The sequence below is a fragment of the Monodelphis domestica genome, chromosome 1, assembly GCF_027887165.1.
Source record: "Monodelphis domestica isolate mMonDom1 chromosome 1, mMonDom1.pri, whole genome shotgun sequence".
In the NCBI taxonomy this organism is placed as follows: Eukaryota; Metazoa; Chordata; class Mammalia; order Didelphimorphia; family Didelphidae; genus Monodelphis; species Monodelphis domestica.
This window is the reverse complement of record NC_077227.1, coordinates 587,700,178-587,988,535: the sequence shown is the minus strand read 5'-3', so window position 1 is coordinate 587,988,535 and position 288,358 is coordinate 587,700,178. Positions and strand designations below refer to the sequence as shown.

Below are 288,358 nucleotides of genomic sequence, written 5' to 3'. Positions count from 1 at the left end.
AGTCATTATATCATCTACAAAAAGTGGTATTTATTTTCTCTCTGCTTATTCCCTCCAATTACTTTTTCTTGTCTTGTTGAAATAGTGGTCAAGTCTATCATGATATTGAATAGTAATAGCGATAATAGTCATCCTTGCTTTTTCTTCATCATATTGGAAAATCCTCTAGTTTATTCCTATTACAGATAATGCTGAGTTGGCTTTAGAAAGATCTATGCTTTCTAGTATTTTTAAAAATATAAATGGGTATCGTGTTTTGCCAAAAGCTTTTTCTGCATTTATAATCATAATTTCATTGGTTTTGCTATTAATATGCTCGTTTGTTTATAGTTCCTAATATTAAACAAATGTTGCATTCATGATATAAATTTAAACTGGTCTTAAGATATAATTTATAATATAATATATACCAATTCCTATATAATTAGTATATACTATATCAATTGCTCTGGTAATTTGTATCAATATGCTTTAGTGATGTTGTGACTCTTGTAGCAAAGGAAAATAAAACTTATGCAAGGAATGATTGACAGGGCACGAGACTCAGAATTCTCCCAGGGTTGTCAGGATTCTAAACTGTTGAAGAGACAGTTCCCCAAGTGACACATGGGACCTCAAGGTGAAGCCTGGAAGGTGAAGATCTCTCCTGGACTCCCCTGGACAGCTAGCAAACAGCCTCTTTTAATTCCATCATATAAGGTTGAGAGGGCATATCCATGCACTCTGATGGACAGAGTGAAACTTGGAGAAACCCTCTTTTCCCTGGGACATTTGAGGACTCAGCAGGATCCATGTACCTGAACCACCAAGGACTCTGTGTGTGTGAGAAATCTGGTTCCTTGTTGGACTACCCTTAGGAAACTTAGGTATTTAGAGTAGAGTATTTAGATAGTGGGTTTAATAACTGGGTTAACTATCAGATGCTAACCATTTCTCCTCATTCCCAAACCCTCACCCTTATGTGTTAATAAATTCTATATTTATATGTTTATCCCTCTGTATTACTTTCCTTCCCCCTATCCAAATTACATTTCCTTTTAACTCTCCTTAGTTTAAATATCAAAACCATTTTTATATAATAAAGGGAACCTGGTAGAACTTCTTTTCCTATTTATGAACCTTTTAATATGGGGCTTATTTTGTCTTTAAATGTTTGATAAAATTTACTTGTAAATCTATCTGGCATATCAGTCTTTTTTCTTTGGAAGTTCCTTTATGGCCTGTTCAATTTCTTTTTCTAATATTAGTTAATTTAAGTTCCCTATTTTTCATTCTTATTTATTTGTATCAATTCTTTTTTTTTATTTTTAAAACCCTTACCTTCCATCTTGGAGCCAATACACAGTATTGGCAGAAGAGTGGTAAGGGCTAGGCAATGGGGGTCAAGTGACTTGCCCAGGGTCACACAGCTAGGAAGTGGCTGAGGCCAGATTTGAACCTAGGACCTCCCGTCTCTAGGACTGGCTCTCAATCCACTGAGCTACCCAGCTGCCCCCTTATTTGTATCAATTCTAAGACAGGATAGCAAAGTTATGCAAATGGGGGTTAACTGACTTGCTTAGGGTCACACAACTAGGAAGTGTCTAAATGTCAGATTTAAACCCAAGTCTTCTCAACTCCAGACCTTTTTTCATTTTGTTAATTTGGGCATTTAATATTTTTGTCCATTTTCATCCATTTAATTTATATTTTTGTACTTATTCATCCATTTCACATATTAATTTTTTTTACTTTCAAATTCAATTTTATTTCAGTTTCAGTTTCAAATTCTCTTCCTCTGTCCCAACTGTTGAGAATGCTGGAAAAATAAAACCCATTGCAAATATGGATAGACATGGGGAACAAATTTCTTATTAGCCATGTTTAAAAATGCTATAATTGTACATGTAAAATCTATATCAAATTACTTGTTGTCAAAGGGAGAGGGGAAAAGAGGGAGAGAATTTAGAACTCAAAAAAAATTTAATGAATAAAAATTGTTTTTTATGCAATTGGGAAAACATAAAATATAATTATTAAAAAACAACAAAAATGCAGGAAAAAGTGATAGAAGAAAATATGATTGAATCTGAACTCTTGAGTTGACCGGTTCTCTTTCTGTCTGTGGGTAACATTTCATTATGAGTCTTTTTGGAATTGTGGTTGGTCACTGGGTGGATCTGAGTTACTAAGTCTTTCAAAGTTGATAAAGTTGACTATATTAAGATAGACTATCAATATTATAAATATTGTGGTTTCTTTATATAGTAAGTTGTTCTGGTTCTGTAACTTCATTTTGTATTAGTTTATACAAGTCTTCTTAGGTTTTTACAAAACCATCCCCTTCATCATTTTTTAAAGAATAATAGTATTCCACCATATTCATATACCATAACTTGTTCATCATCAAATAATGAATATCTATTTCTAATTCCTTGCCACCACAAAATGAACTAGTGTAAACGTTTGTACATATGGACTCTTTTCCTATTTCTTTGTTCTCTTTGGGATATAAACCTAGTAGTGATATTACTGCCTTTTATTTTAAACTTCATATGAAGCATGATATATTTCTGCTCCAGGCCTTAATTTTAATTGTGTGCATCTTTGTTTTTGTTTGTTTGTTTTTTAAGCCCTACCTTCTGTCTTAGAATTAATGCTAAGTATTGGTCCTAAGGCAGAAGAGCAGTCAGGGATAGGAAAGGGGATTAAGTTACTTGCCCAGGGTAACACAGCTAGGAAGTGTTTGGGGCCAAATTTGAAGTCAGGACCTCCTATCTCTAGGCCTGGTGCTCTATCCATTGAGCCACCTAGTTGTCCCCCAGCCCCATCTTTCTGTTTCAAGTGTCTTATAAATAATTCTGGTTTCTAATTCATTTTGTTATCTTCTATCATTTTATAGGAGAGTTTACCCTATTCATGTTATTATAACTATTGTGTATTTCCCTTCATCCTTTGTGTTATATTTTTCCTTCTTTTGGCTCCTCATTCCTGCTTTAAGAGTTTATTTTGCTTCTGACTACCCCTTCCCTTAATCTGCCCCTCCTCCTTCCTTTACTTTAACCCTTATCCCTTATTTCCCTGTTGGGAAAGATGTATTTCTGTTCCACAAATGTGTATGTGTATATATGCTCTTCTCTTAACCAATTCAAATGACAATAATGCTCAAGGGTTGCCCACTGCTCTGTACTCTCTTACTTGTTGTAGCCTTCTACTTGTGAACCCCATTTAGAAAAGTTTTCTCTTCCTTTCTATTCCCTTCTCCCTCAGTATATTCCTTTCCCCCAACTTTTCCATTCTTTTAAGATCATCAAAATGTAATAGAATCATTCCCAGGCCCTCTGTCCAAGGAGACTCCCTTTATGACTCCTGATGTAGAATTTTGAGGGTCTGATATCTTCCAGCATAAAAACATATGCAATTTAACCTTTAGTCCTTTCTATTCGTTCATATTTGCCTTTTTAAATTTCTCTTCACTCCTTTGAATGTCTTAATTTCTATCAACCCTGGTCTTTTCATCAGAAATGTTGGAAATTCTCTCATTTCATTAAAGATTCGTTTTCCTGCTGTGTGATTATACTATTTTGTGAGTTATTCTTGGTTTTATGTGTGGATCTATTGGCTTCTGAATTATCGCATTCTAAACTTCACATTTCAAATGCCAAATCATGTGTGATCCCAACTGTTGCTTTTTAGTACTAGAATTCCTTCCCCCCCCCCCCCCCAGGCTACTTATATTTTTTCTTTGATCTGAGAACTTTGGCTACAATGAGTCTGGGAGTTTTCATTTTGGGGTTTCTTTCAAAAAGGGACCATTAGATTCTTATTTCTACTCTACCTCTTGTTCTAAGGGATCTGGGCAATTTCAAGATTTCTTGAAATATGGTGTCTAGTCTCTTCATTTGATCATGACTTTCAGGCATTCTAATAAATCTTATTATTCTTCTCAATCTGCTTTTCAGGTCAGTTGTTTTTGCTTTGAGCTACTTCATGTTTATTTTTTTCAGGTTTGTGGTTTGTTTTTTTTTCTTCCCCAATGTCTCATGGAGTCATTAAGTTCTTTTTTGACCCATTCTAATTTTCAGCAGTTTTATACTATATATGTTCCAAGATATTAATTCTCTTTTCATATCTTTCTTCCATATCTCTACTTTCTCCCCCAAATTTTCCCTTATGACTCATTTGGTTTTAAGATAATTTTTAAATTTTTTTTAACTCTTGCTTTTTAATTTCCAGAAATTCCAAGTCCTAGTTACATTTTTCTTGAGGTTTTGCTTATAGGCATTTTAGAGTCAGTCTCTTCTAGGTTTGTATTCTAAGTTTTTCTGTCACCATAAAAGCTCTTTAGAATGGGACTCTGTGTATTAATTTTTCCAGCCTACTTCTCTGCCCTTCAGGGGGAATATCTAGACTGAGCTTCTGTTCTCTTTTGTCCTTATGATACTTTCCTAGCCCAAGCTGGGGGCCTAAAAGCTCTCAATGCTCCCAAAGTGATATGATCAGGACAAAGTCTGATTGCTACTCTCTTGGTTTGAACTCTAATATCTTGATATAGATTTGGGTCAACATACTGGTCCCTGGTTGGAGGTTTCAGTAAACTGCTATTGGACTCAGCCATTATTATGCTGGGAGACTGAAAATTTGGTGACTGAATATCAACTATTTTTTAACTTGTTCAATATATAGCTAAGCCCCATGTGCCCTATTTTCTGCTACTCCTATGCTAGATTCCTTCCCCTTCCAGTTTGACTCAGAGAGGCTAGATGGCATTTTTTTTTCCTGCACCCTTTGCTAATTCAGGGATCCTTTGGGGTCTCTTCCTGCTTAAAGTGATTTCTGTTCTGGGGCCATCTCCATTTTTTTTCCACCTCTGTAACTTTTCTATTCCATTTGATACTGCCTCCATTCATTTTATTTTATTAATTTTCTAACATGACAGAAAAGGAAAATGAGAAATGCTAGATGTAATGTGGAAAAATAGGTATACTAATGCACTGTTGGTGGAGTTGAGAACTAATCCAACCATTCTTTAGAACAATTTGGAACCATGACCAGGGGGTCTAATAAAACTGTGCGACAATACCACTACTATGTCTGTAACCCAAAGAGATCAAAGGAAAAAGAACCTATATTTACAAAAAATATTCATACCAGCTCTTTTTGTGGTGGCAAAGAATTGGAAATAGAGAGATGTCCATCAATTGGGAAATGGCTGAACAAATTGTTTATGATTGTGCAATAAGAAATGACAAGTAGGATGGTTTCTGGTGATTTCAATGGTTCAGGCTTAGGAATGGAATGAAATAAAATGAGACACATGTAGACCATCCAATACATTTTAAAAAAACATAGTTTATTCAACAATAGCTTAGAAATGATATTCAGCAAAGATACAGCACTGGTTCATGTAGACACAGCTCCCCTTCTACACAGAAATGTCTCTGATCAGAAGTCTGTTGGCTTGTTTGGCAATGGGAGATCAAGTCTAACAGGCATCAGCTCTTTGTAGGATAGCCTTTTTGTGCCTTATGTGATTAAGAAGCCATGTCAAAGGCTATCCTCTGGATCAGTCAAGTCTCAGGGACAGTTTTTCTGCCTTTTAGAGAAAAACTAAACCAGTCTTTAGGGGTGCAGATCTTAGAGGTTACTCCTAATAACTGAGAATCCAACATATAATAGCAAACCCCCCTTCCAAGTTTTAGCTAACTTTTGTCTCAAGAGCTTATTTATACTCTATCTAGTGCCTTGTGTGTGTGGGTAGAACTATATGTCAATGTTAGGACAACCTCCCCGTGTGAAGCAAAATTACATGGTTTACCAATTTTACTTGAAGGTCATCCTTCTGCCACTTGATTTGTTTCCATATTTCTTCTAATCCATGACTCAAATAATCCAGATGTATTGGATATTTTTATTAATTAATAAAATTTCCATTTTTATCATTAGTTAATAAACTGGCTCAGACAGCCATCTCACTTCAATAAGTATTATTTATGAAATAAACTAGATAAACCATCTTTCCTAACATATCAATCAAGTACTAAGAGTTAACTACTATGTGCCAAGCATAGTAGTGATATTGATCTATATGTTAAATCCCTTAATCTCCTATGATTAAGTAACTGAAAGAATATAATTTATCAAAAATGAAATCAATATGAAAAGTAATACATATGTAAGAGAGGCAGCTGCATTCCCCACTTCAATTAGTATAAGCATAGAAATTTTTATAATCACAAAATGTTAAATAGGTGTTAAGGAATTTTTTCTACACTCTCTTTACTCTTTCCTCACTTTCTCTTCCAGTCCCACCTACTTCCCATCAGCTAAGTAATTGGAGCTAACATACCAGCAGAAGACATGGATGTGAAGGGACAGTCACTTGAAGAGAGGAAGCAATTTCAAGGAGTATGACTCCATACCTATGGATGCAGGAAAGGAATTCTAGAATGAAGAGTTGGTATGTATGTGTCCTACATTGTTTCTTGCCTTTTGACTATAAATTCAAATTGGAAACTACTCTTTTCAAGGACATGTTTCTAGGGTCAATGTTTTGTACTAACTGTTAATCATCACCCTAATGCCTTTGTCAAAAGGTAATTAAGTCTACTGGCTAATTCTTAACTGGAGACAGACCAATGGTGGTTCATGAGTTATAGTAGTAGGAATAGTCACTTACAGGGTTTCTAAGGGAACCCAAAGTAGCATCCATCCTCTGGAGACTCAATTCACAGAAAGAGTGCTATATTAAAGAGAGCTGATTAGAAGGGTATTATGCACATACAATTACATAAAAACAAGAGAAAATCAAAGTCACTGTGAATAATCTTGTTATTATACCTCAAAACTTCAATATAAAAGCAGATGATTTTGCTTCTGGACACACCATACAATTCACCCAAAATATTGATTATTTATAATCCTATTTCTCCTCAGTAGTTACATATTATCTCTCAAGAAGGTAGTTCTGATAGCCCTTTTGTTTTCCTCTTTCTTTTCAGTGATCACAAGCAAGTCTACCCACAGAATATACTCAAAATTCTCTTCATGTGTCTTTACTAAATAAGCTAAAACAGTTCTGACAAGAAAAAAGTTCCTCCTCACATTTTTGCCTTTTCCATAGTTTATTTCATAGATCCTTATGGGTCAAAGATCAAAAGATGAAAAAATTGAAATTTCCTATCTGAAACCAGGAGAAGCATTTCTACAGAAAAAGGTATAGCCGCCACTCCAAAACTGTCAGTAACTGTCAACAAGCTATTATGTGCTTATTATTTTCTAGGCTCTCTAATAAGTGTTAGAGATTCAAAGAAAAGACAAAAACACAGTCCAAAACTGGTGATCGAAACTGCCTTTCCTATTTGGCTTTTTCTTTAAAAAAAAAAAAATTTTTTTTTTTTAAATTCTCAACATAACCAACACCAAGTAGAAGAAACATTTCCATATATTCCCCCTTCCCACCAGTCATAAAAAAAAAAAGAAAAATAAATAAATAAAACCCTTGTATCAAATAAGCAAACAAAATAATCTCCACATTGGCCATGCCTGAAAATATGTCTCATTCTGCACCTTAAGTTGACCTCTCTGTCAGAAGGTGGGTAACGTGTTTCATCACTTGTCCTCTGGAATCATGGTTGGTCATTGAATTGATGAGAGTTCTTAGGTCTTTCAAAGTTGTTTTTCTTTACAATGTTGTATAAATTCTTCTCTGGGGTCTGCACACTTCACTCTGTAGCAGGTCATACCAATATTTTTAATTTTTTAAAGATTCTGAACTTAAACGCCCCCAAAATGAGCATTTCCGCATACATTGTAGAAAAGGAGACAATTGTATATGAAATTGAATCTCCACTGCAAACAACTTCTTTTTTTTTAAGTATATCATATATTCCAACGTCCAATTTCAAAGCTATTCTTCTCTATTATTCCTTGTGGTTTTCTATTTTCTTCTCATGGGGAGAGGAATGGGAGTTAAGTCTCCTATCTCTATTCTCTTCACTGAGAAAAAGGAAAACAAAAACAAAACTTTCATAACAAATATGTAGTCAAACAAAACAAGTTCCTACTATGGCCACATTAAAAAAAAATGCATGCCTAATTCTACATCTTGAGTCTATAATTTAGTAGGAAATGGTTAGAATACTTCTTCTAGAATTCAAGAATCTTCTAAAATTATAGTTGGGCCACTGCACTGATCAGAATTCTTAACACCTTCAGAGTCATCTTTACAATGTTACTATAGCTATTAATTGTTTTGGCTCTGCCCTGCTTAACAAATTATGTTATATGAATGTAATGAAATATTATTGTCCTATAAAAAATGAAAAAAGATAAAACTGGGAAGATTTATAAAAACTGATACAGAATGAACAGAACCAAGAAAACAACTTATAATAACATTGTAAAGATAACTCTGAAAGACTTTAAGAACTGTGATCAATGCAATGACTAATTATGATTCTAAAGGATCAATAAAGAAGCATGCATATAAACTACCTCCTCAGTTTGCATCAATTTATATAAGTCTCTCTTCATGTTTTCTCTGAAAGTATAACTTTTGTCATTTCTTACATTACAATACTATTCCATTGTATTTTTGGATTTGTTCCGTCATTCCCCAACTGATTTTCCAATGTAACTTTAGTTTCTAATTCTTTGCCACTACAAAAAGAGCTGCTCTAAATACATCTATTCATTTTCCTTTTTTTGGTTCCTTTGTACTAGAGGCATATGGGTATTTTGGGGTCAAAGGGTATATACAATTTGGTGATATTAGTTCCAAACTGCTTTCCAGTATAACTCATATAAAGCTCTACCAATGTATTAACCCGTTTTCCCATAGTTATTACTTCAACAACTGTTCTTTGCCAAACAGATGGATGTGAGGTAGAATCTTCTCAGCTGTTTTGACTTGCATTTCTCTAATTTAGTAATTTGTAAAATTTTTAAAAAATGAATGTTGATAGCTTAGATTTCTTTGAGAATTGCCTAGTCATCCTTTGATAATTTTCATTTGGGAACAGCTCTTGGTCTTATATGTTCAGCTTCGCTGCCTTTTATAATACTGAATATCAAACCTTTACAGAGAAACTACTGCAAAAAAAAAATCCAGTTAACTATTTCCATTCCAGTTTTAACTGTATTAATTTTGATTGTGCAAAGCAATTTCCATTTTAAATTAAAATGTTCAACTTTATGTAATCCAAATTGTCCATCTTTTCTCCTTTAATCCTATCTATCCTTCCTGTCATCATAAACTCTTTGCCTAACCACAGATGCAGTATGTATTTCATTACTTGTTTCACTAATTTGTCTTTTATATATTTAGGTCATATATCCATCTGGAACTTATACTGGTATGTTTTGAAATACTGATCTAAACCCAATTTTAGCAACCCAGTTTTCTCAGTACTTTTTGTTTAAATAGTAAGTCCTTATAGGAAGGAAGTCTTTATAACACTATGCTAATATATTATTTATTTCTGTATGTTGTACAATGAATTTATTCAACAGATTGATTTATTTTCTTAAATTAATATTAAACAATTTTGGTGACCATTAAAATTATACTGAAATACAGTTCTCAGATAAGTTCAACGACCCCAGGTTAAAAATTGCTCTGGAATCTCACTGGTATACTCCATCAGTTCCTGGCTTGGGAGGTAAGGGCAGACTGAAAGTCATTGCTTCCATTTCCCACTATCTATAACCAAGATTAGTTAAGTCAAGGAAGAAAATGCAGCAGTGCTCAACCCCACCCTTACTGAGCTTCCAGCTAATCCTGACTTTTTTTTTTCCTAGAGGACTCCAAAACCTCAGTACCAGAAATCAGAGTTCAAAAGTTATCTCTAATTGATGAACTCTGGGATTGTGTTTGATTGAGGTTACATTCTCATATCCATATAATCTAGATGAGGAGTCAGAAAAAACTCCACAGTTAACTGGAGGATTTAATTGTAAGATAAGAAGAAAAATAAAGGCTGTCTTCTAGAAAAGCAAAATGCATCAATACTTTTTTTTCCCCCTTTAAGACCAGATGGTATAAATTAAATTGTAAACATGTGGGAAATAAAGTTGGGTGGAAGTAAAAGGGGGTAAAGGTCCTCTGAAAACCAGGAGGAGTTTCAATCTAAGTCAGAAACTGGGAGCAATTAGAAATCTGAGTAAGGTGTCAAAATGAAGACAGTTTAGTCTGGCAAATTAACGTGCTTGGGGAACTAGAGACAGGGTCAAAATGGGAACAAAGAGGCCATATTAGAAGTTTTTATAGTAAATTCAATCTAGAATAAAAGCCTAGCCTAGGAAGTGGCAACAGGAATAGAAAGAATAAGACTGATTAATATATAGTAGGACTTTTAAGACTGATTTGGAAGATGAAGGTAAAAGATAAGACAAAAATAAATCTTAGGTTTTAATGTTGGATTAAGTGAAGAGTTAGAGGTTATGATTTTAGGGGTTTTTTTTTAAAGTTTTAAGTTTAGAAATGTCCAGTATTTGTTGGAAGTTGGCAGTATGAGACTGCAGTTTGTGTGAAAAGATGGGATCAGAAATACAGATCTGAAATTTACTCTCATAGAGATAATAATTAAAGCTACCAGAAAGGATGAGCCCTCTGAATCAGGAAACATTATGAAGGGTGGACAACGCAATGAATACATGAGAATACTCATAGTTTTGAAGTATCATTTTGGAGAGGAAAAAGGAGCTAGTGAAAGGAGACAGAAGTAGTGAGAAAAATAAGAGAAAGAGTAAAGGAAGCCTAGAAATGTGGGTTTGGTCAAGAAGCTGCACATACCCAAGAAGAATGAAGATAGGGGAAAAAAATCCATTAAGTAATAAGGTCAGTGGTAATGTAATAGAAAAAAAAAACTATGTAAGTAGGGAATCGTAAATTTATAGAAAGAACCAGTGAGTATAATCCAGACTTTTGGAGGTGCTATTTTTTTACATGAAAATTTGTTTTTGAAGTGCTCTTTAAAGAGCAGTAATGGATTTATGCTAATAAACTGTGCTATCATGAGATGCAAAGGTTTGGCCACTAGGCAGTTAGTCAATAAACATTTAATAAGCCTATGATGCACCAACCATAGCTAAGCTGGGGATTGTGGGATCGAGTTCCATCTGGGTCATCAAAAATGTAAAGATTAAAATTAATATTCCATACTCCAAGTATTATTTTAATACTATTTATTAAAATCAACTTAGAGCAAAGAGGAATTAAAAAAAACTCCAGCAAGCACCTAAAACACTCCCTCCTTCCCGCTAGTAAGAGCCAAAGAGAGACGTGGGCAGAAACAGAAACTCAAAACTCCATCTACCTAAGGAAACACACAAATAGGAAAAGGGAATTGTGGGAAATCTAAGGTACAAGATTTTAAATCAATACACTGCTATGCTAAATATCAGATCAACTAAATGTATAAATCTGCAAAACTGCTTCTTGTAATAAAGGGTATAGGTCCATGGGAAGCTTTACACAAGCACTTGGCTTTACCCTGATCAGTGTAATATATAATGTATCCTATGTCTCACTAAACTAAATAAGGCTCATGTAAATATCATATTACCCCCCTCATATCTAATGGCTCTTGAATTGAATGGTACTACTTGACTTTTGAGTAAATTACTACCTTTCTAAAACTCAGTTTTCAATCTTTAAATGGAAGATGTCAAAAACCATTAAGTTCTACAATTCTGATACTATGAGTTCAGGTAACCTGCAGAGGTGATGACCAAGCTACAACAATTCAATTATTTAGGAGAGTTCTCAGAGGATATAATTCACTGCTCTATTCTAGGAAATTTAATTTCTGGTTATTGGAAAAAAATGAAAAGTTTCTATATGACTTTAGTAGTTGGCAAACTTCACTGTCAAAAATGTGCTCCTCATGTAAATCCAATCAGATTGCCACTGGCTTCCATTGTAAAATTAAGGAAATTTCCATGGGAAGGAAAAAAACAACTAGACACTTCCAAACATGATCATAGCATCACAAAAAAGCAATCCTTTTAAACTGAAGTAAAAATAGTATGTTGAAGTACAACAATGAAACAACAAACTGAAATGAATGGAAAAAGCATTTAATAAGCACTGTAGGCAAGGCACTGTGCTAAGTGCTAGGAATGCAAATACAAAAGACACACAAAATTTACCCTCAAAAGGAATTATGTTCTAAAGAGGGAAGAAAGAGCTAGACCAAAGTAGGGTATTTTGGTCTGGAAAGTAGAATAATGGGGCAGTGAAGTGAAGCAAGGATAGTGTTAATTTGATTGCAGTTCTAAGTGTAAGGGTGGGAAGTAAGGGAGAGGTATGATAAGGTGAATGAGGATGACTGAGTCTGCAGAGAAATCATCTTAGAAAACATCTTGAAATGCTAGCTATAGCAATAAGGCAAGAAAAGGAAGTTGAGAAAATAAGCATAAGCAAAGAACAAATAAAATTATTGCTTTATTGCAGTGATATAATACTCTTATTAAACCTAAAAATAACTGAAAATTTACTAATTAAAATAAAACCACAGAAATCAAACTTTCTAGAGAGAAGTTCCATGCAAAATAACTGTACGATATAAAAATACCTTGGCCTACACTTAAAACACACAGAGAAACTATATAAGTAAAATAGCAATGTACTCTTTACAAAAATAAAGACAAACTAAGTGATTATTGTTCATGGCTGGATATAATGAAAATTATAAAACTTAAATAAGTTAACTTATATTCAGTGCTATACTAATCAAACTACCAAAGGGTTATATTATAGAACTAAGTAGAATAATAAAATTCTTCTGGAAAAACGAGTCAAGAATTTTGATTGGGAAAAAAAGGCTGGAAAAGGGAGAGTCTAGTAACATCAGATCTTAATCTACGTTACAAAGCAGTAATCACAACTATTTGGTTTTGGTTAAAAAAATATGAATAGTGTGATAGAAGCAAGGACACTACTTAAGACCTCACTATTCAACAAAAAACTTGGTAAAACTTAAAGAAATAAGGTTAGATTTTCATTTCACACCATATACTAAATGCATATAAACTATCTATCATAAATTATGAGAAGGAAAAAAGATGTATTTCACAACTAAAGATAGGGGCTGAACTCTTCACCAAACAAAGGTTATAAAAGATAAAAATGGACATAAAATTGGAAGTTTTCTCTCCAGAAACAAAAGTAATAGTAGAGAACTAAGAAAAACTATTGTAGCAAGTTTTTCTAATCAAAGTCTGATATGCAACACATAGAGGAAACTGGGTAGGCAGGCAACAAACATTTATGCAGTGCTTACTATGTGTCAGACACCATGTTAAATAAACACTGGAGGGGGGAACACAATCTACAAAAGGGAGCTTGAAAGAAAAGAGGATGTTGGGGCTGTGGAGGGGTCGGGGAAGAGTGGGGCAGAACTGGGAGATGAAGATACCCACACTGTTATATGATATTCAACTTAAAAGTCAGAAGCAGAGGGAGGAAGGAAATAAAGGTTGGCCAGATTAAGCTAAAAATGGAGGTCCCCTGAAGGAATTTACCAGGAAAAGAGAACATGGCAGATGGATGTTCCAAGGAGAGAGGGTTGCAATGATGGATGGGTATTCTAGGGTGAGAAAGCCAAAGATCTTGAGGGAGGTTCCAGAGTGAGATTATAGCTGAGGCATAGTTACTGAAGTCCAGAAAGTCAGAAACACACATACAAATATATAAGGATAAGAGCTATTCCCCAATTGATAAACAGGCAAGTTCTCAAAAGAAGAAACTGACAACAAGCCATTCAAAATAAGTTATCAATAACCATATTAAAAAAATGTTCCAAATCATTTGTATTAAGAGAAATGCAAATTATCTCACACCTATCAGACTGAAAAAGATCAATGAAATGGAAAATAACTGTTGGAGAACTTTGGGAGGTGAAGGAACACTAATATTCTTTGCATGGTGTTATGTATTGGTTTAACCATTCTGGGAAGTAATTTGGAACTAAATTGTATATCCTTTTTAACTAATGGATACCACTACTACATACCACATGTCAAAGAAGTCAAAGGAGCAGTACGTGTGCGAATGAGTCCTAGTAACTCACCATTAACACAGGCCTCTTTATAGTAATAAAGAACTAGAAACAAAATGGGTGCTCATCACCTGGGGAATGGCTGAACAAATTATGGTATATGAATAAAATTAGATTATTGAATGTTAAATTATAAAAGGGATGGTTTCAGAGAAACCTACCTAGGAAGACTTGTATGAAATGAGGCACAATAAATAGAACCAGGAGAACAATTTACAGAATTGCTACAATATCGTAAAAGACAACAATCTTAAAAGATTTAAGAATTCTGATCATCAATGTAATGATCTATCATGACTCCAGAAGACAACTGATGAGGCTTAATTCACCACTTGTTGCAGAAAGGTGATGTACCATAGATACTGAACCAGACTCACATTTTCAGATGTGATCAGTGAGAATTTAATTTCTCTGACTACTTGTTTCTTATAAAGACTTTTTTGTGTGTGTGGAGAAATAATAGTGGGAAGAGTACTGAATAATGCTATTAAAAAAAAAGAAACAGTGTCAATGAGACATTTAAAAAAAACACAGAATTGAGAAGGAAGAAGTAAAGAAGACTCGCAGGGTAGTGTAGTATTAAAATTAACAGAAAATTAAAAAAAAAAAAAACCAAGCTGTGTATAAAAGTGACAGTTTCATAATATAGAATATATAATCTTTTTTCTGCCCTTTGTATATGGATATGTTCATAATGAAAAAAAATTAAAGAATGGGGAGATGGCCCATTTAAATTCAATAGACTCAAGAAAGTACTCTAAGGTACATTGTTACTATATGATACTTTATAAAGCTGTTAAAATAGATACTCTAATAAAACTGTGTTATCTCTCTATGTATACATTTCTGTCTAGAGGCTTTTTAGTCTTAGAAACATAGATCATTCCAGTCCAGTGTTGAAACACCCCCAAAACAACAGTTAAACTGAATTTGTATTGGGACCAGAAAATTTCTGAAATTAAAAGTTTTAAAACTTAAAAAAAAAAAGATGCAAAATGATAAAACCAAACTCCATAAATCAACCAAAACCTGAGGTATATAATTCATCACTAAAAGAACAACCATACCAATTAATATTTATCTTCATACCCTGAATTTTATTTCCTTGAACAAAACAAGGGAAACTTATTTAAACTAACCTGTGCCTTTCTAAGGCTAAGATAGAAAATTCTGACAACTTATATCCTTTTAAGGTCCTGTTTTCCATTTCTGTGTCGTATCCCCCACCCTCCACTTCACCCAGACCAATGGGATTCCCTTGTAGCTGGTTCATAAGATGACATGATTTAAGCTTAGGAGGAAACTAGTTAAATACCATGAAAACAAAATACCACACCACCACTACATACTGTTTTAAGGTGTATCTACAGTTTTATTACAAAACCATTTTGTCATTTAGACAGTTAAAGCAATAGCAAGATATTACCAGTGCAGCTTCTGTAATAGCTCTAATGTATTGCAGCAATTGTATTCCTTGCTTATAGTCTATGTTACCTCCACAATATACAAGTTATCCGTAATCATTACTGCTGCAAATCTGAATTCATATATACTATTTAGGAAGGAGCTGAGTGGTAAGAAATAGGTAAAGAGAACAAACTGTTTAGGGCCTTTAAAAAATAAACAAACATGGAATTATTTATTATTCAACAATTCATTTAGGGATTGTTATTTTAAGGAATTATTTTACTTTAAAAAGACAGCCAAATTAATACTTCTAGAGTTAGTATGAATAGCAGCAGTGCCCAAAGAGTACTTATTTTGCTTAGTGCTTGTTAGGAAGCAATACCTGTGCAATGCACTTGTTGTCACACACCCGCACAGGTAGAAGGAAATGATATCTCTGGTTTTTAGCCATGTCACACTTCCTTGTTCCAAGTTTCTTTTTAAAATAAAACTATTCCATTAGTGTCTTCTGAATGCTGTTATTGCTGCTTATCTGTTGGCAAACTTCCTTCTGTGCTGTGTTTGTTTTGAAGGGATCTTCCAATATATCTCCAATATTCCTTTCTTATAGTGTCTTTTTCTTTAGCTAGAATTTCACATAACTAGAAATGAAAAATAGTAATACTTTAAGATAGAATTCCATTTATAGCCAACCCCACTGTGCTGTGACTTACTCTAAACCAATAAGCAACAGGTCCTACTAGTAACTGATTTTAGGGCAGTGTCTTAATCTTTCATCACTGGTAACATGTCTTAACATGTAAGAAGACAGTATGTCATTTTCCTTTTTGGTAGGAGAAAGATGAAATAGTAGCACCCAAATAATACCATCACCCACTGGTACTTATTTGATGGTGAGAATACTGCCTAAGGAAGTTATTGAAGCGGCTTCTACAACAGGAAATTTGAAAGATATAATCCCAAACCAACTCTAAGTGAGTTCTGCATTCCTATGAAGGACAAGATATGAAGTTATTTGCAGTGTGCTGACTTCATTCTTAGGTATCAGGAGTGATATAAAATGGAAATCAGATTGCTTGAAATAGAATAAGAGTCCTAGTAGCTCACCTCTAATGCTTTATTAAGCGTATCTTCCTTGTTGTCACATTGGTTTTCTAGCATATCTTCATATATATCCACAAGGAAGGCAATCAGGTAGGGAGAACTGTGACTTGGTTGTAAATCTAACAACTGCTCTAAAAGGTTGGGATACTTAGAAAGGCCACGATCTTGCAAAATCCTAGAATAATAAAAGAAAAAATAGTTACTGAAAATTAAGATGGAAATAGGGTAAAGCTTTTGTGCTTTGCTTTTTATCCAAGGATGATTTCAGGTAAATCATTTTTAATATGTAATGACAAGTAAAAAGAAAAGAGAACAATGATCTTGGCTACTTTATTGTCACAAGAGGGCTAGCAAAAAAAAGCACAGAGCTGCCACAAAATGGAATGAGCTCTGTCAAAGCAGGTCTTCAAGTAAAAAAGGCTGGATTATCATTTATGAGATATGTTGTAGAAAATATTCTTTTTAATTAGAAAAAACACCCTTATTTTAAATTTTGAACTGAATAGACACCAATTAAACTTTTTCATATGCATAGAAGAATAGCAAAAAGGATATCATCATAAAATCCCATTCTGTTCAACTTGCTTTTCTATTTAAATGTATAATAATTTAATATGCAACTTTAAAGAAAATTTAGAAGACTAGCAAAGAAATGCTTTACAATATGGCCCATCAAGGGTAGGATTTTCCTATAAAGGGATTCATTTGGTCATCTTTTGACTCACTGTTAATGGGGGAAAAAAGATAGTTAAAAGTTAAGAGAAATTTTGGACTAAAATGCTAAATGTATTCAATTTGACCATGTGTTACTTATTAGCAGTTTTGACAAAGTCTGGTGGGGAAGGAATTTAAAAAAGTTTTCAAACAAGCCTCTGCCTATTCTTCTTCTCCCATTGGTGAGCTCTTTTTGCACCAAGCTTACCTACTCCTCATTTATTCCTTTGACTCTGCTCCTGACTATATTTTACCACAATGAGTGTAGTATCTTTGCTTCCCCCAGCTTGCTTTCAGATATTGTCTCCCCTCATGAAAATGTAAGCTCCTTGCTTGTTTTTGTATCCCCAGAGCTTATCATAATACCTGACAAATAATGACACTTAATAAACTTTCATTGATTGACTAAAAAGTAAATTTACTATGTCTAATATTAGTATGCATGAGATTAGATAAAAAACAAATCCATATTTTAAAAAAGTTTACATTTAGAAGGCATTTTCCACCCCAAACTTCAGACTATATATGAGTATAAATTTAACAGCTAAGCTTTAATGATAAAGTGGATGCTTAAAGTTATTAAAAACCATCTTACCCTTTTAAGTAGTTCCATGCACTTTCATTATGTGGTGCAGTTTTTATCATTTCTAGAGTATACCTGACAAGAGATATAGAGAGGAGCATGAATACTTAGAAAAGATGATACAAGCATAGGAATCAGGAAAATAAAACTTAACTTTAAGGTAAAGACTAGTACTCTCCTGTCTATTTAGTTCTCTCTTAGGAGAACTTGGAATCTCTTAATTAGATATACCTAAGTGCAGTTCCCTGAAATTTAGTTATCAAACTATGGTATAAACTTTGATGATCAAAATCATTAGGAGCACCAAATAATATTTACTTACACATTTTTTTCCTTATATTTCCTGACAATTTTGAGGAGGAAACATGGACCTCCCCTCAAAAGGAAGAGTTGGCAGTAGAATTTCCCCCCATGTGAAGTAGATGACAATTGAAACTGGGAGTAATTATACTCTCTGCTCCTGGACTAAAAGCAACATAACCAATTAAATTTCTCATTTTTTACTGTTAAAATCTTTAGTCATACTATCTAACTGGATAGGAAGCAAGATCAAGAAAAATGACTATGTTGGTTCTATATTCAAATTAGCCAGGTTAGAGTGAAACTAATGAATAATAATATTGCTTTAAGATTTACAAAGTGCTTTACAAGTATCTCTTTATCCTCACAATGACCTATAAGTAATATTATTATCCCCATTTTATAGACAAAGAAACCCTGGGGTGAGAGGTTAAGTATCTTGTCCAGGGTCATGAAGCAAGTAAATCTGACACTGGAATTTAAACTTAGGTCTTCCTGTCTCTAAGTCCAATACTCTAATTCACTGAACCACCTAGCTGCCTCTGAATTATCTGTAAATGAATAATAATCTTACAAATACTTTTGATAAAGTTATGTACTAAGAATACATAACTGACTTTTCAAAATATAAAGTAACTGATTAAAGATGTACCAACTAGACCATTTTTCTTGTTATACTTCCCTCTTCTGTTACTCTATTCAACTATTAAGGAGGACAGAATTTCCAAAAACTCTACTCTGATTCCTCATAATGGCAACATTGCATTCTTTCTCGAAGGCTTTGCATGTTTCCAAAGAGATTGTTTGCATCCTTAGGATCAGCTTAACTAAAAAGAGAAAGAGGAACATGACAGATTCAGAGAAATGTGGAAAGACTTGTATGAATGGATACAGAATAAAGAGAGAAGAACTCAGAAGTAAAAAGAAAAAAGTACGATGCTAGTTACTTTGTTTCCATATGAAGACTAGTGCAGGAAAAAGAAAGCTGCTTTAGGGTATTGGCCTGTTCTGAGAAGGTTCATTTTGATTAATAACCACGATATAATGTGAGGTGAAAGAACTCTGAAAGATCTTTTTAACTTTGACTCAAGTAGAGGCTAACCATGACTTAAAAAGACAATGAAGCATATCTTCCACATTTTGGTGGAGGTGAACTAGACATGTCAGACATAGCCAAAACCTAGATCTGTGTGGTTTGACTATACAAAATAATTATAAATCTAAAAAAAACCCAAAAACATTACAACAAAGTTTATATGCCAACATCTATTTGAGTGAATACAGAGATAAAAGAATTTTGGAAGAACTTGATAAGCTCTTCCAAATTTAGCTAATATTTAACATAATATAGTGATGGTAAAGTAGGCTTGGGAAAGATAGTAAAAAATAAAAAAAAATGTTAAAAGGCTAGAAATTTGCAAACTCTACATATGCTTCATTTTCAAGAGTCTGGAGGCATTGGACATGATAAACTGAATAACATCAAAGAAATGAAAATGGCTATCTTACTTAACAGATAGGAAACTGTTATTGATTTATGAGTCATGATCAGTGGTCTATATTCTGAATACTATCTATCCATTTGTGAGAGCAAAGCTGAAAATCTATACACAATCAATCAGAAGAACAAAAGATGAGAAGATAAACAATACATTTATTTTGGCTCCAACTTGATCTACTGATAAAAAAAAAGTTAAGTGGCACAAAGAAAAGATAAGGACATATTTATATTACTATTTTTAAAAGTTTAACAATGTAATAACCACTACCCCAAAGAGACCTAAAGACCCCCAAAACTACCTTAATCAAAAAACACAATCTCTAGGTCAAATAGAAGACATGCCAGACTTGGGCAAGATTTTTTAAAATATAAATTCATTTGCAAAACTTTATAGAAGTAGGTAGTGGAATAAAAGTATTAAGACATCATAAAACAGCAAGAAACAATGGAGAGAGAAACAGAGGTTAAACATAAAAGTCACACATTTAAGCTTAGGGAGAGGTCAATTAAAACAAATTATCCCAAGAGCACTAAAAATGAAATTGAAAAGACAAGAGATGAAAAAATATGGAACTGATCTATTAGTATTTTTATGAACAAAGTACTTTATCAACAAAAATGGGGCAACCATATCTGGTATTTAATGCTTCTGCCTCTAATGTACTACACAAGGAAGAGGAAATGGCTTTAAAGGAGAAAAAGATTAGAATAGTAGCTATACCAGACAAGGTAGACCAGACAAAAGAAAATCTGTGCTAGTAGCAACACAATTTTGAGAATATTGAGGAAGTCTAAAAATGCCAGGGAATTGGCATGGGAAGATAACAATAACTGGAAGAAATCATAGATAATATTATCAAAATTATTACTTCTCCCTAAAATATCCATGAAGGGAACAAATCATTGTGAAGGCAGCCTTTTTTCCTCATCACCACCAGCAACAACTGCTAACCAACTGCTATCAACAGGCAGATAAGTACAAGTACCCTGAAGCTTGTCTAGTCCTGCTTCCTAAAGCCTAGGCCTTCCTAGCATCTTTCAAGGAAGTAACTCCTTCAGGGAAAAAGTCATTCATCTCCACCAATTGCCACTCATAGAGGAGGCAAATCAGCCTAGTCAAAGCAGGCGGGCACTTGAAAGGGTAAGAACATATGATTATGTGATAGGCAAGTCAAACTACCTCCACTTTGGCTGCCATCTCCCCTCAGACCTTGACAGATAGCACAGGATTCCAAGCCCAAGAACCTTGGGAAGAGCAGTGCTCCCAAACAACTAAACCTACCTTCAAGTCCAGCCCCCAGAGTCCACTATACAAGAGAAATTACTGTGGGGAAAGGGCCCAATTTTCTCATCACCATGTGCAAGAATTGCTAACTGCTATCAAGAGAAAAATAAGCACAGGAATCATGGGAATGACACCCTGCTCCAGAACTCTGGTTCTTCTTTCAGGTCAGCTCTCATAAGCTATTGTCTGAGGAAGCTGCAACTTTAAGAGTTCGTCATCCCCACTAGCTGCCACCATAAGACAGTTCAGTCTAGCTGAAGCAAAAGAGTACCCTAAAAAAAGAGATGGAAAGCAGTACGTGTTGGAAAGGTAGAACCACCACTGCCACCATATCTCTTCTTGGACTGATGAAGAAACACTTGAGAATGGCAATGTTTCCAAGTCATTCCCTGCTGTCCCCATCATGGGAAGCAACCCTTGAGGAGATTCAACATGTCAACTGCTCCTTCAGGTGCTATAACCATAGCTACTTTTGATCCTGAAAAGAAAATTCTTGCAACCAAAATCCTTGACACTGTTAAATGGTTCAATATCAGAAACTGACATATCATCAGTGGAAAAGACGTTAAAAAAGAGGCATTAAAATCTTTTTTGCTATCACACCCTAAGGACCACTGGATTTTCCCATCTGACGTGCAGCTAAAAGCCTTCCTTATGTTATCTCTCCCATCAGAATATGAGTTCCTTGAGAGCAAGGACTATAATAATTTCTATTTGTATTTATAGTGCTTATAAGTACTTAATAAATGCTTTTTTCATTAGCTAGGATGACAAGAACTACTGCTCCATGTCTACTTTTTTATCTCTATAAAATATTAAGATAATCTACAAATATCAATATCAAAAATATTCTTGATGGGAAGGTAGGCTTTCACAAACAACATCACAAATCCATTCAAGTTGGTTTTTTTTAAACCCTTACCTTCCGTCTTAGAATCAATATTGAGTATTGGTTCCAAGGCAGAAGAGTGGTAAGGGCTAGGCAATAGGGGTTAAGTGACTTGCCCAGCAGGTCACACAGCTAGGATGTGTCTGAAGTCATATTTGAACCCAGGACCTCCCATCTCTGGGTCTGACTCTCAATCCACTAAGCCACCCAACAGTCCCCACCCCCCACCCCCAAGTATTTTTAAGTTAAAACAAAAGTATTAAATTGCAACATGGTCCAAAAGAAAAGATCCCATATCATTCTTCCACCTGTTGAGGGCATTTAAGTAAGGACAAATCCTATTACCACAAATTCCAAGAGAAACTAGCACTAAAACTTTTGTTTTACAGAAATATTACTTAAATAAGTGCTGGGTTTAGAAATGGCCAAAGTTACACAAAATTTTTCAGTAATTCTCTGACCTGAATATTTTTGTCCAATAGAGCAGGCAATCGCCCTAAGATCTATGAACAAGTTCTTGTGCAAGAAGAGAAAGACAATATAAAAGCCATTTTTGCACAACTTTTCAATGTCTTACCTAGAAATTTAGAATTCATTATATTTTTCTCATCCCAATACATTTTATGGATCATTTGACTTCACTAAGTTAAATAATTAGACTAGAAGGACTATTCCCAAAGAATAACAGTTAATGTTTTTTAATGATGAAGAACTATTGTTTGAACTCATTTCTGGGTTGTTATACATTATTTAAGGCTACTGAAATAATTAAAAAAACCCTTTACCTTCCATCTTAGAATCAGTCCTGTGTATTGATTGCAAGGCAGAAGAGCCTAGAAAGTGTGAAATAACTATTATAACTCAGACTATGACTGGCTTCTTTAAACCAGATTTAAAAAGGAGAGAAATCTCTATTTTAAAAATATATTCTAGGGGGCAGCTGGGTGGCTCAGTGGATTGAGAACCAGGCCTAGAGATGGGAGGTCCCAGGTTCAAATTTGATCTCAGACTCTTCCTAGCTGTGTGACCCTGGGCAAGTCACTTGACCCCCATTGCCTAGCCCTTACCACTCTTCTGCCTTGGAACCAATACACAGTATTTGAGAACCTAAGGTTACGTCTACACCAATCAATAAGTAATCCATCAACAAGTTATTTCACTCACACTCTTCACTATTTGCTGAGGATAAAGAGAGAAGAAATAACATGGCACGGGGGGGGGGGGGGGGGGGGACAACAACAACATTCAATGTCACTGGAATCAGAAGTCCAAATTGCACCTTAGATACTTGCTACCTGTTGGACTGTGGGCACATTATTTCACCCTGATTCCCTCATCTAAAAATGAAGGACTGGCCTTGAATAGCCTAAAGTTCTTTCAAACCCTTTGTTTTATCTTCTGGCAATCTCTGTTTTCCAGGTGTTTATTATACTCTACTGATAAGAGCTCCCACTTATAGAGTATTTGACATACATTATATGTCCTTTGATCATCACAGTAACCCTGTTTTAACCCCATCCTCTAAATGAGGAAACTGAAACTCACAGAAGTTAAGGTTTAAGTCTATGGTATCCAAATATCCAAGGCAGAATTTGAACCCAGATTTTCCATTCAAAATCCAATGTTCTATCATCACCACACCATGTTCCCTCCATTGGAGCCCCTGGAATAGGATCCATTTAGCAGACCTTTTAAATAAGCCTTTAAAGTAGCCAAAGGATACTAGAAGAATTTGACTTCTCTTGTGGTAATGATGACTTAAGAATTTTAAGGAACTCTAAATGTAATCGGTCACTCTAGAAGTATACTAACTGGACTTCTCTCTCCAGGATAGCAGGATCATTGTAGCCTGAAGTGTTAGAAATTACAAAGTGTCTTTGGTTCCAGACAGAGTTATTTCTCACATCCTCTTTGAGAAGTTGGTCTACATATTGCAGCTCATTATCCCAAAGCTTGAACTCCTAAAGAGGGGAAAAAAAAAAATCTGGAATTCTGTGATTACTATACTTGACATACATATTTGTGTTTTGTTTTATAGTACTCAGAATCACAAACATTACTAAGAGATAACAATGAACAAGCTTTTTACAAAGAGAAAACTTCATTATTAATAAGATCTAGCAACTTCAATATAAATTGTATCGTACAAATGTGAACTTTAGTTAATTTTTTATTGTCCTAGTAAGTGGTGAAGGGGAGCAAAATTTTAAAGCTGAAAGGAACTAGATATGGTCTGATATAAAACCTTCTATTTTGGAAATCAATGATTCTTAGAAAACTTCAAAATGGCTTAAATTCAAATATACCAATATTTCATATAAAAAGAAACCTACAATGCAGCTAAAATTCAATAGGAAAAGTTTTACTTTCCCAATTCAATGTTCTACTTAACTCGTTACTAGTCTTAGCTTTAGTGCAGAGAGAAACTGCAGAGCTCCATTCACCCTTTTTCACTCTCTCTAGGGCACATCTCTACTGGGAAGCTGGTAACTAAATGTTTTTATTTATTGAAAAAGCTCTTTTAGAAATTGAAATCTTGTTAGGAGGAAATCAAAAGTTAACAGAGAAGAGTAGCCTGTTAATAATGTAGCTGGCTGAAAGAAAAACAGGGCTGCCTCTGCTTCAGTGCCAAACTCTACAAATAAAGTTTTACAAATTTACTAGGACAGGGTACTCATGAATAAATGAACCAATTGTTGTCTCATTTCTAATGCAATATATATGTTCAGAAAAGAAATGAAGGTTTTCACTGGAGAAAGTTTTACATAAAAGAAATGAGATGTGAACTAAGTATTGAAGAATGGCTTAACGGAATAGGAAAGTAGGGAAACCAAAACATTAAAAGGAATTCGAGAAGATGGATCTGGCCATTTGTGTTTTAACTAAATTGGTGGATTTGGACAAGACAGTATTAGAATAAAAAGTTTGTTAGGCAAAGTAGACTGGATTATGGAGGGCCTCAAAAGCAAGGAAAGGAGTTTGAACATGATACAGTGGTTCTTTCTGCAGGGTCTTGGGCAAGACAAATGGCATAAAAAAGATAGTTTCAGGGAGATTAGTTTAATGTACATGGCTTTTGAGAATGAATGGATTAAAATGCTGAGTGGCTAAGTAAGAATAACCAGAGAGATGGCTATTGTAATAAGTCACAGAATTTTTCATGAGGTAAAGAAGGTGTGGACTAGGTGGGCAGCAACAGAAGAGAAAAGTAAATTTGCAAGATTCCAAAGGCATAAACAACTAGAACTGATACACAGATTATATTTGGAAAAATACAGAAATTATATAGGAAAATATCTTGAAAGTAACAGCAGTAAGCCTTACCTAAGTAATGTAGTCCCTGAAAATTATAATAGACCAAACAAAAATCAAATGACTTCTTGAGACAGTTAGAAATATTAGAATGAAATCAAAAATTAAAAGAAAATAAAGTCTGATATTTAAAAAGGTGACCCGAAAAAAGGTCAAGAAAAGTTAAAAAAAAATCACTGAATTCCCTGAAAAAACATAATTTTTAAAAAACCTGGGCAATGTATATTGAGAAATGAAAATTGCTTACTCTACCATTAGAACCAGAAAGTAAAATCAAGATAGAAATAATACATTCATTTCCTCCTGGAACACCCCCAAAATGAATAAAGTTCCAGAAATATTAAAATTAAAATACAGAGTTCCCACCTTAAAGAAAAAAAATACAGCAAGCATCCAGAAAGAAACATTTCAAATACCAAATTCAGTTAGAATAACATAAGACTTGGAAGCTTCTAATAAAAACCAGGGGAAATTTTGGAATACAGCATTACAAAAGGCAAAAGATTTAAAAAAAAAAAAGCTTACAAGCAAGAATAATTTACCCTACCAAGCTAAGTATAATCCTACAGGGGAAAAAAGGATTCTTAATGTAAGAGGACTTTCAGGCATTTATGATTAAAAGAGGAGAACTGAGTAAGAACACAATATAAACAGAGAAGTTCAGAGAAACTCAGAAAAGTGAACTAATCTGAGCATTTGGAATGAACTGTGTAAGGTTATGTAAAGCTAACATTCTAAGCAGTGAAAAAGAATGAAATACCACATTAGAATCATAACATTAAAAATATTTGGAGGCATTAAGGAAAATAGGTGACATGGTGGTGAACTGGTTCTATTCTATATGTTCTAAGAGGAGCAGTGGTAGGAAAGATAAAAGAAATACATTAGTGTAAAAATGAGGAAGAAAGGGGTAGATTAAATGAGGTGTGAGAATACTATTCAAATATAGAGGAAGGTGGGTAGAAATCAAATGAGCCTCACTCTCTCATCTGAAATGAACAAAGTATGGGTTGGACACTCACCCACAATTTGATGTAGAGATATATCAAATACAATAGGAATAAAAGCCTGGGATGGGTTTAGGGTTGGGAAGTGGATATTAGAAGAACTTGACTTGATCCTGAAGGGAAGATTAAAAGGTGGGAAAAAAGGAAAAAAGTTAGAACCTAAGTGAATCTCCATTAATTTAGGAAGAGTTGAACCAATTGTGATATATAAGTAATAAAATATTATTGTACTATAAGAAATGACCAAAGAAATAATTTCAGAAAATCATAAGCAAAAATATGCGCAGAATGAAGTGAACAGAACCACTGGTACAATTTATACAAGAACAACACTGTGGAGAACAAGTATTTCGAAATTTTGATCAATGTATGTCTTTCAGGAGGACCTATGATAATTCGTGAAACCCGTCTGCTGACAGAAACAATGGACTTAAGGTACTAAAAAAGAGCTATGTTTTTTGCTATGGCCATGATATGGATTTGTTTTGCTTAACTATGCCTACTTTTTCTTTTCTTTTTTTCCTCTCTTGGTTTTAATTTTTAAAATTTTTTTAAAACCCTTACCTTCCATCTTGGAGTCAATACTATGTATTGGCTCCAAGGCAGAAGAGCAGTAAGGGCTAGGCAATGGGGGTCAAGTGACTTGCCCAGGGTCACACAGCTGGGAAATGTCTGAGGCCAGACTTGAACCTAGGACCTTCCATCTCTAGGCCTGGCTCTCAATCCACTGAGCTACCCAGCTGCCCCCTTCTATTGGTTTTTAAATGGAGAGAAGGAGGCAAGCTGAGAGGGAAGGTAGCAATAATAATGGAAAAAAAACACAACCACCAAATTGAAACAATTTCCCCCCCCAAATGCAGGAGGAAACAAAAGAAGTTCAAAGGAAAGCAGAGCCAAGCAGGATAGTTTTGAAAATGATGTTTACAGGGGCAGCTAGGTGGCTCAGAGTATTAAGAGCCAGACCTGAGAAGATTAATGGTCCTGGATTCAAACCCGACCTCAGACGTTTCCTAGCTGTGTTGCCTGGGCAAGTTGTTTAACCCCTACTGCCTAGCTCTTACTCCTCTTCTCAGTATTGATTCTAAAACAAAAGGTAAGGGTTTTTTTAAAAAGAAAAAAAAGTGATATTTATATTTATTGCATACTTTTATTAAGTACTTACTATATTTGAGGCACTGAGCTATTATGGAAATAGAGAAGAGGGATGAAAAGGAAGCAGGTAGAAAAGTTGCAAGAAAACCAGGAAAAGTATAGTTCTTTAAAATCAAAAGCAGAATTTTAAGGAGTAGGAAGTTAACAGTGTTCAATGCTATAGAAAGGCTGAAGAAAATAAAGATGGAGAAAAGGCTGAATTTATATTTCTGATTCAAATTGGCCAACTAGTAATTTCAGTTTTATGGTAACTAGTTCATTTAAAAACTATTCTGTTGGGTGCAATTAAGAAGTACTAATTTTAGTGAAAAGCTAAGTTTTATAAATTCACTTGAACTTATGATTATACACTACAACTCCTTAAGAAAAACTTCAGCAAAGTCTACCAGCCATCAAAGACTAGTCAAACGATTAGTTTTTAGAAAGATCATCATTTTTATTTTAACTGTTTACCAAGTTATATGAAATTATTCTTTTTTTTTTTTTGAAGTGATCATTAACTTGGTACAAATTAGTTCAGAAACAGATTCAAAAACAATGAATGGAATTACATGTACTCGATGGAATTTTGGAATTATTGCCCTTCGAACCTTTAAAAGGGTTTTAAGTTGGGCACTGAGCTAAACTGGGTGATTTATTGAGCTCTCTTAAATACCTTTGAAAAAAAGATTATTAAAGTAATAATGGGCAACTCATCTAATTTGGAAAACTTGAATTTCAAGAGGAAGATCTTTTTCTCCTTAAACCAAGTAAGGAAAATAACACTTATTGGGAAAAATTTAGAAGAAATAATAATTACATTGTATGTTATACAATTTTTTTTCAGAGAGCATGTTACTGCTACTCTTTTTAAATTTAATATGAAATTTTAAATTTAGGAACAGGAAAAAAGGCCACTGGGAGAAAAAAGGATACTCTAAGATTATGTTTTCATGTTAAAGAATATGTCAAAAAGCCTAAATATTTAACTTATCCTATTCTGTGAATTGGCTATATGTGAAATAAAGTTTGAAAGCAAATTTTACTTTATTAACTTTTGGATGTATTATTTGCTAAGAAAGACTTACTAACAATATATTCAAGTTCAACCTATGGAATTGTAACAATTTTACAATTATATTATTTTATTAGCACAATTTTCCTCAGAAAATGTAAAAGTTGACCAATAGTAAAGCTTTTCTTCTTTAAAGACTTAAATATGTACTTAAAAAAACCCAAATGACTTGGAGATTATTTTGTGTATTTTATTTCAGAAGCACAAAACTTAAAGTTTAAAATTTGTTTTAAGACAAATTCTAAATTCTATTAAGCTAAATAATTTAAGAAGACACCTCAAAACTCTAAATATGAGCTTAAATTGTTATTATAACAACAGAGAAGACAGTACCTGAATGACCCACTGTCGATGCTGCCAGGCATGGTAGTTCTTTGCATCCTGGTTAAGAATATCAGCAATAAAATCAAGCTCCTGAGAAGGATCCTTCAGCCACTCCACTAACACTCGCCTGTGGTGCCTAAAGCCCCAAATAAAGTAGTACAAATATTACTTAATATTAACTGATTCAACAATCAAGTGTTAAATAACTACTATGCACAAGTCCCAGTTGCATTCACAACACTATCCATGGTAGAAATCAAAGCCCTTGAATTTAAGATGCTGACACTCTACCCAAGGAGAAGAAAACATTCTAAATTCAACTAGAGGAAGAGATGTAAATTACAGAAAGCATAGTACAAAATATCATATGTGAGGGTCAGGTAACACAAATGAGGACAAGATTAAGAAGCCTGAGGGGAGTTTTGAGCTGGACTTCCAAAGAATGGATGAACATACATTAGCGGAGAATGATTATGGCACTATATCAGTCAGAGGAATCATTACATATGTTTTCAGAAGAGTTTCAGGGGAACTAGAAAAACAAGGGGAATAGAGTAGTAGAATTTAGTAAAGTGTTTTTTTCTTTCTTACTAAGTTTAGGATAGATGCCTACTGCTGCTGCTGTAAGTTACTTCCAGATATAGTCCCCTTCCCAATAAATACTCCTTTGAAATAAGAAAAACAGTTAAGTAAAACCAACTAACAATGACCATATCGAACACTGTAAACTCTCACTTTGTTGAAATAAGAGACATGTTTTATTACCTGTTGTCTCAGAGCAAGATCAATCATTATAGTTTCTCAGAATCGAACTGCACTTTACTATTCTTCCCCTCAAAATTTACATAAGTTTTTGTGTGTTATTTTCCTGGTTTGCTCATCATTATTTACTTAATAGTTCTTATAATTCTTTTGATGGTCCTCTGAATTCTTCATATCTGCTGGTTTTTGCTATTCAATAATGTTCCATTACATTTACCTATCAATTTGTTCAGCCAATCCCTAACTGGTAAATCTAGTTCTTTACTGCTATGAATACTGTGATATATTCCTGGGCTTTCTTTTGGGTTCAGCAAAGCCATTAAACTAGGCTGAATTGGAAAGGCTGTCATAAGAAACTGGCATGGATTTTGATGAAATATTATGTGAAAATAACACATGAAAATAACTTGTACAGCCCCATAAAACAGAGAAATGGTATTGTTTTTTCCCTGCTACAATAACTTTAAAAAATGGCTTATTAAGGCACAGGGGTTGTAGTCTGCATTGATTGGTCTGTATTGGTAGAAGTTGCAACTCTACTAATGGATTCCTTTAAGTTTAAAAAAATGAATTCCAGCACTTCCTGTAGGCATTACTATCTCCACTTATAAGATAAGCCTTTTAATATGTAGGAATCATTCATTTAAGAACTTGGCAAATATACTGCTTGCCTTTCCAGAATTTTAACCTACTAGTGGTATCAGAAAGCTATTTCTGGAAGAAAACTTAATTAAAACCAATTCTAACTTTCAGGGTCAATTAACTAGCACAAAGAAATGAACATGTGATAACAAGGTTGGTTTTAGGTTGGTCAGACATAATTATTTTAAGTTCTTTCTATTCTTAAACAATGTTTAGTTTAGTCTACATCTTCCCTATAGTTGTGTAAGGCTTCATACATTGAAAAGTAGGTTAATAAATATAAACTTCCTATAGATTTTAAAAGATTGTAATTTCCATTTGCTGCCACCTAGTCCAGGAAACATTAAGAGAATCTTGTAAAAAACTTGATTGCCAGTTAAGTGGTCAGAGGATCACAGATCTAAAAACTGAACAAGACTTCAGAGGACAGAATATTTAATCCTTTAAATCCAGATCCATCTTTCCACATCATCCACAACATCACTAGTAATAATACCCTTAAAAAGATTTTAAGATTTTTGTTATTATCTACTCAGCATTAAAAAATTGAAAAGCTGCTCTGTAGACACTCACAGTTGTAAGGGCCACATAATAGGAAATAAATAAATGCTTAGATTGGCTGAAGTCAGAAGAATTATGTAATTGGTTCATTTATTCATGAGTACCCTGTTCTAGTAAATTTGTAAAACTTTATTTGTAGAGTTTGGCACTGAAGCAGAGGCAGCCCTGTTTTTCTTTCCCTTCTTTAACAAATGAGAAAAAGTAATAGCTAGTTGCAGTGGCAGGAGAAACTTCGGCTTTCTAATATACTCTATAATGTAAGTAGTTACTCATTTGAGATAAAAGAAATATCCAGTCATATTTACATCAAAAATATCAAAAGGTTTCGTTATTAAAAATGTTTAAAATACAAGTAAATAAAAATCCTAGATACAATAAAGTACAATTACCTGGGATTCTATATAACAGTAACATTATCAACCTACAATCCTTTATCAATACTTCCATAATTATGGACTTTAGATCATAGATTCTAAAGTGCCTATTAATAATATCACAAAGAGATTAAATGATGTACACTGTTCGGTATGTTTTATTACACAGGCACCCTTCATGTAAGATTGCCTTAACTAGAGTTGTTTTTGTAATAATATCTATACTTCCACCAAACCCCTTGGCTGTCAAATAGTTACAGTTATTTCTACGGAACTACTCCCTTAATGTAACAAGCAAATTAACTTTTTTTTTCATAGAACCAATTAATGATTCTAAGAAGGGAATGTTTATATGCTAAATGTTGAAAAATTAGTTCAGTGTGATTCCACAATTATAATATATATGAATTTACTATGTGAATGAGTACAATAATGACAGAAAAACAAAAACACATAACAACATAATATGTAATTACTATACTATGCTAGGGAAAACAAATCTTCAGGAAAAAAACATGGAGAAAAAATTAAATGAGAATTAAGCAAAATCTCCTCATGGTATTTATAAAAGAAATCAGAACAACAAATAGGTGAAGACAACCTAAAGAGCAATGGAGAATTACACTGGGTATAATGTTGGACTATGAATCACAATAAACCTATATCCAAATCATGCCTCTAATGTTTAACAGATTATGTGACTACAGTCACATCCCTTTAAACCTTGAGCCTTAGATTCCTTCTCTCTAAAATGAAGATCAAGTTTGCTTATCTTACCAGACTTGGTAGTTTTTGGGCTGTTCCTCAATTATTGCAGTAATATAGTTCATTTCCTCACTTAGATCCTTTTGTAATGACTTTAAGAGAACTCTCCGAAAATGCCTATACCAAAATAACAAACATTGAAAGCTTCAATAATGAAAACATTTTATATTAATAATATAAAGCAAAAATTTTAAGATACTAAGATCACATTATTAATTTTGTTTATGGTTTTCCTAGTATAGAAGTATATTAAAAATCTTTTTCGTTTGTCTAGAAATGTTAAGAAATATTTCTCTAACCTAAAAATCCTTTCCTGCACTAATCCTCTCAGATGGGTTAAATCAAGAACAAAAGGCCTTTCTGGTAAGGAAGGAAATTATATTTTCAATAAAGAGTATTTCTAGCCTCGTTTGCCTTTCCTATTTCTAGAAGTATTAGGCACATTTAAGGGCAATGTCCACTTCTCCATTCAAAAAAGATTAAGATATTGATCATATGGAGAAAATCTCTAAAATTACATTGGGAGAATCCTAAAGGGGAATGATCAAGGAAACACTACATCTCAACATGTTGATTTTCTGCTTGTTATATAGATTCCTATAAATGTTATAAATTCCTATAAATTGCCTTAGGATATAGAAATATGATCAAGAATATGGAGGAACTATGCTAATTTGGTCATCTTGCTAAATTAGAAATGCTTGGATAGTAGATTAATGTTAACTTGTTTTTAGAAGATTTAAAACCATATTTAAACCATATTCTTCTCCTTGTCTTTTAGAAAGTAGAACCTAAATAACTTCCTTGTAGGTCCTTGCACAGAATACTCCATCTCCCCTCAGAGACTTGAACTTCCATTTCACTTCCATATCTTAGAATCTCTTTATTTCCTTCAAAACTCTGTGTGAACTGCCACCTTCAACATGAAACTTTTCCTGACTCTCTAGCTACTAGTGTCCCCCACCAATTTAAATTGCTCTTATTTTGTACATATTTATTTATGCACACATATCTCCCCAGTAGAATGTTAAGCTTCTCGAAGGGAAAGCATTAAAAGATCTCCAAACAAAATTTGTCTACATGACAGTCAAATCTGTTATAATAGGATTTTATAGTTTTTTCATATGATGAGAATACAGAGTACCAAAGATTCAGGGCTTTATTTACTGTTTCATCTTACAAATAAGGAAATTAAGACCTAAAGAAGTTAAATGACTTATCCAAGTATGGAGATTATAATCAAGGAATTAAGACAGGTAGCTAAGTAGTGCAATAGAAAGAAAGCTAAGCTTATAGACTATATAGATCCTGGGTTCAAATGTGACCTCAGACTCTTCCTAGCTGTATGAGGCAAGGCAAGTCACTTAACCCCAATTGCCTAGCTGTTACTAGTCTTCTACCTTTGAACTGATACTTAGTATTGATTTCTCAGAGAGAAGATAAGAGTTTAAAAAAAAAAAGAATTAGACAACATTCCACTTTGGCATATATAATGAGCATAAGCCATTTAAATAATTAAAAATAATGTAATCAATTACTTACCATACAGTGTAATTAGCTGCATTTAGCTCAATAGCATCTCCAGTTAATTTAAAAGCTCGTTCACTTCTTTCATCACGTTGCAGAACAGCTCGAAAATAATCATAAACATCTCTAACTGGAAATAGAATAGTTAATACAAAAGTATTACAAATAATTTCCTTTTCATTTAAAGCCAGTATTATATAATATCCACATTATTTCTTGACACCCTGTGCTGTACTTTATGAAACATAATCACTACTCAAAAGAAGCTTATATAATAGCTCTTATATACTTATACATTAATTTGTTCCATGGACAAATAAAAATCTGAGAAACACAAACAATACTCTTTTTAGTGGTTAACAAGGTTCTACTGTGGTTACATGAGATTCAAAAGATTCAGATTTGATATGGTTCAAATTTGTCTTTGGGACACCTCAGAGTATAATTTCAACATTAATTGTCCAAGGTAGATCAGAAAGGTCAATTTTTTTTTACTCTTTAAAAAGCAGAGCAACAGTTATTAAAAAAAAAAAATCTAAGTATCAATATAGTAGGTTTAAATCCATTCATATTTTCATATAACTCAAATAACATGAGACTGCATTTTATTAAAAGTATGTAAACATACAATTAATATGGAGGAATGAAATATTAATGTTACAATAGAAAAAATTTAGATTAAATGTAGAATCATTCAGATATTTAATTGTATAGTCTATACAGTAGACGATAACATAAACAAGATAGATGACTATGTTGCTTGACAACCTAACTTTTAAAACACATTAAAACAATCTGTTTCTTGCACATGATACATTACAAATAACAACTATAAAATGTATTCCAAAGCAAATAAAGGCATTTGCTTATTTGTAGCTAATAAGAAACATCTGACTTGTCATGTTGGCCCATAAAAACTCAAATTGCAATGTGTCCATTAAATTTTCCTCATTTGTGCACCAATTACTAGACAAAAAATAACTTACATTTTTCACTATAAATTATCTGGACCACTGGATTTGGCCCATCATTCTGGGGCACCGGCTCTATATCAGCCCATTCTGGTCTGTCCCTGTAAATATATATTTTTCTTTTCAGTGCTTGAAGACAGACAGATAAGAGAAAGAAAAAGGACTATGGTGTTTATTAGATTAAAGAATGACAAATATTATTTTCATAAAGCATTAATCCTTATGAATACTTTAACAAAAATACTATCAAATCATACAGAACAAAAAATTTAAGTCATTTTGCTACTATTCATCTTAGGCATTTATGGTATTATCAAATAAGGTTAGAAGTCATAATTATCTTCTCTTTCACAAAATTAATAAAAACATTTTTAACACAAAAAGCTCTTTGAATACAACAGTAAGTCTTTGCAACAAATACACAAAGCTTCTAATTTAGAAATAAATCTAAATTCACTAGTCTGAGATCAGAAGTCAGCAGATTTTCCTAATTCAAAAGACTCTTGTCTTCAGATTCTGTTCTACTTCAGAGTCAGCATTTCTTCTTTGGAATAACAATTTACTAGGAATTTGACATTTAAAGTCACAATAGCACACATAGCTTATTGTATACTAGCTAGTAAGTGTCAACCACTGAAGGTTACTACTATCTTTGGGGGAACTATCTATCCCATGAGAAGAGACTTATCTTTACATACAGCTAAAATGTATCAACAAACTTTTTTATTTTGATCCACAATGGTGATAACAACATAACTTTCTGGTACCCAGTCAATTCTGAAATCCTGCCCATTGTGTAAAAATATTGCTGACAGGAATGGAAGGCAATAACTATTATTGGAGTACCTACCATGTGTTAGGTACTGTGCTAAAGAGTTTTATAAAATTATCTCATTAAACGGGGAGACAGACATTAGAATCATTTAAATGAGATTTAAGATCTAGGGCCCACATAAAAAAAAATTCTGGAAAAATCAGTATTGTCATCTTGGGGCAAAGATGGTAGGTTTTATGGCATCTATGAAACACTTAATTTATGCCTGTTCTATAACTTTTCAGTGATTTAATTATTAATAGCATTTGTGTAAAAATGTCAACACAGATTCCAGATCTCCTCTTCTTGATACCCAAGTTTGGTGTCTTTTCCTCCATACCAAGCTACCTTCTAGTTGAAAACAATTGATCTTTCTGGTATATTTTAAAGGTCTAAGTGAGGGAGGGGAGTTGTAAATACAATTCATGTCCTCTGCTATTTTATAGGCCTCCCTGTTCCAGATTCTTGGGACACTATGGAGATTACTTTCTTACTTGCCTTCAATCTTCTTTTGAAATCACTTAAACACAATTACCCAAATCGGATGAAGCAATTTACCTTAATTCTCTTTGCCAGGTAAAACTGAATTAGGCAATCCATGTTCCCTTTATTTTTATTTTTTTTAAACTTTTACCTTCTGCATACTAAGTATCAATTCTAAGGCTAGGCAACCAACCGAACTGCCTTGCCCAGGGTCACACAGTTAGGAAGCATCTGAGGTCAAATTTGAACTGAGGTCCTCCTGACTCCAGATCTGGAGGTTTATCCACTGTGCTACCTAGTTGCCACAGGTCCCCTTATTTCTGACAGATGGAGAAGATTTAATAAGTACTCAGTCACTAAGAACAAACCACTGAAGGCTCATAATATATAAAAGAGATTGTTTTTCTTTGTACCAGGGAACATTCTCTTGGAAAAGAATATAGGAGAAATGACTGTGGAGCTAAAACAAGACAAAAACTTTTCTCTCTTTTTTTTTAAAGTAGGGGTACTAAACTTAAATTGCCTGGTCCCAAGGGGGCAGAAATGGGCCTAGTCAATTTAAGATCCAAAAGACTGACAAATACCAACTGAACAAAATGAAAAACTTAACTTGCTAACAATTAAAGGTTTTAAAATGTGGAATGTGTGGTCTCAGGAAGTAGTGAATTCTTAATCACAGGATATCAAGCCCTGTAACCTTTATACAAATAGGCCTTAATTCTAAAATCTGGAAAGTAGATTGATGGCAGGCAGGAAAGGGAACCGGTCTAGAAAAAGGAGGACTATCCAGAATAGCATAAGATATGAATAAGAGTCACTTAAACCCCTAAATATACTAGAAGGATCACAATTGTTTTCAACTAGAAAGTAGCTTGGTATAGAGGAAAAGACACTAAACTTGGAAGTCAGGAAAGATCTGGAATATTGCTCTAGCCCTTAAGTTAGCCCTGTTAAACTATACCAATCATTTCACCTCTTGGAGTCTGTTTCCTTCTACCCAAAACATGAATGATACTAACACTGGCAGGAGAGGCCGTGTAGCTTTACAAAAATGGAGAGCTAGATTCAAACACAACCTCATCCACATCCTTGTGTACTTGACTGCTGCATTAGTAGTAGGATATATTCCTCCTGACCATGAGCTCCCTACAGTGACAAAATCACTATTCCAATAAATATAGCAACAATAATGGCACTAACCCATTATTGGACTGGGGAGGATAATAAATCCTAAAATTAAAAACAACTTTAATTACAACCTAAATAGTAGTGGTGGACTTGGAGATGTGCAGATTCTAAGGATTTAGGTTAAAATACCACTTCTGCCACTTACTACCTGTGTGACTTTGATGGAGTTGCTTCCCCTCTGAGGGTCAGTTTTCTAATCTGTAAAATCAGACAAAAAGGCCAGATGGCCTCTGAGGTCGCTTATAACTCTAATTCCACAATTCTAAACCGGTGCCAGCGCCTGGGATGGGTAGATTCCAGAAGGGTCCCAGTTAAGAGTCAAGAGCAGAAACCTTTCACTCTCCAAAAGACTGACTGTTGAGTGAGTGTGAGCACGCTGCAGGTGCGGGGCTGCAGGGGCCTGACAGCGCAGCAGCTGCGGCCAACCCCATCAGCGAGGCTGGAGAATAGGCTGCATGGTCGGGGGCTGCGGGAAAGGAGGGTTAAGCAAGGTGGTTGGGGTCGGCGAATGGGAGCTGCGTGTCATGGTGCTGGCGGCGTGGCCGGGGGCTACGGCATGGGAAGGCGGCAGCCGTGACTGGGGTAGGTGGCGCGGCGAAAAGGGGACAGCGACCTGGTTAGAGCTGCGGGATGGGAAGTGGACAGTGTGGTTGGGACTGCAGGATAAGAGGGTGGGCAGCGTGGTTGGGGGCTGCTTCGGGGCGGGGATCACAGAGGACGGAGAAGGCGCATCCAGCAGCGGGGCTGGGAAGCAGCGAGGCAAGGGAGCAGCAGTTCCAGGGCTGGGGTGGGGGATCCAGCATCGGGACTCTGCCCAAGAGCGCAGTGAAGCTGCGAAGGCGCGCGCAGTGTCCGAGCCGAGGGAGGCCCCAAGGGAGCTGTGGGCCCCGGCCTGGCTCCCGCCACCCCGAAGGGAAGCGAGCCCAAGGCTCTGGGGAGGCAGGCGGCCTTCCTGTGGGCCTATCCCGCCGCCGCGGAGCCACTACCTGTACAGGACGTAGGTGGGCGAGTCGAGGCGCATCAACCCGTAGTCCTCCGGGAAGGAATCGCCTTCCGCTTCCTCAGCCTCGGCAGCCGCTGCAGCAGCGGCCGCCACCGCCGCCGCCACCGCCGCCACCGTTTCAGGCTCCGATTTGGGCGACTTCAGTGGCTTCGACGGCTCCGGCTCCCCGGCCGCCGAGCACTCCCCAACCATGTCGGCCTCCGCCGCCACCTGGGCGGCCGCCATGTCGCCTCAGTCCGGGCGGCGGCAGCAGCCCCGCTCCCTACTCTGTCCGCCGCCTTCCCTTCTTCCCCTTCCGGTCGCCTCGCCAACCATAGAGACGCGAGCGAGCGAAGCCCAGTTTGTAGGTCCCAATGCTTACCACCCTCGGGGAAAAGCTGGCCGAGGAGGGGGCGGGGGCGGAAGGCGCGAAAGGGGAGCAGGTGCGAGTGCGCAAGCGCGGATGAAGTTTGAGTTTCGCGACCTTGGTACTGGAGTGTCCTTCCCCCCCTCCGCCTGTCCTGTCACGCTAGCGGGGGCGGGGCTGGATGGCTCGCTGCCTGTGACTTTCATTCCTGGCCTTCCCATTTGGCACCCTAAATTAACCCAAAGATCTCTTTTCTACTTAACATTGTAAACGCTCCTTCTCACACGTCTGTGCCCTCTCAGAGGTTCCTTCACGCCTTGAATATACTCCTCTTCTCGCCTCCATCCCTCCGAATCATTCGTTTCATTCGAAACTAACCCTCAAATACCTGTTCAGGGTCTTCTCTTATCCACCACACATCCAAAGAAAGAGAAACTACTTTTGTACCGGAACAAATGTATTAATAAAATTATTATTTTTAAATATACTTTTGCATTTTAAGTTTTTTAGTTATAACATTTTTTATTTAATAACAAATGTCCACATAAGTTTTCTAAAGTTATATGATTCATAGTCTCCCTCTGTTCCTCTCAACCCCCTCCGGGAGCTGACAAGCAATTCAATCTGGGTTATACATGGTATTTCCATATTATTCATTTTTGTAAGTGAATAATCTTATAAAACCAAAGCCCCTATACCCAAATAAACAAGTGACAAATCATATGTTTTCATCTGCATTTCTACTCCAACACTTCTTTCTCTGGAAGTGGATAGCATTCTTTTTGATAAGTCCCTCAGAATCACTCCAATCGTTGCATTGCTGTTAGTAAAGAAGTCCATTATTCCACAGTATTGCAGTTACTGTGTTTAATGTTCTCCTGATTCTACTGGTTTCTCTCTGCATCAGTTCACGTAGGTCTTTCCAGTTCTTTCTGAAATCATCCTTTTCATCATTTCTTACAGCACAATAGTATTCCATCACTATCATAATACCACAATCATTCAGCCATTCCCCAATTGATGGACATCCCTTTAGCTTCCAATTCTTTGCCACCACAAAAAGAGCAGCTATAAATATTTTCATGCAAACATGTCCTTTCCCTTTTTTTTTTAATCTCTTGGGGATACAGACCTAGTAGTGGTATTACTGGATCATAGTATATATATTCATTTATAGCCCTTTGGGCATAATTCCAAATTGCCCTCCGGAATGGTAGGATCAGTTCACAATTCTTCTAGCAATGCTTTAGTGTCCCAATTTTGCCACATCCCCTCCAACATTTATCTTTTACCTTTACTATTATATTGGCCAATCTGATAGATGTGAGGTGGTACCTCGGAGCTGTTTTAATGTGCATTTATCTAATTGGGAGGGATATAGAATATTTTTTCATATGATTATTGATAGCTTTGATTTCTTTATCTGAAAATTGCCTATTCATATCCTTTGACTATTATCAGTTAGGCAATGACTTGGATTCTTACACATTTGACTTAGTTCATTTTATATTTGAGAAATGAGAGCTAAAAATTTTAATTTAATATAATCAAAATTACTCATTTTATATCTTGTTATGTTCTCTACCTCTTGTTTGGTCATTGTTTGGATATTTTGAAAGAGTATAGATGGAAGACTTGAAGTCAAGGTGAATGTAATGGAATGAGTCAAAAATGATAATGGAGTAGACCAGGAGGAGGTAGAGTAGAATGGCTATCTCATATGGAGAAGGAATAACTAGAGGAATTACCAGGGAGGAGGGAGCAGAGGGTTGGTACTACTAGAACTATATTCTTATCAGACCTGAGATAAAGAGAAAATAGCATACACAATTAAAGGGGTAATAATCTTTTTTTAATTGAAATTTTTATTTAATTAATTAATTTAGAATATTTTTCCATGGCTACATGATTGATATTCCTTCCCTCCCCTCCTCACCCTGCTCCCCCCATCCAACACACAATTCCACTGAGTTTTACACGTTTCATTGATCAAGACCTATTTCCATATTATTGATAATTGCACTAGAGTGATCATTTACAGTCTACATCCCCAATCATATCCCCATCAAGCCAAGTGATCAAGCAGTTTTTTTTTCTTCTGTGTTTCTACTCCTACAGTTCTTCCTCTGAATGTGGATAGTGTTATTTTTCATAAGTCCTTCAAAATGTCCTGGATTGCTGCTAGTAGAGAAGTCCATTACATTCAATTGTACCACAGCATATCAGTCTCTATATATAAAGTTCTCCTGGTTCTGTTCCTTTCACTCTGCATCAATAACTGGAGGTCATTTCAGTTCACATGGAATTCCTCCAGTTCATTATTCCTTTTAGCACAATAATATTCCATCTCCTATTCATGTCCCTTGCCCTTTTATCAATTGGGGAATGGCTTGATTTTTTGTACAATTGATTTAGCACCTTATAAATTTGAGTAATTAAACCTTTGTCAGAGGTTTTTGTTATAAAGATTATTTCCCAATTTGTTACTTCCCTTCTAATTTTGGTTGCATTGGTTTTGTTTGTACAAAAACCATTTAATTTAATGTAATCATAATTATTCATTTTACATTTTGTAATCTTTTCTAACTCTTGCTTGGTCTTAAGATCTTTCCTTTCCCAAAGATGTGACAAGTATACTATTCTGTGTTCACTTAATTTACTTATAGTTTTCTTCTTTATATTCAAGTTATTCACCCATTCTGAATTTATCTTGGTATAGTGTGTGAGAGATGTTGATCTAGACCCAATATCTCCCATACTGTTTTCCAATTTTCCCAGCAGTTTTTGTAGAATAGTGGATTTTTGGCCCAAAGTTGGGATCTTTGGGTTTATCATAGACTGTCTTACTGAGGTCACTTAAAAAGGGGTAATAATCTTAATATACAGAGAAGCAGGAGGGAAGGGAGATGGAAGAATGGAGGGATTGGGAATAAGAGAAAGAGGAGTGATTTGAGAAAGGAAGGCAAGGTGATAAACAAAAGGTTTAGGGAAGGGAAGGATACTGAGAAGGGTGTACATATTAAGAGTTGGGGTCAGGAGCATAGTGTGAGTATTGGGAAGGAACTCAAGACAAAATATGGAAGGGATTTTTAAAAAATGAACTCATATCAAAAAGTAGGAGGGCATGGTCGAGAGTTTAAGGAAGATATATTTAGTGAAAGTGGATAGAATTAAGAATTAAAAGATAAGGGGTGCAGACTTCCAGTCAAGATGGCGGCTTAGAGAAAGCTAAAGTCCAGATCTCCTGAAACCCTTCCTTACCGATCTCAAACCGAATGCTCCTAGGGCACTGAAATTCAAAACGATCAACAGCATAGACCCGGGAGTCTTCCTCCTGGACCTGGAACTGGATCAAAAGGTACGCCCCTCCCCCCCAAAAGCCAGAACCAGAGACCACTCGGACCTAAGGGGTAGGCAAAAGGAAGGTCCTAGGACCCATCCCCCCCCAACCCAGAGCGCCGAGTCCGAGGCAGCAGATGCAACCTCAGAGCCCCATGGCCTGCTATTCTGAAGGCCACTTCCTGAAAACCTGACGCAGTCGAGGGGGCACCCAGACAGCAGGGAAACAGAGAGGGATGGGGGAGCCTGTAACCCCCTGGGAGGACCCCTCGGAGCTCCGGGAAGCCAAGGCCCCTCCCCCTCAGAGAGCAGGGTCTTCTGAAACAACAGCAACCCTCAGTGCTGGCAAAAGGGCCTCGGGAGCTGGCTATTCTGAAGGCCACAGAAAACTGAAAACAACCTGACCCAGTCGAGGGGGCACCCAGACAGCAGGGAAACAGAGAGAGAGGAAAGTTTGTAACCCCCTGGCTGGATCCTTCCATCATCGGAGTCTCACGAAAAAAGTCCCTGCCTCAAGGCATACTAAATTTAATCCAGGGAAAGCTAATCTCATTAGGAGCCCTCGGAGCTCCAAGAAGCTGTGGACCCTCCCTCCCCCCCCAGCAGAGTGTTGCTGCTGGCCGGCTAAGGCACAGGAACAACGGCCAAGCCAGGCTTAGAGTGTGGAAATAAGGCAATGGAGAAGCATCAGGAGGGTGCCGAGGAGAGGAGGGCAGTAACAGGGACACACCAGCAATTCCTGGCTTCCCAGGAAGACAGAACAACAACTGCATAGAAGGGACAATCTGCCTAGGGCTAAAACCTCTGAACACCAGACAGAGATAAGAAAAGCTAGTCCCCCCCACTCAGATAGAGATGGCAAACTCCACAGAAGCACAAAAGTCCCAAAATTTAAAAAAAAAAACAACAACAAGAAGGGGGCGACTTTGGACACATTTTATGGAGCAAAAATATAAAACACAGAGGAGATAGAAGAGGAAACACAAGTAAATGCTCCAAAACCTTCCCAAGGAAATGGAAACTCTCCACAAACCCATGAAGAATTTGAATCTGAAATGATCAAAAAGATGGAAGCCTTCTGGGAGGAAAAGTGGGAAATAATGCAAAAGAAATTCACGCATCTACAAAACCAGTTTGACCAAACTGTAAAAGAAAACCAGGTTTTAAAGCAAGAACTAATAAAGCAAAGCCAAAAGACCAGAAATTAGAAGAGAACATAAAATATCTCACTGACAAAGTGACAGATTTGGAAAATTGAGGGAGAAGAGATAATTTGAGAATAATTAGACTTCCAGAAAAGCTAGAAATAAACAGCAAACTCAACATTGTAATACAAGAGATAATCAAAGAAAATTGCCCAGAGATTCTAGAACAAGGGGGCAATACAGCCACTGACAGAGCTCACAGAACACCCTCTACACTAAACCCCCAAAAGACAACTCCCAGGAATGTAATTGCCAAATTCCAAAACTCTCAAGCAAAAGAAAAAATCCTACAAGAAGCCAGAAAAAGACAATTTAGATATAAAGGAATGCCAATCAGGGTCACACAAGACCTTGCAAGTTCTATTCTAAATGACCGTAAGGCATGGAACATGATCTTCAGAAAGGCAAGAGAGCTGGGCCTTCAACCAAGAATCAGCTATCCAGCAAAACTGACTATATACTTCCAAGAGAAAGTATGGGCATTCAACAAAATAGAGGATTTACAAGTTTTTGAAAGAAAAGACCAGAGCTCTGTGGAAAGTTCAATATCGAAAATCAAAGAGCATGGAATACCTGAAAAGGTAAATACGAAGGAAAGGGAAAAGGAGAAAAATGTTATCTTCTTCTTTTACTCAAACTCTCTTCTATAAGGACTACATTTATATCAATCTATGTATACTAACATGTGGGGAAAATGTAATGTGTAAATAGGGGGAAAAGACCAAATAGAATAATCGTTCTCACACAAAGATTCACATGGGAAAGGGAGGGGAAGAAAACCCCTATAAGAAGGAGAGGAAGAGAATTTTTACTTAAACCTTACTCTCAGGGAAATCAACTCTGAGAGGGAAAAACATCCAGATCCATTGGGATCTTGAATTCTATCTTACCCAACAAGGGTAGGGAGAAGGGAAAACCAAGGGGGGGAAGGGAAGAGGGGGAGAGGGAAAACAAAAGGGGAGGGAAAGAGAGGGGGGGAAGGGGAGGGAACAAAATGGGAGGGACTAAAAAGGGAAACATATCAAGGGAGGGGACAAGGGGGACCAATTTAAAGTAAATCACTGGACTAAAAGGTAGAGCCAAAGAAGAAAAGGTTAGAACCAGGGAAGGATATCAAAATGCCAGGGATTCCACAAATGACAGTCATAACTTTGAACGTGAATGGGATGAACTCACCCATAAAACGTAGACGAATAGCAGAATGGATTGGAATCCAAAACCCTACCATATGTTGTCTTCAAGAAACACACATGAGGCGGGTAGACACCCACAAGGTCAGAATTAAAGGATGGAGTAAGACTTTCTGGGCCTCAACTGACAGAAAGAAGGCAGGAGTGGTAATCATGATATCTGATAAAGCCAAAGCAAAAATAGACCTGAGCAAAAGGATAGGGAATTATATTTTGTTAAAAGGGACTTTAGATAATGAGGAAATATCACTAATCAACATGAATGCACCAAATAATATAGCACCCAAATTTCTAATGGAGAAACTAGGAGAATTGAAGGAAGAAATAGACAGTAAAACCATATTAGTGGGAGACTTAAACCAACCATTATCAAATTTAGATAAATCAAACCAAAAAATAAATAAGAAAGAGGTAAAAGAAGTGAATGAAATCTTAGAAAAATTAGAATTAATAGACATATGGAGAAAAGTAAATAGGGATAAAAAGGAATACACCTTCTTCTCAGCACCACATGGCACATTCACAAAAATTGACCATACATTAGGTCACAGAAACATAGCACACAAATGCAGAAAAGCAGAAATAATAAATGCAGCCTTCTCAGATCACAAGGCAATAAAAATAATGATCAGTAAAGGTACATGGAAAACCAAATCAAAAACTAATTGGAAATTAAACAATATGATACTCCAAAATCATTTAGTTAGAGAAGAAATCATAGAAACAATTAATAATTTTATCGAGGAAAATGACAATGGCGAGACATCCTTTCAAACCTTTTAGGATGCAGCCAATGTGGTAATCAGAGGTAAATTCATATCCCTGAGTGCATATATCAACAAACTAGGGAGAGCAGAGATTAATCAATTGGAATGCAAATAAAAAAAACCTCAAAAGTGATCAAATTAAAAACCCCCAGCAGAAAACCAAACTAGAAATCCTAAAAATTAAGGGAGAAATTAATAAAATCGAAAGTGAAAGAACTATTGATTTAATAAATAAGACAAGAAGCTGGTATTTTGAAAAAAACAAACAAAATAGACAAAGTACTGGTCAATCTAATTAAAAAAAGGAAGGAAGAAAAGCAAATTAACAGCATCAACGATGAAAAGGGGGACAGCACCTCCGATGAAGAGGAAATTAAGGCAATCATTAGAAATTACTTTGCCCAATTATATGGCAATAGATACACCAATTTAGGTGATATGGATGAATATATACAAAAATACAAACTGCCTAGACTAACAGAAGAGGAAATAGAATTCTTAAATAATCCCATATCAGAAAATGAAATCCAACAAGCCATCAAAGAACTTCCTAAGAAAAAATCCCCAGGGCCTGATGGATTCACCAGTGAATTCTATCAAACATTCAAAGAACAACTAATCCCAATACTATACAAACTATTTGACATAATAAGCAAAGAGGGAGTTCTACCAAACTCCTTTTATGACACAAACATGGTACTGATTCCAAAACCAGGCAGGTCAAAAACAGAGAAAGAAAACTATAGACCAATCTCCCTAAAGAATATAGATGCAAAAATCTTAAATAGGATACTAGCAAAAAGACTCCAGCAAGTGATCAGAAGGGTTATCCACCATGATCAAGTAGGATTTATACCAGGGATGCAGGGCTGGTTCAATATTAGGAAAACCATCCACATAATTGACCACATCAACAAACAAACCAACAAGAACCACATGATTATCTCAATAGACGCAGAAAAAGCCTTTGATAAAAACACACCCATTCTTATTAAAAACACTAGAAAGCATAGGAATAGAAGGGTTGTTCCTAAAAATAATAAACAGTATATATCTAAAACCAACAGCTAATATCATCTGCAATGGGGATAAACTAGATGCATTCCCAATAAGATCAGGAGTGAAACAAGGATGCCCATTATCACCTCTACTATTTGACATTGTCCTAGAAACACTAGCAGTAGCAATTAGAGAAGAAAAAGAAATTGAAGGCATCAAAATAGGCAAGGAGGAGACCAAGTTATCACTCTTTGCAGATGACATGATGGTCTACTTAAAGAATCCTAGAGATTCAACCAAAAAGCTAATTGAAACAATCAACAACTTTAGCAAAGTTGCAGGATACAAAATAAACCCACATAAGTCATCAGCTTTTCTGTATATCTCCAACACAGCTCAGCAGCAAAAACTAGAAAGAGAAATCCCATTCAAAATCACCTTAGACAAAATAAAATACCTAGGAATCTATCTCCCGAGACAAACACAGGAACTATATGAACACAACTACAAAACACTCTCCACACAACTAAAACTAGACTTGAGCAATTGGAAAAACATTAACTGCCCATGGGTAGGACGAGCCATTATAATAAAAATGACCATCCTACCCAAGCTTATTTATCTATTTAGTGCCATACCCATTGAACTCCCAAAATATTTCTTTACTGATTTAGAAAAAACCATAACAAAATTCATTTGGAATAACAAAAGATCAAGGATATCCAGGGAAATAATGGAAAAAACCCCCACATATGGGGGCCTTGCAGTCCCAGACCTTAAACTATATTACAAAGCAGCAGTCATCAAAACAATTTGGTACTGGCTAAGAAACAGAAAGGAAGATCAGTGGAATAGACTGGGGGAAAGCGACCTCAGCCAGACAGTATATGATAAACCCAAAGATCCCAGCTTTTGGGACAAAAATCCACTATTCGATAAAAACTGCTGGGAAAATTGGAAGACAGTGTGGGAGAGATTAGGAATAGATCAACACCTCACACCCTACACCAAGATAAATTCAAAATGGGTGAATGACTTAAACATAAAGAAGGAAACCATAAGTAAATTGGGTAAACACAGAATAGTATACATGTCAGATCTTTGGGAGGGGAAAGACTTTAAAACCAAGCAAGACTTAGAAAGAATCACAAAATGTAAAATAAATAATTTTGACTACATCAAATTAAAAAGCTTTTGTACAAACTAAACCAATGTAACTAAAATCAGAAGGGAAACAACAAATTGGGAAAAAATCTTCATAGAAACCTCTGACAAAGGTTTAATTACTCATATTTATAATGAGCTAAATCAATTGTACAAAAAAATCAAGCCATTCTCCAATTGATAAATGGGCAAGGGAAATGGATAGGCAGTTCTCAGATAAAGAAATCAAAACTATTAACAAGCACATGAAGAAGTGTTCTACATCTCTTATAATCAGAGAGATGCAAATCAAAACAACTCTGAGGTATCACCTCACACCAAGCAGACTGGCTACCATGATAGCAAAGGAACGTAATGAATGCTGGAGGGGATGTGGCAAAGTGGGGGCATTAATTCATTGCTGGTGGAGTTGTGAACTGATCCAACCATTCTGGAGGGCAATTTGGAACTATGCCCAAAGGGCGACAAAAGAATGTCTACCCTTTGATCCAGCCATAGCACTGCTGGGTCTGTACCCCAAAGAGATAATGGACAAAAAGACTTGTACAAAAATATTCATAGCTGCGCTCTTTGTAGTGGCCAAAAACTGGAAAACGAGGGGATGCCCATCAATTGGGAAAGGGCTGAGCAAATTGTGGTATATGTTGGTGATGGAATACTATTGTGCTAAAAGGAATAATAAAGTGGAGGAGTTCCATGGAGACTGGAACAACCTCCAGGAAGTGATGCAGAGCGAGAGGAGCAGAACCAGGAGAACACTGTACACAGAGACTAATACACTGTGGTATAATCGAAGGTAATGGACTTCTACATTAGTAGTGGTATAATATCCCTGAACAATCTGCAGGGATCTAGGAGAAAAAACACTATTCATAAGCAAAGGATAAACTGTGGGAATAGAAACACGGAGGAAAAGCAACTGCCTGACTACAGCGGTTGAGGGGACATGACAGAGGAGAGACTCTTAAATGAAACTCTAATGCAAATATTAACAACATGGAAATGGGTTCGAATCAAGAACACATGTGACACCCAGTGGAATCACGCATTGTCTATGGGGGTTGGGGAGGAGGAAAAGAAAATGATCTTTGTCTTTAATGAATAATGCTTGGAAATGATCAAATAAAATACTATTTAAAAAAAGCTGACTTTCTCAAAATAAAGATAAGATCTATCTTAAAAAAAAAATAAGGGGCAAGGGACAAAGGAGGGACCTTTGGAAATGAAAGCTAAAATGGAACTTGGAGGACAAGGGGAGAAGATAAAGGAGGATTTGGGGGAAGGGATGTGAATTGGAGAGGGATTAGTCAAAGGAAATTTGATATCTGAGGAGGGATACAGCAGAATGAAAGGAAGACAGGGACAAACAGTGAGGAGGAAAAAAGTAGATGGAAATTCATAGCTAGTGACTATGGCATTGAATGTAAATGGGATGAATTCACTCATAGGAATAAAATGAATAACAGAAAAATTAAAAAAACCTGACAACACTGAAAATGAGAGACACTCATAGAGTGAAGGTAAGGAGATAGAGCAGAATATACTATGGCCCAGTTGATCCAAAGAAGGCAGGGGTAGCAGTCATGAACTCTGATAGTCTTGGGACAAAATGGATATAATTGGAAGGGATGAGCAGTATAACTACAGTATGGTTGGGGTTTTTTTGGGTAGGGTGGGTACTATGGATAATGAAGCATTATGAATTTTAGACCTATATTCACCAAGTGTTATAGTATCCAGATTTTTAAAGGAAAAACTAAATGAGAAATAGATGGAAATAAATAACAAAATAATAATAGCAGGGGACCTTAATTTTCCCCTCTCAGAACTAGATACATTTATAAAAAATAAGAAAGAAGTTAAGAAGATGACTAGAACCTTAGATAAATTAAACATGACACATATTTTGAGAGCTCACATACTTGTATTAGGCTAAAAATAGTAGATCTAAGCCCTAGTATATACACATAAACCAAACATAGTATCTGGTGGGACAAATATGGTTTAGAGAGCATAAATATTCTGCAAAAGACTAACTTTAACATTCATCATCCTATGGAGGTAATCTTGCAATCCTGAGAGGTTGTGGCATTAGAACAAAAGTTCAACTGGATATGATCATGCTGGAAGGACATGTTATTGGAAAGAGTATGATCTTTACAATGGAATGTGTCTACTGCCTAAGGATCAATTTAGATAAATATGGTCCTGGTAATGTATATTAACTGAGAATCAGACTGGTGAAGTTGATCAAGTTAAATATTGATAGGAACATGGAAAATCAGTCCTAAAATTACATTGCTAGAGCAGCAATCCTAATGCTAGGATTAGGGCTTAAGGACATTGTTGTGAGAAATAAAAAGCTGTGTATGTACAAAAATATTTACTGAAGCTTTGTTTTTAATGACAAAATAATTGGAAATAACCCAAATGTAATGATTAGGAAAGATGACTGAATATATTGTAATATTTTTTTCCTTTTATTTTATAGTATTTTATTTGATCATTTCCATGCATTATTCATTAAAGACAAAGATCATTTTCTTTTCCTCCCTCCCACCCCCCATAGCCGACGCGTGATTCCACAGGGTATCACATGTATTCTTGATTTGAACCCATTGCCATGTTGTTAATATTTGCATTAGAGTATTCGTTTAGTCTCTACTCTGTCATGTCCCCTCAGCCACTGTAGTCAGGCAGTTGCTTTTCCTCGGTGTTTCTACTCCCACAGTTTGTCCTCTGCTTATGGATAGTGTTTTTTCTCCTAGATCTCTGCAGATTGTTCAGGGACATTACACCGCCACTAATGGAGAAGTCCATTACGTTCGATTGTACCACAGTGTATCAGTCTCTGTGTACGATGTTTTACTGGTTCTGCTCCTTTCGCTCTGCATCACTTCCTGGAGGTTGTTCCAGTCTCCATGGAAATTCTCCACTTTATTATTCCTTTGAGCACAATAGTATTCCATCACCAACAGATACCACAATTTGTTCAGCCATTCCCCAATTGAAGGGCATTCCCTCATTTTCCAATTTTTGGCCACCACAAAGAGCGCAGCTATGAATATTCTTTTACAAGTCTTTTTCCTTATTATCTCTTTGGGGTACAAACCCAGCAGTGCTATGGCTGGATCAAAGGGCAGACAGTCTTTTATCGCCCTTTGTGCATAATTCCAGATTGCCCTCCAGAATGGCTGGATCAATTCACAACTCCACCAGCAATGAATTAGTGTCCCTACTTTGCCACATCCCCTCCAGCATTCATTACTTTCCTTTGCTGTCATGTTAGACAATCTGCTAGGTGTGAGGTGATACCTCAGAGTTGTTTTGATTTGCATCTCTCTGATTATAAGAGATGTAGAACACTTCTTCATGTGCTTGTTAATAGTTTTGATTTCTTTTATCTGTGAACTGCCTATCCATGTCCCTTGCCCACTTATCAATTAGGGAATGGCTTGATTTTTTGTACAATTGATTTAGCTCTTATAAATTTGAGTAATTAAACCTTTGTCAGAGGTTTTTATGAAGATTTTTTCCCAATTTGTTTTCCTTCTGATTTTAGTTACATTGGTTTTGTTTGTACAAAAGCCTTTTAATTTGATGTAGTCGAAATTATTGTCTACTTAAATTATGGTATACTTAAAGAATCCTAGAGATACAACCAAAAAGCTAATTGAAATAATCAACAACTTTAGCAAAGTTGCAGGATACAAAATAAACCCACATAAGTCATCAGCTTTTCTATATATCTCCAACACAGCTCAGCAGCAAAAACTAGAAAGAGAAATCTCATTCAAAATCACCTTAGACAAAATAAAATACCTAGGAATCTACCTCCCGAGACAAACACAGGAACTATATGAACACAACTACAAAACACTCGCCACACAACTAAAACTAGACTTGAGCAATTGGAAAAACATTAACTGCTCATGGATAGGACGAGCCATTATAATAAAAATGACCATCCTACCCAAACTTATTTACCTATTTAGTGCCATACCCATGGAACTCCCAAAAAATTTCTTTACTGATTTGGAAAAAACCATAACAAAGTTCATTTGGAATAACAAAAGATCAAGGATATCCAGGGAAATAATGAAAAAAAACACAAATGAGGGGGGCCTTGCAGTCCCAGACCTCAAACTATATTACAAAGCAGCAGTCATCAAAACAATTTGGTACTGGCTAAGAGACAGAAAGGAGGATCAGTGGAATAGACTGGGGGCAAGCGACCTCAGCCAGACAGTATACCATAAACCCAAAGATCCCAGGTTTTGGGACAAAAATCCACTATTCGATAAAAACTGCTGGGAAAATTGGAAGACAGTGTGGGAGAGATTAGGAATTGATCAACACCTCACACCCTACACCAAGATAAATTCAAAATAGGCGAAAGACTTAAACATAAAGAAGGAAACCATGAGTAAATTAGGTAAACACAGAATAGTATACATGTCAGACCTTTGGGAGGGGAAAGACTTTAAAACCAAGCAAGACATAGAAAGAATCACAAAATATATTGTAATATTTTAATGCAATGGAGTGTATTATGTTACTAGAAAGGACAAGTATTCAAAGTACAAAGAAAATAAAGAAATATATGAAGAGATAAAAAGAGAAAATATCAAGAATAATACAGGGGCAACTGGATGGCTCAGCTGCTTGAGAGCTAGGCCTAGAGACAGGAGGTCCTAGGTTCATAACTGACCTCAGACATTTCCTAGCTGTGTGACCTTGGGCAAGTCATTTAGCCCCCATTGCCTTGCCCTCACCACTCTTCTAAGATGGAAGGTAAGGTTTTAGAAAAAAAAAAGAATAATATACACTATGATTACATTAATTAAAAAAGTCACTAAATCAAAAGAAAAAAGTATCAAAGTAAAATCCAAAGTGGACTCAAAACAAAATATGTTTATATTAGCACACATATATAATTTACATATTTTTAAACAAATTGTTAACAATGAGAAGTTGTGGTTTTCCAATTTTTTTTTGCATTTTTTTTATTTAAATGTTTAGTGTTGGTAGTGGTTACTAAGTATATAGTAAAAAATTAAAAACCCCAAATATATATAGTTGCATACAAAAATATAGGTCTTATTTTGCCCTCTAGATCCATGACCTCTCTTTCAGGAGGTAAAGAAAATGTTTTATCACTGGTCTTGTAGAATCATAGATGATTATATTCATCATAATTATTATAGCTTTCAAAAGTTACCGCTTTTTTTTTTTAAACCCTTACCTTCCATCTTGGAGTCAATACTATGTATTGGCTCCAAGGCAGAAGAGTGGTAAGGGCTAGGCAATGGGGGTCAAGTGACTTGCCCAGGGTCAATAGCTGGTGCTTTTTTTTTTTTTAACAATTGTTATTCTAGAAATTGTTTAACTGGTTCTACTTATTTCATTCTTAATTAGTTTATAAAAGCCTTCAAAACTGTTTGTTATGGAATATTGATGTTTTAGTATAGATTGTTCTGGTTCAAACTTCTTACTTACTTCCCTTCTATAAGAGTGTAAGAAACTGACCTCAAATTAATAATTTTATTAAATCAAAAGTAGTAGGAAAAAAAGATGAAAAAATGGGAGGGAGATATAAAAGGTACTTTCCTTATTGCTCCATTTAGCTTGCTATCCTATGACCACCATTAAGGGCCCCCTAGACACTCTTCCAGGCAAGTCCAGTCAATACCAAACATGGAAGCAAAGAGAACAAAATCCACTCGCCTCACTTTATCAAACCTATTCTCTACCCACTAACTCTCACATGTGACGTCTTGGGATCCAACTATGTCTTTCGATTTTGCCTGTGCCACTCTTGGGAAGCAATGCAGGAGGTATTGCAGGGAAGATTCCCTGCTCCCTGTCTCACAATATTCTTGACTCCATTGCTCCATTTTTCTGGCTGCTGTTCTACTCTCATGATTCAATTTACCCAATGATTTCCCTTACATAGTCCTTGCTTCCAGGCTGAGTTTCAATTTCATATCAGATACATGTAGTGGAAAGGTGGGAAGGATAAATTTTCTTTTGCACAGCATCAATTCACATGCCTTTCCCTGTATCTTTAAAATGATATATTTCCTCATTTCTCTAGCATTCATTGACCACAACACACATTCATTCCTCAAATAAAGGGCAACCTTATAATTTTGAGTTTTTCATCACCACAAAAAGAGTGGCTGTAAATATTGTTGTAACATATAAAACCTCTTACCATTTCTTTGAACTCTTTTAGGTATAATCCTAGCAGTGGTAAAGCTAGGTCAAATTCTATGTGCTATTTAGTAACTTTTTGTGTATAATTCTAAATTGCCTTTTAAAAATGTTTGTAGCCAATCACAGATTAACCATTAAATTGTTTTCCCATAGCCCCCCAACACTTATAACTTTTGTTTTTTATGATCTTTGCCAATCGAATGGGCACAAGATAGATTCTCATAAATGTTTTATTTGGCATTTTTCTAATTAGCAGTGATTTAGAGCATATATTAATCTGGTTAATAGCCTGGTTGTCTTCCCTTAAGAACTGGTTGTTTATATCCTTAGACTTTTCATCAATTAAGTAATGGCTCTTAATCTTATAAATTTGAATAATTTCCTTATATATCTTAGAAAGGAGCTCTTTATAACAGGAACTTTCTGTTTAGATTTTCTCAATTGTTTTTCTCAGTAAGATATTTCATATTTTTCTTCTATTTTTTTTATTTTGTTTTATTATTTCTTGATGTCTTTTTTTAAAACCCTTATCTTCCATCTTGGAGTAAATACTGTGTATTGGCTCCAAGGCAGAAGAGTGGTAAGGGCTAGGCAATGGGGGTCAAGTGACTTGCTCAGGGTCACACAGCTGTGAAGTGTCTGAGGTCAGATTTGAACCCAGGACTTCCAGTCTCTAGGCCTGGCTCTCAATCCACTGAGCTATCCAGCTATTCCCTCTTGATGTCCTCTGAAGTCATTAGCTTCTATTTTCCCAATTCTAATTTTTTTAAACATTATTTTATTTGGTCATTTCCAAACATTATTCATTGGAAACAAAGATCATTTTCTTTTCTTCCCTCCCCCCCTCCCACCACCTCTCCCATTGCCCACGTGTGATTCCACTGGGTATCACATGTGTTCTTGATTCGAACCCATTTCCATGTTGTTGGTATTTGCATTAGAGTGTTCATTTAGAGTCTCTCCTCAGTCATATCCCCTCCACCCCTGTAGTCAAGCAGTTGCTTTTCATCGGTGTTTTTACTCTCACAGTTTATCCTCTGCTTGTGGATAGTGTTTTTTAGATCCCTGCAGATTGAGGGACACTGCATTGCCACTAATGGAGAAGTCCATTACGTTCGATTATACCACAGTGTATTAGTCTCTGTGTACGATGTTTTACTGGTTCTGCTCCTTTTGCTCTGCATCACTTCCTGGAGGTTGTTCCAGTCTCCATGGAAATTCTCCACTTTATTATTCCTTTGAGCACAATAGTATTCCATCACCAACAGATACCACAATTTGTTCAGCCATTCCCCAATTGAAGGGCATTCCCTCATTTTCCAATTTTTGGCCACCACAAAGAGCGCAGCTATGAATATTCTTGTACAAGTCTTTTTCCTTATTATCTCTTTGGGGTACAAACCCAGCAGTGCTATGGCTGGATCAAAGGGCAGACAGTCTTTTATCGCCCTTTGTGCATAATTCCAGATTGCCCTCCAGAATGGCTGGATCAATTCACAACTCCACCAGCAATGAATTAGTGTCCCTACTTTGCCACATCCCCTCCAGCATTCATTACTTTCCTTTGCTGTCATGTTAGACAATCTGCTAGGTGTGAGGTGATACCTCAGAGTTGTTTTGATTTGCATCTCTCTGATTATAAGAGATGTAGAACACTTCTTCATGTGCTTGTTAATAGTTTTGATTTCTTTTATCTGTGAACTGCCTATCCATGTCCCTTGCCCACTTATCAATTAGGGAATGGCTTGATTTTTTGTACAATTGATTTAGCTCTTATAAATTTGAGTAATTAAACCTTTGTCAGAGGTTTTTATGAAGATTTTTTCCCAATTTGTTTTCCTTCTGATTTTAGTTACATTGGTTTTGTTTGTACAAAAGCCTTTTAATTTGATGTAGTCGAAATTATTGTCTACTTAAATTATGGTATACTTAAAGAATCCTAGAGATACAACCAAAAAGCTAATTGAAATAATCAACAACTTTAGCAAAGTTGCAGGATACAAAATAAACCCACATAAGTCATCAGCTTTTCTATATATCTCCAACACAGCTCAGCAGCAAAAACTAGAAAGAGAAATCTCATTCAAAATCACCTTAGACAAAATAAAATACCTAGGAATCTACCTCCCGAGACAAACACAGGAACTATATGAACACAACTACAAAACACTCGCCACACAACTAAAACTAGACTTGAGCAATTGGAAAAACATTAACTGCTCATGGATAGGACGAGCCATTATAATAAAAATGACCATCCTACCCAAACTTATTTACCTATTTAGTGCCATACCCATGGAACTCCCAAAAAATTTCTTTACTGATTTGGAAAAAACCATAACAAAGTTCATTTGGAATAACAAAAGATCAAGGATATCCAGGGAAATAATGAAAAAAAACACAAATGAGGGGGGCCTTGCAGTCCCAGACCTCAAACTATATTACAAAGCAGCAGTCATCAAAACAATTTGGTACTGGCTAAGAGACAGAAAGGAGGATCAGTGGAATAGACTGGGGGCAAGCGACCTCAGCCAGACAGTATACCATAAACCCAAAGATCCCAGGTTTTGGGACAAAAATCCACTATTCGATAAAAACTGCTGGGAAAATTGGAAGACAGTGTGGGAGAGATTAGGAATTGATCAACACCTCACACCCTACACCAAGATAAATTCAAAATAGGCGAAAGACTTAAACATAAAGAAGGAAACCATGAGTAAATTAGGTAAACACAGAATAGTATACATGTCAGACCTTTGGGAGGGGAAAGACTTTAAAACCAAGCAAGACATAGAAAGAATCACAAAATATATTGTAATATTTTAATGCAATGGAGTGTATTATGTTACTAGAAAGGACAAGTATTCAAAGTACAAAGAAAATAAAGAAATATATGAAGAGATAAAAAGAGAAAATATCAAGAATAATACAGGGGCAACTGGATGGCTCAGCTGCTTGAGAGCTAGGCCTAGAGACAGGAGGTCCTAGGTTCATAACTGACCTCAGACATTTCCTAGCTGTGTGACCTTGGGCAAGTCATTTAGCCCCCATTGCCTTGCCCTCACCACTCTTCTAAGATGGAAGGTAAGGTTTTAGAAAAAAAAAAGAATAATATACACTATGATTACATTAATTAAAAAAGTCACTAAATCAAAAGAAAAAAGTATCAAAGTAAAATCCAAAGTGGACTCAAAACAAAATATGTTTATATTAGCACACATATATAATTTACATATTTTTAAACAAATTGTTAACAATGAGAAGTTGTGGTTTTCCAATTTTTTTTTGCATTTTTTTTATTTAAATGTTTAGTGTTGGTAGTGGTTACTAAGTATATAGTAAAAAATTAAAAACCCCAAATATATATAGTTGCATACAAAAATATAGGTCTTATTTTGCCCTCTAGATCCATGACCTCTCTTTCAGGAGGTAAAGAAAATGTTTTATCACTGGTCTTGTAGAATCATAGATGATTATATTCATCATAATTATTATAGCTTTCAAAAGTTACCGCTTTTTTTTTTTAAACCCTTACCTTCCATCTTGGAGTCAATACTATGTATTGGCTCCAAGGCAGAAGAGTGGTAAGGGCTAGGCAATGGGGGTCAAGTGACTTGCCCAGGGTCAATAGCTGGTGCTTTTTTTTTTTTTAACAATTGTTATTCTAGAAATTGTTTAACTGGTTCTACTTATTTCATTCTTAATTAGTTTATAAAAGCCTTCAAAACTGTTTGTTATGGAATATTGATGTTTTAGTATAGATTGTTCTGGTTCAAACTTCTTACTTACTTCCCTTCTATAAGAGTGTAAGAAACTGACCTCAAATTAATAATTTTATTAAATCAAAAGTAGTAGGAAAAAAAGATGAAAAAATGGGAGGGAGATATAAAAGGTACTTTCCTTATTGCTCCATTTAGCTTGCTATCCTATGACCACCATTAAGGGCCCCCTAGACACTCTTCCAGGCAAGTCCAGTCAATACCAAACATGGAAGCAAAGAGAACAAAATCCACTCGCCTCACTTTATCAAACCTATTCTCTACCCACTAACTCTCACATGTGACGTCTTGGGATCCAACTATGTCTTTCGATTTTGCCTGTGCCACTCTTGGGAAGCAATGCAGGAGGTATTGCAGGGAAGATTCCCTGCTCCCTGTCTCACAATATTCTTGACTCCATTGCTCCATTTTTCTGGCTGCTGTTCTACTCTCATGATTCAATTTACCCAATGATTTCCCTTACATAGTCCTTGCTTCCAGGCTGAGTTTCAATTTCATATCAGATACATGTAGTGGAAAGGTGGGAAGGATAAATTTTCTTTTGCACAGCATCAATTCACATGCCTTTCCCTGTATCTTTAAAATGATATATTTCCTCATTTCTCTAGCATTCATTGACCACAACACACATTCATTCCTCAAATAAAGGGCAACCTTATAATTTTGAGTTTTTCATCACCACAAAAAGAGTGGCTGTAAATATTGTTGTAACATATAAAACCTCTTACCATTTCTTTGAACTCTTTTAGGTATAATCCTAGCAGTGGTAAAGCTAGGTCAAATTCTATGTGCTATTTAGTAACTTTTTGTGTATAATTCTAAATTGCCTTTTAAAAATGTTTGTAGCCAATCACAGATTAACCATTAAATTGTTTTCCCATAGCCCCCCAACACTTATAACTTTTGTTTTTTATGATCTTTGCCAATCGAATGGGCACAAGATAGATTCTCATAAATGTTTTATTTGGCATTTTTCTAATTAGCAGTGATTTAGAGCATATATTAATCTGGTTAATAGCCTGGTTGTCTTCCCTTAAGAACTGGTTGTTTATATCCTTAGACTTTTCATCAATTAAGTAATGGCTCTTAATCTTATAAATTTGAATAATTTCCTTATATATCTTAGAAAGGAGCTCTTTATAACAGGAACTTTCTGTTTAGATTTTCTCAATTGTTTTTCTCAGTAAGATATTTCATATTTTTCTTCTATTTTTTTTATTTTGTTTTATTATTTCTTGATGTCTTTTTTTAAAACCCTTATCTTCCATCTTGGAGTAAATACTGTGTATTGGCTCCAAGGCAGAAGAGTGGTAAGGGCTAGGCAATGGGGGTCAAGTGACTTGCTCAGGGTCACACAGCTGTGAAGTGTCTGAGGTCAGATTTGAACCCAGGACTTCCAGTCTCTAGGCCTGGCTCTCAATCCACTGAGCTATCCAGCTATTCCCTCTTGATGTCCTCTGAAGTCATTAGCTTCTATTTTCCCAATTCTAATTTTTTTAAACATTATTTTATTTGGTCATTTCCAAACATTATTCATTGGAAACAAAGATCATTTTCTTTTCTTCCCTCCCCCCCTCCCACCACCTCTCCCATTGCCCACGTGTGATTCCACTGGGTATCACATGTGTTCTTGATTCGAACCCATTTCCATGTTGTTGGTATTTGCATTAGAGTGTTCATTTAGAGTCTCTCCTCAGTCATATCCCCTCCACCCCTGTAGTCAAGCAGTTGCTTTTCATCGGTGTTTTTACTCTCACAGTTTATCCTCTGCTTGTGGATAGTGTTTTTTAGATCCCTGCAGATTGAGGGACACTGCATTGCCACTAATGGAGAAGTCCATTACGTTCGATTATACCACAGTGTATTAGTCTCTGTGTACGATGTTTTACTGGTTCTGCTCCTTTTGCTCTGCATCACTTCCTGGAGGTTGTTCCAGTCTCCATGGAAATTCTCCACTTTATTATTCCTTTGAGCACAATAGTATTCCATCACCAACAGATACCACAATTTGTTCAGCCATTCCCCAATTGAAGGGCATTCCCTCATTTTCCAATTTTTGGCCACCACAAAGAGCGCAGCTATGAATATTCTTGTACAAGTCTTTTTCCTTATTATCTCTTTGGGGTACAAACCCAGCAGTGCTATGGCTGGATCAAAGGGCAGACAGTCTTTTATCGCCCTTTGTGCATAATTCCAGATTGCCCTCCAGAATGGCTGGATCAATTCACAACTCCACCAGCAATGAATTAGTGTCCCTACTTTGCCACATCCCCTCCAGCATTCATTACTTTCCTTTGCTGTCATGTTAGACAATCTGCTAGGTGTGAGGTGATACCTCAGAGTTGTTTTGATTTGCGTCTCTCTGATTATAAGAGATTTAGAACACTTTTTCATGTGCTTATTAATAGTTTTGATTTCTTTGGCTGAGAACTGCCTGTTCATGTCCCTTGCCCATTTATCAATTGGAGAATGGCTTGATTTTTTGTACAATTGATTTAGCTCTTTATAAATTTGAGTAATTAAACCTTTGTCAAAGGTTTTTATGAAGATTGTTTCCCAATTTGTTGCTTCCCTTCTGATTTTAGTTACATTGGTTTTGTTTGTACAAAAACTTTTTAATTTGATGTAGTCAAAATTATTTATTTTACATTTTGTGACTCTTTCTAAGTCTTGCTTGGTTTTAAAATCTTTTCTAAGTCTTGCTTGGTTTTAAAATCTTCCAATTCTAATTTTTAAAGAATGAATTTCTTCCACAATCTTTTGATTCTCCTTTTCCATTTGGTCCATTCTACTTTTCCTGGAACTCAAAAGAATTTTTTTTTGGTTGTTTATTTTTTGGCCTCTTTTTCCAGTAAATTACTTCTGTTTGCTTTTTTTAAAAATCTTTTCTTCATTAGATTTTGGAGCCTTTTTTCCAGTTGATCAATTTTGCTTTTTTTAAACTCTTATTTTCTTTTTGTATTACTTTTATTTTTTTTCTCATTTTTCTTCTACTTGCCTTATTTGAATTCCTTTTTGAGTTCTTCCAGTTCCAGCTTCAGACCAATTCCTGTTTTTCCTTGAAGTTTTGCATATGGTTGCTTGGATCTCACTGTTCCCTTTTGATTCTGTGCTTTGTTCTTTGTCACCATAGACATTTTCTAGGGTTAGGTGTTTCTTTTGCTGTTTGCTTATTTTCCCAGCATTTTTTTTTTTTGGCCTATGAACTAGGAGTTCTGAAAACTGATGATTCTGTCTCCTCTACTGATGGCTTGCAGGTCTCAGCACTCTGAACTATTTTGCCCTGGGGCTAAGGGCTTTACCATAGCATAGGTTTTAAAGGGCCAAGTGCTAGGGATATCCAGGCCTCACTTAGGCCTGGTGCTAGGGCCTGGGACTTCCAAGGGTGTGTATGGCAGCTGGGAGTTCTCTGTTGTTAGTGTAGGCAGGGTTCTGGGATTCCCAAGTTGGCCTATGCCCAGGTTTGGAACCTGACATAGTAGGTGGGGAGATGGTTGGCCAACAATCTCTGTGCGCACTTTTGCTTCCAGTTCCCCCTTACACCATGACAGCCCTGTGAAAATTGACTCTTTCTGCCTACCTTTCAAGTTTGTTCAGCAGGAGAGTTCCCTCAATCCATCTTGCTGTTGGTTTTTGACACCTGTCATTTTGAGGCATTGGTTTTAAAGATTGGTTTGGAAAGATTGTCAGAGTGGTTTCAGTTTTCCCTGCTACTGTTGTAAGGAAAGTAGTGACATTTTGTAGGGAAGTGACATGATATCAGCAGGAAGATTCTAGAACTTTGGAAGGTGTAAAGATTAAAATTTCAAGATTCTAAATCAATACAAAGGGGTTTAGGCTGGGAGAAAGACAGTTGGGGTCTCTGGAAAAACCTCTCCATTTGTCAGTTGCAATTTTCTTGGAGTCTACCCTTTTCCTGATTTCCTGTTTTGCTGTTTGACATTGAGGCTATCCCTGGTGAACCTGATCCAGCTATAAGACTGTGAGATCAAGTCTGGATCCTTATGGATCTAAGACATTCCCTGGCTTGTAATAATCAAAGGAATTGTTAAGGATTGAAGAGGTACAGGGGATAAGGAAGGTTTTGTAACTGGGAATGGAGAAGTTGAATGTATAGAGCAAAAGGATAGAGGTAAAAGGAGAGAGATACCCTCTGCTGAGAAGCTGACTTTGAAAAATGGGGTTGCTGAGAAATGGGCCAACTAAGATAGCCTGAGGGGGGATGTCTTCTCTATTGATTGATGTTGAAGATATCCCAGGGCAGGTAATCACAGACCATCCTGATGGACAAGCCACCCCCCAGACTAAGGTCACCCAGCAGGGGTCCGATAAGGACCATTTATGGTTGAAGTCCCCCTGAAATGATAGTTCTCCTCTTATCTGACTGTGGGATATTTAACTCAAGATTAACTTAATAACAAGTTTGGATTGGAGGGTATCAGGGTTGAGGAAAATAAGGATTGCACTATACTTTTTCCCAGATCAGGTTTGAGTCTCTTTCAGCTTTTGAGCTGAGGTCACACTTTGCAGGCTGGTGGAGGGTTTCTTTTATTCCTGTCTATGATAATCTGTGTTAGCTTTCTTAAGTTCAAAGTGTTTAGCATTAGATAGCAAGAAGAAGAAAAGGTTCTGACCTTCAGAGCTGGTTGGGCTGGTCTCTTAGGCTAACACCCTAAAGACTGGCCTTAAGTTCAAACCACTCTCCTTAAATCCTCTTTTTTGATGACACGGTCACAGGAATCCAGGTAGAGAACACAGTTGGCAAATATCTACGAATAGAGGTACTTCTTTTTTTTTTTTTTAAACCCTTACCTTCCGTCTTGGAGTCAATACTGTGTATTGGCTCCAAGGCAGAAGAGTGGTAAGGGTAGGCAATGGGGGTCAAGTGACTTGCCCAGGGTCACACAGCTAGGAAGTGGCTGAGGCCAGATTTGAACCTAGGACCTCCCGTCTCTAGGCCTGGCTCTCAATCCACTGAGCTACCCAGCTGCCCCCGAATAGAGGTACTTCTATCCAGAGACAGGGAGAGATAGCTCCTTCCAGTCCCAGGACCAGGAAAGAGAGACCACTTGAGAGCAGCTGTCACTCTCCAAGTCACCCCTCCCCCCAACAACTGTCATTGCTGTCCATCAATCTTCACTCTAACATTCCAACTGCTATTTGCTCCACCTCAGTGGCAGAAAATCCCAAAGCTTGATTCAGTTTTCCTTTCCATAGGCTTTAGCAAATCTTTACACAGACCCTTTCCCTTAATTCTATCAAAGTGAGTATAGTTCAGGGTTAGTTAAGATTAGGGATGATAGATTTGGGTTAGGGAGAAATAGAATAGGGAATTCTCTGAGAAGAAATCCCTTTGCAGGGATTATTAGATCTGGTGGGTGTGAATTTTAGATTTATTACACCCTGCTTAGTCTTTAGAATTCTAGAAACCAGGAAAACCTCCACTTCAGGACTAACTGTAAGGGAGGATGGCCTATGACCAGCATGTGCTAGCAAGTGACAAATCAGAAAGAACTGACTGACCCCCTGGAATGTCCTAAGCCAAGCTTAAGCCACCATTGGTACATGTGAGCCACAGGAAGTGATATAAAGAACTGCCTTTATATTTTTTGTCACTTCCTGTGAGAGTCTCTCTTGGTGGCATTGGGAGCTTTTGGCAGCGTTTGGGGTGCTTGCGGGTTTGGTGGACTTTGGTGTTGGAGTTTATTGGGAGGAGCTCTGTAGTGTGGTTTAGGTGAGGCATTTTCCCTGAACTGGACTTTGTGAGTGAGAAGACTGACTCCCCTTTTCCTAGATCTTCTGAAGGCACTGTCCTCAAAGGAGGCCCCTCATCTTGGAGGAGGCCTTGTGGCTGGAAGCCAAACTACATTTAATCTTCTGAGAAGGTCCCGTGCCTGAGGCCTCTGAACTCCCCTTGGCTTAGGCCAGGCCAGAGCAGATCTTCTACTATTTCCCTCTTCTTCTTCTTCATTTCTTTCTTCTCTTGTAACTAAATCACCATGAAAATCCCATACTGACTTGAGTATTTCATTGGAATTGAATTAAAATCCCCGGGGACCTCTAATATAAGATATTAAGTCTCAACCTCTAATTTTACCCTTAACATGGGTATATATAGAGTAAATAAGATTTGAAAAAAACCCAAATCCCCTTTCCACCTTTCTTTTATGTATTAAATCTAACCTATGCACTATTTATACATTTTGTTTGTATTTATTAGCTCAGGTTCTGGCTCTGCCTGCCCTAAGCTTGGCTACCTTTCCCCAAACCAGAGTACTCACCCTAAATATCATACCTGAACCTAAAAGTTAACCCAGATAAGTCAGATAATAATATTTATTAGTAGTATATTATTTATTTCACTACTAAGTCTCCATCTTGGCTTCACCATGCCCTTCATACCCCCCACCCCAATTGTTTTTCTAATCTTAGTTTTATTGTAATTATGTAAAAACTCTTGAATTTTATGTAATCAAAATTATTTAATAATTTCTATTCTTCATATAGACATGAAATTTTCTCATATCCATAGATTTGATAGATAATTATTCTATATTTTTCTAATTTGTTTCTGATGTGACCTTTTATATGTAGATGACACATCCATTTGTATATCTTGATACAAAATGTGAGATATTGGTCTAAATCTAATTTCTTCCATACTGCTGTCCAATTTTCCCAGATATTTTTGTCAAGCAGTGGGTCCTTATCTCAGTTGCTCTGGTCTTTTTGTTTATTACATACTAAGATACTAGATTCATTTGCTTTTGAGTGTTATGTAGAGAAATTTAGTTTTTTCACTTAGAAGGTTGAGACAAGTAATGGCCACAAATTTAGAATACTAGAAATAAAAGTAATATTGTCCTTTATACCTCCATCTCATAGTAGCCCAGACTTGCCTGATGATTGTAACTAAAAGATTCATTATAAAATCCTTGTAGTTCTCCTATGCTGATAATTTTTCAGAGAAAGAATAGACTTACATAGACCACATTCCTCAGACCTAAACCCAAAGGGAAGTCAGAATTATCATAGGTATAACTGAACAAAGTTCTGTTTGACTCCTTAGTTCTGTTTAACTTCTGTTTGATGTAAGAGACATAAATAACTCTTTGAAAATGCAAATTATGTAGCAGAATTTCACATTCATAGAGTATCAAAGTCAGGCTCATGATGTACTGGGTGGGAAACTCTCTTATATAGAAAAGAAATAGTACAGTAGAGAAACTAAAACAGTAGACTGACCACTTCTATATGATGGTTTCCCAAAATCATAAGGCCAGATTTGAGCCTAGGACCTCCCTTCTCTAGGCCTGGATCTCAATCCAATGAGCTATCCAGCTGCCCCCCAATATCATGAATTTAAAACAGAGATAAAACTTATTTCCAATCTAATAACATTAAGCCAGTTGGATTCATTTCTCAGTTATTTCGAATGGGAAAATCAACCATCAATTTTGAGATACTATACTAGTTGCATTCAGAAACTAATATGAAGCTGTGGCAACAATAGTTACTATCCAGAGCACAGATGAACTAAGTTTGAATAATAAATTTCCTCATTTATTTATCAAATATAACATGAATGCAAATTTTTATTTAATAATTTTTTGCTTTCAAATATTTTTTCTATGTATATGATTTTAATTATATGGTTGTCCTAAAATTCAGAGTCCTAAAATCTTTTTGAGGAATTTTAGGAGAAGATACTCACCAGTGCCTCAATTTGGGAAGGTGAATATATTTTTTAAGAGGGTGCCATGGAGATGCCTGTGGAAACCTCACACTGCATCAAGAGTGATCTTGATGCATGATCTGAACTTAAGGGGGTTGAATACATTTATTGTAAATGTAAGTTCTTATGCCAAAGGGGAATGCCTCCAAATGACTATTTTGTTAATACATATATTAATTATTTTTTTGTTTTCTTTATTTTTTCTTTCTCTTTTTCCTAGATTGATGTAATTTCTTCTTAGAAAGGACAATGTTTCATACACTTTTAATGGGAGAATTCTTAGAGATATACATTGGGTATTTGAAATGATTTACTGGGGAAACTAGGCATGCTAATCTCCCAAGAGACTCAATTAAGGAGATTTCAACATGCTCGTCTCCCAGTAGAATCACAGAGGGGAATGTCTTTAAATGTAGTAGTTATATCAGGGGTCTTCCTATGGCCAATGAATTGCTCCCCTTCCTTGGGTCTCATCAACAATAGAAACAATTTTACTTCTTTCTCTTTCTATTAGTAAGGCTTGAAGCAAATTTTCAATGACAATCCATGTGGCATCATAAGTGCAATAAACATTTTCAAGCTTTTTATGACTACAATGGGATCATCTTCCAAGGAAGGGGTATTTGCTCTAAATCTCTCGATATCTTCTGGAGTGAAAGGTATATGTTGTTTAATATTCACTAAATTCCCCTCGCTTATTGAAAGTGGGTACTTCTCTTAGGGGGAATAGGATTTTAATTGAATTATCTTTGATTTTTGTTTGGGTTGCAATGGAGTAGTTGAAGGGATGAGGGATAGGGGGAGAGATGGTTTGGGTGGGGGAGAGGTAGTTTGGGTAAAGTGAGAGGTAGTTTCGATAAATTGAGAGATAGTTTGGATAGGTTGAGAGATCGTCTGGGCAGAACAAGAGATGGTTTGAGCAGGATAAGAGATGTATTTTACAAGGTACCATGTGATTCATCATATATATTCCTTCTGTATTTCTTCTTCCACAGATCTTTCTCTGGATGTGGATAGCATTCTTTCTCATAAGTTCCTCTGCAATGTCTTAAGTCATTGCATTGCTGCTAGTAGAAAAATCTATTACATTTGATTGTGCCACAGTGTATCAGTCTATGTGTACAGTGTTCTCCTGGTTCTGCTCCTTTCACTCTACATTAATTCCTGGAAGAATTCCAATTCACATGGAATTCCTGCAGGTCGTTATTTCTTTTAGGACAATAGTATTCCATCACCAGCAGGTACCACAATTTGTTTAGCCATTCCCCAACTGATGGATACCCTCTCATTTTCCAATTTTTTTTGTCACCACAAAGAGTGTGCCTATAAATATTTTTGTACAAGTACTAAATTTTGATTTGCTCAATTTTAAATCCTGTGACATGATTTCAGTTACTTGTCCACATTCATCATATTATAAAAAAAATGTGTGCTGGGGGCAGCTGGGTGGCTCAGTGGATTGAAAGTCAGGCCTAGAGACAGGAGGTCCTAGGTTCAAATCTGGCCTCAGACACTTCCCAGCTGTGTGGCCCTGGGCAAGTCACTTGACCCCCATTGCCTAGCCCTTACCACTCTTCTGCCTTGGAGCCAATACACAGTATTGACTCCAAGACGGAAGGTAAGGGTTTAAAAAAAAATCTGTGAAATGTAGTTTGGAAATCCTGAGAAATTTCAAAACTAACTTTAATTTCCCAGTGAGGATACAAAAATTTTTCCAAATAGAGTTCACAACTTTACAGGCATGGAAATATTTCTCTTTCAACTTCTTGAAATGAGAGCTAAGATTTCCTTAAACTTTCAGTAATGTTTTACTAATTCCTAGGTTTTTCCTTTGGCCTATGCTAACCAGTGTGATATCTGGGAAATATGAGACCCTTGTATCATCTCAATATGTATGAAAAATCATTAGTTCCTCATACTTGCTATTAGGGAACAAAAATTGAATTGCATTAAAAAAATTTTCCCCTCTTTCTAAGAGTACTTTTATATATGTCTCATTGCTTTTAATTGAGTTTTAGGACTACACTATCAAAGTGTAAAGGTTAAATTTAGGGTTGAGACTGAATGTAATAATTATTTGGTCGCCAAGGATTTTATTTATAAAATCCTAAATGAAAAACACTCAAGTCAGAATGGAGTTTTATGGTGATTTAATTACAAAAAGAGGAAGAAATTAAGAGAGAGAGAGAGAGAGAGAGAGGGAGGGAGAGAGGGAAAGGAGTTAACTCAAAACCACTCTGGCTCAGGCTGAGCCAGGAAGGAGTTTAATGCCTTGGAGAGCCAAGGGAAAGAAGGAAGTCAGTCTCTTTCACTCATGTGACCGATTTGAAGGAAAGCTGTCTGCGGGGCTCCTCCAACTTGAGCTCCAGGATCGAACAGGATCGAACTAGCCCTCTCCACAGGAAGTCATGAGAACTCCAAAGGCAGTTCTCTACCTATAACAGTCCACACCTGTGTATGCACAAGGGAAATAATTAATCTGTAAGGATTGTCTTAGGACAGTGCATACTCAGTCCTGTGCATGGCAAATAAGGCACTAACCTTTGATACCAACATTCCTAAAGATTTAGGTGCGAACTCAGGTTTCTTTGTTCTTGCCAGGCTGAGAAAAATTAAGGCCCCTAAACTTGTTGCAATTTACATCTGAACCGATGACAATACAGTGTCTTCATCCATATGTATTATGTATCTTTGCATATGAATGCCAATAAAGATGAGCAGCCCACAGCCAGCCCACCACTTTCTCTTTTTACTTTCACCCTTACCTCACCCCTATCATCTTTCACCTTGCTCTCTCTCTTTCTCTCTCTGGTAGCTTGGCCTCTGGCCATGCTCTGCTTTTCTTAGGAAGTTCCCTTTATTTCTGTAAAATACCTTTCCTTTTCTATCTCCTATGCATGAGCCGGAGTGGTCTGTACTTAAAGCACAGGTTTTAAGGGACTTTTCCCTCCTCTGATCTCTGAACTCATTCCTAATTCCCATGGTGTTGTTTTAAAGTCACCTCACTGTCTCATGTCCTTGTGAAGTGAGGGGCTGAGCTAGATCTGTGCCGCTCAATTCCCATACAATTCGGTGTCTGACTCATTTCTTACCATCCCCCCTGGATTTAGTTCCTTTCCTCCAAGGGATAATCTTCTATCTTTCCTTTCTTGTGGGGGCTGCTGGCAGACTCCCACACTACTTCACTTCCTGTGTCTCATATTTGCCAATGGTGGCTCAAATTTGGCTTAGGACAGCCCAGGGGGGCAGTCAGTTGTTTCTGATTTGTCATTTCCTAGCACATGCCCATGTAGTGTGGGTGTGCACATTCCTAGTCCTGGCTACTGACTGGGTTAATGCTTAATTGCAAAAATCAGTTTAATTGATCCCTGATTCAAGGACCTGTTATAGATTTACTTTTCCTTTACTTAGAAATTTTACACATAAGACTTTGATAGTCTATATTTCATCCAGAAATTATGTTTTTTTTTATTTGGATTAAAAAATTTTTTTTCTTATGCCAATTGATTCATATGCCTCATAACTCAGTCATGCAAAATCCCTGTGTTTTTCAATCACCCTCTTCAGGTGGGGAATGTAAAAAATCATTATTTTAAATTGCAAAGTTTTGAGAGTAATTTTAGGTTAAAAACAGAAACTGACCTGTTTGGAGGAGACACCACGAAGATGCCTCCACAGACCACAAGCTGGAAGATAAGATCCAGAGTGAACTTTGGGATGTGGTGATTTAAACTGTGTGGGATTTAAATGCATTTGTTTTGTATGTATACTTTCATGCCAAAGGGGACTTCCCCCTAACTGGATTTTTGTCAATGTGTCTAGCAATTATTGGTTTTGTTCTCTTTCCCTCTTATCCTCAAATTATTGTAATTTCAAAATTGGTATGTTTACAAGATCCAGTGGAGAGACTAGTCTTTCTCGGGCATCAGGGGAGGAGAATGTAAAATGGAGATTTGAACCCTAGACTTCAATCCCCAAGAAATCCTTGGTACTTCCCAGAATTCCCTATAATCTCACCTGAATCTCCACCTGGGTGAGATCACAATTAGTATTTAAACTGGCAGCAACACATACCTTGCCCTCTTCTATGCTCTTTTATGCTCAGCTCTCCATTGCAATGATGTAAGTAAGCTTTGAATGAGCTAATCAGCTCTAGGCATGTGGTTTTTCTTATTTTGTATTTTCTTTATTCCTTGATTTCTAATAATCCTTAATAAACCTCATAAAATATAATATTTCTATTACTAGAGACTAATTTAATTTTACAAAAGTAAACTCTTTCTAGTTTCTTTTAAGTGTTTCTTTCTTTTTAGTGACTTCAATTAACTCCAGAATAAACCTTAAAAATCATAGTACTGCATTCTTGAAATATATTGATTAATTTTTCTTTCTCACACTTTCATCTTTTCAGTACCATACCTCTCTTCTTCCAAATCATATCTTAAATCTTCTTCAGAACTAGTTTTACTGCTCACTTGAATTTTTTACTCCTAGTGCCTACTGGAAAGTTGTCAGAGTTGGGGAGCTGGATGGGTATAAACAAGTGCAGTCTTAGCTGAGTCACCAAGAATTATCACATGAGTGTCCTCCTGTTGACGTTATTATGATTGATAAACAATAAGACAGAGAAAGGGGCCCTGTAGCTTTACAGAGATACACTCTACCAGCAAGAGGATGGAAATATGTATCTCTTAAAACAGATGATAGGAAGCACAGTACCTGGCACATAGAAAACATTTAAAATTCTTATTGATTTCTTGATAAAGAGAAAAAAGGACTTAAAAACAATTTAGTCTAATTCCTGTACTTTACAGATGATGAAAATGAGACCCAGAAAGAAGGATATCACAAGCCTAGTTGGTAGGATAGAAGGTTAAATTGAGATTGACTACACTCATCTACAGATCAGCTTTAATCCTGGCACATGACTATATGCTATATTTAATTTGATCATTTTGAGCTCCTAAGCAATGTAGGGGCATGAAAGAAGTTTGTTATTAATGAATAAAATTGAAATCTCTTTCTCATTAATTAATTAGCTCAAACCTTCATCTAATCATATAATAAAAAAACTCTTCCCAATAGTAATTATTCTTATTCTACTGTATGTTAAATGAATATTAAAATAATTAAATATATGTTATTTACTAACAAATGAAATAAAAAACAAACAAGATCATAGAAAATATTTATAATATTTATTTTGACTATGAGGAAAATCATATCCAGAAGGACCTCAAACCCTTAATATGACAATACAGGATTCTACTTAAGGAAATACTTTTTCAATATTCATTTCTTCAAATATTTCTCTTGAGAATCTTCTTTAGTACAGCTGGTGGGTACAATGGATAGAGTGCCAGTCCTGACTCAGCTCCCTGAATTCAAATTTGGCCTCAAACTCTTTACCAGCTAGGTGACCCTAGGTAAGTTACTTAACCCTGTCTGCTTCAGTTTCCTCATCTTTAAACTGACCTGGAGAAGGAAATGGCAAACCTCTCCAGGATCTTTGCCAATAAAACCCAAAATGGGGTCACAAAAAGTCAGATATGACAGAAACACAACAACAACAAATATCTATGTAGGGGCAGCTAGTTGGCTCAGATGACTCTCTAGGCCTGGAGAGGTGCTTGGGTCAAATGTGGCCTCAAACACTTCCTAGAAGTGTGACCCTGGGCAAGTCACTTAACTCCAACTGCCTAACCCTTACTGTTCTTCTGCCTTGGAACTGATACTTTGTATTGAATCAAAGACAAAAGGTAAGGGTTGAAAAAAAGTCTTCGTATTTCCTTTTACGAAAAGAATTAAACTTAGTTCTTTAGGAAATAAGCTAGAATAGTTTTTCTTAAAACCTCTGTCCTTTCTTAAAGCACCATAGAAAGACTTTTCAGAATATACTTTGTTTTTGTCCTCTGGCTTCTGACAGACTTGATAGAATTTTCTTCATAAGGTTTCTCTGCAATACCACTATTAAAAACATTTCTGACAAAGGATACATTTCTTTTCACCTCTTTCCTATTTATCTTCTCCATAGATCTCATCGATCTTCATAGCTCAAAGATGAAACTGACAGCCTCCTAGACAACATAAAGAAAAATATAGATATTTTCGATTGAAGACTGTTAGGGTAAAATTTTAGGGTTGTTGACTGACCATATTATATTAGTGGTTGCCATGAATTAAAATTCAATCCCAATGAAATACTCAAGTCAGTTTGGGATTTTGTGGTGGTTTAATTACAATAGAGGGAAGAAATTTAAAAAGAGAGAGAGAGGGAAAAGGAATTAAAACTGCTCCAACCCGGACAGAGCCAGGCAGGAGTTCAGAGGCCTCGGTCAAGGGGCCTCTCTAGAAATCCAAGGGAAAGGGGAGTCAGTCATCACTCACCATGTGACTGTCTAAAAGGAAGCAGTCTGAGGAGCTCCTCCAGGCTCAAATTCCAGGGCCAAGTCTGCCAAAACTCCCAATGCCACGGAGCCAGCGATCACAGGAAGTGACGTGAAATATATAGGCAGTTCTTTAAATCACTTCCTGTGTCTCACATGTACCAATTGTGGCTTAAGCTTGGCTTAGGACATACCAGGGGGTCAGTCAGTTCTTTCTGATTTGTCACTTGTTAGCACATGCTAGCAAGTCATAGACCATCCTCCCCTACAGTTAATCCCTAAATGGGGGTATATACATTCCTGGTTGCTAGAATTCTAAAGACTAAGCAGGGTGGAGTAAATATAAAATTCACACTACCAGTTGCCAGAACAAAATTATTTTCTCAACCTTTCATTTAGTTCTTATAGATGTATTAGAATTAATATGAGCAAGCTCCAAATGAAATAATTGTTACATTTGTAAAGTAAGTTACTAGAACCCTCAAGTCTTCTGTCTCTCAGTTCTCTTCTATCTCTAAGTTCTATTTCACCTTAGTTTGAATCAAGGCTTTATTAAATTCTTGTATTGGAAGTGACTTAGAGATCTTTTGGTCTAGGCCTCCAAATTCATGTCCAAGTGCTTAAACTAGGAAAATTTTTTTTGTTTTTTTCTTTGTTTTCTTTTTTCCTTTTCCTTTGTCCTTATGTAATACATATGTATGCACATAAGGACAATTATATATATGTATATATATATAAACCCTTACCTTCCTTCTGTAAAATAGAGATTTGAACCCTAGACTTCAATCCCCAGAAATCCTGGTATTTCCCAGAATTCCCTATAATCTCACCTGAGTCTCCACCTGGGTGAGATCACAAGGAGTATTTAACTGGCAGCAATGCCTACTTTGCCCTCTTCCATTTGCAAGGATGTAGTGAGTAAGCTAAGCTCTGTGGTTTTGAATGGGCTAAGCAGCTCTAGCCATGTGGTTTTCTTGTTTGTATTTTCTTTATTCCTTGATTTCTAATAATCCTTAATAAACCTCATAAAATATAATATTTCTATTACTAGAGACTAATTTAATTTTTACACTTCTTAGAATCAATACTGTGTATTGTTTCCAAGGCAGAAGAGTAGTAAGGGCTAGGGCAAAGGAGGTTATGTGACTTGCCTAGGACCATATAGATGAAGTGTCTGAGATCAAAACAGAACTCAGAACCTCTTCCCTTGTGTACATATTTTAGTACTTGTCTTTATCAATTGAATTACTTTTTTTTTTTGCTACATAAAGTTCAAATCTCTATTATATATTATTTGGTCTTCTTTTAGGAATATAAAAATTCAAGTTTCTTTAAAGCTGTCCTGCTTGTGTGTGAAATCTCTGACCTTTCTTCTCTTATGTACATTTCAAAAACATATTTAAATGATCCACTTTTCTTTTTCTTTCAATATTTTGGTAGCCCTATTCCTAGATAAAAAGCCAATTAGGGGGCAGTCCCCTTTGGTATAAGAGTTTACATTCAGAATGAATGTGTTCCACCCCTTTAAGTTCAGTTCATTATATCCCAGAGTTCACTCTGGATCTTTTGACTCAGTGTATGGTTTCTGCAGGCTTCTTTATGGCACCTTCTCCAAAAAGATCTGCTTTCTTGATTTGGGGAGTTGGCAAGTCTCTTTTCCTGAAATTTCTCCAAAAGATTTCAAACCTTAGATTTTAGGATAATTACACAATTCTCTTGCTATTCCTTGTTATTCTCTGGTTTAGGGGCCAGTTTTATATTTGTCTTAAGTACTGAAGAAATAATGTGAAGAGATGGTGATATCCATGATAGGATACTGCGTTAGATACTTAGTTGGATGTCTGTAAGTGTCTCAGTTCCCTTTTGTTAAGGGAAGGCACAGTGAGCCTTCCTTCACTGGGGCAGCGCACACAAGCCTTGGAGACTAAATTGTATACAAAGCATCTCTGTTTATTGAGAAATCAAGGGTAGAATATGAGGATTAAAAAACAAGGATACTTTAGTTCCAAGTCCTAATCCTCCAATCCTTCAATCTATATCCATCTCACGATGGACTCTTTAGGTCTTCTGGCTACTCTCTCTCCCTGGTTCTAGTTAGTTTCCCACTAAAACCTTCTAATATACCTGACTACAATCCTCAGTTGTTGATTTAGTTATTTATCTCAGAAGTTGTCTCCATATTTTCTAAGACTGACCTCAAGATGGAGTTCACTCAGAGCTGAGTTTGGCTCTGAGGTGGGACCTTCAGAGCCCAACGAACAGGATCTTCAGGTAAACCTTCTCTCAGGCAGTGTTGGTAAAAACAGCAGGTATAGACAGGTCTTCTGTAAGATGTTCTCTCCAGTGAAAAAAGAACCTCCAAAGGCAGTTTACAGTTTCCTTCTCCCACAAAAGTTTAAGGTAGGAAAAACTCAGAAGAGAGCAGCCTTCCTTTCCCTGCTAAGGACAGGAAGTGGCAGATGCTCACTCAAACACCTTCTTCCAGCTTCCTGTACATTCCAAGAATCCAAGAATCCCTTCCAGGATTCTTAGAATGAGCTCATGCTAGTAACTGTAGAGATAGTATCCAGTATTCTTAAACTTAATCTTATTTAAGTTTATCCTTCTATAATCCCATTCTTATAGTACTTTAAATGTTATTTTTTCTATTTTTGAAAGCAAAATAAGTGTTATTTGTTTTTTAAATGTTTGTTGTAGACAATGATCTAATAAATGAGACTGAAAAGGAGTGGTTAGCTAGAGATAGGTAAGAGAAGAACAGTGTTAAAAAACAATACGGAAGAGATAATCAATAGGAAAGGCTACTTAAGAATATGTTCAAGTATGATAAAAATGGGAAAAAAACCCTCAGATTTGGCAATTAAGAGGTCATTGGTGATTTTGGAAAGGTCACTTTCATTTGAGTGATGACATTAGAAGCCTGTTTGCAAGGGAGAATTAAAGATTAAAGAGGAGATGGAAGCAATGAGTGCAGATAGTTTTTTATCTAGGATATAAAAGGATGATAACTTGAGAGGATGATTGGGTATAGTGAAGGGTTTTGTTTATTTGTTTGTTTCAAAGAATAGATTAGGGAGCAGCTAGGTGGCTCAGTGAATTGAGTCAGGTCTAGAAATGAGAAAGCCTGAGTTCAAATCTTGTCTCAGACACTTCCTGTGTGACCCTGGCCAAGTCACTTAACCCCATTTCTTAGCCCTTACTGATCTTCTGCCTTGGAACCAATACATAGTATTGATTCTAAGATGGAAGGTAGGGAGTTTAAATAAACACATAAATAAAAAAAGAAAGAATGGATGAGGCTGATTCATGCTTATAGGCAGCAAAGAAGGAAATGTAAATATTGATAAATGCAAAATTTTGAAGGGGGAAGAAAGTGAGAGTTATCTGCTGGAAAAGATAGGAGAGAATTCTCCTTAATGAAATTATTGATTGTTTCTATTTGTTCTTTGATTCCCCCCATTTTTAGCATTAGATTATTTAGTTTCCAATTAATTTTTGATTCATCTTTCTGTGCACCTTTATTGATTATAATTTTTATTGCATTATGATGTGAAAAAGATGCATTTGTTACTTCTGCTTTTCTGCATTTGGTTGTAAAGTCTTTTCACCCTAATACATGGTCAATTTTTGTGTAGGAGCTATGTTTTGCTAAAAAATAAGATGACCATTTTTCCTCCTGAAAGAATATACTCATTTTTTACTGAAGAGGGGATTCTGGGTTGTAAATCTAGATCTTTTGCCTTCTGGAATAACATATTCCAATCCTTCTAATTTTAAAGGATGTGGAGGCTGTTAGGTTCTATGTAATCCCGATTAGCTCCATGGTATTTAAATTGTTTATTTCTGACTGCTTGTAATACTTTCTCTTTGGTATGGTTTTTTTTGAATTTAGCTATACTATATAATATTCCTGGGAATCATCATTTGGGGACTTATTGTAGGAGAGAGAGGTTCCTGTCTCTTTACCCTAGCAATTTAAAGCTGAGCTGGAGCCTGTAGGTAGCTCTGAAGACATAAAGCCTAGAGAGATGGAAACTTGTTGTCACAGTGAAAGAGATCTGAGCTTAGAGTTTGGAAGTCCTGAGTTCAAATCCTACCTCAGTTACTAGTTATGTGACTTTGAGAGAGTCATTTAATCATCCTCAGTTTAAATTTTTTTTTAATTACAATTTTTTTTAAATGAGGGGGTTAGACTTAATGGCTTCTAGAGTTCCTTCCAACACTGGCTGATGAGCAACCAAAATGGTATCATGACTGTAGGCCCAGGTTGCAGGTTCAATTGTCACTTAAACTCATCAGATTAGGAAGTACTGGAGTAACACTTCTAGTGGAGATACTATATGCAGGGAAAAATAAGTCTAATGATGTTACCAGAAGACATCCTTCCCTGCATCCCTTTAGCACTGGACATATAAGCTGTCTTTCAACACAAAGACGCTAGTCACAAATTTCCCGATTGTGATACTCTTGCACACTCACTCTCCTCTCTGATGGAATCTTATATGCATTCCTTATCTATGGCATCAAAAGGTCATGGCACTGGAGGCATGAGTCACTTTGGTCCTGTGTTCCCTGTGTGTGCCCCACTCTTTTCACTGGCAAATGTATTTGGGGGACAATGTACCGAAGGCAAATGGGGGATGGATTTGCTATTTTTTCAAGCTATGCCATTTCAGTTAATGCCTTCACTGGAGTTAATTGTGTAAGTCAGCTGTTGCTTGGGTCAAATTAATAGCCTGGAGGTTCTGAGCTGTAATTTTAGGTGTGGATCCAGTGAATGCCTTTACAATCTTCATCTTAATTTCATTAAGTCTGAGAAATCTTAAATGAACTTCTAAAAATATGGTCAAGTATTTCTAAGGAAATTTCTAATTTCCTAATTTCTAAGATCAGGATATTTAATTGCAATCACTTTTATTTACATGACCAACTTCTTTTCTAGCTTCGACAATCTGGTTCTATAAAACTCCAAATTGACCCTGGTATCAGATAGGCTATTTTCTTTTCTTTTTCTTAAATTCTTTCATTTTGTCTTGGAATCAATATTGTATATTGGTTCCAAGGCAGAAGAGTGTTAAGGGGTAGGTGATGGGGGTTAAGTGACTTGCCCAGGGTCACACACCAGGCTGACAGCCTATTTTCAAGAAACCTCTTTGCTGACCCTTGTCCCAGACTAACCCATATTTTCAAGTATCCCTTGGATTATTTTTGATAGAATTAGTAGATATAATCAAGTCTTAAGTACCTTTTTGTTTTCTTAGTTTCTCCTTTTTTTTTAATCTATTACTCCCAAGCACCTTAGCTATTGCAACTCTCAGTCAGTTTAGACCAGGGATCCCCAAACTATGGCCCCCTGAGGCCATTTATCCAGCCCCCACCGCACCTCCAGAAGGGGCACCTCTTTAATTGGTGGTCAGTGAGAGGAGCACAGGATGCAAATTCATCCTGTGCTCTTGGAGTACTGTATGTGGCAGTGCTGTAAAGCACAGCATCGCTCATGTTCTCAGAACTAGGTGCCATGCAAAGGATTATGTGGAAGCACAATGGAAGACGTCAGCATGGTGACAGGCGATCTGGGGGAGGGGATTCCACACCGTGTATACTGCTGCCCGGTATAGTGGGGGCAGTGATGGACCTGTGCAAGGTGTGACAGGCCATCACAGCCAGCGCTGCAGCCTCCGCTATCCCAGACAGCGGGATACAGATTTGTTAATAGCTTTTTTTATAGTCCGGCCCTCCAACGGTCTGAGGGACAGTGAACTGGCCTCTTGTGTAAAAAACTTGGGGTCCCGTGGTTTAGACAGTGGCTAGTGTAGGTCAGTCCAAAGTGTCAGCCCTCCCCTTTCTCCAAAACTAAACACAGTATTTTGTAGTTCAGTGTAAGTTCCAGGACTGAGGTTGTGTATAACTTCCCAGATTAATCTTTCTACCTTGATTAAAGCCCATTACTATAACTACTTCGGTAGTTCTGTATTTTTTCAGGTTGACAACCTGTATTTATTTTCAAGTCTATTTTGCCATGTTTGACCCTTTCCACCATTCCATCATCTAGTGGGAACTATTTCTTAAGTCAATCCATAATTTTATATTACTCACAGATATTTCCAACTTCTTTCATTTACTGTCTCATCTTACTCCTTTTTTTTTTAAAACCCATACCTTCCGTCTTGGAGTCAACACTGTGCATTGGTTCCAAGGCAGAAGAGCGGTAAGGGCTAGGCAATGGGGGTCAAGTGACTTGCCCAGGGTCACACAGCTAGGAAGTGGCTGAGGCCGGATTTGAACCTAGGACCTCCCGTCTCTAGGCCTGGTTCTCAATCCACTGAGCTACCCAGCTGCCCCTTCTTACTCCTTTTTTAACTTAAGCTAATTCTTATGACAAGTCAGATGTCCCTTAATTTCTTTTAATGTAATTCAGAAATGAACTGTTTTCTGGGGGCATTGATGATTTGATTTTTCCTTGAAATAGTTTTTTTTTGAGGGGGGAATTCTTAATAGTCACTATATTGTAGCTCTTTTTTTTCCTGTTAGTCTTACATAACAGTATGATCTTGTTACTAATCAATGCTCAATTTGTGATGCAGGCAACCAAGGTGAAAACTTGAGGGCAGGGTGTTTTGAACCCAGGTAAAAATAAGCATGGAGCAAGGGTTGGTGTGCACATGGAATATTAAGAAGCTGGCCTTCAACTCTGACCTCAAACACTTCCCAGCTGTGTGACCTTGGACAAAGCACTTAACCCCAACTACCTATCCTTTAACAATCTCTGCCTTGGGACTGATATTTGGTATCTGTTCTAAGACAGAAGGTAAAGATTTTAAAAAAAGAAGCAGCAGCAGCTGGTCTGATGGAAACAAAGTTTGTGCTTGGGAGGAGTGATTGTAAAATAGGTGAGTTGAGACATATAGATGATATACAGTATCAAGTAGCAGTTTAGACTTGATAAGCCAGGTGAAGAGAAGCAGGTAGCATTTTTATAGTGGCTTCTTTGTGTTAGGAACTGTAAACACTTTACAGATACAGGCAGCATGGCATTTTAGAGTACTGAAGAGTGGGCTTGGAGATAGGAAAACCAAAATGGGAATTCTGTTCTTGATCCTCAGTGTAACAATGGGCAAATAACTTCTTTGAACCTTTCCCCTCATCTATGAAACTAAAAACTCTAAGAGCTATCTCTAGTACCTACCTGAGTAGGGATATGAAGCTCAAATAAAACATTTTTCAAACCATAAAGTCCTATGTTGGAGGTTTTATTTGGCTTCATAGTAGTTAATATGGCTAGTGGTCGTGACCACATCTTTAGTATTATAACTATTTCCCAGTTCTCTATTCATGAGAACTATGTGAATCATACCTAACTTGCATCCCCAATTCCTTATACAACCTAGGACCGAAAGTATGATAGGGCTTGTTCTGTCAAGAGTTGTATTTAGTGTGTACTTCTACACTTGGGAAATAGGCAAACAGAGATTTTTTTGTTCATATCATTTGACCATTTGTCCACTGGAGAATGTTCTGAATTCTTATAAATTTGAGCCCTCACCACTCTTCTGACTTGGAACCAATAATGGTGCATCTTAACAGCTAAACCACAAAAAAATACAAGTCAAATTTTTATACAAGTCTTTATTTACAACTTGTTTCACAACTGTACACTTTTTGCAGCCTTGAAAACATTATGTATTCAATGGGAAAATATAGTTTGACCAAATCTTGTTTTAGTTTTCATATACATATACATATATTTTATATGCATACATATAAATACACATATCCTTAATAATACCATAACAATTTGGCAGTTATAAGACTAAAATGAAGATAAAAAGCAACATAATATATCAACATATTACAAATCCATTTTCTGATAGATTTCTGGACAGGTTTTGGGGTGAGGGGAGTGGTGGTACATTAGTTAAGTTTTTACTGAAGACTAAGACTTTCAAACATGTTCCTGCTCAGAAAAAAAGTAACAAATTCAATCGTGCTTAGCACACGATAAATTAGCACATGTTGGAAAAATGCTTAGATTCAATTACATATATAACTCCATAATAAAGAGCCCTATATCATGACAGTCATCACTTTCAATCAAGAATGAAATCCTAGCAACATTAATTTGATATCCAGCAGGAAATGAGAATAATATATCCAGCAACTTCCATTTAGAAAGTGGCAAAATGCAGGGTGGGTATAAACTGTCAAATTACAAATAAACAACAAGCCATAGAAGGGTCTACGATATTTAAGACATAAATATAAGGCTTTACCAGAACTGGAATTGTAAGTAAAATACAATTCCAAATTCAATGTACTGTCATTTTTCAGATTATCTGAAAAGCTTTAAGCACTAAATGGCAAAAAAAAAGAAAAAGAAAAAAAAAGCCTTTTTCTCAGTTTTTTTTTAAACTATTCATTATCCCTCCCTAACCCAAAGGCAAAAGTAGATTAAGGCAAATTATTAGTTCACGTTTGGATTACAATATTCCTTGTCCAAAACCAAAATCTTAGTGGTACAAATGCCTGGTAGATGCTGTGAAGTATACTAAAAGACAGTTTTGAAAATTAATCTCCCCAAATATTACAAAGAATTGTGGTGCTATCTATTATACTGGCAAATGTAACAGCTTAACAGAAAATGGAACATTTTAGTGCATTTGAACATTAAATAAAATAAGACCTGTTAAGGAAAACAAACCACTATAATAATCAAAGCAGAAAAGACCCAAACAATTGTACAAATGTAGCAATTTCTGTAAATATGGTGAATTATTTCTTATTTCTTTTAAGCAAACTGGAAATTTTATTTAACCAAAAATAAGTTTTTCTGTAAAATATGACAATGAATTGCATTACCAGAGAAAAGAATGATTACTAAGTATCTTATTCACCAATAGACACTTCTAAAATTTTCAGAATCTGTTTTAATATTGAGTTATTTGGAGAAATTGTTGTTTTAACTGCTTAAAAAAAAAGAATAAACAAATACGAAGACAACCAGATATGACAGATTAGGGTAATAGCAACTAAATTAATGGGGAAAAATGATTAGTAATCTACATAATTTCACCAATATCTTTAACAGTGGATCAACATATCTTTATGAATATACAAGTGCTTCAGCAACAGGATCCATGTTATTTAAAAAACATTCATAGTCATCCCAATGACTGAATTACTATTTGCTTCATACCTAAAAGTCTTAATGTTAATAATTCAAGTTAGATCACAAAGATAAAAACTACCAATGAAAACATTAAGTGTTTGCTTAGATCTCACTACATTCTAGGGGTGAGGGACATTAGACAATTTGGAGACTTTAGAGACAATTGAAGGGACACTAAATTATTTGAGGAAGAAAAGTTCAAAAAAGGTAAAAGATAGCAAAGTTCATTATACTGTAATGTGTTAGAGAAGCAAAGTATCATGTGACATTTTGACAAACTTCAAAATATATGTACTCAACAATCCTTGGTGAATAAATCATAATGTAGTTATATCACCATATCCCAGAAATAAGAGTAACATTTAACCACTACTAAAAATGAAAAAAAGCTCACTATGTGTTGAATAAATCTCTACTTCATCAAGAAATTAGATCTACTTCATTGAGAAATAAAGTGCCAAGAAAACCTTAACTTTCAGCACGGGCCACATGATTAAACAAACAATCATATTAAAAATAAGTATAAAAGGTGCTCACTTTTTCTTGTGATTTAAAGGACTAGGTATGAATCCCAGGAATGGCAGGTGAAACAGCTCTCTTTTAAACTATGATACAAAAATACTTGAAACAGTTTAAAGTAAGTTGATTGCTTCTCATTCCTTCTGATAAGACATTTCTCTAACAGTTTTCTGAACACCAAAAATGGAGTACAATTTCATGCGATCTAGTTCCACAATATGCTACGTTAAAAACTACACAGCAAAGGGACTTTGAACCAATAATACTATTTGACTCCAACTAATTTTTTGAAATATAAATTTCTGTTCACTTGCTGAAATATCTGAGCAATTCCTAGACTTGTGGTAAGTGATGCTGATACTAAAGGGGATTGAATTCCTTTTTTAAAAGCGCCAATAATCGGTTTTCTATTTCAGAGTTGTAAAATAGCACTCCTGAAGAAATGTAGACTTCATTTGCCCTGCCCACTATCTGCTTGTCTTCTATCTGATCAAACTTAAGTATCACAGTAGAAGACACAATACTGTAGACAAACAGTAGAACTGACAGTACTCGTATCCCTAGGAAAAAAAAATTAAGCCCAAGAAAATGTTGTTTATTACTCTTATTGGTAAACTGACTTATTCTTTGGCAATTACTAGAAAGAGCAATGCCCTATAGAGCATGTACATTCTAGTGATTTGAGAATAATGTGACTTCTACCTTCTCACTGATTCCTAATATAAAACTGGAAATAAGTGATAATGGAGAAAGGCAAAGGGATAAATGTCACAAAACAGCCTCAACAGACTGAGTTGAAAACTTTGGCCAGGGAAACAATAACACAGTAACCAGGTTCATCAAAAACAGCATATACTTTGAGACTTCTGGGATAAGGATACCCTGACAATACAACAATACAACTCCTCAAACTTTGCTTCCCTTCTTACATTTGGGTATTTGTGATGACAAAGAATTAATTCTATCTAGGGCAAAGTGAGCTCTGTTCGTTTTGTGAGGAAGACACAAAGATGTTGAGAAAACCTTGTGCCAAAGTCTACAGAGAAAGTTCTAGTATTAACTCAAAGAAGACTGAGTTTGGCTCTTTGTACTCTTAGTTCTGCTTCGTGGGGAAAACACTATGAATTCAGGAAGAAAAGAGATCCTTTGTTTTTTGTTTGGAAGAATAAAGGACTATACATTACATTTCATTACATTTCAGTGGTCTTAAAAGATAATTCTGTGATTCAGCCAATGACTTGCCTTACTCTACAAGACTCCATTGTCAAGAAAAATCCCTCTCAAAGTTAAACTGGTGTAGGTTTACAAATGTGCAAAACCTGATGATCCAAATAATCAAAGTTGGGAAACAGGTTTACGCCTGAGCTACATGATAACAGTATCAGAAAAAACAAATGGCTACTAGTTTAAAAGGACCTTATTTAATACTCTTTACTAATGATGTGCTGTGTAAAAAAGCCTTGTAAACTGCCACTAGGTCTAACTAGGTTGAAAAGAAAGCTGTTTTGGTTCTAGGCTTAGAATTTCACCAATGTAGGAGTAGGTGAAATGCCCATCCTTCCAAATCATTCTCATGGAAAAGACAGAAGAAACACATGAAGAAAAATTCAGGGGGACTTAATGATATATTTATAAAGTGCACTGAGCATTGAAAAAAAGTATAAATAATACATAAATGATTATTAGTAGCAGTAGGTAAAACATTAAAGACACTCACCTGTACTATTATGAGTGCTCATACAAATTACAAGTTGAGAATGTATATACATTGTCACAGCACATGACAAATATAAAGAATATTTCTCCCAACATCTTTTCAATTCTACATTAGCAACCCTTCCTAATCTTAAGTCATTAATCATCATCACCAGTTTAGAGCTCAGAAAGACTGATTTATTGTATGCGTGCATCTCTGTGTGTGTATATTTCATCTCACTCTATTTTGCTTATCCTTTTGTCCTCCTCTGCTTCTACTACTCTGATAGACAACGTTCTGACCATGGTACTATCACTTGACTAGTTTTAATCTTTTCCTAAGTAGGTAGACAGGACAGAGGAGTAGTTTTCCAACATTATGAAGTTCACTGATTTTAATCCTCAGAACTCTAACACCAAGTGCAGTATTCAGATAGGTTTTGGGAACGGCAGAACAGACAATAAATAACCATATTTACTTTTAAGGTGCTCCTAGAGTTCTTACCCTGTGGAAATCTATAGTTTTCTCAAAGTCTTTTTGAAAACTGAAAGAAGGAAGTGGAGGAATAGAGGGTAGTTGCTTTAAGAAAAAGAGAACCAACTGGCCATGCTTTTTAGATATCATCAAATCACTCTTGCCACAAACTGTACTAAATTAAGGAAAGCCTTAGAAATTATTTTAGAAAGGAGTAGAATTAGTCCAAGTAATTATAGAGAATATGCCTTCAAGTTGCTTACCAAAAGACATCTGATTAATGTGGATGTAGTATCTCTGGCTAGCATCCACAAAAGAAATGAACAATGAGAAAATTCACAAATAGTGCTTCTGTCTAGAGATTTATTAACAAAGTTAAATATTTGTTTCTCTAATAATAATGAAAGGACCAGCACATGAAAATGTTAACAGAGCTGAGTTCCCATGTGCAATATAAGCACAAGTTTTTGTTGAACTATTATTGGACATTACACCTATTCCTTATCCAAATAAATCCCTCTTTCCTACACTTTGCTCCTGACATGTTCTCCCAGTTATAGATACAGAAAGGCGACCTCAAATTATAACTAACTAGTGGTGTTAGGTAGAATTTCTAGCCCTTAAATTCATAAAATTGCCAAGTCCTGCTTGGCCTTCACTTCCTGAAGAAGTGAATGATATTTTGATTTATCTTATTGTAACACAAGAAAAGCAAGAAGTTTACTATTTCAAGGCAGTGTCATGGAACAATTTTACAAGTATTCATACCCATGAAGGTAGCACTGCACGAACACTTGATAAACAAATGATTTTAGGAGGGGAAAAAAAGGTATTAACAATAACTAAATTCCCAGAATATACACAGTCATTAAAAAAATGGATGCCATCATACTTGTACCATACAACAATTTAAAAGAAAAAAGTAATTTTTATTGTTTCCCTTGAGTTTTTAATAATTTCATCTTTTTGTGGCAATGAGTGAGTTTTAAAAATTTGTTATAAAACAGAAGGCAATAATTTAACAGAATAATTTACCCTTGAGATTAAATGAAAATTTCTAATAAAAAGAATGTACATTATTATTTAGATGCTTTATAGAAATTTAAAAATTAGAGTCACATGAAAGAACAGTCTTTTCCAAATGATTCCATGATGCAAAATACTCTAATCACTGTAATTACTAAGATTAACTTGCAAAAACCCAATTTTACATATAATAAAAGAAAGAAACCCAATATGAAGTAGGCTGCCATCTTGGCAAGCTGATGACTGAGCAGGGAATGAGATTATTTTGATTGGATAGAAAGCCAAGAAACTTCATTTTTTCTTAAGGTAAATTCTATTTCTCCTCTCAACTTTAAATTGGCATGCTAATGTTTTCATGAAGAAAAACATAGAAATGAATCAGAAAGTATTCTTAGGGTTTTATTTTCTAATTTTTTCTTTAGTTTAATACAGTCTCTGAAATTTGTGTCAAGTTGTCTTTACTCTTAACAAGCATCTCTACAATGTCAGTCTCTAACGCTCTTATAATGCAGATGGCCCAAAGTCTGGAAAATTTGATACCTTTCTCATAGTTTTATAACAAATATATTCTCTATACAGCTTTAAAACTAGTTTATCCATTTTTAGTTACTAATGTTGACTGTTTTAGGAAAGTTTCAAACATAGCAATTGAATGTGAGAGGGAGGAAAAGACTTTTTATGTTTCTGAGTCCTAGGAGTTGTATATCTGAAAAATAAGATTTTTTGTTCCAGAGTAGGTTTCATATTCTAAAGATTATTTAGTGTTAAGAATGGCCTTATTTCTAGACAGCAGGATCAGAAATTTGGAACTGGGAAGAGATCTTTGAAATGATGAGAACTAAAGCCCAAGATATAGTGTTATATAGGTATAGAATATATAGGTACAAGATCACAGCTGAAGAATCAGCATTTGAATCTAGGATCTTTGATTCCAGTATTAGTTTTCTATCCATTGGCTCATGATTGATGAATTATTGTCTTGGAAGAGTAAAATGTGTAAGAACTTCCTATAGTATATACTCAATAGATTTTCCAGATGACACCTCATTTTAACTGATTATTGGGATTAAGCTAAAAAGCTATTTTAAAAACTAATGATGTAAATAATAAATAGAACATATACTGCCTTCAAATGAAGTCAAAATTAATTCAGTTACTTCAAAGTACAGCATCTCCTAGGCTCTAGGGAAATAAGAAATCATTCATTTTTGAAGGGAAAGTTGGGAGAAGATATTGAGTTCTAGATCATTTTTTAATCTAAAACCTTGGCTAACTGGATATCAAGAATAAATTTCTCTAGGGAGATAGACTACACTGCTAAATTTCAATGCCATTCAAATGCTTTGCTTTTTTCTTTTGTTATTTTTCATCTTACTCCTTTCCTCAGAATGAAAACAGTCCCTTGCCTAAAAATGGACCTACTCTTATAAATCCCACTTATTTATACTTAATAGCTCACTCCAGTCAAATAGAATAATACTGTGGTTTTATCCATACCAAATAATTCCATAGAAAGATTACAACTTCAGGTAGACAATATACACAGGAAATTTGTGAAGGAAGGGGAAAAAGTCACATGTAATAGTATTTAAAGTGTATAGTTATTAACTTCTTCAAAATTCCTTGTATTCCACCAAGTAAACCTCCCAATCCTGAGAGATTACTCATAGTTGTTATTTTCAAGAAGAGATATACAAAGGTCCTCACTGTACTTGTGGTTAGGAACAAGTAAGCTGATAAGAGTGAAAAGCAAAAAATGTTACTCTTGGCCCTCTGTCACATATACCATACAGCATATTGAGATCCTGTTTCCCATAAAGGTTATGAAAAAAATAGAATCTCCACAATTTCTTCTGTGTATAAAGACACAACATACTAAATGGAAACAAGATTTTAAAAGAAGGCCAGCATTACATAAGTAAATACAAAGACAACAGCATGCAAAAGATGCCAAAGAAACATCAGAAGTAAGTCCTCCTGCTATAGGCTTGGCAACTTTCTAACTCAATTTAGAAATGTATCCTTAGGGCTGACAGCAGTTGCATAAAGATAACTGTGATCTACAATGAAAACTGAACTCTACAATTCAAAACTATTAACCATTTCATTTAAACAACTCACAGAATTCTCCCCCCCACCCCACTTTTCTTAATTAGACTTGTAAAACCTATCTTCAAAAGTAATTTCAGTGAAGTGGGAGTAAATTGCAAGCAAAAAGCCCCCAGTCAAGAGTCAAGACTACTCCCATAAAAATAATACGAATTTTAATTTAAGTAGCCCAAATCTATGAGCCTCCAGACATTCCACAATGTACACAGTATTGTATGGCTCCTTTGATCTGTTTTCATGCGGATGTGTGATTTAATTGCAAACACAGATGCTCAGGTGATAGCTGGCAGAAAAAGTGTGATTGGCTTCAATAATTTTCTAACTAAAGAATGTAACTTTCTTTACATTAAGCTTACAAGGCAAATGTTGCAAGACCAATAACAAAATCAGGGCTTCTTTTGAGTCATTTTTCTAAACCTTCTAATACCTAATTGTTCCTTTCCTTTGGAGTTCCACAGAATTTTTTAACTGTTTAATATTTTCATGTGTGCTATACACATCAAAAAGTAAACTCCTGAAATCAAAATTTTACATAGTTTTTGAAGACTGAATTAAAATTCAGTCCTGATAAGATTACAAATCATTAATTAGTTCATATAGAGAATTGCATTTAGAAGCTCAAATTTAGCATTTTATATTAAATTCAAATAAGCACAAATTATTGTATACATAGTGCTTAATAACTGTTTACCAAAGTAATTTTTTTTGTACCTACATAAAATGGGTACAAAGGTACTTTTTTGACTTTAACATATTTAACTCAACTCAGGCACCAAACACAGCCAATTCATGAATAAGGAATAGCTTCTTTTAACAGAAATTATTAAATTAGGAGACTGAAAAAAAAATCTCTCCCAATTTTACATATATTGTGCTCTTTAAAAGTGGGTCACCCTATAAGATAAAAACCACCAGGGATGTTGAAGAAATTATACAATTAAGAGACTGAACTTAAACAATTCAACATGGAAGACCAGACTGAAGGCATACAATTCCCAAATGAATGACATTTAGCATTTATATAGCACCTCATACACTTATTCAAAGTGCTTTCTAGTCAACATTTAATTTACAATCATTCCTTATGTAGGCAATTATAAATGTAAGCACTTTGGGGCAAAACAAAAGGAGAATATTCTGAAACAACCCCTCAGGGTAGTAGACTCAGATGGCATTAAGGAAAAATCTTAAGTCTGACAAAATGGAGTTGTCATTGTATATGCACAAATGATGTAAAGATTTTATTTTATCCCGATGAAACCAAAGTGAAATATAAACACAGTAAGTAAGTCACCTCTCTTAAGGTGCTAAATAGTTAAGTAATAAATGTTCAGGAAAATAAATGTGGGAAATTTTATAATGAAAATGCCTAAGAAGACGACTATTTGTAAATATATTAAAATAATCTTTTAGTTGGAGAGGATAGATGAAACCATCCACATTGGTAATAGCCAAAAAACTAGAGCCAGAACTTGTTACTGCAAAACTCTATAACTAAGAGTTAAATAAAAGCCTTCATTTAAACTCATTATGCAATAACCACAAAAATATGCTTCTGATTTTGCTTCTAGTAAAGCATTCACTTCTGCCAGTAAATAATATACCAGGAAATAAATGAAAGTCTTAAAAATAAAAAATTTCAGATAGTTGCCAAAGTTTTGTTTTTGTATTAATGCTTAATGTTAGAGGACAAGAAATTCTGCAAATCAAAGTAAAAATTCATTTTTCTCTGAAGAAGAGTTCAATTAGGTGCTTCATACAAGATTGGAATTTTTAGTACCTATACTTATATATTCAAGTCTTTGCAAAAGTACATTTCTCGATCATTTTATGCAGTAAAGTATACTTGTTATTTGATTAGCTTTCAGAAAACAATTTAAAACTGATTAATATATCATAAAAAGATTACTTCCCTTTAAACAAAGACATTCTTACAAAGCATGGTAACATACAGGAACAACAAAGAATATAAATTTTATGTTAATTATTGACAGGAAATTTAGTGTAATTAAAAAGCCAACATAACTGGGCAAGTGGTGACATTTTTAAACAAGTGAAGAGAATGTTATACAACATTCTTTATTGGATATCTCAAAAAGTTTGGCACACTGAAAGGAAGAAAAAAAGACTCCAAAGGAAATAACAGAAGAAACTAACACAGTACAGATGCAGGGAGGGAAAAAAAGACTGAAATGCAGAATAACTGATTATTAACAAGGTACAGAAACAGAAAATAAACTGGCTGAATTTCCTGAAATGATGTCACGTGTAACAGAAGTTTGCTTTGAAGGGAGGTCAGTTACTTTTCCAACGGCCACAATGACTAGACTTCTCTACCTTGCTGTGGCTGGCTGGACGTGGCCAGGGTAGGACCTTCTTGCACTTGTTGCCTGCCTTTGCCTGGCCAGGAATGACTGCCCTGAACCAGTACTAGCAAGTCTATCTTCAGCCGCCTTTTTATGAAGTGTCATTCCCTAGAAAATGGAAAGATATTAATGAAAATTAATGGAGTACAGTGGCATTAAAGTTCCTCATGCAAATTTGCTTCTTTGCCTTATTATCAGAATCACAAATGCTAAGTGCTTGACATTAAAATTTCAAAATGCAGAAACAGACATCTTAGCTCAAAAATTAGATGCAAATCTTCCCTTTTGGAAAAAAGTGCTTAATTTTATAGTCTGCAATGAATAAGCCACAGATTATGAAGGCACAGATACATATTAGAACATATTTTATCTATATTTAATCATGTAATCACCTTGGAATTAGGCTTATATCGATTTTGTAAGAAAAAGAAAGTGCAAGCAATTAGTAGCAGTTGATTTGCTCCAGTTGTCTGTGAATCAAGAGAAAAGAAAATATATTTGCTTGTATTTTAGAAGTTGGAAGAACACATATGGGACCATACATACCACCATGTTGTTGTTGCTCACTTCTGGCATGCTTGTGTTTTGAAACAAATTAAGAAAGTTCCTGAGAGCCCAATACCAGAGGTTCCAACTGAGAAGTTAAAAGGTATTTCTTCAAGAAGTGAGAAGAGGGCTAGACTAGCTTGGAAGGAAGAAGGGTTCATATCATCATGACCATATTCAGTTCATACGGAGTCAAAATGCTGAACCCATAATGTAACCAGAGGAAAGCAATCTCAAAAGAAACCTTTGAGTTCAGAGGGAGAAAAACAAAAACAAAAACAAAAACAAAAACAAACAAAAAAACCCCACCATCACCAAATGGGAGAAGCCTATGAGTAGATCAGGAAAGTAAATAGAGGTAAATAACATCTGATGTTCCTTTCATCTTACCAGGGTTGGATAAAACTAAGTAGGAGGCAAGGAAATAGAAGTTAGGAAAAGTAAGAAATGACAACACACAGTATTGATCCCAAGATGGAAGGCAAGTTAAAAAAAAATTAATTAAAAAAAAAAGAATACAGGGAAAGGAAAAAATAGGAAATATATTGATTATATATGTATATATTTCCCTAAGCTAAAGAATTCTAACTGAACCCCAAAAAACCCCAAATAAAACTCCATGAGGCCTATCTTCTGCCTGGAAACCAGGCCTACACTAAAACTACTTAATCTATTTAAAATATATTTATAACTATATAATCTACTCTATGTATAAATATACTTATATTATATCATCAAATAATCAATTCAGTCTTCTCTGTTACTCTCTTGGGTCTCCAAGCTCCACAGGAATAGACACTGCAGGTTTCACAGAAATCAAGCTCTCTTCTGCCCCCTCTGTTAGAATCAGGAAACAGCCTGAACTTCTCTCTCACTGTCAGATTAATCTCTCTCAGATTCTTCTCAGCTCTCAAGATGGTTTTCCAGAAGAAACTCCAACCATCCACCCTTTGAGCAACAAACTCAACGAGTGTCCAGTAATTCCTAACTGCTCCTCCCAAGGGGAACCTGAGAATTCCTTTCCATGATCTCATTAAGATTCTACCATCTAAATTAAATGATCCCTGTACCACTCACAACCACATATCCAGTCCTATTACTTATTCCTAGTTATTAAAAATTTCTATTTACTTAGCTAATTACAAGTAATTTAATTACATTATCCAATTCCAAGTATGTCTATTCAGTGAAGAATTTTGGCCAGGCATAGTGGTACATAATCACTGATACCAGGGAGACTAAGGCTGGTGTATCTTCATCTTTGGAGTTTCCAAGCTGCAATAAGCGAAGCTGATATGATATGTACACAAAAAATCTGGCACTAAATGGTGAGCCCACAGAATCTAGAAGCTATCAGACTGCATAAGGGTGAACCAGGCCAGGTCAGACATTGAGCAAGTCAAAACTACTGAGCCAAACATTAGTGGAACTGGGTCCACGAGTAGCCATATTTCCCAAGTTTGTATGAGAAAGGAAGATTCAGTCTCATTGTCTCTACTCCCACAATTCTCCACTAACATCTGCAACTAATTTCAACTGTAGATGTATTCTTTAATGATTCTTTAATTCTTTAGTGATGATTTTCATGAAGACAATGGGTAGATACAAACTGAGTGAATCTCCTTTCATTCATATATTTAAGCACTATGGAGAGTTTAAAATTATTGCTCCAGAATATCACATCAGAGAACATCACAAATCAGACCCTAACATGTAATAATCCATCAAAAAAAGCACTTAACAGTTAGTATTCTGATCATTCTTAAAGGCTGTATTACAGTTCAACACTCTGAAGTCACGGATGATGAGAAACAGTACATTATGGTTCTAAATTCAGAGAAGCCAAAGAAAGATGCGATTAAGAACTGGAGCCGATTCCTACTAACATTTCTTAGAGATAAAAATTAAGAGCAGGACAGAAATGAAGTGATAATAAATGGAATGAGATTTCTTCTTGTAATGTGTGGCAAAGATTTAATTATAATTATACAAGTTGTTTACTCGAATCTCCCAGAAGGAAATGAGTATCAATGACCCTGCAAAAAATGGATTGAATGGGTTCTAAAGATGCTAACTCTAGAACCACAGGGTTAGATCTTGAAAGAACATTTGGTTAATATCACATGTATACTGCAGACAGGTGTATTCTGACAACTAAAGCTCACTGGCTGCATTCAGACTACAAAAAGCTGAAAAAGGAGAGAATTGATTAGCACAAAAAGAAGAATGGAAAGGGCTCACACACAGACTAAGGTGAAAATCGTGTCCTTTTTCTCTTTTGGAGCAACAGCTCCCTTAGGAAACTATTTCCTGATGCGCTGCATTACTTCCTATCAGAGAGCAAGAGTATAGGGAATGAACTGATATGGGAATGATACTATTATCTGGAACACCAACAGGAAAAGAGAAGACTAAATGACTTCTGGTGGGGTTGTGGTTGTTAGGTGTAGGAGTGAAGCAGAAAGGAAAAGAAACCAAGAAGAAATTAGCCTTAAGGAAGAGAGGGCCAAAAATCTCCCTATTCTCTAGTTGTTCACTAAGGAAGCACTGTCAAGGATCCAGAATTTTAGTTAGCACTTTGTTCCAAAGTGTATTTAAACTATTGGTCTCAGGCAAACTATTTGCTGACTCAAAGTACTACTCATAGAAGAATCTTTGACCAATGGTCTGATACTGAAAAAATTCTCAGCCTATATGGAACAGTTTTGGATCAGAGGCTGACTTTACAGCACTGCTACTACCTGGCGACACCCTCAATTTGAGAGCTGTTGCTACAAAATGGACCCGTGAAACAGAAGTCAGAAGATATACAGTCCTTTCCTCATCTTACATAGAAAACTGGCCTAATTACAAAATGGCTCAATAAAAGGACACCAGATTAATGATATTTAGTTTTTCTCAAGTCCCACCCTGGTCTCCACTAGTATATAGAAGTCATCATCCTTTTTTATTCATCTAAGCTACCATTTATTCATAGATTTGTTTCTTAATCTACCCCCTGCCCTGCCAAAGTCAGCATCAAGTTTTTGTTAGTGTGAGTTAGGACAGAGTTTTCTTTCTAAGAAGCAACTGCATTCAGATTCATTTGGTAGTGTTACTTCTAGTGTAAATGCAATAGATGTATATAAATTATTGGAACCTTGAAGTCTATTTTTGAAATATTTTTCTTACCATATTGTACCAGGCACTAACAATAAATTTTTCTTCCATCTCTCTTTGACTCCTCGTTTTCTCATATTCTTTCTAATAACAATAAAAAAAATAAGGCATTAGAAAAGATCGACACCAATGCAAAAATTATCAATAAATACAAAATCATAGTTATATTTTATAGGAAGGACACTGCAGTATGGCAGAGAGCATCAGTGGAATGGAGAACATGGAATTAAATCTAGCCCTCCCAAAAATGTATGCTTTTAAGTAAATTACTTCAACTCTCATGGCCTGTTACTCATTTATAAAATTAGGGGTTTGGGTTTTATGGTTTCTGAGACTCCTCCTAGGTCCTAGAGCCCATGATTCCGTGATACCTAGTTAAACCCACACATTAATTGAAGAGTAGAGAAACTACCTCTAATGAAAGGAACATCCGGTCCCGTTCTTGTAGTTGGTTTTTCAAAGCCTGTATTTCTGGGGCTGCTCCTTGATTCTGCTTAGGATCTAAAGTACGGATCACCTATAAAAATAAGAGTAGAAATTATATCAAAATTTAGAATATATTGTTGTAGAAAATATTTAGGTAAGGAATTATAAGTCATAGATAGCTAAGTCCTATCAGAAACAATAATGTGTACTATGAAAAGATAGTTTTAATAATATATGTACCAATTATTCATTAAAGTCTGAATGACAGTTGACATTTGAATAGCACATAAATATACCATGAGAACTTTTCATCTCCACCCTACTTCTACCATCTACCAAGTTGGTCATAACATTTTAAAAACTTCAAGTTCCTTCAGGGGTTCCTTTGGGGCTTGACATTCTTTCACATTTTCCTTTGAGGTTTCACATACTTCTTTTTTGGCATTGTTGCTCTCTTTTGAATTCATATTTTGGTCTTCTTTTTCACTAAAGTAACTTTCTATGGTTAAGGTTTTTTGTTTTTGTTGTTGTCTTTTGCCAACTTTTATAGTTATTTTTTAACCCTGTTACTGTATCTATTTGTTGAGATTCTTTATGTTCCTTGGGTGATGGGTGCATTGCTTCAAGCTTGCAGAGTACTACTCTCTCTGGTACTTATGGTAGGCTTGGCTGCCTTTGTTTTTCACAGAGTATCTGCTGAGGTGGCCAGGGTGGCTTCTGGATAGGCTTGTAGCTATTTTTCTAGTTATATGCAGCACCATGTTACCAGTTCCCCTGTTGTACGTGGGCTGGGCGGGTCCCTCTGTTGTTTCCCTGCCTCTGCCAAGTGGCTTGGGCTGGGCAGGTCCCTTGCTCTGGGCTCTGCTACTCCAGGAACTCTGCTGCCAGGTGGGAGTGAGTACATTTCTGAAGTTCCAGTTCCCTCTCTCTGCTCCCATGTAGCCTCAGAGCTCTGTTGCCCATTAGAGTTTGTAGGTTTCCTGCCTTGACTGCTTATGTAGAGGGGCTTGGGCTAGGCTTGTTCTTGTTCTGTAGCATAGAATTGGGTTTCATGTTGGGCTGCTCCAAGTTCTGCCAGTTCTTAAAGATACTGTGCTACCTGGGTTATCTATAGTCTTACTCCAGTGAGATGTATTCCTCTAGCTTCCTTTTTTTTTGGTTGTGTGGAGAGATCAGGGGAACAGTGTTCTTTATTCTGCCATTTTAGCTCCCAGCATGCAACAATGGCCATAACATTCTTAATTATAATTCATAAATATTCATTTTTAATAGTGTTTTAATTGACAAATTAAATTTCAATGACATGCATGAAGCATTCAAATAGGAACAAGAGTATCAACCAGTTCAGGCAAAACCAAAAACAGACAAAAAGCTCACCAAAAATCTAGAATAAAAAAACCCCAAAAAACTCAAGTTCAGCAGGATGCACAGTGACTGAGAACATACCCTTATGTTGGAACTCCCTCTAATGACCCTCTTGTCTGATCTTTCCCATATAATCACTTCTATGGAATTTTTTTTTAACCTTCAATTACAACATTTCATTCAGGCATGGTCTCATTGTGCTAATCCCTTTTTCTCCTTGATGCCCTGCTAAACCCATTTTTGTGGTTAATTGCCACCATACACTTTTCTGTTCCCACTCCAGTGCTACCAGTATTATTATTTTTTTTAATTAAACCCTTACTTTCAATCTTGAAGTTAATACTGTGTTTTGGCTCCAAGGCAGAAGAGTGGTATGGGCTAGGCAATGGGGGTTAAGTGACTTGTCCAGGGTCACACAACTGGGAAGTGTCTGAGGCCAGATTTGAACCTAGGATTTCCCATCTCTAGGCCTGACTCTCAATCCACTGAGCTATCCAGCTGCCCCCTGCTACCAGTATTCTTTGGAGCCATTTCACTTTCGACAGCATTAAAAATATTTGCTAATTTCTGCTGGAATAACACACCAGTCCCTTCCCTCTATTGAGTTTCAGCTGATCTTGCAGCAAGTTTATTGAAAGTGTATAAACCATGTTTCAAGAATACACATGGGGCGCTGAGTTCTTCTCCAAAGCTTGCTGCCAGGATCCTCTGCAGCAGTCGCATCCCTGAGACAAGATGGTCAAGGTTGGAGTCAACGGATTTGGCTGTATTGGACACCTGGCGACATTCAACTCCAGTGGACTAGATGTGGCCATCAATGACCCCTTCACTGACCTCAACTACATGGTTTACATGTTCCAATATGATTCCACCCATGGTAAGTTTAAGGGCACTGTAAAGGCAGAGAATAGAAAGCTGGTGATCAATGGAAAAGCCACAACCATCTTCCAGGATTGGGATCCTGCCAAAATTAAATGGGGAGATGCTAGAGCTGAGTATGTTGGGGAGTCCACTAATGCCTTTACCACCAAGGAAAAGGCCGGAGCTCACATGAAGGGTGGAGCCAAGAAGGCTGTTATCTCTGCCCTTTCTAGTAATGGGGGTGAACCATGAGTAAAATGATAATTCCCTCAAGATTGTCAGTAATACCTCCTGCACTAGCAACTGATTGGCCTCCTTGGCCAAGATCATTCATGGAAACGTTGGTATTGTGGAAGTCCTCATGATCACAGGCCATGCCATTACTGCTAGCCAGAAGATAGTAGATGGCCCCTCTGGCAAGCTGTAGCATGATGGGCATGATGCTGCCCAGAATATCATCCCTGCTTCCACTGGAGCTGCCAAGGCTGTGGGCAAAGTTATACTTGAGCTGAACAGGAAGCTCACAGGCATGTGTTCTTCTGTGTTCCTAACTCCCCATGTATCCACAGTGGATCTGACTTGCTGCCTGGAGAAAGCTGCCAAATATGATATTAAGAAGGTGGTGAAGCAAGCTGCAGAGAGATCCTTGAAGGGCATCTTAGGCTACACAGAGGGCCAGGTTGTATCCTATGACTTTAACAGTGACACCCACTCTTCTACTTTCAATTCTGGCACTGGCATTCCCCTCAACAACCATTCTGTCAAGCTCATTTCTTGGTATGATGATAAGTATGGTTATAGCCACAGTGTAGTAGACATCATGATGTACATGGCCTCCAAGGAGTAAAGTAGAAAGCCATGGATCTTCATCTCCTGTCAAAAAAGAGTAGTTTCACCACTGGGGAGCCCACATCCATAACCTATGTCCTTATGCTGGGGATCCCATGCCCCATTCATATCCCTGCCCTGAAGCACCCCTGTAGTGGGGGGCGGGGGTGATCATAGAGTCCTATCTTGTGTACCACCAATAAAGCCATCATTCAGTACAAAAAAAAAAGGAATGCATATAGGTTATAGTGCTTTACACTTTCTTGGATTAGCTTGCCACTTTGATCAATATTGAGGGTATGAAGGCAAAAAAAGAAATGATAGACCGTGGAGAAACTTAATAGTCTATTGAATAAAAGACAGAGAATAGAACTGAAGAATACTTTTCAGAATACTCAAATTCATTGCTACCTTTAAGGCAGCACTACGTGAATAAGTGAGAATTTGGCTTTTCATTTAAAGTCACAAGACACTAAAGATCTTTGATGTCTGGGGTGCCTCCATGGTACTTCTGGGATTCTATCGAGTGTGCAGGACTATGCTATAGCTGATGGGTCTATACAGGGGCTTCTTGAGTCCTCAGAAACTCTGAAGGTATATATTTGACCAAGTGTTTAACTTTTCTCCTAATTAAATGGCTGTCTACCAATACTGTTTCTCACAACTTTCAGCATCTGCTTCTGATTGCTATAGTGGCACTTTTGTCACCTGTCCCTCTTTACTCATATCCTTTCCCCTTGCTCTTTCTACTGTAGTCATAGGGTATCAGCCAGGCACTGGCTAGGGGGCATTTTTCCTTTCTGTTGAGTGAAAAGGCTAGGGGTGCTAGTCCAACGGTCATCTTTGTGTCTCAGAGACTTCTCATTATCTTGTTCACTACTGAGCAGCTTCTCTGGTTGCTGCAAACACTTTACAAAATCGTGGTTTTACACTTATTCTTGATGTAAGGCTGATGAAGTCTAAATCCTCTGGTAGCTCTGACTAATAGACCATTAAAATGGAGCGAGTGAAGCACAAAGTGAAGACACATGAAAACACCTACACTTTTGGCCTTCTCCAAGTACTTCTTATATCGTTCTTCCATTTGCTTCATTTCTTCTTCTTTCTTCCTCAAAACTTCCTGTAATTCTTCAATTTTTATTGCTGTAGAAAGAAAAACAAATGGATAACTTTTGGTCCTATCACTCCTGTCTTACATAGTAATGAAAAATATTCCAAAGCTTGGAAATGTTTGGGGAATTGCCTAGTTTAATTTTAAACATCTGGATTCTAACCACATATCCTTAAACTACAGTAATGCTGAGTATGTAAAATGTGAATAAATCTGGGAAATGGAACACATTAATATGAGCTCTTTACTAAAATACTAATATAGAAACCTAAATAATGTCTGAAAGTTCTAACTGCTGTCTAAATTAGGGTTCATCATACCTCTACTGTTTATAATCCATTTTCTTTAACGGTCAATTCAATTTGAAGGTAAAAATATTAGAGATATCTGTGATTTTAAAAATAGACATAAAAATGTCCTTTCCACTATGAAAAACTCACAGCTGTTGTTATATCTTGGTTCCAGATCTTCAATAATGGCTCGTTTCTTCTGCAACTCATTATTAGCTTCATGCAGCTTCTCTCTGTTATGGTAAAACATTGTATATGTATATGTTTCAAATGTTACTGTTTCTTATCTTTTGCCTCAAGTGAACAACTTCTTGGAATCAAAGCTACATAACAAAAGGCATGCTTTTATCAAAATATTTATTGAAAATATTACCAAAAAATAAGATTAAAAAAAAAGAAATGAAGAAAAACAAAGCCAGAATCTATTCTTTCAGTTCAATATACTACTTTGTTAACAGCAATACTGCACTCAAAGTAACAATACAGCACACAAAGTTTTAGAAAGACCTTTACAAACACTATCTCATTTTAAACTCATGACAATCCTGAAAAGCAAGTAATTTTATTCCCATTATTCTCATTTCCTAGATAAGGACACTGATACAGATGAAATTAAGTGACTACTAGTCATCACTAGTATGTAACTGAGGTTAGGGTTGAACTTGGGTATTCCTAATTCCATGTCCAACACTATATACACTATCATTAAGGTCCCTCTAAAAGAAAATTTCGAGATCTTTTCTAATTCCCCTCCTTGTCCAGGAATGAGAACCTTTTAAAAATCAAACATAAAAATGTTTATAAGTCACACATTGATATAAAATATTGATGAAAACAAATCTAGGAAAAGCAAAATGAATGAATACAGCAAGTTATTTATGTAGCTTTCTATATGTTGTAAATATACAAATAAATAATTGAAGCCAATGACTACTAAGACTTTTCTTCTTCAGGCTAGGCATCCTAAATTGATTCAAATAATTTTCATATTATTTGCCTTTCTAAGTTCCCTTTCACTATTCTGGTATCTCTTTGGATATTTTTCAACTTATCCATGTCCTAACTAAAATGGGGAACCTAGAACTTATAATCCCCAGGTATTTGGTCTGATTAGGGAAGTGTATGCCAGGACTTTAGCATCTAGAACTCAACACCATAATTCACAAGTTAGTGTAAGATAGCATTACTTTTGGGGAGGCTTCTATATCACACTACAGACCTTCATAAGTATATTTTCATGATGTATAATTTATACTTTTTGAACACAACAATATCCCCCCTACTCTTCTTTTGTTATTGTCTCAGGACTTCTTAATTTATATAAAGAATTAAAAAGATTCATAAGAATTTCCTCCTAATGAGCTATAACATGGATGCTACATTTTATGATTATCTTCTTAAAGGATCAAAATAAAAGCCACTTAGAGCAATTTTGGGCTTAATTCAAATGCTCTAAACTAGGAATTAAATCTCAGTTTCCTCATCTGTAAATGTGTGCCAGAGGGTTTTACACTAGATTTTCTATATCCCCTTTCAAGACTAACATTTAAAACATATTCTAGAATAGAGGTTCTTAAACCGGGGCCTCAGAACTTAATAACAAAACACCAGCATTTGTTATAGTTGTTTTTTAGCTTGTAATCCTGTAGTTTCATCTGGTGTAGTGAAATGCATAGAACTATGCATTCAAAAATAAGATTCTAAGAAGGAGCCTGCAGGTTTCACCTGACCACTATAATAAACACAAAAGTTATGAACCTCTGGTAGACATGAAATTACTGCAAATTTTTCTTGCATTCCTATTCAGTTTAAGATCTTAAAAAATCTACACTATTATATAACTTCAGATAGTAGTACAAAATTATAACTGCAAAGCTACAAAACCATTAATTCAATTTTCTTTTCGAGCAAGAAGATTTGAAACAGGAACCTGATGAATATTATCTGCTTCAAACAAAAAGGGAAACTACTAATAAAACAAAATGTTTAGTTTTAGAATTTTAAAGCATATTTTCTGGTAGATGCTTTATATTGTTTTAACTGAAGCCTTCTTACCACTGTTACCCCCACTCCCTCAGTTTTTATTTGAGTACTCTCTAATGCAGATACATAAGGCACTTAGAATAATAACAAGAGGGAACAATTTTGTACTTACAAATGTTCTTCAAGCTTCTTTTTCAGAAGAACTGACTAAAAATAGAAAATAGTCTGTTAATTCAAATTAATAATAATAATTTTAAAATTATTTGGTTTTACAGCAAAATTACTAATGCTTTTCAAACTTTTTCCTTCTAAATATGAAATCTAGGGAGGTAGGTTATTTCAGCTTCCCAGGTGCTACCTTAAGCATTTTTGGATAAGTATAGAGGAAGTTTTCAATAACAGCAAAATAGCAGGATTTGGGATGAACATAAGGAGAATAAAAGGCTAAATTAACAACTATATTTAATAAAAAGAGTATAAATTCAGTTTCTTAATGGATCCTTTTAATTGAAGCCAAACAACTTATATTCTTCAAACATGTAGTCTTTATTTTTTTTCATTATATACAGGAAGAGATCAAGGTAAAATGTCTTAATGATTTTCCTAATACTTTTTTCTAATTTTTCTAATACACTAATCTATGGCAAAGATGAGAATGAAAATTAGGATCCACTGATAATCACTTTTTATTCCTAACAATTATCTGAATTGCTAATTCAAAGTTAAAATCTAATTCTAGATTTTAGTTCTAGAATGTTTCAAATAAGGCACTTAATTTGTTTTGCTTGAAAATTTTTCAAGTTTGCTTTAAGTGCTTGAATTTTCAGTAGTGCAAAATATTCTATATCACCACCTTATAACAAAAATAAAGGAAAATACAAAACTGTTCCTATTTTAAAGAAATAGACTGGTGGCATAAATGATGACACCAATCAATCCAAAGCTTCATATTTTTCAAGAGATTTACCTTCCTAATATTGCTTGACCCATTAAATAAAAATCTGTAGCACATGCTAAATGAAGGTGGAGACAACTCAAACATGCTAATGGGATGGAAAACTTATTTCAGAAACTCTTTTGTAAGAGGACATATAAATTAAAAATAGAAGAGATGGGAAATATGAAGGTAGTCAGTAAAGGAATTACAACAACATGGATCAAAAGTAGACTTTCTGGTTTGGTCTTAAGTTTACTAACAGTTGATGATAATAGTACTAAGGTAAAAATTATAGACTGAAAGGTTAAGTTATATTTGAATAACCACTGCCTATATTATATTCATATATTTCTAGCTCAAAAAGTTAAGTAGAGAATAGTGTCAAATAAAGAGGAATAAATAGAAAGCCATACTTACAATAGCCTTGAGCAGAAACCCATGCCAAGAGACAGAGAGGACATATTAGTATGAAGCAAACACAGCAGCCAAGAGAAGGAACGATTTAGTAACTCATGAATAGAAGGAAAAGATATGCATTTTTTTCAGAAATGTACATTTTTCTTTCTTCTACGTTCTCCTCATCCTGTCTTGTTCTCTGTAGTTTTATACACTGTGGCTAGCTCAAATTATCCATGTGACTGGATATAACAATGCTTTTCTGCTTCCATGCTAAAAACAAATGACATAAAAATAATAATAAAAAATATGTAAACCAGCCTACTCTAAGACTTCTGGTCACATGAAAGGACAGTCTTTTTCTGCTAACAGAAATGAGGCTGATCTTTCTCAGAGGACAACTTCGACTTGGGAGGCAGCAATATGTGTTTTATATATATACGTATATATATATATATATCCACCCTGAGGAACAACTTTATGTTAGTGAGGGAAAAAAAGTAGAAGACATTCAAATCCTGAGAAGGAAGGGTCATGTGTTTTGTATTTCATTTAGCCCTACTTTCTTTAATTTGTTGAAAGCGCAGTTTAAGAATAAAATAAATAAAATTTATTCATATAAATAAAATAAATAAATAAATTTGGTGGTTTTTTCTGGTCTTAAGACAATATGATATAGTATTAAAAAAATTAAAGGTATCAAACTTCACAAAATACCAACCAATGAGGCAGCCTAATTTGTAAGCACAGCATTTTATCTAGTATTTAATCCCCTACTTTTTTGAGTAAGATAAGAAAAGCAATGGAAGTGGCAGAGGCTGACATGGGTATGACTAGAACTGGAGTGGACAAAACAAACATGATTCAGAGGACATTGTCTAACATGGTCCACAACAAAAATAAATGTTCAAATACATAACAATCATATTTTTCACTTAATAAACAAAAGGATCAACCATAACGGCTTTCAAAATAACATGAAAAGTTCAGGTGATCAAAATTTCTCGTTTCTTGCTTGGTGTTCTATAACTCAAATTTAAAAAGCATTTGATTTCATTTCCTTCTTACTTTCATTAAATTTTTAAAATTCATTGAAAAAAATTCCTCTTTTATAGTGCTATTCTCTCTGCTCACAAAAAGGTAATAAAAAGTGTTAAAATGTTTTTTAGGTATCATAGTCAAATTTTTTCCCCCACACTTCTGGATCTGTGATTTTGGTAGTATTTCAGTACTCTCTCTCATCTATAGTTTTTAATCAATCTAAATAGCAAGCCCTCCATTCCTTATGACTATAAAAGTCATTTGAATTAATCTGTTGCTCTGGTAATACATCTTTTGAAACTTAGCTAGTATGCATCCCTCTGATGACAGATATATAATCTATAGACTTGTCTGTTGTCAAAATGTTTAGTACTTTGTAGGAACTGCCAGAGACTGAATTCTGCTCATGTACTTTTTGTGCATCTGAGGTCACTTTTATACTATGATGAAGTCTCAGTGAAGAATTTTAGAGTATATGTTACTTTAGTATCATTCACAAAAGAAGGTATAAAATGACACTTAGGATTTCACATTGACTTCCTATTTTAAAAGTGACATTTAGTAGTCAATTTAATTGTTGGTTATAGTAATCTCAAGAGTGTATCTTTTTAGGTTGGGATTTCAAGGAGCATTATAAACAGATAATCAATCTCTAAGTACTTCCTATTTCTAAGAGTTTTAACATGATTATGAAACTAAAGACATATTCAAAGTACTAAAGATCCATATAACATTTGGTCAGAACTAACCTGTTCTATGAATCATGTAACCATGGAAAAATATCCTAAATCAATTAATTAAATAAACTTAAAAAAAAAAAGAAAAAGAAAGTATTGCCTTTCTTATTTATCAGTATTCTCTGGTATTATTAGAATAATATTTTTCTAGGCTTCCAATAAAGTTTGTTAATGGATTAAATCATTTTAATCATTAATCAATTTAAACCATTAATTAATTGATAAATTAAATCATTAAATCAATTTAAATATTAATGTTGAAAAAAATATAAAATAAAAAATGAGAAAAAATACTAACCAATTTAAGTGACTCACTGTCAGGGAAAAATTCAGGAACCTTCCAACAAATTCTTTTATAATATCAAGATAGCAACTACTGTGTGGAGGACAGGTTCATTGAATTTTCCTTATTAAGGATCTGTGTTTAGAGTTGAAGCTAGCTGTGAGTGAGGGATTATGACTGTCAAGAATATCTACAAAGAAATTTTAAAATTCACTTGAAATATCAATATTTGTTTGAGATTACAATGTATCTGCCTCATGTGAGGTAATCTACAATCTCACAAAGTGTTTTTATATAAAAAAGATACTTAATTTCCCCTTTCTTAGCAAATTAAAAAAAAATCTAGTCAGTGTAGGGCATTTGTTGTCTTAGCTCTTATTTTCTGTCCTAGAAATGACTAAGTCAGAAGAGGTCAAGGGCTAGGCAAATGGGTTTAAATGATTTGCCTGGGAGCACACAGCTGGAAGTACCTAAATTCTTTTATAAAAAATAAACAAATAGAAAGGGGCAAATGTACAAAATTAGAAAAGCCCATGAAATTCTAGAAACTTTGTCAAATTTTGACTAGAAAACTATAGAAAATTCATATGTTAAACATTATTTTTTGTTTCTGAGAACAACTAATTGAAAATGGAAAGGGGTATATCTGAAATATTAAAAAACACTCCCTAAATGAACAATACCCATAATGACAATCAATCTAGTTGTATAAGGGCAAGTTCTGCTTCCATTTAGTTACCTCTAATATCTACAATCAATTAGATTCTACACTGGGACTTCATAGTGCATTGAGAATTGGGTTAAGACAAAAAAACCTAGTACAGAACTTCATATAAGGCAACAGTGCAATAGGTTTTTATGGAATTAATTTAGAACAATTTGTCAGTATAACTACCCATTCAGAGACATGATAATTACCAGAATTTTGATAAATTTCTTCTCAATTTACTCATTGTTTGGAGAAATCATAGAAGATATGATTGGAGAATGAGAGGGATTTACAAGGCATAAATTATATGAAATAAATTATTTGCTTTAGCAAAGCAGATTTGAATAATGATATTAGCATGAAAATGGACCCTGAAGCCCAAGACTCTTGGATTTAGGTTAGATCTCCTAAGGTTGCTGAGCAAAAGCATATAGAATTGGGTCTTTCTAAAAAATGGGTCTATGTACACTCTAAAAGGTAGTCCAGAAGTAAGATGTCTTTGTAATAATCAAGTTAAAAGATTGATAAAACCCTTTCTATGTCTGAGGCTAGAATTCATAGTAAAACAAACTGCTCCACCAAAGAAAAAGATTATTGCATTAAAATAGTAGATTATTAAAATCCAAATCTTTCTCAAATTTCTGCTGAGCACTGAATAAAACTAAGTATCCCTTTATATATATGTCTGAAGAAGTTAATGAATTAGTTAAAAATAAAATCTTATTCATAAACTACATAAAAATGTTAATCATGATCATGTTTCTCAAAATAGTTTTTGTAAGAAAAATTATTTTGTGTCTATGAATATTGAGATGAAACCTGTCAACATGTATGTTCTTTGTAGGCAAACGTTATAAAAGGTCAGATAGGGGAAAGGACTGCATTTTTATGTTAAGAAAATGCCACCTCCTTTGTAATCCCAGTTGTGGCATAAGTCTGGGGAAGAATACCTAAATTCTTTTGAGAGTCATGGGAAATTACATAAAAATGAAAAGGTTTCTCATTAATATACAATTGCTAAAAATTCTGAGCCTATTTTATGAACACTTACATCTTCTGCTTTTGAACCTTGTTCCTGTAAAGATTTCTGCAATTCTTCAACTTGTGACTGTACTTCCAGAAGTCTCTGATTCACCAGCCTACAAAAAAACAAATATCTAATTTTTGAGGTTCAGGATTATTTCTACCTTCTTTTCCCTTTATGGTCCAATATTGGATATAGGAGATGGGCAAAAAACAACAACAACAACAACAACAACAACAACAACAAAAAACCAACAAAAAAACCCCCACAAAAAACAAACAAAAAACTCTGTCGCCAATGGGGATAGATTGTAGAACATATATAAAATAGCTCACAAATGAGAGCAATTATGAATTTACAAAATGTTTTTCTCACAAGAATCTTATTATATCAAGTGCAAATATAATGAGCCTGATTCAGCATATGAAGAGATGGATGGAGAAAGGTGTATATTAAACAATTTGCCCAAGGTCACAAATAAAGAATGTCTTACAACAGTTCAAACACATCTCCTCACTACTTCCAATTCAAGTGTTCTTTAAACTACAATAACTCAAAAGTATAGGTTTAAAACTTATAAAGTCATTGTTCAATGGGTAGCTGAATTTGAACATTTAAAAAAATAAGCTCAATTGGCATCCTAGGTGGCTCAGAGTAGATAGAGAGCCAGGCCTAGAGACAGGTTTTGGGTTCAAATTTGGCCTTAGATACTTGCTAGCTCTGTGACTGTGACAAAAAAATCACTTAACCCAAAGGGAAATTTAAATTACAGTAACTCTGAGGTTCCACCTCACACCCACTTAATCGACAAACTTGGCCAAAAGAAAAAAATGACATACTGAAGGGCCACTGGAAAACAGGTATATTGATGTACTGTCTGTGTAACCATTTTATAAAGCAATTTGGAACTATACCTCAAAAGTGATTAAACTTTGACCCAGTGGCATCAGATCAACTAGATCAAAACCCCAAAGAAATCAAAGAATGAGGAAAAAGACTCATGTGAAGAACATTGTTTTCAGAGACACTAGAAAAGACTTAAATAAATTGATGTAGAGCAAAGTGAGTAGAACCAGAAAACTTTATACAATAAAAATAGTGTAAAGACAAAGAATGTTTAAAGGCTTAAGAACTCTGATCAAATTAATGACTAATTATGTCTCCCAGAGGATCCACAATCAAATATGCTACCCATGTCCTGGTAGAGAATGATGTCATCAGGGTGTAGATTAAGATATATTTTTTTGCTCAGTGTAGGAATTTTTTTAGTTTGATCATACATTTGTAACAAAGCTTTTATTTTTCTTCTTTTTTTTCTTCAATGGGAGTGGGGTGGGGTGGGGTGGGGTTGGAAGAAGGAGAAAATGGATTTCTTTTAAGTGAAAGAATTAAAATTTAATTTAAAACTTTTAAGTGAAATAACATTTATATCAACTAATTATCAAAAATGGAAGGTATTTTTTTCAAGAGTACTTGGTTACAATTTGGAAAATATGAAATTTCTAGTCATAAATATTCTATAGTACAAATTCAATCTATTTATCCTTCTCAACAATCTCCCTACCCCAAAGAGAAAATAGTCGATTAAATATTCTGATATTTCTATCATTAGGAATAGTAAAATTAGCTTGCAAAAAAAAAAGAGAAATGGTCTAACCACCTGACCACAATTGCCACGCTGACACAAGCCAGAAAAGATATTGGAAATTGATGTTTTCTTAATCAATGGTGACTAATTAGTGAGAATAAAAACAATTAACAATAGGATGGTATAGATACTGCTTCAATATGACTAAAAAAGAAATATACAGAATGTTATGTTAATAGCCACATTACTTTAAGATGAATCTGTAAAAGATAGTAGATTTAAGGCACTCCTCAAAAGAATATAACTTTCTTCATCTCCATCAAATTTTAAATATTGGATTTCATAGTATCAAGTTCACATGATAGGAATTAGTTGGTTAACTGATGATGTTAATATTTTCCTACCTATTTTCTGTCTCTAGTTCATTCTTTCGAAGATTTGCATCATCGAGCAGACTCTGCAATAATGCAATCCTTTCATTGTCAGAACCTTCTTGATTAAGTTTTAACATCTTATTTTCATGTTGAAGACGAATCAGTTTCTCTCTGGATAGGTAAAACAAAAATGGAAATAAACCATTAGGTGTTTATTACATAACTTAAAAATGCATCAATATGTAATTATGGATTCAAGGCACAGTCAAAATTTTAAATAAATGAAATGGACCGGACTATCATTTTACAAACATTACTAAAGTCACTGCCTATGACATAAAGGGATTAAGAACTTTTCTTGTTTTGAAGAATAGATAATCTGAACATGATTAATAATATAATCCACGTTTTTCTAATTAATGAACTTTTAAGTATTGTTTCTTTTTAGATTTAGACTGGGTCTTGAATATATTAACATAATTCACTCATTCAATAAATTTTTATAAAGAGCCTATGATATGAAAGACTGAGAAAACACTGTGCTAGATATTGTGAAGGATGCAAAAATGTTTAAGACATGGTCCTTCCCCTCAATAAGCTTACTATTTTGAATTATGCTATGCTCCATTCTTTTAAATTAATGGAAGAGACATAACAAATGTAAATAATCTAAATGATCAGCTCTCATAAAGAGAGATCTTAACATTTTCCCTCAGAGGATACATTTATAGGCTATTAAAACTATGAGGGAATTTATCAATCATTTAAATCACCTTCAAATAATTCACTCTGAGGGAACTTAGAATCTGCCAAGTTAGATGATTTGTCTGTAGTCAAAAAGCCATGGGTCAGTTCAGTGGAACAGTGCACTAGACCTTGAATGTAGGAAGACCTGAATTCTAATTTGATTCTAGACATTTATAGGTTGGGTGAAGGAGGTCAGAACAACCTCCCTCTGGGGGCCAAGAGTAAATAAACTCTTGCCCAAGTCAGCATAACCATTCCAGCAGCTAAGCAAATACTCCCTGTATTGTGAACCCCACCAGCTAGCTGCAACTGCCAAATCATGATATCCTATTGTTCAACATTTCATGCTAGCACCCTATACTATAAAAGGTGTTCCCCTAGCCAAGCCAGTGCGGCTCTTTGGAGCAGCCCTAATGTGCTAGTTTCATTAAAGGTGTTCCCTTGCTTACTTTCATTGCCTCTAGGTCTCCATTCTTGGGGTGTTGGCCGGGAATTCTCCACAAATGGACTACCGGAACACGGACACCAGGTTAGTGTGACTGTTGGTGATAGTGTTGTGTGACTGAGACTGATAGGGAACTGATCATAGGATTAAGACATACAACTAAGTATGCATTTGTACTATAGAGAGAATTAAGTTTTCCACCTAAATAGGTTAAGGGTATATGATATGCAAACTGTATGTCCTTAACAAGACAAATTTGACCAAACCTCGGGGTTTATATGAGGGGTCTTACACCAAGTCCAATTTTAAGTGGTCTGGTTCCACCTGTGTGCGAGTGTGGACCGGCTTAGTACAAAGTTCCTGTGTCCCGTGAGGGGCCAGGCCGGAAAGCGATTGGATGATAAATGTTTGAGTTTGTAGTACTGCCAGGAATTTTTGTCTGTGGCACCCGGAGGATTTCTGCCTGAAATATCAGGGGGGCCAGAAAATCCTTGTTTGATCTTTTTGCCCGGAGGATTTCTGCCCAGAATATGGGGGGTGGGGGTGGGGTGGGAGCAGAAATTCTTGTTTGAAACTTTTGCCCGGAATACAGGGGGTTCGAGTTCCTCTGCCTAGTTTGGAACTAGGGCACCAAAGTTGGACCTCGGTTACAGGGATTGGAGTCCCCTGGGCTTAGAGTCCAACTATTAGGGGTTAAAAATCCCCTGGGGGAGAGGCTTGGAGCCCAGCTGCCAGATTCACAAACGTGCAGGAACTAGCTTTCTGGGTTAACCTAGACCTGTAAACTGGATCTCATTGGTCAAACCAATACAACTGACTATCGCAAAAATAGGAGACACTCATATAATTTGTCCCCTTCCTGTTTCTCCAGAGAACTTGCTGTCTGTCTCTTTGTCTGTCTCATTCTCTTTGTTATCGGTGTCTCTGTAGCCCTAAAAAAATGGGCCTGGTCCCCTCTACCCCCCTGCTCCTAGTTTTAGCTCATTGGCCCAACTTCAAAGTCAGGGCTCACAATCTCTGTGGAGATCAAAAGGGCTAAATTCCAAACCTTTTGTTTGGAATTTAGGGCCATGGCTGTGCAGCCTCCACCACCTCCACCACCACCTCCCCCTCCTCCTGCACATCTGATGAGGGGACAAGGCAGGCCCATTTCCCCATATCCCGAGAACATCCCCCTTCTTCCACAAAAGCTCTCTCTGCCCAAACAGTTGGGCTGATGGTTCTGGGTTTTTTTTTGTTTGTTTGTTTTATCTTAAGATTAATTCTAAGGGTTGATGCATACAACTTCAGAGGAATGTTAATGATTTTGATATGGTAAAAATGTATTGTGGTAACTGTCAGTTAAATGTGAAATGTTAGTCAGATTTTCTTGAGCACAACAAAACTCATGTTTAGAAGTTTGTTTTGTTAGACTTGCAATGCATAATGGTTTCAGTGAATTTGAGAATTGTCTAAATGTGATTAATAGCCAGCCTGACACAGAGAGGGAATGTTTTACTCTATAAGGACAGAAATTGTACTGGCTATTTTATAGATGTAATAGTCATCCAGAAAAAGTTGTTATGTTGTTGAAAAGAACTTACTTTAGAATTTAAACTTGGGATTTTTCAAACCATATGTTATTTTAATGTATGTGTTGTCAGAACTAGCAACAAGAAATTACATGACACACAAGAAGTTTTTAAAGTGGTTAATCTGTACATGGGATTTAATAATTCAAGTACTAAGAATTTGGTATTTTGCAAAAGAGGGAATTTCTAAGCGGTGCTGTCTTTGACTAAGATTATATGAATTGTTTTTTAAAATGTGCACAATGTATAGGAAGGAATTTGTGATCTAGAGATGTATGCATTTGTACTATAGAGAGAATTAAGTTTTCCACCTAAATAGGTTAAGGGTATATGATATGCAAACTGTATGTCCTTAACAAGACAAATTTGACCAACCCTGAAATTCAAGAAGGGCTTGCCATGAGGATTAAATACAATTCAGTACAGTACCTTTCCTCTACTTACAATAATGGTAAAGAGGAGAAACCAGAAGAAATAAGAGTAATGGATACAGATACTAGTTGATACTATGAATTCTAATGTTAGAAGATGATTTCTGAAGATGGAGTCTATTGGCTTCTCTGTTTCTATCTGGTGTTCTAGTTTTTGCCCCAGTCCTGGTTTCTACACTTCTATCTTAGGGGCTGACGCTCCCCCTTGTGACCTGTCTGCCAATTGGGGGAAGCAGTTGCTGAACATCCTTCAGATCTCTAAGCAGGTCCCCACCTACCTAGGCCCTAGGCATTCACTGAGGACACTCCCCTAAAGACCCTGTGTCCACTGCCTTTCCCTCCCAGTTCAAGTTTTGGCTACTCCCCTGTGGGAAATGTGGACCTTGCATTTATAACCTGGTCACTTCTCTAGTTGCTTCTAGGGTAAAAGCACTCATGGGAGTCACCCAGATGCCACTGTAACCTCAGCAACTATTCTAGCCTGAAGCCCTGGTCATTGCCTACGGTCAATATCTCTCTCTTAACAATAGGCAGGGACAGCTCTACAACCATTCCCAGCTCTGAAGAAGCTATGTCCTTCACCAGCAATATCAAACTCTCTCCCACTGAATCCCCTTATGAAGAGATGGTCGCATGAGGAAGATTCCTCATGTACAGTAGAAGTGGGGAATGAAGGAGGTCTGAACAATCTCCCTCTGGGGGCCAGGTGTAAACTCTTGCCCAAGTCAGCATAACCATTCCAGCAGCTAAGCAAATACTCCCTGTATTGTGAACCCTCCCATCCAGCTGCAACTGCCAAATCATGACATCCTACTGTTCAACATTTCATGCTAGCTCCCTATACTATAAAAGGTGTTCCCCTAGCCAAGCTAGCACAGCTCTTTCTTTGGAGCAGCCCTAATGTGTTAGCTTCATTAAAGGTGTTCCCTTGCTTATTACTTGCAATGTCTTGGTGTCTCCATTCTTTGGGGATTTTCTCAGACTCAACAGGGTGATCTTGGGCAAGACACTGAACCTATTTGCTTCAGTTCCTCATGTGTAAAATGGGAATAACAAAGAGAATCTAGCTCCCAGAATTGATGGATCAAATGAGATAATAATAGTAAAGTATTTAGCATAGTGTATGATACACAGTGCTATATAAATGTTAATTATTATTATTATTTAGCAGTAGCTAGATGGTATAGTGAATAGAGTGCCAGGCCTAGAGTCAGGACTGCATAAGATCAAATCTAGCCTCAGATAGTTATAAGCTACATGACCCTGAATGAGTCGCTTAACCCTAATTGCCTCAGGTTCCTCATTTGTCAAATAACTTGAAGGAAACAGCAAACTACTCCAGTATCTTTGCCAAGAAAACTCCAAATGGGGTCATGAAGAGTAGGACATGACTTCAGCACAAAATATTATTCAAGGAAACAGAATAATTATCTGAATGACATAAAACAGGTGTTTGCAATGAGGATAAGGGGAGAAAAGATTATTTTTACATTTTCAAAAAGCTCTCCCATGATGATTTTTAGTACAATTTCAAAAGGATATGGCTTCTTACTCCAATTGAACAAAACCATGGAGTAAACTACACAAGCACAAAAAAAAAAAAGACAGTTCTTGCCTTCAAAGAGCTTAAAGGCTCCTAGGAAGAACAGAAACATCCAAACTTTGCTATAAAGTCTTTGGATTATAGCTTACAGACTTAGAAAACACATTAGATATTATAGGGAAAAGTAGGAAATACAATCATTTCAAAACACTTTGATGGACTAACAATATAGAAATCCCTAATCACCTGTGATCTCATAGTAGAAAGTCTCCAGCTGTTACTGAAGGAGGAATAAAATATAACAAACTATGCAAAGGCATGGTAAATAATATGGTTTGATCCACTGTGGCAACAATAATTTGTTGCCCTTGGATAAGAGACACTTGATATTTTGTCTAAATGGACTTCTTTAACAATTATAATTGTACAAAGCTGAACTGTTTTCTTATTCTGATGATCAATCCTGTCAGATGGATTTCAAATAGTCCCCCTTTCTCTTTGAAATGATTCCCTTTTCTCTATCTCTACTTTGCCAGTGAAATACTTTAGCTAATCCAAGTTACCATAGTATGCTTTTGATTGGCTATGTACTTTAAAAGAACCAGAAAAGAGATAAAATCAAATATGGAGTCTAGGAAGCTAAAGCGTTTATCAGGAATCAGATTCCCTTGGCAAGATAGGAAATTTCTTTGTTTTTAATTAGACCTCATATCTTTGACTATATTCATTCATTGGGTTCCAGCTGGAAATAAGTATCACCTTTAAGATACCCCATACCTTTCAGTCAATAGGATTTCCAAGGATATAATCTTATGCAATCTTATTTTAAAGATAAAGAAAATGAAGCTCAGAGAATTTAACTGACTTGTCTAGAGTGTATTTGAGGCAGAAAGGGAAATTGAACCCAAGACTTGAAATTTAAAGCTTTTCCAATTATATTGTTTATTATGATTAAGAGTATAGAAGTCATTCTATATACCTCAAGTATTTGTAGCAGCATGTTTTGTAGTACTGAAGAACTGGAAACAAAGTAGATGCTCATCAGTTAGGGAATGAATAAATAAATAATGGTATAGGAATGTAATGGAACATTACTGTGACAAGAAATGACAAACACAAAGAATACAAAGAAATATAAGGCATAAAATGATAAAAAAAAAAAGAACTTGGAAAACAATATACAAAATTTCAATAAGGTAAGAATAAAAATGGTAACAAAAACCCCAGATGGAATATGATGAAATAGTGACCAAGCATGAGCCCAAAGACATAAGAAAATGCCTCTCTCTCCTTTCTTTTTGAAGAGGGGATTATTGATGTGGGACTGTGTATATCAGACTTACTGGAAATAAGAAAAATACTGCTTCTTTTAATGTTTCTAATCAAGTTGGTCAATACATTTTTATCAATTTCCAACCATTAGTTAAGCCATATACCTATGGGTATGGGAACATAATGCAAAACTGATCTGTTGGACAGTTTTGTATAGCTTTTTCTTCTTTGTCGTAAAAGATGGGTCACTGAGAGGGGAGAGAAAGTATATTTGGGGAAATAAAGGTGATTATAAAAATATCAATTTTCAGGAGAAATCTAATTGAGGAATTTAAAAGATTCAAGGAGAAAGAGATAACTTCTATCTGAGGGTTTCAGGAAAAGGAGTTGGTATTCAAGTTCAGCCTTAAGGGAGATGAAAACTGATAAAAAAGAGGGATCAGGGATAAAAGCAAAGGAGGTTGCTTTCCAGGTATGGGAGATACCAAGTGCTAAAGTACTTTGCATAGGGTAAACACAATGTATTATAATATACTTACTTTATTTCAGGTGTAATAATCTCTGCTGCCAGACTATCTGAAGACTCTTGACTTCCCAGAGGCATTAATCCTATTTATGATATATGATAGGGAATAGAGGAGTTAGGATAAAATAGCCATCCTAAAATCTATTTAGGTTTTTCTATCCTTCAAAACAAAACCATTCTCCATGTACAATAAATAACTTAAAGCCAAAGTGCTTTGGTAGAAGGAATGAGAAAGATTATTTGGGATGAAACAGTTTATATATATATATATATATATATATATATATATATGCATTAATAGTTTTGTTTTTAAAAAAGTCAAGAAACAAAGTAGAAATATTTTTTTAAAAAGTCAGGGTACATACACACAGACACACAGCACTACTTATATATATATATAAGATATATAAGCTACTCAGAACTTCCTATAGGCTTGACATTTAGCAGGAAACTGGGTTCGTTATTTGATACTACATCCAAGTGATATGCATGCAAGCCTCCACTGTTTATAAAAGTTAGTAGCATTTATAATGTTAAAATTCTTCTTTACATGAAACATGAAGATTAAAGTGTGAAAAAACATTTGCTTCAATACTTTTACATTTTCAAACAAATCAATTATTGAGATTTAGTTCCAGATATTTGATATAGCCAGAATATAGTTTTTCAGAGTAAAAGGAGCAACATTCTCTGCATTTTTTCAACCTCAATTCTAGATAGTCCACATTTGTCCCATGTGCATAATAAGCTCCCTTTGGGAGGCTATGAGGAGCAACAAGAACCCAAAAAGTCGAAACCAAGCATGTTAGGATAGATTAAAATGAGATAGGAATAAAAGGGAAATTAGCAATGGAAAAAACAGTCAGGTGAAATACTATAGGAAAGGAAGATGTATTTAGGAGGGAAAGCAAGGGAGATTCATAATCACTTTAAGCTTAAAATCCATGAAAATTAGATACCTGAATATGGCACTTAGTGAATTATTGGCCATACTCCCTAATTTCTTTCTACCATCATGATTAAAATACAATTTTTTCACAAAGTTTTTATGCTTTCTTGAAACAAAAAAAACACAACCTCAAAATAAACAAACCAACCTCCTAACATGAACTTAAACATCTATTAAAAAAGCTCAATGTGTATTATAATGAGAGGAAAGTTAAACCTTCCACCTTTAGATGTACGATCATGCTCTAATCCAGGAGTCCCAAATTGCAGCCCATGGGTCACATGCAGCCCCGAGGCCATTTATCTGGCCCCCCACTGCACTTCTGGAAGGGGCACCTCTTTCACTCGTGGTCAGTGAGAGGAGCACTGTATGTGGTGACACCGCAAAGAGTAGACATAATCCTTTGCGTGACACCTTGTTTTGAGAGTAACTGAATGAGAACGAGGCGCCATGCAAAGGATTATGTGGCTGCATGATGGAAGACATCAGCATGGTGAACAGTGATCTGGGGGAGGGGATTCAGCAGTGTGTATACTGCTGCCAGGGAAAGTGGTGGTGGTGATAGACCTGTGCAAGGCCTATCACATATAGCGCTGCAGCCTCTGCTATCCCAGACAGCAGTATACAGATTTGTTCATAGTTTTTTTAATAGTCCGGCCCTCCAGCGGTCTGAGGTTACAGTGAACTGGCCCCCTGTGTAAAAAGTTTGGGGACCTCCAATAAAACAGCTGAAAAGAATTTTTAAGGAAAGTCACTGAACAAATACTGCCTCATGATCCTATTTAGTGCTTTTTATAAGAAGAGATTAAACTACATTTTAAAAAACTACACGTAGGTCCTCTAACTATAAGCTTTCATGTCTTTATTTTGTTTAAAACAGTTCGACAATTCCTATTATTTTCTTGACTTTTTCATGTCAGGGATGTCTTCTGGCAGTCTGGTGAACAGATACTTCTAAGAATAATGTTTTTAAACATATAAAATACACAAGGTTAACAAAGAAGAAAAATACTAGTAAAAATCAATAATGTAAGGGGGCAGCTAAGTGAATCAGTGGATAGAAAGCCAGGCCTTTAAAAAGAAAAAAAAAAGAAAAAAGGAAAATGTAAGTTTTATCCTATTCAAATTCACAGAATCCCTGACATTTATCTATAGACTTCTTCTTTTAAATCTTTACCTTCTGTTTTAGAATTGATACTGAATATCTGTTCCAAAGCAAAAGAGGGTAAGGACTAGGTACATGGAGGTTAAGTGATTTGCCCAGATCACAAAACTAGAATGTGTGTAAAGTCAGCTATGATCCCAGGCCCTCGTCTCTAAGGCCTGGCTCGTTATCCACTGAACCACTTACTGGTCCCTATCTATAAATTTCTAAGGAGATATAATGACTGCTTTAAATAGATTTTTCTACAAATAAAAACATTTAATTAACATTTTAGCTAAAAGAGAATTGACCAAAAACGCTCTTGCTTATACTCATATTATGCATGTTATATGGCAGTGATGGTGAACCTTTGGGAAATGGGGTGCCAGGCCCTACCCAAACCCCTAGATTGAGTGCTCTGCCTGCACCTCCACCAGAGACTGGGTGCCATACCCCAAGCCCCCTTACCCAAGAAAGGAGGGGGAAAGCACTTCCATTGAGCTGCTGGGCAGAGGGATAGGAGATGTGAAAAGATGTCATCAGGCACGGTGGTAAGGGAGAGGAGAGTAGCTCCACATGAGTCCATCTGCTTTTCTAGTTAACCAACTAGGGTGGGGCCCACGTGCCCACGGAGAAAGTTCTGCACGTCACCCTTGGCACCTGTGCTATAGGTTCAGATCACTGTTATATGGCAAGGGTATAACCTGAATTCTACTGCTTGAACTTGGGACATTTTTTGTTACCTGGAGTGGTGAGCTGCCCTTCTTGCGCCTGTACACATCGAAGTTCTTCAATGGTTTCTTTAAGAGAATCCCGTTCGGTTCTTAATCTCTGCAGGAACATAAAGATAAGGAAGATTAGGTTCAGCCAACTGCCTGTTCTGATTCACTCTATTTGTTTTTGCAAATACCATATTTTAATGTTTGAAGTTATATTTACTTTACCAAATTAAACTGAGAAGAATAATTACTGGCAGCAACTCTGATACTTTTTGTGAAATATGAGTATTTTTTAATATATGGTAGTCCACTTAAAAGCTGATCCCTAACATTTAAAATGGAACAACTTCTATGTGGACAGTTAATTGCAAATTAGCAAACATTTATTATCATAAGATCGTAAATTTAGGACTGAGAGAGATCCTAAAAGCTGTCTATTCCAAGACTGATTTTACCAAAGTGATAGAGGCAATTGAAATGAAGTGCTCTGATTTCAGTGCTAGTACCCTTCCTACTGTACCTATACTATATTTTCCTATCTGCCTGGAAATTGTCTTACATGTGTAGAACCCTGTTTAAATGAAGTCTAGTTTCTTCTTTCATAGAGCTTAAACTTCAGTAGGTAGATAAGATATACAACACACAATCTTAAACTACTGCCTTAAAGTAGAAAAGTAATTTGTTCTGTGAAGTCATATGGGAGAAGTTGAAAAAGGCAGTGGGAGGATAAAGAAAAGGCTTGGTGGAGCTAACAGCCTTTGGGCTATGCTTTAAAGGATGGACAATTATTCAGTACATAAAAAGGGAGAGGGCAGACAGTTCAGGTGTACAGAAACAAGGGAAAAGGCAGAAGTGGTACTGCACAAGATACTTGTTCAGTTTGTGTTCAGTAGTGTTGTCCAGGCTGCTTAGATTGTAGAAATAACATGAGATAAGGATGGAAAGATGGCATGATGCCAGATTAGAAATGATTTGAATGAATAGATAAGATGGAACTTTACACTTGGTAGGCAAAAGGGACAGAATGAAGAGTTCTGAGCAGAAGCTGATATAATTAGGTTTATTCATAAGGCTGGCTAGTACTAGCATAAAGGTTGGCCTTAAGGAAGACAAGAGGAAAAGAAGAAAAGAAGGTCTGTAGTAACTTATTTCCAATAGTCCAAGGAGAGAATAACGAAAATTTGTTTTACACAGAATCATATTAGCTTGGGAGTTGGAAAGGATTTCAGAGGTTATCTATAGTAATCTATACTGGAATAAGAATACTCGACATAATAGGTCTGACAAATAGTCATCTGTCTTGTGCCTGAAGGCTTCTGGATAATTTTGTTTGGAAGTTTCTATTTGGATCTAACCTCTATCTATTTTATTGCAAGTTCTGTGCACTGATCCCAGATGTGCTCTCTAAGGCAGAGACAGCAAGAATGGAAAGAAGGGACAAATAAGTTTAACTGATAAAGCAAACTGATAGAGGAGACTGAATTAAAGGAGTGAATAAATTTTGGTACCAATACAGATACAGTAAAGGCAAAAGAGGAACAGGTTCAAAGGAAAGATTAGTTTTGAGAGATTTTGATCCTGAGGTAAGCAGTGATTCATTTAGGTGGAAATGTCTTGGAAACAAATGGAAACATGGGTTTGGAATCCAGAAGTCAGGGCTGAAGAAACAAACTGATTTGAAAGTTGTTTTCTGTATAAAATAGAGGTTGAAGTCAAGAGAGAAGACACTGCCTAGAGGGAAGAGGTAAGGAGAAAGAAATAGGACTGCCTAAGACAGAACAGGTGAGTACTTTTCTTAAGGAGTGGAAAATAAGGAATTAGAAAGAGATGACTAAATGTAAAAATGTACAGTCTTACTAAGAATTCAAGGATATGTGGAGCTAAGGCAGAAGAGAAGGGGCCGAGGTAGGCAATGGGAGTGGTAGGGTAGAAAGAAAAAGGTTGCATCAAAGACCTAAAGGGGCCAAGGGATGCAAGAATAAAATGAAGGGTTACTGGATTTGGCAATTTGGGAGTAAATGGTATGCTAGGAGAGACTGAAGCTATATGGCAAGGGGTTGTTAAGCACAGAAGTGTAAAGAGGCTTGTATTATGGATTCTATGAATATGAATCATTTCACGGGATAGAAAAGTAAAAATGTTATACTGAAAAGACTATCTTAGAATTTAGGGGTTTGCACTAGAATGATCTCTAATGTCTCTTCAAACTCTAAAATTAGTTATTTACTTATAACGCACTAGGAAGGAGGCTCTATTACATGATATAAATCTAGTATTTATTAATCAAGAGAAAAAACTTTTTTTTATATTGTTACTTTTATTACAGACTTTAGGAAATGTTACGGCTTTGCTTGGCATTTTCAAATAACCTGAATTGTTCATCTTTATTAAAGAACATCAATTGTAGAAATTTCATTTAAGAAAATAGTAATTTTATAATATAAATTTCACAAAGCACTGTGCTGTACTGAAATATATCAACACTCCTTATTTTAAAAATTCATGTACCTTTATCATACTTCTTTGTTTTTAATTTTTTTAATTTAATTTTTATTTTAATAACAAGTTTCCACATGTTTTCTGAAGTTATATTTTCTTCCCTCCTCCCAGGGTTGGCAAGCAATTGAATTAGGGCTGTACATGTATTAACATGCAAAATATTTCCATATTATTCTTTTTTGTAAGTGAATAATCTTATAAAACCAAAACCCTCCAAACATATAACCAAATAAACAAGTGATAATTCATCTGCATTCCTACTCCAACAGTTTTCTTTCTTTTTTTAAAACCCTTACCTTCTGCCTTGGGATTCCAAGGCAGAAAAGTGGTAAGGGGTAGGTAATGGGGGTTAAGTGATTTGCCCAGGGTCACACAGCTAGGAAGTGTCTGAGGCCAGATTTGAAAACCAGAATCTCCTGTCTCTAGGCCTGGCTCTCACAAATGACTGTGCTATCCAGATGTCCCCAGTTCTTTTTCTGGAGGTGGATAGCATTCTTTGTCATAAGACTTTCAGAATTGTTCTGGATCACTGTATTGCTTTGAGTAGCCAAGTCTATCACATTTGATCATTCCACAATTTTGCTGTTACTGTGTACAATGTTCTCCTGGTTCTGCTTATTTCTTTCTACACCAGTTCTTGTGGGGCTTTCCAGCTCTTTCTGAAATCATCTTGTTCATCATTCCTTTTATCACAATAGTATTCCATCACCATCATGTACCACAATTTGTTCAGCCATTCCCCTACTGAGAGACATCCTGTTAGTTCCTGATTTTTGCCACCACAAACACAGCAGCTATAAATATTTTTGTACTAACAGGTCTTTTCCCACTTTTTTTTTAAATCCCTTTAGGATACAGACCTAGTACTAGTATTACTAGACCAAAAGGTATGCATGTGAAGAGGGGTTAACTCTTCCCTCACCTACTTTTAAATTTAATCACCAGAAATATATACCCCCCACTTTAACCCATGTGCTAAAATGGGCGACAACTCAGAAACAACAGACTACCTCCTAGGCAGTCCTAAGCAAAATTATAAACTGCTGTTGGTCCGTGTAAAGTGAGAGAAGGCACAGGAAGTGACGCAAAGAAGGGTCTTTAAAAGTGGCAAGAACTTCCCGTGACTAGCTCTTTCTCCTTAGAACTTGGCCTTGGAGAAACTCTGACCTGGGACCTTGGACTGCTCTTGGAGCTTGTTTTTGGACTACCACATGAGGGAGTTTAAAGGCTGACTTCTTTCCTGGCTCTTTCAGGGACTAGCTTCCAGAGAGGCCCCTGTCTTGGAGGAGGCCTCATGGCTGGAACCCTTATTTTATTCACCACTGGAACCTCTGACGTATGGTCTCTCTGGTGGAGGGTTAATGAACCTTGCCTGGTTTGAACCGGGACGGAGTAATTATCTAGTGTGATAGAATAGATACCTTCTCTACTATCTTTCTCATTTCTCTACTTTCCCTCTATTTTATAAACAAATACTGCTATAAAGTCATTCTGACTTGAGATATATTAATTTTGGCGACCACACTCTTACATATTTAGTCTAACCTTAATTTTTTACCTTTACATGCATTTGTTTATAGCCCTTTGGGCATAATTCCAAATTACCCTCCAGAATAGTTGGACCTGTTCACAATTCTACTTAGCCATGTGCCACACACTTCTGTATATGTGTTTCAAAGCTTAGTATACTGAATTGCACATTATAAGTATTCAATTAATAAATCAATAACTTTCATTTATTGAATGAATCAATTCCTACAATGTGAACTGTCTAGACCAATGATTTTAAAAAAACAAACACTTACCATCTACCTTAGAATTGAAATTGATATTAGATATTCAAAGAGTACCAAGTGCTAGTCAATTGGGGTTAAGTGATTTTTTTGGCCAAGGGTCACATAGCTAGGAAGTTTGAGACCAGATCTGACTCAAGGGCCAATTATCGACAAGCCTGACTCTTTGAAGAGTGAATCAAACTCTCTTTTGTCTACACATCAGTTAATCAATCAGAAACTTAAATACTCCTGTTTAGTACCTTACCAGTCACTAAATATGAGAGTTCACAAGTCACTTGCTAGAGTGGGTGACAACTCCCAAGGCCACTCCCCCCAAGTAGTGCTAGGAAAATTGAAAGACTGCGATTGGTTCCTATAAAGTGGAGAAGGGACAGGAAGTGATGTGGAAAAAGGCCTATAAAAAGTCTTGAACTTCCTGTCCAAGGGACTTCTTGAGGTTTCACCTTTAGAGTTATTCTTTGGAGTCTCTGCTCCTTGGATCTTCTCCTTTGGAGTTCTTCTTTGTGAAGGATGGATCCTTGGGGCTTTTAAACTTCAACTTTGATTTGGAGCTTTAGGTCTTTTGAATGGAGTTTTTGGGTCTGGGACTTCGACTTTCAGCTTTGGAGCTTCTTGGAGTCAGGGACTTTCCTGTTGAGTTCACTGCTGCCTTGATGAGCTTAGCTCACAAAAGTTTTTCTGCATTGGGACCTTGCCTGGATCCTGCCTGGCTTGCTGGCGAGTGACTAGGATTCCCATGTGGAGATTGGAACTTGTTCGGGGAGTGAGCTTCGTTTCACCAGATCAGCATTTAGGGTAGGCTAGGCAATGTCCTTACTTCTTCCCCTTCTACATTTTCCTCTTTTTACTAATATTCCAATTAAACAAAATTATTAAAAGCTGCTGAAAAATTTCCTGACTTAAGGGATGATAATTCACGTCCACTTTTTTACAACTCTTATTTAGACAAAACACCAATTTAACCATTATAGCTCTTATATTGACCGAACCACCTAGCTATCCCTTAGACAAGTGATTCTTAAGCTTTTTGGTTTCAGGTCCACTTTACACTCTTAAAAATTGTTGAAGCACCTCCCTCCACTTCCCTAAAGAACTTTTTAAATATAGGTTATATCCATATCTAAAAAAAAATAAATCTGATAAAACTCTAATTTAGTAATTCAGTAAAACAACAATAATAAATCTATTGCATGTTAACATTAATAAATTATTTTTATGGAAAACCACTATTTCCAAAATAAAACAAAAATGAGAAGAGATACTGTTTTATACATTTTTCCAAATCTCTTTAAGGCCTGGCTGGTTTCTTATTTGTGTTTTTGCATTCAGTTTATTTGATATATATTTAGAAAGATAGGCCTCACACACATATATACATACTTAGAAAAGGGAGAGTATTTTTAATAGATAATAATAGTATTATTATCAAAACAGTTGAGTGGCCCTTGGACCATACCTAGAGAATGGCTGATTTAGACTAAGATCACAACCAAGATCACAAGGCTGGTTCTGGAAAAGTTAAAGTGGCTTGCCTGGGATCATACAGCTAATAAGTGACAAAGGCAGGATTTGAACCCAGATCTTCCCGATTCTAATTCCACATTCTAGCAACTATGCTTTGGGAGAAAAAAGAATATGTACTCACATCCTTTTCTTTTTGAAGACTATCCACTTTTTCTTTCAGCCGTTTATATTCAAAATCCAATTTATCTGCTTTTTTTGATTCTTCAGATAATCTATTTTGCAGTTCCACTACCTGTTGCAAAAAGAGAAAGCTATTAACAATAAGAAGTAATAAAAGTCATTAGTTTTTCTTTATTTTATAAATTCATGAGGAAGAGAAATATACATATATCTTCTTACATATTATTTCTCAAGCAAATATAAGTGACAGACTATTTAAACCAAATCCATTTGGAAAAAGAGGGCAACATTTATTTTCTCTTAATGACCCTCAAGGAAGATATCAATTGTTATGTTAATTATATTTTAAATGATAGCTCCTTTGTCTTTAGTGCCTTGAAGTTTACATAGCTCTATCCCCATAATCAACCCTGTCTCTTAGATAGTGAAAAGATGCTAAAACAGACCCAGAGAAACCAAGTGACTTGCTATAGTGTGGGACATAGAGTCAAGAAAACAAGCCTATCTTTAACACTAACCAGCTATGTAATATAACCATGGACAAATCATGCAGGCAAATTAACATGATATGTAGAGTCACAGGGCCGTTAACCAATTGATATTCTCTTTCCAGAAACAATAGTACTAATCATTTGGTTACTCTGCCCAGAGTGAGCAGTGGAAAAGGTGGCAGATCAAATCTCATTTTCCTAATTTGTAAAATGGGGATAATATTGTTGCCAGACTCAAATAAGACCTCATGCAAAGTACATTTTAAAAGCTGAACCCCTATAAAAATGTCAATTAATCAATTAACACTTCATTAAGGGCTTACTCATTGTGTTAGGTGCTTGGGATATAAATGTAATAAATCCTTCTCAAAATAAGCTAGTCTAATAGGTGAGACAACATGGTTATATATACATTTACAGAATATAAATATATATAATTGTCATTATTAGTATACTATACTTGAATATAGATAAGGAAACTGACAAACTAAAGTGCTTATGGATTTAAGCAGTTAATTAGAACAAGGATATCAACAGAAGTCAAGAAATAAGAATTTACTGAGCAGATTCAATTCTAATCTAAACAACAGCTCAAGCTTAAAAAAAAAAGCTATTTACAGGAAGCAGCGAGTCACTTAACCCCCACTACCTAGTCTTTACTGCAATTCTGCCTTAGAACCAATACAAGGTATTGATTCTAAGGTGGAAGGTAAGGGTTATTGGGGGGAGGTGTTCTACTACAGTCATTTCAATCAACTTTAGAGATTTTTTTAAGTGACTTGCCCAGGGTCACAAAGCTGGGAAGTGTCTGAGGCCAGATTTGAAGCGAGGACCTCCAGGTCTCTAGGTCTGGCTTTCAATTTGTAGCAAGGGGAATTACAGGGCGCAAAGAGTTTTGATTGACAAGCCCTCAGGACTCAGAATTCTCCCAGGGCTGACAGGAAAGGTTCCAAACTGTTGAAGAGACAGTTTTTCCAACAGTAGTCTGGAGCTGGGAAGAAAAGCCTGAAGGGTGTAGATCTGATTTCTCCTGGACTCCCTTGGACATCTTGGAAGCAGCCGCTTTGAATACCATCAAGCAAGAATGAGCAGAAGTTCCCCCAATACCCTCTGGTGAACAGAGGAAAATTGGAGGAAATCAGTCTCTCTTTTGGACATCCGAGGACTCAGCTGGCTTCCTGTACCTGACACATCAAAGGATTCTGAGTGTGAGAAATCTGGTTACCTGTTGGACTTGCCATTAGGAATTTATGTAATTAAGTTAAGGTAGTTAAATAGTGGGTTTAATTAGAGGGTAAAGCAGTCAAATTTCCTTTTTCCCATTTTCTTTCCTCCCTTCTCTGTTAATAAATACAATATTATTTATATGTGCTGTTTTCCCTTTATAGTACCTTCCTTTGCCTTTCCAAAATATAGATTTAACAAATCCACTGAGCTACCCAGCTGCCTCTAGAGATGAGTTTTAAACTTAAATCAGGCATAGTACATTTGGAAATATTTTTTTATTTAGTAGGAACTGTCTTAAAAACAGGCAATGTAATAAAAAATAAAATTTGTCTGCATGAAAAATGAACCAATGTAAAAGAATAATTTCTCACCTGTCTTTTGTATGTTTCAAGCTGACTGCGAGCAGCATTGGCTTTCCTTAACTCCTCCTCTAGACTTACAGTGTTCTGCATGTACATCGTGTTCTTCTCTTCTAAGAGTTTCACTTGCCGCCTCAAATCACCAAGATCTTCTAGTTTCTTTTTATATGATTCTACTTGGCCTTCAAGTTTAGCCACTTTATCAGAAGAATGCCTGAAATAAAAATGGGAATTAAAAAATCAGATCTACATTAATCTTTCCCTTAACTGAACTACTTAAAATTCTGTTTATAGAATTTCAGTGCTGGAATAGGTCTCAGCAACCTCTATCTCTCTATCTGTATCTAAGAGATATATTTATATCTAGATTACCTAGATATAGATATATGTCCCTAGATAAGTATATAACTCAATACACCCCCCCCTCAACACCATAAACTGTAAAATGGAGATTTGAACCCTGGACTTCAATCCCCAGAAGTCCTTGGTACTTCCCAGAATATCCTATAATCTCACCTGAGTGCGAGAACACAATTTAGTATTTAAAGGGCTCTCTGCCTCCCAAGCTCTCTCTTCTTCCGCTTCTAAGCACACGCGTCTCTCTACTGGGCATGCAAGATGTAGTAAGTGAAATGTGAATGGGCTATTCAGCCCTAGGCACGTGCTTTTCTTATTTTGTATTTTCTTATTTCCTTGATTTCTAATAATCTTTAATAAATCTCATAAAAATATAATACTTTTAGTAGAGAAACTAATTTAATTTTTACAAAACATGCTACCTCTTGAGTTAGCTCAGTTTTAGACAGCACCAGCTATCAGGAAAGCTCTCCTTATATAAATAAATATAAATGTGTACCTTTTACAACTTCTACCCATCGTTCTAGTTTTGCCCTCCTAGTGACAGTTAAATACTTTAAGACAATTATCATGTGTCCCTGAAGTATTCCCTGCTCCAGACTAAATGTCTTCACTTATTACACCCAGTCCTCAAATGAAATAGATTTAAATTAAGTCTTTCAACCATTCTGGCTGCCCTCTCTTACACATACTGTGTCTTATCAATGGAAACTTTCTAGAATGTAGATAGTAAAGAACAGGAAGCATAAAACAAGATGACTGGTTACAAAATCTGAAGTATCTTAGATGATGGAAAACTATGCCTAGATGGATGTCAGGAATACAGGACTAGCAATAACCCTTCCTTCCATCCTGTTGCTACAGAAAGTTCATTGGTGGTGTCCAACTGCATTATTAGAGCCCAGACTTTCTTGAAGGACAGCCATCATTACAGAGATAGCAAACTTCCTGGTGTTACTGAATCTTGTAAGGCTTGTTAAGTGAGATAACAAGAACCTCTCTTAATTGTACATGGGCAGTAATAAGTATAGAGATAATAAACTTTTTCAAATTAAGGTGATTTATGGGACAACTTAGCTCAGAGAGAAAGCTAGACTCCTAAGCTTAAGTCAGAGACAAAGAAACATGACTTGGGTAATTTTACAATGTATTGAGGGTGATATAGAATAGAATTAATTACAAAATGTAATCAAAATTTGATTTTCCGCACCACTTTATTGCTGGATGTTATGTATCTAAATACAGTGAAAGGTTTTGTGAGCTTTTTCTTTCTTTCATTTCTTTTTTTATGGCTGCCACATGAAGTTTAATTATAAATTGCCTTAGATTAGTCTTTAACTGTTTTAGATGTATCTCTTTGCTCCCAGTGCATGATCTAGGGAATTAATTGTATCAAACACTTCTTTTGAATTTCCTCAGCCTAGGTCAAAGTCTAGAAATGCTGCTCAGTAATGAGCACAAAGTAGGTACTTACTCTATAGATGAGACTTGATAGTTGGTCCAGATCCCAACTGATTATAAGGTTTTAAGCATTTACAAGACTGAAAAAGGTGGCTTACCTAAGAACATCTATTTCATCTTTCAAAGACTGAGCTTCATCGGCCAATGTGGTCAGCTCTTCATTTTGCTGCCGGAGTTCAGAGATTTCCTTGTCCAATTCTTCACATCGTATTCGATAGTCATCTTTGGCTGCTTCTAGTCTAGAAATCATGACAAAATCAACTAAACACTATTTACTTCCCATAATTTCCTTTGACCATAGTAAAAAACTAGAATTCAACAATTTAATATTTACTGAGTACCAACATGGGAAAGGAAGAGGAGAAAAAAATCCTCCTTCAAAATCTTGTCCAATACTTTTTTTTTTTTTGGGGGGGGGGGCACAGCAGAAATGGCAAAGTATTTTCTTTGCAACATGACAAATGGGAGGAGGGTGGTGGCATTTAAAGGCCACTATGACAGAAGTTTCGTAGAGAAAATTTTATGAAGGAGGCATCATCTGAGTTGGGTTTGACAAGATGGTCCAGAATTAAGTGGATGGGGATGTAGGATCTGCGTGACATTGTACCTTGGAGGGAAGGAATGGAAAATTCTAGGTTTAGGGAATGGTATAAAGGTAGAAAAGAAGAAGCTGTGTATAAAGGAGGATGAGTCCTTTATCAAAACATCTACAAGGAAACAGAAGAAAAACAACGGCTTGATCACATGGGTTGAAGGGGATGATTGGGGATATAGACTAAATGATCACTTTAGTGCAAAAAGCAATAATATGGAAATAAGTCTTGATCAATGATACATGTAAAACCCAGTGGAATACGAGTTGGCTATGGGAGGGGGTTGGGGGGATGGGAGGGAAAGAATGAACATGATTCTTGTAACTATGGAAAAATATTCTAAATTAACTAATTAAATTTGGAAAAAACAAAACAAAAAAACAAAACACACATCTACAAGATTATCATAAAGTCAGGAGTGAAACTTGATCTTAGAGGGAAAGATATGACATGAATAACACCAACTTGGAAACAGATTTCTATTTCAGTCAAAACAGGAAGTGGCATTTTCCTTTGCTTCAATTAATTTAAGTCCATGTCACTCCTGTCCTTGAATTCAAAGCTGACAAAATTTGTAAATTTTATTTGAAAAGGTTAAAAATTAAAAGAAGCTAGCTGCTAGTATTCTGGGGGGTAGGGGGTTGTCTAAGAGAAAGAAAGGAGGAGGGGAGGGAGGGAGGGAGGGAGGGAGAGAGACAGAAGACAGAGACAGTGAGAGAAGAGTGTGTGTCGAGCTTTCTGAAAGGAGCTTCCCCATGCCTACATAACTGTTTTTGTTCTTCACTTAATAATAATATGGGCTTGCTTATGAGCAAGATATTTATTTTACCATGATACACTTTCTCCCATCTTATCTATCAGAGGTTCACAGATTTAGCTGAGTGACTCAGCTTTGGATACTAAATAGCTTCCCAGTTCTTGCTGCCTCCTCTCTCCTGATTGGAGGGTGGGAGGGTGGAGCACCGTCCCAGCACTTGCCTTTAAAGAGATCACTCTATTTTCACCAGCAGCTTTACATCTGAGGAACACTGTACTCCTGGTGCCTAACTATGCTCTCCCCACCTTTGTGGCTTTCTAGCTGCCTTCCCACTTGATTTCAAGTTTCTTGACGGCAAGGACTGTCTTTTTTCTTGTTATTTGTATCCCCAATGTTAATTAGCACATAGAAGGTGCTTAATAAATGTTTACTGTATTGAACAGTTAGAAGAGACATTAGGTGAGCAGTCTAATACTATCATTTCAAAGATGAGAAAACTGAAGTCCAGAGAGGTTCAGTGTCTTCCCAAAATCAAACAGTAAGTACCTGAGCTGATGTTTGAACACAAGTCCTTTGACTAAAAGCCTAGGATTCTTTCCAATAATGGGCCATGGTGTCTCTCAATTATACTTTTTATGTACATATTATTTCACCCAATCCTTCAACCTTTATTACAAAATTACAACTTTTGGAGGCTGTAAAATAAGTTCAGAAATCGCCATTTTTGAATCTTTAGTGTTTGACATAGGGTCTTTTATAAAATATGCACTTAATAAGTGTGTTTTATTGACCTGAATTCAGTTTGGTTGGGGTGTATAATGTATATACAATAGAAGAAAAAGTGTAAGAAAAGGCTAGACAAGAATTGATTGCTAATAATAAGAAATTCTTTTAGAAATTGAAGTGAGGGGGCAACTGGGTGGCTCAGTGGATTGAGAGTCAGGCCTAGAGACGGGAGGTCTTAGGTTCAAATCTGACCTCAGACACTTTCCAGCTGTGTGACCCTGGGCAAGTCACTTGATCCCCATTGCCTAGCCCTTACCACTCTTCTGCCTTGGAGCCAGACGGAAGGTAAGGGTTAAAAAAAAAAAAAGAAATTGAAGTGAAATGTAGCATAATAGGAAAAGGAAGAAAGGAGATACCCCATTCTTCAACTTTTCTATGTGTCCTTGTGCCAGGACAAATAAAGCTTTAATTGCTGTAATGCTGTCATTAGTATTTGGTCTTTAGATTTCTATATCCTTCTAATTATGTCCATAAGGGTTTGATTTTATTTCCTAGAATTAGATGGCTGAAAATGCTTTCTTATTCTGAGAAATATAAATCAATCAATACTGCTTGCTATTGAATATATATATATAGATATATATATAGGTACCTACCCATTTATAGGTAGCTATATCAATACAGTTGTTATAATCTCATTAAAATAATTATGTTTTTGAAGTTTTTCTTTCTCATATTAGGAATATGAATTAACATTCCAAATTAAAAAACCTGAAGGAGCCTTTCTAAAAGCCTTAATAATTCCTTATTGAAGAGAATAATTTCAGTTAATTCTGTTGGCTCTCTTCCTAAGCTCCACATTTGATATGTATTAATTATTCTTTGCTTTTTGCTTTCTACTTCTAAAACAATTAGACAAGGTCTCTTCTCTTTCCCCCAAAATAACATCCTAGATAATATATTCTAATGGATGCAAAGAGTTCTGGAGTGCCATCTCATAGATAGGAATCTCCAATGTTTCGCTTACTCACAATGATTCACTCCAATGAGTGAATCAAAAAACATGCCTCTCATGCCCTCACTCACCCAAAACAAATCACTGCGCTCAAGTGTAAAATATGGGAAGAGGAGGCTACAGATTACACTCTTTCCCCTATGAATTACTATCCTAAAGTGTCCTCTCCTCCACCCTTCCCAACCCCCAAGGAGCACCTCTAATAGCCATCAGAGATAAGGCTTCTGTCATATAAAATGGGAAAGCTGGGAAAAGTCATGTTACCTCCTTGTGTGGAAGTGCTATACTGGGACCCCAAATCACATACATATTTAGAGGCTTGTTGAAGTAAGTGACCCTAATTGTGTCATATACCTTCTTTTATTATATGAGCTTTCTTCCTCCTTTGAATTCTTATATCACCCATGTTATTCTCATATCATTTATCAAATAACATTTATCAAGAGTCCCCATAGAGATAAAAATCACGAGTCTGGACTTTTTACCTGAATGTCTCCTCCTGGAGCTGCTCTAATTGAGTCTGTAGCTGAAGATGTCTTCGGCCAGCTGGACTGTTAGGATCTTCTATTGAGTCAGACTGGTTTAATCTTTCCATTAATACCTGATTTTCTGCAAGTAAACTACTTTTTTCTTCTTGTAATGCTGCAACCTAATAAAGGGAAAAGGAAAACAGAAAAAAAAATTTTAGCCGCATCATCATCATGATAATATGATAAAAGAACCAAAGAACACACCAGATGAAGGTAGGTTGAATGAACCAGGGATATTGGCCCAGGAGAAGAAAATACTTGAGAGGGGTTATGATAGCTCCCTTCATGAGGAAACTGAGGCTGAGAGGTAAAATAATTTGTCTCGTCATATGCCTAGAAATTGTTAATGGGTCTCAGGTTGAAGTTGAACTTGGGTGTCTTCCATTATATTACATACCTATTTGAAGGCTAACTATAATGCAATTTCATCATTCCTGTAGTAGCATTAATTACTAGCAATGCTGGAGCTAATTTTGAAGATTGGTATTAACAGAATAGTTCATCAAATGAAGCAGTAGCCAAGTGGCTTAGTGGATAGAGTACTAGACTTGGAAACAGGAAGACCTGACTTCAAGCCATGCCTCAGAAATTTATTAGCTATGTGAACTTAGGCAAGTCATTTAGCCTTTCTAGGTCTCACTTTCTTCATCTGTAAAATGGAAATAATAAGGACATATATATCTTAGAGTTACTATGAGAGTGAAAGTTTAAAGTACTATGTAAATGATTGCTACTATCATTATTTTAAATCTAAGTGAAAAAGTAGAACATAGGATACTTTATATATTCCTTATGCCTATATGAAAAGTTTTGAGGAGTACACACATTAGGTGAATATTCTATGGAGTATTGATTTATTTTAAAACTACTTTAGGTCTTAGAATCAATATATATTTGTTCTAAGGCAGAAGATTAAGGGCTAGGCAAGGGAGGTTAAGGGACTTACCCAGGGTCAAATAGCTAGGAAGTGTCTGAGACCACATTTGAACCCAGGACTTCTTATCTCTAGGTGTTCCTCACCCCTATTCCAGGGGGAGGATTTAGACATGAATCACATGCAATGAGAAGGCTTGGGGAAAAGGCCTGCATTCTAGCCATATGAATATATGACATGTAATCATGAGCAAGCATGCATACTTAAATACATAACTTTTTATTACATAAATGAATAAACATATAAAAGGTGGGGAGAATTTCATTACTGAAGGACTGGTGAAAAAAAAAAACACCCTACATAGGACTAAGACCATCAATCACACATCTCAAAGATGGAAGGAACCGTAGAAGCTAAGCTATTTCATCAAACTCAATCCTGAATGAGAAACCCCTCTATCATATATACAAGCAGTCACCAACGCTTTGCATAAAGCCTTTTAAGTGTGAACACCAGAGAGGGGGAACCTGTGACTTCCTGACACAGTATGTTCTATTTCTGCATGGCTCTCCCTGTTAGGAAGCTTTTCCTAACATCAAATCTACAAAAAACTTTTTGCAACTTCCACCCAAAGTTATTTAGCTCGGGCTAATTTAAAATGCTGCCACAATCTTCTCACGAAAGTTGATGGTATACCGAGTAGACTCATTACCTGCATGTCTAATTCATGGCACCTCTGAGCAATCTCTTCTTTTGCTGCCAAAGCTTCATTCAGTTCCTCTGTAGTTTTCTTCAACTAGTTAAACACAAAGATGAAATAAAAAACATTGTGTATTTCATTATTGGACAGAATCAAATGGAGTAAACTGTGCTGTTCAAAACAGTCCTCTATCAAAAATGGGGTTTCCTGTCCATTATCTAAAACTAAATCAATTCCTTTCAATAATCAAAGGTAAGAGTTTATAAGTTTAACTATTTCATTTAGGGTCAAGTCTTATTTCTCCTATTTTCTTATCTTATATGAATTTTCTAATGAATCTTTTTTGTATCAAGGTCATTTAGATCTTAATTCATTTTGATTCTGACAATAAAAATAAGACACCTCTGAATTATACTTCATATTTACTTATATTGTAGTAGCTAAGTCAAGATAGCAAAAATAAAATTATGCTAACAGTATTTTATTTTAACCACCCAAGTATTTGAGGAAGCATGGCCACATATTCAACTTTCAAAAAAAGATGAGAAACTATCTAAAATGTAGGAATATCTACATTAGCTGAAGTTGACATTATAATATCAAGTCCACAACATGTATATTTTCCCTGAAGAAACATTCAGAGTATGACCAAGAAAATGATAATGGAGACAGGAAGGCCTAGGGGTAGAAAACAGAAGGCAAGAAGACAGAAAAGCAAAGCTTAGTCAATTCCACCTCTCCCTAAATCGACTACTTTGCCCTTCTGACTTTTTTTGTCTTTTCCAATGGTTTGAAGTGTTTTCAAATGATGAAAAACAGAGAATTAAGTTCAGACCTTATTAAAGATTTCAGATCCTAGCTCTAATTTCCTTTCAAATCTTTTAACATTTCACACTTTACACACATTATGTCATCCAGCTATTATTCATACAGTATAATCCTTACATCTGCATGTCTTTGCAATGGCTGTTCTTCATGCCAAAAAGTTCTCTCCCTTTTCACTTCTGCCACTTAATTTCCCTGACTTTTCTTAAATTTCAGTTTAAATTCCTCTTCCTACAGAAGATCTTTGTGGCACTACTCTCCTCCCTAGGCTGGGAGTGCCTCCCCTTTGAGATTACTTATCTCCAGCCTATCTGTCCAGCCTCCATGGCCTCCCAAGGGAATTCTAGTCTAGGTGGCCTTCTCTGTACCCTACTGCTTGGAATATATTTGCTGCTCACTTCAGGTCTTGTATTCTAACTTCTGTGTGAAATCTCTTCTGATCCCCTTAATTGTCCTTCCTATATCGCCTCATGGATAGCTACCCATGAAGAGGGATTGCTTGGTGTCTCACTTATATTTTGAAATGATTAGCACATTGCCTAGAACATAGCAGGTAGTTAATAAGTGCTTGCAAACCAATTTATTCTGTGAATTTCCCACTAGATGCATTGTTTTTGGACTTTTCCATTATGCCTCTGAATACAAAGCCTCCTCTCCTTTTCAGCCACATTTTGTACACTGTCTTTTCCCATTAGATTATAAATTCTTTCCTGTCGATTATTTAAAATTAAATCAATTCCTTTCAATAATCAAACATAAGAGTTTATAAGTTTAACTATTTCATTTAGGATTAAGTCTTATTTCTCCTATCTTCTTAATCTTATATCGACTTGGACAGTGTCATTCATTTTCTATGTATCTGTGTCCTCACAATGCCTGGCACATAGTACATGTACGTGGTACAATGCCTAACAAATAAAATACTATGTACCTTCTATTTAACTATTTCTTTTTTGTCTCCCTAATTAGAAGGTAAACATCTTTAGAGTGGAACTGTTTTCACCTTTCATTGTGTTCCCAGGGCTTAGTGATGTGCTTGGTACATAGTAAATACTTAATAATGCTTCTTGACTGTTTGAACTATTCTAGGGAACTTAACTGTAGCCAAGTTAGGAACAGATTATCCTATTTTTCACTTAACAATCTTTATCCTCAAACCTACAATACAATATTTTCTATAACATAAACACCTATGTAATAGTCCCCTACTAGGTTATAAATTCCACAAGGAAAGATTATATCTCCTTGAAACTATCCACCTCCCCCAGTATTACAGTGTTTCGCACAAAGCAGATGTCACTTCACTTTTAGAGGCTTATTTCCTCATCTATAAAAGGAGAGGTTTGGAAAAAGGACTCCTTTTTGAAAAAAAGTTCCTTTTTTCAGTAAACTTTTAATGATTTTTACTCAAATGGGTCGGTTAGCATACCCATTTGTGAGTTCCTTCTAACAAGGCAAGTCACAGCCCACCTAGGCCTGCTCATCTGTTCCACACTTGTACCTATCCTTCCATAAAGTTCATCAAGGTACTACTTCTTGACTCTCCTGACATTTTGAGGAAACCAGTGGAGATACTTGGCAACTTTCATTTTTTTCCACATAAGGTCCTTTCATAAAATTCTTTAATCTTTTTCTTTTGGGGGATTCTTATTTATGATATGTTGTGTACTCTCTCTTCTCCCTTCACATATCTGTGGATTTTTCCATTTTTTTCCTATGAGATAGTTTTCATTCTTTGAAGCTTGCTCTAATTTATATCTTGCTTCCATATGATGACACCAAAAGATGGGTTGCTGCTTTCATGGGAAGCTTAGGGTCAAGGTCATTCTCAAAAGGAACGTCTCTGAGGAAAATAGGGAAGGAAAGAATTCATTTTCACCTAAAGATGCAAAGCAATTGTGCTCTGAGAAATGGGAACAAAAATCTAAATTTCTTGTTCTCATTCTTTTCATCAGCTATATAAGCCAGTGCCTTCCAAATCTTTTCTTTTAGGAGAATATTTGCAAATTTCTAATATAATCAGAATGAAAATTGTCTCTTTTCATGATTACTAAAAAAACCTGAGGGAATGATGAATGCTTGGGGGAAGACAGAGAATATAACAATACAAAATTTAGCTTCCATAAATGGCTATTTAGAGAAGTGTCCAAATTAGATGCTAATGAAGTTCTGTCCCCAAAGTGAATATTATATTGCATTTTTATTTGGAGGGGTACCAAAAGAAGTCAATTAATTGGGGGCAGATGCAAGAGAGAAATAAAGGTACATAGAGAAGGTTTTACCCAGCATTAAAGAAAGGCCAATTTATTGAGAGAAACAAGTTTTAAGCAAGACAAATAGTATCTCAGTATTGAGTTTTAGAAATATTGCCTTTAACTTGTTATTAAGTTTTGTCTTATGATATAATCTTTTTACTTATATGATATGGAATATTAAAGAGGATTCATTAGGCATAGATTTTATACTTTTATGGATTTCATGGGGAAATGAAAAATTCTTTTCTTTTAATTGTTTTTCTCTACCTAAAGTTAAACAACTATAACTGGTTTCTACCCCTGAGTCTTAATCTCTCATATCTAATAATAGCTAGGTATATCTTAACTCAAAGTTCTAAAATCACAAGCTCACTTTTAGATGGTGACTTGGGGATGTTGCCTTGCATTTCTGCAGGAGCTATTGGATCCCTTTTCCTTATGATCAGGTAAGCTCTAATGTGAAAAGCAAAATTCACAAGTGCAAAAAAGAGGTTAGGTAAGAATCTAAAATAAATACATTTCAAAGAAAAGGCTGAATCTCACATTTGCAAATGGATTTAATGTCTAATTAATTAATAAAACTAGTATTAATTTAGTACTTTTAAGATTTTCAAAATGCTTAAAAATAGTATCTTACTATACACTCACAACAACCCGTGGAAATAGATGCTATTATCACCCCCATTTTATAGGTGAGGCAAATGAGGCATAGAGATATTAAGAGATCTGCCTATGGTCGCATAACTAGTTAAGCATTTGGGGCTCAATTTGGACTGAGGTCTTACTCCAAATCCAGTACTTTATAGTCTGTGACACCTAGCTATCAATTAAAATAAACTGCCTAACCAAGAGAATTAAACATAATTAATACACACACCCACACACCCCTGTGCAAGGCTATAAAACGAATGAAATGACATAGAAGGAAAGTTATTCTTATTTTTGTGCCCAAAGCTAAATACACAATATGTAATATTTGTAAAATAAAGTACTCAAGAAAGATGAATTTGGTTTCTGAGACTGAATGTGAAATAGTAGTGGAATTTTCTAATTAAAGTTCTGTGGACCAATTGATTAAAAGAAATTGGTATTAATGGACTATAAAATTCTTTGTGAAGGAAGGAGGCAGATTGAGAACAAGCATTTTAACTTAGTTTGTCCAGCACAACTTCTACACAAAGATATGGAAAGTATACAAGACCAAATTCTCATCGGGAAAGAAGAAAATTTTCTAGCCCAAAGCAGCTTAGGAAGATAAAAAGTTTGCAAATACTGGGTACAAGGTCTTGCCAGGAGCACACATAGAAATAGGAAGCACTCTAGAATCTAGGGTTTGGCAAAAGGACAGTTCTGGGTCATAAGGCAAAGAGGAACAAGTTCTGGAAGTTTATGTTAGTTGTATGACTGCTCCTAGTAATGGTAACTCAGTTCTAACTTTCAGCCTAGCTTTTAAGCCTAGAATGAAACAGCCCAGGCAAGAGGCTTGGACCAAGGGAAGGCCAACAGACTACAAACCTTTCTAAGCAGGATAACAATGGATGAGTACAAAAGCAGTCTATTGAAACTCTTAAAGAAGGACATGCAAAATAAATGAATGAATGAAAGAAAATAAAGACCTAAATCTGGGTCAGGATCCTACCAGAAGAGAATAGCCCTCACTCCAAACTACATTATTTAAGGGCATTGCCAGCTTGCAGGAACCTAGCCTAAGGAGTAAAACCAGATCGGGCCAGATATCCTCTGAAATAGAAAAAGGTAAACCTGTTTCTTCTGCAATGACTGCTGTCCTCTGGCTTGTGACTAGAGAGAGCTGCTATAGGAACCTGATGCTGCTTATTTGTAATGGATGGTAGGAATGAGAAATGTTGAGGGATGCCACACAGGGATACTGCCACACAGAGATGCTGGTATACAGGGGAACTGCTACACAAGGGAACTGCTCTGATGTTTACTCTGGGGTTTGCCTATTGATATCTACTGATGGCTGATGGATTAATATATCTTTCTAAATCTCCTCCCCCCTTTTCACTCTCTCCCTTCTCCAACCCTCTTCCTCCTGCCACCCTCTTCTCCCAATTCTTCCCTCCCCCCGAATGAACTATAAAGATTCTTTTCCTTTTTCAAGTCAAGGGGTTTATTGGGATAACAGGATGGGAAACTGAGATGAGAGGGATGAGGATGTCCCTAATCTAAAATGAGGGTTTGAGAAAGTAGTCCAGTCACAAACTATGACTCTATGACAATTAGAGAGATGGAGGACAACAGCTTTTAAATTTTCTTTTTTCTTCCTCACAAAATCAGCATGGTCTCTCAATTTAACCCCAGAGAGAAAACAAAGTCCAAAGTCTCTCAGTTTCTCCTGGCCAGCTCAACTCTCTCCAAGAGACAACCAACTCAAAAGCTTCTCCCCTGGTCAGCTTCAATTGCTCAGAGCCAGGGACAAAGTCCAAAGCCTTTTTAGATCCTGCTTCTTCTCCACAGTGTGGCCAGAAAACCCCAACTGCCATTCCTGGGAACATTCCGTTGGAACCTTCTCTTCATTGACAGCTAGTTCTCCAGCCTTGGTTCTTGCAAGTTCTCTCTCTCCCCAGCCCTATACCACACCTCCCTATAAGTACACAGAACCCAGCACTAATATAAAGTCCAAAGAAAGAGATTGGAAGAGTGAGCAAACAAATAAACAAAAAATGCCATCATAAAGAGTTATAATGACGATAAGAAAGCTCAAGATACAAACATAGAAGAAAATTTCCCCAAAAAGTTAAAGCAAGGTTTTTTTTTTAAATGGCTAAATGGGAGAAGCTGGGTCCTTACTGCTCTTCTGCTTTGGAACCAATATGCAGTATTGATTCTAAGACAGAAGGCAAGGGTCTTTAATAAATAAAATAAAAAGGACTAAAAATGATTTTTGAAAAAAAAAAGTGAGTAAAGAAACACAAGCCAGGGAAGAGTCATGAAAATTAAAAGCTCGAAACAAGAGGTATAAAACTTTACTGAAAAAAATAACTCATTAAAAATTATACCTGGCCAAATGAAAGCTAATGTGATATACTTGAGACATCAAAAAAGAAATTTTAAAAAATTTGAATAAAATGTACAGTGTTTTGTAGGAAAAACAAATGACCTGGAAAAGAGGTCAAAGAGAGAAAATTTAAGAATCACTGGACTACCTGAAAGCCATAAACAAAACAAAGAATCAAGATACAAATTTTCAAGAAATCATTAAACTACTAAGATCTCATAAGCAAAGTGGAACTATAATGAATATATCAGTCACCCCTGAAAGAAACTTCAAAATGAAAGTTTTTTTCAAGAACTTAATAGCCAAAATTCAGAGATTTGGGGTCAAAGAAAAACTCTGGCAAGCAGTCAGAAAAATTCAAGTACTAAAGAGTACAGTCAGGATAACACAAGATTTAGCACTCCCCACAATACGAGAGTAGAGAGCTTGGAATATAGCATTCCACAAGTCAAAAGATAAAGGCTTGGAATAAAAAATAACCTACCCCACCTCCAAAAAATGAATTTAATCTTATTAGAGGCTGGGGGAAGGAGAAGTGAGTTTTAACAAAATAGAGGTTCTACAAGGATTCTTGATGAAAAGATAAGAATCGAGTAGAAAATTCAACATACAAAAACAAGAGCGATGAAAAACAAAAAATAAACATGAACGAACAATAAGTAACTGAGTAAGGTTAAACTGTTTACATTCTTATATAAGCAGACTGATATATGTAGTCCCTCCTCTCAGAATTCTATCATTCTCTGGGGTCATAGAGGAAGTCTAATTAGAGTAAAGGCTTTTGAATGACTGATTATTTTGATGAACTCAAAAGAAGAAAGTAAAGGATGAGGAAGAGGAACATACTAGAAAGGGGGGGAGGAAGAATGGGGGAAATAATCTCACAAAAAGAGGGTATATAAAAAGGAATTTATATAACCAAGAAGAGGTGGTAAGTGTGGGGATAGGCAACACTTATTCACATCTGAACTGGTTAAAGAAGGTAAGAATAAATATACACAAGCAAGCAGGCATAGAAATACATCTTATCCAAAAGGCAAACAGAAAGGAAAAGGGTCAAGGGAAAAGGGGAGAGGAAGGAAGAAACAAAACATATTGAGAGAGCAGAAAAAAAGAAAAGGAAAAATTTAAGGGGAAGGAAACAATGTGAATGAGATGAACTCACTAATAAAATAGAAGAGCCTAGCTGAATGGATTAGAAAACAGGATCCAACAATATGTTGTCTGCAAAAAACACACCTGAAACCAAACTAGAAATCCAAGTCTTTGAAAATAATGTCCAGTTATCTTTGTAGTTTTCTTCTTGATGCATGCAGTTAATCTTCTTTGATGGCAGGTACTCTTTTCACATGGGAACAATGAATCCATGATGTCCTTTCTCCTAGCTTAATTGTTGTAGAGGTTATTAAAAGTATTTAGAATGGACCTTCCCAGGTTGGTTGAGTTGCTTCTGTTCACTGAAAGTTCTTTACATAAATTGTATCTCCAGGATTGAAATCATGAAGAGAAACGTCTATAGGTCCAGTTTGCACTATAGCTCCTGATTCATGAAGTTCTTTTATCTTGTTTTGCAGATCTCTTATATATGTAGCAATAGTTGTATCTCCTCTTAGCAACGACGTATATACAGGGTTAAATAGTTTTATATGAATAGGTGGATGACCAAACAACATCTCAAATGGTCAAATGTGTAAAATTTAAATCTCTAATAAAATATTATATTTAAAAAAAAAAAACACACCTGAAAAATGTACACAGTTAAATTAAGGGGCTGGAGGAAAATCTATTATGCTTCACATGGAGTAAAAATAGCAAGAGGCAGCAATCATGGTCTTAGCAAAGGAAAAGCAAAACCTGACCTAATCAAGAGAAACATTTTGCTAGAAAGCACCATAAAAACAAATACTGATACTAAATTAATAACAATATTATACTAAATATGCCAATGTACTACATCATGTATTAATATCAATATTACCAATTACACAAATAATATTAAACATGCATGTGCCAAAAAGCATAGCATTTAAATTCTTAAAAAGTTAAATGAGTTGCAAGAAGACAAAGACAATAAAATTATAACGGAGCACCTTAATTTATTCCATTTCAAACTTAGATGTATCTAAGAAACTGGGGCATACTAAGTAGTGAACTTAAATAGTAGTTTTGACACTCTACAACATTTCAAAAACTAAGATTTTTAAACACCATATTAGGCTTTTTGTTAGGACATCTAATCTCTTTTGTTCAATTACTCCATAGTTCTTAGAGTTTCAACACAAGCCTTTAGTAAATATGAATTATAGTCTATATACAGAAACATTTTAAAACTCACTTTAAATATAGTTTAAAACATGCAATTAAAGTAAGTTTAAACATAATTTTATTTGAGAATTTAGGGAAGAATTTTACTAATCATCACCTTAAATAACCAGGAATACAACCTTAGGTTGGGAATCAAAGCCTTAAATTCAGGAATTCAAACAATCACAATGAAGCAATTTGTACAAAATACAATCAAGAGAATACATGCATAACCCAGTGGAACTGCTTCTCAACTCCAGGAGAGGGGAGAGCACAGGGAAGGGGGACAACATGTATCATGTAACAATGGGGGAAAAAAATAAAAATAAAAATCTTAGGGGAAAAAAAAAATCAAGATAATTTCCAACAAAGTTTTTTTTTTAAAAACAATAAGATTGAAAAGCCAAGAAAGAGAGTATGGAAAAAATTGTGTTTTTATGATATTGATTCCTACACCACATGAAAAATATAAGTTTGGTTTATATTGTTTTAAAACTAGATTTATTCCAACATACAAGGCTCTTGTATACATACATAGCTAATATATATATATAGATAACAGACCATTTCCAGATACATTTCAAATTCAAAATCTTTCTCTAAAATGAAATGTGGTGAAATTTAGAATTTTTCATATAAGTTTGGTGAGTTCCTGATTCATATGGTAGTCAAGTGAGTTTTGATGAAGTAATTCCCCAATAAACTGCCAATTTTAGTATTGATTCAAGAATACTAGCTCACTTGTGGTAACCAGCCTCTTGGTTCTGATGAATTGATAAAAGAATTTCTTGAACACCCATAACGTATGAGATTGCCATGCATTCATGGCATAAAAAAAAATCACGTTAAGACTATATCACCATATCTTGACATAGGTAAAAGGAATATGTAAAATGTTCTTTGAAATAATATGCTCATGTTTCATCACTATAGAGACTAGAGGATACTCTAAAGGGTAATCATATATTCTTGAAGAGAATCATTCAAGTGAGATTTCTGCTTAACGAAGATCTCTGGAGTTAATTCTTGGTTATGAAATTGTTTGCTACTCAGTAATTCTTTGTTATAACTTAAAAGGCAAGAGAATAAAAATGTTCTTCTTTACCACTGAAAAAGGCATATGCTCCAGTTGAATTCATGTTTTTCTCTTCATCAGGTCTTGAGAGTTTATTTTTTCTTACTGGTATGCTATATAACCCTTTCCTATCTTCTCAGATCTTCCATTTTAAAAATAAGAAGTACAAAATTTCATTAGAACTACTAAACAATGTCATTAGAATGAGAAGATAGGTGTTCCAAAGAGTTCTTTGAATGATATGGTACAGCTACACTATCAAACACACTGCACAGATTTTGTAAACTTCTCTGAACTAAAATCCCCAAAGCTTGACTCCAGGGAAAAATTTTAGTAGATTCTTCATGCATTCTCTTTGATACTTATAGTAATTCTTCTTGAATATATAAATTGCTCATAGCTACCTCACTAAGCTAATTTATCAAAGTTTTCTATATATGCTAGTTAATAGGAAATGATGAGTATCAACAGTGTCATATTGTGGTTTTTAGCATCACCATTCTGAGTAACTAGAAACTAAGTTGTTGATGTAGGATTTTCAGCAATCATACCTGAGTATATTATTTTATATTCTCCAAAGGCCCTTTTGATCGACTTTTTTTTGTTGTTTTTATCACTCAAAACCTGTTTCCTTATTTTTCATTTTGTAATAGAGTAATTAATCTTTTAAAACAACAACAACAACAACACCCCCCCCCCCCGGTCATATACCCATACAAACAAGTGAAAAATCATGTTTTCTTCTGGCTTTCTACTCCAACATAGCATTCTTTCTCATAAGTCCCTCAGAATTGTCATGGATCACAGCATTGCTATTGGTAGCAAAGTCAATTACATTTAATTGTCCCACAATGTTTTAGTTATTGTGTATAAAGTTCTGATTCTGTTTATTTCACTCCACATCAGTTCATGTAGGTCTTTCCAAGTCTTATAGAAGCCATCGATTCATCATTCCTTACAGCACAACTATATTCTATCACCATCATATACCACGATTTGTTCAGCCATTTCCTAATTGAGGGACACCTCCTCATTTTCCAATTTTTTGCCACCACAAAAAAGAACAGCTATGAATATTCTTGTACAATCGGATCCTTTTCCATTTTGGGATACAAACCTAAGTAGTGGTTGGTGTTGTTGGTTGTCTCTCGAACCGAGGATGACGATCGTCTTTGTGCGTTTTTGTGCACAAAGACACCTGTGCATAAAGATTTAAGTGGAAAAGTCATTGCACAGAGACAGTCCCACTCTCTCGGCGTTGGAAGCCTGGGTCCAGTGACACGAAAAGTCGTTACACCTGGAGACTTCCTCAGCTGCATTGGATGGCCGTGTTGTCTTTTGTGCTCCATCACACCCTAAGCACTCCACAGTGCCTTGCTGCATCGCCATCTCAGCCGTTGAACCTTCTTGTTGATTTCTTCTGCCTGTTCCGCCAAAGCAGTCTTCACATGCTGGGTGAGCAAAGCCCTAGTTCACCAGGGGTCGACGTCGACCCGATGGCTACCTTCACAAGGTTTAGCCGGCCTGTGAAAGCCGTTGCCCGGGGTGTGGCCGCTGCCTCATGCTAGCAGCTACTAGGAGCCACAAGTGAGAGCTGGGTGTCAGGTGAGGGTCAGTGGCTGGAGAGCTGCCCTAGGAGGGCACAACAAGCCCTCCATACAAGAGATATTACCCCTCCCTGAGCACCCCATACATCCCATAGTACACCCTAAGTAGTGGTATTTTTGGATTAAAGGGTATACATTCTTGTAAAGCCCTTTGGGCATAACTCCAAATTGCCGTCCAGAATAGTTAGCTTTTGATCCACTTTTTGAGAAATTTCTGAGACGAGGGAGTTGTGTTACACAAATCACTGCCAAACTCAATAGTTTCAAGAGTATCTTTTGTACAGTTCACATCCAAACTAATCATGATGATGCTTCAATAATATCAGACACTTGATGGTGTCACTGGTTACAGACATCTTTTGTCCAGGCATATATCTTCAAGTAACTGAGGTGAAACTGCTCCTCTATCCTATAAAAGACAGGGGAGACAAAAAACCCCAACAACGACCAAAAAACCCCAAAAATCTACCTACAGGACCAAAAATACAATGCCAAAAAGGATTGGTAAAGTGTCTTAAGGACATGTCAAATAAATTTTCAAAAAATATGGATGAAAATCAAATAGTGCAATTCTGAAAATTCATGTTCTAGAAAGAAAAGGGGGGGGGGGGATGGAAAAAAGTTTAAAAAAACTTTAAGGGGAAACACAGAAATAAATAATAATTCATTAGGAACATTAATGAATATCTATAAATATTCTCAGTACACTACAGAATAACAATGCTTTAGGCCAAAGAAAGGTGCTATTGGGGGTGGAGATGATTAGGCTAAAATGATCATGATCATTGTCAAATAACTTAAAGCAGGGATTCTTGTTCAGATATAGTTGGATTAGAGGGCATCTGACATATCTTACAAAAGAGATTCTAATTTAATGATTAAAAGCCCAATATCCAAATATGTAAACTTGGAGTCATACTACCTTTCAGAGGAAAGAAATGTCACATTTTAAGTCCAATGAGAGATGTGATTGTTTATTTAGAATAATATTGCAAAATCATTCCAAGAACATGAATTCCCTACTTTAATCCTTGTATTTCCCTCCTATTTATCTTGGTTCAGGTTTATATCAGAGAAATTATGGTCTTGTTAAATAAAGTGATTTGGAATTAATTCTCTTCAACATGTGTTTTGTTCTTGATATCTGTACAGTAGAACAATTCATCAATATTTTACTGACAGTGTTAATAGTCTACAAATAAACCTTTATCATAAGTTCTTTTGAGGTTTGGGGGTGGGGCCAGGAGAATGATACTGAAGCTGCTGGATCTGAAGTAAATGGGTTGGAATTTCCTGGGGGGGAAAATCTATTTTGGTCTTTCAAAAATCAGGATGATCCTCCACATTTGCTAATGAAAAACTTAGAGCAGAAAGGAAAAGGGAGCAAACAAATGACTAGGAAGAACCAAAAATAAACTAATTGTTTAGAACTTTGCCTTTTTTCCTATTTATTAATTTCTTTCCTTACATATAATTTGTCTATTTGTCCCAAATCCAATCATTCTAGAGTAGCAAAAGTTAACTGTCAAGAGAACTTTGAATAATAGTAACTCTGGTTATATTAACACATAGTTAAGCAGTAGTATGCACTGTGGTCCAGTTTGAAATTTGTGAAGCTCCTTGCATTCATGTTTTGCACACCTTAAAAAAGAAACAAGGACTGCCAAAATACACAAATAAAGCACAAAAAAGTCCGAAAACAGAGTTTTTAGTAAGGAAAAAATGATTTTTTCATATGAGACTTCTTTGGTAAAAAGAAATGGATAGACCAAGAAACTCCTAAAATCAACAAAGGAAGTATCTCAGTGGTTAGGCTAGCTTCATTGTCTCTCACAAATGGTTTAAAAAAAAAAAAAGAGAACTCACATATTTTGCTAGAAAAGAACAACCCATGAGTGTGAAGTAACACTTCATATTTACAGAAAAGAGATAGTTCAAATGAAGTACACTATGTTAAATACAAAGCCAAAATAAAATACTTTTTCATTCAACATATCTCTAATGAAATGTAAACTTCTGAAATTCCTTACACAAACATAACACCTTGTAATTTTCTGTAGATAATGGAGGGTTGTTCTTGGGAGAGTGACATAAAAGAGGAAGTGGGACTAGGAAAGGGTAAGGTAGTACACATAAAGTGGAATAAATAGTCTGAAAATACAGCAAAGGAGTTTCACATATTGTTAATATGGTTTTATATATATATATATATATATATATATATATATATATATACACATATATATATATGAAAACAAGGCAACTAAGTGGCTCAATGGAGAGAGTGCCAGGTGTGGACTCAGGAGGACCTGAGTTCAAATTTGACCTTAGACAACTTCCTAGTTATATGACCTTGGGTAAGTCACTTAACTCCATTTGCCTAGTCCTTGCATTTCTGTCTTAGATTTAGAACTTTTACTAGGATAGAGAGTAAAGGTTTTTTTTACAAGTACATGTGTATATGTTTACGTTAAAAATACCCAAGTAAAAACAGTCAAATGAGATAATTATTAAAATTACAAAAAAAATTTTTATAATCCGCTGAGAATTTCTGTAACATTCTTTCAAATTATAGCTACTGTACTTCAGGTTATGTATCCTAGGCAATGATTAACAACTCCAAAGAGAAATTAAGAATGGAGAAGAAAAACCTACTAAACTATTAACGAATATCATTCAAAAGGAAGGTAAAAAAATCTAAACATAAATGAAACTATAAAGGTTGATGGGTAAATGTGATTAAGTTTTTCAAGGGCGTGCCAATTGTCTAAGTGAATCTATTCTGAAAATAAGAGACACTTGAAACACAAAGGGAAAATCCCCCTACTAGATGAATAAGAGTTAACCTATTTTTAAAGTAGGTTATGCAAAGAAAGCAGATGGGTATATTCAATTATAGATGTACAATTTCTAAAAGAACTGCCTTTTCTTTTCTGTAAGAAAGATGCATCAATCTTAATTCTGAAATTGTAATGTTAGAGAAGTTATAGATCTATTACAAGTTGTCGCATCCCTCCCTTCTCCCCCAAAATAAACTTTTTGTCAGAGAAGAACAAAACTGAATGCGTAAGTGTGGCCCAGTGAAAGAAGACAACCTGAGGTCAGAGGACTTGGCCATGTGTCCGTCACTAACTGATGCAGACTGAAGTAGGTACATTTCACCTTTCTGAAATACAGAACTCTCATCTATAAAATGAGATGAATAATTCACAAGGTTGTTGTAAGGATCAAAAGAGAGCACAGTGCTCTGCAGTTTTACAAAGTGTGTTTTTATGTTAGTTGCTATACTTTTATTGAAAAAAGAACACAATGTTAGGTACCTGGCGGTCAAGGTCAACATAGGCATCATTTCCAAGAGAAACTGGAGATTCCTTGCTCATCAGCTGAAATGAAGATGAGAATAATTTCAAACTGTGAGACATAACATTAAGAAAGAGAACAAGAAATAATATAATCTACATACCATCTCAAGTGCTATATTACAAGGACAAATAATTAACCATTATAATAACTAAGATTAGAATACAAATAAAACAGAAACAGAAACTTTTTACTGTTCTCTATAGTTTACTAAAATATGCTCTTCACAGTGGGCCAAGGTATGTGATTTAAATCAAGAGGCAGTTTGGATTCTACTATGGCCTCAGTCATAGTAATTCAATATAATTTATTCCTAAAATGAAACAAGGAATTCAGTGGAGGAAGTGCAATTAGCCTTTTTTTTGGAGGGGAGTGGAAGGGAGGGAAGAAAGTAGAGATCTTTTGGGGTAGGGGTGGGTGAGGAGACTCTTGCCTGCCCCCTTAGTCCTAGATAGGGGAGGGAAAAATGGAGGGGAGTGGCCTGAGCATTCTGCTCAGGGGAAAGGCAGTAGAGAGGGAGAAAGGAGCAGTTCCACCACGGGGTGCCATGTGCCCACAGAGAGGTCTCTACATGACATCTTTGGCACAAAGGCCATAGGTTTGCCATCATGATTATATGTATTTAAGAACCAAAACAGAGGAAAGGAAATATAACAGCTGATTTAAGTGTCATACATTTTTAATTGTTAAAAGATAGTCAAAATTTCTGAAATAAAAATGATAAGTAGGCAAAAACATAATTTTAAGATCATCTAAGAAGCAAAAGTACCTTTTCAGACACTTTCTCCTCAAATTACCTTGTATTTACTTAGCTGTTTACATGTTGCCCCAAATAAGATTTAAGTCCCCTTTTATTTGTCATTTTTGTATTTGTATCCTAGAAGCCTAGCCTATCATCTTTCATAGAGTAAGTATATAACAAATGTCTACTGAATTGGAAAATATACTTTAAAATGTTCTGTAATAATGTGGTAGCTAAACTTAATTATTTCCCTTCCATTTCTATTATTTGGAATAATGCACGGCTTTTATAGAATTTCTACATCCAATTCTGGTGAAAATGAAACATGCAAAAAAATCATAAAACTATGAAAAGAGTTCAATACATACCTCTTGAATGGCCGTCATGACAACATGCTGTACAGACTCTTCCATCACCATGATGGCCTGGATGTACTCTGAAAAGAAGAACGCTCTGGAATGTCACTGTTCAAATTAGGTACTATTAGGAGTCTCAAGGCTAATTCACCATGCATACTGACAAACAGTTTTTTTAATTTTAGGTTCTTCTTGGGGAATTCTCAAGTACAAAACACACTTAGGTAATAGAAGGGCCAAACCGCATATTTAAAAATTTTAAATTACAAAGTAATTTTCTTCTTTCTCTCACTACATAAAATATGTCTATAGGGTAGAGACTATGGATAGCTTTTAATGGGAGAGCTAGTTTATATGGCAATGTGCAAAAAATGCTTACAGCAATGCTGATCAGATTCTATATCAATCTCTCCTAAAAATGGAAAATGCAAAAGTGATTGGAACAAAAAAGGTTGAAATTGTATTTCCTCTAGAGGGCAGACATTTCACAGAGTTTGAAATCAGTATGCTCAATGTTTCCAAGAAGTGAATAGATTGATCAATTCCTGCCATTCTAACACTGCCATTACCAACAGAAAAAACTACTTCTTGACTAATGATGACATGTTAAATACTATTTATTGCAAAAGCAGTGGGACTAGTTTCATATATTTCAAGGTCAATATGACAGTAATGTTTGTGGCAAGCCTAAAGATCTCATTTTCACTTGATTTTTCCCCAAAATTCTCTTGTGAAATAATTAAATTTAGACTCAAGGCCTGTTAAAGTAGATGATGGTCCACTAGTTTAGATGCTTTAACTATGGGCTTAAATGAAGGAAAACAGGTTTATAACTACATATAACAATCTCCTATAATGAGGACTATTAAACAGTAAGATAGATGACTAATACAAGGTGTAAAATCAGATCAAAGAATCTTCAAATGGATGAAATTCGAATCTGTGTGGACTGATATAGCTTTTTGCAAAAGCTTAAATCATAAACAGTTAACAAAAAAATTCAGCTAACATTCTTTTAATCTGATGTAAAGTGGTATTTTAGGTGAGAGTTAAACTTCTAGTTTATCAAAAATATTTTATTATGAATAAGCATTCTGATAAAAACATGACAGTCCCTTTAAATTAACATAAGTCAAAGAGGGCAGGGGGAGGGGAGGGAAAGAACATGAGTCTTGTAACCATGGAAAAATATTCTAAATCATCTAATTAAATAAAATTCAAAAAAATATATAAATTAACATAAGTCAAAATCAGGCATTATCATTATAGCAATTTATAAAGTGATATAGATAACAGGTACACAACATTTTTTCATTAGCCATCAGACTCTACACTATGTCCTTTAGTTTTGAATACTTCTAAGAAGCAGGTTCTCATTGGTGTTGAAACACAGTTAACACTCAAAAGTATTAAATTCCAACTCTAATTGTAGTAAATGCACTAACAGTAATGCTCCAGAGACCTAAAAACAGAAGCAACAATGAAAGTGACAATGTCCTAGGGGTGCTAATGATATTGTGTTGGAAGAGAGGAGAAAATGACATTTTAGTGGGGCGGGTAGAAAGTTAGTAAGGTGTGAGAGGGGAAGCGTTAGTTAAGAAGCGGTGTTGCCACGTCAAGGCCCTTCCCCGCGAACACCGTAAAATGCTAAATGAGAAGATGATCATGAATATTACATTAGTATTTCATATTCTATTTTACAAACTTACAATCCAATACTGCATTGTGAGATGCCTCATCAGGGAATGAGGGCAACAGAGTGCTCTTAAAGGTATTCTCTGCAAAATAAAAGCTCTACCATTCAGGTATCTTTGAGTATGTGCCCTGCAAAAGATTGTCTGATTTCCAAAGACCAATCTAGCTAAGTATAGCATCTCATTGCCATTAAGTGTGGCCAATTGGTGATGAAATTTTTGGCCAAAGAAAGGGATTAAACAAAGAAAAAAATAAAAATGGCCCGATGTCCTATGTGGGTACACTTTAAAAACAAAACAAAACGAAAAAGCTTACCTTCTGTTTTGGTATCAATTCTAAGAGAGAAGAATGGCAACGGCTAGGCAATCAGGGTTATGTGATTTGCCCAGGGTCATAAAGTTACAAATTGTCTGCGACCAGACTTGAACCTAGTTTCTCCTGACTCCAAGCTTGGCACATTATCCAGTTGCTACCTAGCTATCCCATATGGGACTCTTTCTGAAGTGAAGTTGCAAAAAAAAGAAGTTAAGACATCACTGTTTTTAGACTATATACAAATGTTAACTTAATTTTTATAATCTAAATGTGAATTTCTTGTCCAGTGATCAAGTAAACATACTATTGGAAGAATTAAATTTTAGCAAACAATATCTTCAATATAAATGAAACAAACAAACAAACAAAAAGATCTCAAAGGATAGCCGGCTCACAAGTTCTCCTCGGAGAGGTAAATAAAGGAGTTGGCAGAAATGGTTTTATCCTATGTTCAAAAGAAAAACATTTCATGGATTTGGTCATCTTAAATGGCAACACTCATGATAACATTTACAAAAAGAGCACTACAAAAATTACTTCAGGTTATGTGCCAAGAGCTGTCAGAGTAGATGAGAAACAGATTCTATGAAAAACCCTGAAAAATTCATCAATTTAATCAACACTAACTTTATTATTCAATAAATTCAAGGCAAAGATGAATACAGAGCAAAGAAAATACTTTAGAAAAGATAGTTAAAAAAAAAAGAGGTCAAAGGCTTTTAGAATATAAGAACATTTCCTTGAGAAGAGAATAAGAAGCTACTGGATACAGTAAGCACCAATTAACATAATTTAAAAACGAAAACGATTCTATTCTAACAGACAAGAAATGACTGGTTACCTATGGGAGAGAAGATCATTTCTGAATCATTTGTCTATGTAAATAAAGTCAGACCACTATCTTATTGGAGTAAAGATAAAAATCAACATAAATCTATGAGAGAAATAATAAAACTGAGATGAAGATATCATGTGGAACTGAGAAAATATTAACGTGACACTGAAAAAATGAGAAATAAATGCAAATATCATTTTCTATACAAGTTTAACTGACCTAATTAATCACCTCAAAGAAGATACAAAGAAACTAACAATTGTTTTAGCCAAATAAATACTTGATCTCCTTGCCAAGTAGAAAAATGTGGCAACTAAGGACAAAACTAGCTTGGAATACAAACTCTTTTAGAGAAAGACAATGGAAAATTACAGCCAGTGCCATCTCATCTAACACTAAGAAATTGTAGAGAGAACAAGTTTAGGGAAAGGTGATTGGCTAACCATCTTCTGCAAAGTGGAAGGTAACTGTTTATAGCCCTCAGGACAATTTTACTTATTTGGATACTTGATGAAATTTTCTCTAAATTAAGACTAAGTTTTGGCCTATCAAAACCAAGTCAATGAAAAATGTCTTTTCCAATTTATGATATGCCATTGGATAGGTTGCCCCATTTTATAATTTCTATTTCAGGGTAAAAAGCATATAAAATGCTCCTTCCACTCTGGAAATATACTTCTATAATTCAGTCTATTCATTATTAAAAACTTTTAACTCTATTATTTAATATTCCATTATTTAGAAAGCAGCATTTTATAATTCTGTAAGCCTTTGAAAGAATTAGGGAAGACTTCATCAAGGCTATCTCTTAGTGGTAAACACTGCATAACCTTTTTGAACTGGAAGAACTTTCATAGAACTTTTATTTGCCTATGTAACTTTCCCAATCTTGAGAATTCCCTTTTATCAAGCATATGATTTCTCATTTGTTTATTTGGGTATATGTTTTAGTTTTTTAAGATTAGTCAATCACAAAGATGAACAATATGGCAATGTTTTGTATCATAATACGTAAATAATACAGATTGAATTGTTTGCTGGCTCCAGGAGGGGAGAAAAAGGAGGGAAGAAGACAATTTGGATCATATAACTTTGGAAAACTTATGTGGAAATTTGTTATTACATGAATTTGGTAAAGAAAAATTAAAATTCAAAAAAATTTATCAAACTACTAAAAAAAAAAATTCCCCTTTATCCATATCACAAATATCAGCAGGAACTTAGCCACACATTAGTGATACTGACACAGTGAAAGAGAACTTTTTTGAAGAGAGAGAATTTTTTACATTGATTTTCTAATATGATTAGGGAAGGCAAATCAGAACAGAAATTTAACATAATCTGAATATAAAAGACATAAAGGAATGGTTTATCAATCCTGACTGCCACCAAATTTATCATCCCTCTCTTGGAGGAATATGGGAGGTCTAGACTTGTGAATTTATTTGTGTAAGGGACTCCCACTTTGGATTGTCTTTCCACCAATGCAGATTAGGGCACCTGAAAGATAGACTTTGATTTACTATACTGTTCTGTCTCCCATCATTCTAATTCTAATACTCTTGTTACTATAGTTCTAAAACATATGGGCAATACTACTAAATGTGTTGGGTCAGAGGGAAAAAAGAGAACCGACTTAATTATTTTAAACCTAGTTTCAAAAGTAAAGTAAATCACAGTAGATTGTTTACTTTATCACCCACTCACTTTACAACATACCTCTGTCCCCATTATTCTAATGAAACTAGATTTCAATATCTGCTAATGACTATCATATGTTTGTGAAACCCAACAGTCTTTTTCCTCATTTAGTTCTTTGGCCTCTTTGGAGTACTTGACATGTGGACTTTGTCTTTTTGATACTTTCCTCCTTGGCCTTCATGCCACCACCTATTTTTGACTACTATGATTTTATTTTCCTAACTTATCCTTCTCCAGTTCCTTAAATATGAAATTCTGCAAGACTTTGTCCTTGGTTGTCTTCTTTCACCCACTCACATGGATTTGATGATCACCTTTAAGGAGATAATTCACATATGTGCATCTTTACCCATAAAAGTGTCCTGGAGGTTTTCTTTCAATCCTTTTCTGACACTTTGAGTTTCTGCACTCCCCATTTCCTAAGATGATATGTACAGGGAGTTTCAACCCCTCTCCCTCCTGGATTGGCAACCCATTCATCCCACTTTGCATGTTGGTGCTACATCCATGGATGTGAATAAAAAGGTGTAGGTATGACCTTACCAGGCGCTCTTCTCTTGGAGGAGGCAGTGGAGCACCATGGCTCAGTCAGCCAGCCATGTGGAGAATCACATGCTGAGAGTTAAGTTTAGATTAGGCTTAAATCTCTACATATCTGCTTTTTCTATTTCAAGTGATTATTAATAAACTTTATAAAAAATAAGAACTTTGAGATATTAATTTAAATCTAACAATGATAAACACTCTGATACTGTTCATACATATGCTATAATAAAAAAGTTTTTCAACTCTACTTGGATATTCATGAGTATATGTTCAAAACAGAAATAATCCCCTGTATAAGATAATTATCTCTTCCCCTCTAACTTTCCTACTTGGAAATGGCACCACTATTCTCCTGTTTATCTAGGCTTTTAACTTCAGATATATAATCCATTCTTTTTTCTCTTCTATTCCTTACCTTCAATCAATTGCCAATCCTTGGCATTTCTACTTCTACAACTTATTTCTGTATCTCTTTCCTTCTACTCTCATAAATTTCCTTGCTCCCAGTCTACTCATTATTTGCTTGCCTCCATAATTTTAACAGAATCTCAACTAATCTTCTTGCTTCCATTCTCCATCCCACTTTAATCACTGTTATACTTAATTTAAAACAAACATCCCCCTCCCAAAAAAAACACATTTAAACATCTGATCATGAGGAACTGTAGAGAAAGTGACAAAAATTATAAAAATGCTTCCCTCTGGAAGTTTATATTCTGATCAACCAGGTGAGTTTTGAACTAACCTCTAGAGAATCTGACAACTGCATTCAAGGTCCTCCACAATTTGTTTTCAACTTCCTATTTTAGCTGTCAAATATTACTACTCATCAAACTCTTTATACACACATTTTTGTTAACATTGTCTCTAATTTCTAGAATAACTACCCCATCTCCCTCTCTTCTTTAATGCCTAACTCAGATGCCACCTCTTCTTTGAAACGACTACTGGCTTTTCTAATTAAAACTGATCTCTGCCTTATCAAATTTCTTCCCCCCCTCCCCACTTCCACTATACCTTGTATTATCATTATTGTTGTTGTTTTTTGCATATAGGACTTTCTCCTCTACTGGATTATAAAATCTTGGAGAGCACAATCTTAGTCACAACTATCCTTGTATCTTTAACACCATACTCAGTATTTTGTATATAGTAGTTACTTAGTATGTATTGAAACAAGAATTTTCAAAAGACAAATATTTTAAAGTTTTTTTCAGATCAATATGACCAACTACAACCATAGAAGATAATAATGAAGTATGTTATCCACCTCCTAACAGAGAGGCGATGGGATATAGATTGAACGAGATATTTTTCAAGACATGGGCAATGTGGGACTTAATTATGCATATTTGTCATTAAGAGTTTTGTTTTTCTTTCCTTTTTTTGATGGGGGAAGGGGTGGAAGACAGAGAAATGGAAGAGAAAAAAGAATTATTTGAAAAAAATATCTAAAACACAACTCTGTGGTTGTTATAATTAATCTTTAGAAATAAATGATCATTTTTATTTCATAAAACTTTTTTGCCTATTAAATATAATTTAGATCAGTGGACAAATAATGATGGCATATTATGTAACTCTTGTCTTCAATCTCCCATTCAACCAAGGGAAGAAAGATTCACAAATTTTACTCCTTTCTCCCTTCACAGTTCACATAATGAAGTAGCTGAAATGGTTTCCTCTTCTTTTAATATCTATGTATATGTACATCCATAAATTTTTAGTGTATATGATCACAGATGGCATGACATTTATTACTGATAAAATCTTGGTGTCTAATCTAGGATAGGAGCTACAGTGCTTTCTGTAGGGATAGATTAATAACCAACACAGAGGTATATGTTATGGTAATTTGTTCCAAATTTTCAGGTGGACTGAATGAAAAAATTTGGCTTAACAATATCAATAAAATGAGATATATCAGAAATTTAGGTTTGTACTTTTAAATACCAATAGCAAATTAAATTGTATCAAATCCTATAAAGATTGATGAAAGTTTTTAACGAACCACAACATATATAAGTTGGCTCTGTCGTAGGAGATTATTTTAAGTGGGAAATGATAATTCAAGATCAGACCTGCCAATCTCCTCCCTTCTCCCTTCTTTCTCCCCCCTTCACCCTCCCGGTCCAACATCTCCCTCTTCCCTTCCTCCCCACCTTTAGTTGATTCTTCTGTTGGTAGCACTGAAGTCAGCTCAAAGTGAGTATCTTGGTACACCAAACAAAGTACTCTCTCTCTCTTTTCTAAATTTAAGTAAGGGGGTTTATTTGGAAGAAGGGGAAAGGTAAGAAGTTGAAGGGAGAGAGGGTTTGGGGTTTCCCTAATACTAAAACAATTCCTAAGTTGGAAGATGGTAGAATAGGGAAAATGGCCAACAGTTTGAAGATTCAGTCACTGTAGTATAATAGAGAGAAACCAGAGAACAGGACTTTTGTCCTTCCTCCTTTCTGTCCCAAAGACAAGAGAGAGACCCAGTTTTTCAGTTTGCCTCTTCCTTTTTCAACAGTTCTCCCTGGTCCCCATTCTATTTAGAATGCCCATCTTGATTGACAAGTTCTACAGTCCTAGCTTCTCCAGCTCTGCTAGAGAATCCCATTTTCTCTCACATATATATGTTGGCTCTTTTCTTTTCTTAAAACCTTTTTAAAACTATAGTTGATTGTTTGCAAGCCTCTTATCTGTCCGACCCCATGGTCTTCAAGCTTCATTAATCAATCACTACATATTTATTTAACTACTACTACTGTGGGATAGATATTGTAGATTATTATGCAAGAGAAGAGAAGATAATAGTACAGTGACAGTGAACCTTTTAGAGACCAAGTACCTAAACTACAATCCTCACACACACATATGCCCTCTGCCTTATCTCAGACAGGGGAGGGATGGGCTGCTGTGAAAAATGTCCTTAGGCATAGCAGAGAGGGAGAAGGGAGCAGTCCAGCATGTTCCAGTATGCATGCCATAGGTAAGCCAACACGGATACAGTACCTACCCTCAAGGAGGGCAGCTGAGCATAGATGCCACATGTGAAATAGTTAGGGAGCAATGATATAATAACTAACATTTATGTAACTCATCTCATTTTATCCTCATAATTGGCCTTTTGAGATAGGTTCTTCAGTCATTATTATTGCAATTTTACAGAAAAGGAAAACAAAGTTCAGACAACTCGATTAATCTTTTTTAATCATAACTGAGATTTGAACCCAATTATCACTGTCTCTTAAAACATCATGTTATTTATAAACATAATGTTTAAAACCTTTACCTTCTGTGTTAGACTCAATACTGTGTATTGGTTCCAGGGCAGAAAAGCAGTAAAGGTTAAACAATGGAGGTTAAGTGACTTGCCCAGGGTCACAGAGCAAAGAAGTGCCTGGGGCTAGATCTGAAGGCAGGACCTTTCATCTTTAGGCCTGGCTCTCAATCCACTGAGCCACCCTCAGCTGCCCCCAGCATCATGTAATACTAAGAACTACATTATAAGTATGATCACTAAAAAAATAAGACAACATTGAATTGGGAGTCAGGAAAAGTAGATTCTGACTGAATTTTCTGGAAAACCAGAGCATCTTAGAAAATAAGTATATTTGATTATTAAATGAGAAGGTAATAATAGATGACCCCTAAAACATTTCAGGATCTCCAACTCTTAAGTGCTAATGGAATTCAGAGAGAAAATGTATTGATTTAGGCTAGACTGGTCAGGAAAAATTTCAAAGATAGAAGAACTTGCTCGGGGTCCTGAAGGATGGATAAGATTTGTCTGGAAATGGGAATGGGGGAGGGGGAAAACAGTATTTAATTTAATTTTTTTTATTTTTAATATTAATTACAATTCTTTTACTTTGAAATTCTCTGTCCAACTCCTACCCCTCTAACACCCATTGAGAAGGCAAGTACTATATTAATAATACACATTAATAATACACATAATAATAATAAAAGTCATGTAAAACATATTTTCATATTAGCCATGTTGAAAAAATAAAAAACCCACACTCAAAAAAGTTTATCAGTTAAGAGGTAGTAATTTACAAGAAGAGAAAATTATAATCAAATTACAGAAGCAAGGATCACAGATCTCAGACTGGCTTTATGAACTTCAGATACCATTTAGTTCAAAACTAATAACCTGCCCAAATCTATATAAATGATTCAAACAAGTGCTCATTTGCTGACAGGAATATTGAAACTCTTTTAAGAAAAGGGAATTCATCATCTCCAAAGGAAATCTCTTGAACTTCGGACAGAGTTCTTGGTAGGAAGTTTTTATTTGCACCATGACTAAATTTGACGTTCTAAAGGTTTTTTGTACTGTTCCTAATTTTAGCAAATTATCTAAACCATAGAATAGAGCATTTTAAGGAATATGGCTTTAGGAAAATGAACTATTCTGTTATTTTAAGTAGGAAATATGCAATTACTTCCAAAATGTTTACCTTGTTTCTGCTCACAGTTCACAGCACATCCCAAAATGAGTTGAAGCATCCTTCCAAGCTCTGCAGCATCTGAGTGTTCCGCAATAAGATTAACATCAGGAAGTGTAAAATCATTGATCTGTTGTCCTAAAATCTGAATAAGGAGGGAAAAAAAAACCAAATATGTATATCTATGCTAAAACGAGGGAATTAAAATAAAAATTTCAAATGATACTAGTATCTAGATGTGGCTGTAAGAGGTGGGTTGCTCTATAATTTAAATGAAGTTGTCCTTCATTTTGCCCACACCAATCTTCCTTTCTACCTAGCATACTACCCTAGGCACAGTAGACACTTAAACATTTGTTGAAATATTTAAATTCTTCACCTAATTTTTTTCTATCTTTCTGGTAGTTTTGTTAGCAAATGAATTAAAAATCTCCCAAACCTCTTACCTCATGGTTGTAATCCAGAATTCCTTTTAAAATTTTCTTCAAATTGCTTATCTGTTAAAAAAAAAAAGAGAAAAGATAAGCTGAATAAGTTAAGAACACCTCAATTTAAGTCAGTTTCCTTTCTGTTCTTTTGAACAACTCTCCTTTTCTGAACACAGATCATGTAACCATGGAAAAATATTTTAAATTAACCAAAAAATAAAAATTTAAAATGAAAATTAAAAAAATGGAGGTGGAAAAAAAAAACCCTCTTACTTTCTATCTCAGTAACAACCCTAAGACAGAGGGCAAGGACTGGGCAAACAAAGTTAAGGAACTTGCCCAGGGACCCATAGCAAGGAGGTTTCTGAGGCCACATTTGAACCCAGGTCCTCCTGACTCCAGGCCTGGTTTCTGTCCACTTTGCTACCTAGTTGCCCCAAGTCCAAATATATTTCAAGACATTTTTGTGGATGATCAATGATTTTACTCAAAGTGACATTTTAAAAAATCCTTTAAGATCCTATTATAAAAAGCAATTCTTTATTCATTTTCTCTAATTTAAAGGAGAATCTGGGGGTCCTCTTACCATAGAGATGTGTAAGGATTAACTGGTCCACAGTGAGAGGAAGTAGAAACCAGAGAGTCAGGAAGGAAGAACCATAGAGACAAGAAATGAGGTAGGAGGTTATAAAAGGGTCCAAGCATTGGTTGGTCAGGCTATCAATTGTTGACAGTGAGGGCTGACAGTTGCGAGGGAAGTTGGCTACTGGGTGTGAATTGGTCCTTGAGGGTTGATGGTTTTGATTGGGTTGGAACTTTTGTGGGGTAGTTGTTATTAGTGGTAGTTATAGGTAAATATAGGCAGTTTTACATAGTTGTAGGGTAACTAGTATAGACATTAGGAAAATTTTTCTCTACCTCTCTCCTACATTTCCCTCCTTTATTATATTAATTTACTATATTCTTTTACTATTATCTCTATTTCAGAAAACTAAATTGTTAATTGTTAAAAGCTGCTAGAAGTTTTCTATTCTCTGGCTTAAAGAGAATATTAATTTACAACTCTACTATATTCTTATTAAAACTTAAGTCACTAAAAGCTGCTCTCTTTATTTTATCAAAACCCCTATTTTAACACTTACACTATCATGTTTGTGTTTTACCTTGATGGTATCAAAGAATATATTTTCTTTATATATTGACACTATTGTAGAAGAATAGATCCCCAAAGGTACCAATTGAAGGCTAACCTCTAGCACAGACTAAGTATTAAAAAACAACAGAAAGAAGGGATTAAGATAAATATGTAACATTGTTTTTCTTTTTGGGGAAAATTTAATTTAATTAATTTAGGATATTTTTCCATGGTTACAAGATTTATATTCTTTCCCTCCCCTCTCCCAACCCCCCTTCCATAGACAACACATTTCCTTTGGGTTTTACATCTGTGACTGATCAAGTTCTATTTCCACATTATTAATATTTGCACTAGAGTGATCATTTAGAGTCTACATCCCCGTCAACCCATGTGATCAAGCAGTTGTTTTTCTTCTGTGTTTCTATTCCCAGTTCTTCCTCTGACTTTGGATAGTTTTCTCTCTCATAGGTCTCTCAGAATTGTCCTGGATCATTGCATTGCTACTAGTAGAGAAGTCCATTACATTCGATTGTACCACAGTGTATCAGTCTCTATGTACAATGTTCTCCTGGTTCTGCTCCTTTCACTCTACATCAATTCCTGGAGGTCATTCCAGTTCACATGTTATTCCTCCAGTTCATTATTCCTTTGAGCACAATAGTATTTGATCTCCCAACAGATACCACAATTTATTCAGTCATTCCCCAATTGAAGGATATCTCCTCGTTTTCCAATTTTTTTTTCCCAGCTATGAATATTCTTGTTCAAGTCTTTTTCCGTGTTATCTTGTTGGGGTACAAACCCAGCAGTGCTATGGCTGGATCAAAAGGCAGACAGTCTTTTAGTACCCTTAGGGCATTGTTCCAAATTGCCATCCAGAATGGTTGGATCAATTCACAATTCCACCAGCCATGTATTAATGTCTCAATTTTGCCACATCCCCTCCCCAACATTCATATGCTGTCATGTTAGCCAATCTGCTAGGTATGAGGTGGTACCTCAGAGTTGTTTTGATTTGCATCTCTCTGATTATAAGAGATTTAGAACACTTTTTCATGTGTTTATAAATAGTTTTGATTTCTTAATATGAAAATTGCCTATCCATGTCCCTTGCCCATTTATCAATTGGGGAATGGCTTGATTTTTTGGACAACTGATTTAGCTCCTTATAAACTTGAGTAATTAGACCCTTGCCACGTTTTTGTTATAAAGACTTTTTCCCAATTTGTTATTTCCCTTCTAATTTTGGTTGCATTGGTTTTATTTGTACAAAAACATTTCAATTTAATGTAATCAAAATTATTCATTTTGAATTTTATAATTTTTTCTAACTCTTGCTTGGTCTTAAAATCTTTCCTTTCCCAAAGATCTGACAAGTATACTATTCTGAGTTCACCTAATTTACTTATAATTTCCTTCTTATATTCAAATCATTCACCCATTCTGAATTTATCTTGGCATAGGGTGTGAGATGTTGATGTAAACCTAATCTCTCCCATACTGTTTTCCAATTTTCCCAGTAGTTTTTGTCAAATCGTGGATTCTGGGGTCTATTATAGATTATCTTGCTAAGGTCACTTACTCCAAGTCTATTCCACTGATCCTCCCTTCTATCACTTAGCCAGTACCATATTGTTTTGATGCACACTACTTTATAGTGCAGTTTAAGATGTGGTACTGCTGGGCCACCTTTCTTCACAATTTTTTTTCATTATTTCCCTTGATATTCTTGATCTTTTGTTCTTCCAAATGAACTTCGTATGTTTTTTTTTTCTTAATTCAGTAAAAAAGTTTCTTGGTTTGATGGGTATGGCACTAAATAAATAAATTAGATTGGGTAGGATTGTCATTTTTATTATATTTTAACATTGTTTTTCAAAAACATTTCTATATTCAAAGTCCAGAAAAGGAGAATTACATGTGAAACTGTGAAGCTGTTATAGAGTTTGTAATTTTTAAATAATTTGAACATTATCCTCCTTGTGTATTTTGCCCTCTGAACTTCCCTCTGCTCTCTTCTGTATTTTTGAAATGTTTCACTGACATTCTTTTTTTTAAATCAATAACCCCCCAAATATTACTTCCTTGAAATAAAATCGCCAAAAAAAATATCCCTCCCTTGTACTAAATTAGTAATAGTCAATCATGACATTATGACATGACAGCAAAGGAAAGCAATGAAAGCTGGAGGGGATGTGGCAAAGTTGGGACATTAATGCATTACTGGTAGAGTTGTGAATTGATCCAACCATTCTGGAGGCCAATTTGGAACTATGCCCAAAGGGCACTAAAAGACTGTCTGCCCTTTGATTCAGTCATACCACTGCTGGGTTTGTACCCCAAAGAGATAATAAGGAAAAAGACATACAAAAATATTCATGGCTGCACTCTTTGTGGTGGCAAAAAAAATTGGAAAATGAGAGGATGCCCTTCAATTGGGGAATGGCAGAACAAATTGTGGTATATGCTGGTGATGGAATATTATTGTGCTCAAAGGAATAATAAAATGGAGGAATTCCATGTGAACTGGAATGACCTCCAGGAATTGATGCAGAGTTCAAGGAGCAGAACCAGAACACTGTACACAGAGACTGATACACTATGGTACAAGCGCATGTAATGGACTTCTCCATTAGTGGCAATACAGTGATCCTGAACAACTTGGAGGAATCTACGAGAAAAACCACAATCCACATTCAGAGGAAAAACTATGGGAGTAGAAACACAGAAGGAAAACAACTTCTTGAATACATGGGTCAAGGGGAAATGGCTAGGGAGGTAGACTAAATGAACATCCTAATGCAAACACCAACAACATGGAAATACATTCTGATCAAGGACACAAATAATACCCATTGAAATTGCGCGTTGGCTGCGGGAAAGGTGGGTGGAAGGGAGGGAGGGAAATGATGTGATTATTGTAACCAAGGCATAATGTTCTAAACTGACTAAATAAATAAATTTTTTAAAAATCACGATATTATGCTCTTTTGGTTTTGTATGAAAATGTGTCTATATTAATATTTCTATCATCTCTCCAAGAGGTGAAGACGAGTCACCACCAGTATTTTGGATTTGTGTTTGGGCACTTAAATTTTAATGAAAATATTTAGAGATATAAAGTTAACACCCACCCCACCCCCAGAATGTTTTGGCCACATCCCAAAATTTTTAGTATATTTTCTCAATTTTCTTATTTTCTTTGATGAAATTATATGTTGTTTCTCTGACTTTTCTTTGACTATCAATACTCTACCTTAAGTTTCAATCCTTTCTTCTCATGCCTTTAAAATTTTTATTATATTGTGTTCAGTAAAAGATACCAGTATTTGTTTCTCTGAATTCCTGTATGAGGATTTTATGGCCTAGAACACTCTAAATTTTTGTAAAGGCGGTGTGCATGGCTGATACATATATCATACACATTTATACATAAATATTGTATCTATATCTTTCTATTCCCATTAAGTAAAGTGAAAGGGAATTCTTTATTCTCTTTGTCTATTTGAGTTAAAACCTGTAAAAAGGAATTCTTTATTCTCTTTGTCTACTTTAACACTTTGTCAACTCTTTCTTTTAGTACCCCTACTTAGTACCTAGCTAACCATTAAGTAAAGAGAGTTTTAAATCCTTTTAAACCAATCAGTCAGAAACATGTAAATCCCATGATAGAAAAGGTTTACACCCTCAGAAACCTATAATAAGAATTAATACCTTCAGAGGTGAGAAATGGATCCCACAAGACACTGCGCCCCCACCCCCCACCCCCAGGCAGTGCTGGGCAATTTGGAAGCTATGATTGGCCCTGTGAAGTGTAATAGTGAGATTAGGGGAAATTCAATATGCACGCAGGTGTTCTCTTGGCAGCATTTCTCACAGTTACATTAGCCCTGTGATTTCCCCAAGATACTGGATCCCTGCCAAACAAATGACCACAATAATGGATCACAGATATGTCCTTTGGCTTTTAGATTTGTCATTATTCTAGCATGAGCTGTTTCCCACTAGATGTTAGATATCCCCATTGTTCCAGTTCACCCCCATTGTGTGACACAGCGAAAAAGCATAGCCAGAGTCAGGATAGATATTCACCCACTTGCCTTCTGCTAACACACAAGCCTGTTTCAATGCTAGTAAATCAGCCCCCTATGCACTCAAATTAGTTGGTAATGAAGCCTACCAATGGGCTTCAAATTCAGTGACAATAGCAGCTCCAATATATCTTATCCCATTCTCTACAAAAGAGCAACCATCAGTGAACAACAGAAGATCAGGATTCTAGACTGGAGTGTCTTTCAAATCCTGCCTGGGTTGTTCCACCAATTCTACAATAGTTGTGCAGTCAAGTAAAATGTCGCTCCCTGTTGATAATCCTCCTCCTTCCATTGGTAAATCTGGTAAAAGTGTGGCTGGATTTAATACACCACATCTTTTTATTTGTATGTTTTCATTACTCAATAGCACTATCTCATTTTTGCAATCCTTTGATCTAAAAAGGCCCGGGTTCTATATTTTAGCATTAGGGCTTCAATCTGATGGGAGCAATACACTGTAAGCGGCCAACCAAGAAGTAAATCAGAGATTTTTTTTTTTAATAAACCCTTACCATCCGTCTTGGAATCAATATTGTGTATTGGCTCCAAGGCAGAAGAGTGGTAAGGGCTAGGCAATGGGGGTCAAGTGACTTGCCCAGGGTCACACAGCTGGGAAGTGGCTGGAGCCAGATTTGAACCTAGGACCTCCCATCTCTAGGACTGGTTCTCAATCCACTGAGTACCCAGCTGCCCCCTAAATCAGAGATTTTTGAACCAATAAAGCATCAGCTGACACACCCTGAAGACACAGAGCTATCCTCAACACAATAGGATCAAGCTGACTACTATTGTAAATTATTGGACGGTAATTTGAACCCAGGATTTCAGCTAGAACCCCTGAAGCTATCCCTATATTCTCATGGACAAAAAAGATGGAATTCTTTCTCAAAATTTGGTATGCCAAGGGGAGGAGCTGCTAAAATGGCTTCTTTAAGCTTAGCTATTGCTTGCAGATGTTCAGGCTGCAATTTCAGCAGCTCTGACACTGCATCCCTAGTCAAAGCTGTTAGAGGTTTCACTCTCTCACTATACCCTGGAATCCACTGACAAAACACTGTTGTCCGAAGAATCACTCTTAAGTTTTTATATATCAGCTATCCTCTTGGTTGAAATACTCCTTGAACCTAAATAATCCTAAATAATCTTGAACCTAAACAAATCCTAAATAATCTACTCTCAGTAAAACCCACTGCAACTTTGATTTTGAAATCTTATGTCCCCACTTATGCAATTCACACAACAAAAGTTTACAAGGTGGAATACCCCCTTTCTTAACTATTACCCTTACAGGAGTGGCTGATTTAAGTAAGCCCACATCTGTAGAAGAAGCAGCCCAAAGAGCTTGTGGGATATCCTCTGGTATTAAGATAAATAGTACCCCTTTCCCCCTCCTGTTCCACCATGTCCAAGAAAACAATGTTGGAAAAATCTTAAGGAGCTCCAATGAAATGTCACTAGAGGGTATGCATTGTATGGTGGCCCAATAGGTTTAAAGGCAAATCAGACATTAATAGAAAACAGTGGTCTACAGATAATGGACCCACAGACACCACCCATGATTGTAATTTGTGAACCCTATGTGGCTTTCCACTTATTCCCAGGACTTCCATAGCCCCTACAGATTTGCAGTTTCCAGGGAATGTCTTTAAAATCGATTTTGTGGCTCCTGTGTCAACTAAACAATCATAATCACAACCTCCAACTCTCCCAACATGAGGTTTAGTGCTATTTGGTGGTGAAAACGCTCCAGGATTTGAGCAAGAACCTCTGGATCTATATTCTGAAACCCAAGTTCCTGCTCAGGACTGTCCACCTTCTCATGTCCTGCAACTGCACCACATTGCCAGGAATTAATGGTCCTCTCATCTTTGCTTAGATTATACTGTTCTATTGTTCACACATTCAGTTTCACTAATTAAACACTCTTCTTAATTTGCTTCAATTACATTTTGCTTTGGTACTGCACTATCCCTAGCATTTCTTCCCATACCATCCACACCCTCCTTTCATACTCATTTCCCACTTCTGTTCTAAACTGTTCACACCTTCATAACATAGCTCCACCCTTTTGTACTTCCCCCTTTGGGCAATTTCCCCCTGCAACTTGTGAATACTTAGGTCTTGCACTTTTCACAAAGTCCTGCATTGTCTGCAGGTCAGAAGCTTGGTGGGAGCTATGACAACAAGCATGTACACAGGTGTTTGCATAATCTTGGCTGTGGAATTCACTGCTTCCCCTATTGAAACCATTCCCAAACTGGTTGTTATTAAACCCATTTTGCCTATAGCCATTTTCAAAACCACTCCCCTGTTTCCTCTGAATCTCTGGTTAGAGAATTGCCCCCTCAGTCTACATTCTCTCACGAGATGGCCAAGGCGGTTGCATAAGTAGCACCTTTGCAGAGATTGCCTACTTGGTCTAGGACTATACTCAGGCTTTGCATGCTTGTAAGATCTTAAAGCCACTACAGTCTTTATCTCCTGTATTTCAGATTCCTTTAGTTTCTGATTAGCTTCCATCAGTTTCTTTTTAAGATCTTGGTATTAAATCATTACTATTCTCAGCTTCTTTATCCTGCTCTGCACTGTATACATAAGTAGCATCCCTTTTTATGCTGCCCTCCAAACTCACAGAATACCAAGTAGGGCAAAGGATACTAAAGTAATTCCTGATTGTTGGATAGGAATTCTTTACAAATTGACATCTAATATGGTTAACATTCCCTTTTCCCCTCAATGTCCAAACCTAGTCATTTCTTACCTAAGTCAATAATAATGGTCTAGAAAACTGGCAGGTATTTCCCCAGTATTCTGCCTCAGTTTCTCAAACTTTGCCCAAACACCTGGATGCTTGGACTGAGTCAGATAAGTATGTGCCTGAACTGAGGAATATTCCAGTTCAGGATCAGTGCGTAGCCATGGTGTTAAGGTAAGGTCATTCTCTGTCTCTGAAATAAATTTCTATTTTTCCCAGGGGGTTAAAACTTCATCCAAGAAAAGATTTATATCTGTAAAACTAGAATCGAAGATCTTAATCACCCTCTTGAACTCCCACAGACCCCCATTGGTTTGTCAACGAACTTGGGAAATCTTTCCTTTAGGCTATCAAAGTCTGCTTGGGAGAATTACTTGTGGGTCTTTAATATACCTTTCCCAACTCAGGAGATACATAAGGCAGATCATGGAGAGGGAATATTCCTACAGGGGTCCTTTCAAAAGCTTTAGTCTCCAAATGGAACTTTGTTGGTTCTGCATTTGCTACTGGCCTCCCTATTACATCTGGCTGTTGTTCATTACTCTTATTCTTAATTCCAACTAATTTTGCTCCATTTGGTCCAGCTTGTCTTTCATTTGTAGCACTAGCAGCTTCAGCTCATTGTTTGGAACCTGAAACCAATTTGCTATATCAAATCTCTTAAACAGGACCATAGCCACACAGCCAAGCTTGTAGAAACAAATCATCAGCAGGACAAGCACCCGGCAATAAGACAAAGTCCTTCTTATACTAATGGTTTAATACAATCAAAGTCCATTAAACAGTGGAAAAAGTCTGGCAGACTCTCCATTAAAAACACATATAATAGATCTTCACCAAGTAAAACATCAGCAACCCCAGGATATTGATTTGAGGCATTATTGTATTTTTTAACTCCTCCTCAGACAACCCTGTAGCAGGGATACAGTAGCCGATAGTATTGGTCAGCTTTTAAAACTTTGTAACTAAAGACCAGTACTATTGTGGTGCTGTGCCTTTAAAACTTTTTTTTTCCCCCTACTCATGGGTTGCAAGTCTCTGAACACTGCAAAATGGCCATTGGAGCCCCTGCTGTATGAAAAGTTCGAGACCCTCCCTGTCCCCCCTCAAAAGGCTACTGATCTTCACAAAACCACAAGATATTCCAGGTTTCTGTCCTTTCTAGTCACCAAATATTGCAATAGTGAGATTAGGGGAATAGAGGTTGTCTTTAAGGTAAAGGATCTTGAGCACCTGTTATGAATTTTGTGGATAGAATCCTGTAGGCTAGAAGGTAGTTTGTTGAACTGAATCTAGGGCTTTTTCCCTTGGACCTGTTTGAGGAGGAAGCACCTTGTAGGAGATCTGCTATTCCCCTGTGGATTTGGCTTGGAAAATCTATTTCCTTGGAGGTGAGTGAAGATTCCTGGCTCCTACAGACTACCTAAGAAGAATATCTTGTTGGCAACATCTGGATTGGTTCCTGAGACCTGATTCTTGAACTTTGAGAGAATTCCCTCTCTGGATTGTTTCCCAGAGAGGGCTTGGTTATATCTACTCTGTAATATCAACTCAGAGGAAAGTGAAGGAGTAGAAAGATACTTAATTTTAGACATGTTGAGTTTGATAAGCCCCTGCAGAATCATGATTATGCTTTCACTTGCTTTTCTGTACCTTTTTATCTAACTTTTTGACCTATTCCATCATCTCACCTGTGTATATTTTTAAAAGATGATTTCATCTCTATGTACTATCACGGTGATGGTATATTGTTTTAGGACTGGTGAAAAAATTCTTAATCAAGAATCTAATAGGAGAGGACACTTGTACATAAGAATGTTCAATTAGTGACTATTAGCTTCAACCTAACAACAGAAATTCTAGTAATGGTTATTACCATTTATAACTGTTTTGGGGCCTGGGGAGCTGTTTGTTTCTGGGGAAAAAAGAAGAATGTTTCACTTTATTAAACTGATAGCAAAATTAACTGTTCTTTCCTGAAAGTTTGTTCAGAAATGGAACTAATATATCTAAGATAAAAAAGTAAGGTTTTTGGCATGGTCCATACATCTGAAGTAAAATGCTTATTTACAAACTCATGCATTGAGAGCAAAATGAGCAGTCACATCAGGGCTGAATATGATCCTATTGGCTTCTTGTGTTTTGAAAAATCTGATTTCCTAGGTGTGGCATACTTCCTTCACAGATGTAGAATGTACCACCTTTATATGTTTTTACTGTGCAATTCTCATTCAATGCTTTCTGTAAATCCATTATAGAGAATTCATGCTTTGAGGTCACTTTTTTGGTCTTTTAGTATTATAGGGAACCCAATATTTTGCATGGTTTTCCCTCTGCTGCCTCTCATTCTTGCTTCATGATTTTCCTGTCTCCTTTTCTAGACTATATATGTATATATCTATATCTATATCCTCAGAAATGTATTTTTATGGTCCTTGTTACATGAAAGTTGCTACTGCTACCCTTTATGCTAACTGACCTTAAAAGTGACAGGTAACTTCTACCTTCAATCTTATAATTTTCTGAGATCATTGTAGTGAATAATTTCTTATCTCTGGAAAGCACTGCACAACTTCCAAATGTAATCCAGATGAGCTATTCTGAAATGTCTCCTCTGCAAAATTGTGGACTTAAAAAAAGAAAATGAAAATGTAAAGGAATAGACACACTGTATCCTTCATTAGGGTCATTCTGGTGCTTTAAGCATCATCTAGGGACAAGAATGATCATTTAAAAAAATATCTCTCATTTTTTTTATAAGCTGGTGAGCCATTCTAGTGACCTCAGTTCTTTAGAACTATAGTGATTCACTGCAGACTCCTTAAAGGATTTAAAGTTGAAAAGGACCTAAATCAGCCATGGGCAATCTTTTGAGCTTGGTGTGTCAAAGTTTGCCCAAAAACTAAGCATAACTCAGGTGGTGGGTCACTTTGAGAAAACAACATCTTTCTCTGTAAGTGGCTGCATGCGGCCATGTGTCATTGAAAATGGCTACGCGTGTCAGTGCTGACAATGTCATAGGTTTGTCATCATGGGCCTAAAAGATCATCTAGTCTAACCTTTTTGTTTTACAGATGAACAAATAAATCCAAGACAGATTGAGTGATCTGCCCAAATTCACAAAGTATGTATGCAAGTAGCTGAGCTGGGAATAGAACTTGGATTCCAAATCCATCAAGTGCTCTTCAGAGTAGAAGAACTCATAACAATGGATAAAAAAAGTAAGTATAATAGACAAGTAATAGGAAGATAGGAAAATACCTTTAATCTCCAATTGTCTCCCACTTCAGTTTTGATTCTATTTAGCCAATTTTCATCAAAATATACAGGATCTCTGCAAATAAGAAACAATAGGTTTATTTACGGAATAGGAGATTTCAAGATCAAAGTGAGCAGGAAAACTGAATTTTCTCCTATAGCAATGCAAAATTTAAAAAAAGCTTATATTTTTCAGAAGACCAACTTGAAGTGCTAAGTGTTTGAAGTTATGAATTTTGAATTCATTATGAATATGCTGACATAGACAGGATATAATTTGGGTAGAGGTCCATCTCTTTTCCTTCCTGTCGAAGCTTTGTTAGAGTGGGGATTTTTGAGCAGGTAGAAAAACTTTATCACGTGGTTCTGATTTTGTCAGATAATAAACTTAAAAAAATAATACTTGAAGTATTTCACATTGAATTTAAATCCTATAGGACTTAAAATCTAAGAGAACATTGAGCCAAATTTAAAAAATAAACAAAAAACAAAAACCTAACAATTACATATACCATAACTTCAATTACACTTGAGTCAATTCACATTTTTTTCTGTAATGTATAGCATAGTTTCTCTCAACAACAAATAATATACATGTTACAAGCTTTAGTTTTCTCACTATCAGAATTAAGAGCAACTAGATGCATATGGAATAAGCCTAGACTTCATGTTAAAAGACCTGTCTAGTCCTAGTTTTTGCTAGCTGAATACTTATTAGTTTAAGTCACAGAACTTTTCTAAGCCTAGGCATGCATTTGTAAAATGGGGACCATGTCATCTATAATACTTACTCAAAATTAGAAAATCACAGTACACTAGAACTCAGCAGGACCAAAGAAATCAATCTTTCATTTTATTGATGAGGGAGCTAATAATTACATTAAATTCAATGACTTAGCTGAGGTTAAAATGGTATTATGATGATCAATGGAAAAGCACTATTATGTAATGTGCTTTATAAATGGTAATGGGTTATATAAACATAATTATGATCAAACGCATAAATAGATAAAAATTCATAGTGAAGATAAAAAAAGGATAGGAGTATTCAAAAGGAAATAAGAAATGTTAACTATATCCTTAGAAAAACTGTGAATCGTAATCATAGCAGGCATTTATGTAGCACACTGCAACTTGCAAATGACTTTAGATATATAATCTCGTTTGATACTTATGACAATTCTTTGAGGTGGTCAGTGAACAAGCATTTATGGGGCATTCTACATTGTGCTAGGCATAGTGCTATGGTGGGAGTGGAAAGTGGAAAACAGCATGGTATAATGGGAAAGAACACTGAGTATGGAATCAGGTCAACCACTTACCTTTATGACTCTGGGGAAACCATTGAACCTCTCTGGGGCTCAATTTCCTTTTCTGTAAAATGAGGTCTTTTAAATTCCTTCCAGGTCTAACTCTATGCTGCTGTATTTAATTAAGTATACAAAATGTGTATGCTACTAGACCCATTTTATAGATGAAAAAGAGTAAAGATCACAGGATATAAAGTACTTAATTTACAATACAGATGGGGTAAAATTTTACGAGAAAATCTTTTTCAATCTGTGTTGATAACGAATTAGCTCCTATATTAGTGCATGTATGTAAATAAACACACACACATATAAAATAAACAACTATGTACATTTTAATGTATTATTTCAAATGGGAAACACAAAGTTTAACTATAATTAATATTAATGAAATATATACAGATGAACTTTTTTCAGGTTTGAAACAAGCTGCATGAATCCAAGTCACTCTTATTTGCCATTGAGTTTCACAGTACTGACTATAGCAGAGATGTAAGTAGTTAGGGGACTAAATAGCCTGTAAACTAAAACAGGAATTGCCCTTCCTTGTAAGCTTTAAGCATTCCATGAATGCAAGTCATTACCAGGGAAACATTTGAGTAAAAGTTAGACCACTCAAAAGAAATCACTCATTAGAATTCATTCTTCAGAAATTCATGAAGTTATATATTAACTTTAAGGAAAATTAATCCTTAATTTAAAAGAATTGATAGTCTCATGTAGTCACTAATTCTTACTACATATACTTAATTAGTTGAAACACCTGGATCCCCATGTTGTTAGTTGAGCTTCTGGCAACTATTTACTATATCAACAAGTCATAAACTGCACCTAAAATAAGCTCCTTTGAGGGTGGACACTTTTTTTCCTGCTTTTTTTTTTATGCCTGGCTTAACACAATGCCTTGTATATATTAGGTGCTCAATAAATCCTTACTAGATTTGAACAAAAGGTAAGCAAACCATTACTTTGTTATTAAAAGAAAAAGTATTTTTAGTGATTTCTTTACTGTAAAAGAACAATAATGAGTTATCAGATACCAACCATATACACTCTAAGACACTTTGAAAAGTCCTATGGGTAAACTAACATCACAGCCATCCCTTCCACATTAAAGTGATTAGGGGCTCAACACATTTGAAAATCTCAGAACAATTTAATGGCCATCCTTTCATACCAGAGAAGAACGTAAATGTATGTATATAAGTAATTTGTATGCAAGTAATATGAATGTAATTTGAAAAGCCCTAAAAACAAATCAGGAATTAAATATAACCTAATATTCCTTTGAGGATGAAGCACTTTAGAAATGTATAAAACTTGGGTTGCAATATATTATGCAAAAGTCCTAGTTGACAGATTTCTAGTTGATATGTGCTATAAAAACAAGTTGTTTTTGTAAAATCTGTTTTATGTTACCTAATCTCAATATTCTCATGATGAGATTTTTTCACCTATCATATTATGGACTTAGAGCAGTAAAGGCTCTAATTCTAGGTCAATCCCCTCATTTTAGAAAGAGGGGCTGGATCCATAGATATGAAGTGATTTTCCCAAAGTCATTGAGTGTCTAAATTCAAACCCATGTCTATTCTTTCCAAATCCAGAACTGCCTCTACTATGCCCCTGTCCTCTCAAAGGATACAACATGACACATTGAAGGGCACTAGACAAAATTAGGACAGTTTTGTTCAACTAGCTTTGTGACCTTGGGCAAGACACATCACCTTATACTTAAATAAAATAGCAGCTTCCTGCCTAGGAGGAATTGTTTACCATACTAACTTGGAAGTATTTAAAACTATAGTCCCTCATCCTATTTAAATGAGAAAACAATGTAATCACAAATTCAAGATATAGACATTTTTACTGGTGTTGAATTCAGTCATCATCTAAATCTCTGTGACCCTACTTTGAGGTTTTCTTGGCAAAGACACTGGAGTGGTTTGCCATTTCCTCCTCCAGTTCATTTGACAGACGAGGAAACTGAGGCAAATAGGGCTAAAGACTGCATAGGATCACACAGCTAGTAAGTGAATGAGGATTTCAATTCAGGTCTTCCTGACTCCAAGCCAAACACCCTATCCACTATGGCTTCTAGCTGCCCTATAAATTTTAGTGCACTTAATATTTGCAAACTATTTTACATGCTATCTGAATTTCTGAGGGCTGTTTTAGATCACCTTATAGTCAATTTCTAATTTACACAAAGTAGAAAGTTAGATATCATCTCTATACTCTGGACATGAGATATCTAATTATATATTTTATTTGAAATAACACTCATAATTTTTCATGGAGTGATATATACATATATATAGTCTTAAAAACCTTACATTGGGCCACTAAAGCTAAAGTTCAAAATCTAATTCTTTTATATATAGGGATAGCTGTGGAGCCATGGAGGTAACTCTGATTTTGTAAAAAATTTAGGCACAAGATTAGGTTCTGCCCACTTACTAGCTTTTGTCCTTAGGCAGATCACTTAAATGTCTCCAAAGTAAGCCTCAATTTCCTCAACTGTAAAAGAAGGATAATACCTATCATGTCTACTTCTCTGGATTTTTATGGAACTAAAATAGGCATTAGGCAGCACAATGGAAAGGACTCAGGACCTACCTAGAGTCAGAAAGCCCCGAGTTCATATTGGGCCTCAGACAATAGCTATGTGTTCTATTGGTCTCACTGTCTTCATCTGTAAAATGGCATCTACCTCCCAGCATTATTGTAAGATATTTGTAAAACTTTACAAAACTTAAAAAGTTACATAAATGCTAGCTATTATTAAAATGAGACCTTTAACATGAAGAACTTTGTGCCTTTAAAATATTTTTTTAAAATAAATTATTTACTCCAGTGCTTTAAACCTATGCTTTAGGAAAAACAAAAAACACAAAACAAAAAAACATTTGGGGAACTGAGTGGGGAATAGATTGGTGTGGGAAGAGACTTGAGACAGGGAGACCAACTAAAAGGTTAATTCAATAGTCCACATGTGAGGTGAGGACCTATACAAGGGTAAGAGCTATGTGAGTGGAGAGAAGGGGATGTATATGAAAGATGTTATGGAAGTACAGACAAGGTGTGGCAATAAATTGAATGGGTGAGGTGAAAAGTTAGTTGGTCAAAAGCATTTAATAAGTATCTACTATGTGCCAAACATGCTCAGCACTGAATGTGAGTGAGGAGTAGAGTATAAGGTTTAGTGCCTGGGTGACCAGGAAAATGTTAGGGCCTCTTAACAATAACAGCAGGATTCAGAAGTGGGTAGGTCCTTGAGCAAGAAGATAATAAGTTCTACTTTGGATATATTGAAATTGAGATGCCAAATCTACTTAACATCCAATAGATGTGATGTCCAATAGACATTACGAGATATATGACTGTAGTTCAGCTGAGACTAGACCTAGATATATAAATGTGGTAATCAAATACAGAGATGACAATTGAAAACTCAAGGGAGTTGACAAGTTCACTAAGTTAAGACAATAAAGTAAAAAATAGAATATGGCCTGGGAAAGAGCAAGGAATGCCCACAGCTGGTGTCTGTGACAAAAATGAAAAAATGAGCAAAGTAGAAAACCTGCAGGAATTTGGGGTCAGATAGAAAACCAAGAAAAAACTGTCTCATGAAAACACAGAGAGTATTCAATTAATTGTGTCAAATGCTTGAAGAGAGGTTGAGAAGGATGGGGATTGAGAAGAGGCCATTAAATCTGGCACTTAAGAGGTCACTGGTAACTTTGGAGAAGGCCGTTTCAAATGAAGAGTAACAGGAAATTAAGCAGACAATGAGTGCATACAATTTGAGTTTAGTCACAAAGAGAAGGAGAAACACAAAATGATAGCTGATAGGCAAGGTAAAATGTCCTGCTTGGTTTTGTTTTGTTTTGTTTTTTAAAGGATGGAGGAAATTTGGGCATGTTTATAGATTGCAGGAAAGAAGTCAGTAGATAGAGAGAAATTGAAGGAAAGAGAGATAGTAAGGATAGTAGAGGCAATTTGCTGGAAAAGCTAGGAGAGAATGAGGAAAGGTTATTCCTTTATAAATGGGATCAAAGGTGTATGTAGAAGTGTTGGTCTTTGGGGGGCAGTTGGGTGGCTCAGTGGGTTGAAAGCCAGGCCTAGAACTGGGAGGTCCTAGGTTCAAATCTGGCCTCAGACACTTCCTAGTTGTGCGACTGGTCAAGTCACTTAACTTAAGAGAGTGAGAGAAAAGAAGTAGAGGCATTTATTTGTAGATGGCATTCTCAAGGAACATAGCCACAACAGGAAAAGTGATATAGGACAGTGGCTAGTAGAAAAGGTAGGTCAAGTGAAGCACTACTGAGAATGAGAGAGACATAGATATTGTCTGTAAGCAGGAGAAAAGCAGGCAGTAGTCAGGAACAGATTGAAAATAAGTGAGAGAGAGGAGATAATAAAGACAACAAGCTCCTAGAGAAGACAGAATGGAATGATACCAATCATGGGAAGAATCTCTGTGGAAAATAGCCTGACAGACCTGTCACCAAAGAATCACACTGACACCTGTCTAGACTAGGAAGGCATCCAGAGAGACTCAAGCCAAGTGAAGTGAGTCAAACCATTGCTACTATTTCCCCTCAGACCCAGGTGGAAACAGAATAGGACCATATGTTCAAAAGCCCTGGAAATAAGCAGCACTCTTGTGGAGGCAGTCCCACTAACTTGACAAATGCTTCTGCAGGTAATGCAGCCCCCAGTATTTGAAAAAGAGATAGTTACTACCAAAATCCTTGACATAATCAAATAGCTCAGCATCAACATTATTTTAACAATGCAAATAACATTAAAGAAAATGTAGTAATGATAATAATAGGAATTAAAATCATATTTATAAAGCATGTATAGTGTATAGTCATTATGCGCAGAGCTTTACAAATATCTTAATTGATCCTCACAGCAAACCTGGGAGGTAACTGTTATATTAATTCCCAATTTATAGCTGAGTAAACTGAGGCAAACAGAGGTTGTGCCTTGCTCATGTTTACATAATTAGGAAGTATCTGAAGCTGAACTTGGAACTCAGGTTTCCTGATTCCAGATGTAGTGCTCTACCTACTGTGCAACATCACCACCCATCATTTACTTTACTACTTCACTTAAGTACTAGGTTTTTCCATATGACTTGTAGCTGAAACTTTAATGTCCTGTCTCTCTCTATTAGAATGTGAACTCCTTGGAGCAATGATTACTCGTGTAAGGTCAAACAATAAGTGGTAGAACTGGCTTCTGAACCTAGGTCACATGGCTCTAAACTCAGTGCTCTTCTAAACCAATTGTACAAAAAATCAAGTCATTCTCCAATTGATAAATGGGCAAGGGACATGAATAGGTAATTTTCAGTTAAAGAAGTCAAAACTATTAATAAGCACATGAAAAAGTTTTCTAAATCTCTTATAATCAGAGAAATGCAAATCAAAACAACTCTGAGGTATAGTCACAACTAGCAGATTGGCTAACATGTGTGAATCTTAAAATTTCTCAGACTTGTGAATGTTAAAAATTCTCAGACTCTACCTCAGAACATTTGGTTAAGACCATTCCCCATTTTAAACAATGAAGGTACTTGATCAGGAATGTGAGAACTCTAACATTACTCCACCCATACTTAGGCATACTTTAGGGGAAGATAAAGTTGTAAACTCCTTACTGAACAATGAAAAAATACTTAACCCATACTTATAGTGAGGCAAAAACCCTTAAGCTAGGTCAATTTTTAGATCTAATACAAAAGGGTGCTAAGTACTTATGAAGGTCAAATTAATCACTAAAAGGTCAGGCAACTTGCAAGGGGCAAAGAGGTGTGAACTTATTCAGAAGTTTTAGTCTACCCAGAGAAGTTGAGAACTAAAGAAGGTGTGAATTAAAAATGGTCAGTCCTTTGGAAAACGTCTACTGTGATTGGTAGATGTGAAAACTTAGGGGTGGTGACATAGGAGAAAATTCTCTTTAAAAGGAGGTCAGAAAGGCCTCTGAAGATGCAGCTATAGAGCTGAACTGAAGGCTGGGCTCTGTCTTGGGGGCTGAAAGGGTTCAACTCGCTAAAGCTGAATTGGAGGTTCGGTGGCTGAACTTAGTGGAGCTGAGGAGCTAAATTGGAGGGTCTCTCTGAACACTAGAATCTTGCTTGGGACAAATCTTGTGGTGAGTGGATTAAAGACTGACTGATCTCTATCTCTTAAGGCTCAGGCCTAGGCCATGTCGGCTAAGGCCCTTCATACTTATTCCTCTCTTATTCTCTCTCCCTTAATTCCTCATTTGTATTCATTAAAATCTCTATAAAATCCAGCTGATTTGGGTATATTTAATATTTGGGAATTTTCCCATGGTGACCACTTTATTTTTAATATAAAATCAAGACACAAAAAATTATCTTTACACTTTTGGAAATACAAAGTCTTGAAACCATATTTTCGTGGTCATAGTTTATGGCAACCACTCTTATCTGTAACACATGACAGCAAAGGAAAGTAATGAATGTTGGAGGGGATGTGGCAAAGTCAGGACATTAATGCTTTACTGGTGGAGTTGTGAATTGATCCAACCATTCTGGAGGGCAATTTGGAACTATGCACAAAGGGCATTAAAAGACTGTCTTCCCTTTGATTCAGCCATAGCACTGCTGGGTTTGTACTGTAAAATGGAGATTTGAATCCTAGACTTCAATCTCCAGAAGTCCTTGGTATTTCCCAGAATTTCCTATAATCTCACCTGAGTCTCTACCTGGGCAAGATCACATGAGTATTTAACTGGCTCTCTGCCTCACACGCGTGCTGCTCTTCCATTGAAATGATGTAGTAAGTAAGCTAAGTGTGGGGGTTTTGAATGGGCTAATCAGACCTAGGCACATGGTTTTCTTATATTGTATTTTCTTTACTCCTTGATTTCTAATAATCTTTAATAAACCTCTAAAAATATAATATTTTTATTACTAGAGACTAAATTTAAGTTTTACAGTTTTTGGCTGACCACGTCAGTTGTGATGAAATACCCTCAATCTTCTCAACTTTCCTAAATCTTTTCTCTACTGTGACTATCCCTAAATTCAGCTTCTAATAGCTTATTCTGATCAGCTGTAGAGGGAACAACTGCCTAGATAAAATTTTTTAAGCCACATTTCTCCAAGGCTTTTCAGCAAAGCCTCTTGATTCAACTCGCTCTGGCTGCCTGCTTCTGCATGCCAGTCATCTGCTCCAGACCTGCTTGATCCAGATCGCTCACCAGGTCCGGACCCAGGCCTAGGCTGCTGGGAGCTGCCCCCTTGTGTCTTTGGAATCAAAAACAAGCTGGTAAAAAGGGGGTGATCCTTCCTTAGGCTACAATTAGCCTCCACATAGCGAGGGACCAGGGGAGGGGGAAACAAGGAGAAGGAAGAGACTTTTCCAAACAGGGAGTTGATTACAAGCATGGCACATTTCAAAGAATATCTTTTAACTGCACTGGCCCTTTTATTTATCTCACGTGAGATTCAGGAGAGAATTTCATCTCCCTGCAACTCTTTGGCCCAATTTGAGATTCCTAAAACCCACCCTCACTATGGGGTAGTAGCTCAGTGGCTCCGTGGATTGAGAGCCAAGCCTAGAGAGGGAAGGTCCTGGGTTCTAATCTGGCCTCGGACATTTCCTGACTGTGTGACCCTGGGTAAGTCACTTGAACCCCACTGCCTACCCCTTACCAATCTTCTACCTTTTGACAATAGGCATCTAAATGAATTAAAAAAATATAACTTTAAAGAGACTGGAGGATATATTTTTAAGGCTTTTCAGACTCCAATGTTTTATAAAAATCTCTGTATTTTATTGCATTTTGATGATTGTTTTGTTAAAGATTTAATTTTGTTGGTTTTAAGTTCATATATTCATGTATTCAATACTACTCTGTTACACTGAATCATTTTAATGTACTGGGTTTTAACTACTGTTAAATTCTGTTGTTTTTCCCCCTATAACTATACTGAACAAATATTACTGTATAAGCCTATATATATATATATATATATATATCCAGTGGTAGTCTCTCAGTGATCGAGAATGACTATTGTCTTTGTGCAGTTTCATCTACGGTGTACCCTCATGTGGCTTTGGAGTCCAAAGACTGAGGCACAAAGTTTGTGGCACATGGGGCATGGGACGCCAGTTGTTATGGGAGGTGCGGTTGTGGCGTGATGTCGGCGTTCACGTGCAGCGGCAAGACGTCGACGTCACTCATCCTCAAAGGTGGTGGCAGCAAGGTTAATGTGGGTTCGCCAGCTGCTTCTGTCAGAGGCAGCGAGTTCTAGTTGCTTTGGTGTAATGCCAGCCCACTTCAAGTTGGACTTTAGCTGATCCTTGAATCTTTTCTTTGGTCGGCCTAGTTTCCTGAGTCCAGCTGACAGTTCACCATAGAATACCTGTCTTGGTATTCGCTGTGGGTCCATGCGGATGATGTGTCCAGACCATCGTAGCTGGGTTTTGAGGACCATGACTTCGATGCTGGTGGAGTTGGCTCTGTCGAGGACTTCTTGGTTGGTGATTCGGTCCTGCCATTGGATCCTCATGATTGACCAGAGGGAGCATTGGTGGAATTGCTCCAGCTGTTTCATGTGCTTCTGGCACAGTGTCCATGTCTCACAACCATACAGGAGCGAGCTGAGGACCACTGCGCTGTACACTTTGAGCTTCGTCGCAGTGCTTACACCTCTGTGTTGGAGGACTTTGGAGCGCAGCCACCCGAGTGCCTGGCTGGCCTTTTGGATCCTGGCATTGATCTCGTGGTCTAGGGACCCATCGTTGGCGATGGTGCTGCCCAGGTACTTGAAAGTGTTGACATTAGAAAGCTGCATGCTGTCGATTGTAATGCACGGCTGGTTCGTTGGCCTCCCTGGTGCAGGTTGGAACAGCACCTCTGTTTTGCTGAGGCTGATAGTGAGGCCAAACAGTTTTGTTGTGGTAGAGAACCTGTCCACAATGGTTTGAAGATGATTTTCTTGGTGGGCCATGAGAGCAGTCATCTGCGAAGAGAGCTTCCAGGATGAGTCTCTCTGTTGTCTTTGTTTTTGCAGTCAGGCGCCAAAGGTCAAATAGTGAGCCATCCAGTTGGTATTTGATGTTGACACCCAGATCTAGATCCATCACAGCATGTCATAATACTTGGGTGAAAAATAGGTTGAATAGTACTGGAGCGAGGACACAGCCTTGTTTCACACCATTAGAGATGTTGAAACAATTGGAAGTCTCTCTACCAGATAGGACTTCCCCTGTCATGTCGACATGAAAGAGCTGGATCAGTTTGACGAATTTTGCTGGGCAACCGAGCTTGCTGAGGATCACCCACAATGCGTCCCTGTTCACTGTGTCGAACGCCTTTGTCAGGCCTATGAAGACAATGTAGAGACTCAGGTTCTGCTCAAGGCATTTTTCCTGCATTTGCCTCACTGTGAAGACCATGTCGATGGTGCTGTGATCTGGTCGGAAGCCACATTGTGATTCAGGCAGGTTCTGCTCTGAAACAGATGACAGGAGTCTGTTGAGTATAACACGGGCAAGGATCTTTCCAGCAGTGGAGAGTAGTGAGATGTCTCTGTAGTTGTCACAGGCTGCTCATTGTTCTTGTATAGGGCTACAATGGAGGCATCTCTGAGTTCTGGGGGCATGTCTTCCTCTTCCCATATGCTGGTCAGCACTATGTGGAATGCCTGGAGCGCCTTTCCATGTAAGGCCTTGTACACCTCGGTTGGGATGCCGTCTTTACTGGGTGCCTTGCCTGCACTCATTTGTTTAATGGCTTTTTGGACTTCCTCTATTGAAGGAGGGACGTCAAGTTATTCAATGGTGCAGTTTTGGGGGATCTGGTCAAGGGCGCCTTGGTCAACTGAAGAGAGTCGGTTGAGAAGCTGACTGTTGCTGATGCCTTTTTTATCTTTTATGAGAGTGTCACTGTCAGAGGATAGCAAGGGAGTGGTGGTGGGTTTTAATGGCCCATAGACAGTCTTGAGGGCACTTAAAAATTGTAGTTTTTCGTATCAGCAAACCACTGGATTTCTTCTGCCTTTTTTCCCCACCATCGGTCTTGCATCTTCTTGATCTCATGCTGCGCCGTGGCTTGGAGAGACTTGAATCTGTCCTTTTTAGGAGCAGAGTTTGGGTTATTTTGCCACTCTATAAAGGCTTTGTTCTTCTTGCTCAATAGGTCTTCAATAGCAGTGTTGTTCTCGTCGAACCAGTCCTGGTGGTTGCATTGTTTTGGGCCTAGGACTGCCTTTGATGTTTCCTTCACTGTGTCTCTGAACTGGTTCCATTTCTCAGTTGAGCTTCCAGTGAGTGGTCCCTTGGCAGACAGCTTGTCGTCCAGGCAGGACTGGAATGTTTGCAAATAAGATGGATCTCTAAGACAACTCACGTTGTAAAATGTGCGAACTGTCTGGGCGTGTTTTGGATGGCGAGGCTCAATGCGCATTTGAAGAGTCACTCTAACCAATCGGTGGTCTGTCCAGCATTCAGCTCCTCTCATGGCTCTGGTGATCTTTATATCCTGGATGTCTCGCCGGCGTACAATGATGTAATCAATGAGATGCCACTGTTTTGATCGTGGGTGCATCCATGTTGTTTTATATTTGTTCGCCATTCTGAACACAGTGTTCGTGATGGTGAGTTCGAACTCTGAGCATTTGCTGAGTAGTAGTAGGCCATTGTTGTTCATTTTGCCCACGCCGTGTTTGCTGAGTTATATATATATATATTTGACTTCGTAAATTGTCACAAAGAGGATAGATGGACTTCATCAGAACTGGTTACAATTGTGTAACAACCCTTGGAAAATGTAATGAGCTAAATATCTCAAATTGATTTTAAAGGGTCTTTTAGACATGATTTTTAGATTTCCCCCCCTCAACTCTGATCATTTTGCCTGCCTCTTACAGGAGGCAAAGTCCATTTTAGTAGCTAAAGTGAAATACAATTTTAATCCCCACCTCCCACATTTATAAAAATGTGAATGGATGGGACATCACAGTCTCATACCAAAGAAGCTGGGAAGTTAATCACAGGGCATAGTACCGCTGGATGATTCCCAAAAGAGGAGCATCTCTCGTTTATAACTCTTCACCTCACTTACTTCCACCAGAATAATATCTAGATTTCTTGATGATGTTCTAGACCCAAATAAGTTTTATTTTGTTTAAAAATGTACTTGCCAAGGTTGAAAGATTTGCTACATCTGTAAAAATTGAGACAAATATCCATCAGTTCATAGGTTATTTAAATGTCATACAACAACTTATGTAATACATGATAGTGGGTTTGTTTGTTATTGTCATTAAGTGGGCTATTATAACTTTGGGGATTTTGATATGCTGTACTACTGTTCTTTATTTAAAAAAACAAACACTGTTACCTTGTGAAATTCATTTGCTTGTATTCACAGTGGATCATGGCCAGGTACGAAGAGGAAATGGATCTCATTTTTGGTGAGGAACCTTGTATTCTACATTTTCTTAGCTGACACAGTGTGTCAACGATTATAAGCTATATTTTTGAATTTTAAAACTCTTTTATTATTATGTTTTTATCACATGTGCAATATACTATTTCAGTTTTTTATTTTTTCTCTCCTTTTTATATTTGAAGCACATCACCAGTATTAAGATTTTAACTTTTTTTAAATTTTACAGTAATATAAGTTTAAAATATATTTGCTATAATGTCAATGCATGCCCCAAAAGCTTAAGACTATAAAAAATAATGCCATTAATTGTTTAAAAAGGAAAATCCATGGGACTTTGCTTAATGATTCTGTCTGATTCCAGGACAAGATAATACAAAAAGAGCCATCGCACAGGGCCAAAGAAGCACAAAGTTAAACTGCATAGTGCCAATCGAGCACAAGGTCAGAGACCAACCAATCCCAAAGGGGTTGATGAAAATTATAAGCCAATACAAAGACTTGAACCTAGTGTGAGACTCAAGGTTGTGACACTTGACATACATTAAGATGTAGGCCTTCCCTGTATCCACACTCTTCGTGAAAATGCTTACAGACAAGTATCTCAAATTTGACTCCTATAATCTAGTCCCTATTCTGTCTTTCATAATGTGGCAACTTTCTGTAGTCCTGGCTACTGACTGGGTAAACGCTTAATTGCTTATATCATTTTAATTGGGCCCTGATTTAAGGACCTGTTATCGACTTATTTTTCTTTACTTGGAATTTTTACACATAAGACTTTGATAGTCTATAATTTGTCCAGAAATTATCTTTTTTATTTGGATTTTTTTATGTTTTTTTTTTATTTCTCTTGCAAATTGATTCATATACGTCATAACTCAGCCATGCATCCCTAAGTGATCTGTGATCTCTATGTTTTTCAAAAACCCTCTTCAGGGGGGAAATGTAAAATTTTTATTATTTTAAATTGCAAAGTTTAAATTCCTTGGGAGAGAAATTTTAGATTAAGAAACATGATACCTCTCCAAATCCAGAAACTGAACTGTTTGGAGAAGACATCGTGAAGATGCCTGCACAGACCACACACTGAACCAGAAGATCCGGAGGTAACTTTGGGATGTGGTGATTTGAACTGTGTGGGGTTTAAATGCAATTGTTTTGTATGTATACTTTCATGCCAAAGGGGACTGCCCCCTAACTGGCTTTTTGTCAATGCGCCTAGTAATCATTGGTTTTGTTCTCTTTTCCTCTTATCCTCAAATTATTGTAATTTCAAACTTTGTATGTTTTCAAGCCCCAGCGGAGAGACTAGTCTTCCTCGGGCTTCAGGGGGAACATGTAAAATGGAGATTTGAACCCTAGACTTCAATCCCCAGAAGTCCTTGGTATTTCCCAGAATCTCTATAATCTCATCTGAGTATCCACCTGGGCAAGATCACAATGAGTATTTAACTGGCTCTCTGCCTCACACACACGCTGCTGTTCCATTAAAATGATATAGTAAGTAATCTAAGTGTGGGGGTTTTGAATGGGCTAATCAGCCCTAAGCAAGTGGTTTTCTTATTTTGTATTTTCTTTATTCCTTGATTTCTAATAATCTTTAATAAACCTCTAAAAATATAATATTTTTATTACTAGAGACCAATTTAATTTTTACAGTTTCCCAAAGAGATAATCAGGAAAAAATACTTGTACAAGAATATTCATAGCTGTGCTCTTTGTAGAGGCAAAAAAAAAAAAGGAAAACAGGGGCGGTGTCCATCAATTGGGGAATGGCTGAAAAAATTGTGGTATATGTTGGTGATAGAATACTATTGTGCTCAAAGGAATAATGAACTGGAGGGATTCCATGTGAACTGGAACAACCTCCAGGAATTGATGCAGAGTGCGAGGAGCAGAACCAGTAAAACATCGTACACAGAGACTGATACACTGTGGTACAATAGAATGTAATGGACTTTTCCATTAGTGGCAATGCAGTGATCCTGAACAACTTGAAGGAATCTATGAGAAAAACCACTATCCACATTTAGAGGAAACACTGTGGGAGTAAAAACACTGAAGAAAAACAACTGCTTAAATACATGGGTCAAAGGGATTTGGTTAGGGATGTAGACTCTAAATGAAGAAAAACAATTGCTTAAATACATAGGTTGAAGGGATATGGTTGGGGACGTAGACTCTAAATGAACATCCTAGTGCAAACATCAACAACATGGAAATAGGTTCTGATCAAGGACATAAGTAACACCCAATGAAATTGCGCGTTGGCTGCGCGAAAGGTGGGTGGAGGGAAATAATGTGATTATTGTAACCAAGGAATAATGTTCTAAATTGACTAAAGAGACTAATTCAAATGGAAAAAAAATTAAAATAAAATAAACTCAGTGCTCTTTCCCAAGAACTATAATGTTTCCTCATGAACTGGGAATTATTGGTGAAGGTGAGTTACTTTAATTATCTATTCAATACAACACTTACTGTTAACATTTTTATATAGTGAGTTTAATTTTTTAAAAAATTTAAATTTGTTTGTTGGTAACATTAAAATTCCCAGATAGCTCCCTCCTTCCCTCTCCTCCCTGCACTAGGCATCATCTGACAAAAGAAGAAAAAAAAAGGATATATAAACTGTCATTCATGTTTCTATTGATCTGTTCTTTCTTTAAAGGTTCATAAATTACTCTTCAAACATTAATTCTGTAGCTTCATAAAAATATTCTTTTGATTCTGCCTGTTTCCCTTTTCATAATTTCATATAGGTCTCGCCCTATTTTTAAAAATCAACCAGTTCTTCATTTCTTATGGCACAGTAGTATTCTACATATAATGAATTTTAAAAAAATTATTCAGATGAGAGAAGATAAAGATGACTGGGACATAGAACTATATGTATGACCTTGGGAAAGTTATTTAATTTGAGTTTCAATTTCTTAACCTGTAATGTGAGGATAATAATAATCATCGTTGCAATGGCAGAAGCAATGAAAGATCTAGCCTGCCTGTAAATCTATCTTTTTAATAATTAAAAAATTCATTTATGTTTATAACCAGTATTATCTGTCTCTCCCTCCAACTGCTCCTCCATTTGAATAAAAAAAACCCAAACCCATCACTCTAAACATATTATCCAGCAAAACATATTTCCACATTGGTCAAGTCCAAACTAGCATGGCTCATTCTAGATTTTAAGTTCATTACCTCTCCAGCAGGAGGAAGATGGTATGATTCATCTCAAGTGTTCTGGATTTATCTACCTACTTATCTTACAAGATATATACAGATATGTATACATATACATAAGGAAAGCATCCTACAAACTGTAAAGCTCTACAAATAGGACTATTAATATTACATTGTAGTGAGATAAAATGAGGAGGCAACTTCAAGTATTTTCCCTCCATTTTACAGAGTCTCAGAAGAGTTATTGACGTATCCAAAATCACACTTTTAAGTGTTAGAGCTCAGACTTTCTGGCTCCATGGCAAGTTGATCATTCTACTATAACTGCTAGGGGGAACTACAAACTTCTTAGTCCTCCAGGTTCACAATCTAGATGTTTTCCTAGATTTCTCATCTCATTTCCTTATATCCAATCTGTTGCCAAAATTTAGGAATTTTACCTCCATAATGCTCTCAAAAGTGCTTTCTCCAATACTGCTAGCACCATTTTTTATTGGGCCTAGACTATGGCATGTGTACCAAAGATAGAAAGCAGAGACGGCTCTGTGGGCAAGTCCAGGACCCTCCTGGAAGTTGCTCCCTCCCCCCTCCCTCTCTCCACCTGGTCTCCCTCCACAAAGCTAAGAGTTCAGGCCACTCCCCTCCTTTTCTACCTCCCCTGTCTAGAAATAGGGGCTGCAAAGGGGAGAGGGTTGGGGATGTTATTGCCTTTCTTGCTACCCAGCCCAGCCCCACCCCCTAAAAGATCTTTACTTTCTTCCTTCATTCCTGACCAGTCGCAAGTCTGGAGGGGTGACCTGGCCTTGACCCCCCAACATATGGGGGTGGGGGGTCTAGCATGGGGTCCCTAAAAGGTTTACCATCACTGGCCTTGACTATTACAAGAACCTGCTGGTTGGTCTTCCTGCTTAAAGTCTCCCCTCACTATGTCCATCTTCCAATTGTTAGCGATCATCTAAAGCATGCATCTGATTATATCACCTCCCTATCCCAATTCAGTAAACTTGTTTTTTACTTTACTAAGATCAAATATAAAACCCTAAGATTGGTTTTTACAATTCTTAATAGCCTGGCCTCTTCTGCCTTTCTAGTCTTCTTATATCCTTCCTCATACCCTTTGATCCAGTAACACTGGCCTCTTTTGATGTAATACATTCCATCTCCTGTTTTCCCAGGCTGTTCCCCATTAATGGAATGTTACCCCTTCATCTCTGCCTCCTGGCTTCTTTCAATTTCCAGTTAAAATCCCACCTTCTATAGGAAACCTTGGCCAATCCTCCTTCATTCTAATGATTATTTCCAGTAAGTCTGGCATATACATATACTTTATTGGTACATAGATATGTGCATACTGCTCTCCCATTAGTCTGTGAATAATCCTTGAGATTTAGGACTCTTTGCCTTTCTTTGTGCCCCAAGTACTCAGGCACTTAATGTCTGTCTGTGTACCCTCTCACAATAAAAGAAGCAACAATTACTCAGATGAGTAGGAGAGCTACATAGCAAGGGAAGAGAACAAAACTGAAAGAAATATTGTAATCAAGTGATAAAGAAAATGTTGGTAGTACCCTTCCATTCCTTTTCCTTGCCTCTTTGTTTCTCTTTCTTCTTTGCCTCCCCTCTTTTTTTCTTCTAGTCTCACTGCTCTATTTTTTCATTTTGTAGACACACACACACACACACACACACACACACACACACACACACACACAGTATGTGAAGATAGCTTTTGGACCTCAACAAAATTTCTTGCATTAAAGGTCAGAAAGGATATTAATCTCTAATTTAACCCTGAGTCTAAAAGGAAGCAGTCAACTTACATGAATTGATGCAGAGTGAAATAAGCAGAACCAGAAGAACACTGTACATAGTGAAAGCAACTGCAGGATGATCAACTATGAAAGATAGAGCTACTCAGAGCAATACAGGACAATTCTGAAGGACTTATCACAAAGAAAGCTATCCACTTCCAAAGAAAGAATTATTTGAGTTAGAATGCAGATCAAAGCATATTATTTTTTGATAGGGGATAAAATAAAATACACTATTTTTTAAAAGCATAACAAAATTCAGTCAAAATCGAAGACAATATCTGCCATGAATATATCATTTAAAGCATTGGTATGACTTTTCTAGTCAGTCTTTATAAATTTCACATGCCAAGAACAAAAGTAGCAATACTAAGGTCAACTATTGCCCTTTGTATAAAAAGGTTATTGAAAAGATACAAAACCCATATGAAAACTCAAAAGGCCTTGAGTCAGTGGCTATCGTTCAAGGCATATAAACAGTATGAGACAGTTCTGGTTAATGGGTTTGTAGAAAAGATTTTGGGTAAAGAAGAGCTAATATTCAAATAAGGCATTCTTGGATAATGATTTGTGTAGTCAACATCATAATGACTAAATATCTGATTTTATATATATAACGATTGTTTAAAACAAAGGACTTCTCTGTTGGATGGGATGTGGCAAAACTGGAACACAAATGCATTGTCTAGAGGGCAATTTGGAACTATAAAATGGTGCATTCCCTTTAATCCAGTAGTACCACTATTAGGTCTGTATCCCAAAAAGAAGGGGAAAGGATCTACGTGTACAAAAAGATTTATAGCAACCCTTTTTGTAATGGCAAAGAATTGGAAATTGAGGGGATGTCCATCAATTGGAAAATGGCTGAACAAACTGTGGTATATGTTGGTGATGGAATACTATTGTGCTGTAAGAAATGATGAACAGGATGGTGTCAAAAAGAGCTAGAAAGACCTACATGAATTGATGCAGAGTGAAATAAGCAGAACCAGAAGAACATTGTACATAGTGAAAGCAACTGCAGGATGATCAACTATGAAAGAAAGAGCTACTCTCAGCAATACAGGACAATTTTGAAGGACTTATCACAAAGAAAGCTATCCACTTCCAAAGAAAGAATTATTAAGAGTTAGAATGCAGATCAAAGCGTATTATTTTTCATTTTAGTTTATCTGGGGGTTTTGATTTTACATGAGTATTCTCTTACAAAACGGAATAATATGAAAATAGGTTTTGCATGATATTACATGTATAAACCAGATCAAATTGCTTACCATCTCCAAGAAGAGAGAGAAACAATTTGGATCTTATAAGTTCAGAAAACTTATGTTGAAAACTGTATAATTGAAAATCTGTTACCCTAAAAAAAGAACTACATTTCCAAGGAGCCCACTGACTTCCTATCATTATATACGTCCTGTAAACAGGGGATATTAGGCAGGGACATGGAGGGTCTTACATATTTACTTTCTGTCCCAAGCTAGGTAGGGTTTTGAATTGGCCTATCAGCCATGGGCACATGGTCTTTATTTTGTATCCTCTTTTATTCCTTTATTTCTAATGATCATTAATAAATCCCTTCGTGGTTGCCAGATTGTTAAATTTATGGTTGGACTGAATATATTTAATTGGTTGCCAGGGATTAAATTACTAAATCCCAAAAATGAATTACTAAAGTCAGAATGGAATTTATGGTAGTTTATTTTACAATAGAGGGAAGATATTAAGGGAGAGAGAGGGAGAGGAAGAGGAAGAAAGAGAGGGAGAGAGGGAAGAGAGAGAGAGAGAGAGAGAGAGAGAGAGAGAGAGAGAGAGAGAGAGAGAGAGGGAGAGAGGGAGAGAGAGGGAGAGAGGGAGAGAGAGAGAGAGAGAGAGAGAGAGAGAGAGAGAGAGAGAGAGAGAGAGAGAGAGAGAGAGAGAGAAGGGGAGAGAGAAGGGGAGAGAGAGGGAGAGGGTGCTCTGGCTTCCTTTGAGCCAGGTAGGAATTCAAAGGTCCCAGCTGGGAAAGGAGCCTCAAGACAATAGGCCTTTCCATAGGCTGACACCTCCAGAAAGGCCAAGGAAAGGAAGTCAGCCTTTACACTCACCACATGTCAGTTCAATCAGCAGATTCTTTATCAGCCTCAACTCCAGTAGAACTGCTTCTTGCAGGAGGTTCTGAGATGTGAGTCTTCAGTCCAAGTGTCTCTCTCCACTACAAGTGTGTCTCTTCACTACAAGTTTCTCTCTGCTATCCAAGTGTCTCTCTTCACTCCAAGTGTCTCTCTTCTCTCCAAGTCCCTTTGTGTGTCTTGGTTTCCACTTTTAAAGACCTTTTTCTCTTGCATAATACCCCTAAATTTTTATGTCTACCAATCACAGCTTCACTCTAGAACTCCCCACTCTTTCACACATGGATCACAGACCTCCCACTCAATATATGAAATGGGTGTTGACACCTTTTTATAGTTAAAACCCAAAATGGGTAGATCTCAATACGCAACTTCTAAGTACTGTGCTACATTTTAGGGGATTAAAAACCTAAAAATAGACAGGGGATTAATCTTCACAATCATGGAAGCACTAAGTACCTTCATTGTTACAATCAGGGGAATTCAATTTTCACAAAACCATTAATATATGTAATTGGTAAAATAAAAAAAATAAAAATAAAAAGGATTTATCAAGCATTTACCAAATGTCATGCACTATCCTAAGTAATGAGGATATCTAAAAAAAGATAGAAGACAGCTCTTTTTTTTTTTTTAAACTCTTACCTTCTACCTTAGAATCAATTCTAAGGCAGAAGAGTAGTATGGGCTAGGCAGTGGGGGTCAAATCATTTGCCCAGGGTCACACAGCTAGGATGTGTCTGAGGTCAGATTTGAACCCAGGACCTTCTGTCTTTGGGCCTGGCTCTCAATCCACTGAGCCACCCTGCTGCCCATTGCCCCCAAGACAGCTCATGTTCTCAAGGAACTCATATTATTTTTTTTTAGAATTCTTCACTAACCTCACCACTCAACTACTGCTTTCTCCTACCACCAACTGGTGAGACAGAGAAACTGCGACAACTCTTGTCTGCTAGGACGTTTTCCAAGAAATAAATTTACCAGATTTTCTCCAACTCACAGAGCAAATTTCTACAACACAATCCAAAGAGTGATTCTTGGTCCAACTGCCTTTCCCAAGGCTCTTTGAGAAAGTTCTCTTCCTATCATCCTTACAAGATTCCATTCTTGACTTAAAGAAATCCAGCTCCTTCAAATTTAGCTCTCCATCCACTATCCCCAACTTATCCATAATCTTCTATTGCTTACTTAATTAAAAAAATATTTGTTACTCTTTGATCTACTTTGATAAAAAATAATGCAATTTATTCTTTTAAACTACATATACACTTTCCTGGAAGTCAACTAACAAATAGCATCCAGAAGCTTTAAATATACAAAAAGGGAAATAATAAAGAAGAAAAAATCCCTATTCATAGTAAAATGGTATAAGTGGAAAATGCTCACAGTCTGGGTAGAGAGTCTAATTCTGGCACCTAAAATAAAGTCTGAAATTGTCCCCCCTCTCCCCAGTAAAATGACAAACTTTGTCATCATTCTTTTTTATTAGGATAATAAAATTATTCATTGCTTCTCTGTTAATTGTCAACTCTTTTTGGTTATGAAAGCAAATCAGATGCTTTCTTTATTCTATACTCAAGTGCCTGGAGACCTTGGTAAAACGAAACTCAAACCATTTTAACTTCTGCTCAAGCTGGCAATTTCACATATGATCAAATGAAACAGTTCCTTTGCAACCCTACTTAGCCAATGCTCCAAAACAAGCTCACATTCTAATTTAAGGAGATGACAAAGCTGCAGGACAGCTAGAAAAAGTTTAGTAGTTCTAAAGGTACAAATGAAAGCTATTAGCAAAGCTCTGGGAGAGCTTAGAACCTACTAGTAGGTAAAATGGCAAAGCCTGAGTGCTCCAAGGGCATACTGGCAGGTTAGATGATAAGGCTCAGTTGTTCTCTATCTTACCAAAGATATCATAATTGAATATTGCTCAAATAGTTTGAGCCATGACATTGTGTAGAGCCCTGGAGAATGGGAGCATAGCCCACCAGCATTTGGAAGGAGGAAGTAGGCAGGAGGTTTGGAACTGGGTAGGTGCTCTGAATTCTCTACCATATGGGCAAGAGAGATCACTTAGGCAAGAGAACAAGGTAAGGCTGGGAGAAAAGGGAAGAAGGGTTTCTTGAAGGTGCCTTCTCTGGGCTCCAGAATCTGGCCCAGGAAGCAGGCTGTGGGCAAGGGAAAGGGAGAAGAAGAAAAATAGTAAAGAAATGAGAACCCTACTGCAAGTGTGCCTGCTAGAATATTTAAGATAATATGAATTAGCCTTATCAACAGTTGAGGTTCAAATAAGTGGAAAACCAGCTCCAGCAGTTCAGCTCGAAGGGGAAATTACATTAGACTCTATTATTAACTAGAGAAGCATAACCTTTTAAAAAAACCTATAAATATATGCATAGATCTTTCTATGATATGTAATTATAACTACATACCCTATATTTAAAATAAAGACAAGCAGATTAAATTAACTGGCTACACTTCAAAGAAACTCAATCTATAACCAGTTTGGTACCCCATTGCCATTTCAAGCTTTTAACATTCAACATTACTATTGCAATGTCTTTGAGAAAGAGAGGACGGGAAACAGGGAAAGGAGGAAGAGAGGAAGGAAAGAAGTGGGGGAGGGAGGGAAAGAGGAATCCTGATTCCTAGAAGGGCCTTAACATTTAGAATTTGTAGGGCTTAGTTTAAACCAGTTCCAATTAGAACCTCTAGGATCTAAACAATATAAGACGGTGGCAACAAATTAGAAATTTAACTCAGCAATCAAATTACAGAAAAACTCAGAACACCATTACTTCCCTTAAAGTTATTGGCATGAACAAGTTAAGCTGGGGGCAGCTAGGTGGCTCAGTGGATAGAGAGCCAGGCTGGAGATGGGAGGTTCAAATATGACCTCACTCACCTGTGTGACTGGGCAAGCCACCTAATCTCAAATGTCTAGCCCTTATTGCTCTTCTTTCTTAGAACCAATAAACAGTATTGATTCTAAGACAAAAGGTATGGATTAAAAAGTTAAGCAGTACCTCAGAAAGACCATCCATCACATAGTTTATACTTTAGTGCACTTCAAAGGTAACACTAATAAGTCTCAAGGATAAAAATCACCTCCAAAGTATTACTATTGTATTCCTTTTGTTCCTATTATATTCCTACTGTATTCAATGACACCTTAAAAAAGACATAGAATGAATACTGAGCCTTCAATACATATATAAACACATCTACATACACAAAATATGCATATAGAAATCCAAAATTAAAAAAAAAACAACACACACATATATATGTGTGGGTACATGCATTTAGGATACATACAAAATAAATACAGGGTAATTTTGAAAAGAACTAGGAGGTGATAGGAAAAATGAGAGGGGACTCAACAAAGGCTTCATGTAGAAGGTGATGCTTGAGGCATGCTTGAAGGAAAGTAGGACACTATGAGATAGAACTGAGAATGCAATTTATTCCAGACTTGAGAAGTTAGGGCAAAGGTTTGAAGATGGAGTGTTACATGTGAGGAACAGAAAGGTTAACTTGGCTATACTGTAAAATGTGGGGAAAAGAGTTACATGTAACAAAGCAGGAAAGGTAAATTGGGAACAGGTTGTGAAAAGCCAAAGAGAAAAGTTAATAATTGATCCTAAAGGCTATAACAAGACCCTGGAGGTGACTTAGTTGAGAACAACAAGGTCAATCAAGCATTCAGTAGTAACCACCAACACTTACAACACCGACAAAATACAAACGGAGTCTGACAGGTTGTGATAGTCCTTGTTCTTTGCCGTTTTCAATTTCAACTTCACCTTTCCAAAAAACCACACTCAAATCTGACTGCTGTTATCAAAAGTCCAATTAAATAAAGACTACATGTCCTGAAATCATCATTCATGCCTATACCTAGCTGTATATGTCCCCTAAAGCTGTATGGATCCTAGGTTCTTTTCTATCTCTATACTCTTGGTGATCTCCTTACCTAGTATATTCAATCATCTTGGGGCAGCCAAGGCTTGAATCCTGGCTCTGCCACCACTTGGTGCCTATAAGACTGAAAGGAAATCACCTAACCTTCCTGTGCCTCAATGCTTTCATCAATAAAATAAGGGGGGTTGGGCAAGATGACTCCTAAGATCATTGCTAGATCTAATCTCTTTCTTGAGCTCAAGTCCCAAATCACCAGTTATGTCCTGGGAATCCCTACCAGTACAGCCCAGAAGCTTCTTAATAATCTTGTGCCCAGTAATAGCACTTATCTTCCCAACAAAATTTGCCCTTCATTTCAAACTTCTCTCTTTCTGTTAATAATACTAGCCAAGATTTATATATTGCCAGATATTATAAACACTTTACAATTATCTTATTCAGTCCTCACAACAACTCTGGGAAGTGGGTATTGTTATCCCCATTTTACAGATGAGAAAACCAAGGCAAACCAAAGTTACATGATCTGGCCAGGGTTGCAGAACTGGTAAATGTTTGAGGTCATATTTGAATTCAAGTCTTTACAACTCCAGGCCCAGTGCTCTATCCAGTATGTCATCTAGTTTCTCGTATGTCAGTCACTCACATTCTTAATTCTGAATTTCTCTGACTCATTACTTTCTCTCATTCCCCCATAGCCAGTTTTTCAAATTGTACCCACTCTATACCCACAATGTTTTTCACATCTATTCTCTTCTCTCCACTTACACTATCAATACCCTCATATAGGCCATTGTTACTTGTTGCCTGGATTATTATGAAAGCCTTTTATAACTATTTCCGGTCTCTCCTTTCTCCAATCCGCCTTCTGAATAAATGCCAAAAAAATGCACAGGTATGACCATATCACTAGTGAAGAAAAGAAGTTTCAGTGGCTTCTTACTGTTACTCCTCAGTTTGGCATTTAAAACTCTTCACAGTTTCCTTTCCATTCTTCATCTCCTTCTTCCTATGCTCTACATTTTAGCCAAATCAGTTAAGTTCCTAAGCCCCAAGCAGGCATTTCCTCTCATGCCTCTTGCAACATTGGAAAGGCTGCCCATCTACCTGGACGGCATTCCCTCTTCACTTCTTGCTTTTCCATACCATGACTAGGAGAGACTTTCTTGACCATCCTCCCTACCCTACTGATACTTGTGGATACTTTCTCCCTTTATAAATTTATATATTTTATTTATAAATTATAATGTATTTATTCATCTGTATAAATATTATTTATCCCTGTCTCCCACCCCACCCCCAAATCTGATGACAGAATAATTTTTGTTTGACACTATATTGCTAATACACAGTTAAGTGTCTAGATCATGGCAAGGATTTAATAAAGGGCTTGCTGATTTTAAAAAATCTAACTGAAATGAACTCAAATGGAAAAAAATGCTCCCAAAATTGTTATTAGAGAAGTGCAAATTAAAACAACACTGAGGTTCCATCTCATATCAGTTAATCTGGCAAAGATGACAATAAAGGAAAATGTTGCTGGGGATGCAGGAAAAGAAGCATGCTAATGGAGGTGCTGAAAATTGATCCAGGATTCTGGAAAACAATTTGAAATTATCCCTCAAAAGTTACTAAACTGTGTAAACTCTGTGACTCAGTGCTACCATTCCCATACCTCAAAGAGATCTATGAAAGAGAAAAGGCATCACGATGTACACAATTTTCTTTAAAGCAGTCTCCTCTGTTATAGCAAAGAACTAGAAACTAGAGATTTCCATCAATTGGGAAATGGCTTAAATGATGGTATATGAATATAATGGAATAACATTCCACTATAAGAAATGACATAAGGAACAGTTTCAAAGAAGTTCTGGAATTCTTATAGGAACCAATTCAGAGTGAAATGAACAGATCCTGGACAACAATTTATTCAATAACAACACTGTAAAGATAAATAATTTTTAAAGACTTAAAGAACTGATCAATGTAATGATCAACCAAAATTCCACAGGATGTCTGAGGAAGTATCCTACCTCTTAATAGAGAAGTAATGGAAGTGGTTAAAAAAAGACTTTTTTTGGGATGTGGTCAATTCAAGAATTTGTTTCATTATGTATAGTTTCTGTAAGGGTTTTAGTTTTCTTTTATTTCCCCATAGAGCTGGAGACAGGGGTGGATAGAGAAGATAAAATAGTTTTGTTTTTTAAAGAAAATAACTACCTTTTAAGAAGAGAATTTATTCTTTTGAATAATAGAACTATCAAAGTTTCAAATGTTTCAATTAGTCAACAGGCATTTTTTGGAATATTAATAATATATTAATATATACATACATATGCATATGTATACACATACAATCCATAGTGCAATGGATAAATCACCGGGTCCAGAGTCAGGAAGGCTTGAATTCAAATCTGACTTGGGATACTTACTGTGTTAAATCTGGGTAAATCATTTAAACACAATCTGCCTCAGTTTCCCCAACTTTAAAATGGGGATAATAAAAAGCACCTATCTCACAGTGTATTTTTCTGGATTAACTAAGATATTTGTAAAAAGCATTTGCCACAATGGCTAGCACATAGTAGGTACTATGGGAGATGAAACAGTAATGGGCACAGCAAAGGGGAAACCAAGTATGGTCTGTGAAGAACAGTAAGGACAGTAGTATGGCTCAAATGCAGTATTTGTAGAGGGAAATAGAAAGAGACCACATTGGGAAAGATGTTAAATGCCCCCCAAAGTTTATATTTGATCTAGAGGCAATAGAGAGCCTATGTAGGGGAGTTGGAAGGTTAGACCTATGCTTTAGAAAAATCACTGCTGAGTTGTGTAGAGGACGAATTGGAATGGGGAGAAACTGGAGGACTGGAGACTGTTTAGGAGGCTATTGTAATTGGTTAAGCAAAAGGTGACAAGGGGTTGACAGAAGCCTCTAAGGAGGCTCTCTGCTGATCCTGAAAGACCCTTTGGCAAAGTGTATGTGTGTGGGTGCCCATGTACAGATGGAAACCACTCAATGGTGGAAGTGATGCATAAAGGACACCTAAAATACCAAGGAACTATTTTTCTAATCACCACTGATCTGGTAATGTGAGTACAAAGGAAAAATACATGGGAAATGTTGTGGAGCTAGAAGCCACAAAATCTTGAGAATGAGTGGATATCCAGGAGGGATATATTAAGACTTTTAAGTTTAAGTAAAAGGTCTTTAAAAGGGAAATCAAATCCAAAGAACCTTTTCACTTATTGCCAAAGTTATTAAACTACTCTTAGCATAGGACTTTAAGGAAGAGGGCAGAAAAAAGGCAAAAGGTTTGCCTAAGTTCTCTCAAATTCCCTTCCACACAACTTTAAAATAATACCTCAAAATGAATTCTGAAGTAGAAAAATCAAAGACAAGAAGACAGTGTAAAACAGTTTTCCCCCAAGACAACTTAGTAAAAGTCTGTCCTACACCAAGGTAAGAGTGGAGCATAGTGAAGAGCAGGCTACAGTAAGGGCAAGTTCTACCTCAGCAAGCCAGCAGGAGGCCTTGGAAGTGACTGAATCAATAGCAGCAGCTTTCAGAGTTCTTAGTCCACATACAGTAAGAGGGTCAGAAGGAGATTACAGGGGTCCCTTTGCTAGCACTGGGTGTAGGACTCTGTTGCACTGTTTATATGCAGATCTGGTTTGCAGTTCTGATTCTCATACCCAGAGCAAGGAACAGCAAGGAACGACACTGGCAAACCAGGGCTTATGGCTGCAGGGAAGTAGGGACCCTGGTCAGAGTTCTAGAATAGAGTGATTGTGGTCACTTCCAGACCAGAACACAGCCCAGGAGAATACTAACTGTTTAGATCATACCACCCGAGAAGATCTGAAAACGTGTAGCTCCCAGAACTAGCTCTAGAAGAAGCTGCAAAAAACCCTAATGCTTGGGACAATGCCTCTTCCATCCTAGGAGCAGAGTCTAACTTTAAGAGTTTTTAAAGTTAAAAGTCAAGAAAGAGGTCAGGAAAAATGTTTATAGCAAATTTTTCTGATAAAGGCCTCATTTCTCAAGTATATAAAACACTGTGGCAAATGTATAAGCCATCTATAATCATATGAAAAAATACTCTTAATCACAAGTAAAACAACAATAAACCTTACCTTCTATCTTAAAATTGATACTAAGTATCCCTTAGTTCAAAAACAGAAGAGTAGGAAGGGCTAGGCAACTGGGGTTAAGGGACTTGCCCAAAAGGAATGATTTGTATTCAATTCCAAAGGGCTCAATATAAAAAAATGCTATCCACCTCCACAGAAAGAAATGCTGGAGTCCTAATGCAGATCAAAGGATACTTTTTAAAACTTAATTTTTCTTCTTCCTTTGTTTCTGGTTTGTATTTTCTTCTGCAATATGATTATGTGGAAATGTTTTGCATGATTGCATGCATATAGCCTATATTAAATTACTTGTTGTTTTGGGAAAGGGAGAGAGAAGGAAGGAAAGCAGGGATGTAGAGAATTTGGAACTAAAAATTTTTTAAATGTTGAAAATGATTTTTACACTTAATTGGGAAAAAAATAAAATATTTAAAAATGTTTTTCAATAGGATATTTTTTATGACAGATATTAACATCTAGAAACTTCTCTCTGATCGGCCAATTATGGATGAGAGCTTTAAAATCAAAACTATTAATGAATTTAGGAAAAGAGACTTCAGAATTAAATACAATACAGAAAATCATATACTAAAAAGTTATCAAAGCCCCTCATTCTTTTATAATTGTATAAAAAAAAAAACTAGGTTAAAAGTTTAAGAAGCGAGGCACAGACCATAGTCTTTAATTCTAGGATGCATTTGTTGACTCATATTATTCCCTATATAAACTTTACCATGCCAATATTTAGCCATTCACTTATCCAAAATAATGAAGTAAGTTATCTGCCCAGTTTACTAGACACCAAGAGATAGCCATTTCTCTGCAATGTACGGCAATAGCTAAATTAATTTAATTGTGCCTTTCTAAAGTGCAATTTGGAACTATACCTTCTAACTATCAGTAAAGTAAAGGTAAAACCAAATTTTTCCACAACTACAGCTAAATTTTACAGTATAGGCCAATTCAGTTCTTTTGACTCTTTTAAGAAACCTAGTGTCAGAATAATTATGTATATTTAATAGTTTTTACTATGCATACATAAAGACATTTGGTCTTACATCTTCTGAAGCACCTGGGCCATCACAACCCCATTCGTTAAATCTTCCACAGTCTGGCATGCTGCTTCCACATTAAATGTCTGGATCTGCATATAAGAAATGAAATAATTTTATTGTTTACCAGTCAAATATTAATATCAGTTAAAAGTAATTAAGCTAAAACTAAAATTCACTTCTAAAGGTATAGGCTGTATGTTTTATACATAAACTCCTAATTAAAGGTGATGTCAATAAAAACAGCTAAGCAAAAATATTTCTGTTAAACTTGAAAAGAATCCTTATAATTTTTCAACAGAACATAAAATTAGAACAAAAAAATTTTACTTTAGAAATACAAGTGGATGACATCCCCAAAGGCCAGTTTCAGAGTCAGATCTTTATCTAATGTTAATATTAGCTGGCTAATACTATCAACCATATCTTGGATTTCAATTAAGGTACAAAAGTTATTCCTTGTCTAAGTAAGAAGACAAAAACAAAGAAACAAAATTTCATTAGTTTAAAATTCAAGTTAACAGTAAAAGGGTCTAATAGCCTAGATCTCCAGCTATATTACAAAAGAGTACTCAAAGTTATTTGGTACTAGTTTAAAAAATAGAAAAATTCATAAGTACAACAAATTAAGCAAGAAGCAATTGAACACAGTAGCAATGGTAAATAATACCAAGTGTACCAACTACTGAGGTCAATACTCTACTCAACAAAAACTGTCAAAAAAACACAAGTCTGGCAGAAAATAGCTAAGCACATGTCACAATAAACTCCAAAGAAACATTTCTTCTTTTTAAAAAATCTTTACCATCTGTCTTACTAGCATTCTAAGACAGAAGAGTGGCAAGTGGCAATCAGGATTAAGTGCCTTGCCCCAGATCACACAACCAATAAGTATATGAGACCAAATTTGAACTTGAGTCCTCCTGATTCCAGGCCTGGTATTCTATACACTGTTACCTAGCTGCCCTGGACATACTTTTAAAGATCATTTCATAAAGTGAGAGAAAGGAGATGCCTTTATAACTGATACAGAAAGAGTTCTTGACCAAATAAGGGTTAGAGATTAAAGAAATCCTAAATGAACAATTATTGCATAAAATCAATGCAGGTGAAATTACAAGGGCAATAGTTAAATGGGCAAAAAAATCTCTGCATCAGATTTCTCTGACAAAAGACTGAAACCTCACCTGAACTAATTAAGCTGTGCAACCCTGGGCAAGTCACTTTATCTGTTTGCCTTAGTTTTCTAATCTATAAAGGAGGGTTATTAATGGTGCCTACCCACCTCCAAGGGCTGATGTAAGGATCAAATGAGATAAAACTTGCAAAATGCTTGCAAAATGCTTTACAAATTTTGAAATTCCAAATAACTGCTACTTATTATTATTAATTATTATTATTTCTAAGACACATAGGGAATTGATTAAAACAAATAGCAAAAGCATTTCTCAATTCACAAACTGTCAGAATACATACTCTCAAGAACTCAATCAATCAACAATCACATGGAAAAAAATGCTCTAGAGAACTAGTAATAAGAGGAATGCAAATTAAAACTGAAGTTCCATTTCATACCCAGCAGAGAAGCAAAGATGGCAAGAAAGGAAAACAAGAAAAAGAGGAATAACCATACTCTAGGTGGACCTGTAAATTGGTCTAGCCATTCTGAAATGCTATTAGGAACTATATCTAAAAAGTTACTAAACTATGTATATCCGTTGATTCAACAATACCACCACACTAGGCATATATGACAAAGAGATAAAAAACAGAGCAAAAATACTTATAGTCACCCTATTTGTTGTAGTAAAGAACTTAAATAAGTTGTGTCTATCAAATGGAGGAATGGCAGAACAAACTATATAGTACATGAATATAGTGAAATAATATTTCGTAAGAAATTACAATGTACACCATCTTCTGTTAGAAGACCCAGAATTTAATATAATACAGTACATAAATAAAACACAGAAAATTATATCAAAACAAAAAATACATCACAGACCTATTAACTAAATTTTCATGAAATTTTCTTGTTAACCAAAAAAACCTATCACTAGGTTAAAAGTACAGAATTTCAGAAAAATGTTAAGAGATTTGTATAAATCTCATATGAAATGAAAGTAAAGTGAGGGGAAGTTCAAGAATAATTTAAGGAGTAAGAACAAACAACTTTGAAAGGCTTCCAGAATTTTAATCAATGCAATGATGACGGTAGGGGATAGATAAAGAAGCATGCTACCCACCTCATCAGTGAGGTGACTGCTTCTTTGCTTGACTAAACAAGAGTTACAAGAGTTTTCTTTTCCCCCCCAAATTTGGGAAGACTTGGGGAGATAAATTAGAGGTTTATTGTAGATTTTAAAAATTAATATCCAATATATTCCAAATATTATAGTTCTAGTTTATTAAAAATAACTCGAAGTAAAAAAAGCCTGAGTAAAACCAGCCTTCCCAGCTGTGCACAGGGAAAAGAGAGGGAGGAGTCACCAAAACTCATATGCAAAAGTGAACCTACTTATACATTATTAAAGAAGTAAATTTTGAAAATTTTTGATACTTAGAAATAAACTATATACATATCTACATATACACACACAAAAAAGTCATGGTTTTATAGTCAATTCTCTTTTGTGTTCTTTATATGTTTGTTAAGTTCATAATAAAAATTTGGGGGGAAAATTAAAAGGACGTTAACACAGCGGTTCTCAACCTGTGGGTCGCAACCCCAATGGGGTCGAGTGACCAAAACACAGGGGCCGCTTAAAGCCATCGGAAAATACATATTTTCCGATGGCTTTGCTGAGAAATCCTGCTACTTTACAGCAAGATCTCGGAAAGAACAGGGACCCTGCTGCCTGCACATTGTACTAATATTACTTACCTATCAGCAGCCCTCCCCCAACGAGGAGATGGATTTACCCTGTAGCCTGGAGACCGGACTCAAACAGAGACCCAGAGAGAGCACCCGGGCACGGGCATGGGCACTGGCTCCGGAGGGGTTAAGAACGAGTCCTGGAGCAGATAACTCCTGGAGCGGATAACGGAGCCGAGTAACCCCAGCAAAGTGAAGCCTCAGCTCAAGCTGGAGGGAGACTACAGGAAGAAGAAGGCAGTGTCTGCGGACCCCCTCCCCAGGAAGGACTTACCTCCCGCCCCAGCGCTCAGGCTGCCTCCTGCTGGATTTCTCAACATTTATTTCTTTTAAGAAATTGAGAAAAGAATCAATTTCTTTTGAGAAATTGAGAATATTAAATATTCTCAACAATATTTCTCAACATATAATTAAATATTGTTTTGGTGATTAATCACTATGTTTAAATTATGTTTGATTTGTAGCAATGAGAATACATAATGCATATCAGGTATTTACATTCCAAATCATAACTGTAGCAAAATTACAGTTTTGAAGTAGCCACCAAAATAATTTTTTGGTTTGGGGTCACCGCAACATGAGGAACTGCGGTTGAGAACCACTGCATTAACATCATCAATATGTCTATCCTTAACCTACTCCTCTTCAGCTAAGGCAGGGAGAAAAGTCTTGGAAAAAGTTTGGGGAGAGAAGGAACCTTTGAGGGGATAAATAACTTGCCTAGGCTTGACTAGTCAAATTCTAAGAAGTTGAACTAAAATTATTCCTCCCATAACAACTTAGAGACACTTTAAGTAATAGTGGCTTCAGGATGGAGCCTGGTAATGCTGAGAGCACAGAATTGTAGAGAAAAGCTATCAAATGCGGCCTTGGTTCTATCACTACCATCTGTGTATCTGGCCATACCATTTCAGCTTTCTGGACTTCATATTCCTATTCTGAGAAATGAAGGGGTTTGACTATATAATCTCTAAAGTGGGTGCTACATGTACTATTATTTATGTTTTACAGAAAAGGAAACAGGTTTGGCAAACAGCTAGTGTTCATGGCAGAATTTGAACAATGTCTAACTTCAAGTTCAAGTCTCTCCAACTACAAATATAGCAGCACTCCTGGTACATGCCCATGTAAGAGGTAACATATTGGAAATTAAGTGTTCTGAGATTTAATGAAATAAGTGGTATTGACGGTTTACTGGAAGGTTGTTTTTGCCTAGAAATCAGGGGCAGCTAGATAGTACAGTGGACAGAGTGCTGGGCCTAGAGTCAGGAAAATCTAAGTTCCAAACTCACCCAAGGCAGGTACTAGATGTGTGACCTTGGGCAAGTAACTTAACCTCTGACTATCAGTTTTCTCAACCATAAAATAAAGACAATAATACCACCAACCTCCTAGGTTGCTGTGAGGATCAAATGAGATAATATTTATAAAGCGCTTAGCATATAAAGCTATGTGAATGTTAGTTTAGCTGTTTTTCAGTTATGTCCAACTCTGACCCTATTTGACAAATATACTGAAGGAGTTTGTCATTTCCTTCTCCAGTTCATTTTGCAGATGAAAAGATGAAGAAATTAAGGCAAACAAGGTGAAAACAGTCTTGCCATACAGCTAGGGTCTGAGGGTGGATCTGAACTCATGAAGATAAGTATTCCTGATTCTAAGCCCAGTGCTCTTTCCATTGTGGTACCTAAGTGTTAGTTTTCATAATGATGATGATCATCGCCTGGGAGGAGGTGGTATTTGAGCTGGACTTGGAAGGTTCTGCAAGATTTCAGTAAGCAGAGATGAAGGAATATAAGTGATAGAAGCTCCCAAGCATAGAGACAAGAAAGCACAGGGTGAACTCGGGAGGCTGAATTGAACTAAATAGTTCAAGTGTGCTGGAACAGATTATAGAGTAGTGAGATATGGTTGGAAAAGATGGGCTGAAGTCATAATGGGCAGAGATTTAAGAGCTGGAACATAACTTAAGAGAATACAACCCCCTTCTCTTACCTATCTGAGGCTAAGAGATTAAATGACTTGCTCAAAGTCTCAGAGACTGTTTACAGAACTCAGATTAAGTCCTGAGTCCAAATCCACTCATTCTTGGCTGTCAGGCTAAAAAGTTTACAATTCATTCAGTAGTAATGGAGTAACAAGATCAGAACTAGGACCTATCAGAGATGTGTATGGTAAGCCAGAAGGATTGGTGATAGGAGAGATGAGAGACCAGGATCTGAAGACTTTTTGAATTATTGCTTTTTGGATATTTGTGAGCAGTAATGAAGACCAGACCTGCTCTGGCAGTGTAAATAAATGGTTAAGTAAAAAAAAAATGGATAGGAGAAATATTGTCATGATAAAATTTAAAGGATGTAACTGGCAGGGATAAGAAAGAGAAGGAAAACTCCAAGTTTAGGCTGTGACTTGAAGAATCAATTTACTAAGCATGCTGGATAACTTAGATCTTACAATTATTTACAAGTCTACCAACTGCCAGGTATAAAACACAAATCTTAACCAATAGAAGAAATACTCATGATGACACTCAGTTTTTACTCCATACATTCCACTCATTTATGGTCTTGCCTTCTTGTGCTTAAATGCAACATCCAAATAAATTGGACAAGCTCAGCAGGATATGTTTGTGTCAACTCTACCACCTCCCCACCCTCTGAGTCAAAAACATAACGCTGTTTTCCAATTTGCCCTGACTATCCAGATTAGTGTACTTGAGCTATTCATGAATTATAACATTTAAATGACACTTTATTGGGATTTAGAAACATAAAAGAAAAAAACTTTTAAAGCATAGTTAAAAAATTAATGACAATAAGAGTTTGGTTTATCAAAGAACCATGCCAAAAAGTTGAGAGGTTATACAGACTATGGTGACCTTTTTTTGGAAACTCAAGGAACATTTAATTATTTTCGTTTTTCACAAAGACTTAGATGGTAGAGCCAGCCTTAGAGTCAGAAGACCAGGATTCAAGTCCTGTGTCTGAGAAACAGTAGTTATGAATCCATGGGTAAGAAGTCACTTATCCTCTCACTAACCCCAGGCCAATCTCCTAGGATATAAATTACAGAGCTAGGGAGTGTCTGATGTTAAATGATGTTAAATGTTAAATGTGAACCCATTTAACTCCAAATCTGATACTCCCACCGAGGCACCAATAACCTAATCGGAAAGACTATATTTTCAATTTTATTTTCCCTGACTTCTCTACTTCCTCTGAACCTCTGAAAGTGGATTATTTTAACCTTCCTTAATCTCTTTTACTCATGAGAACATTTTCTCAGTTGCATGCCAAATAATTTGAAGTTTTTGATATTACACACACTATTAAGATTTCCTTCTCTAATATATTAAAACATATATCAAAATAATCACAGGAAACTCCTAACAGTCAAATCTGCTTTAATTATGGGCCTATAACGTACCAGGCATTGTGCTAAGGAGTATAGACATAAGGACAAAAGTGAATAGTCCCTCCCCTCTCTTCAGAAAGCATACATTCTATTGGGGGAACCAGAATAAACACATGTAAGTATACATAGGAGATATAAAGGTTTTGGGAAGGGGGAGAGGTGTGTATTAAAAAAAAAAAAAGCATTCATGTAGAAGGTGGTGCTTGTGCTAAATTTTGAATGAAACCAGAGATTTTAAGAATGAGTTACAACAGGAATACATCTAGGCATGGGCAACAAAAGGATGGATAAATGCATGCAGTTTACATTCTGACCCAGAGCCCCCAAACTTGCTTTTAAAAAATTCTGCTAACTATATTTCAACATAATTGGTTTCTTTTGTAATCTTGTGTGTTTTGTGCATTTAAAAACATTACTTGGAGAAGGGAGTAAAAAAAGGTTACTATACTTGGATAATGCATGTTTACAAATAATTAAACTGAAAGTATGTACAAAATAAATACATAGTGATAGGAGGATGGCAGGACACTAATAATTATGAGAAGCAGAAAAATCCTCTTGGAGGTGGTATTACTTGAACTAAGTCTTGGTAGGAACTAGGGGTTCCAAGAAGCAGAGTTGAGAATGAAGTGCATGGACAACAGGTGCAAGGAAGGAAGGAAATAAGCATTTATTAAATGTTATTATGTGCCAGGCACTTTCGTAAGCACTTTACAAGTATTATCTTATTTAGTCTTCACAAGAACCCTGTGGGAAAGGTGCTAATATTAGATCCATTTTAAAAATGAGGAAACAAGTGATTTGCCCATAGACACAAAGTATCTGAGACATTATTTGAAATCAGGTCTTCCTAGCTCCAGGTTCTATCCACTGCCCAATTAACATGGAAGTGAGAAATGGAAAGCTATATATAAAGAAGAGTTTAGCAAGAACATATGATAAATGAAGGCAATTATTAAGTTTGGAAAGTTAGACTAGAACGAGATTAGTAAGAACTTTAAATGCTAAAGTGGTCTATTCTAAAGAGGTCGATTCTAAGTCAATGAGGAGCAACTGAAGCTTCTTGAGCAAAGGAATGGCAGATTCAGACTAGTGCTTTAAGATCATTTTGGCAGAATAGATGTAAGAAGAGAAAGACTGGATATAGGGAAGCCAATTGGGAGGAGGCAGTAGTCCAGGCAAGAGATGATGAAGGCCTGTACTAAAGTAACTATAGTGAGTATAGAGAAGCAAGAAATGTTGAAGAATTGAGAACTGTTGGCAAATGATGAGTGATGAGTAGAGGATGACATAGGGTAACTGGTAACTCTTTAGTAGAAATAGGGAAGGAGTTCTAACGGCAAGATATTGAGTTCTGCTTTGGGCATATTTAGTTTGAGATGCTTATATCCCACCAACACTTGGTGATGGAGTTCCAGAAAGAGAAAAACTCTGGGTATGTAGATTTTGAGTCATCTGCAAAGAAATTATAAAAGTGCAGAGAAAGACAAAGAGAGGTCCCAGTGCAAAATCAGGTGATTATGATACAGTTTAGGGCAGAGGTCATGGATGATGATTCTCCAAAGGATCAGTCTGACAGGTAGGAAAAGAACCATGATGGAGCAGTGTCACATTCCAGGAGGAGAGAGTAGGGATAAATAAGGATGGAGAAAAGGCTAGAGGATTTAACAATAAAGAAATTAATTATCATTATAAATAAAAATAAATGAATAAAATTTATTACAAAGAATTAGTTATAAAGAATCAATTTCCTAAAGAGGTTAGAGAGAAGGAATACAGGATAATATTAAAACAAAAGATACCAATAAAAAATACTTTTAAAAAATCATTCACTACTGTAGAGGAAGCAGTTTCAGTTTGGGGATGAGATCAGAAAGAGCAAGTAAGTGACAACCAATTAAACAGCCTTTTCTAGAAATTTGACTATCAAAAGAAAGAGAGCTATAAGATGTTGGTTTAGGGAAAGGATTGGGTCAAGTAAAGATTTAATAATGGATAAAATCTAAGCATGTTTGAAAGCAACAAAAACACAGTGGATAAGAATGAGCTGTAAATTTAAGTAGAAGAAATTACTAAATGATTAAGTTGTTGATCCGAATTTAATGAAGGAATGGAAAAAAGAGAAGGATCTTGATTGGTGACTTATTTTTTTAGTGAAGAATGAGGTAAGATCCTTTGGGGGGAAGGGTTAATGTTGAGCTCTTGATAAGAGAATGTCTAGAAAAACAATAGTGGAAAAAAGCATAATTAGAATGCTGTTCATAACAAGAGTAATATATTGGTGTGTAGCAAAGAGAGCCTGTTGAAAAATGTTAACAAATTTGTAATGAAGCCTGTCCACACTTTTCCTCCAAAAGCATTGGGAGCAGGAGTGAGAGTGCTCCAGGGTGTTTAGTTGAACATACAGGTGTAACTTCCAAGCTGAAAACCTATCACTTTACATCCAGCTTTTACTGCTGGTAATTGTGGTTTCATAGAAGATTGGAATATGTGAATCATGAGGTTATTGTGTATGAAAAACTTCCGATTGTATTACCACAGTTATCCTATATGTTACAGTACAGTGCAGTCACATACTCCCTTTTCAGAGCAGTAAGTAGTTCAAGTTCCCACAGGACACATAGCACTGATCTATGTTCTTAGGAACTTGAGCACAAGCAAGCATAAAACAATTTAAAGCTACCTGGCTCAAAATGCTCTAATTCCTTTAACGACTGCCAGATATCCTCCTGACTATTCCACCCCTGCCTTTAGATCCATTCATAACTCGACCTGTTTCAAATGCCTTCATGTATTCATTCCATCTTATTTAGGAAAATATATCTACATATAGATAGATACATCTGTACCATCTACGCATTTCTGTATGATTTCGCTCAGGATCTTTTAAGCGTAAGTACCCTTCTGTTCCCAAGATGGATGTCCGGTGCCAAAGAGGCGTAAGGGTCTAAGGATTAATTCATTTTTAAGTCCCCTATCACATTATGAGCATTCCGAGGTTTCAGCTGAAACAAAGACTTTGATTACTACCATGATCTGGGCCCTGAGATGTTCTCTTACTTTAATGGGATACAACGAAGAAAAATGCTTTGGGAGCCAACGTAAGCAAAAGCAAGAGGGTGAAGCCCTAGAGCCTTTCACAAGTAGCAAACAAGCTCTTTAATTAAGGTATCGCTCACGCCCCGTTCATTAGGCTCCACTGAACCTGTTTCCACGTCGGAGATGGAGCCACAGACTGAACTTCGGGTTAACCAAGAATCGCGGACGTGGTCCCAGGGTTCCCATCCCATCTCCCGGACATCCGTGGGGTGGGGTGGGAGTGGGAATTGGGGGGACGGGCCCTAGTGTCGACGCAGCCCTAGCAGCCCCCGCCCGCCCGGATGTGACGGTACCACCGTCTGCAGCCCTCCCACTTCTTCAATACCCCCCCCGCCGCCCCGCCCGGTAAATGTGAAACAAGCACCAGAGAAGAGATGAAAATCCGACCACAGGGGTCACGTACCCAGGTGAGGAGGCTCTCGCACAGCTCCACCCGCTCCAGGGATTCCACGTTGAACATCTTCCACACGGCGGTCCAGGCGGCGGCACCACCCTCTCCGCCAATCCGGAAACCACCACCACTACCGCCGCCGCCGCCGCCGAGGCCTGTGTCCGGAGAGTTCGGGCCGCTACGCCGGCCTCCCCTGCCCACACACGCAGCCGACACTTCCCCCCGGCCGGTGCAACGGCCTCGGCCCAGTCACCGCTCTTTCCCCCCTTCCTGTTCCTGCCTGTGTGCCGGCTTTGCCCGTTCCCGACCACGCCCGCAGTCCGCTGGACTATTCCTCCTCCCAAGCCAGCTTGTGGCTGCGGCCGCTGCCGCCCCCACTGCGCACAATCACATTCCTCGCCGGCCAGTCCGTCCGAGCCGTCAAACGACGTAAGCGCGCGACCCTGACACCCGGCGCCTCTTGCGTGCTCGACGCGCACGCGCGGACAGGGGATTGTCTTCCCCATCCCCTCCCCCGCCCCTTCTCTTCACAGATGTTCGGGATTTGCGCTTGCGCTAGCGCTGATGGGGAAACCTCAGTATATAAATAAATAAAATTTGAGCCAGTGACTATTGCTGAGGGAGGGGTAGCGGAGCAAGTCCCCGGAAATAATCCCTTTCTCTTAGGCAACTGAAATTGACGTTCTTGTTTTGTCAGCTGTTGAGAAAGGTACGCGCGCCCCCGCCCCGCCCCGCCGCCGGCTCGCGGGGAGCGCGCGGCTTTGGCCGCGGGCCTCTACGTCCTCAGCCAGGGATCCGTGGCTCCTCCTACGTCTTCCTTTAGGCCGCTCCGCCACACCCCTGGTCCTGTCCCCGCCCCCGGGCCTCTCTCTTGCTCTCTCCTCCTTGCTCCTCCTCCTCCTCCAGGGGGAGCCGGAGAGCGGGAGGGGAGAGGGGCTAGGGGGGCGGGGAGTAGCCGGTTGCTGGGCAGCCCGGAGGCTGTGGGGAAAAGCTCGGTCCGCTGCGGCGTCCGCGGAAGCCTGAGGGGCCTGGCCGCCTGACTGCGTGGGAGTTACGCCGGAGCCTCTTCCGCCCCAAGACTTTGCGACTGGATTTCCACAGGCCTGCCCCTCTGAAGCTCTAAGCGGGAATAACTGGAGGCTGGACCAGGTGCGCACCCTGGGGCCGGGCTCGCAACGCCCTGGCTGCCCGAGGTGCGTGATGGGGCCCCTGTCCCCGCGCTCCTGCTGGCCTTCCCTGGTGGGGACCCCGGCTGGCTTCTTCCCTGGGCTTTTTCATTGATTCACTGGGGCCTCAAGGACGGGGAAGCGGTGTGGGCAGGTGACTGCCGCTCCCGGTGGTGGGTGAGTATTTAGGCCTGCAGTTCCTCCCGGGGCGCACATTCTTGAGAATAAGGGTGTCTACTTTCCGAGTGTCAGAGTTTATGTTAGTCAACTCCTCCCGAAAGAGGAGGCTTGGTGTGGTTGTCACAAATGGTTACTGTACTTAAACTTAAATCCGAACTCCGACCCCCCCCCCAACAATCTCTGCACTAATCCCTTAGGGCCCCTTCGAGGCAATTTTGCTATTCCCGATTTTCCTTGCTATCCTCACTACCCCCCTGCCCCCCCTTTTTAAAAAAACTGGACAGGAACTCAGATTAAATGTTCAGCATTCAAGGACTTTGCATTAGATACAAACTTGCATGGGAGTAGCTATTGCTATCTTGGAGCTTTCAGAAGAGATTGTAATTAACCGGTATCAGTTATTCACGTGTAAAAGAGAAAGCCTAGGTGCATTGTGAAGTGTGGTGAAGCAGAGAAGGAAAGCCACGACTGACTAGAAGAAAGGAGAACATTTCCAGCAGGAGAATGGCCTGGAAGATGGGAGTTTATAAAAACGATGGGTGAGGAGGTTGGGTAAAAGAGGAATGGGTTTAGCACTGACCAGTGAGATCTTCCTGTGTTTTATTAATCTCCGTCAGCTGCTAGAAGTAGTAAGGAGAGGAGCATTGTTGTGTATTCTTTTTAGTATGTTTATCAAGGTCTTGTTAGAGGGTCACAGAATTGAAATTTGCTTTTTTTATGGCCATTGGATTATAAATCATAGCTTGAAAGAGTGCCACTTCATTGGCTCTCTCCCCACTCCCCACAGTGCCTGGATCCTCTTCCTCCTATCTTCCCTGCATTTCTCCCAGATTCACCTTTAAATCCCATTTTCTGTAGGAGGCCTTTCTTGTTCCTTCCCTCCCCCACCATCCTTCCATTGCCTTCCCTCAGAGATTTTCTTTCGTTTGCACTGTAGATATTTTGTATGTATATAATTATTTGCATGTTGTGATCCCCATTAAAATGTGAACTCCTTTGTTTTTGTATACCCATTTGCTAGCACATTGCCTGGCACATGGTAAGTATTAACTAAATGCTTGGCTAAGGATTTATTTTCTCGTAATATACCTTTGGAAAGATTAGTAGATATTGAGTTGGTCTGGACCCAGGAAGACCCAGGTTCTGTTTACTTTCTAATCCTTCGTGGCTATATGAGAATGGGCAGATCATTTCATCTTTTAGTGCTCCAGGCAGCTGTAAATTGTGGAATAAATGCTCATCTGCCTTGAGAGAGGAAATTTCTCATTAGGAATGAATGAAAGTACTGGTCTGGTGACAAACTCTCCAGTGGTAAATTCCACAGTTTCTTGATTTAGGTCAAAACGATTCCTCATGATTCTGCCTAATTCATTTCTATAAAAATCTTTGGCCATCTGCTGCTTCCTCAAGGTTGATCAAGTCAGTAAATGCTTTTCAAAGGGGATTGAATTTGGTTCAAAGCCATTTCTTATATCTTGTCTAATGCAAACTTTATGGGTTTATTTACCAGGTACAACCAATACTTTAAATCAATTTGCCAAGTTTAAACAGCCTTGACCATCAATCCTGCTTTAAAAAGCTTGATTACTTGCTTACTGTATGTTAGATGTTGTTGCTTTTTTAGTGTTTCTTTGTGGATCCACTTACCTTTGATGAAATGAAGCATGTAAAAGACCCTCTGGATAATTACCGATGCTTGATAAGGAGGCTGAGGCGAGGAGGAATAGGATCCAGGCACTGTTGGGGAGAGCCAATGAAGTGGCACTCTTTCAAATTTCCCAGTATTACTTTGGAAGTTCTGGAATTTGAGAAATGAGAAAGCTTTAGAGAAAATTAAGGAGAACAGGGTGGCCATTTTCAGGACTGCATAAGTAAATGCTTATTGTTTGAGGCAAAGTTCATTTTGTCCCAGCAACACTAGAGCAGAAATGTAGCACACTGGAGAAAGATTTTAGTGGTGTAACCACATTTTTGGGACTTAGAAGAGGAGTCTGACCAAAATGACAGTGAAGCAGAGATGGGATTGTGCTGTGTTTAGTCATACTTCCACTTCTCTTTGTTACATTTTTCTACCAGTCACTACATACATAATGTCAGACTTTTTAGAACTTTAACATCTCTTATCTCATGATCCTCCCAGAGATTCTGTAAGGTAGAGTGTGCTGTTTTACATTTTGGGAAACCATGGCATGGTAATGATGTAGAGATATGCACAAATGGAATGTGAGCTCCTTGAAAGTATAGACTACCTTGCTTTTCTCTTTGTTTCCTTATCAGTTAGGAAAGTGCTGTGCACTTAGTAAGTGCTCAATAAACGCTTTTCATTTATTCATTCCTTACAATTAGGTAATAAAGGCACTTGTATACTTACTTCAGTTATGCCTTTGAAGCCCAAGCATAAAGAGCTTCCTTCTAAGTAAGATCTTATTGGGGGGAAAGTAGCTAATTAAAGCCTTTTTAGAGTCTTAGAAACTGTTTCAGAATAGATTTTTTAAAACCCTTACCTTCCATCTTAGAATCAATACTGTGTATTGGCTCCAAGCAGAAAGTGATAAGTGACTTACCCAGGGTCACACAGCTAGAAAAATGTCTGATGCCAAGTTTGAACCCAGGACCTCCCATTCTTGAGCCTGGTTTTCAATTTACTGAGCTACCTCCCCAGAATAGATACTAATACAATATCTTCAGTTTCCAATGCGCTAAATCTTTGGAGACAATTTTTTACTTTTCTCCATTCTTTAGCCTCAGTCAATCAATTGCACTGAACTTCTTGCAAAATAGATCTAAATATCATCCCATCTCCTCCATGAAGCCATTTTAAAGTAAGGAAGATGGTGATAGATGACATCCTAATCCCCCCACCCCCCAACATTGTCAGCTCAAATAATTCCTTCTTCACTCTCTCTTGCGTAAAATACTTGTAATACTTGTAATACAGGAGCCCACAACCAGCTGATCAAGATATACTAGTATATCTCCAATCCTTACCCAACTGATGGCAATTCATTGGCATTCCCAGAGGTAAGAACAAGTCTGGCAGCCATTTGCTTCTTATTCCCAGGTAATATATACTATCAATAATTCCCCACTCTTTTCTTAAAAGTCAGCATTTTCAGTGACTCTTCTACCCCAAAGTTTAGCTGTCAACGTCTCTTTATGTCCTTATAAGTTTTCAAAGCTTTGGGAAATGAAAATTAACCCCTCTTATAAAAATCAGGGACTGCTGTCCTACAATAATATAAATGATTTTATGTATTTAATATTCTTAAGAGGTAGTCCAGGGTATGTATGTCTTACTATGTATGCATGTGTATGAAGCAAAGTCTTATAGTCATAAATGTATGGAGACCACATAAGTATTTATTTGATTTATTTTATACAATGATCAGTTCGGTTCCACTTAACTAATATTGTACCTTAGAGGAGAGAGAAATGTAGTCATATTCTATTGGGTATTCATTATTAAAATGAAATATTCCTATTTGCAGAAAAGGTTTCATAAATAGCAATAATGTTTTTTAACTTTACAAAGTTTTAGCATTTGATCTTTATTCATAACAGTGCTACTAGGTAAATAGTCTTGCTTCTGGATTTGAATCCTTTTCCTGTAATTCTGTCCTTGTCATTGAAAAAAAACAAAATAAGGAAATTTTCACTTCTACCCTTTATAATCTAGCTTCTGACCTTAAAACTTAGCACAGTGCCAGGTACATAGTAAACACAATAAATGTTTATTGATTGATTATCTTTCAACTGTAATTACTTTCTCCAAATTACCAGTTACCACTTAATTGTCAAATCTAATAACCTTTTTCAAACATTGTGTAGTGTTAGATGATATTGACCACTTCTTCCTCCTAGATATTCTCTTGTCTCTGGATTTTTGTGAGACCTCTTTCTCTTGGTTTCCTACCTACATATTCCTTCTTAGTTTCCATTGCTGCAGTATCATACATATCCTGCCTTCTGCTGGTGTATTCCAAGGTTCTCACCTAGATCATTTGCTTATCTTTGTCTACTCTCTGCTGTTTCACTTGGGTTCATTTGTCGTTCCCACGTAGAGAACAATTGGGTCTACATATCCAAACTATGCCTTTTTCCTAAGTTCCAAATCTACATTCTCAACTATCATTTGGACATTTTGAATTGGATTTCTCATAGGTATCTCGACCCAAAATGCTCAAGACAAAACTCATCATCTTTTTTCCAAAACCCAACCACTCTAATTATCCTATTTCTGTCAAGGGCACTACTTTTCCAGGTTTGACCCTTTGGAATATTTGTCTCTTTGGAATGTTTTTTTTTTCCCCCCATATCTAATCAGGTACCAAGTCTTAATGATTCTACCTCTGCAACATTTCCCTGATATATTTCCTTCTCTCCACTACATGATTACCACTATAGTAAAAGACTTTATCACCTCTCACCTATTGTAGGAGCTTCTTAGTTAATCTCTTTGCCTCTGATTTCTCCCCTTTCTAGTCCACCCTCCATACAGCTGCCAAATTAATATTTGTAAAGCACAAGTCTCACCATTTTACTTCCTTTCTCAGAAAGTTTCAGTGACTTCCTATTGTTGCCTCTAGGGTAAAACAAAAATTCTTCCCTTTATAATCTGGCCCCAGTCTTCTCTTTTAGACATACTTACTATATGCTAGTCTCCTTCAAGGTCTCACAGAATACATTCTCTGATCTCTGTCTGTGTCTTTGAACAGTTTGGTCCTCCATTTCTGGAACCCTCTGCCCCTTCTCATCTCCACCTCTAATAATTCCTAGCTTTCTTCAGAGCTCACCTCTCATGCCATCTCCTATAACCGAACTTGATCCCTCTCCAGTGCTGGTATCTCCCTTGCCAAATGTATTTACTTTATACAGGGTATCCCAAAAATCATAGTGTAGTTTTAAGTTAGTAAAACTTAATTGGAGACTTTGGGAACATAGGTGTATGGTTTAGAAATACTGGTAGTCAAAACCTAGTGGAATTTTGTGTCGGCTACAGGAGGGGTGAGGGGGGAGGGAAAGAACATGAATCATGGAAAAAATATTCTAAATTAATTAATTAAATTAAATTTTCCAGAAAAAATAGAAATACTTTTATGCATGCATGGTATTTTTCTCAATAGCATGTAAGCTCCTTGGGGACAGGCAATTTTATTTGTGTCTTCATATCCTCAGTACTCAGAATTGTAGGTGCTTAAGAAATGATGGAAGCAGGATAAAGTGAAGGTGAATGGCTGAGGGAAAGCACTAGGGAGTAGGAGGGAGGGAAGAAGCATTTTTTTTAAAAAGGCTTCTTTCAGAAAGTGTTACTTTAGCTGAGTCAGAAGCTAGGGAGAAAGTTCTAAGTATAGAGGATAGCCAGTAAAAATGACCAGAATCTGGAGATGGGATGTCTCATTCAATGAATAACAAGGAGGCTAGACCAAATGGGGGCTGGAGGGGAGTGAGAAAGGAGAGGGTTAGGAATAGGGATGAGGCAAGGGATCAGTATGAAAAATATAAGAAGACTAGAGAGGGAACTGGTTTTGGAGGGCTTTGTAACCAAAAAGCATTTTATATTTGATCATGGAGGCAATAGGTGGCCACAGATAGTTTGATACTTTTTTATCTTGATCTAAAATATTTGGTCTTTTTCAAACTTGCCTTCATATAATATAAAGTAGCAGAGCTAGTGGACTGAAATGTTTTATCAATGGTCTTTTAAAAAAAACCTTATTGTTGAGGCAGCTAGGTGGTTCAGTAGATAAAACACCAGCAACAAACCAATATAGCCTTTCTGCAAATGCTGCTCTGGCTTTATTATGTTCAGAATGATAATGCAAGCTCTAACTGCCTCCCTCTGGCTTATAGGACCATATCAGCCATGATGAAATGTTCTCCAATATGCAAGATCTGGGAGATTGTGAACAGTCTGTGCCTGGAAGTGGGGGACAGATGGTCAGTAGGACCATTGTTGTTTCACTCATCGGTGGAAATGCCTCTATTGAAGGCTTTGAGGGTGAAGGAACAGATATCACTGTAATCACTGGAGTTGACATAGTAATGAACCATCATCTGCAAGAAACTAGCTTCACAAAAGAATCTTACAAAAAGTATCTCAAAGACTTAATTAAATCAAATCAAAAGCAAACTTAAAAAACGGCAGACAGTGGGAGCTATAGAACAAATCAAACATCCTTTGCTAATTTTAAAAACTATCAGTTCCTTATAGGCAAAAACAGGAATTTAGACAGCATGGTGGCTCTGTTGGACTTAGGTAATGATGATGTGACCCCATTTATGATTTTCTTTTAGTTGGTTTGTTGTTCAGTTATGCCTGATATTTTTGTGACCCCCATGGACCATAATACTCCAGGCCTTTCTTTTCTCCACTCTCTCCAACTCTGTCCAAATTCATATTTGTTGTTTCCATGGTGTTTATCCATTTCATCCTCTGCTGCCCTCTTTTCCTTTTGCCTTCAGTCTTCCCAATAATAGTCTTTTAAAAAGATATATTTTTTATTATTTTATCAGTTACATGTAATAATAATTTTTTCTTCCTGAAGATGAGAAGCAATTTGGTTTTGGTAATACATGTATGATCATGCAAAATATATTATCATATTGGTCATTGTTGCAAATTATATACTCATATAAAATCAAAACACAAATAAAATAAAGAAAAAATAATATGCTTTGATCTGCATTCAGACCCCAAACTCCAGCAATTCTTTCTCTGAGGATGGATAGCATTCTTAGTCATAAATCCTTCAGAATTGCCCTGGATCAATGGATAGCTGAGAATATCTAAGTCTTTCCCAGTTGATCATTGTACTATATTCCTATTACCGTAAGCACATTCAGGGTCTTTTCAAATGAGTCTTGCCTTCTTTTTCATTATGTGGCCAAAGTATTTAAACTTCATCTTCAATATTTGACCTTCCAGTGAATAGTTTGAATTCATTTTTTAAGTATTGACTAATTTCATCTCCTTACTTTCAAGAGATTCTCAGCTTTCCTTAGAGTCCAACTCTCATACTTATACACTGCTATTGGAAAAACCATAGATTTAATTACACTGACTTTTGTCAGCAAAATGATGTCTCTGCTTTTTAGTTGCTCTTCAGAGTTGGCCACAACTTTTCTTCCAAAAAGCAATCATCTTTTAATTTGATAGCTGCAGTTGCCATCTGCAGTGATATTTGAGCCCAAGAATATAAAATTTTACATTGCTTCCATTTCTTCTCCCTGTTTGCCAGGAGATGATTGGACTTGTTGCCAAGATCTTGGTTTTTTTTTTTATGTTTAACAACTTCAAGCCAGCTTCACACTCTTCTTTTTCACTGTCATTAAGAAGCTTCTTACTTCTTTACTTTTTGCCATTATAGAGTGGTATCATTTGCATATCTGAGATGGTTGATGTTTCTCTCAGCAATCTTAACTCTTGCTTTTGACTTTTCCACCCTGGCATTTCATATGATGTGCTCTGTATGTAAGTTAAATAAATAAGGTGACAGTATACAATTTTGTCATATTCCTTTTTCAATCTTTTTTAAAAACTTATTTATTTTTAAGTATTTTTCCAAGATTATACATGATTCATGTTCTCTCCCTCACCTTTTCTTTTCTCCATCTCAAAGCTGACAAGAAATTCCACTGGGTTATACATGTATTATCACTCAATACCTATTTCCATGTTATTCATTTTTGTAATAGGGTAGTCTTTTAAAACCAAAACCCCAAGGCTCTTTTTCCAATCTTAAGCCAATCAGTTTTTCCATGTTCAATTCTAATTGTTGCTTCTCTTTTAAAATTTTAAACCCTTGTTTTCTGTCATAGAATTGATGCTGATTACCAGAAAAATGGTAAGGACTAGGCAGTTGCGGTTAAGTGACTTATCCAGAGTCACACAACTAGGAAGTATCTGAAGTCAGATTTGAGCCCAGGATTTCCCAACTCTAGACCTGGCACTCTATCCGTTTTGCTTTCTAGATGTCCCCTAACCATTGCTTCTTTACTCATAGAGGTTCCTTAGGAGACAAGTAAGATGATCTGGTACTTTCCTCTCATTGAATATTTGCCACATTTTTTTTGTGATCCACACAGTAAAAGGCTTTAATGTAGTCAATGAAATAAAACTAGATGTTTTCCTAAATTTCCTTACTTTCTCCATAATCCAGCGAATGCTAGCAGTTTCATCTCTAATTCTCTGCCTCTTCAAAAATCAGCATGCTCTTCTGGTAATTCTCAGTTCCTGTATTAATAAAGCCTAACTTTCAGAATTATTATTTTTTAAACACCTTAACTTCCATCTTAGAATCAATTATGATTTTGGTTCCAAGGCAGAGGAGCGGTAAGGTAAGGGTGGGGGTTATAAGTGACTTGTCCAGAATCACACAACTAGGAAGTGTCTGAGGCCAGCTTTGAACTCAGTATTTTCTGTCTCTAACCCTAGCTTTTAATCCACTGAGCCACTTAGTTGTCCCCTAGCTTGCAAAATCTCAAGCAAAACCTTGCTTGGTGGGGGGAATGAGTGCAGTTGTTTGATAATTTGAACATTCTTTGGCATTGCCTTTCTTTCTTTAGGCCTCTGTTGAGTTTTCCAAACTTACAGGCATATGTAGTTCAGCACTTCAATAGCATCATCTTTTAAGATTTTAAATAGCTCAGCTAGAATACCATCACCTCCACTAGCCTTAGTGTTACTGATGTTTCTTAAAGCTCACTTGACTTCATTCTCCAGGATATCCAGCTCTATATCAAAAGCCAGAGCATTGTGATTATCGATCATGTTAAGATCTTTCTTGTATTGCTGTGTGTATTCTTGCCACTTCTTAATCTCCTCTGCTTCTGTTAAGGCAGATACCCTGGGGTATCTGTGCAAGGAGTAGTAACTCGGTTTCATTGAGCTATACAAGCTCCTCCACAGGTCAGTGACTCAGGAGGAGAAAGATGCCCCTAGAAATGGAGAAAGGTTAACAGATAAAGCTTATTACTTTGGATCTCCTTGTCATTATTACTGGCTACTGCTTTTTATCATCTATACAACACCAAGGCTTGGGAAAACTTAGACTGGTATTATGTTGAGCTCTATTCATTTATTTTTTTACCTTGATTTATTTGGAGTGAAAGCATTGTTTTTAAAAATATGTTATGTAGATTGTGTAAAATAAAATGCATTTAACTCTTCCCCTCGAAAAAGCCCCACAAAACCCCACATAGCCACATCTGATAGCATACTCATAATTCCACTCCTGTATTCCAGTACCTTTTTGATAAGAAGTAAGGAATGTCTTTCAGTGGAATTCTTCTGAAGTGGTAACTAGTCACTGCATTGATCAGAGTTCTAAAAACTTCTAATATTGTTTTCCTTTATACTGTTGTGATTATTGTATAAACCATTCTCCTGGCTCTCCTTATTTTCTTCTCCATCAGTACATATAAATGGTCCCAGCTGTCCTTAAATTCTTCATATACATTGTTCTATATGGCATAATAATTATCTCATATTCATATACTGTATTAATCTTACACATTCTTAATTTTACAGACACCTACATTTCCTCTAGTTCTTTGCTGCTGCAAAAAGTGCAGTAATACAGATTTTGGATTATATAAGACTTTGCTTCTATCTTTGATCTACCTAGGTTATAAACCTATTAGTAGTATTTTTTCACCAAGAGATATGTATAGTTTAGAGATTTTTATAATGCCATTCTAAATTATTTTCCAGAAGAATGATTTGATCAGTTTTACATTTCCTTCAACAGTGTTTGAATATATCTGTTATATACAGAATGTTTTCGATATTGACCGTTTTCATCTTTTTGCCTATCTGGATATGAGGAGAAACCTAAGAGTTCTTTTAATTTGCATTCATTTTATTATCGGTAATGTGAAACATTCTTTTTAAAAAATATTATTGATACCCCATATTTTTCTTTTGAAACCTGCCTGTTCATATTCTTTCATGAATTCTTATCTTTTGGGGACTTGGTATATTTTCAGTTGATTTGCCATGCCATCTATAGTTTTCCAAGTATGCATTTGGGGAGGGGACTTTAGCATCAGGACTATAAGTAGACCTATTCAAAGACTTAAAAAAATTCCTTCTTTCTCTGGACATCAGAGAGTTTCTGAGTATCTGAGAGTTTTCTCACTGTTAAAAAAAGGAGATTAGACTACATAATCTGCAAGGTCCCCTCAAGTTCTAAATTCTGTAATTGTATGAGTTTACTCTCAGCACATCCATAGGCATATTTCTCATGTAGCAAGAAATGATATAGACCCTCCCACTGTACAAAAGGGGGAATCCAAGTATAGGATATGGATTTTAGCATCTCAGAGGAAATATACTTAGTACTCTCTGACCTTAAGAATGGGAACAGTATTTCCTTCAACTCCTTTCAAGTTGAAGTTAGTTTTGCACTCCACTCCTTGCTTTTTTGCAAGGTATTCATTTGACTCTTTCTGAACTTATGTGTTGAGATTAGATCACTTTCTCTAAATTTCTTGTCTTGTCAGTAGTTTTATAATAAGTATTTGAAACTTTTCATTAGCTCCTGATAAATCAGAATATTGCTATGTATAAAGCTAATGAAAGCTTCCTTTGATCTATTTAGTATTTATCTGACCAGTTTTTTAAAAACAGAGAATAATTTTCCTGTTGTTGATGATGCCTCGGGTTCCCTTCTTGAAGGTGTGTAATTTATGCAGTTAAGGACAGTGATGATTCTCAGATTTAAACATCTAGCCTTATTCTCATGCCTAACTTCCAGTCTCCAGCTGCCTATTGAACATCTTGACCTGAACGTCCCATAGAATCTTCAACTAAATATGGCCCAAACTGATCTCATTCCTTTTTTTTAAAACCTTTACCTTCCATTTTAAAATCAATACTATGTATTGTTTCCAAGGCAGAAGTTTGGGCTAGACAATGGGGGTTAAGTGACTTGCCCAGAGTCACACAGCTGAGAGGTATCTAAGGCCAGATTTTAACTTAGGACCTCTTGTCTCTAAGTCTGGCTCTCAATCCATGGGACCCCCCAGCTGTCCCTGATCTCATTACTTTCTCTCCAAAACCCTGCCTTTTCTTAACTTTACTGTTACTGTTGAGGGTATCACCACTGCCCCGAATCACCCAAGCTTACAATCTAGGTGTCATTCTTGATTCCTTTCATCTATCTTATCCAATCAGCTGCCAAAGCCTGCCAATTCTAGTTTGTAACATCTCTCCTATACATCCCTTCATCTCTTCTGATCTTGCTGTGACTCTGGTGCAGCCCCTCATTAGCTTAAACTTGAACTAATGCAAATAGCCTACTGGTTGGGCTGCCTGTCTCAAGTCTCTCTAAACCATTTCATTCTTCATTCAGCTGTGATCTTCTTAAAGTCCCGGTCACCTCCTTATTCAATAAACTCTAGTGACTCCCTGTCACCTTTAAGTTCAAATATAGGGGGCAGCTAGGTAGCACAGTGGATAGAGTACCAGGCCTGGATTCAAAAGGATTTGAGTTCAAATGTGGTCTCAGACACTTTAGCTGGGCAAGTCACTTAACTCCCAGTTAGCTAGTCCTTGCCCCCTTCTGTTTTGGAGTTGTTACTAGACCGGACACTAAGGGTATTTTTTTTTTAAGGAGGAAGTCAAATATAAAATCCTTTGATCAAAGCTCTTCATAACCTGTCCTCTTCCTCCAGTCTTCTTTAATCGTCTCCCCATGCACTGGCATTTGCTATTCTTCATACAAAACACTCAACATTCAAGCGTGGTATGTTTTCGCTTGCCACCTTCATAACTGGAACTCTCTCCCTTTTCATGTCCTTCTCCTGGCTTCCTTCAAGTCCCAGGTAAAGCCGCACCTTCTACAATAAGCCTTTCACAATCCCCCTTATTGCTCTTGCCTTCTATCTACTAATTTTCTTCTGTTTCTCCTGTTTATATCTTGTTAGCACAGAGTTGTTTACCTCATCTCTCTGATTAGACTGTGAGTTCCTAGAGAACAGAGACTTTTTTTCCCCCTTTCTTTGTATCCTCAACCCTTAGAAAATACTTAGCATGTAAGCAATGGCTTAATAAGTGCATATTGGCATGACTTGTAGAAAGAGCAATGAATTTAAAGTCCGGACCAGTTTAATAGCTATTTAACCTTGATGAGTTTCAGTTTCCTCACTTGCAAAATGGAAAGGCTGAACTAGCTAGATCATGTCAAAGGACTTCCAGCCCCAAATCCATTATGTTCCCTTGTTCCTCAAAAGACACATTTACCTGGTGATAATATTATTAAGGAACTTTTCTTTCAGTAAAATAATTCATAAGTGAAAAAAATTATCTTGGTTATTATTTAACTTTGTGAATACAATTTCCTTAAGTTGACTTGTGTTTTCTTCTTTATGTTATTCCTAAAACTGTTCTCTAATCCTAGGAATCTATTTTAACAATTGCTATTTTTCCTCTTGAAATAAAGTATAGGTTACCTGTAAGTATTCATTTTCTGATGATGCTAAACTAACTGATCCCTTCTCATATCTCAGAATGTGGATATCACAGCTTTTCCTCAGATAGAGGCATATAATGTCTGCCTTCTTCTTGTCTCCCTTTTCCTCTTGAAAAGAAATAATGGTAGGCCATTGAGGGTTTCCTTGTTCAGGAGCTTGCAATGAGTTCTGAACTATATGGACTGGTCTTACAGCTTACAGGTGAAACTAGCAACTTTCCAATTGATCTTCATACAGGAATAGTTGTCCCCAAAATATTGTTTTTTTTCCTGATTATCATCAAACTATGTGAAAGGTAAGCCAGCTCTTACAATTTTTATTTCTTAAATATAGCTTATAATTTTATCAGAGTAAAATAATCTATTCTTCTTGCTTAGGTGTTTTTTACATCCATAACTAAAAGCTAATTAATACCATCTCTAATTTTTGTATATTCAACTTGATTTGTACAGCCTGGGGTGGGGATGGGGGTGTCAGTAATCATCTCTTAGCTCTCATAGTCACCCATTATCTTCCCAAGAGAGCCTTTCATTTTTCTTTTAAGCTCTCTCTACTACTTAGCAAGCTTAATGACCTCTCCCACACTGTTAATTTCATAGTGATTGCCACACAGGAATATTACAGTTATTGGTTACTTCCTAATATGTTCCTCTAAGCTTCTCGTCAACATTCTGCTTCTAAGTAGACTAGTTAATGGCAGTATGAAACAAAGCCTGAGACTGATTGTAGGCACTCAGAATACCAGGTTTATTTGTTCAAGATGATTTACAAGCTGGAGTGTGCCCCTAAAAAGATAGCCTTTACAAAAGCAAGATGAGGGCATTTTGAATAATGCTATATTTAAATTGAAGAAAATAGTGATGTGCCTAAAGAAGATAGAAAAGGAGAGGGAAGGATAATAGCTGTTGAAAGATAACTTCTAAGAATTTTAAGAGGTATCATGTAGAAGATTCTTGAGGTTGGCAATTGGGTGAAAGAATGGAAAAGCCACAGTTCCTTCATCTTTTTGCAGAAAATAAGACTGAGTTTCTATGGATTTAAGATAACTAAAATGGGAAGAAATTAGAATAAAGGGAAATGACTGATTTCATTACCTCTATGGCCAAACCAGAGAAAGACTGCCATTATTGAATGAAAAAGTTGTTAGAGTGAGAACAAAAGTGTAGTGTAATGAATTCTGGATTCACTGCTTGTTGGTAGACACTGATGGATTTGCTGCAGTAGGTATATACCACTGAAACCAAAAAGCCAAGTAGAGGCTGGAGAGCTTACAAAGATGTACATGTTCACTCCCATTTTTTCCTCCTTTGGTGTGTTATCTAGACCAGTATTTTGTATTCATCTAATTTTTGTGTTGATTTTAGTATGAGTAGGGAATTCTGAATTGTGAAATTATAGCCCTAAAGCTGAAAAGGGACCTCAGTAATTTCCCCATGTTCATATTGCCATTAATTATCAGAGATGGGATTTTTAACCCAGGTCCTCTGGTTCCTGATTCAGGGCTCTTTTCCATTGATCCACATTCTCTTCCCCTGAGATGGTAGAAGAATGAAATACTAAGTGGAAGTTTTGGGTTTATAGGTAGTTAAGAGAGACAGACAGGGGGGAGGGGGGAGTGGGGAAAGGCGAGAGACACAGAGAGGGAGAGAATGAGAATGTGTTTATTGCTCTCTACCTCAAAGATTAATAATGGGAAATTTTTCCTGTTAGAGTACTTTAATGTGGGTAGGGATGGTTGAATCCATTTCTACTGAGAGCTAGTATTTCATGTATGAAAGACAAATGGTTGTGATTTAGAACTAGCTTAGCAATATATCTGTTTCTTCACACATCAGAAGATGACAAACGAAGCCAACTGTTCTATGAGAAATAGGAACAATAACAAAAATATAAATCGCTTAAATTCCGTAAAAGTGAGTGTGATCGTTAAGATAAATTTTAGCCAGTTCTAAGGAATTTAGGAAGGGATTCACACTGAAACACTTAATTGCTGCTTTTCTAAGTTCGAAATTACTAATCTATTGCTGCCTTAAAAAAAAAACAAACCATAGTATCTCAGTTTCCCTATTTACATATGCTTTTTAAATTAATTCATGTCAATTTTGAGCATTCCTTAATCTGTGGCTCTTTTTTTTTTAAACATTTTAGAACTGGAATGGCCGAATATCAATCACAAATTCCAAGTTTGAAACTGGATGATTCAGTTATAGAAGGAGTAAGTGACCAAGTCCTTGTGGCAGTTGTGATCAGTTTCGCTTTCATTGCTTCATTGATATATATACTTTTAAGGTGAGATTTAATGGTGAAGATTGAATAATACATATTTTCAAGGACCATTTAAAGTTTGTAACTTCTGATAATACATATCAAATGTAAAATTCAAATAACCACAGTAAAAAAAGGTGGCATATCTTTGCTCACATTCTCATCCATTCTGGACATTGCTGCATGTTTTTCTTCTCATAGGCTCTTTAATACATTATTTGAAACATTCAAATTTATTTTAAGTAAAATGTCAGTGTTCAAGGGTATGGTTATTTTTAACCAACACTTCAAAAATTAGGAAGAAAATGGTGAGTAATTAAGTGTAGGTCATAGGAAATTCACATAGAGATTAAATGGCTAGTCTAGGGTCAGAAAGCTAAATGTCAGAGACAGGATTTAAACTCAGGCCTTCCTTTCTCCTAACCTGGCATTTTATCATCTATGCCACATCATATAATGTATAAACATTATTGAAATAGAGCAAAGGGAGAGAGAAATGATGTTATTATATTGAAATTAAGATCAAGGATTGTAATTTACTCAGGAACAATACTTGCAATGATCCCTCAGTTCTCAAACATAGAACTTGATGCTTGGAAAAATAATTGTGGCTGTTTTTATAAGGGTGTATCCTCTTAGATTTTTCCTACTACACTAAAAAAAGGCCACTCTGTCATAGGACATAAGATGCCTTGAAAAAGGAAACAGATATATACACACACACACGCGCGCCCATACCCATATTATACTCTGCTGGCCAGTGATGATTTGGGGAAGAGACACAGACAATCACTCAGGTTATGGAAATTTCTCTCTGACAACCTCAGATGATAGGACCAAACAGAGCTAATAGAATTGTTTAGACCTACCATTGTATTTAAAGAATATGTACATGACAACCCATAGACTTGAAAATGGAGAATTTTGGAGAGAATACAAAAGGAGGAAAAATAGAAACAGCATTGTTGTGAGATTATACAGCAGACTCCTTTGATAAAGGATATGATGTACTATGATTTACCAATACATGTTACAAAATTGGTTATTGGAGCGAGATAAAATAGTGATGGGTGAACTTCAGCTATCCAGATTTCTTCTGCAAGGCACATTCTGCTAAAAGTAAACTTGTCCAATACATTCTTGACCTGCATTTCTGACTACTTACTTTTTAAGATGTTCAAAAAACAAGAGTGGGAACTGCTATTGTGTTTTTAATTCTGATTAATAAAGAAGCACTGGTTGGTTATATGAACATAATTGTAACTTTAGGAGAATGTGACCTAGATAATAATAGCCAAGGAAGGAAATGTTTACCAAGACATCAATTTTAGACCTATGTTTTCCAGAGTTTATCTATGGCAGACTTTAAAGAAGTCCACAAAATTTTTACAGACAAAAGGTCTTTCACAAACAGGTGCATGCACCTGTGCTCTATATACTGCAGAAGAGTGCTGGACTTAGAATCAAGAAGTTATTTTGTTCAGTCTTTCATTTCAATAATGTCCAACTCTTTGTGACCCCTTATGGATTTTTCTTGGCAAAGATACTAGAGTGGTTTGCCATTTCCTTCCCCAGCTCATTTTATAGATGAGGAAACTGAGGCAAACAGGGTTAAGTAAATTGCCCATGGTCACACAGCTAGTAAGTGTCTGAAACCAGATTTGAACTCAGGAAGATGACTCTTTGGAATGAGGAAGACCTGAATTGGAATCTTCTCTCAGACACTTGCTATGTGACCCTGGACAAGTCACCTAGTCTGTGTTTGCCTCAGTTTCCCTAACTGAGGATGATAATAGCACCTACCTCAAACAGTTGTTGGGAAGATCAAATGAGATAATATTAATAAAGTACTGAGCACAATGCCTGGCACATGGTAGATGCTATGTAAATTCTTATTCTGAACTCCTTAAAAACTTTTAATCTCAAATTGACTCATTGTGTCCTTTTTCTCTGAGTTCTGTTCTACCTCTTCCCAGCTCTTGCCATCAACTACCTTAGTTGCTAAAAGCAACCAATATGGGTAGTGAATTTAGCCACTTTGTTGTTTCATGGCCTACTTTTGAAAAAAGGAAAGAACAGAATGATAAAAAGATTAAAAAAGAATATAACTAATAGAGCAGCAGAGCAAAAGAGAGCACTAGTGAGTGAGAAGAGGCTGGTGGATTTTAATGACAAAGCTATCATTGAAAATGGTAAGAGGGCAACTAGGTAGCTCAGTGGATGGAAAGCCAGGCCTAGAGATGAGAGGTCCTAGGTTCAAATCTTGCCTCAGACACTTCCCAGCTGTGCGACCCTGGGCAAGTCACTTAACCCCCATTGTCTAGCCCTTACTGCTCTTCTGCCTTGGAACCAATACACAGTATTGACTCCAAGACGGAAGGTAAGGGTTTAAAAAATAATAATAATAATAATAATTCTAACTAAGAATTACATTGTTATATATATTTAAAGAAACTAAAGAAGAATGAATATTCTCCAGGGAAGTCAGCTTGTAGTAATCTCTAACAAATTGGTAATCTTAAGAAAATTTGGAATTCTACTAATATCTGACAAAATTGATGTTAAACTAGATAGTGTTAATATCTATAAACAATAAAATTTCATAATGATTAAAGGTACCATAGATAATAAAAACACCTAAACTTTGAAATATTTACCATAAATTACAATGATTAACAGACAAGTTTATTCAAGGAAATTACTAAAATTTAAAATGAGTAAAAAGAATTCACAGTGAACATAAATACTTAAGAAAAGTAGAGATTTCAATCCATTCTTTGGGCCATTGAGATTGAGAAATGGATGAATGTGTACAAAAATAGAGAATAATCAAATTGACACAAAAGAAAACAAACCAGTATCAGACGTTACCATTAATCAACTACTTTTCAAATAGTATTAAATCAGATTAATTCACAAATTAATTCACTCATACCATCAAAGAAGTAATAGGTATATTAAATAAACTATTTTCAACAAAAAATGGAATTCTATTTAACTCTTCCTATATAGCTATAATTTTTATTTCTAGACTGACATAATGCAGAATATGAAAGCTGATGGCCAACGTTACTAATAATTTTTTGGCCTAGACCTGTGTGATTTCATATTTACAATAAAATGTCAGTAAATTATACACAAAATATTATTCATTATGTCTACTAGGATCTATAGTGTGAATATAAAAGTTTCTTAGGAGAAATATAATCCTTGATAAAAGTTATTTTTAACAATATATAATTATATTAAAAGAGATAGAAAAGGATTTGATAAAATACTGCATGCTAAAAAAAAAATTCCCTCATACTTCCCCTACTGCATCCATTAAGAAAGCAGGAAAAACAAAACTTTTTACAAATATGTATAGACATGTAAACCTGAAGAAAGAGAGAAAGGAAGAAAAGAAAATATCTGCACTGAGGCCCTTACTTCTCTAATCTGGATTTGGAAGAGATGTTTCATCATGATTCTTTTGGAATTGTGATTGGGTCAGTGTATTGATCAGAATCACTAAGTTTCAAAGTTGATTATCTTTACTATATTGCTTTTATTGTATAAATTATTCTGGTTCTGCTTACTTCAATTTCCATCAATTCTTATAGACCTTCCCAGTTTTTTCTGAAACTATATCCATCAAAATTTCTTAGAAAAGATTACTCTAAGAATTAAGCCATTGCTTCAAGTTTGCAAGACTAGGACTCAAAAGTTTCTTATTTTGCCTTACAGGCATTTTGCTTGAAATTTTGATAAAGTAGGTCCATATTAAGCAATTACAATACCTTAGCAATGCCACTTGTTCCATGTGATATAATTTAGCTACAGAAGTAATTTTTATGAATTAAGAATAAGCATGTACTTAAAAAAAGAATTATTTCTAAAAACATGTAAGCCTTAAGCAGTTTTGCCTCTGTTAAAAAGATATAGACCTAGGGAGCAGCTGGGTGGCTCAGTGCATTGAGAGCCAGGCCTAGAGACAGGAGATCCTAGTTTCAAATCTGGCCTCAGACACTTCCCAGTTGTGTGACCCTGGGAAAGTCACTTGACCCCCGTTGCCTAATCCTTACCACCCTTCTGCCTTGGAGCTAACAGAAGGTAAGGGTTTTTATTTAAAAAAAAAAAAAAGATACAGAACAGGGGCAGCTGGGAGGTGCAGTCTATAGGGTGCGAGGCCTAGAGTCAGGAAGACTTATCTTCTTGAATTCAAATTTGGCCTCAGACACTACTAGCTCTGTGACCCTAGACAAGTTACAACTTTATTTGTCTCAAAAAAAAAATAGAACAAGGGTTTAAATAAAATAGACATCTAGGTACAATTTTGTATCTTTATTATTACTTTATACTTTATAGGCTTCATAGCTTAATCCAACACTAGTATTTTTCCCAGACTTTTAAAAAGCATTTATTATGTATTTACTATGTGCCTGGCTCTGGGCTAGCTCTAGGGACACAAAGGAAGGCAAAAGATGGTCCTTGATCTCTGGGAACTCACAGCCTAAAATAAAATGGAAGACAACATGCCAGCAACTTTGTCCAAACAAGATAGATACAGAATAAATTTGAGGTAATCTATGGAGGGAAGGCACTAGAATTAAGGGGCATTAGAAAAGGCTTCTTGTAGGAAGTGGGACTTCATCTAAGATTTAAAGGAGGCCAAAAGATGAACATGAGAGAAAGAGTTCTTTCTATGTGATCCTAGGCAAATCACTTAATCACTGTTGTCTAACCCATACCCCTCTTCTGCCTTTGAGACATACATAGTATTGATTCTAAGATGGAAAGTAGGGGTTCTTAAAAAAAGAAAGAAAAAGAGGTCATGGCATGTGGGGACACTAAGTGCAAATGCCCACAGGCTAGAGGTGATGGAGTGTCTAGTGTGAGGAAAAACAGGGAGGCCAGATTGGGGAGGAGAAGGAATAAGGTATAAAAAGATTGGAAAGGCAGGAAGGGGCCAGATTTGGAGGATTTAAAAACCTAACAGAGCATTTATATTTGACCCTGGAGGCAATACAGAGCCACTAAAGCTGATCAGATGGGGCTAGGGTGGAATAACATGGTCAGACTTGTGCTTTGGGAAGATCATTTTGGAAGCTGAGGGGCTAGGTGGTGGGAAGAGGGGGAGTAGAAGACTTGAGGTAGAAAACCTTGCAGAACTCTTTTGGAATAGTCTGGGCTTGAGGTGGTAATGAATGCTGTACTAGGGTGTTAGCCATCTCAGAGGAGAAAAGGGGAGTCTATTCAAGAAATTTTGTAGGCATAAGCTGAGGGGTGGAGTGAAGACAGAGGCTTAGAAGCAGCAAAAGTTGATTCCTTTGGGAAAACCCTTCCACATCAATCAGAAACAAAACCCTGCAAGGGGGAAAGAAAGCCAAATCCAACAAGAAGACAGATCAATGGTACCTTGCTGCTCAATTCAACTTAAAAGTTATACAGAGAAGGTTGAATTCTTGGGTTTAAGGAAAAGAAAGAAGGAAGGACCCAGGGCCCCTCACTCCCATGTACTGTGCTTAGACTTGGGAGGTCGGTAGGATCTAAGGACAAGGGTTCCAGCCTGGAGGAAATGCCTTGCTACCACATCTATGTAAGACTCAGGGCTCTGACCACAACTAAAGGAGAGGGGCAGAGAGGAAGGCAGCCTGGTTGCAACCTTCAGACACCACTCCTACATCTTAGGCCTCTGTGTCTGGAAGTTTTGTTCTCAGGACACATTGAGCTCTGCAAATCAGCTCAACTGGCTTAATCCAGTTTATCAATAGAGCAGAGAAGAAGCCTCCAGAGGGCAGAAAAGCTCAATCTCCAAACAGAGAGAAAGCCAAACTCAACCAGAGCGAGCCATGGATCTCTCTTACTCGATCCAACCTGAAAGGTACACAGATAAAGTTGAATTCTCAGGTAGAAGGGAAAGAACCAAAACCCCTCCCCCACCTACTGTGCTGAGACTTTGGTAGGAATTCAGCTGACTAGGATCCCAGAGTGAAGGCTGCAACCACAACAGAGTACCTTGATACCACCATGGGAAGCTCAGGACTCTGACTGGGCAGCTGACAAAAAGGAGTAGAAAGGAGGACCAAGGGTAACTATGTTCAGCCTCTACACATTCACTTTCACCTTCAACCTCTGCTGACAACTGGGGAAGATTTGGCCTCAGGGCACATTAATACAACAGCTCAGCTCCATCAGCCAAATCCAGTTAATCAGCAGAGCAGAGAAGAAGCCCCTTCAGGGCAGAAAAGCCCAAACTCATAGATTCAGCAAATAAACAGAGGATCATGAATACAGATAATAAGGAGGGGGAAAGAAGGAAAAGATATTAGTAAACAACAGAAAAAGAAATTAAAATCAACAGCTTCTATTCAGATAATGAACAAAGAAAAAGTGGAACCAAGGAGAACCAGGGAACACCAAGCAAAAACTCAGAAACTCCAGCAACTAGGACCCAGGCATGTGAAGAACTCAAAACACAATTAAAAAAAAACAATTAAAAGAGGTAGAAGACAATTGGGAAAAGAACTTAAAAAGCAAAATAGGTAATCTAGAAGCAGGCACATGAACCAAAAAAAAGAAAATAGTGTCCTTAAAGCCAGAATTGATGAGCTCGAAAATGAGGCAAAGATAGTAAAAGATAAAAATAATGACCTACAAAGAAAAATAGATCAAAAGGAAAAGGAGGATCAAAAAGCCAGGGATGAAATTCAGTCTTTAAAAATTAGAATCGAATGACTTCATAAGGCAGCAAGTGTATTTAAAAAAAAAATTGAAATTCAGGGAAATACGAAACACCTCATTGATAAAACAATAGACTTGGAAAATAGATCCAGGAGATACAAGTTAAGAATTATTGAACTATCAGAAAATCATGACCAAAGGAAAAGCCTGGACATCATTCTACAGGAAGTTATCCAAGAAAACTGCCCTGAAATTATTGAAGAAGAGGGTAAAGTAGAGATTGAAAGAATGCACAGATCACCTCCTGCATTAAATCCCCAATTGACAATGCCCAGGAATGTTATAGCCAAGTTCTAGAACTTCCAGAACAAGGAAAAGATACTACATGCTGCTAAAAAGAAACTATTCAGATAGAATGAAGCCACAGTCAGGATTACACAGGACCTAACTGCATCCACACTAAAGGACTGGAAGTCATGGAATATGATATTCCGGAAAGCAAGAATCAACTACCCAGCCAAATTGACTATATTCTTGCAGGGGAAAGTATGTTCACTTAATAAAATAGAAGGTTTCCAAGCATTCCTGGAGAGAAAAGACCAGACTTGAAAAGAAAATTTGATGCCCAAATACAGAAATCAAGAGAATCACCTAAAGGTAATTAAGAAATGGGAAAAAATGATGAAGGGACCCAGTAAGTTCAAATGATTTGTATTCTATATGAAAAGATGATATTGGTAACTCTTAAAATTTGTCATTATCATTGGGGTATCTAGAAGAATATACTTAGAGGGTATAGTGACAAACTATAGGATGTCTCTATATATAAAATTAGGGGTAAAAGAGGATAATACTAAGAGAAATGGGCAAAGAGTTAAAATAGGGTAAATAAGTACACGGGGGAAGGAGAAGCCCTAATACAATGGGAGGGAGGAAAAGTTTGGCAACAGGTAATACTTAAATCTTACATCCATTGATATTGGCTTAGAGAAGGAAGAACAGTCAGATCCACTGGGGCAGAGAATTGTATGATGCCCTATAGAGAAGTAGATGGGTAATAAATGGGCTGGTGGAGAGGGGAGCAATACAAGGGAGGGAGAGGTTCAGGGGTCATTTAAAAGGCACTATAGCAAGAGGGGAATAATAAGAGGGGAGGGGCTGAGAAGGGGAATAATATAAGGGAGGGGAAAGGGGGGAAACAGACTAAAAGTGAAAAGTGGGAGGGGATGGTAAGAGGGATAAGAGAAAAAAGGCAGAATCAAAGGAGGAAGTCAAAATGGAGGGGAATACACAGTAATCATAACTGTGAGTGTGAATGGGATGAACTCACCCATAAAAGGAAGCAGATAGAATGGATTAAAAACCAGAATCCTACCACATGTTGTCTACAAAAAACAAACTAGAGGCAGCTAAAGGTAAAAAATGGAGCAGAATTTACTGGGCTACAACTGAGACAAAGAAGGCAGGCATAGTAATTATGATCTCAGACAAAGCTAAAGTAAAAACAGATTTGATTAAAAGAGATAAGGAATGTAATTATATTTTTATGAAAGGCAATGTAAATAATGAAGTAATACCATTACTCAACATCTATGCACTAAATGGCACCACATTCAGATGTTTAAGGAGCTTAAGGAGGAAATAGATAGTAAAACTATACTAATGGGGGATCTCAACCTTCCCCTGTCAGAACTAGATAAACCAAATCAAAAAATAAATAATAAAGAAGTAAGGGAAATGAATGAAATGTTAGAAAAATCAGAGCTAATACATATCTGGAAAAAAATTAAATACAGATAAAAAGGAATATACTTTCTTTTTAGGAGCACATGGCACATATACAAATATTGACCATGTTCTAGGGCATAAAAACATTGCAGGAGGAAGCTGGGTAGCTCAGTGGATTAAGAGTCAGGCCTTGAGATGGGAGGTCCTAGGTTCAAATCTGACCTCAGACATTTCCCAGCTGTGTGACCCTGGGCAAGTCACTTGACCCCCATTGCCTAGCCCTTACCACTCTTATGCCTTGGAGCCAATACACAGTATTGACTACAAGTGTACAGAAGGTAAGGGTTTAAAAAAACAAAACAAAACAAAAAAACCATTGCAAACAAATGTAGGAAAGCAGAAATGATAAATGCAATAGAAATCATAATCATAAGGGGTTAATGGAAAAGCAGTTTTAAAATTAATTGGAAACTAAATAATCTAATTATTCAAAACTGGTGGGTCAAAGAACAAATCAAAGAAATAATTACAGATTTCATTGAAGAGAATGACAATAAGGAAACAACATCAAAATCTATGGGATGCAGTGCGTATATCCACAAATCAGAGAGGATTTGAATTGACCATGCAACTTTAAAAAACCCTAGAAACCAAACAAATTAAAAATCCCCAGATAAAAACTCAATTGGAAGTCTTAAAAATCAAAGGAGAAATCAATAAAATTGAAAGTAAAAGAACTACTGAACTAATAAATAAGACTAGGAGCTGACACTTTGGAAAAAACAAATTAACAGTATCAGAGATTAAAAGGGTCACCTGATCTCTAATGAAGAGGAAATTAAGATAATTATTAAGAGCTATTTTGCCCAATTATATGGCAATAAATATGGCAATCTAGGTGAAATGGGTGAATATTTACAAAAATATAAATTGCCTAGGTTAACAAAATAGGAAATAGAATACTTAAGCAATCCTATCTCAAAAAAAGAAATTGAGCAAACCATCAAGAAACTCCCCAAGAAAAAATACCCAGGGCCAGATGGCATCATAAGTGGATTCTATCAAGCATTTAAAGAACAACAAATCCCAATATTATACAAAGTATTTGACAAAATGAGCAATAAAGGAGTTTTACCAAATTCCTTTTATAACACAAATATGGTACTGATTCCAAAGCCAGGCAAATTGAAAACAGAGAAGGAAAACTACAGGCCAATCTCCCTAATGAACATAGATGCAAACAATTTAAATAAAATATTAGCAAAAAGATTACAGCAATTTACCAAAAGGATTATTCACTGACCAGGTAGGATTTATACCAGGAATGCAAGGGTGGTTTTATATTAGGAAAACCATCCATATAATTGACCACTTCAATATCCAAACCAACAGAAATCACATGATTATCCCAATAGATGCAGAAATAGCTTTTGACAAAACACAACACCCATTCCTATTGAAAACACTAGAAAGTATAGGATTAGATGGGCCTTTCCTAAAAATAATAAACATATTTTAAAATATTAGCAAGCATCATCTGTGATGAGGTTAAGTTAGAAGCCTTTCCAATAAGATCAGGAGTGAAGCAAGGATATCCATTGTCACCTCTATTATTTAACATTGTTCTAGAAATGCTAGCAGTAGCAATTTGAGAAGAAAAATTAAAGGGATTATAGTAAGCAATAAGGAATCTAAACTAATATAAAATGGAGATTTTGAACCCTAGACTTCAATCCCCAGAAGTCCTTGGTATTTCCCAAAATTCCCTATAATCTCACCTGAGCCTCCACCTGGGCGAGGTCACAATTAGTATTTAAACTGGCAGTAACGCCTACCTTGGCCTCTTCTGCTCAGCCATTTGCAAGATGTAATAAGTAAACTTTGAATGGGCTAATAATAAGCCCTAAGCACGTGGTTTTCTTATTTTGTATTTCTTTATTCCTTCATTTCTAATAATCTTTAATAAACCTCATAAAATATAATATTTCTATTACTAGAGAGTAAATTTAATTTTTACACTGTCACTTTGCAGATGATATAATGGTCTACTTAAAGAATCCTAGAGAATCAACAAAAAGGCTAGTGGAAATAATAACTTAAGCAAAATTGTAGGGTACAAAATAAACCCACATAAATAATAAGCATTCTATATATTTCCAGCACAACTCAGCAGCAAGAGCTAGAAAGAGAACTTCCATTTAAAATCATCCTAGACAATATAAAAAATTTATGAATCTATTTGCCAAGACAAACCCAGAAATCATATAAACTCAACTACAAAACACTTTCCACACAATTAAAACTGGATCTAAATAATTGACAAAACATTAATTGCTCATGGGTAGGATGAGCTAATATAATAAAAATGACAATTCTACCCAAATTAATTTACTTATTCCATGCCATACCTATCAAACTATCAAGAAACTTTTTTATAAAATTAGAAAGTTATAACAAATTCATTTGGAAGAACAAAAATCAAGAATTTCAAGGGAACTAATAAAAAAATGTGAAGGATGGGGGGGCCTAGCAGTACCAGATTTTAAACTATACTATAAAGCAGTGGTCATCAAAACAATATGGTACTGGCTAAGAGACAGAAGGGAGGATCAATGGAATATATTTGGGATAAATGACCTCAGCAAGATACTGTATGATAAACCCAAAGAGCCTAGCTTTTGGTATAAGAACCTACTATTTGACAAAAACTGGTGGGAAAATTGGAAAACAGTATGGGAGAGATTAGGTTTAGATCAACATCTCACACCCTATACCAAGATAAATTCAGAAAGGGTAAAGGACTTTAATATAAAGAGGGAAATTATAAGTAAATTAGGTGAACATAGAATAGTATACCTGTCAGATCTATGGGAAAGGAAAGAATTTAAGACAAAGCAAGAGATAGAGAATATTACAAAATGTAAAATGAGTAATTTTTGTTACATTAAATTAAAAAGGGTTTGTACAAACAATACCAGCATAATTAAAATTAGAAGGGAAGCAACAAATTGGGAAAAAATCTTTATGACAAAAACCTCTGGCAGAAGTCTTAATTTCTCAAATTTGTAAAGAGCTAAGTCAATTGTACAAAAAAACAAACCTTTGCCAATTGATAAATGGACAAGGAAAATCAATAGGCAGTTTTCAGATAAAGAAATAAAAACTATCAATAAGCACATGAAAAAGTATTTTAAATCTCTCAAAGAAATGAAAATCAGAAAAATTCTGAGGTACCACCTCACACCTAGCGGATTGGTGAATATGATAGTAAAGGAAAACAATAAATGTTGGAAGGGTTATGGCAAAATTGGGACACTAATGCATTGCTAATGGAGTTGTGAATTGATCCAACCATTTTGGAGGATATTTTGGAATTATACCCAAAGGATTTTAAAAGACTGCCTGCCCTTTGATCTAGCCATACCACTGCTGGGAGATAATAAGGAAAAAAAAGACTTGTACAAGAATATTCATAGCTGTGTTCTTTGTAGTGGCAAAAAAAAAAAGATAACGAGGGGGTGTCGATCAATTGGGGAATAGTTGAACAAATTGTGGTATATGTTGGTGATGGAATGCTATTGTGCTCAAAGTAATAGTGAACTGGAGGGATTCCATGTGAACTGGAATGACCTCCAGGAACTGATGCAGAATAAAAGCAGAACCAGGAGAACATTATACACAGAGACTGATACACTGTGGTACAATCGAATGTAATGGACTTCTCTACTAGCAGCAATGTGGTGACCCTGGACAATTCTGAGGGACTTATGAGAAGGAACACTATCCACATCCAGAGAAAGAAATGTGGGAGTAGAAACACAGAAGAAAAACATTTGATCAATCATGTACTTTGATGGGGATATGATTAGGGATGTAGATGATCACTCTATTGTAAATATGAATAACATGGAAATAGGGTTTGAACAATAATACATGTATAACCCAGTGAAATTGCTCATCAGCTCTGGGACGGTGGGGAGGGGAGAGAAAGAACATGAATTATGTAAAAATATTCTAAATTAATCAAAAATAAAAATAATAAATGTGCTTTTAAAAAAAAAGATTTCGTAAGATAGATTTAATAAACTGGTAACCATTGTATGTGGTGAGAGAGAGTGAGGAGTCGAGAATGACAGCTATATAGGTTGCCAGTCAGGTGCCTGGAAAGATACTGGTACCCTCCACAGTAATAGAGAAGTTGGGAAGAAACACAGATAATGAGTTCTGTTTTGACTATGTTGAGTTTTAGATGCCTATAGGACATCCACATTGAGATGTTTGGTAGGCAGTTGGAAATGAGAGACTAGAGATTAGGAAAGTTTAGGATTGAACAAATGTAAAAATAATCTGCCTGGAGATGATAGTTAAATCCATGGTAGCTGATGAGATTACCCAAAGAATTGGCAGAAAGGTAGAAGACAAAGCCCATGGTTAACATTTGAGACCTGGATGAAGAACTAGCAAAGGAGACCGAGAAGGAATAGGAGAGAACCAGTTGACAGTGCCATAAAAACCTAGAGTGTGAATGAGTGAAAGACTACAGAGGTAAATAAGTAGGTTTAAGAAAAGGCCATTAGATTTGGCAATTAAGAGACCATTGGTAATTTTGGAGAGAGTGTTTTCAGTTAAGTTATAAGATCAGAAGCTAGACTGCAGAGTATAGAAGGTAGAGTAAAGGAAATGGAAACAGCAATCGTAGACAGCCCCCTCTAGAAGATTAGTGAGTAAAGGAAGCAGACATACAGAATGATGGCTATCTCAGACAGATGGATCTAGTGAAGGATTTTTAAGGATGAAGGAAGAGTGTATTTGTAAATAGTAGGAAGAGCCTATAGACAGGGAGAGATCAAAGATGAGAGAGAGGGAGCTATACAGGGGGCAGGCAGCTGGAGCAAAAGAGAATGACATGTCCGTTGCCAAGAAGGGCCACCTCTTAAAGTGAATTGGCATAAGTAGAAAGTTGTAAAAGGCATCTTAATGATAGGGGAGGAGAGCTTTCCACAAATGGCTTCATTTTTTTCAGTGGATTTTGAAGTAGGGTGCTCAGCTGAGAAGTGTGGAGTATGGGGAGCTATGGAAGATTTGAAGAGGGATTAAAAAAAGTTTGGAAAAGCAACTATGGGGAGAGTGATTTTGAATTAGTGAGGCATGAAAGGGTTAACTTTCCTTAGGACGGGTCTAGTTGAGATTATGTATCATAAATTTTACAACTTCAGCTTCTTATATATTCTCAACCTTTTGGTGAGGGGGTGGGGAACACTGCAGCAGAATTTCAGGCCTGCTTAGTACCAAAAGCTCAATTTTTTTAGCTTCTGGTGGCTGATCAGTTACCTCAGGCACAAATCCTCTATCTGCCTAAGCTATTAAGAGTACATATAATATACAGCCTTTTCAAGTGTTCAATCTGTCCTAAGAATTACTGTATCTTCTCTTTAGGTACAGATGTCTTTATGCCTTGGTGATCTTTTTCTAATCACAAGAGAAGTTTTCTGACCCCAGAGAATATTCTCATAAGAGTTATTTATTTATAGCTAATAACTGCTAATTTAAATTTGCCTTAGCATCTTATAATTTTTACAGCCTGCTTTTAGAATACAAATGATTCTCTTTTTAGAGTGTCCAGTAACAAACTAAGTTGTACCAGGATATTACTTGTCTAAAAAATATATTTAAACAGAAAATCAAAGACTTAAGGGGCAGCTAGGTGACTCAGTGGATTCAGGGCCAGACCTAGAGATTGGAGATACTGGATTTAAGTTTGGCTTCAGACACTTCCTAGCTGTGTGACCCAACACATTTATCTTGTGTTTAAAATAGTGTTTTTAAATAGCCTCTAGGATTCCTGTGGATTATTGACTTTATGCCTACCTTTTTTCTTTTTCAAACTAATGCCAACATTTTGTCTTAGTTCCCATTTCTAAAATTGAATAACTGCCTAATGTGGTAGCTCTTCATGACATAACAGGGAGATCTTGTGGATTTTTACTAGACATTTAATTTTAGAAAATTGACCCTGGCCATATGAAATTAACCCAAAAGTGAAATGAAACCTCCTAGATCCCCTTTCCTTGGCTTCAAACTACTAATTTCTTGTCCTTAATTTCTTTTATTTTTATTAATCTGATTATAGTAATGATCCATAATTATTTTTCTCCCAAAATATGAAATTTTAGTTTTTTATTTTTCTTATAGGTGAAAACCCAAAGAATAGTAAATTGAATATGAAAAATTTTCAAATATAACTGTAAAATTTTATAACTCCATTTTTATCCTGATAAAATTTTACAATATGAATTCCCTTTCATATTATTCAAGACTATTGGTGTTTTGAACTTTAATGCTACTCTGAATATGTGAGAAGATCCCCAAAACTTTTAAGTTTAATTATTAGCCAAGAAATATTTCAGTACAGTGGCTGTAATAACACCAGATTACATCACAATAAAAATCTGACCTATCCTTTAATACTTAAATCTAGAATTGTACTGAAATCAAATACTTTACTGTATATTTTTAGAGTTCCATTACAGTTCTCAGATCAAATTTAAATATAGAAAATCTGATTCTTCTAGGCATAATTTATACTAACAGAAGTTTATATTCTTATCAACAGAAATGCAGAACAAAATATTCATCCTGACAACCAAGAGCTAGTGCGGGTACTACGGGAACAACTTCAAACAGAACAGGTAATGAATGATAGGTTAGGAAGTATGGGCTGGTGTAAAGAACTGATTTTTGCTACTGCTGCTTCAAACTCAAAGGAGTCTATGACTAAACCAACAATTTACGTTTTAAGAGTTAGGTTCCTTTTGATTTTAAAGGAAGGTGCTATAGGGTATAGATTTCAAGAGTGGGAAAATGGTTCCTTTTTAATTCATTCATATTTCATTGGCTTTAAAATTTTTTTTCACTTAAATAATACTTTTATCTTTTGTGAAATTTAGTTAGGTGAAGTAATAGAATTACGTTCTAAGACCTTAAGTTTGGTAGAATTTAATTTTAAGCATTCAACCCTTGATATTGTTATTATATATTTAGCATTAGAATGATAAACTAGGGACATATGGGTGGGTTTAAATTTTTTTTCGCACTATTTGTACTGTAAGAAGTTAATTCCCTGGCATCTTACCCCTACCATCTCTATCCCACACTATGGAAGGCATCAAAATCTATATATAATCATTATGTCTTTTTGTTTCTGTTCATCAGTTCTCTCTCTGGAGGTATACATTCATATTATACTTCAAATATTAGTTCTGTAGCTGTATATAATGTTCTCTTGGTTCTACTTCATTCTATTATTTCATGTAGCTCTTTCCAAGGTTTTGTTTTGTTTTTAAATTAACTTGCTTATCATTTCTTATGGCTCAGTCCACAACAATCATTTACCATTCCTTGTTCAGCCATTCCCCAATTGAATGCCATCCCTTAATTTCTAGTTCGTTGCCACCACAAAGAGGGTTGCTATAAATATTTTTGGAATATATAGGTTCTTTTCCTTTTTTCCCTGATCTCCTTGGGAATTGGATCCAGCTAGATCTAAGAGTATACACAGTTTTATAACTATGGACATAATTCTAAATTGCTCTCCAAAATGGATGAATCAGTTCCCAGTTCACCAACAGTGTATTAATGTCTTCCTTTTTCCACATCCCCTCCAAAATTTGTCATTGTTAGCCAATCAGATAGGTGTGAGATGATATCTGAGAATTGTTTTGATGTGTAGTTCTCTAATCAGTAATAATTTAGAGCATTTTTTCATATCTGACTTTGATTTCTTCCAAAAACTTTCTGTTCATATCTTTTGTATATTTATCAATGGTTGGGTTTTATTTGTTTTATTGGGGAACAGATCCAGGATATTATTCTTCTTTATCCATTTAAAGCTAGAGAAAACAATTCCACAAAGTTGGTAGTTTTTGTTGTTGTTTCCTTTATTCTAGCCAGAGGACCCAAAGGCAAGCAAAATCTTATAAAACTAGAATCTTAAAGTGTTTTTTGTAGAGAATTGGAAAAAGAATGTGATATACCTTCCTACTGGGAACAAACAAAAAAAAAACACCTAAAATTTAAGGACAGGAAAGAGTCTTGTCAGGAATAGCATTAAAGAGTCTGGCTTAAGTACAAAGTGTTGTACTTTGTCTAGAGGATCCCTAGAAATCTGATTTGGACTGGGAATCCCTAGCATTAGTTCAAAGTAGATCACTCTGGACTCGGAGACTTTGTAATTGTGAAGAGAGAATTGAACTGACTTTGTTTATTTTTAATGTAATCAATCAGCCACCTTTAATTTAATCAATCAAGAAATTTGAAGTGCCCCTACTTAGCACTTGGTAGGTCACTAGATAAGAGAGTTCACAAATTGCTTACTAGAAAGGCCACAAGCACTGTCCCTCCCCCTTGGGCAGTGCTAGGCAAATTGGGAGGCTGTGATCGGTTCCCATGAAGTGGGAGAGAGACAGGAAGTAACATGGAAAAAGGACTATAAAAGGTGAGATGGATTCATTCATTCCTTGGCTCTTCGGTGAGGAGACTCTCCTGGAGGTAGATTAATTCATGATCTTTTGAGAAAGATTTTGTGGGTTCGTTCTGGGTTGGAGATTGCTGTGCTGGAGAGCCTTGCTGGCTGAGTGACTGGAGCTGAAGGAAGAAGCTTGCATTGGTGGAACCCTTGCTGAAGAGACTTGAAGGAGCCCTTGCCAGGTGGTGAGCTGGCCTCCTTTGGACAGCAATTATAGGGTATCTAGCTAGGCGGTATTTTGTACTTCTTTCCTACATTTCTCTTCTTTTACTATATTTGCATTACATTAAATTGTTAAAAGTTACTAAGAGCTATTTTGACTTAAGGGTTAATTATTTTATAAATGGCAACCACAATTCAATTGTTTTAATTCATATTTTACCCAAACCAATTTTAATTTTTATACTATCCAGAGAACTTCCAGATTGTTATATATTCACATCCTTTTCTCTTTCCATAACCACTAGACTTGCCTAAGGGTAGCTTTGGAAGGTGGGATTTAAGGCTTTTAGCTGGCTGCTCTTTGTCAAATGATTTTGTTTTAGGTGTAAGGAAAGAAGCTAGTAAACACACCATGGTTGTCATGATAAAGTCTTCAATAAATGTACTTTATCCCTTCTTTCTCAATCTCCTGTCCTCTTCCAAATTAATACTCTAATAGCATTTTACTACAGACAATCCTGATGCCAAAGGTGTTTCAACAAACAGTTTTTATTGGCATTTGAGGCAAACAAAATATTAACCCTTAGGATCATTGGTTCATAGGTCCTGAGAGACTTATGGTGGTAATGGAATCCAACCCCCTCCTTCAATAGATAAGGAGAAAGTACCAGGGAGGTTTAGTGATTTGTTTAGTCAGTCAGGGAATAATTAAAGCATAGTCAGGAATTGAATCTAAATCATCCTTCTCCAGGTCCACACTAATTCCACTGTACCACCATGAATTGGTTTGTGCTATAAAATATTTTTCTTCGATATTTAACTTTTAGTAATTTACTGGATATGTAAGTTTAATCCTGCCTCAATCTGATTTACTAGTATATATTTTTAAAATTTGATTCAATTTACAATTAAATTTTGTGTTGGTTTTGTCCAGATCTCTAGTTTTTAATAGCAGTATTTTAACATTTTTCTTTATGCTAGATAGTGTATTTTATAGACTTTGACCATCAGAGTTGACTGTTAATTCTGGATGTCTCTGGATGATATTCCTACACAATCATATTATAGATCCTCTACATATATAGGAATTGAGATATAAACTAGATGAAAACTTCTCATTTTAGTATATGAAGAAAGAATTATATTTAAATTCTTGATGCTAAAATTTTTTTAAGCTTTGCTATTCTAATTCTAAAAATGATCCAATATTGGAAATTTTAACATTGAATTCCTGTGTTATATAGTATACTAGACATTTAGCACTTGTGAAAAGGACATAAAACTTTTAAATGTAAAGATTTAATTGAAAAGAAATTTCTAACATCCTCTCATTAGTGCTAGAGTATTCTTATAGTCACATTCCTAAGGAGATTAAAGATTTATTTTGAGTAAAAAAAAAAAAGATCCTGAATTCATTCATCTTTCTTTTTGGAGCTTCTTGAAGGGGGAAGGATGGAAGATGTTGCCATCTAGAGGAGAGCAACCAAAATGGTGAAGGACCTTGAGTTTTTGACATAAGAGGGTTGGTTGAAGATTGTAGGACTGTTTTGCCTGGATTGGGGAATTTAGTTGGAACATTGTAGCTATATTCAAGTATTTAAATGGCTTTCATGAACAAAAGAGATTAGCCTTGTTTTGTTTACCCCTGAGTGAATAGCCAGGAGCAGTGGGTTAAAGTTGAAAAGAAATAAATTTGGCCTTAATATTAAGAAAAATGTCTTAACAATTGAAACTGGTCAAAAGTTAAATGAACTGCCTTTAGGGGTAGGAGGTTTCCCCTCATTTAGATGTCTTTAAGTAGATAATTGTAATTGTATTGTAATGGGAATTCTTGTACAATATGGATTAGACATGATGGCCACTGAAGTCCTTCCCTAATCTAAAATTATATGGCTTTTTAAAAAGTGGGGAGGATAAAGTCTGGGAATGTTATCAGAACTGTATTTGCAAAGCTACATAAACAAAAATTGTTGTCTCTAAGAGTTGTAATTAAGTGTTTTTTAAGAACCTTAAGTAATATTAAATTAAAATCTTTGGGAAAACTTACTTGATGTCTTTTTTTTCCCTCCAATAGGATGCACCTGCTGTTGTTCGGCAGCAGTTCTACACTGATATGTCCTGTCCAATCTGTTTACATCAGGCTTCTCTTCCTATTGAAACAAACTGTGGACATCTTTTTTGTGGTAAGCAACAAATATCACCATTGTTTGAAATAGATATTTAGGCATTCACCTAAATACACTGATTCCTAAATTTCTGTTCCAAGTATCCTCTCTGTGAGCCTTGACTTCCAAGTGTGTAACTGGAGATCTGTACACACAAAAAAGGATAAACCTGATATTACTGGAGAAGCTAATGCTGAGTATGGTTAATTCTCATTTCATATTGACCTGTTGACTGTTGTTTTACTAATTTGCATCTTGTCAGGAGAAGGAAGACTCCTCCAGAAACCTTAACCCCAGCTACTTATCACCTTTTATTGAATATGTTATACTTGTTCTTTGCTTCCCTGGGACCTTCCCAAGGGTAGAAATCAGAGCTTCCTACAGCCTGGAAGATGTCAGAATTACAGAATGAGGAAAGGCAAAAGGATCCTAGTGAGGAAGCATAGTTTTCACATTCAACAAGTCTTTGAGACAACATTAGAAGGAAGAATATTTCTATCTCATTGTTCATCTAATAGCATGTTGGAGCCAGTTCGATCTGGCCAGAAGTTGCTGATTGTTAAATTTTCAGTGTGACCATTTATACATAGAAATTAGCTAAGATATAATTGTTTTGTTGATTGTCTAGAGGAGGGAACTTTAAACTATATCCACCTAGCCAAATCTGGCCTATGTGTTTAAAATCTAAAGTTTTATTGTATTTAAAAATCCAAAAATCATTTGTAACCTATAGATTGTTCAAAAATAGCCAGCTGGCTGGCTTTGGCCCATTACTTTCAGACTCCCATTCTAGACTTAAGAGAATAATAGAGTTAATGCAGATTAAATTTAAAAATGTATTCTTTGTATATATTTTTCTGGAGAGCTGGTGCTTAAACATTGACTAGCACTCTACTGAGTAACTTTTAGGAATATACATATCCACAGTGAAGAATGAGTATTTACAGAATAGTGGTATTTTCAGGCATATAATTCCAACTTTTTTTTCTTTTTCATATTTAATCACCATGCCTGCCTATTGCAGTCATACTGCCATATTCCGATTGTGCATTTTCACTAGCTATGCCCTTGCCTAAAATTTCTTCCCCCATCACATACTCAGGCTTCCATGGCTTTTTTCCCTAATCTCCCTACATATTAGACTCTTACTTTGATTATATTGATCAGTTATTTATATGACACTGTGTGCAGCACTTAACAGTTCCTGGATTATAGTAAGCACATAATAAATGCTTGTTAATTTGGCATCTTTTAGTAAGAAACGTGTTTCTGAAAAATGGTTGCTCCTAAAACATTATTATCAAATGTGAAATATATAAGATCAGTTATAAAGGGGGAAATGTATACTATGTAGGGAGAATTATAGTAATTTACTCAAAGTTCACATGACCTGAATTAATCATTATGACCTGGCTACAGAAATAAGTACTTTTTAAATTATGAATTTAAATAATTTCTATCCCTCAGGATCTAAGCACTTTTTCATTAATGTATATTACCCTTAATTCGTTAATGAAGGGCATATTCTCTTTTCACATAAGAAAAGTTGAAACAGAAAGACATCTTCTGTCACAGAAGATCTGGTAGAGTTCTGAAGTTTATGAATGTTTGGATCACCAACCCAATAAGGTTTTTATGAAATCATTTCTACTACGTTGTCTATAATATGAGGCTACCTTGCTCCCAATTTATGGCACACAGATGTGAGGATAAATGTGTCAAAGCACATTAAACCCTTTGGAAAGTCACAAAGTAAATCTAAAGTATTATTTCAGATAATTATGCTAGTTCTAATCATAGGTTAATGATAATAATAAATGCTTGTTTGCATATACTTTTTACCTTTAGGTTACCTTCAGAATACAGTAGAACTGTGTCATTTAAACAACATCCTTGTGAGGTAGGGACAATTAAAATAGTATGGTCTATCTATACTAGAGGAAAAGGACAAGTTTACCTTTTAAAATCACCTTTCAATTAGCTAATTGATATAGAGCCAGTGTGACTTGATGGAAAGAAGGATGGATTGTGGCATCAAAGGACTGAATCCTAAAAAAAAAAAAGTAAAAGGACTGAATCCTGACTATAATATTGGGCAACTCATGTGTAAAATAAAGGGGTATGACCTCTGTGGTCCACTTTAGCTCTGAATCTATGATCTGAGGTGCTTAATGCCCATTCTTACCCTCCAAGTTCAGCAGTCTACATTATCCCTTTACATCTTCCCTTACTCAGATCAGATGCCATGTATCAGCTTTTTAAAGTCAAAAGTCCTGGGGTGTCACAGACTTTCAAAGTTGGGAGGAACTTCAGTGGCCATTTTCTCTACTATATACTGGGATAGAATCTCTGTCTCAACATATCTGATAAGTAGCCATCCAGTGGTTACTTGAAGACCTCCATTGAGGGGGAATCTTCTACCTCTGATTCCATGTTTAGACAGCTCTAAATATTGAGAAAATTTTCTTAAAATCAAGCCTAAGTCAGTTTTGTTTTGTTTTTTTTTCTGGTTCTACCTGCTTATTTTGCCTCTCAAGAATCTTCTTTTCTCACTTAAATTCATCAAACATTTCTGAAGCATATAAGACGTACCAGGCACTGTTCTAGGTGCTGAGAATAAAAAGACAAAAATAAAATAGTGTCTTCCTTAAAGGAGCTTACATTTTGCAGGCTAACTATCCCATGACACCTTTCTCTGATTGTTCTCTGGCTTATCCCTTGCTTATGGTGCCCAGAACTGAACACCGGATTTTTATTTCTAGCCCTAGTTATCTCCTGAATTCTTTCATGCATTGACATCTGTGTCTGTGTCATGGACATTTCAAGCTGATTGACCCATAAGCAGTTTAAAATAAATTTGTCCAAAAGAAAACTCGCTATCTTTACCCTTAAAACTATCCTTTTTAGAACTTAACTGAGTTTCACTGGTTAGGTGTAGTTTGGACTAGATGGTATCTGAGGTCTTTTCTCAATCTGAAATTCTATACTTCTTTTCTTCTGTTTCCTCACTTTTATTGTGCTAGACTGAAAAAGTGAATTAAATTATACCTTTTCTTCTGGGAAAAAAAAAAACTACCTGTTTTACAAACTTGCCTATTTTTGTTGAAGATGTGGTGTCTTTTTAGTCACTCAGATTTACAATCTTATTATCACCCCCAGCTTTTTTCAGTTCTTCCTAATTCCACATATCTAGTTAGTTTTCATATCTTGTCAGATCTACCTTTTTCACATCTTTCACTTGTCTCCTCTATATTTATATAGTGTCAACATGGAAATCTAGAAATCCCCAGTTTATTTAGTTGGGAGGTAGAAACCCCAGGTTTTGACCTTGTTGCAGGAGAGGTTTCCCCTGAGGGAAGGTCCCACCTCACCAGAAAATAGACATCCACTTCAGGTGGGAGGTAGACCCCATGGGAAGTCAAGTAGCTCTTTTGTCTCCGGAAGCCTTTCCCAGTATATCATACCCTCCTTCTGAGGATTGAACTCTATTTACATAAGTATAATGCAGTGAATCTGAGCAAAAAGAACACTGAGATAAGATATTAGAGGTAAAACATCCTAAAGATAGCTTTATTAGGCTAAAATATTCTTTGAAAGAAAAAATAAAATATATAATCTGAGTTTTATAAATAAATTTGCCAAAGTAGTGGAGAATAATAATGAGTCAAGATGTCTTAGTGAATACAAAAGTAGGGGCAGTCAATGTGTTTCTTTTTCTCTCACTTATAGCACTTCTTTGGGTTACAATGATACATTAGATTTAAACAAATTAATGTGTTACAAGGCAGTCCTGGGTCAAGAAAGCCAATCAAGCACAAAGATTAATTAAGAGTCAAGTTCGTTACCTGATTCAGTAGAATCAGTCACTCAGATTTCAGAATCTCTTGACCTCTAGCTTAATAATTTGGCTTTCAACCCCATTGATCAAATGAACCTTCTATCTAGCTGGGTGAAGGTGGTACATGCCTATAATCCCTATTACTGAGGAAATTGAGCCTAGTAAATGTCAACTAGAGAAAGCAGAACTATTAAATAGTCAAAATCAGTCTTTAAACAAGGGCTAAAGGGGTTCAGTGCTAAATAGGCCAGACAACAGAGCTGCTGCACAGAGTCTGGATTGAACTCTGGCCACTCTGGTCACTGACCCCTGGGAGTGCCATTGACTCAGGATGGACTGAGGAACAAAAGAATTTGGGGAACCTATATACCATTCTAGATGACCTGGGGGCTTAAGAGTGAGAGGGACAGTTGATTGACTTTACAATGGTAAGAAAGGAAAATGAGGAGTTCCAGACCGGAATAACAATGAGGGGCTGATGCCCTATAATGGCCTCTTTTATTCATTTGTCTCTCACTCTTAGAAATACCAATTCCTAGTATGTTCAATAGATAGGATACTGTTCCATGTTTTAGAATCTTCCTATGTTTCTGTTTTAAATTTATTGTTTTGGGTTGTCTATTTGGTTTACCATTCATTCTATTGAGATGTTCGAAATAATTTTTTTAGGACTGCTTTTCTTTCAAAGAATGTCTTAAATGTTTGTTTCATTTATGGGTCAGCTCAGATCTGTAGGGTAGGTTATCTTGAATTGCATCCTGAGCTCCTTTGCTTTTCAAAACACACTATTTTATTCCTTCCTGCTTTTGTCTGATAGATGGAGAATAATCTTGTTATTCAAATTTTCTTCCCTTTATATTTTAAGGTCTTTCTCCTGCTTACTTACTAAATTTGTTGTTCCTCAGCAGACTAATTAAATTTAACCACTACAAGTCTTGAAGTTTGCATTATAAGAGCTCAGTTCCCTTTTCTCCCAAATGATCTGTAGATTTTTTTGATTGGGACTTTGTCTTCCATATTCAGAATTCTGTGCATTTTTCATGTATTGTTTTTTATATTATGGTTTTATGTTCTTTTGAAATTCCTGTAATCCCTTGAGTTTCCACTACACAGCCTGTCTTTGAAAATAGTATGTTTACTTATGTAGAGATTATGCTTGCTTTTAATGTTAGTGCTTTTTACTTCTCTTCTTACAGATGTTCCTTTACTTTTATGCATGTGTATTCCCAAATAGTTTTCTTCTTTGGCATCTTTGGTCAGACTTGCCACTGTGGATTCACATTTTTCTATTCTGTCAGTTATTTCTGCTGTATGGGCTAAAATTTTTGATGTCATAATAAATATTTCTTATATCTCAGCTTGTTTCACCACTGCCCAATTGATAGTTATCCACTGTTTCTTCTTTTTTTTTTTTGACAGAAATTGATGCTATAAATGTTTTGGTATATATAAGATCTTTTTTTTTTTCCTGATTTTTGCATCTGGGAATTTATAGCCTGCAGCGGAATCTCTTTGTATCAAATAACTACATATTATCTGGAAATCAACCTACCAGGATACACTAAAGAATTCTATAATATAGTTACAAAACAAGCAGCTCAATATAATAGGGTACTGAATTGCAATCCTAAAGACCTGAGTTCAAATTCTTTTTTTTTTTTAAACCTTTACCTTCCATCTTAGAATCAATGCTGTGTATTGGTTCCAAAGAAGAAGAGCAGTAAGGGCTAGGCAATGATGATTCAGTGACTTGCCCTGGTTAACACAGCCAGGAAGTGTCTGAGGCCATATTTGAACCGAGGACCCTTCCATCTCCAGGACTGGCTCTCAGTCCATTGAGCTACCTAGCTGCCTGCTCCCCTCTGTATCACTTATTAACTATGTGGCCCTAGATAAGTCACTTAACTTTTTTATGCCTGCTTTTCTTTATCTGTAAAATGAGAATATTGGACTAGCAAGGTCTCTTTCAGCTGAGTCTTGTCTATGTGTATTTATATAAAGATATTAATTTGAAGAGATATTCATTGCTTATGGTTGGGCTGCCCCAATATAACAAAAATGATTATATTAACTAAATTTGAAGATCCAGTGCTCTAACAAGCACACAAGCAAGAAATTACTTAATAGAACTGAAACAGATAAAATAAAAGGAAAGTTCATTTGTAGGCACAGAAAACTTCAGAATTTCAAGGGAAAGATTGGTAACAAGTAGTAATGAAGGGCAAAAGTTGGATTGAAGAGTGAAGACCAGCCCTTTCAGATCTCAACCTCTATTATAAAGTAGGAATCAGCAAAATATTTGGTAACAGTTAAAAAATAGAAAAGTAACCCAATGGTATAGACCCAGAATCTAAACAAGAATCAGAAACAGCTTAATTCCAAGGCAGGCCAGCCTTCAATAAACCCAGGAATGCTAGGGGTTATCAATCCACAACGCCTTGACAGAGTCACGTGTGGTAGCTGGGGAGAGTACAGAGTGGTCCTTGGCGAGATGTGACTGCCCACTCTATCCCCCTTGCATGACCTCTTTCATCAATGCCCCTTACCTATGAATTAACATGATTATTATTCCCCCTAGTCTCAAAAGAAATAATCAAGAGCAAAACGCATGTACCCTAATTCCCTAAAACATCACCAAAAGATCAGACCCTCAAACCCAATCCCAAAAAGACTATCATGGCTTAACTTTTACTTAGGTACATAATTCCCAGCAAAACTGCAGCTACAGGCCAACCCCAAAACTTTCTCATGAAGCCAGCACACAAATCAATCATAGAGGCCCAAGTGATAAGTACAAGTACATCAAGCTTCAGTATGCCTCAGTGACTCGATCACACAAATCAGTAACTCCCTAGAAGCCACCAGTCTAAATTTGAATTGTGTTCCCAGACCCCTCAGCCTCATGATATGATTGTTGAATTGTCTTCTAAGAACTGCTGATTAATTATTCCATTTTATTAAAAGCAATACATAATTTTCCTTGATTGTAAGTTCAAAACTTCTCACAGGGTAATGAGAAAATTAAGCCACCTGTGACAAAATCATTTGAGCAACCTTTATTCTGTCTGTAGTCACAATGCAAGAATATAGAATGTTAATCAAGTGATTTGTTAAAAGTTAATTATATCTCTTTGATTTTGTGTATCTGCATGCCAAGAGAATGGGTATAAAAATAAAGATCAGCTATCAGATGCAAAGTAATCCGAGCTGTTAGGATTAAGCTGTCTTCCGTCTGTTATTTTTGTTGACTGATTGTTCCACCACCAGTCGGGATACCCTGGAGTTGTGGGCAAGGGTGGACTTTGCCCGTGACACAGGAACATAAATTAAACAGCAACTCAAGGGAAAATATCATTTGGCTAATTGCTTAGAGAACTAATTTCTCCCTTGGTGATGTTATTTTATTTGATTTAGTGTTTTCCTAAAAACAGTATGAATGTCAGGGTATCTGTAGCCTATATTTAACCTTATCTGTAGTTGAAATGAAAGAAAATATTGAATGTTAATTGATGTTTATTTGCATATCTATTTTATTATCCATTTTTAAAATAACTTTAAATGCAAAATTGTTTGGCTCTAATACACACACATATATATGCTTGCTATATACATAAGCTATCAGAGCTAGAACTAGAATATTGCCATAATGTCCTTTTCTGAGGAACATTGGAGTCTGAGGAATGTTCTTTGTCCAAGTGGTAAATGATTAAACTGCCCCATACAATAACTCATGGCTTCCATAGCCTTGCCCATCACCAGAACATGATCCCAGATGACCTTTACCATTGTGCCATTCCCCTAAACTCACTCTCTTGTACTGCCACATCCTCCATGGATGACTTGTGGGACAAGCTGCCTTCTTCCCTATATGATTGTACCCACCTGTGATAGTTTGTCTTCTGTGTGGCTCCATCTCTCCCCTCAATCCCCCTCTCATTCTGTGGCCATTCCTGAATTTGCCCTGGACATAAGAATTTCTAGTTACAGTTCTGTTGATCATATCAGAGTTTAAATTGACTTATCAACTAATGAACTTTGAACCACTTGTCATTCATATTTTCTTTTTACTAGGTACTTGCATTATTGCATACTGGCGATATGGCTCATGGCTTGGGGCTATTAGTTGTCCAATCTGCAGACAAACGGTAATATGTTGAATCCATGAAATATTTTTAATGTTTAATTTGCAATTTTTTTTTTGGTAGCTGAAATTAACCAGTAAATGTTTTTGTTTCTAACAGAATTAAGTTTATCTAATGCTTTTATTTTGCCTCAATGGAGATTCAAAACTAAATATATCATCTTTATAAGCAAAGATAATAGTATTATTATGAATATAATGATGATATATTCATTAATACATATAATATTATATATTACATAAATATAAAAATATTATGTTAGTGTTATGATTATTAGGACACCAAGGTGTCCTCAGACCACATTTTGAGAACTGTGAGTCTGGATAATCATACTACTTCCCATGTTCTCCATTAATGGTCAGACTATATTTCGGATAGATTTAATTCATTTTAAGAGGAATATTGATAAATGAAAGGCTCTACTGAAAAGAGTGGTCAAGATGATAAGGAAATATGTAAACCCTGTCATGTGAACAATAGTTGAGGTAATTAGGAATAGTCAACCAAGAGAAAACTAAAAGAAAACAAGTTAACTGTCTTAAAATAAAAGGTCATCATGAAACAAAGTAAAGATAAAAATTTTTTTAAATATATCTATTTGCTATTATCTATCTATATAAATACATAAAATAAATATTTATTAATATAATAATATCTCTCTATTAAACTATCTAATGAGGGAATAGACTACTATTACTATTACTAGGTAAATGGCCTTAGGGGTAGATAGGTGGCTCAGGGAATAGAGAGCCGAGCCTTGAGTTCAAATATGAGCTTGGATACTTCCTAGCTGAATGACCCTGGGCCAGTCACTGAACCTCAAATTGCCTAGCGCTTACCACTTCTCTGTCTTGGAACCAATAGTTAGTATTGACTCTAAGACAGAAGATGAGGATTTTGGTTTTTTTTTGTTGTTTTTAAGGTGTTTTTTGTTTTTGTTTTTTTTTTTATTTTGTTTTGCGGTAAATAGGCTCTTTGTCACTGGAAGTATTTGTGAAAAAGTTAAATATAAAAATACATTGATTCTTGGTCACCCCTATTGACATTCTACCCAGAAACCCAAGTAAAGTCTACACAGCTCAGTATATTGAAACACTAATGCCACACATATAAATAACCTTACTATATCAAAGTTTTATTAACAATGCCTTGCCAAATGTATTATTGTAGCCTTAAAGTCTCATAACATCCCACAACAAAATGTCCAGGCACTTACATATCCAAGTATGAAACTTCCTCTGAAGGTCTGAATCTGGTATCCATGGATCCCTAATAGGTCCAGGTATAGATAGATTTTAGGTGGTCATTGAACCTGGAACTTAAATATTTTGATAGCTTTTTCAATATGATTTCTTTCCTTTTTAATCCTATGTATTTTATATTATGCATTTAGAAATGTTATTCTTAGAAGGGGTGCATAGGCTTTCCCAGACTGTTAAAGGGATTCATGACACAAAAAGAGACCTAGGTTTAGGGTTTATCTGCTTCTTTCTGCTGCCTTCAGCTATGCCTTTTTTTTTAAACCCTTACCTTCCTTCTTAGTATCGATACCATGTATTGGTTCCAAGGCAGAAGAGTGGTAAGGGCTAGGCAGTGGGGGTTAAGTGACTTGCCCAGGGTTACACAGCTAATAAGTGTCTGAGGCCAAATTTGAATCCAGGACCCCCAATCTCTAGGTCTCACTCTTAATCCACTGAGCCACCTAGCTTCCCCCAAGTCATGCCTCTTTAGTATGGAGTTCTCTTTCTGCTTTTCTCTGCCAAGTCTAGTTGATGGCTCTGTATCATTATTTCCACTGTAGAACCTTTTCCCCATATACTTTGGTATATAGGGAACTAGAAGGATCATGTCCTAGCCCTTGTATAACTAATTGTGTGATTAAACAATTAAGCCACTTGACCCCTTTAGTAGTTGGATACAACCATGAAGTAGAATACTAATAAGAAGAAAAATTAGTTTGGTGTTGTTTCCAGTATTATTTTTTATATCATTTTATTAAATTCAGAATTCTTTCCCTACCACCTCACCCTCTCTCCTACCCATTGAGGAGGCAAGAAAAAACAAACCTGTTAAAAATATGTATAGTTAAACAAAACAAATTCCCCCATTAGGCATGTCCAAAAAAAAAAGAAAAATGCTTCAATTTGTACTTGAGTCCATCACCTCTCTATCTGGAGGTAGAAAACATACTGTGATTCCTTGGGAGTTGTGATTGGCTGTTGTGTTGAGCAGAATTACTAAATTTTTTAAATTTGAATATCTTTACAATCTTGCTCTTACTGTATGAAATTATTCTTAGGGTGCTACTTCACTTTGAATCATTTCACATACGTATTCCCAGGCATTTTTTCTGGTGATTCCCAGATGATTTTTCCAAAATTATCCCCTTTATCATTTCTTAAAACATAATAGTATTCCATCACATTCATATATCATAACTTGTTCAGCCATTCCCTGATAGGCACCCCTTATTTTCATAGTGTAAAATTAATATCCAATAACTCCAAGTATTATATTTTATAAAGTTTATTAATAATCACTTGAGGTAGGAAAAAAGTAAACTAAAAGAAATAGAAGTTCAAACCTAATTGTCTAACAAAAAGCAAACCCCTGTGTGTAGATTCTCCTGCCTGGCATAAAGCCCCCACCTTCACAAATCGTGATTGATCCGGGGAAAAGAGAGCAAGGGGCGGAGCTACGCAAAACTTGTATCCTCCCTACATTAGTACTTAACATGAAAGGGAACATGGGAAGCCAGGATTTCAAGTTCTGGGGAACAAATCCTAATTATACAGAAGCTTTTTACACATATTTCCAAATTGCTTTACAGACTGGCGTGACAAGGAAATCACTTTAAAAGACTGATATATATTAATTTAAGGTCGCCAAGGAATTCAGCTATGTAATTCCTTAATGAAAACTCAAGTCAACAGTCAACCTTTTATGGAGTTTAATTACAAACAGGAGGAAGAAAAGTATTAGAGAGAGAGAGAGAGAGAGAGAGAGAGAAGGGAATAGGGCTTAAATACCCCCTCTGTTTAGGCTGGGCCAAAAGGCCCAAGCCCTTAGATAGCTGAGGCAAAGGAAAGAGATCAGTCCCTATCACTCACGTGACCAAAATGGAGAAAGAGTCTCAGGGGCCTCCACCTCCAGCTTCCTTCAGAGCAAGCTTCTCAGAGCACAACCTCTCAGAGCAAAACCTCTCCAACCACCTCCCAGTCCTCAGCCCCTGCTATCTTTAAGGAAACCATCCAAGTTCCCTCCCCTCAGTTCTCACATCTACCAATCACTGTCCATGTCTTCCCTGTGCCAATGGTGGCTCTAGCTTAACCCAGGACCGCCCAGAGGTCTGTGGCTTTGCACATGTCTGTTGAAGGTCATATTCTCAAATAATTAAATCTTGATCCCTTGCTGCAGCCCTTCCTAAATCCTGTTACCCTGAGCAGGGTGGAGATTGGAAGTTCCAAGACCTGGTTCTGTCATTCCAAGTATCTCTATTGTATCAATTCTAAAATCAATCATGACTCAAAGAACTTCCTGTTCTATGCTTAAGCATAGGTCAAAGCCCTTTCCATTGTTCAGCAAAAGGTTTCTGTCCTAAAGTAATCTTAAGTAGGGAGGAGAAGGAACCTCCCATGCCAATGGGGTTCACATTCCAATAGACTATCAGTAAGAAATTTTCCAAGTATGAAATTTCCCAATGGTGAAATTTCCAACATTTATAAGTCTAAGAAATTTTAAGGTTTACACTGGCCAGATCAGTTCATAGCTCTAACAGTACATTAATGTACCTGTTTTCCTACAGTCCTTCCAACATGTCATTTTCTTTTCTTTTTTTTTTGTCAAATTTGCAAATTTAATAGGTATAGCAATGGTTCATAGTTGTTTTCATTTCTGTATATTTGATTTAGAACATTCTTTCATATGGCTTTTGATAGTTTGTATTTCATCCTCTGAAAACTACCTATTCATATCCTTTAACAATTTATCAGTTGGGGAATGGCTCTTATTCTTACAAATTTGACTTTATTCCTTATATATCTTAGAATCTAGACCTTTAATGAAAGAATTTCTTTTCAGTTTCCTTCTTCACTTTTAAATTCTTCAGTGGTTTATGCAAAAACTTAAATTTTATGTAATTAAAATTATTTTACTTCATGTAAACTTCTCCAACTCTTGGTCCTGTAAGCTTCCATAATTCTCTAATTTGTTTTGATTAACATCCTTTAAATCTAAATCATGTATCCATTTGGAACTTACCTTGGTGTAAAGAGTGCAATGTTGGGCTTTATCTAGTTTCTGCCAGATTGCTTTCTAGTTTTCCTAATAGTTTTTGCCAAATAATGAGTTCCTGACCTAATAATAGGGATCTTTGAGTCATAAAACACTAGGCTACTGTAAGCAAAATGATCTGTAAATTTTTTATTCCAAATGTTTTACAAATCCAAACAAAATAAGCATTTGTATATTAACAAAGAAAAATAAGTATTACACAAATGAAATCAGAGATCTTATATATATTCAACCTACTTTCCTTCAAATCTACATAATAGATTCCATCCACTAGTGTCCCCACCCCTCCCTACTCTCCCCTCATCAAATAAGATACCATCATGCAGGCCAACATGCTCATATAAATTAAATCTTTCATATTTTATGTTTCTTTTCAATTTTTTTATAGGTAACATTTCTTTTATTCTAGTAATAGTTCTGTGGCCATGTATAATATTCTCCTGGTTCTACTCATTTCACTCTTCATTATCTTGTATAGTTCTTTCCAAGTTTTTAAAAAATCAACTCATTGTTTCTTCTGATTTGCAAATTTTAAGAGTCCTAAAATTGGAGTCAGGATAACTGGGCTTAAAATTTCACTTTGATATTTATTGGTTTTAACTCCATGAACAAGCCACTTCAATTATTAGCTTCAGTTTCTTCATTTGTAAAATTGAGGTACTGATTTTTCACTATTTCATAGAACTATTGTGAATTACATAAATCTGTTATTGCTAGGAAAAGCACTTCATTCCTTTTCTCTTTTATTTTCTCCTCCTTCTACCTATCTACCTGACTTTCAGACACAGTGAAGAGTGACAATAGGATGTTATGCTGCCATTTGGCTCACTTGTTAGTTGACATAATGCAGTCAACAGCTCGTCTTGAAAGGTCTGCAAAAGACTACCTCGCCTCCTCCATGGCATGCCAGGAGTTATCAGCTGCTAATTTTATGTATGTGGTTCTGGAACCATCACAATTCGTCTTGGAATACATGGAATACATGTTAACACCCAGTGAGGTAGATTGTCTTTAGCAATCCTCCCACTTTCCCCTCATGAAAGATCAAGAGTTAATGGCATTATGTTAAAATGTGAAAATGAAAATAGTTGGACAAGGCTTCTTTTTGCTACAAATAAGAACAGATCCATGTCCTAAGTATTAGTGACTTGCCGGTCTTAATGGAATTGAAAGTCCTAGATAAAAAAGAAACATGATCAAAATAATACTTTTATTTATTCCTCAAAATAATCATATTTTTATATCTTATGTTTTCTTATCCTTTATCACCTAATATCCCTAGGCCAAAAAATAGTTGTTGTATAAACTACTCATGGGGGAAAAAATGAACTAGAGAGTGAGTACAATTATTTATTTTGCAAGTTTTCAAATAATTGTGAAGTAATGAGCACTATATTTTATCATACACATGATTTTTTTTTTGCCAATTTTGTTTTCATTAAAAGAAAAGAACAGAACTCAAGCCAAGCATTTCTTATTGTGATGAGTAAAGGCAACATGCACAGATGAACACTAATATTATTGAAAAATCCAGTAATTTATCACGCCGAAGAGTTCTAGGAGAAACAAAAATGATTTTTTTCTGTTTTGTATAGGTGACCTTACTTTTACCAGTATTTGTTGAAGATAATCAGACTCAGGATGTCTTAGAATTGCGCCAAGATATTAATGACTATAATCGAAGATTCTCAGGACAGCCCAGATCTGTAAGTAACATCACTGTAGGTGGCAAAACAGTGGTCATTTCATCCTTCATTTTTATAAAGCAAAATATTTTAACAAGTGTTCCTGGACTATGTAAACCTTCCCACTATTAAGTTTTTTGTTTTAAACCCTTATCTTCCGTCTTAGAACCAATTTTAAGTGTATGTTCCAAGGCAGAAGAGCAGTAAGAGCTTCTAGGCATTTGAGGTTAAGTGACCTACTATGAAGATAATTTTAGGGTTGTGACTTACAATCTAAATTAATTGGTTGCCAGGGAAAAAATCCCAAATAAAATACCCAAGTCAGTCTGGAATTTCATGGTAATTTAAATTAATATAGAGGGAAGGATTTTAAGGAGAAAAGAGGGAAGAGGGTATAGGATTGAGGGGAGACTCAGACCTTTATGTGTTAAGGCAGTGTATGAGCCTTACTATTTAACTATAGTTAGCATTTTCTGCTTGGTACAAGGAATTTTGGAAACTTCTCAGCCATCTTTGATCCAAAAAGTCTTTCAAGGCCTTACTAGCTATCATTTTTTATAATGCTTTAAGGTTCTCAAAGCACTTTACAAATGTTATCTCATATCCACTGATAACAGTGGAAGGTAGATGCTTTTATTATTCCCATTTTACAGATGAGGAAATTGAGTCAGGCAGATTAAGTGACTTGCCCACAATCATAGGAATAATGTGTTTCTGGGACAGGAATTAAGCATTGTCCCTTGCATCACTGTGATATTAGTCTTAAAATAAAGAGAATAGCCCTTGAAAAGCTAATATATTTCAAGCACATAAGAACTAGCAAAGATAATTTCCATTTTAACATTTATAAAGAGTTATATATACTGCAAAAAATGATATACTACATGCTGGAGATGCAAAAGGTGGATATGACAGCTTCTACTCTCAAGAAGCTAATAAGCTTTAATATAGTTTGTGGGATAGGATATGTGGGATAATATATTAAATATATATTAATTATTTTTTAATTTTTAGTTAATTTTTAATTAATTTATTTATATATTATATAACAAATTAATTAATGATTAATGATTTATAATTAAATATATGAATATATTAAAAGAGAGAACAACAGCTAAAAAAGCACTTTTTTGTATATCAGTTGATCCAACAACCACTGTGAGGCTACTGTATCCATTTTATAAATGAGGAAACTGAGGCTAAAGGAATTTAAAGACTTTCAGGGTCACAGGGAGAGTAAATATCTGAAGTAGCATTCACAGTCAGGTCTTGCTACCTTGAAGTCCAGCATTTAAGCCATTGCCTCACTTTTAAGAGGCTGAGGTAATGTGCAATGAAAAATAGGAGGGAGAGAGATCATTTTCAGTTGGAAGTGTCAAATAGCCAGGGAAGACTTTATAAAGGAATTAACAGATTGGGTCCTGAGGGGAAGAATTTCAGCCTTGTAGCTAACAAGATCTAGAGAGTTCATTCTAGGAATCCCAAAAGACCTGAACAGAGAGAGGAGAGAGTAAGACAGGAACAAAGGGTCTTCCACTTCAACTGGAATAGAAATGAAAGGGAGTAGTGTATAATCAATTTGAAACCAGATTCTAAAGGGAGAACTTTATGAATAAGTTTATTTAGTAGGCAGTGGGGAACTAATGAAGATTTAGAATGGAGTTGTCCAAGTAATGTTTTAGGAAAAGGAGATATGAAGGATGAATCATAGAGTGAATTGTAATGGAGGCAAAAACAAAAAACAATAGAAGGAAGTTACTTTAGTCCATCAGATAATGGGATTGTAAAAGGAAAGGGCAGCTCTGAGAAGGATCAGATAGCTCTATGATTATCAGCCTTCCTGAGAATGATGGTTCTGTCTCATCAACAGAAATTGAGAAGATACAGTATTAAAAAATTCAATGATGGCCATATAAAACAAGAATTGTAATTGGCATATTATAAGCACTATGGGGTTGTCTGTAATTCTCTACAACTATATATATTTGCTCATTGTCTAGCTATAAAATATTTTAAAGTTATTATCTATAATATGTTAAGTAAAAAATGGATGGGTTGAAGCTAGGTGGTTCAGTGACTAGAGAGTCAGGCCTAGAGGCAGGAGGTCCTAGGTTCAAATATGACCTCAAGACACATTCCAGCTGTGTGACCCTGGGCAAGTCACTTAACCCCCATTTCCTGGCCCTTACCACTCTTCTGCTTTGGAGCCAATATATAGTATTGACTCCAAGACAGAAGGTGAGGGTTTAAAAAAAAATGGATGCTTTGGTAATATCTTGACCTTACCTAATCCGTACTCAAATTAAACATACAGGAAGCTATAAAAACTAGTGATTCCTATTTCCATGTTTTCCTTAAAAAAATTTTCATTTTAGATAGGTGACCCTGTAGTCAAATGATGAGATAGGTCCTGCTCAAGTTCAAACAATCATTAGTCACTAACTCATAGATAATAATTAGGCAAACAAGATCTAAACTCTTAACTCAAGTAATTACTATTTCTTTGCTTTTCCAGTGTTGCTAACATGAGTCTTACAAGTTTACTTCTCACAAGTGTCCTTTAGTGAATACAGTGTTATTTTCTGCTCATTTCAATACAGAGACAACTTGGCATTTGATTACGAGTTAATCTGTCAAAGTGTGTTGACTTCAGTTTGTTTCAAATGTTGTCAGTGAGAAAATCAGTTATTTAAGTAACTTTCTAAGTCCATTAAGTTATAAAATAGACTAAATAGAGTCTGCATTGATGGAAAAAGTTCCCATGCTAATGAAACCATAGATCCTTGGTATGTTAATGTATATTAATGTGTATGCTATGTGTGTGGTATTTATATATACAACATAAATGTATGTGGTACTACTAATACATCTATTTTAAATGAAGCCAGTGATTAAGTAAATATGGCTAAATTATAAGATATAGTTTGTAAACCTGCTTTTTGTAAAGGTGGGAGCAGCAATATTCTAGGACTGAGAAATTCATATTGTGAAATATAATGTATTGAAAACCAAGTAAATAACATACGTTTGTTTTTCCTTCCTATCAGATTATGGAAAGGATTATGGATCTGCCCACTTTACTGAGACATGCATTCAGGGAAATGTTTTCAGTTGGAGGCCTTTTCTGGATGTTTCGCATCAGGATATTACTTTGTTTACTGGGAGCATTTTTCTATCTGATATCACCTTTGGATTTTGTCCCTGAAGCCTTGTTTGGAATTCTAGGATTTTTAGATGATTTCTTTGTCATCTTTTTATTGCTTATATACATCTCTATCATGTATCGAGAAGTGATAACACAAAGGCTAAACAGATGAAATAAATTAATGTTGCTTGAGCTTATGTGGAAAACCATTCAAAGGAACCATAACAAAACACTTGAATATCATTTTGCAGGTTCAAAAACATCTTAAGAAATCTTGCTAACTGGAACCATATCAGTGTCTTGGAGGTTGTAATACTGAAACTAGATTTATATCCATCCACAGCAATGTCTCTGTTCAATAACCAGCTATAAAATAATAGCTTTTGAAAAAATGACCATAAGGGGAGATAAAATGAAAAGGAGTATTTTCATATCTAAACTTTCTGTCCCTCAAAATTAAACCAGTTGGCTCCATAGAAAGTTATTGAATATGCAATTTATCCACTACCTTCCTATACAATGAAGTATAAATATTATACTGGGTAAGTTTCTTGTTATAGTAAAATGTTACATAAAATTTTTAAAAATCAGTATCATTTAGTATTGACTATGTTTTGTGTATTTGCAACACAATTTTGCTTTTCCATTCCAGAATAACTGCTTTTATCAACTAAAGCTAAAAAAACTTTTAACCTTGCACAGGATTTATTTAGTTCATACACTGGCTTACATAAAACAATTTTTAATGAATTCCAAATTTCATAGCCTAGTGCAATACCTTACAAATAGTAAGCACTCAATAAATGTCTACTGAATGAACAAAACATATATATTTCTTCTCAACCAAAACAGTTACTATTAATAATAATACTTTAATCAATAGCCTGATCTTGTCAAAGGATAATCAGTCACATAATAGAAATTGGAAAAGGAAATTTGAATCCAGAAAGCTGTATGAAATGGCTAAATCATGGCAGTTGGGTGAATCTAAAAGGAATTAAAGCCAACTCTCATGAATTGACAACTATATACTTTCAGCTGATCATAATCCTTACCAGAGGAGAAGCTACTGCTTCATTCAGTTCAAGCCTGGGGTTCATTACACATTGATGACATGACAAAGTGAGAAAAATTGCCTTTCCTGAGGGTTGACATGTGCTCTTACAATTTCTCAGTCGACTTAATCTGGCATTGTTCTTTAATGAGATTTATCAAAGTAATAGTATGAAGGTGACAGCTAGTTCCTAATGTATCAGTGATGACAACTGCTAAAAACTTAGCCTTATTGGTAAACATTTATTGAGCCCCTACTGTGTGTACTATGTTCCTTGGCACTGAGAAGTAAACCATCAGAAAATCTCATCTCTAATTTTAATGTCCCTTCGATTCATTCAATTAGACATCAACTTAGTACTGACCCTATAATGTTAATAATGATCATCTTATTTCAGCTTTTTCTGGGCTGGAGGACAATAACAAAAGAGATATGAATACTACCATGTACTATGTTATGTGTAGGTAAAAAGAATTTAGAGATAATACCATTTGGAGCAAAAGACAAGAATATCTCTGGAAGTGTTTTAATAATGTCTTCATTCTTATGGGATAATTTAAGTGTGAGTTTTAAGCAGAAAATGGACTAGGTACTTTCTTACTAATATTTACAAATACCTTATTCCTACTCCAGTCACTCAGAAAAGAGAAGAATGGCAGCTATGAGAATTTGTACCATACCTACATTTATTAAACTAAATGTTTATGGAGACCTTCAAATCAAGCATAAATGTGACTTATGGTACAAAAGTGAAAGGAGGAAAATTTTTAAATATTTTTTCCCAATTACATGTAATAAATTTTAACATATGTTTTCTGAAGTTATAAGATCCAAATTGTCTCTTCTCCTTTTCTGAGATGGTAAGGAATTTGTGGAGGAAATTTTCAGTAGATATGCTGTAACTCCACTCCATATTCTTACAATTCTGATAAATATCAGTTTTATTTAAATATTCCGGATAAAGGTATTTTTATCACAATTTGTAGCATTTTAAGTATTGTAATATCTAAAACCATATTAAGTTGAAAAAGAAAAAATTCAACATTTTAGAATTTGTGAATCTTCTATTCATTGCATTCAATTCTAGTGATGGATGTAAGGAGATTTTAAGTGTATTTAAAACCTCCAAACAAGTTAAATTTTTCACTTTTTAATCAGTGTTTGAAATCAAGCCCTAACTCCCATGATTCAGGGTAAAAATCACACAAATCAAAGGGAGGACACAGTTTCCCAGGAGTAGATAATGAATCAAGCCATTATCTGGGAACAAGATAGAGTCCTAATGGTTTACCAAACTCTGCCCAATGGCCAAATGTCACAGCCATCATCATTTTCAACTTTTGTGTATTGAATCTAAATTACTGCAACAAGAAACAAAAGTGACAAATCATTTATTACTTTGTGGATAATCTACCTCACAGTGTTGTTATGGAGAAATAATACTTAAGTTTAAACTTTGAATTTACATGTTCAGGTAATTTGCTCTTTCAAATAAAAGCAGCATATCTCAAATGTTTGTTTTGCCATTACTTCTGCAATGTATATGCTCAGAAATTTTTAAGACAGACATGGAATGAGACCATGAAATAGTATTCAATGTAATTATGTTCCTGCTTCATTTATGCATTCAATTTTCTATATAATTTTTGCTATGTGTCCCCCAAATTGAAAAAATGAATGTAGTATTCCTTACTCCTCATTGGTTCTACATTCCTAAATTTTTTTTTTTAGTTTTATTTCTACCCCCTTTGAAAACTGTATTTCTCCCGACTGGAATATTTGTGAATTTTAAATTTAAAATTCATGCTTAGTCATGGTTCCAAATTCAAATGTGCAAAAGCTTATGTGCTTTTTCATTTCTTACTTGTTCTTGTATTCATCATATTTATCACATTTTAATAAAATAGAAACTAGCAGAGTGGCCAAGCACAGTATAATACCATGATTCTCATACCAGACTTTTGCCTTCACCCATTTAATATGTTCATTTTCTTCCTTCTCTAGAAAAATAGTTTTCCTTTTGACTTCTAAATTTTCATTGAGTTTTCTGAAAATTATCTCTTCTGAATGTTCCATGTTCTTTTTTGCATATATCTTTTTGCTTCCTTGAACACTAAATATATATAGGCGTTATATATGGTGTTAAATCAGAATCATATTGGATTTCTAAGAAAATTATAATTATCCCATTCCTTGCCTTTGGTTCCTATATATCAGTTCTACATCTTCCTTAGTAAGTTCTTTGTAGCTGATTTGAATATTCCTATAACTCAGGCTAGCATAGTCATTCACACTTACTCTTCAAACAGTAGTGCTATTACTATGTACAGCATTCTCTTGGTTCACTCTTCATTATTTCAAGCAGGGATGTTTTAAATCCAGTTATTTCTTCTTTTTTGTCATCTTAGGTTTTAGGATGGTGAAAATAAAAAATTAAAACAAGTTGGGAAAAATCCATCAGGAATAAATAGGTTCGAGAAGTATAATGGAGTTTTGTGCTCTTTTCTCTAAAATAAAAATCATGAGGTTGACATTTTCTCTTGTGAAGATAAAGATGGAAAGATGGAAAGGCCCTGAGAAATCATCTAGTCCAAACCTATCATTTCTTCATGGTGCTCTGGTAGAAGCTCAGAGGATAAAGATTTGTGTAAAATCACACTCAAAACTACATGCATCAAAACCCACAGCACTCTAACCCAGTTCCACTGCTTCAAATTCAGTGTTTCCTTGACTGCCCTCTACCCACAACACTGATAAAGGATTTAGATTTGAGTCCCAGCTTTTCCCCAGGCTTTCTGAGGTTCACTCATCTATGAAACAAATGCCTACATTGTCTAGTATTATGAAAATTCAAAGGAAATTATTTGAGTTCATGATATTCAATATTTGAAAAGATAAATGTCATCACTGATACACTACATTCCTTCTAGGCCCAACTCTAGCCTCTAATTTGGGAAACAGCATAGTGTAACAAAGAACACAGAACAATGCTGACTCAGTGGACTGATGATGAAGCACAATGCCTTCTGGAGAGAGGTGGTGGGCTACATGTGGGGAATGAGGATATCCTATCTTATGTGACCTAGATACTAGTTTTGCTTAATTGTACATTTTGAGAGGAGTAAAGGAGTTGTGAATGGGTAAACTATACTGGGAAATGACAGTGATTTTTTAAAAAAATCAATAAAATATTAAAGAAAAAATGCCAACTGGAAAATGAACTGGGTTTGAGTCCCCACTCTGCCACTTATTATCAACCTCAGATTACTCAACGAAGAAGGTATGACCACTCTGGGGTTTGCTTTTCTTAGGCTTAAAATGGAGTTAATAGTATTGTCCACCTAACCATTACCAAAAGAAAAATGTTTATAAATCCCAAAACTAATGATGATGAGATTTTGGTTGGGCTCGTCCTTGGACAATAGATAATGCTTTGTCTAAACTTGATGTTTGTCCAACTCAATAGACTGCTGTAGCTGGTGGCTCCACTGACATTGCCTTTGAGAACTGGGGATCAGATTTATGCCGAAGGGAGACATGCAGAGGTATTATTATTACTATCAATCAACTGCATGTATTAAGCACTTACTTTGAGATAAGTCCTGTGCTGAACAATGGGGGATGTATAGATAATTCTACATAGAATGCATGGACAAATAAAACATAACAGGGTGTCCTAAAAATCCTAGGGCAGTTTTAAGCTTATCTAAGTTTGTTTTAAAATAGGTTTTTAGGATTTTGTGCATGTGTGCATATAATATATAAATATTTATCACATTTGTCATATATGTATCATTCTCATAGAAATTGAAGAATGATTAACTGCTCATGGAGAGGCCAGGACAACATAATAAAAACGACAATTCTACCTAAATTTCCTTATTCAGTGCTATGCCAACTGATAAAAAAAAATGTTTTTTAGAACTAGGGGGGAAAAATCATCTGGAAGAACAAAACTTTTGGTCAACAGTATCAAGGGAATCAAAAAATGTGAAGGAAGGTGGCTTAGCAGTACCAGACCTCAAAATATAATAAAGTACTAATGTTCAAAACAATCTGGTACTGAGTAAGATATAGAATGATGGATTAGTAGAATAGATGAGGGGAACATAATACACAGTAGTAAATGGCTATTGCAATCTAGTACTTGACAGAGCCAAAGATCCAAACTTTTGGAACAAGAACTCACAGTGACAAAAATTTCTGGGGAAATGAAATCTGTTTCTTAGCAGAAATTAGGTATAAGCCAACATCTCACAATATCTAACAAGATCAGATCAAAATGGATATGTGACTTAGACAAAGGGTGATGTAAACAAATTAGGGGAGTATGGAATAGCTTACTTGTCAGGACTATGTGTAAGTTAAGAATTTATGGCCAAACATTAAGTAACATTATAGTATGGAAAATGGCTAATTTTGATTACATTAAATTTCAAAAGTTTTGTCCAAACAAAACTAATGCATCCAAGATTAGAAGGGAAGCAGAAAACTGGAGGAAAACATTTTACAAGTTTCTCTGATAAAGGCATTATTTCTCAATGATAGGGAATGCCTAGTCAAATTTGAAAGAATAGGAGTCATTTCCTAACTTGTAAATGGACAAAGGATATGAACAGTTTTCAGAAGAAATAAAAGCCATCTATAGTCATATGAAAAAAAATGCTCCAAATTACTACTTGATTACATAGAAATGCAAATTAAAACAACTACCTATCAGACTGGCTAATATGACAAATACCTTGGCAGGTAGTCTCCAAAATGACAACTGTTGAATGGGATATGGATAAATTGGGACACTGATGCATTACTGATGGAGTTATGAACTGATCTAACCCTTCTGGAAAACAATTTGAAACTCTGCCCTTTGGTTTAGCAATCCTACTCCTGGATTCAAATTCCAAAGAGATCAAAGAAAAAGGAAAAGAATCTACATGTACAAAAATGTTGATAACAGCTCTTTTGTCAATTGGGGAATAGCTTGTGTTCTTATAAATTTGACTTAGTTTTCTATACATTTGAGAAATTAAACCTTTATCAGAGAAATTTGTTATAAAATTTTTTCCCCAGTTTGTTGTTTTCCTTCTAATCTTGGTGACATTAGTTTTGTTAACAAAAGTTTTTTTTTTTTAATTTAACATAATCAAGATCATTTTACATCTTATAATATTATCTTGCTTGGTCATAAAAGCTTCCCTTCTCCAAAGATCTGCCAGATAAACTATTCTGTGTTTCCCTAATTTAGTTATGGTATCACTCTTTATATCTAAATCACATATCTATTTTGACCTTTCGGTATAAAGTGTGAGATACTGATCTATAACTGGCTTCTGCCATACTGTTTTCTAATTCTCACAGCAGTTTTTGTTAAATATTGAGTTTTTATTATAAAAGTTGGGATCTTTGGGTTTATCAGATATGCATGATTTGTATTGATAAGGAGATTCTCCCTGGAAGTGTATACCAATTAAATCAGAAGTCATTAAAAAATTTAAGTTTTTATTGATACTTTTATTCTTTATATCACAGGCATTTCTAAACATACTGCACTCTTTCCTTCTCTTCCTTGCCAAAGTAAACCCCTCTATTCTGGGTGAATTGTGATTTTGTGAATTGAATCATCTCTTGTAACAAAAAAAAAAAGCCAATTAAGGATTTGGGAACTAAGACAAATCTTAGTATTAATTCAACAATTGAGAGCCTACTGAATATGAGGTAATACCTAGATACTATGAGTAATACAAAGATGACTAAAAACCTCCCTTCAAGGATTCTGTAACATGGATTGGGCTAGCTGTGGTGGGATTATGACAGTATATTAAATGGGAATCAATCTGGTATTGTGGGAGAAGCACTAGCCTGGGTGGCTCAGGACCGCTGAGAACTGAGTTCTATTTTGTTCTCTGCCCTGTGTAGTACTGCTTTGCTTTCAGTTTTATTAATTTCTCCTTTGTTTTTTAGGATTTCCAATTAAGTCTTTAATTGGGGATTTTTAATTTGTTCTTTTTCTAGTTTTTTGGTTGCATGCCCAATTCATCAATCTGCTTTTTCTCTTTTTTATTGATGTAAGCATTCAAGGATATAAATTTTCCTCTAAGCAAGCCTTACTTCTGGACCACATTTATAAAATGAGTCTGACTAAATGATTTTCAAGACCTCATCCAGCTCTAACATATTCTAAGTTTGTAAATAAGCTGCTAAGTATAAATACAGTGTTTTGGAGACTGGAAGAGGGGAGAACTCACAAAGTTAGTGGGATAATACAGGGAGAATTAAAAAAAAACTTCACAAAATGGTGTTGAAATAGGTTTGAATGGATAGAACACACTTGGAATAAGCTGAGAAAGTTCAGGAATAAGAATGTAATAACTAAAGCAAGGTACTTCTGGGAAAATATACATTCACTCGGCTGACTTGATCCGACAGTAATGGGTTAAAGTTGTAAATAGGTATTTTTTAGGCTGGATATGAGGAAAAACTTCCTGCCAATTGGATCGATGTCCATAAATACCTTAAGATAGGTTCTCCCTCTGAGGAAGTCTTTTCAAGTAAAAGTTAGAGGGCCTATTGTAAGAGGAATCCTTTTTAGGCACAGGTTGGACTAGATGGCCCCTGAGATTCTAGGATCAGTCTGGGAAGGTTAATTAGCATCAGAGCATGGAAGGCCTTTAAAATCAGGCTAAAGAAGCTAGATTTTATCAGGTAATGGAGCATTGTTGAAGGTTTTAAAGAAGAGAATGATACAACCTGAGATGGATTAGTAAAGCTAACACACAGGCTTTGAAGGTGTATAAAGTACTAAACTTATTTTATCTCATTTGATCCTCCCAACTACCTCAATAATAACTGCAGATGTTATTATGAACTAAAGAGGACCAAGTCTGGAGATGAAAAGAAGAGTTTAGGTGTCTGTGCAATCATCCAGGTGATAAGTGGAGATGGAGAGGAGGAACCACATGGGAAACCCTGCAGCAGTCAAATGTCAGGATTTGTCTTACTGGATATGAAGGATAGAGAAGTAAGAAATAATACTGTGGTTTTTAGCCTGTCAACATGGAAATCTAGAGATCCCCAGTTTATTTAGTTTGAGTGTAGAAACCCCAGGTTTTGACCTTGTCACTGGGAGAGGTTTCCCCCTGAGGGAAGGTCCCCCTTCACCAGACAATAGACATCCACTTCAGCTTTGGCACAGTAAGTAGTGCTTCAGTTTGGCAAGCTGAAGGTCCCCAGTTCCGAAGAAGGGTGTGATATGCTGGGAGAAGCTTCTGGAGACAAAAGAGCTACTTGACTTCGGATGGAATTTACCTCCCCATCTGAAGTGGATGTCTATTGTCTGATGGGAGAGACCTTCCCTCAGGGGGAAACCTCTCCCAGTGACAAGGTCAAAACTTGGGATTTCTACACTCAAATTAAATAAACTGGGGATCTCTAGATTTCCATGTTGACAAGCCTAAAACACTAAGCAATTGGAGTCCATTACCAGAAATAGCCAATTTAGGAGGCTTTAAGCAGGAGGTCAGTGATGGTAATAGCTCACATTTTTATGGTGCTTTAGTTAACAAAGAACTTTTAAAAAGTCCTTATTTTCCATCCTCGAAGCAATACCATGTATTGGTTCCAAGGCAGAAGAGTGGTAAAGGCATGGGGGTTAAATAACTTGCTCAGGGTCACCTAATAGGAGGTATCTGAGGCCAGATTTGAACCCAAGTTCTTTCGATCAAGTCTGGCACTATATTCACTGAGTCACCAAGCTGCCCAAAAAGGTACTTTTTTTACAAGGATCCTGTTATGTGTTACCAGCCTCATCCCACTTTTATAGAAGAAGCAAGAGAGATGTAAAGGAGTGTGCCTTGCTCAAAATTATTCCTCATATCTCTGTTATTTTTTTTCTGTAAAAGAGAGGTTGAAAGGACTTGGGTTCAAAACTGGCCTGGATTTGTGTCTTCAAATTACTTTAATGCTCAAACTGGAGGAGAGTTCCAGCAACTGCCAAAATTCCTTCTGCCTCTCAGATAAATACAAACTCTTCAGCCCTAAATCCTCTACAATCTGGCTCCCAAACCATCATTCCAATGTTCTTTCATGTTACTCCTTTCCTGTGCTCTACAATCTATATTAAGCAGGATTGCAGTTCCTGAACTCTCCTCCAATTTGAACATTTGAGTATTTGAAGACACAAATACAGGCCTAAATCCATTCCTACCTCATCTTCAAATCTAAGAATCCCAATTTTTTTTTCAAGGCTTAACTGAAGAGTGCCCTTTCAGTGAAGCCGCCTGCTTCCATAATTTCCATTTGTTAATGCTTTTTCTCTTCTAAAATTACCTTTGGGTGACTTATCTCTGTACAGTACTCTGTCCAATGCCTTGCAAATGGTAGGAGCTTCATAAATATTTGCTAGATTCATTTGAATGAGGCTTAGAATGCTGCCTGCCTTCAGTTTAAAAAGAAGTTAAATAAGATGGGTACTAGCAACCAACTCTAAGAGATCCCACTAAGTAGTACTAGTCATCCTGAGAAATGGTTTCTCTCCACTTCCTGAAGATTCCTTCCTTTCCCATGTTAAATTTTCAACCCCTCAAACCGCCCCCCCCACCTACCAATGAATACAACCCTTCCAAATCTTAACATTACCAGAGGTTTTAATAGCACCTTCCCCTCCAGTCACATAATGGACATTGGAGCTTTATCTAAATTTGTCCAATTTAGCAGGCCGAACCAAAAATTGTGTTCCACTGGAAAGAGTTGGAAAACCCAGGGTTATTTCTACAAAATGATGAGGTATTGGAATAAGATATCTAGGAGAAATGTTAATATTCTCTGAGGCTGTATTTAATAATGGATTTTCCTTTTGTGACTGGTATGGAGCCCTGCACACAAAAGGTGTTTAAAAAATATTTTGAAGTGTGTGTGTGTGAGACAGTCAATTGTTAAGAAGTGAGGTAAACCTACCTAACTTTACTCAGGCCTCAGATACCAGCTGTGTGATCCTGAGCAAGTCACTTACCCTCTGTCTGCCTCATCTGAAAAAATCTAAGAGGAGTGCATGGGGAGAGAGCATTCCAGGCTTGGAGATTCTTTTGTTAGATGGTTATTCCCATTCATGATTTATTTTCTCTAGAAAAAGTGTTCCAAGGGTCCCAGAGCTTGTTTTGCTGTGTATATGTATGACCATGTGGTAGCCAAATGAGTATTGTCTCCCTTATCCTAATTAAAGACCTGTTCTTTAGTGGTTGTGTTTTTCCAGGTTAACAGAGGAAAGGCAGTGAAAATGTTCCAGACTTCGCTAATAGATTCGTCAAATATAAGTTGTATGGATATGTTTTGCATAATTGCACATGTATAATCTATATCAAAGTGCTTGCCTTCTCAAGAAGGGGTTAGGGGTAGGGTAAGTTAGAAATTTGGAACTCAAAAATTACCAATGTTTTTACGATACAGAGAAGGAAAAAAATATTTTTAAAGCAAGTAGGTGAATGTCTCTGAATCGAAGGGAGAGTGGAAATGAAATGGGAAAGGCGGGACGCTGGGAAGGGAAATGTTAGGAAGAGGTTCCAAATCCAAATTGAATATTTTATATTTGATGGAGATGGAGAATAGCCACTGGAGTTTATTGAGGGGAAAACATGTATCATACACCTGTTTGCTTTTCACATTTAAATGGCTTCCTTGTTCTGTTTTAAATCTAGCAGATTTTAATAGCATCTACCCACCTCTTAAGACTGCTGTGAGGATAAAATTAGTTATCTGTAAAGCACTTTGCAAACTTTATTGTGCTACATACTATTATTAAGAACCAGTCATAAAGAAAGTATCATCTCTCCCCCACAAGAAAAGGAGATATCGTTGATAAATCGACATAAAATATTTTTCAGCAGCGGTGGTTTCAGCCGGTATCATCCCATGGGGGCAATTTAGCCTCATCACGTGCTTCAAGGACTTCCGCCCCTCCCCCTCCCTGAACTACAGTTTACTAGATGCAAGACTGAGCCTGTCCCACCCGGTCTAAGTTTCCTGGTGTGTACAATGAGAATCAGAAGACCTCTAAGCGCCCTTCCGCGCTCTTTCTAGGAAAACCTTTTCCAAAGGCTGATCAATACATTCCTTGTCATTCATAAGAGAGGACCAAAAAGCAGCTAAAACTCTGAAACATATAGAGTCAAGGATTCTATGGGATACGACTGGAAGTACCGGCTAATAATCGGAGTTTATAATTGGCCCGCCCCCTGCGCTCTCAAGAGTGGCTCGCCCCGCTCCTCGTGACTTTCAAATCCCTCCCACGGAGGGCCCTCCCTTCAAGCCGAGCCTCTTCTCGGATTTCCCCCAATAAAACTCGGGCTTCGCCTTTCACGAACTCCGCAGGCTCCGCCCCATCGCCCTCGGCCTCAGGCGGAGGGACTGCGTGGGCCGAATCAGCTCGGCGCGAAGGTGTCGAGACTCCGCCTGCCGCTCGCATCCGTGTAAACGTTACCTCTGGGCGACGAGCCAATCAGAGCCGTCGCCCACAACTCCTCGCGAGAGGTGAGGCTGAAGCTTCCTCCGCCATCTTGGAGATGGGAGCAGACGGGCGATGGCTGTGATCCTGCTAATGCAAACAACAATAAAGGCGCAATAAAAGCGCCCTGGAGTGAACCGAATCTTCTCCGCTCCAGCCAGCCGCCGCTAAAGAGGGGAACGGAGTGTCTAGGTCAGGTGCGCGGTGGCAGTGGCAGCAGCTACTCCTGCCCGCCCCTACGGCCCAAAGCCGGAAGGATGGTGCAGTCCTGCTCCGCCTATGGCTGCAGGAACCGCTACGACAAGGATAAACCCGTTTCCTTTCACAAGTAAGTTTCCGGAGCGCGGGACGAGAACGGGATCAACTCTGGCCCCCAATTGGGGACTAGGGGGCGCGCGGAGGGTCAGGCAGGGGGGCGGAGCCGGGCGCGTGTCCTAGCGGGCTCGCGGCTGTGGCGGTGGCTGGGAGCTGGGCAAGCGCGTGCGCTAATGAGGGGGCGGGCCCCGGTAGGGGGCGGGGCGAGGCCAGCATGGCTCCGGAGGCGCGATGCTCGAGCCCAGCTGACCGTTTCCCTGGACAGTCTGAACCTGAAGAGAATGGTGAGGCTCAGGCCTCCAATGACCCCTTCGCTCATTCGAGGTCATAGCCCCGACGGGGCAGGGATCACCTATCCAATGGCTTCAGAGGCTGAGATGACCTCGGGAGGGAATGGAGGGGATGGGGAACTCCAGCCCAGGGACCACATTCGTCCCCATGGATCAGCCTGCCCTCGTACTTTCACCCAGGCTCCCAAAATTGACCAAACCTTTGAGGCCTCTCTTCACAGGCTTCCTGGAGACTCAGAGCTCCCCTCCAGGCTAATGGCCACAGCCACTGAACTTACTGTAAAAGAGCCACAAGCTGGACTCTTGACCAGAAGGCTGTGGAAGACATGAGGCAGGGGCTTGAGCATCTCAGTTTCCAACATCTTTCTAGAGTGCTTGTGCCTTTTCTCAGGGGTGACTCAGTTGGTAGAGTTGCTAGCCTGATCCAAAAGATCAGGGGTTCAAATTTGGCCTCAGCCACCCAACTAGCTGTGAGTTCCTGGCATGTCACTTATATTTTCTGCCTTGCACAGTTATCTTATATGTAAAGTGGGAATATTAATCCCACCTACTTCCCAGGATTGTCCTGAGAATCAAATGAGATAATATTTGTAAAGTGCTTTGCAAACCTTTTTTAAAAAAATTAATTTGTTCTAACATGTTATGCAATTTTAAATCATTTTCTGACATTTTTTCTATCCATATTCTCTTTCTCCCTCTTCTGGAGTCCAGAAGACCCAAATTCAAATTCGATCTCAGACAGTTAATTAGCTGTGGGGACCCTGGGCAACTTACTCCTCTACCTCTCCCTACTCCCTGAGACCACAGGTAAAATGTTCTAGGTTGCACATATGCTGTCAGAAAACATTTCCACATTCATATTGTGAAAGAAGAAACATTGCATATACAAGAAAAAAACTCCTGCAGTAGATAAAGTGAAAAATGGCATGCTTCAGTCTGCATTCAGACTCCATCAGTTCCTTCTATAGTAGTGGATAGTCTTTTCCTTCATGAAGCTCTTTGAGGTAGACTTGGATATTTGCTGATAATCATTAAGTAATTCACAATTGATTATCATACATTATTGCTGTTACATTATATAAGTTCTCCTGATTCTGCTCATTTCACTTTGCTTCACCATATAAACCTTTCTAGGTATAAAACTTAAAGTGCCATATATAAATTTTAGGTATTATTAGCTGCACTTGGAATTAGAAAAACTAGAGTTCAGTTGTGTCCAACTCTTCAAGACCTTGTTTCCAGTTTTCATGGCAAAGATACTGGAGTGGCTTGCAGTCTTTTCCAGCTCATTTTACACATAAGGAAACTAGGACAAACAGGGTTAAGTGACTTGCCTAGGGTCATACAGCTAGTTAGTGTCAGAGGCTGATTTTGAACTCATGAAAATAAGCCTTTCCAATTATAAACCCATTGTGCTATCTAGCTGCCCAAATCTGGCCTTAAACACTTTCTGGTTATATGACTCTGGGCAAGTCACTTAGTCCTATTTGCCTTAGTTTCATCCTTTGTAAAAGGAGCTGGGGAAGGAAATGACAAAAGAAGGGAGGAAGAGAAGGTGGGTTGGACATTGCAGCTTTGGAGATGTAGAAAGGCTTCTTATTGAAATTGGCTCTGTTGAGCTGAGTTTTAAAGGAAACAAGGGATTCCCAGTGCTAAAGGTGAAAAAGGGGCATTCAGGAATTTGCCAGTGCACAGGTTCTGAGTCAGAACACAGATTGTCATGTGTAAGGAACAGTAACATAGTCAGTTTGGTTGAATCATAGAGTGTAGGAAGGGGAGTGTTTTGTAAGGCTAGAATGGTAGATAGGTAGGTTTGGGCCAGGTCATGAAATATTTTAAAATCCAGAGGAGTTTATGTGTTTTGGCAGAACCGAGTTGACAAGAAGGTGGCATAAAGTAGTGATGTGGCAAATGGACTAGAATGGTGAGAAGCTTGAGACCAGAAGATTAATTGGAGATGATGGATCCACCTACTAGGGTGGAGTACTGTGAATAGACAGGAAACTGACAGAACAAGATTTGGCTACTGATTTGAGTAGGGAATGGCAAAGTTTGTGGACCTGAGTGAAATAGGGGAGGTCTGATATTAGAGATTCAAATGAGATCATGTATTTTCTTGCAAACCTTTAAAAGTACTATGTTAATTTCAACTATTATTATTGGGAGGAGGAGCAGAGGCAATGTAACCAGTCTCTGAGGATCCCTAAATATCATTCTGTGGTCCAGAGACACACAGACCAACAGGGTTTTGCTCAGGAATGCTGAGTGCCGTCCTGCAAGAGCAAGTCTTCTCAATTCTTAACTTTTTGAATAGTAGACCTCTATGGCAGTCTGATGAGGTTTGTAGACCACTTTTTCAGAATAAGCTTTCTAATTGCATAAAATACATAGGTTTACAAAGGGAACCATTGATCATGGAATACTGTTATCAAAGTAAATTTTTTTAAAGTTCACAGGTTAAGAACTACTGCTATAGAGAGTAAGGTAGTTCTTAATTATTTTCTGAGAAAGTTTGCTTCCTTGAAAGGTGCTTTCACCTTAGATTTTATTCTCACTGTTCAAAATATGGAATTTGAGTTGACCATTAAGTTCTAAAGAGGAGTGCTGTCCCAGGTGACTTCAAATAATTCGAAGAACTGTTCTATGAAATGGAAATTAAGAGAGACAGCTAGGTAGCACAGTGGAGGGAGTGCCAGGAGTTGGGAGGACTTGGGTTCAAATGTGGCCTCATATACTTCCTAGCTGTGTCTCCCTGGGCAAGTCAACTATCCCCAGTTGCCTAGCACTAGCCATTCTTCTGTCTTAGAATTGATATAAGACAGGGGTTTTTAAAAAAAAAGAGAAAAAGAAGAAATGAACATTGGGCTTGTTATTGATTGGTCCTGTAAGACAGAACTTGAAGCAGTGGTTTTGGGGGAGAAGTAGTGGTAGGGCATTACAGAAAGATTTCTAGATGACCAAGTGTGGATAGAGTGCCGGGCCTGAAGCACTGAAGTCCAAGAAGACCTGAGTCCAAGTTTGACCTCAAAAAGTTTATAGCTATGTGACTCTGGGCAAGTTACTTAACCTGTCTCTATTCACCTTATCTGTTAAATAGGGATACTAACAGCACCTACCTCCTAGGGTTGTGAGGATCAAATGAAGGTATTTATAAAGCACTTATCACAGTAGTGGTTTGGACTATCTTGGAAAGTAGTGAGAAGGAGGAAGAGAATATTTTTTTATTTTATATCATCTTGTTTGATCACTGAAGGATTTCAAGAAAAGATTTTATTTTTATAAAAGATTATATAATTATTTGTTGGAGTCATTGTAGAAGAGATTCTACTTTACTGGAACTGACACCTCAACTTCCTTGCAGTAGTGAAATCGGTGACCACTTTCTGAGAATCACTAATAAAAAATTTACCTTGAAAAATATAGTGAAATCATTTTAGGTAGCCTTCTTTAAAAAAAATCAATTTACTGTGTGACCCTGGGCAAGTCACTTAACCCCCATTGCCTAGCCCTTACCACTCTTCTGCCTTGGAGCCAATACACAGTATTGACTCCAAGACGGAAGGTAAGGGTTTAATTAAAAAAAAATCAATTTAGAATTCTGAAATTAAAGAATTAAAGGATTTAGAATGGGAAGAAACTTGAGAAATCTTCTAGTCTAACAACTTTATTTTGTAATTCACTTTATTTTTTATTTTTTTAATATAATTTTATTTTAAAAATATTTTTCCATGGTTACATGATTCATGTTCTTTCCCTCCTCTTTTCCCTCTCCCCTCCTGGAACTGACAAGCAAATCCACTGGATATAATTCACTTTAAAAGCACACTGAACACTTAAGAGTTTCAAAGGGAGTCCTCCAGGACCATATTATACCTGCCTTCTACACTTGCCCAAGTACATGTTTTTGTTGGTATCCAAAAATCATTGTCTTGTGAAGACAGCCTAAGTGAATTTTTAATCCTAAATTCGACAATCTGAACATGGACTGGTTAAAAAAGTATCCTTGCTAGTTAACCACTGGACAATTTCCATTAACAAGAAAAGACAAGAACTGAAATATCCAATCTTCTTATTCAGGAATACTTGTAACATGTTATTTTAAACAATTTTAAAAATCTCCATCTTGCTTGGTCTAGCACCCAAAATTGTGCACACCCACACTACACGGGCATGTGCTAGTCAGTGACAAATCAGAAATAACTAACTGCCCACCTGGGCTGTCCTAAGCCAAGCTTGAGCCACCGTTGGCACTTGTGAGGCACAGGAAGTGAGGTAGGGAACAGCCTCTGGAATTCGCTCACTTCCTGGGGACAGAGCTAGGCGCCAGTTCGTTCTAGGAACTTGAGCGGGGAGGAGGCCCACAGACAGCTTTTCTTCAGATTGGTCACTTGAGTCAAGGATTGATTCTCTTCTCTACCTTGGCCTTAGGGCCTAATCTCCCTCTGGCTCTGCCAGAAGGTTGAGTTAACCTTTTCCCCTTTCCTCCTCTCTCCTTCACTCCCTGTCCTTTTTTCTTACTCCCATTGTGATTAAACCACCATAAACTCCATTCTGACTTGAGTGTTTCATTTTAGGAATTTCATAAGTAAATTCCTTGGTGACCATAAATTAATATTATAACAATCTTAAAAGATGATTTTTCACCATAACATATAGAAAGACTGAGTGACTTGTCGGAAGAGCTCACCTGTATATTAGCTTTCAAGGATTTTCAAAACTATATAGAAAGATGACTGACACTTGTGAAACAGCAGTGAACACTTTAAGACAGTGAATCATTGTGAACTACAAACTCTTCTACAGAAGCTTGGAGACAAGGACTGTTTATGAGAAGTATTGGAGCCATCAGGGCTTCACATGGGGAAAAGAACATAGTTTTCCTTGCCTAGCAAGAGGGAACTTTGAGGCAGGTATTAAAACAGAGCTGACTTGTTAAGGCTTTAGAGGTCATTACCCATATAAAGAGAGCTGCTGGGAGAGAAACAAGCATTGCCACAGTTTCAGTAGCTTTATTGATAGTTTAATAAAATGAACTTTTCTTTTTAATCGTGTGATTTTGGAAGTTGACCAAAACTCTTAAGTGTAATTAAGCCAGAGGTCAGAATATTTTTGTAGTAAACCACATGTCCAGTTTGGTATAGAGCAGTATATAGTGAACATATACACAGCACCTGAAGCCCTTTAAAATATGTTATCACACTTTGATCCCCACCACCACCCTGAGAAGTAGGTGCTGTTACTATCTCTATTTTATTTATTCATTTATTTCATAAAACTCAACTGATGTCTTAGAATTGGTACTAGGCATTAGTTTCAAGGCAGAAGAGCAGTAAGGTGATTGGGGTTAAGTGACTTGCCCAGGGTCACCTAGCTAGAAAGCATCGGAGTCCAGATTTGAACCCAGGACCTCCCAGAATCCAAGTCTAGAACTCTATCCATTGAGCCACCTTGCTGCCCCCATCCATTTATTTTTAAAGACTAGGAATCTATCTCACCCACGCTGGAAGTACAAGCCTTGCACTATTTAGCAGAGGAGCATCAACTTGTTCCATTCACAATCTAATGGTTTGTTCCCTTCTTAGACAGCTTGAGCTATCCATCTCTCTCCCCTTTTACCCTTTCCCCACATATTAGTGGCCAACATAGAGGTACCTTAGCTTGGGGTGTCTCCTCTCCCCAGCTCAGGACATTCCTCTTCCCCACCAAATCCTGAACCTCCTGAGTAGCCAGTGTTCCAAGGATGTGCTCCCGTCAGGCATCCTGTTATATATCATCATAAGCAGACAATTGTGAAGTGACTGGGCCGCAGTCATACAGGTATTGTGCCTCTAAGGCAGAATTTAAACTTGGGTCTTCCTGACCCTAATTCTAGCATTTCTCCCTTGGACATAGGGTTAGCCCTTATATACAATAGTAATTTAAGTTTGACAAAGAACTTTACATGATTCCACTTAGTCCTAAAGACAGTTCACCGAAATAGATGTTAAAATGTAGACTCAGCACTTACGTAGGGTCACGTTAAGTGTCCAAGTCAGATCCTTGCTGGCCCCAGAGCCCTGCTGGATGGAATCCTTAGAGGAGGGGTGGCCTGAAGGAGTCAGGAAGCCTGCTGCTTGCTGGCTGTGTGGCCTGGAGCAGATCCTTGTATATAATCATTTTCTGTGTCGTGGAGATGCTCTTTATGACCACGCTTTGGGGTGGCCAGCCGAACAGGAGCCTCTAAAGCAGAGGTCCCCAAACTATGGCCAGTGGGCCACATGCGGCCCTCTGAGGCCATGTATCCGGCCCCCACCGCAGTTCCGGAAGGGGCACCTCTTTCATTGGTGGTCAGTGAGAGGAGCTCTGTGTGAGGTGGCACCTCAGAGCGCAGTGTCGCTCACAAACAGTACTACTTTCAGTGACATCATCCTTTGCATGGAGCCTTAGAAGGAGGCACTGAGCAAAGAATTATGTGGCTGCACAATGGAAGACATGGATCTGAGGGAGGGGATTCCACACTGTGTATTCTGCTACCCGGTTAGGATTAGGGTTAGGGTTAGGTTTTTATAGTCTGGCCCTCCAACGGTTTGAGGGACAGTGAACTGGCCCCCTGTGTAAAAAGTTTGGGGACCCCTCGCACTAAAGCTTTACACAGAGAAGAACCGTCACCTCACTAGCCAAACTCTGCTCTGGTCAGCCCCAGCATTCTGAGCACAGGAAAGCCAACACCTGCAAGGCCCAGGTTGCCCAGAGCCCTCTGGGGGGAGTTAGAAGGGCCAGGCTCCTTGGACATCTCTGACACCCCAGCAGCAAGGGCCGTCCTTGTTTAGACACTCTCATGATGTGCAAATGTGCAAATACTCCTATTAGAGGAGGAAGTTCTAATGAGGGGAATCCACAAGTTAGACTAGGCCAGTAACCTAGCCTAAGTCTGAAATTTGAAAATCAAAGCAAATAATCCAACCATGAAGAAACATTCTTTAACCAATCCATATTCATTTTCTTACCTTAAAAAAATACCTCTTACCTTCTGTCTTAGTATCAATTCTAAGAATAAAAGGGCGAGGCAATTAGGATTAAATAATTTCCCCAGTGTCACACAGTGAGGAAGTGTCTGAGGCTAGATTTGAACCCAGGTCCTCCCCACTTCAGGCTTATCCACTGTGCTATCAGCACCTCATATTCATTTTCAAAGGACTATTTAAATTTTCTACTTTCCAAGAATGATTTTTCACCTTCTGGTAAATAGAAATTAAACTACACGGGCTTCAGTAAAACAGGAACACTTAAATTTACTTCCTAGAAGTCTGGCTAACAGCTAAACTAGGAAGGAGAAAGTGAAGACCAGAGACAGAATTAGGAACCAATCCAGTCCAAGCAGTCATATTGACTTATTCTGGGTCTCCTGCTGCTCTCCTTTGTAGGAGCAATAATGGTCAAGATGATTCTGGAAGGCTTCATTCTCTTCTTTAGGTTTAGGAACATTAGGAGACAACACAAGCGAGGTGCATTTTCAGTTTAAGAGATTTTTATGGTCCCTGAAAGAGCATTAGATTGGTTCCAGTCTTGCCTCTGCCTCTGCCTCTGATTTGCCGGGTGATCTTGAGCACATCCCTATTTCTTTCATCAGGTTTAAAATAAGAGATTAGACCACACAGCCTCTAAGATCTCTCTCCACCCCAAGAAGAGGTTTTGTGGTGGTTTTCTATCTAGCATGGGAATAGTCAGCCAGAATCATTTGTAATACACAGACATTCACTGGATGTGGGATTCCTTTGCATAGGATGTCTCCCAGTTTTGTACTACTGTTTCCTTGGTTAGGTAGTAATTAGGGATGATTGAAAATTACCTAAAGTAAATACTTGTATAGAAAATTGACCAGAAGCTAGATTATTTTTATATATAGATCTTTTCTCTGCCTCCAATTATCTTAAGTGGAGTCCTGTTATAAATTATTTTTAGTTTTGTTCTTTCTTGAGCTCATATTCAATAAATCTTTTGAGAGTAATACTGAAATCTGTGCCGAAAAATTATGTAATCTGAGAATAATATCACTTTTTTTTCTTGGCTTCTATGATTCATTGTCCAGGATAGAATATAACTGAGCCAGAAAATTTTTCTGCTACATTGTCAATAGTACATCCAATTATGAAGTTAAATACAATCAATGATATCCTAAAATGCTTTTAATTTTTCAGTGTTTTTTCATGAGAGTATAGTTTTTCTTGAACTTATATTTTATGTGATAAATTATGTTGTAGTCTGAAGGTTGCTTTAAAATAATTTCAGAAAAAATGAATTTTTTACTGTAATTTTGGTAAATTTGGAACTACCAGATTATTATCTTTTCCTGCTTCATCAATTGTCTTTTCCATTTTTCTGATGGTTTGACTCTTAACACTAATAATTCCACATTTAGTTGTTTGGGGAAAATCTGGTTTCTTGTTTTTGTTTTGTTTTTATAGTTGTTAAAAGGAGGTTGTTTGAATAATAATTCTTTTTTCTCTAAAAGGTGTTTTTACTTTAGATTCTCATCTTTTTGAATCCTGGAAGATAATTACATTCTTTCAGGAATGAAATACAACCATCACCTGTTTAATTCAGTTCTTATGCAAGATGAGATGTGTTTTGGGTGGCTTTCCTTTGTGAATCCTTTAAAATACTACTAAAGAATAAAACCTAGCCCTTAAAAGGCATTGTAGATAAATGGAGCTATTCTCTATTCTGGGTTGCATTCTGATATTCCTTTTCTGGTACTAGCTCTTGGCTTTGTGATGTAAGCTAGTTATTTTCTTCTTCCTTGAAGCCTATTCCAGTTGGCTGGGAGGGTAAAAGATTGCTAATGGAGCATAAGCTGGGATAGTCAGGGCATTCAAGAGTAGACTATAGATGTGTCCAATGACTAGCCCAAGTAAATAAATGCATACTATATCCAGCTCATTTTCAACTACATGGTATTTTGGTAGTCTCTATTAATTAGCCTCACTGATGAAATCTTGGAGCTTTCAAAATTTAATGGTATAAAAGTTTTCATAATTCCTTAAAAAAACACACACAACTTGCTGGGCATGATAAGATAATATAATTGAATTATTCTTTTGTAGGTTTCCTCTTACACGACCTGATCTCTGTAAAAAATGGGAGGCTGCGGTCAGAAGAAAAAACTTTAAACCCAGCAAATACAGCAGTATTTGTTCAGAACACTTTACTCCAGACTGCTTTAAGAGAGAGTGCAACAATAAGCTACTGAAGGAGAATGCTGTGCCCACGATATTTTGTTTTACTGAACCACATGACAAGGTGATAATGATTTTTAGAGTAAAAAGTTGTTCTTATTAATATTAAATTCTGTTATGCTTAGTTACTTACTTTATTTTTAATCTTGTTCCCAAGATTATAGAATACCTAAAAAAATTTAATGCTTCATTTTGTTTTCTATTGTTGACTGGGAAAAAAACACAGAACTATTAAATAGTCAGAAAAATCACTCTTTAAGGAAAGGGCTGAGTTAGGCCTCTACACAGAGCTGCATGCCACATGCCTAAGCAGAGTTGCAGAGTTTGAGGATTGAGCTCTGGATGCTTTTGCTGACCCCTGGGATCACCAACCATACTAGATTGGACAATTCCAAGGAACCATTAAAATGGGAAGCTTAAATATCTTTCTAGGGGGAACTTGGAGACTTGAGGATTGGAGGGATAGTTGATTGGCTTTACAAGGTAACAAAGGAAAATGTGGAGTTCCAGACTGGAATAACTGTGAGGAGCTGATGCTTTGCAAAAGGAAAGGTCCAGCCAAGGGCAGGGCTACCTAGGTAGGACTTTGGCCCAAGGGGAGAAACCATTGGGACAAAAGAGATACTTAACACCTGATGGGATTATCCCATCCCATTTAAACTTCTTTCAGGTTTATTGTTTGTCTGAGACTCCTGAAACTGGACCTTCTCACAGGGATAAACTCTCCTGAGAGGAGGTCAAACCTGAGGTTTTCACCTTTAAGCTAAGTAAACTGGGGGTCTTTAAATCTTTCTAGGCTACAAATTTGGGGGCTTCTAGATTCCATGTGGACACTTTTAACCAAAAATTCAGTTTCAACACATTTTTCTTCTTAAATGATTTTCTAAGAACCTAATTTTATACTCTTATATAAATATAAAAAGTCCTAAAATTTCAGAAACTTGAATTTCAAGAGGAAAGTTTTTTTTTAATGATATAAATAATGGCACTTGGATTATTTATGCAGGTTGTTGAGATCACTTTTATTTTGAGTGACTAAATTACTTTGCTTTGTTGTTTTAGAATGAGGACCTTCTGGAGCAACAAGAACAGCTCCCACCCCCTCCTCTAACCCCGCCTGTTTCCCAAGTTGATGCTGCTCTTGGATTATTGATGCCACCTCTTCACACCCCTAATAATCTTGCAGTTTTCTGTGACCACAACTACACTGTAGAAGATACAGTACATCAAAGGAAAAGGATTCAGCAGCTCGAAGAACAAGTGGAAAAACTCAGAAAGAAGCTCAAGACTGCACAGCAGCGATGCCGAAGACAAGAGCGGCAGCTAGAAAAGCTCAAGGAGGTTGTCCAGTTTCAGAAAGAAAAGGACGCATTATCTGGAAGGGGCTATGTGATTCTACCCAATGACTACTATGAAATAGTAGAAGTCCCAGCATGAAAACATCTGCACATATTAATGGGGCAGGATTCCAGGGCCTCTTCAGACAAACCGGAGAGTCATTTGAAAAATTAAGCATTCTTAATCCTTATGTAAAAGCACTTCAGGACTTTAAGAAAATAAAATTTACACGTAATGTTAAAATGTAAAGGTTTTTGTCCATAGTAATTTTAGTTTTTTTACAATTTGACAAATTTTAAAAGTTACAGACTAACCTCAGAGTGACATTATAAGTTTATAATACCTGTTTTAAGATAGAAGATTTGGGTTTTTCTATTTTTAATATTTATAGAAAATAGTGTAAAATCTGAAGTGATAAAAAGGTTTCATGCAGTAAAAATGATGTAAGTCTAAAATGAAAAATTATTGCAATATGTTGGTTGTAAGAACTGGTGATGATTTGATTAGAAAGTATGGGTCAAATCATGGAACATTCTTTGTCAGAGTAAATTGACCATATTTTTAAATTTAGAAGTTTATTCTCTCTGCATCAACTGGCCAGGCTGTTCTTTGTGTAAAAGCTTTAGTTGTCTCTGGGGAGAAAAATATTAAAATGCTTTCAGATTTGACAGTTAATTCTCTTCTCCATTCTCTGCATACTTTTGCCTAAAATTTTTTCATTCTGATAACCCAAGAATTTTTCAGTATTGGTAACCTTTGCTTTTCAGGTAGATACATTCTAGTTCTGTTTATTATAAAATGAATTTCTTAAGGACTCTGCTTATTCTTCTGTACCCCACCACCCTACCCCCTTGATTCCTACATTTATATAAAGGGAAAATTTTTTCAGTAAACTTAAAAGGGTTTTGGCTAGATAAGGATAAAGATGGTAACTAGATCCATGGCATGTCCTTGGATTATTTCTCATCCCTTTTAGGTTGGTTTTTTTAATGTGTTAATAGTGCTAATCAGTAATATCATACTCCAGTTAGTTCTCCATTTTATGGATTATAACCTAAAATTTCTTTTAAGTTCCTTTCAAACAAAAATGAATTTTTAAAAATTTCCTTTTTTATTATAACAGTAGTGATAATAACAGCTCACTTTCTTATATAGCACTTTAAGGTTTACAAAGTATATGTTTCTCAGTATAAGTGCTAAATTTTTTAGAGAACATTTTCTAAAAATATGGGGAAATAGGTTAAAAAATAATCTAATTAATACTTCATTTACCATATTATTAAATGTGTTTTATCCACCAAGGTTCTTAGTAGAACTTTTTTTTTTTAACCCTTACCTTCCATCTTGGAATCAATACCGTATATTGGTTCCAAGGCAGAAGAGTAGTAAAGGCTAGGCAATGGGGGTTAAGTGACTTGTCCAGGGTCACACAGCTGGGAACTGTCTAAGGTCATATTTGAACCCAAGACCTTCCATCTCTAGGCCTGGCTCTCAATCCACTGAGCTACCCAGCTGCCCCCCTTAGTAGAACTTTGAAGAACTGAATTCCAACTCAGATTTGCCGAAATAAGACAGACCATTCCATAAGAAGAGTGGGAGGTGTATTCCTGGGCAGCCAAATCTATCAGCATATATTTATTAAGCACCTGTTATGTGCCCAGCACTGTACTGGCAATATAAAAACAAAAATTAATTTCCCACCCTCAAAGAACTTCCATTTTATATGAGAAAGATTTATATGTGTCTAAGCATGTAAGAGACACAAAGGATTAAAAAATTTAAGACACCCTCCACAACTTTACCATCCTTTCCTAGAGCCATCCACCAGGTCCCTGTCAGGTAAATAGTAATGATAATCTCTGGCATTTATCTAGCTAGAATGCCAGATATACCTGCATTTGAAACCAAAACGTGTTCCAAACTACTGCTCACATGGAAAATGTTTATTGGTCTTCCATATTTGATATTTAAAAACATTTTCAAAGTACATTAAATATTGACCCTATTATAGGTAGAGCTGGATTGGATAACTTCATTAATGTAGAAAAGTTAGACGTTGAAGGAACTTCCCACGTCACCAGTTCTCTGTCCAGGGTCAGACAGCCAGGCCAGCTCTGTGCCCTCTGCCACACGGCTCAGTTAAACTACAGGAATCGGAGTCTAAGGGACTTTTCCTGGTCTCCCCTTTTGGACCCTTTTGGATTTGCAATGGCTTAATTTTTTTCAAGAAATTGAAAAAACAAAGTATTAAAAATTGAGTACTTGAACCCTATTTATGATTTGCCAATAGCTATAACTTCAACATTACTTTTCATCTGAAATTCCGGAAACTATCTCTGGCCATGCATGGCCCTTGGGGCTATTAATGAAGTCTACACAGTTTTTGCTCTCCTGTGTTCCCCCAGCAATTGTTAAGAATAAATCAATGAATGATTTATTCTCTTCTTTACATTAACTTGAGGTTGTTTCAATGCAAAAATCTATCGCTCTATTTTCAGTCAGTATTTTCTCTCAAACTTCAATTTCAGTTGTGGCTAAATATTCAATTTAGTGTAGAGATTAACACTATAATGGCATAGCATTTTATTTTTAACAATCTTGCTTTATCAGAAATTAGTACCAATTTAGAGAAAACTGAACTTTTAAGGCCTATTTATCTTTAAAATCTGTTAGTAGATTATTGCAGGGGTTCTTAACCTTTTTGTGTTATGAACCAGACCCCTTTACTAGCCACCAGCTTATGGACCCCCTACTTGGAATAATGTTTTTCAATGCACAAAATAAAATGCATAGGATCTCAAAGGAAACCAATGACATTGAAATAGAGACATAAAAATATTTTCCAATTGAACAAGTTCATGGATCCTTGTCTAACTTCTGATTGAGAGGATAAATTTGGAGTTTAGCTGATTATTTCTGATTCGAAATAACTAACTTTTAAGGTAAAAATTGTTCGTGTAAACCTTGTATTATTGATGTCAAAAAGAGTAGAACTTTTCATCTGGAAAGGCTTCTCTAAAAGCACATTTGGACAATTTGAGGAGAAGACCAAAATGATTTGCAGAATGTCTTAGAAAGAGATTGATTCACTTGTGGTGGTAGTTACATTCCTATAATGCCTGCTACTGAGGGAAACTGATGCTGGTGGATCATTTGAAGCTTCAGTAGGGCTAAAGCCAATGGATCAGGAATCCACGCTAAGTCTGGTACCAATATCAGGAGAGGAGGGCGCCACCAGTCTGTCTAAGGGCAGACACGGTCAGGAATGAGTCAGAATTCTAATTGATCAGTAGAGGGATTGACTTATCAGTGGATATAGCTCTTCCAGTTGGACAAGATAGGTGGGCTCAGTCGCACTATTTCTATTATGTTCCATGGACTGTACAATCCTAGAAAGGGCCAGTCGGATGGGTCCTAGTGAATATATAGTTAATTTGTATGTTTCAGTATCATTTGAAGGTAAGAAATTTGATAAAAATTGTAACAATCCATTTGAATTAAACTTGCCCTTTATAATCCTTTATAATTATTTTGCCAGTAGACCCTCTCATTATAATGCAAAGCTCAAATGAACATCTTCCAGATGAGTCTAAATCAAGGTTTCACTGTAATCCAATTTAGAAAAGTTTTAACTGTTTACTCAGTTCATGTTATATATATATCCAAAAAATTATTTTTTTGTCCCCTTATGGGAAGGAAACATGTTAAAGTTTGTCAGGTGATTGGCCAATTCTTTTTGAGGGAAAAGGGAGATAGTTTTATTTTTAAAAAATGTTCTTAACAAGGCAATCATGTGATTTCTTTCTACATGATACCATGCAATGATGGTGAAGCCAGATGAGACTTAATTTGGTTTAATAGTTTACATTTCTGGGCATATTTTATTATATATTTTAAAACAGCAATTCCTCAGCTTCCCCCAAATCCTCTTTGCCATTTTTTAATTTTGATGTCTTAAAAGAGATTTATTTAACAATCTGTAGGGCATTCCAGATTTTTAAAGGAAAGATGTCACCAGTTAGTAACATCAACATCTATAAAGCAAGACCCAAGCCAGATATTGCTGCTTTGTTGCCTGTCGTGCTTTTTCTAGGGGCTTTGTGAAAGTAAACAGTCTTTTTTGAAGAGTCCTGCCCTTAGTTTAACTGTATTATTTCAAGTCAGTATTGTGTATAGTGCTATGGTTAAGTATTTTAAAATGTTCATGTGAAAATAAAAATGCCAAAGAACTTGCACAGTGGTTTAAGAAGTGAAGATGGACCATATACAAAAGGCAAAATCATTGCACTTAGTGATAAATACCCCTTTTCAAGACTATGTGGGATTTGACCTTGGAAAATTTTATTTATGTGAAGGAATCTTATGAATTATAAATATTCTTTAAAGGTATAACAACCTGCTGACAATCTTAATTTTATTAATTATTCTACCATCTTGATGTTTTATACTTCCTGTCTTAGTTATTAAGCCAAGATTTCATAATTAATAAACACTGCTAGCATTGTGCCAGAATCAGTGAAAATGAATAAAAGTGTCTTAGGTGATAAAACATTGTTGCTGACAAATTTCAGACTGGTACTTACATTGTTTTCAAGAACAAAACTTCACTGAACAAAATACTTATGCACAAAACTACTTTAATAGCAAATTAAATATTTTAATAAAAAAATTTTATTAAAGTATTTGGCTACAAGTATTCAACAAGTCATTTACTACATAGAATGAATTGTAGTACCATTCCCCTCTGATAGGACCTAATTTTTAGGACAGAAAACATTCCAAAGTGTCTTTATATGAAGCCCTAAAGAAACTTCATGATAGGAAGTGTTATAAATGGCTCAGGAAATTTGAATTCAATTGGTAGTTCTGTCACCTAGCTCTATAAGCTTCAGCCAGTCATTAAACCTCTATGTTTTTTAAAATTTAATTTTATTAAGAAAAATTTTCCATGGTTATAAGCCTCATGTTCTTTCCCTCTCTCCTCCCACCCCACTCCCATAGACAATTCCATTGGGTTTAGTCATTGATCAAAACCTATTTCCATATTATTAATATTTGCACTAGGATGATCACTTAGAGTCATATCCCCATTGACCGATGTGATCAAGCAATTGTTTTCCTTCTGTGTTTCTGCTACCACAGTTCTTTCTCTGGATGTGGATAGTATTTCTTTTTCATAAGTCCCTCAGAATTGTCCTGGATCATTGCATTGCTGCTAGGAGAGTAGTCTATTACATTTGATTATTCCATAGTATATCCATCTCTGTGTATAATGTTCTCCTGGTTCTGCTCCTTTCACTGCATCAATTCCTGGAGGTTGTTCCAGTTCACATGGAATTCCTCCATTTTATTATTCCTTTGAGCACAATAGTATTCCATCACCAACATATACCACAATTTGTTCAGCCATTCTCTAATTGAAGGGCATCACCTCATTTTCCAATTTTTTGCCACCACAAAGAGTGCAACTATGATTATTCTTGTATAAGTCTTTTTTCCTTATTATCTCCTTGAAGTATAAACCCAGCAGTGCTATGACTGAATCAAAGGGCAGGCAGTCTTTTAGCACCATTTGTGCAGTTCCAAATTGCCATCCAGAATTGTTGGATCAATTTACAACTCCACCAGCAATGCCTTAATGTCCCTATTTTGCCACATCCCCTCCAACACTTATCTTCCTTTGTTGTTAGCCAGCTGTTAGCCAATCTGCTAGGTGTGAAGTGGTACTTTAGAGTTTTTTTGATTTGCATTTCTCTATAAGAGATTTAGAACACTTTTTCATGTGCTTGTTGATAGTTTATTTTCTTTATCTGAGAATGGCTTAATTTTTTTGTACAATTGATTTAGCTCCTTATAAATTTGAGTAATTAGGCCTTTGTTAGAGGTTTTTTGTTATGAAGATTTTTTCCCTAATTTGTTGCTTACCTTCTAATTTTGGTTGCATTGATTTTGTTTGTATGAACCCTTTTAAATTTAATGTAATCAAAATAATTTATTTTACATTTTGTAATTTTTTCTAACTCTTGCTTGTTCTTGAAATATTTCCTTTCCCAAAGATCTGACATGTATACTATTCTGTGTTCACCTAATTTACTCATAGTTTCCTTCTTTATATTCAAGTTATTCACCCATTCTGAGTTTATCTTGGTGTAGTGTATTGAGCTGTTTATCTAACCTAATCTCTCCCATACTGTTTCCCAATTTTCCCAGCAGTTTTTGTCAAATAGTGGATTTTTGCCCCCAAAGCTGGGATCTTTGGATTTATCATAGACTATCTTGCTGAGGTCATTTACTCCAAGTCTATTCCACTGATCCTCCCTTCTGTCTCTTAACCAGTACAAAAATTGCATGATTATCTCAATAGATGCAGAAAAAGCCTTTGACAAAAAATATAACACTCATTGCTATTGAAAACACTAGAGAGTATAGGAATAGAAGGGTCTTTCCTAAGAATAATAAACAGTATATATCTAAAACCATCAACAAGCATCATCTGTAATGGGGATAAATTAGAAGCATTCCCAATAAGATCAGGAGTGAAACAAGGATGCCTGTTATCACCTCTATTATTTAACATTTTACCAGAAACACTAGCAGTAGCAATTAGAGAAGAAAAAGAAATTGAAGGTATTAAAATAGTCAATGAGGAGACCAAGTTATTACTCTGCTGATGACATGATGGTCTATTTAAAGAATTCTAGAGAATCAACTTAAAAGTTAGTGGAAATAATCAACAATTTTAGCAAAGTTTCAGGATACAAAATAAATGCACATAAATCATCAGCATGTCTATATATTTCTAACACATCTCAGCAGCAAGAGTTAGAAAGCAAAATTCCATTAAAATTATCCTAGACAATATAAAATATTTAGTAATTTATTTGCCAAGACAAACAGGAATTATATGAACACAACTACAAAGCACTTTCTACACAATTAAAACTAGATCTAAACAATTGGAAAAACATTAATTGCTCATGGGTAGGATGAACTAACATAATAAAAATGACAATCCTACCCAAATTAATTTACTTATTCAGTGCCATACTTATCAAAATACCAAGAAACTTTTTTACTGAATTAGAAAAAAACTACAACAAATTTCATTTGAAAGAACAAAAGATCAAGAATATCCAGGAAAATCATGAAAAAAAAAATGTGGAGGGGGGCCTAGCAGTACCAGATCTTAAACTGTACTATAAAGCAGTGGTCATAAACCTCTAAATCTTACAGAGGAGGGAAAAAGTCCAAAAGATGGTTACTGGCTCCGTTTCCATCCAGCTCTAAAACATGGCTTAAATCCTGGTGTCAACAAGTTCCCTGTGGCAACTATAACTTGGAATTTAAGAGGAAGGGAAAAGTCAAAAGTGGAGGGTTGTATATGTTGATATGTGTTGTTTGTTTTGTTTTTGCCAGCATGCCCAACTGAAGACTTTTCTAAGAGA

The 288,358-nt window shown here is 36.3% G+C and overlaps 4 protein-coding genes, 1 long non-coding RNA gene and 1 pseudogene across 13 annotated transcripts; 3 read left to right on the top strand and 3 right to left on the bottom strand.

Moving 5' to 3' along the window:
- Positions 1-5,311: 5,311 nt before the first annotated feature.
- FNTA (farnesyltransferase, CAAX box, alpha) lies at positions 5,312-38,236 on the bottom strand. 2 transcript variants are annotated; one of them, XM_016432442.2, is made up of 9 exons: positions 37,748-38,175; positions 34,292-34,377; positions 33,321-33,435; positions 31,791-31,895; positions 28,684-28,810; positions 23,638-23,786; positions 17,863-17,925; positions 16,557-16,728; positions 5,312-7,708 (listed from the first exon to the last, which is right to left on the bottom strand). In XM_016432442.2, exons 1-9 carry the CDS (start codon positions 37,987-37,989, stop codon positions 7,664-7,666), a joined length of 1,104 nt encoding a protein of 367 aa, XP_016287928.2. In that variant the 5' UTR covers positions 37,990-38,175; the 3' UTR covers positions 5,312-7,663. The 2 variants fall into 2 exon arrangements, with proteins under 2 accessions (XP_016287928.2, XP_056669606.1); XM_056813628.1 differs by lacking the exon at positions 5,312-7,708 and adding an exon at positions 15,394-16,090 and having other exon boundaries at positions 37,748-38,236.
- Positions 38,237-66,646: 28,410 nt separating this feature from the next.
- LOC130453718 (uncharacterized) lies at positions 66,647-73,403 on the bottom strand. Its single transcript, XR_008911235.1, has 3 exons — positions 73,089-73,403; positions 70,516-70,584; positions 66,647-66,958 (listed from the first exon to the last, which is right to left on the bottom strand). It is a non-coding gene; the product is annotated as an uncharacterized LOC130453718 (long non-coding RNA).
- Positions 73,404-78,504: 5,101 nt separating this feature from the next.
- On the bottom strand, positions 78,505-253,387 carry HOOK3 (hook microtubule tethering protein 3). Of its 5 annotated transcripts, XM_056813626.1 has the most exons (26): positions 253,344-253,387; positions 250,300-250,401; positions 248,824-248,902; positions 243,061-243,152; positions 208,770-208,920; positions 196,004-196,089; positions 167,037-167,109; positions 155,807-155,857; positions 155,373-155,505; positions 145,842-145,909; positions 144,692-144,754; positions 130,296-130,379; positions 128,665-128,828; positions 125,187-125,327; positions 123,283-123,484; positions 121,195-121,305; positions 115,279-115,366; positions 112,456-112,525; positions 105,938-106,078; positions 103,973-104,060; positions 98,991-99,025; positions 96,986-97,068; positions 96,477-96,577; positions 92,367-92,471; positions 91,967-92,038; positions 78,505-88,357 (listed from the first exon to the last, which is right to left on the bottom strand). In XM_056813626.1, exons 6-26 carry the CDS (start codon positions 196,024-196,026, stop codon positions 88,217-88,219), a joined length of 2,037 nt encoding a protein of 678 aa, XP_056669604.1. In that variant the 5' UTR covers positions 196,027-196,089; positions 208,770-208,920; positions 243,061-243,152; positions 248,824-248,902; positions 250,300-250,401; positions 253,344-253,387; the 3' UTR covers positions 78,505-88,216. The 5 variants fall into 5 exon arrangements, with proteins under 5 accessions (XP_056669604.1, XP_056669603.1, XP_056669605.1 ...); XM_056813625.1 differs by lacking the exon at positions 243,061-243,152; XM_056813627.1 differs by lacking the exons at positions 243,061-243,152; positions 250,300-250,401 and having other exon boundaries at positions 253,344-253,386.
- Positions 206,607-260,772, top strand: RNF170 (ring finger protein 170). Of its 4 annotated transcripts, none has more exons than XM_007476420.3 (7): positions 206,607-206,925; positions 221,745-221,885; positions 236,866-236,941; positions 241,013-241,121; positions 249,013-249,086; positions 254,972-255,082; positions 258,109-260,772. In XM_007476420.3, exons 2-7 carry the CDS (start codon positions 221,752-221,754, stop codon positions 258,376-258,378), a joined length of 774 nt encoding a protein of 257 aa, XP_007476482.1. In that variant the 5' UTR covers positions 206,607-206,925; positions 221,745-221,751; the 3' UTR covers positions 258,379-260,772. The 4 variants fall into 4 exon arrangements, with proteins under 4 accessions (XP_007476482.1, XP_007476481.1, XP_007476480.1 ...); XM_007476419.3 differs by having other exon boundaries at positions 206,607-206,969; XM_007476418.3 differs by having other exon boundaries at positions 206,607-207,119.
- LOC130456540 (translationally-controlled tumor protein-like) lies at positions 208,861-221,738 on the top strand (annotated as a pseudogene).
- An 8,083-nt stretch (positions 260,773-268,855) lies between the features above and the next one.
- On the top strand, positions 268,856-285,478 carry THAP1 (THAP domain containing 1). Its single transcript, XM_001373150.5, has 3 exons — positions 268,856-270,083; positions 279,444-279,639; positions 280,638-285,478. Exons 1-3 carry the CDS (start codon positions 270,013-270,015, stop codon positions 281,010-281,012), a joined length of 642 nt encoding a protein of 213 aa, XP_001373187.1. The 5' UTR covers positions 268,856-270,012; the 3' UTR covers positions 281,013-285,478.
- The last annotated feature ends 2,880 nt before the right edge of the window (positions 285,479-288,358 follow it).

What these genes read in the sequence shown, in the direction of transcription:
- HOOK3 (XM_001373169.4), bottom strand. Translation starts at nt 205,845, where the DNA reads ATGTTCAACGTGGAATCCCTGGAGCGGGTGGAGCTGTGCGAGAGCCTC. An exon ending in ATGTTGACCTTGACCGCCAG is followed by an intron (nt 130,380 to 144,691) that starts GTACCTAACATT and finishes GTGTTTAACTAG; the next exon opens with TTGAAGAAAACTACAGAGGA. An exon ending in AAGAAGCTTGAAGAACATTT is followed by an intron (nt 97,069 to 98,990) that starts GTAAGTACAAAA and finishes TTACCATAACAG; the next exon opens with AGAGAAGCTGCATGAAGCTA.
- THAP1 (XM_001373150.5), top strand. Translation starts at nt 270,013, where the DNA reads ATGGTGCAGTCCTGCTCCGCCTATGGCTGCAGGAACCGCTACGACAAG. An exon ending in AAACCCGTTTCCTTTCACAA is followed by an intron (nt 270,084 to 279,443) that starts GTAAGTTTCCGG and finishes ATTCTTTTGTAG; the next exon opens with GTTTCCTCTTACACGACCTG. An exon ending in TTACTGAACCACATGACAAG is followed by an intron (nt 279,640 to 280,637) that starts GTGATAATGATT and finishes TTGTTGTTTTAG; the next exon opens with AATGAGGACCTTCTGGAGCA.
- FNTA (XM_056813628.1), bottom strand. Translation starts at nt 37,989, where the DNA reads ATGGCGGCCGCCCAGGTGGCGGCGGAGGCCGACATGGTTGGGGAGTGC. An exon ending in GCAGCTAATTACACTGTATG is followed by an intron (nt 31,896 to 33,320) that starts GTAAGTAATTGA and finishes ATTTTGGTATAG; the next exon opens with GCATTTTCGGAGAGTTCTCT. An exon ending in CGCTTAATAAAGCATTAGAG is followed by an intron (nt 16,091 to 16,556) that starts GTGAGCTACTAG and finishes TTTCATTTCTAG; the next exon opens with TTATGTGAAATTCTAGCTAA.
- RNF170 (XM_007476417.3), top strand. Translation starts at nt 207,627, where the DNA reads ATGGCCTGGAAGATGGGAGTTTATAAAAACGATGG. An exon ending in AACAACTTCAAACAGAACAG is followed by an intron (nt 236,942 to 241,012) that starts GTAATGAATGAT and finishes TCCCTCCAATAG; the next exon opens with GATGCACCTGCTGTTGTTCG. An exon ending in CTGTGGACATCTTTTTTGTG is followed by an intron (nt 241,122 to 249,012) that starts GTAAGCAACAAA and finishes TCTTTTTACTAG; the next exon opens with GTACTTGCATTATTGCATAC.